This window comes from Oncorhynchus mykiss, chromosome 9 (genome assembly GCF_057628025.1).
Source record: "Oncorhynchus mykiss isolate SJ-2025 chromosome 9, ASM5762802v1, whole genome shotgun sequence".
Lineage (NCBI taxonomy): Eukaryota > Metazoa > Chordata > Actinopteri > Salmoniformes > Salmonidae > Oncorhynchus > Oncorhynchus mykiss.
This window is the reverse complement of record NC_143030.1, coordinates 1,186,396-1,444,710: the sequence shown is the minus strand read 5'-3', so window position 1 is coordinate 1,444,710 and position 258,315 is coordinate 1,186,396. Positions and strand designations below refer to the sequence as shown.

Genomic DNA, 258,315 nt, shown 5'->3' with positions numbered 1-258,315 from the left:
AACTATAGAGAGACTATAACTATAGAGAGACTACAACTATAGAGAGACTATAACTATAGAGAGACTATAACTATAGAGCTGAGTTACTATAGAGAGACTATAACTATAGAGAGACTATAACTATAGAGCTGAGTTACTATAGAGAGACTATAACTATAGAGAGACTACAACTATAGAGAGACTATAACTATAGAGAGACTATAACTATAGAGCTGAGTTACTATAGAGAGACTATAACTATAGAGAGACTATAACTATAGAGCTGGGTTACTATAGAGAGACTATAACTATATAGAGACTATAACTATAGAGAGACTACAACTATAGAGAGACTATAACTATAGAGAGACTATAACTACAGAGCTGAGTTACTATAGGGAGACTATAACTATAGAGACTATAACTATAGAGCTGAGTTACTATAGAGAGACTATAACTATAGAGCTGAGTTACTATAGGGAGACTATAACTATAGAGCTGAGTTACTATAGAGAGACTATAACTATAGAGAGACTATAACTATAGAGCTGAGTTACTATAGAGAGACTATAACTATAGAGCTGGGTTACTATAGAGAGACTATAACTATAGAGCTGAGTTACTATAGAGAGACTATAACTATAGAGAGACTATAACTATAGAGCTGAGTTACTATAGAGAGATTAACTAGAGCTGAGTTACTATAGAGAGACTATAACTATAGAGAGACTACAACTATAGAGAGACTATAACTATAGAGAGACTATAACTATAGAGCTGAGTTACTATAGAGAGACTATAACTATAGAGCTGAGTTACTATAGAGAGACTATAACTATAGAGCTGAGTTACTATAGAGAGACTATAACTATAGAGAGACTAACTATAGAGCTGAGTTACTATAGAGAGACTATAACTATAGAGCTGAGTTACTATAGAGAGACTATAACTATAGAGAGACTATAACTATAGAGCTGAGTTACTATAGAGAGACTATAACTATATAGAGACTATAACTATAGAGAGATTATAACTATAGAAAGACTACAACTATATAGAGACTATAACTATAGAGAGACTATAACTATAGAGCTGAGTTACTATAGAGAGACTATAACTATAGAGAGACTATAACTATAGAGCTGGGTTACTATAGAGAGACTATACCTATAGAGCTGAGTTACTATAGAGAGACTATAACTATAGAGCTGAGTTACTATAGAGAGACTATAACTATAGAGAGACTATAACTATAGAGCTGAGTTACTATAGAGAGACTATAACTATAGAGCTGGGTTACTATAGAGAGACTATAACTATAGAGAGACTATAACTATAGAGAGACTAACTATAGAGCTGAGTTACTATAGAGAGACTATAACTATAGAGAGACTATAACTATAGAGCTGAGTTACTATAGAGATACTATATAACTATAGAGAGACTATAACTATAGAGAGACTATAACTATAGAGCTGAGTTACTATAGAGACTATATAACTATTTAGAGACTATAACTATAGAGAGACTATAACTATAGAGAGACTATAACTATAGAGCTGAGTTACTATAGAGAGACTATAACTATAGAGAGACTATAACTATAGAGAGACTATAACTATAGAGAGACTACAACTATAGAGAGACTATAACTATAGAGAGACTATAACTATAGAGCTGAGTTACTATAGAGAGACTATAACTATAGAGAGACTATAACTATAGAGCTGAGTTACTATAGAGAGACTATAACTATAGAGAGACTACAACTATAGAGAGACTATAACTATAGAGAGACTATAACTATAGAGCTGAGTTACTATAGAGAGACTATAACTATAGAGAGACTATAACTATAGAGCTGGGTTACTATAGAGAGACTATAACTATATAGAGACTATAACTATAGAGAGACTACAACTATAGAGAGACTATAACTATAGAGAGACTATAACTACAGAGCTGAGTTACTATAGGGAGACTATAACTATAGAGACTATAACTATAGAGCTGAGTTACTATAGAGAGACTATAACTATAGAGCTGAGTTACTATAGGGAGACTATAACTATAGAGCTGAGTTACTATAGAGAGACTATAACTATAGAGAGACTATAACTATAGAGCTGAGTTACTATAGAGAGACTATAACTATAGAGCTGGGTTACTATAGAGAGACTATAACTATAGAGCTGAGTTACTATAGAGAGACTATAACTATAGAGAGACTATAACTATAGAGCTGAGTTACTATAGAGAGATTAACTAGAGCTGAGTTACTATAGAGAGACTATAACTATAGAGAGACTACAACTATAGAGAGACTATAACTATAGAGAGACTATAACTATAGAGCTGAGTTACTATAGAGAGACTATAACTATAGAGCTGAGTTACTATAGAGAGACTATAACTATAGAGCTGAGTTACTATAGAGAGACTATAACTATAGAGAGACTAACTATAGAGCTGAGTTACTATAGAGAGACTATAACTATAGAGCTGAGTTACTATAGAGAGACTATAACTATAGAGAGACTATAACTATAGAGCTGAGTTACTATAGAGAGACTATAACTATATAGAGACTATAACTATAGAGAGATTATAACTATAGAAAGACTACAACTATATAGAGACTATAACTATAGAGAGACTATAACTATAGAGCTGAGTTACTATAGAGAGACTATAACTATAGAGAGACTATAACTATAGAGCTGGGTTACTATAGAGAGACTATACCTATAGAGCTGAGTTACTATAGAGAGACTATAACTATAGAGAGACTATAACTATAGAGCTGAGTTACTATAGAGAGACTATATAACTATAGAGAGACTATAACTATAGAGAGACTATAACTATAGAGCTGAGTTACTATAGAGAGACTATAACTATAGAGCTGGGTTACTATAGAGAGACTATAACTATAGAGCTGAGTTACTATAGAGAGACTATAACTATAGAGCTGAGTTACTATAGAGAGATTAACTAGAGCTGAGTTACTATAGAGAGACTATAACTATAGAGAGACTACAACTATAGAGAGACTATAACTATAGAGAGACTATAACTATAGAGCTGAGTTACTATAGAGAGACTATAACTATAGAGCTGAGTTACTATAGAGAGACTATAACTATAGAGCTGAGTTACTATAGAGAGACTATAACTATAGAGAGACTAACTATAGAGCTGAGTTACTATAGAGAGACTATAACTATAGAGCTGAGTTACTATAGAGAGACTATAACTATAGAGAGACTATAACTATAGAGCTGAGTTACTATAGAGAGACTATAACTATATAGAGACTATAACTATAGAGAGATTATAACTATAGAAAGACTACAACTATATAGAGACTATAACTATAGAGAGACTATAACTATAGAGCTGAGTTACTATAGAGAGACTATAACTATAGAGAGACTATAACTATAGAGCTGGGTTACTATAGAGAGACTATACCTATAGAGCTGAGTTACTATAGAGAGACTATAACTATAGAGCTGAGTTACTATAGAGAGACTATAACTATAGAGAGACTATAACTATAGAGCTGAGTTACTATAGAGAGACTATAACTATAGAGCTGGGTTACTATAGAGAGACTATAACTATAGAGAGACTATAACTATAGAGAGACTAACTATAGAGCTGAGTTACTATAGAGAGACTATAACTATAGAGAGACTATAACTATAGAGCTGAGTTACTATAGAGAGACTATATAACTATAGAGAGACTATAACTATAGAGAGACTATAACTATAGAGCTGAGTTACTATAGAGACTATATAACTATTTAGAGACTATAACTATAGAGAGACTATAACTATAGAGAGACTATAACTATAGAGCTGAGTTACTATAGAGAGACTATAACTATAGAGAGACTATAACTATAGAGAGACTATAACTATAGAGAGACTACAACTATAGAGAGACTATAACTATAGAGAGACTATAACTATAGAGCTGAGTTACTATAGAGAGACTATAACTATAGAGAGACTATAACTATAGAGCTGAGTTACTATAGAGAGACTATAACTATAGAGAGACTACAACTATAGAGAGACTATAACTATAGAGAGACTATAACTATAGAGCTGAGTTACTATAGAGAGACTATAACTATAGAGAGACTATAACTATAGAGCTGGGTTACTATAGAGAGACTATAACTATATAGAGACTATAACTATAGAGAGACTACAACTATAGAGAGACTATAACTATAGAGAGACTATAACTACAGAGCTGAGTTACTATAGGGAGACTATAACTATAGAGACTATAACTATAGAGCTGAGTTACTATAGAGCGACTATAACTATAGAGCTGAGTTACTATAGGGAGACTATAACTATAGAGCTGAGTTACTATAGAGAGACTATAACTATAGAGAAACTAACTATAGAGCTGAGTTACTATAGAGAGACTATAACTATAGAGCTGAGTTACTATAGAGAGACTATAACTATAGAGAGACTATAACTATAGAGCTGAGTTACTATAGTGAGACTATAACTATATAGAGACTATAACTATAGAGAGATTATAACTATAGAAAGACTACAACTATATAGAGACTATAACTATAGAGAGACTATAACTATAGAGAGACTATAACTATAGAGCTGGGTTACTATAGAGAGACTATACCTATAGAGCTGAGTTACTATAGAGAGACTATAACTATAGAGCTGAGTTACTATAGAGAGACTATAACTATAGAGAGACTATAACTATAGAGCTGAGTTACTATAGAGAGACTATAACTATAGAGCTGGGTTACTATAGAGAGACTATAACTATAGAGCTGAGTTACTATAGAGAGACTATAACTATAGAGAGACTATAACTATAGAGCTGAGTTACTATAGAGAGATTAACTAGAGCTGAGTTACTATAGAGAGACTATAACTATAGAGAGACTACAACTATAGAGAGACTATAACTATAGAGAGACTATAACTATAGAGCTGAGTTACTATAGAGAGACTATAACTATAGAGCTGAGTTACTATAGAGAGACTATAACTATAGAGCTGAGTTACTATAGAGAGACTATAACTATAGAGAGACTAACTATAGAGCTGAGTTACTATAGAGAGACTATAACTATAGAGCTGAGTTACTATAGAGAGACTATAACTATAGAGAGACTATAACTATAGAGCTGAGTTACTATAGAGAGACTATAACTATATAGAGACTATAACTATAGAGAGATTATAACTATAGAAAGACTACAACTATATAGAGACTATAACTATAGAGAGACTATAACTATAGAGCTGAGTTACTATAGAGAGACTATAACTATAGAGAGACTATAACTATAGAGCTGGGTTACTATAGAGAGACTATACCTATAGAGCTGAGTTACTATAGAGAGACTATAACTATAGAGAGACTATAACTATAGAGCTGAGTTACTATAGAGAGACTATATAACTATAGAGAGACTATAACTATAGAGAGACTATAACTATAGAGCTGAGTTACTATAGAGACTATATAACTATTTAGAGACTATAACTATAGAGAGACTATAACTATAGAGAGACTATAACTATAGAGCTGAGTTACTATAGAGAGACTATAACTATAGAGAGACTATAACTATAGAGAGACTATAACTATAGAGAGACTACAACTATAGAGAGACTATAACTATAGAGAGACTATAACTATAGAGCTGAGTTACTATAGAGAGACTATAACTATAGAGAGACTATAACTATAGAGCTGAGTTACTATAGAGAGACTATAACTATAGAGAGACTATAACTATAGAGAGACTATAACTATAGAGAGACTACAACTATAGAGAGACTATAACTATAGAGAGACTATAACTATAGAGCTGAGTTACTATAGAGAGACTATAACTATAGAGAGACTATAACTATAGAGCTGAGTTACTATAGAGAGACTATAACTATAGAGAGACTATAACTATAGAGAGACTATAACTATAGAGAGACTACAACTATAGAGAGACTATAACTATAGAGAGACTACAACTATAGAGAGACTATAACTATAGAGCTGAGTTACTATAGAGAGACTATAACTATAGAGAGACTATAACTATAGAGCTGGGTTACTATAGAGAGACTATAACTATATAGAGACTATAACTATAGAGAGACTACAACTATAGAGAGACTATAACTATAGAGAGACTATAACTACAGAGCTGAGTTACTATAGGGAGACTATAACTATAGAGACTATAACTATAGAGCTGAGTTACTATAGAGAGACTATAACTATAGAGCTGAGTTACTATAGGGAGACTATAACTATAGAGACTATAACTATAGAGCTGAGTTACTATAGAGAGACTATAACTATAGAGCTGAGTTACTATAGAGAGACTATAACTATAGCGCTGAGTTACTATAGAGAGACTATAACTATAAAGCTGAGTTACTATAGAGAGACTATAACTATAGAGAGACTATAACTATAGAGAGACTATAACTATAGAGCTGAGTTACTATAGAGAGACTATAACTATAGAGCTGAGTTACTATAGAGACTATAACTATAGAGAGACTATAACTATAGAGCTGAGTTACTATAGAGAGACTATAACTAAAGAGCTGAGTTACTATAGAGAGACTATAACTATAGAGAGACTATAACTATAGAGCTGAGTTACTATAGAGAGACTATAACTATAGAGCTGAGTTACTATAGAGAGACTATAACTATAGAGACTATAACTATAGAGCTGAGTTACTATAGAGAGACTATAACTATAGAGCTGAGTTACTATAGAGAGACTATAACTATAGAGCTGAGTTACTATAGAGAGACTATAACTATAGAGACTATAACTATAGAGCTGAGTTACTATAGGGAGACTATAACTATAGAGACTATAACTATAGAGCTGAGTTACTATAGAGAGACTATAACTATAGAGCTGAGTTACTATAGAGAGACTATAACTATAGAGCTGAGTTACTATAGAGAGACTATAACTATAAAGCTGAGTTACTATAGAGAGACTATAACTATAGAGAGACTATAACTATAGAGAGACTATAACTATAGAGCTGAGTTACTATAGAGAGACTATAACTATAGAGCTGAGTTACTATAGAGAGACTATAACTATAGAGAGACTATAACTATAGAGCTGAGTTACTATAGAGAGACTATAACTAAAGAGCTGAGTTACTATAGAGAGACTATAACTATAGAGAGACTATAACTATAGAGCTGAGTTACTATAGAGAGACTATAACTATAGAGCTGAGTTACTATAGAGAGACTATAACTATAGAGCTGGGTTACTATAGAGAGACTATAACTATAGAGCTGAGTTACTATAGAGAGACTATAACTATAGAGCTGAGTTACTATAGAGAGACTATAACTATAGAGAGACTATAACTATAGAGCTGAGTTACTATAGAGAGACTATAACTATAGAGCTGAGTTACTATAGAGAGACTATAACTATAGAGAGACTAACTATAGAGCTGAGTTACTATAGAGAGACTATAACTATAGAGCTGAGTTACTATAGAGAGACTATAACTATAGAGAGACTATAACTATAGAGCTGAGTTACTATAGAGAGACTATAACTATATAGAGACTATAACTATAGAGAGATTATAACTATAGAAAGACTACAACTATATAGAGACTATAACTATAGAGAGACTATAACTATAGAGCTGAGTTACTATAGAGAGACTATAACTATAGAGAGACTATAACTATAGAGCTGGGTTACTATAGAGAGACTATACCTATAGAGCTGAGTTACTATAGAGAGACTATAACTATAGAGAGACTATAACTATAGAGCTGAGTTACTATAGAGAGACTATATAACTATAGAGAGACTATAACTATAGAGAGACTATAACTATAGAGCTGAGTTACTATAGAGACTATATAACTATTTAGAGACTATAACTATAGAGAGACTATAACTATAGAGAGACTATAACTATAGAGCTGAGTTACTATAGAGAGACTATAACTATAGAGAGACTATAACTATAGAGAGACTATAACTATAGAGAGACTACAACTATAGAGAGACTATAACTATAGAGAGACTATAACTATAGAGCTGAGTTACTATAGAGAGACTATAACTATAGAGAGACTATAACTATAGAGCTGAGTTACTATAGAGAGACTATAACTATAGAGAGACTATAACTATAGAGAGACTATAACTATAGAGAGACTACAACTATAGAGAGACTATAACTATAGAGAGACTATAACTATAGAGCTGAGTTACTATAGAGAGACTATAACTATAGAGAGACTATAACTATAGAGCTGAGTTACTATAGAGAGACTATAACTATAGAGAGACTATAACTATAGAGAGACTATAACTATAGAGAGACTACAACTATAGAGAGACTATAACTATAGAGAGACTACAACTATAGAGAGACTATAACTATAGAGCTGAGTTACTATAGAGAGACTATAACTATAGAGAGACTATAACTATAGAGCTGGGTTACTATAGAGAGACTATAACTATATAGAGACTATAACTATAGAGAGACTACAACTATAGAGAGACTATAACTATAGAGAGACTATAACTACAGAGCTGAGTTACTATAGGGAGACTATAACTATAGAGACTATAACTATAGAGCTGAGTTACTATAGAGAGACTATAACTATAGAGCTGAGTTACTATAGGGAGACTATAACTATAGAGACTATAACTATAGAGCTGAGTTACTATAGAGAGACTATAACTATAGAGCTGAGTTACTATAGAGAGACTATAACTATAGCGCTGAGTTACTATAGAGAGACTATAACTATAAAGCTGAGTTACTATAGAGAGACTATAACTATAGAGAGACTATAACTATAGAGAGACTATAACTATAGAGCTGAGTTACTATAGAGAGACTATAACTATAGAGCTGAGTTACTATAGAGACTATAACTATAGAGAGACTATAACTATAGAGCTGAGTTACTATAGAGAGACTATAACTAAAGAGCTGAGTTACTATAGAGAGACTATAACTATAGAGAGACTATAACTATAGAGCTGAGTTACTATAGAGAGACTATAACTATAGAGCTGAGTTACTATAGAGAGACTATAACTATAGAGACTATAACTATAGAGCTGAGTTACTATAGAGAGACTATAACTATAGAGCTGAGTTACTATAGAGAGACTATAACTATAGAGCTGAGTTACTATAGAGAGACTATAACTATAGAGACTATAACTATAGAGCTGAGTTACTATAGGGAGACTATAACTATAGAGACTATAACTATAGAGCTGAGTTACTATAGAGAGACTATAACTATAGAGCTGAGTTACTATAGAGAGACTATAACTATAGAGCTGAGTTACTATAGAGAGACTATAACTATAAAGCTGAGTTACTATAGAGAGACTATAACTATAGAGAGACTATAACTATAGAGAGACTATAACTATAGAGCTGAGTTACTATAGAGAGACTATAACTATAGAGCTGAGTTACTATAGAGAGACTATAACTATAGAGAGACTATAACTATAGAGCTGAGTTACTATAGAGAGACTATAACTAAAGAGCTGAGTTACTATAGAGAGACTATAACTATAGAGAGACTATAACTATAGAGCTGAGTTACTATAGAGAGACTATAACTATAGAGCTGAGTTACTATAGAGAGACTATAACTATAGAGCTGGGTTACTATAGAGAGACTATAACTATAGAGCTGAGTTACTATAGAGAGACTATAACTATAGAGCTGAGTTACTATAGAGAGACTATAACTATAGAGAGACTATAACTATAGAGCTGAGTTAATATAGAGAGACTATAACTATAGAGCTGAGTTACTATAGAGAGACTAACTATAGAGCTGAGTTACTATAGAGACTATAACTATAGAGAGACTATAACTATAGAGCTGAGTTACTATAGAGAGACTATAACTATAGAGAGACTATAACTATAGAGCTGAGTTACTATAGAGAGACTATATAACTATAGAGAGACTATAACTATAGAGCTGAGTTACTATAGAGAGACTATATAACTATTTAGAGACTATAACTATAGAGAGACTATAACTATAGAGCTGAGTTACTATAGAGAGACTATAACTATAGAGAGACTATAACTATAGAGAGACTACAACTATAGAGAGACTATAACTATAGAGAGACTATAACTATAGAGCTGAGTTACTATAGAGAGACTATAACTATAGAGAGACTATAACTATAGAGCTGAGTTACTATAGAGAGACTATAACTATAGAGAGACTATAACTATAGAGCTGGGTTACTATAGAGAGACTATAACTATATAGAGACTATAACTATAGAGAGACTACAACTATAGAGAGACTATAACTATAGAGAGACTATAACTACAGAGCTGAGTTACTATAGGGAGACTATAACTATAGAGACTATAACTATAGAGCTGAGTTACTATAGAGAGACTAACTATAGAGCTGAGTTACTATAGAGACTATAACTATAGAGAGACTATAACTATAGAGCTGAGTTACTATAGAGAGACTATAACTATAGAGAGACTATAACTATAGAGCTGAGTTACTATAGAGAGACTATATAACTATAGAGAGACTATAACTATAGAGCTGAGTTACTATAGAGAGACTATATAACTATTTAGAGACTATAACTATAGAGAGACTATAACTATAGAGCTGAGTTACTATAGGGAGACTATAACTATAGAGACTATAACTATAGAGCTGAGTTACTATAGAGAGACTATAACTATAGAGCTGAGTTACTATAGAGAGACTATAACTATAGAGAGACTATAACTATAGAGCTGAGTTACTATAGAGAGACTATAACTATAGAGAGACTATAACTATAGAGCTGAGTTACTATAGAGAGACTATAACTATAGAGCTGAGTTACTATAGAGAGACTATAACTATAGAGAGACTATAACTATAGAGCTGAGTTACTATAGAGAGACTATAACTATAGAGCTGAGTTACTATAGAGAGACTATAACTATAGAGCTGGGTTACTATAGAGAGACTATAACTATAGAGCTGAGTTACTATAGAGAGACTATAACTATAGAGAGACTATAACTATAGAGAGACTATAACTATAGAGCTGAGTTAATATAGAGAGACTATAACTATAGAGCTGAGTTACTATAGAGAGACTAACTATAGAGCTGAGTTACTATAGAGAGACTATAACTATAGAGCGGAGTTACTATAGAGAGACTACAACTACATAGAGACTATAACTATAGAGAGACTACAACTATAGAGAGACTACAACTATAGAGAGACTACAACTATAGAGAGACTATAACTATAGAGCTGAGTTACTATAGAGAGACTATAACTATAGAGAGACTATAACTATAGAGCTGAGTTACTATAGAGAGACTAAAACTATAAAGCTGAGTTACTATAGAGAGACTATAACTATAGAGCTGAGTTACTATAGAGAGACTATATAACTATAGAGCTGAGTTACTATAGAGAGACTATAACTATAGAGAGACTATAACTATAGAGCTGAGTTACTATAGAGAGACTATAACTATTTAGAGACTATAACTGTAGCGAGACTATAACTATAGAGAGACTATAACTATAGAGAGACTATAACTATAGAGCTGAGTTACTATAGAGAGACTATAACTATAGAGAGACTATAACTATAGAGCTGAGTTACTATAGAGAGACTATAACTATAGAGCTGAGTTACTATAGAGAGACTATAACTATAGAGAGACTATTACTATAGAGAGACTATAACTATAGAGAGACTATAACTATATAGAGACTACAACTATAGAGCTGAGTTACTATAGAGAGACTATAACTATAGAGAGACTATAACTATAGAGCTGAGTTACCATAGAGAGACTATAACTATAGAGCTGAGTTACTATAGAGAGACTATAACTATAGAGCTGAGTTACTGTAGAGAGACTATAACTATAGAGAGACTATAACTATAGAGCTGAGTTACTATAGAGAGACTATAACTATAGAGCTAAGTTACTATTGAGAGACTATAACTATAGAGCTAAGTTACTATAGAGAGACTATAACTTTCTATAGAGACCTAACCCACCTAACAAAGCTGAGTTTCTGAGTATATAACTGAGTGATATGAATCTTGGTAAGACAAAGTCATCTGATAAAGGTGTTAGTCAGTTCTCTATAATCCACTTTCAGTAGTTACTTCTTTACTTGTTGAAGTTTTACTACCCATGTCTGTTATGGGTTTATATCCATTTCCTGGTTATTCTATATATGTTTTCCCCATAAACAATGTCTTTCTGATCCCCCTCAGGAACTGAGTTGAATTGAATGGAATGATGGTCTAATGTCTCCTGTTACAGACTCTCTAATGTCCAGTACCTGATCATCAGGTATATCAACCAGACCACAGGACTAATGTCTCCTGTTAGAATCTGTTACAGACTCTCTTATGTCCAGTACCTGATCATCAGGTATATCAACCAGACCACAGGACTAATGTCTCCTGTTACAGACTCTCTTATGTCCAGTACCTGATCATCAGGTATATCAACCAGACCACCGGACTAATGTCTGTCAGCTTCTATTGTAGCTTCAACCTGTCCGCTTCTATTGTAGCTTCAACCTGTCAGCTTCTATCGTAGCTTCAACCTGTCAGCTTCTATTGTAGCTTCAACCTGTCAGCTTCTGCTGTAGCTTCAACCTGTCAGCTTCTATTGTAGCTTCAACCTGTCAGCTTGTATTGTAGCTTCAACCTGTCAGCTTCTATTGTAGCTTCAACCTGTCAGCTTCTATTGTAGCCTCAACCTGTCAGCTTCTATTGTAGCTTCAACCTGTCAGCTTCTATTGTAGCTTCAACCTGTCAGCTTCTGTTGTAGCTTCAACCTGTCAGCTTCTATTGTAGCTTCAACCTGTCAGCTTCTGTTGTAGCTTCAACCTGTCAGCTTCAACCTGTCAGCTTCTATTGTAGCTTCACCCTGTCAGCATCTATTGTAGCTTCACCCTGTCAGCTTCTATTGTAGCTTCACCCTGTCAGCTTCTATTGTAGCTTCACCCTGTCAGCTTCTGTTTTAAATCTTCAGGAGTTTGGTGTTGTATTTACTATGAATTCCTGAATCTTTAGGGTTGTCAATAATTTAGACCTCTACCCCTTTTGAGAAAATAAATATTTTAATCAGATCAAGAGCTCAGTATTTAATTTATTTATTTAATACAGTCATTATTATCTTTATCAGGGGTGTCTATAATTCCAGACCCACTGTATATTATATATTGATGTATTTTATACAGTCATTATTATCTTTATCAAGGGTGTCTATAATTCCAGACCCCACTGTATATTATATATTGATCATGTATATACAGTCATTATTATCTTTATCAGGGGTGTCTATAATTCCAGACCCACTGTATATTATATATTGATGTATTTATACAGTCATTATTATCTTTATCAGGGGTGTCTATAATTCCAGACCCACTGTATATTATATATTGATGTATTTTATACAGTCATTATTATCTTTATCAAGGGTGTCTATAATTCCAGACCCACTGTATATTATATATTGATGTATTTATACAGTCATTATTATCTTTATCAAGGGTGTCTATAATTCCAGACCCACTGTATATTATATATTGATCATGTATATACAGTTGAATGGTATTTTCCATGTATTGATTATTTCTTGTTTTACTAAACTAGGACATCATTGTGTCAGAACGTGACTCCAGTGTAATATTTTAACATTATTGAATGTTACTAGGTAGTGTCACTGTTTCCTTGGTAACCTGTGGTAGAGACATTGTAGGTAGTGTCACTGTTTCCTTGGTGACCTGTGGTAGAGACATTATAGGTAGTGTTACTGTTTCCTTGGTGACCTGTGGTAGAGACATTATAGGTAGTGTCACTGTTTCCTTGGTGACCTGTGGTAGAGACATTATAGGTAGTGTCACTGTTTCCTTGGTGACCTGTGGTAGAGACATTATTGGTAGTGTTACTGTTTCCTTGGTGACCTGTGGTAGAGACATTATAGGTAGTGTTACTGTTTCCTTGGTGACCTGTGGTAGAGACATTATAGGTAGTGGTAGAGACATTATAGGTAGTGTTACTGTTTCCTTGGTGACCTGTGGTAGAGACATTATAGGTAGTGTTACTGTTTCCTTGGTGACCTGTGGTAGAGACATTGTCCTCCAGGTATCAGGTTTTGTTCTTAGACTCACTGGTGTTCAACAAACAGGTTACTATCTACACTGTGTTGATCTACTGTAGGTCTCCTTGATAATGGAGACAGGTCATCAGTCTGTTTATATAGAGCTATAGAGACAGTTCAACAAACTGGTTACTATCTACACTGTGTTGATCTACTGTAGGTCTCCTTGATAATGGAGACAGGTCATCAGTCTGTTTATATAGAGCTATAGAGACAGTTCAACAAACAGGTTACTATCTACACTGTGTTGATCTACTGTAGGTCTCCTTGATAATGGAGACAGGTCATCAGTCTGTTTATATAGAGCTATAGAGACAGTTCAACAAACAGGTTACTATCTACACTGTGTTGAACTACTGTAGGTCTCCTTGATAATGGAGACAGGTCATCAGTCTGTTTATATAGAGCTATAGAGACAGTAACCTGTTTGTTGAACTGTCTACACTGTGTTGAACTACTGTAGGTCTCCTTGATAATGGGTTCCAACATGTCATCGGCAGAACAAGAACAGTTCAGTATTGTTGAAGTTAACAGAACATCTTATTGAACATGTGACTAGTGGCCCTGTCATTAACCGGTCTTGTGATGTCATCATTATTGAACATGTGACTAGTGGCCCTGTCATTAACCGGTCTTGTTGTGATGTCATCATTATTGAACATGTGACTAGTGGCCCTGTCATTAACCGGTCTTGTGATGTCATCATTATTGAACATGTGACTAGTGGCCCTGTCATTAACCGGTCTTGTGATGTCATCATTATTGAACATGTGACTAGTGGGAACAAAGTGTCTCTGTCATTCTGACTGAACACTTCAAGCTGTTCAGGGACAATGGAGACGTCTCTTCCTCATCAGGACACTTATTAGTAGTGTCATTGGGGAGGATATTCCTTCTGTTTCTATCAGCTACGGAGACAATCATCAGGAGACAGGTCATCAGTCTGTTATATAGAGCTATGGAGACAGGTCATTAGTCTGTTATATAGATCTATGGAGACAGGTCATCAGTCTGTTATATAGAGCTATGGAGACAGGTCATCAGTCTGTTATATAGAGCTATGGAGACAGGTCATCAGTCTGTTATATAGAGCTATGGAGACAGGTCATCAGTCTGTTATATAGAGCTATGGAGACAGGTCATCAGTCTGTTATATAGATCTATAGAGACAGGTCATCAGTCTGTTATATAGAGCTATGGAGACAGGTCATCAGGAGACAGGTCATCAGTCTGTAATATAGAGCTATAGAGACAGGTCATCAGTCTGTTATATAGATCTATAGAGACAGGTCATCAGCAGGTAATGACATGCTGACCCATTTAAAGATATTACACAAGGTCTATAAGCAGCAAGTCAACCTCAGGTTCAGTGGATTGATGATGATAGGCCAACCTCAGGTTCAGTGGATTGATGATGATAGGCCAACCTCAGGTTCAGTGGATTGATGATGATAGGCCAACCTCAGGTTCAGTGGATTAATGATGATTGGTCAACAGGTGCAGGGGATTGATGATGATTGGTCAACAGGTTCAGTGTATTAATGATGATTGGTCAACAGGTTCAGTGGATTAATGATGATTGGTCAACAGGTTCAGTGGATTAATGATGATTGGTCAACAGGTGCAGGGGATTGATGCTGATTGGTCAACAGGTTCAGTGGATTGATGCATGTTGAATGTATTACTATTGGATAACTGACTGGTTTTAAATCAACAGGGTCTAAAATAACCCGTCAGTATGTACAGTTACAAGCAGAAGGCCTTGATGTATTTAATCCACTAATACTGACCATGTTCATTTAACGTAAAAACATCTCTACATTTAGTATGTTGATCATCAACAAGGTTTATTTGAGCTATGGTCAGCGCCATTTTAAATTGCCATAGTAACGACTGACGGCTGGAATCAGCAAAGTGTCTGGTGTTGAGTTTTCACCCGGAGAGTCGAAGATAGAGGGTGATGGCTCCTCTACACTAGATAGAGGGTGATGCCTCCTCTAGAGGGTGATGCCTCCTCTACACTAGATAGAGGGTGATGGCTCCTCTACACTAGATAGAGGGTGATGGCGCCTCTACACTAGATAGAGGGTGATGCCTCCTCTACACTAGATAGAGGGTGATGCCTCCTCTACACTAGATAGAGGGTGATGCCTCCTCTACACTAGATAGAGGGTGATGCCTCCTCTACACTAGATAGAGGGTGATGCCTCCTCTACACTAGATAGAGGGTGATGCCTCCTCTACACTAGATAGAGGGTGATGCCTCCTCTACACTAGATAGAGGGTGATGATACATAGACAACTGTGAAGGTGAGTACCAAGACAGATGTATATAGGAAGATACATAGACAACTATGAAGGTGAGTACCAAGACAGATGTATATAGGAAGATACATAGACAACTGTGAAGGTGAGTACCAAGACAGATGTATATAGGAAGATACATAGACAACTGTGAAGGTGAGTACCAAGACAGATGTATATAGGAAGCTACATAGACAACTATGAAGGTGGGTACCAAGACAGATGTATATAGGAAGATACATAGACAACTATGAAGGTGAGTACCAAGACAGATGTATATAGGAAGATACATAGACAACTATGAAGGTGAGTACCAAGACAGATGTATATAGGAAGATGCATAGACAACTATGAAGGTGAGTACCAAGACAGATGTATACAGGAAGCTACTGTCACTATGAAGGTGGGTACCAAGACAGATGTATATAGGAAGATACATAGACAACTATGAAGGTGAGTACCAAGACAGATGTATATAGGAAGATGCATAGACAACTATGAAGGTGAGTACCAAGACAGATGTATACAGGAAGCTACTGTCACTATGAAGGTGAGTACCAAGACAGATGTATACAGGAAGCTACTGTCACTATGAAGGTGAGAACCAAGACAGATGTATATAGGAAGATACATAGACAACTATGAAGGTGAGTACCAAGACAGATGTATATAGGAAGATACATAGACAACTATGAAGGTGAGTACCAAGACAGTGACAGATATAACGTTAGCTAGCTACAATCATATTAGCTCATTTAACTATTAACTGTAGCTAGCTACAATCATATTAACGAATTTAACTATTAACTGTAGCTAGATGTTGACAGAATCTACCTGAGAATGTGTGTATTTTCGTTAGCTTGGTTAAGTTATGCTTGCTAGCTATATTTGCTAGCTAAAAATAATTGTTATTCATGTCTTCTACACAGTATCTAACAAAGATACATTGACAGGGGAGTGTCTGACGGGGGAGTGTCTGACGGGGGAGTGTCTGATGGGGGAGTGTCTGACGGGACAGGGGAGTATCTGATAGGGTAGTATCTGATAGGGGAGTGTCTGACAGGGGAGTGTCTGACAGGGGAGTATCTGATAGGGGAGTATCTGATAGGGGAGTGTCTGACAGGGGAGTGTCTGACAGGGGAGTGTCTGACAGGGGAGTATCTGATAGGGGAGTATCTGACAGGGTAGTATCTGATAGGGTAGTATCTGATAGGGGAGTGTCTGACAGGGGAGTATCTGATAGGGGAGTATCTGATAGGGGAGTGTCTGACAGGGGAGTGTCTGACAGGGGAGTGTCTGACAGGGGAGTGTCTGACAGGGGAGTATCTGATAGGGTAGTATCTGATAGGGTAGTATCTGATAGGGGAGTGTCTGACAGGGGAGTATCTGATAGGGGAGTATCTGATAGGGGAGTGTCTGACAGGGGAGTATCTGATAGGGGAGTATCTGATAGGGGAGTGTCTGACAGGGGAGTGTCTGACAGGGGAGTGTCTGACAGGGGAGTGTCTGACAGGGGAGTATCTGACAGGGGAGATCACCATGAGGGCTGACTGTTACAGGTCCATGATGAAGAGTGAAAAGCCCCACAGCATGAGAGTAGGGGAAGGTTATAGATCGCTACTAGGGACCTTGTTAAACATCTCCTGTGGGACACTGTCATCATGGTCTAAATGTGTTGGAGAGAGTCAACGTTTAATCTGATCAATAGATATTAATGATGGGTCCCAATCCCTGTTTTATAATGGCCCACTTAACAGGTTATTTGGTTATCTGTTGATGCAGTGTTTGGTAATTGTGTTTACTGAGACACAATGTATTCCTGTATAGTTAAATGAGGCCCTAGTTCAAATCAAATCACATTTATTTATATAGCCCTTCTTACATCAGCTTATATCTCAAAGTGCTGTACAGAAACCCAGCCTAAAACCCCATTGATACAGAATGGAGAGCTGATGTCCTTACCTGAAGATACAGAATGGAGAGCTGATGTCCTTACCTGTAGATACAGAATGGAGAGCTGATGTCCTTACCTGTAGATACAGAATGGAGAGCTGATGTCCTTACCTGAAGATACAGAATGGAGAGCTGATGTCCTTACCTGTAGATACAGAATGGAGAGCTGATGTCCTTACCTGAAGAAACAGAATGGAGAGCTGATGTCCTTACCTGAAGATACAGAATGGAGAGCTGATGTCCTTACCTGTAGATACAGAATGGAGAGCTGATGTCCTTACCTGTAGATACAGAATGGAGAGCTGATGTCCTTACCTGTAGATACAGAATGGAGAGCTGATGTCCTTACCTGAAGATACAGAATGGAGAGCTGATGTCCTTACCTGTAGATACAGAATGGAGAGCTGATGTCCTTACCTGAAGAAACAGAATGGAGAGCTGATGTCCTTACCTGAAGATACAGAATGGAGAGCTGAAGTTGAAGAGATCTCATGCTTACTACTGGTCAAATCCTTCTCACAGGTTGTAGCTGGTGTGACTTTGTCATCTGTGCACAAGGGGACATCCTAGTTGAAAGGAAATATAAAGATCTACAGGTTTCAAAGACGATAAGAGAGAAGGTTGACCACTTTTATTTGTACCACTACCTGCATCAGTGTCTCTCACCTGAATGGATCCCCTGCAGGGTGCCAAGTTTAGTGGTTTCATGAAAAATAAGTATTGGTGTTCGTGGGAAGAAAACTACAGTAGAATAGATTTGTTGAAAAAAATGTATTTCAGCAAATGTTCAACATTTCAGTTAATCAATTCCACATCTCCAACACTGTATTCAATCTTACATTCTGGCTATTCTTTGTTGACTTGATTTCTTTCCCCCTAGACTCGTTGCCTAATTAAAGCCAAAACAAGCTCAACACAAACTGATATTCACTACCACACAAACTGATATTCACTAAAACACAAACTGATATTCACTACAACACAAACTGATATTCACTACAACACAAACTGATATTCACTACCACACAAACTGATATTCACTAAAACACAAACTGATATTCACTACCACACAAACTGATATTCACTACAACACAAACTGATATTCACTAAAACACAAACTGATATTCACTAAAACACAAACTGATATTCACTACCACACAAACTGATATTCACTACAACACAAACTGATATTCACTACCACACAAACTGATATTCACTACAACAAACTGATATTCACTAAAACACAAACTGATATTCACTACAACAAACTGATATTCACTACAACACAAACTGATATTCACTACAACACAAACTGATATTCACTACCACACAAACTGATATTCACTAAAACACAAACTGATATTCACTAAAACACAAACTGATATTCACTACAACACAAACTGATATTCACTACCACACAAACTGATATTCACTAAAACACAAACTGATATTCACTACCACACAAACATTGAAATGGAAGGAGAATCAGACCACTGCAAATCTACCAAGACCTGGCCGTCCCTCTAAACTTTCAGCTCATACAAGGAGAAGACTGATCAGAGATGCAGCCAAGAGGCCCATGATCACTCTGGATGAACTGCGGAGATCTACAGCTGAGGTGGGAGATTCTGTCCATAGGACAACAATCAGTCGTATATTGCACAAATCTGGCCTTTATGGAAGAGTGGCAAGAAGAAAGCCATTTCTTAAAGATATCCATAAAAAGTGTTGTTTAAAGTTTGCCACAAGCCACCTGGGAGACACACCAAACATGTGGAAGAAGGTGCTCTGGTCAGATGAAACCAAAATTTAACTTTTTGGCAACAATGCAAAACGTTATGTTTGGCGTAAAAGCAACACAGCTCATCACCCTGAACACACCATCCCCACTGTCAAACATGGTGGTGGCAGCATCATGGTTTGGGCCTGCTTTTCTTCAGCAGGGACAGGGAAGATGGTTAAAATTGATGGGAAGATGGATGGAGCCAAATACAGGACCATTCTGGAAGAACCTGATGGAGTCTGCAAAAGACCTGAGACTGGGATGGAGATTTGTCTTCCAACAAGACAATGATCCAAAACATAAAGCAAAATCTACAATGGAATGGTTCAAAAATAAACATATCCAGGTGTTAGAATGGCCAAGTCAAAGTCCAGTCCAGATTCCAATCGAGAATCTGTGGAAAGAACTGAAAACTGCTGTTTACAAATGCTCTCCATCCAACCTCACTGAGCTCGAGCTGTTTTGCAAGGAGGAATGGGAAAACATTTCAGTCTCTCGATGTGCAAAACTGATAGAGACATACCCCAAGCGACTTACAGCTGTAATCGCAGCAAAAGGTGGCGCTACAAAGTATTAACTTAAGGGGGCTGAATAATTTTGCACGCCCAATTTTTCAGTTTTTGATTTGTTAAAAACGTTTGAAATATCCAATAAATGTCGTTCCACTTCATGATTGTGTCCCACTTGTTGTTGATTCTTCACAAAAAAATACAGTTTTATATCTTTATGTTTGAAGCCTGAAATGTGGCAAAAGGTCGCAAGGTTCAAGGGGGCCGAATACTTTCTCAAGGCACTGTACATTTACACTGGCTTGGCCCGAGGTCTGACCAAAGGTCTGTTTTGATAGTTGACCAACAGGCCACTGCAAATAACTGGTTGATGCTGAGATGGTCAGGGGGATGACTGTCAAACAGCCTCCTGAGATGGTCAGGGGGATGACTGTCAAACAGCCTCCTGAGATGGTCAGGGGGATGACTGGCTAACAGCTTCCTGAGATGGTCAGGGGGATGACTGGCTAACAGCCTCCTGAGATGGTCAGGGGGATGACTGGCTAACAGCTTCCTGAGATGGTCAGGGGGATGACTGTCTAACAGCCTCCTGAGATGGTCAGGGGGATGACTGTCTAACAGCCTCCTGAGATGGTCAGGGGGATAACTGTCTAACAGCCTCCTGAGATGGTCAGGGGGATGACTGTCTAACAGCCTCCTGAGATGGTCAGGGGGATGACTGGCTAACAACCTCCTGAGATGGTCAGGGGGATGACTGGCTAACAGCCTCCTGAGATGGTCAGGGGGATGACTGGCTAACAGCCTCCTGAGATGGCTCTCTGTCGATTGGTGGATGCTGAACCGATGGGCCAAATCCTTCTGCTTTCAGACCCAGCGACATGATAAACAAGAAGAACTCGTCAATTGGCAGTCTGAACGTAAAGAAAACAGTTTTAGTACAATATAGTCCTTACATTCGGGCAATAACAAAAAGTACATCATGTTTAACAATTACAGTAAGATCAGATAATATTCTGTAACATTCTGGGGCGGCAGGGTAGCCTAGTGGTTAGAGCGTTGGACTAGTAACCGGAAGGTTGTGAGTTCAAACCCCCGAGCTGACAAGGTACAAATCTGTCGTTCTGCCCCTGAACAGGCACTGTTCCCAGGCCGTCATTGAAAATAAGAATTTGTTCTTAACTGACTTGCCTGGTTAAATAAAGGTAAAAAAAAAAAAAAAAAAAAGACGGACTCAAGAGTATTTAAATACCAAAAATGCTCATTACTATTATTGCCCATCGTCTCTAAGCATCAAGTAGCACTAGACAGACTAGACATGACCTAGACAGACTAGACAGGACCTCGCTGCTGTTGTAGCCTGTTTTCTTGTTACTACATGTCCAACCCAGCCTCACATTCAATTTCTTACAAAAAACAAACGTGTCAACCGTTTTTATTGACCAGAATGTAACTGAAAATACAATGAAGTGGCAGAACAATGGTATCCATCAATAGCAGCCTTGTAGTGGCAGTCCAATGGTATCCATCAATAGCAGCCTTGCCGTTGTCATCAATGTTTTTTCGTGTAACATTTGGGGAAACGTATGTTGTCATTGTAGTCTTAAATCTTGTTGGCCAACCAAAATGACCAAACCCATAATAAGGAAAGAAAAGAAGAAAGAAAGTTGCAACAACGATGTTGGAAATTATTACTAGGTTTGTTTTGTTAGTGAATTGACACCTCCTGTCCTATTTTATTAAAGGGAAGATGTTATGGGTGTAAGATGGCACAGTGATGCCATCTGGTGGTACATGTTCATTACTGCAACTCATGTGTTTTACGGGTGAGATACGGCTCGAGATACCCGGATGTGTTGTGATGTTCTGAACAAGACTGGTTACTCGCATCAATGCCTCTGTCTCGTCATTTAACATTCAATCAGTTACCTCATCCGGTCATGTGACATGTGTTGTTTATAGGTTTTACCTCATCCGGTCATGTGACATGTGTTGTTTATAGGTTTTATCTCATCCGGTCATGTGACATGTGTTTATAGGTTTTACCTCATCCGGTCATGTGACGTGTTGTTTATAGGTTTTACCTCATCCGGTCATGTGACATGTGTTTATAGGTTTTACCTCATCCGGTCATGTGACATGTGTTTATAGGTTTTACCTCATCCGGTCATGTGACATGTGTTTATAGGTTTTACCTCATCCGGTCATGTGACATGTGTTTATAGGTTTTACCTCATCCGGTCATGTGACATGTGTTTATAGGTTTTACCTCATCCGGTCATGTGGCAAGTGTTGTTTATAGGTTTTACCTCATCCGGTCATGTGACATGTGTTGTTTATAGGTTTTACCTCATCCGGTCATGTGACATGTGTTGTTTATAGGTTTTACCTCATCCGGTCATGTGGCAAGTGTTGTTTATAGGTTTTACCTCATCCGGTCATGTGACATGTGTTGTTTATAGGTTTTACCTCATCCGGTCATGTGACATGTGTTGTTTATAGGTTTTACCTCATCCGGTCATGTGACATGTGTTTATAGGTTTTACCTCATCCGGTCATGTGACATGTGTTTATAGGTTTTACCTCATCCGGTCATGTGACATGTGTTTATAGGTTTTACCTCATCCGGTCATGTGACATGTGTTTATAGGTTTTACCTCATCCGGTCATGTGACATGTGTTTATAGGTTTTACCTCATCCGGTCATGTGGCAAGTGTTGTTTATAGGTTTTACCTCATCTGGTCATGTGACATGTGTTGTTTATAGGTTTTACCTCATCCGGTCATGTGACATGTGTTGTTTATAGGTTTTACCTCATCCGGTCATGTGACATGTGTTTATAGGTTTTACCTCATCCGGTCATGTGACATGTGTTTATAGGTTTTACCTCATCCGGTCATGTGACATGTGTTTATAGGTTTTACCTCATCCGGTCATGTGACATGTGTTTATAGGTTTTACCTCATCCGGTCATGTGACGTGTTGTTTTATAGGTCTTTCTTCCACACCAGATGTCTGGACCCTGGACAGATAACAGGTAGGCCGCCAGTTCGTCCCTTGTTGTCAGAAATACAGCATGTTACACGTTTGTTTTGTGTTTGTTAAAGTGTTTGGTTTAAAACGTGTTAAACCAGTGAGGAAGGTTACGTAACTAAGGCCAATAAAGAAAGTTGCATGTGTGGATATTTATGTTGCATTACTTGCGTATATTTGGATATCATTCTCACTAATTATTTTACCACCTATACATTAGGCTATAGATTAGGCTATATATTCCCCTTTTTCCTCTTTGCATCTTCAAACACATTGCCACTTAATCTGTATTCATCTTGTGACTTGTCCTTGGAAGAAGGAGAGAGGGACCCTAGTGTAACAGTATAACTTTAGACCGTCCCCTCGTCCGGGCGCGAACCAGGGACCCTAGTGTAACAGTATAACTTTAGACCGTCCCCTCGCCCATACCCGAACCAGGGACCCTAGTGTAACAGTATAACTTTAGACCGTCCCCTCGCCCATACCCGAACCAGGGACCCTAGTGTAACAGTATAACTTTAGACCGTCCCCTCGCCCATACCCGAACCAGGGACCCTAGTGTAACAGTATAACTTTAGACCGTCCCCTCGCCCATACCCGAACCAGGGACCCTAGTGTAACAGTATAACTTTAGACCGTCCCCTCGCCCATACCCGAACCAGGGACCCTAGTGTAACAGTATAACTTTAGACCGTCCCCTCGCCCATACCCGAACCAGGGACCCTAGTGTAACGGTGTAACTTTAGACCGTCCCCTCGCCCATACCCGAACCAGGGACCCTAGTGTAACAGTATAACTTTAGACTGTCCCCTCGCCCATACCCAAACCAGGGACCCTAGTGTAACAGTATAACTTTAGACCGTCCCCTAGCCCATACCCAAACCAGGGACCCTAGTGTAACAGTATAACTTCAGACCGTCCCCTCGCCCATACCCGAACCAGGGACCCTAGTGTAACAGTATAACTTTAGACCGTCCCCTCGCCCGGGCGCGAACCAGGGACCCTAGGAGGGACGTAAAGGAGTTGATGAAATCCTGTCAATCAGGTGAGAGTAGGTCCTAACTAGTCAATGATCTGATTGATCTGTCGACACTGTAGCCTTTAAGGACTGGAGTTGCACACGTCATAGAACAACATGAACCAGGAAGTGACAGAATAATAGTGCATTGTTGGTAAATGGTGACAGACTGACTGATCTGCAAGTAATAATAGATATGTATTTGTTATGCTTGGTGATTTGTAGATCAGTCAGTCTGTGTGGAGGAGGATGGAGACCTTTAGTGACATGCAGGACAGTAAAACACACTATCAGTGACATGCAGCGTTTCTCATAGACGCGGGACGTTACTATGTGAAGGAATGTGTTAGGATTGGACGTTGTCTCTATGTTTCTTTTGAGATGATACGGCCTCTGAGAACCCTTAAGACCAACTGGATGAGGCCATTAACGAGGCAGAACGCCTTGCTGAGGAGCTCAACCAAGAGAAGGACCCCCAAGCCCAACAGGACGAGGCCATTAACGAGGCAAAAAGACTGGCTGAGGAGCTCATCCCAGAACGGGTAATGTAACAAGTCATACATTACCGGTAATGTAACCCCTATAGCTCCCATACGTGCATAAATATTCCCAACAACAACCCCAGCAACACAGCGTTATCATTTATCAATGCTTTTTGTGGGTCAAAGTAGACCCCACATGGCACAATGTTAAACGTAGACTCCGGGATATGACCTGATCACGGGCAGCAATGATAATGAGTATTGAGGCACAAGGGTTTACTTGTTAGCACGTGAACTTCTACATATGTTAGCTGTGTGAGTGAGCCACAACATGGGTCTACAGCAGGTGTCTTTCCTCAGCTGACAAATCACTTCACTTTACCTGAAAATAAAAGTCTTGCTCCATATGCGCAGAAGAAAATCATGCTTGTGGGAGACTTTTATTAGTGGGCCAGCCATGATAATTGAAATGCACTTTTTAGGCAAATAAGAAAGAAAATGACCAAACAAGCCTCCAGGGATTAGGTTCAGATGGAGACAAAGGGCTGAGAGAGGACAGATTGTTCCTCCAACCAGGAAGGCAACTACATCCACTTCTGTTGGTAAGTTTCATCCCGTCTTGGTGTTTCATTTGATTGGTTCCTGATCTGACTTTCTCCTTTCAAACATACGGTATCGTAGCACATCAAACGTTTGTTGTCGTGCCATAGGCCGGTCTAGTACCATCTACCCACAGCACATGGTACATTACATGCAGATCTGATCCCACCTTTCCCTGTCTCTAACTGTTGTCTGTCTCGGATGAAAATACATATTTAACCAAAGGAGAGTCAGAACTCCAGCAAATCTTTTGAATTAAAAACCTTTTTATGACCAATTCTTTCAGCTCCAAGGGCCAGTGCATCAAGAGCCAGACTAGTGCAACATTTTGGGCCAGTCACCGAGGAGGAAGAATCAGGTATTGATGAGCGATTGAATATATTAATCTATACGATTCCTTGTTATTCAGTGGCCTTGTAATGAATTGATTGTATTTTTTATAAGATCTGTCATCGGTAGTTGAAACAATAACAACAACACTCCCCTGTTTTGGTTAAACGCTGAGTGATGGGTTGGCGAAATGGAACCACTTTCTACTTATTGACAGACCTATTATTGCAATAACTTACCATCAATGTTATTATTATAATAGTTTTAACCATGTTTTAAGGATATACAGTGTTTTTTTTACATTGACTTTGTCTGCAAACATTGACCTAAACAAGCTTATAGTTTGGGTTCTGATGGGTTATGCAGTTGAATTAAACTCATGACGCATTAAAAAGCTATAATCTTCTAGAATCAATGGGTATAAATCATTAATATAAATCCAGAAATGGCTCCATCAACTTCAGAATGCCCCTTTAAGTCTAATCCTTAGTGTAGAGATCAGGACCAGTGGAGTGGAATCCATCCAGTTTTAAACATTGATGAAGGTGTGTTTAAATTATTATATTATGAATTATACTGCACTACATCTTGGTGTGACTGAATTATACTGCACTACATCTTGGTGTTACTGAATTATACTGCACTACATCTTGGTGTTACTGAATTATACTGCACTACATCTGGGTGTTACTGAATTATACTGCACTACATCTGGGTGTTACTGAATTATACTGCACTACATCTGGGTGTTACTGAATTATACTGCACTACATCTGGGTGTTACTGAATTATACTGCACTACATCTTGGTGTTACTGAATTATACTGCACTACATCTGGGTGTTACTGAATTATACTGCACTACATCTGGGTGTTACTGAATTATACTGCACTACATCTGGGTGTTACTGAATTATACTGCACTACATCTGGGTGTTACTGAATTATACTGCACTACACCTGGGTGTGACTGAATTATACTGCACTACATCTGGGTGTTACTGAATTATACTGCACTACATCTGGGTGTTACTGAATTATACTGCACTACATCTGGGTGTGACTGAATTATACTGCACTACATCTGGGTGTTACTGAATTATACTGCACTACATCTGGGTGTTACTGAATTATACTGCACTACATCTGGGTGTTACTGAATTATACTGCACTACACCTGGGTGTGACTGAATTATACTGCACTACATCTGGGTGTTACTGAATTATACTGCACTACATCTGGGTGTTACTGAATTATACTGCACTACACCTGGGTGTTACTGAATTATACTGCACTACATCTGGGTGTGACTGAATTATACTGCACTACATCTGGGTGTGACTGAATTATACTGCACTACATCTGGGTGTTACTGAATTATACTGCACTACATCTGGGTGTTACTGAATTATACTGCACTACATCTGGGTGTGACTGAATTATACTGCACTACATCTGGGTGTTACTGAATTATACTGCACTACATCTGGGTGTTACTGAATTATACTGCACTACATCTGGGTGTTACTGAATTATACTGCACTACACCTGGGTGTGACTGAATTATACTGCACTACATCTGGGTGTTACTGAATTATACTGCACTACATCTGGGTGTTACTGAATTATACTGCACTACACCTGGGTGTTACTGAATTATACTGCACTACATCTGGGTGTGACTGAATTATACTGCACTACATCTGGGTGTTACTGAATTATACTGCACTACATCTTGGTGTTACTGAATTATACTGCACTACACCTGGGTGTGACTGAATTATACTGCACTACATCTGGGTGTTACTGAATTATACTGCACTACATCTGGGTGTTACTGAATTATACTGCACTACATCTGGGTGTTACTGAATTATACTGCACTACATCTGGGTGTTACTGAATTATACTGCACTACATCTTGGTGTTACTGAATTATATTGCACTACATCTGGGTGTTACTGAATTATACTGCACTACATCTGGGTGTTACTGTATTATACTGCACTACACCTGGGTGTGACTGAATTATACTGCACTACATCTGGGTGTTACTGAATTATACTGCACTATATCTGGGTGTTACTGAATTATACTGCACTACATCTGGGTGTTACTGAATTATACTGCACTACATCTTGGTGTGACTGAATTATACTGCACTACATCTGGGTGTGACTGAATTATACTGCACTACATCTGGGTGTTACTGAATTATACTGCACTACATCTGGGTGTTACTGAATTATACTGCACTACATCTGTGTGTGACTGAATTATACTGCACTACATCTGGGTGTTACTGAATTATACTGCACTACATCTGGGTGTTACTGAATTATACTGCACTACATCTGGGTGTTACTGAATTATACTGCACTACACCTGGGTGTGACTGAATTATACTGCACTACATCTGGGTGTTACTGAATTATACTGCACTACATCTGGGTGTTACTGAATTATACTGCACTACACCTGGGTGTTACTGAATTATACTGCACTACATCTGGGTGTGACTGAATTATACTGCACTACATCTGGATATTACTGAATTATACTGCACTACATCTTGGTGTTACTGAATTATACTGCACTACACCTGGGTGTGACTGAATTATACTGCACTACATCTGGGTGTTACTGAATTATACTGCACTACATCTGGGTGTTACTGTATTATACTGCACCACATCTGGGTGTTACTGAATTATACTGCACTACATCTGGGTGTGACTGAATTATACTGCACTACATCTGGGTGTGACTGAATTATACTGCACTACATCTGGGTGTTACTGAATTATACTGCACTACATCTGGGTGTTACTGAATTATACTGCACTACACCTGGGTGTTACTGAATTATACTGCACTACATCTGGGTGTGACTGAATTATACTGCACTACACCTGGGTGTTACTGAATTATACTGCACTACATCTGGGTGTTACTGAATTATACTGCACTGCATCTGGGTGTTACTGAATTATACTGCACTACATCTGCGTGTTACTGAATTATACTGCACTACATCTGGGTGTTACTGAATTATACTGCACTACATCTGGGTGTTACTGAATTATATGCACTAAATCTTGGTGTGACTGAATTATACTGCACTACATCTGGGTGTTAATGAATTATACTGCACTACATCTGGGTGTTACTGAATTATACTGCACTACATCTGGGTGTTACTGAATTATACTGCACTACATCTGGGTGTTACCGAATTATACTGCACTACATCTTGGTGTTACTGAATTATACTGCACTACATCTTGGTGTTACTGAATTATACTGCACTACATCTGGGTGTTACTGAATTATATGCACTACATCTGGGTGTTACTGAATTATACTGCACTACATCTGGGTGTTACTGAATTATACTGCACTACACCTGGGTGTTACTGAATTATACTGCACTACATCTGGGTGTTACTGAATTATACTGCACTACATCTGGGTGTTACTGAATTATACTGCACTACATCTGGGTGTTACTGAATTATCCTGCACTACATCTGGGTGTTACTGAATTATACTGCACTACATCTGGGTGTTACTGAATTATACTGCATTACATCTGGGTGTTACTGAATTATACTGCACAACATCTGGGTGTTACTGAATTATACTGCACTACATCTTGGTGTTACTGAATTATACTGCACTACATCTTGGTGTTACTGAATTATACTGCACTACATCTGGGTGTTACTGAATTATATGCACTACATCTGGGTGTTACTGAATTATACTGCACTACATCTGGGTGTTACTGAATTATACTGCACTACATCTGGGTGTTACTGAATTATACTGCACTACATCTGGGTGTTACTGAATTATACTGCACTACATCTGGGTGTTACTGAATTATACTGCACTACACCTGGGTGTTACTGAATTATACTGCACTACACCTGGGTGTTACTGAATTATACTGCACTACATCTGGGTGTTACTGAATTATACTGCACTACACCTGGGTGTTACTGAATTATACTGCACTACACCTGGGTGTTACTGAATTATACTGCACTACATCTGGGTGTGACTGAATTATACTGCACTACATCTGGGTGTTACTGAATTATACTGCACTACATCTGGGTGTTACTGAATTATACTGCACTACACCTGGGTGTTACTGAATTATACTGCACTACATCTGGGTGTGACTGAATTATACTGCACTACACCTGGGTGTTACTGAATTATACTGCACTACATCTGGGTGTTACTGAATTATACTGCACTGCATCTGGGTGTTACTGAATTATACTGCACTACATCTGCGTGTTACTGAATTATACTGCACTACATCTGGGTGTTACTGAATTATACTGCACTACATCTGGGTGTTACTGAATTATATGCACTACATCTTGGTGTGACTGAATTATACTGCACTACATCTGGGTGTTACTGAATTATACTGCACTACACCTGGGTGTTACTGAATTATACTGCACTACATCTGGGTGTTACTGAATTATACTGCACTACATCTGGGTGTTACTGAATTATACTGCACTACACCTGGGTGTGACTGAATTATACTGCACTACATCTGGGTGTTACTGAATTATACTGCACTACATCTGGGTGTTACTGAATTATACTGCACTACATCTTGGTGTTACTGAATTATACTGCACTACATCTGGGTGTTACTGAATTATACTGCACTACATCTGGGTGTTACTGAATTATACTGCACTACATCTGGGTGTTACTGAATTATACTGCACTACATCTGGCTGTTACTGAATTATACTGCACTACACCTGGGTGTGACTGAATTATACTGCACTACATCTGGGTGTTACTGAATTATACTGCACTACACCTGGGTGTGACTGAATTATACTGCACTACATCTGGGTGTTACTGAATTATACTGCACTACATCTGGGTGTTACTGAATTATACTGCACTACATCTGGGTGTGACTGAATTATACTGCACTACATCTGGGTGTTACTGAATTATACTGCACTACATCTGGGTGTTACTGAATTATACTGCACTACATCTGGGTGTTACTGAATTATACTGCACTACACCTGGGTGTGACTGAATTATACTGCACTACATCTGGGTGTTACTGAATTATACTGCACTACATCTGGGTGTTACTGAATTATACTGCACTACACCTGGGTGTTACTGAATTATACTGCACTACATCTGGGTGTGACTGAATTATACTGCACTACATCTGGGTGTGACTGAATTATACTGCACTACATCTGGGTGTTACTGAATTATACTGCACTACATCTGGGTGTTACTGAATTATACTGCACTACATCTGGGTGTGACTGAATTATACTGCACTACATCTGGGTGTTACTGAATTATACTGCACTACATCTGGGTGTTACTGAATTATACTGCACTACATCTGGGTGTTACTGAATTATACTGCACTACACCTGGGTGTGACTGAATTATACTGCACTACATCTGGGTGTTACTGAATTATACTGCACTACATCTGGGTGTTACTGAATTATACTGCACTACATCTGGGTGTTACTGAATTATACTGCACTACATCTGGGTGTGACTGAATTATACTGCACTACATCTGGGTGTTACTGAATTATACTGCACTACACCTGGGTGTTACTGAATTATACTGCACTACATCTGGGTGTGACTGAATTATACTGCACTACACCTGGGTGTTACTGAATTATACTGCACTACATCTGGGTGTTACTGAATTATACTGCACTGCATCTGGGTGTTACTGAATTATACTGCACTACATCTGCGTGTTACTGAATTATACTGCACTACATCTGGGTGTTACTGAATTATACTGCACTACATCTGGGTGTTACTGAATTATATGCACTACATCTTGGTGTGACTGAATTATACTGCACTACATCTGGGTGTTACTGAATTATACTGCACTACACCTGGGTGTTACTGAATTATACTGCACTACATCTGGGTGTTACTGAATTATACTGCACTACATCTGGGTGTTACTGAATTATACTGCACTACACCTGGGTGTGACTGAATTATACTGCACTACATCTGGGTGTTACTGAATTATACTGCACTACATCTGGGTGTTACTGAATTATACTGCACTACATCTTGGTGTTACTGAATTATACTGCACTACATCTGGGTGTTACTGAATTATACTGCACTACATCTGGGTGTTACTGAATTATACTGCACTACATCTGGGTGTTACTGAATTATACTGCACTACATCTGGCTGTTACTGAATTATACTGCACTACACCTGGGTGTGACTGAATTATACTGCACTACATCTGGGTGTTACTGAATTATACTGCACTACACCTGGGTGTGACTGAATTATACTGCACTACATCTGGGTGTTACTGAATTATACTGCACTACATCTGGGTGTTACTGAATTATACTGCACTACATCTGGGTGTGACTGAATTATACTGCACTACATCTGGGTGTTACTGAATTATACTGCACTACATCTGGGTGTTACTGAATTATACTGCACTACATCTGGGTGTTACTGAATTATACTGCACTACACCTGGGTGTGACTGAATTATACTGCACTACATCTGGGTGTTACTGAATTATACTGCACTACATCTGGGTGTTACTGAATTATACTGCACTACACCTGGGTGTTACTGAATTATACTGCACTACATCTGGGTGTGACTGAATTATACTGCACTACATCTGGGTGTGACTGAATTATACTGCACTACATCTGGGTGTTACTGAATTATACTGCACTACATCTGGGTGTTACTGAATTATACTGCACTACACCTGGGTGTGACTGAATTATACTGCACTACATCTGGGTGTTACTGAATTATACTGCACTACATCTGGGTGTTACTGAATTATACTGCACTACACCTGGGTGTTACTGAATTATACTGCACTACATCTGGGTGTGACTGAATTATACTGCACTACATCTGGGTGTGACTGAATTATACTGCACTACATCTGGGTGTTACTGAATTATACTGCACTACATCTGGGTGTTACTGAATTATACTGCACTACATCTGGGTGTGACTGAATTATACTGCACTACATCTGGGTGTTACTGAATTATACTGCACTACATCTGGGTGTTACTGAATTATACTGCACTACATCTGGGTGTTACTGAATTATACTGCACTACACCTGGGTGTGACTGAATTATACTGCACTACATCTGGGTGTTACTGAATTATACTGCACTACATCTGGGTGTTACTGAATTATACTGCACTACATCTGGGTGTTACTGAATTATACTGCACTACATCTGGGTGTGACTGAATTATACTGCACTACATCTGGGTGTTACTGAATTATACTGCACTACATCTTGGTGTTACTGAATTATACTGCACTACACCTGGGTGTGACTGAATTATACTGCACTACATCTGGGTGTTACTGAATTATACTGCACTACATCTTGGTGTTACTGAATTATACTGCACTACATCTGGGTGTTACTGAATTATACTGCACTACATCTGGGTGTTACTGAATTATACTGCACTACATCTTGGTGTTACTGAATTATACTGCACTACATCTGGGTGTTACTGAATTATACTGCACTACATCTGGGTGTTACTGAATTATACTGCACTACACCTGGGTGTTACTGAATTATACTGCACTACACCTGGGTGTTACTGAATTATACTGCACTACATCTGGGTGTGACTGAATTATACTGCACTACATCTGGATGTTACTGAATTATACTGCACTACATCTTGGTGTTACTGAATTATACTGCACTACATCTGGGTGTTACTGAATTATACTGCACTACATCTGGGTGTTACTGAATTATACTGCACTACATCTGGGTGTGACTGAATTATACTGCACTACATCTGGGTGTTACTGAATTATACTGCACTACATCTTGGTGTTACTGAATTATACTGCACTACATCTGGGTGTTACTGAATTATACTGCACTACATCTGGGTGTTACTGAATTATACTGCACTACATCTGGGTGTTACTGAATTATACTGCACTACATCTGGGTGTTACTGAATTATACTGCACTACATCTGGGTGTTACTGAATTATACTGCACTACATCTGGGTGTTACTGAATTATACTGCACTACATCTGGGTGTTACTGAATTATACTGCACTACATCTTGGTGTCACTGAATTATACTGCACTACATCTGGGTGTTACTGAATTATACTGCACTACATCTGGGTGTTACTGAATTATACTGCACTACATCTGGGTGTTACTGAATTATACTGCACTACATCTGGGTGTTACTGAATTATACTGCACTACATCTTGGTGTCACTGAATTATACTGCACTACATCTGGGTGTTACTGAATTATACTGCACTACATCTGGGTGTTACTGAATTATACTGCACTACATCTGGGTGTTACTGAATTATACTGCACTACATCTGGGTGTTACTGAATTATACTGCACTACACCTGGGTGTGACTGAATTATACTGCACTACACCTGGGTGTTACTGAATTATACTGCACTACACCTGGGTGTGACTGAATTATACTGCACTACACCTGGGTGTTACTGAATTATACTGCACTACATCTGGGTGTTACTGAATTATACTGCACTACACCTGGGTGTTACTGAATTATACTGCACTACATCTGGGTGTTACTGAATTATACTGCACTACACCTGGGTGTTACTGAATTATACTGCACTACACCTGGGTGTTACTGAATTATACTGCACTACATCTGGGTGTTACTGAATTATACTGCACTACATCTGGATGTTACTGAATTATACTGCACTACATCTTGGTGTTACTGAATTATACTGCACTACATCTGGGTGTTACTGAATTATACTGCACTACATCTGGGTGTTACTGAATTATACTGCACTACATCTTGGTGTGACTGAATTATACTGCATTACATCTGGGTGTGACTGAATTATACTGCACTACATCTGGGTGTTACTGAATTATACTGCACTACATCTGGGTGTTACTGAATTATACTGCACTACACCTGGGTGTGACTGAATTATACTGCACTACATCTGGGTGTTACTGAATTATACTGCACTACATCTGGGTGTTACTGAATTATACTGCACTACATCTGGGTGTTACTGAATTATACTGCACTACACCTGGGTGTTACTGAATTATACTGCACTACATCTGGGTGTGACTGAATTATACTGCACTACATCTGGATGTTACTGAATTATACTGCACTACATCTTGGTGTTACTGAATTATACTGCACTACACCTGGGTGTGACTGAATTATACTGCACTACATCTGGGTGTTACTGAATTATACTGCACTACATCTGGGTGTTACTGAATTATACTGCACTACATCTGGGTGTTACTGAATTATACTGCACTACATCTGGGTGTGACTGAATTATACTGCACTACATCTGGGTGTTACTGAATTATACTGCACTACATCTTGGTGTTACTGAATTATACTGCACTACATCTGGGTGTTACTGAATTATACTGCACTACATCTGGGTGTTACTGAATTATACTGCACTACATCTGGGTGTTACTGAATTATACTGCACTACATCTGGGTGTTACTGAATTATACTGCACTACATCTGGGTGTTACTGAATTATACTGCACTACATCTGGGTGTTACTGAATTATACTGCACTACATCTGGGTGTTACTGAATTATACTGCACTACATCTTGGTGTCACTGAATTATACTGCACTACATCTGGGTGTTACTGAATTATACTGCACTACATCTGGGTGTTACTGAATTATACTGCACTACATCTGGGTGTTACTGAATTATACTGCACTACATCTGGGTGTTACTGAATTATACTGCACTACATCTTGGTGTCACTGAATTATACTGCACTACATCTGGGTGTTACTGAATTATACTGCACTACATCTGGGTGTTACTGAATTATACTGCACTACATCTGGGTGTTACTGAATTATACTGCACTACATCTGGGTGTTACTGAATTATACTGCACTACATCTGGGTGTTACTGAATTATACTGCACTACATCTTGGTGTCACTGAATTATACTGCACTACATCTGGGTGTTACTGAATTATACTGCACTACATCTGGGTGTTACTGAATTATACTGCACTACATCTGGGTGTTACTGAATTATACTGCACTACATCTGGGTGTTACTGAATTATACTGCACTACATCTTGGTGTCACTGAATTATACTGCACTACATCTGGGTGTTACTGAATTATACTGCACTACATCTGGGTGTTACTGAATTATACTGCACTACATCTGGGTGTTACTGAATTATACTGCACTACATCTGGGTGTTACTGAATTATACTGCACTACACCTGGGTGTGACTGAATTATACTGCACTACACCTGGGTGTTACTGAATTATACTGCACTACACCTGGGTGTGACTGAATTATACTGCACTACACCTGGGTGTTACTGAATTATACTGCACTACATCTGGGTGTTACTGAATTATACTGCACTACACCTGGGTGTTACTGAATTATACTGCACTACATCTGGGTGTTACTGAATTATACTGCACTACACCTGGGTGTTACTGAATTATACTGCACTACACCTGGGTGTTACTGAATTATACTGCACTACATCTGGGTGTTACTGAATTATACTGCACTACATCTGGATGTTACTGAATTATACTGCACTACATCTTGGTGTTACTGAATTATACTGCACTACATCTGGGTGTTACTGAATTATACTGCACTACATCTGGGTGTTACTGAATTATACTGCACTACATCTTGGTGTGACTGAATTATACTGCATTACATCTGGGTGTGACTGAATTATACTGCACTACATCTGGGTGTTACTGAATTATACTGCACTACATCTGGGTGTTACTGAATTATACTGCACTACACCTGGGTGTGACTGAATTATACTGCACTACATCTGGGTGTTACTGAATTATACTGCACTACATCTGGGTGTTACTGAATTATACTGCACTACATCTGGGTGTTACTGAATTATACTGCACTACACCTGGGTGTTACTGAATTATACTGCACTACATCTGGGTGTGACTGAATTATACTGCACTACATCTGGATGTTACTGAATTATACTGCACTACATCTTGGTGTTACTGAATTATACTGCACTACACCTGGGTGTGACTGAATTATACTGCACTACATCTGGGTGTTACTGAATTATACTGCACTACATCTGGGTGTTACTGAATTATACTGCACTACATCTGGGTGTTACTGAATTATACTGCACTACATCTGGGTGTGACTGAATTATACTGCACTACATCTGGGTGTTACTGAATTATACTGCACTACATCTTGGTGTTACTGAATTATACTGCACTACATCTGGGTGTTACTGAATTATACTGCACTACATCTGGGTGTTACTGAATTATACTGCACTACATCTGGGTGTTACTGAATTATACTGCACTACATCTGGGTGTTACTGAATTATACTGCACTACATCTGGGTGTTAATGAATTATACTGCACTACATCTGGGTGTTACTGAATTATACTGCACTACATCTGGGTGTTACTGAATTATACTGCACTACATCTTGGTGTCACTGAATTATACTGCACTACATCTGGGTGTTACTGAATTATACTGCACTACATCTGGGTGTTACTGAATTATACTGCACTACATCTGGGTGTTACTGAATTATACTGCACTACATCTGGGTGTTACTGAATTATACTGCACTACATCTTGGTGTCACTGAATTATACTGCACTACATCTGGGTGTTACTGAATTATACTGCACTACATCTGGGTGTTACTAAATTATACTGCACTACATCTGGGTGTTACTGAATTATACTGCACTACATCTGGGTGTTACTGAATTATACTGCACTACACCTGGGTGTGACTGAATTATACTGCACTACACCTGGGTGTTACTGAATTATACTGCACTACACCTGGGTGTGACTGAATTATACTGCACTACACCTGGGTGTTACTGAATTATACTGCACTACATCTGGGTGTTACTGAATTATACTGCACTACACCTGGGTGTTACTGAATTATACTGCACTACATCTGGGTGTTACTGAATTATACTGCACTACACCTGGGTGTTACTGAATTATACTGCACTACACCTGGGTGTTACTGAATTATACTGCACTACATCTGGGTGTTACTGAATTATACTGCACTACATCTGGATGTTACTGAATTATACTGCACTACATCTTGGTGTTACTGAATTATACTGCACTACATCTGGGTGTTCCTGAATTATACTGCACTACACCTGGGTGTGACTGAATTATACTGCACTACATCTGGGTGTTACTGAATTATACTGCACTACATCTGGGTGTTACTGAATTATACTGCACTACATCTGGGTGTTACTGAATTATACTGCACTACATCTTGGTGTGACTGAATTATACTGCACTACATCTGGGTGTGACTGAATTATACTGCACTACATCTGGGTGTTACTGAATTATACTGCACTACATCTGGGTGTTACTGAATTATACTGCACTACATCTGGGTGTGACTGAATTATACTGCACTACATCTGGGTGTTACTGAATTATACTGCACTACATCTTGGTGTTACTGAATTATACTGCACTACATCTGGGTGTTACTGAATTATACTGCACTACATCTGGGTGTTACTGAATTATACTGCACTACACCTGGGTGTGACTGAATTATACTGCACTACATCTGGGTGTTACTGAATTATACTGCACTACATCTGGGTGTTACTGAATTATACTGCACTACATCTGGGTGTTACTGAATTATACTGCACTACACCTGGGTGTTACTGAATTATACTGCACTACATCTGGGTGTGACTGAATTATACTGCACTACATCTGGATGTTACTGAATTATACTGCACTACATCTTGGTGTTACTGAATTATACTGCACTACACCTGGGTGTGACTGAATTATACTGCACTACATCTGGGTGTTACTGAATTATACTGCACTACATCTGGGTGTTACTGAATTATACTGCACTACATCTGGGTGTTACTGAATTATACTGCACTACATCTGGGTGTGACTGAATTATACTGCACTACATCTGGGTGTTACTGAATTATACTGCACTACATCTTGGTGTTACTGAATTATACTGCACTACATCTGGGTGTTACTGAATTATACTGCACTACATCTGGGTGTTACTGAATTATACTGCACTACATCTGGGTGTTACTGAATTATACTGCACTACATCTGGGTGTTACTGAATTATACTGCACTACATCTGGGTGTTACTGAATTATACTGCACTACATCTGGGTGTTACTGAATTATACTGCACTACATCTGGGTGTTACTGAATTATACTGCACTACATCTTGGTGTCACTGAATTATACTGCACTACATCTGGGTGTTACTGAATTATACTGCACTACATCTGGGTGTTACTGAATTATACTGCACTACATCTGGGTGTTACTGAATTATACTGCACTACATCTGGGTGTTACTGAATTATACTGCACTACATCTTGGTGTCACTGAATTATACTGCACTACATCTGGGTGTTACTGAATTATACTGCACTACATCTGGGTGTTACTGAATTATACTGCACTACATCTGGGTGTTACTGAATTATACTGCACTACATCTGGGTGTTACTGAATTATACTGCACTACACCTGGGTGTGACTGAATTATACTGCACTACACCTGGGTGTTACTGAATTATACTGCACTACACCTGGGTGTGACTGAATTATACTGCACTACACCTGGGTGTTACTGAATTATACTGCACTACATCTGGGTGTTACTGAATTATACTGCACTACACCTGGGTGTTACTGAATTATACTGCACTACATCTGGGTGTTACTGAATTATACTGCACTACACCTGGGTGTTACTGAATTATACTGCACTACACCTGGGTGTTACTGAATTATACTGCACTACATCTGGGTGTTACTGAATTATACTGCACTACATCTGGATGTTACTGAATTATACTGCACTACATCTTGGTGTTACTGAATTATACTGCACTACATCTGGGTGTTACTGAATTATACTGCACTACATCTGGATGTTACTGAATTATACTGCACTACATCTGGATGTTACTGAATTATACTGCACTACATCTGGGTGTTACTGAATTATACTGCACTACATCTGGGTGTTACTGAATTATACTGCACTACATCTGGGTGTTACTGAATTATACTGCACTACATCTTGGTGTTATTGAATTATACTGCACTACATCTGGGTGTTACTGAATTATACTGCACTACATCTTGGTGTTACTGAATTATACTGCACTACATCTGGGTGTTACTGAATTATACTGCACTACATCTGGGTGTTACTGAATTATACTGCACTACATCTGGGTGTTACTGAATTATACTGCACTACATCTTGGTGTTACTGAATTATACTGCACTACATCTGGGTGTTACTGAATTATACTGCACTACATCTGGGTGTTATTGAATTATACTGCACTACATCTGGATGTTACTGAATTATACTGCACTACATCTGGGTGTTACTGAATTATACTGCACTACATCTGGGTGTTACTGAATTATACTGCACTACATCTTGGTGTTATTGAATTATACTGCAATACACCTGGGTGTTACTGAATTATACTGCACTACATCTGGGTGTGACTGAATTATACTGCACAACATCTGGGTGTTACTGAATTATACTGCACTACATCTTGGTGTTATTGAATTATACAGCACTACACCTGGGTGTTACTGAATTATACTGCACTACATCTGGGTGTGACTGAATTATACTGCACTACATCTGGGTGTTACTGAATTATACTGCACTACATCTTGGTGTTATTGAATTATACTGCACTACATCTGGGTGTTACTGAATTATACTGCACTACATCTTGGTGTTACTGAATTATACTGCACTACATCTGGGTGTGACTGAATTATACTGCACTACATCTTGGTGTTACTGAATTATACTGCACTACATCTGGGTGTTACTGAATTATACTGCACTACATCTTGGTGTTACTGAATTATACTGCACTACATCTGGGTGTTACTGAATTATACTGCACTACATCTGGGTGTTACTGAATTATACTGCACTACATCTGGGTGTTACTGAATTATACTGCACTACACCTGGGTGTTACTGAATTATACTGCACTACATCTGGGTGTGACTGAATTATACTGCACTACATCTGGGTGTTATTGAATTATACTGCACTACATCTGGATGTTACTGAATTATACTGCACTACATCTTGGTGTTATTGAATTATACTGCACTACACCTGGGTGTTACTGAATTATACTGCACTACATCTGGGTGTGACTGAATTATACTGCACTACATCTGGGTGTTACTGAATTATACTGCACTACATCTTGGTGTTATTGAATTATACTGCACTACATCTGGGTGTTACTGAATTATACTGCACTACATCTTGGTGTTACTGAATTATACTGCACTACATCTGGGTGTGACTGAATTATACTGCACTACATCTTGGTGTTACTGAATTATACTGCACTACATCTGGGTGTTACTGAATTATACTGCACTACATCTTGGTGTTACTGAATTATACTGCACTACATCTGGGTGTTACTGAATTATACTGCACTACATCTGGGTGTTACTGAATTATACTGCACTACATCTGGGTGTTACTGAATTATACTGCACTACACCTGGGTGTTACTGAATTATACTGCACTACATCTGGGTGTGACTGAATTATACTGCACTACATCTGGGTGTTATTGAATTATACTGCACTACATCTGGATGTTACTGAATTATACTGCACTACATCTGGGTGTTACTGAATTATACTGCACTACATCTGGGTGTTACTGAATTATACTGCACTACATCTTGGTGTTATTGAATTATACTGCACTACACCTGGGTGTTACTGAATTATACTGCACTACATCTGGGTGTGACTGAATTATACTGCACTACATCTGGGTGTTACTGAATTATACTGCACTACATCTTGGTGTTATTGAATTATACTGCACTACACCTGGGTGTTACTGAATTATACTGCACTACATCTGGGTGTGACTGAATTATACTGCACTACATCTGGGTGTTACTGAATTATACTGCACTACATCTTGGTGTTATTGAATTATACTGCACTACATCTGGGTGTTACTGAATTATACTGCACTACATCTTGGTGTTACTGAATTATACTGCACTACATCTGGGTGTGACTGAATTATACTGCACTACATCTTGGTGTTACTGAATTATACTGCACTACATCTGGGTGTTACTGAATTATACTGCACTACATCTTGGTGTTACTGAATTATACTGCACTACATCTGGGTGTTACTGAATTATACTGCACTACATCTGGGTGTTACTGAATTATACTGCACTACATCTGGGTGTTACTGAATTATACTGCACTACACCTGGGTGTTACTGAATTATACTGCACTACATCTGGGTGTGACTGAATTATACTGCACTACACCTGGGTGTTACTGAATTATACTGCACTACATCTTGGTGTTACTGAATTATACTGCACTACATCTGGGTGTTACTGAATTATACTGCACTACATCTTGGTGTTACTGAATTATACTGCACTACATCTGGGTGTTACTGAATTATACTGCACTACATCTGGGTGTTACTGAATTATACTGCACTACATCTGGGTGTTACTGAATTATACTGCACTACACCTGGGTGTTACTGAATTATACTGCACTACATCTGGGTGTGACTGAATTATACTGCACTACACCTGGGTGTTACTGAATTATACTGCACTACATCTGGGTGTTACTGAATTATACTGCACTACATCTGGGTGTTACTGAATTATACTGCACTACATCTGGGTGTGACTGAATTATACTGCACTACACCTGGGTGTTACTGAATTATACTGCACTACACCTGGGTGTTACTGAATTATACTGCACTACACCTGGGTGTTACTGAATTATACTGCACTACATCTGGGTGTTACTGAATTATACTGCACTACATCTGGGTGTTACTGAATTATACTGCACTACATCTTGGTGTTATTGAATTATACTGCACTACATCTGGGTGTTACTGAATTATACTGCACTACATCTTGGTGTTACTGAATTATACTGCACTACATCTGGGTGTTACTGAATTATACTGCACTACATCTGGGTGTGACTGAATTATACTGCACTACATCTTGGTGTTACTGAATTATACTGCACTACATCTGGGTGTTACTGAATTATACTGCACTACATCTTGGTGTTACTGAATTATACTGCACTACATCTGGGTGTTACTGAATTATACTGCACTACATCTGGGTGTTACTGAATTATACTGCACTACATCTGGGTGTTACTGAATTATACTGCACTACACCTGGGTGTTACTGAATTATACTGCACTACATCTGGGTGTGACTGAATTATACTGCACTACATCTGGGTGTTATTGAATTATACTGCACTACATCTGGATGTTACTGAATTATACTGCACTACATCTTGGTGTTATTGAATTATACTGCACTACACCTGGGTGTTACTGAATTATACTGCACTACATCTGGGTGTGACTGAATTATACTGCACTACATCTGGGTGTTACTGAATTATACTGCACTACATCTTGGTGTTATTGAATTATACTGCACTACATCTGGGTGTTACTGAATTATACTGCACTACATCTTGGTGTTACTGAATTATACTGCACTACATCTGGGTGTGACTGAATTATACTGCACTACATCTTGGTGTTACTGAATTATACTGCACTACATCTGGGTGTTACTGAATTATACTGCACTACATCTTGGTGTTACTGAATTATACTGCACTACATCTGGGTGTTACTGAATTATACTGCACTACATCTGGGTGTTACTGAATTATACTGCACTACATCTGGGTGTTACTGAATTATACTGCACTACACCTGGGTGTTACTGAATTATACTGCACTACATCTGGGTGTGACTGAATTATACTGCACTACATCTGGGTGTTATTGAATTATACTGCACTACATCTGGATGTTACTGAATTATACTGCACTACATCTGGGTGTTACTGAATTATACTGCACTACATCTGGGTGTTACTGAATTATACTGCACTACATCTTGGTGTTATTGAATTATACTGCACTACACCTGGGTGTTACTGAATTATACTGCACTACATCTGGGTGTGACTGAATTATACTGCACTACATCTGGGTGTTACTGAATTATACTGCACTACATCTTGGTGTTATTGAATTATACTGCACTACACCTGGGTGTTACTGAATTATACTGCACTACATCTGGGTGTGACTGAATTATACTGCACTACATCTGGGTGTTACTGAATTATACTGCACTACATCTTGGTGTTATTGAATTATACTGCACTACATCTGGGTGTTACTGAATTATACTGCACTACATCTTGGTGTTACTGAATTATACTGCACTACATCTGGGTGTGACTGAATTATACTGCACTACATCTTGGTGTTACTGAATTATACTGCACTACATCTGGGTGTTACTGAATTATACTGCACTACATCTTGGTGTTACTGAATTATACTGCACTACATCTGGGTGTTACTGAATTATACTGCACTACATCTGGGTGTTACTGAATTATACTGCACTACATCTGGGTGTTACTGAATTATACTGCACTACACCTGGGTGTTACTGAATTATACTGCACTACATCTGGGTGTGACTGAATTATACTGCACTACATCTGGGTGTTATTGAATTATACTGCACTACATCTGGATGTTACTGAATTATACTGCACTACATCTTGGTGTTATTGAATTATACTGCACTACACCTGGGTGTTACTGAATTATACTGCACTACATCTGGGTGTGACTGAATTATACTGCACTACATCTGGGTGTTACTGAATTATACTGCACTACATCTTGGTGTTATTGAATTATACTGCACTACATCTGGGTGTTACTGAATTATACTGCACTACATCTTGGTGTTACTGAATTATACTGCACTACATCTGGGTGTGACTGAATTATACTGCACTACATCTTGGTGTTACTGAATTATACTGCACTACATCTGGGTGTTACTGAATTATACTGCACTACATCTTGGTGTTACTGAATTATACTGCACTACATCTGGGTGTTACTGAATTATACTGCACTACATCTGGGTGTTACTGAATTATACTGCACTACATCTGGGTGTTACTGAATTATACTGCACTACACCTGGGTGTTACTGAATTATACTGCACTACATCTGGGTGTGACTGAATTATACTGCACTACATCTGGGTGTTATTGAATTATACTGCACTACATCTGGATGTTACTGAATTATACTGCACTACATCTGGGTGTTACTGAATTATACTGCACTACATCTGGGTGTTACTGAATTATACTGCACTACATCTTGGTGTTATTGAATTATACTGCACTACACCTGGGTGTTACTGAATTATACTGCACTACATCTGGGTGTGACTGAATTATACTGCACTACATCTGGGTGTTACTGAATTATACTGCACTACATCTTGGTGTTATTGAATTATACTGCACTACACCTGGGTGTTACTGAATTATACTGCACTACATCTGGGTGTGACTGAATTATACTGCACTACATCTGGGTGTTACTGAATTATACTGCACTACATCTTGGTGTTATTGAATTATACTGCACTACATCTGGGTGTTACTGAATTATACTGCACTACATCTTGGTGTTACTGAATTATACTGCACTACATCTGGGTGTGACTGAATTATACTGCACTACATCTTGGTGTTACTGAATTATACTGCACTACATCTGGGTGTTACTGAATTATACTGCACTACATCTTGGTGTTACTGAATTATACTGCACTACATCTGGGTGTTACTGAATTATACTGCACTACATCTGGGTGTTACTGAATTATACTGCACTACATCTGGGTGTTACTGAATTATACTGCACTACACCTGGGTGTTACTGAATTATACTGCACTACATCTGGGTGTGACTGAATTATACTGCACTACACCTGGGTGTTACTGAATTATACTGCACTACATCTTGGTGTTACTGAATTATACTGCACTACATCTGGGTGTTACTGAATTATACTGCACTACATCTTGGTGTTACTGAATTATACTGCACTACATCTGGGTGTTACTGAATTATACTGCACTACATCTGGGTGTTACTGAATTATACTGCACTACATCTGGGTGTTACTGAATTATACTGCACTACACCTGGGTGTTACTGAATTATACTGCACTACATCTGGGTGTGACTGAATTATACTGCACTACACCTGGGTGTTACTGAATTATACTGCACTACATCTGGGTGTTACTGAATTATACTGCACTACATCTGGGTGTTACTGAATTATACTGCACTACATCTGGGTGTGACTGAATTATACTGCACTACACCTGGGTGTTACTGAATTATACTGCACTACACCTGGGTGTTACTGAATTATACTGCACTACACCTGGGTGTTACTGAATTATACTGCACTACATCTGGGTGTTACTGAATTATACTGCACTACATCTGGGTGTTACTGAATTATACTGCACTACATCTTGGTGTTATTGAATTATACTGCACTACATCTGGGTGTTACTGAATTATACTGCACTACATCTTGGTGTTACTGAATTATACTGCACTACATCTGGGTGTTACTGAATTATACTGCACTACATCTGGGTGTGACTGAATTATACTGCACTACATCTTGGTGTTACTGAATTATACTGCACTACATCTGGGTGTTACTGAATTATACTGCACTACATCTTGGTGTTACTGAATTATACTGCACTACATCTGGGTGTTACTGAATTATACTGCACTACATCTGGGTGTTACTGAATTATACTGCACTACATCTGGGTGTTACTGAATTATACTGCACTACACCTGGGTGTTACTGAATTATACTGCACTACATCTGGGTGTGACTGAATTATACTGCACTACATCTGGGTGTTATTGAATTATACTGCACTACATCTGGATGTTACTGAATTATACTGCACTACATCTTGGTGTTATTGAATTATACTGCACTACACCTGGGTGTTACTGAATTATACTGCACTACATCTGGGTGTGACTGAATTATACTGCACTACATCTGGGTGTTACTGAATTATACTGCACTACATCTTGGTGTTATTGAATTATACTGCACTACATCTGGGTGTTACTGAATTATACTGCACTACATCTTGGTGTTACTGAATTATACTGCACTACATCTGGGTGTGACTGAATTATACTGCACTACATCTTGGTGTTACTGAATTATACTGCACTACATCTGGGTGTTACTGAATTATACTGCACTACATCTTGGTGTTACTGAATTATACTGCACTACATCTGGGTGTTACTGAATTATACTGCACTACATCTGGGTGTTACTGAATTATACTGCACTACATCTGGGTGTTACTGAATTATACTGCACTACACCTGGGTGTTACTGAATTATACTGCACTACATCTGGGTGTGACTGAATTATACTGCACTACATCTGGGTGTTATTGAATTATACTGCACTACATCTGGATGTTACTGAATTATACTGCACTACATCTGGGTGTTACTGAATTATACTGCACTACATCTGGGTGTTACTGAATTATACTGCACTACATCTTGGTGTTATTGAATTATACTGCACTACACCTGGGTGTTACTGAATTATACTGCACTACATCTGGGTGTGACTGAATTATACTGCACTACATCTGGGTGTTACTGAATTATACTGCACTACATCTTGGTGTTATTGAATTATACTGCACTACACCTGGGTGTTACTGAATTATACTGCACTACATCTGGGTGTGACTGAATTATACTGCACTACATCTGGGTGTTACTGAATTATACTGCACTACATCTTGGTGTTATTGAATTATACTGCACTACATCTGGGTGTTACTGAATTATACTGCACTACATCTTGGTGTTACTGAATTATACTGCACTACATCTGGGTGTGACTGAATTATACTGCACTACATCTTGGTGTTACTGAATTATACTGCACTACATCTGGGTGTTACTGAATTATACTGCACTACATCTTGGTGTTACTGAATTATACTGCACTACATCTGGGTGTTACTGAATTATACTGCACTACATCTGGGTGTTACTGAATTATACTGCACTACATCTGGGTGTTACTGAATTATACTGCACTACACCTGGGTGTTACTGAATTATACTGCACTACATCTGGGTGTGACTGAATTATACTGCACTACACCTGGGTGTTACTGAATTATACTGCACTACATCTTGGTGTTACTGAATTATACTGCACTACATCTGGGTGTTACTGAATTATACTGCACTACATCTTGGTGTTACTGAATTATACTGCACTACATCTGGGTGTTACTGAATTATACTGCACTACATCTGGGTGTTACTGAATTATACTGCACTACATCTGGGTGTTACTGAATTATACTGCACTACACCTGGGTGTTACTGAATTATACTGCACTACATCTGGGTGTGACTGAATTATACTGCACTACACCTGGGTGTTACTGAATTATACTGCACTACATCTGGGTGTTACTGAATTATACTGCACTACATCTGGGTGTTACTGAATTATACTGCACTACATCTGGGTGTGACTGAATTATACTGCACTACACCTGGGTGTTACTGAATTATACTGCACTACACCTGGGTGTTACTGAATTATACTGCACTACATCTGGGTGTTACTGAATTATACTGCACTACATCTGGGTGTTACTGAATTATACTGCACTACATCTTGGTGTTACTGAATTATACTGCACTACATCTTGGTGTCACTGAATTATACTGCACTACATCTGGGTGTTACTGAATTATACTGCACTACATCTGGGTGTTACTGAATTATACTGCACTACATCTGGGTGTTACTGAATTATACTGCACTACATCTGGGTGTTACTGAATTATACTGCACTACATCTGGGTGTTACTGAATTATACTGCACTACATCTGGGTGTTACTGAATTATACTGCACTACATCTTGGTGTTACTGAATTATACTGCACTACATCTGGGTGTTACTGAATTATACTGCACTACATCTGGGTGTGACTGAATTATACTGCACTACACCTGGGTGTTACTGAATTATACTGCACTACATCTGGGTGTTACTGAATTATACTGCACTACATCTGGGTGTTACTGAATTATACTGCACTACACCTGGGTGTTACTGAATTATACTGCACTACACCTGGGTGTGACTGAATTATACTGCACTACACCTGGGTGTCACTGAATTATACTGCACTACATCTGGGTGTTACTGAATTATACTGCACTACATCTGGGTGTTACTGAATTATACTGCACTACATCTGGGTGTTACTGAATTATACTGCACTACATCTGGGTGTTACTGAATTATACTGCACTACATCTGGGTGTTACTGAATTATACTGCACTACATCTGGGTGTTACTGAATTATACTGCACTACATCTTGGTGTTACTGAATTATACTGCACTACTTCTGGGTGTTACTGAATTATACTGCACTACATCTTGGTGTTACTGAATTATACTGCACTACACCTGGGTGTTACTGAATTATACTGCACTACATCTGGGTGTGACTGAATTATACTGCACTACATCTGGGTGTTACTGAATTATACTGCACTACACCTGGGTGTTACTGAATTATACTGCACTACATCTGGGTGTTACTGAATTATACTGCACTACATCTGGGTGTTACTGAATTATACTGCACTACATCTGGGTGTTACTGAATTATACTGCACTACACCTGGGTGTTACTGAATTATACTGCACTACACCTGGGTGTGACTGAATTATACTGCACTACACCTGGGTGTTACTGAATTATACTGCACTACATCTGGGTGTTACTGAATTATACTGCACTACATCTGGGTGTTACTGAATTATACTGCACTACATCTGGGTGTTACTGAATTATACTGCACTACATCTGGGTGTTACTGAATTATACTGCACTACATCTGGGTGTTACTGAATTATACTGCACTACATCTGGGTGTTACTGAATTATACTGCACTACATCTGGGTGTTACTGAATTATACTGCACTACATCTTGGTGTTACTGAATTATACTGCACTACATCTGGGTGTTACTGAATTATACTGCACTACATCTGGGTGTGACTGAATTATACTGCACTACACCTGGGTGTTACTGAATTATACTGCACTACATCTGGGTGTTACTGAATTATACTGCACTACATCTGGGTGTTACTGAATTATACTGCACTACACCTGGGTGTTACTGAATTATACTGCACTACACCTGGGTGTGACTGAATTATACTGCACTACACCTGGGTGTCACTGAATTATACTGCACTACATCTGGGTGTTACTGAATTATACTGCACTACATCTGGGTGTTACTGAATTATACTGCACTACATCTGGGTGTTACTGAATTATACTGCACTACATCTGGGTGTTACTGAATTATACTGCACTACATCTGGGTATTACTGAATTATACTGCACTACATCTGGGTGTTACTGAATTATACTGCACTACATCTTGGTGTTACTGAATTATACTGCACTACATCTGGGTGTTACTGAATTATACTGCACTACATCTTGGTGTTACTGAATTATACTGCACTACACCTGGGTGTTACTGAATTATACTGCACTACATCTGGGTGTGACTGAATTATACTGCACTACATCTGGGTGTTACTGAATTATACTGCACTACACCTGGGTGTTACTGAATTATACTGCACTACATCTGGGTGTTACTGAATTATACTGCACTACATCTGGGTGTTACTGAATTATACTGCACTACATCTGGGTGTTACTGAATTATACTGCACTACACCTGGGTGTTACTGAATTATACTGCACTACACCTGGGTGTGACTGAATTATACTGCACTACACCTGGGTGTTACTGAATTATACTGCACTACATCTGGGTGTTACTGAATTATACTGCACTACATCTGGGTGTTACTGAATTATACTGCACTACATCTGGGTGTTACTGAATTATACTGCACTACATCTGGGTGTGACTGAATTATACTGCACTACACCTGGGTGTTACTGAATTATACTGCACTACATCTGGGTGTTACTGAATTATACTGCACTATATCTGGGTGTTACTGAATTATACTGCACTACACCTGGGTGTTACTGAATTATACTGCACTACACCTGGGTGTGACTGAATTATACTGCACTACATCTGGGTGTTACTGAATTATACTGCACTACATCTGGGTGTTACTGAATTATACTGCACTACATCTTGGTGTTACTGAATTATACTGCACTACATCTGGGTGTTACTGAATTATACTGCACTACATCTTGGTGTTACTGAATTATACTGCACTACATCTGGGTGTTACTGAATTATACTGCACTACATCTGGGTGTTACTGAATTATACTGCACTACATCTGGATGTTACTGAATTATACTGCACTACATCTGGGTGTTACTGAATTATACTGCACTACATCTGGGTGTTACTGAATTATACTGCACTACATCTTGGTGTTACTGAATTATACTGCACTACATCTGGGTGTTACTGAATTATACTGCACTACATCTGGGTGTTACTGAATTATACTGCACTACATCTGGGTGTGACTGAATTATACTGCACTACATCTGGGTGTTACTGAATTATACTGCACTACATCTGGGTGTTACTGAATTATACTGCACTACATCTTGGTGTTACTGAATTATACTGCACTACATCTGGGTGTTACTGAATTATACTGCACTACATCTTGGTGTTACTGAATTATACTGCACTACATCTTTATTTTGACAACATTTTTGCGGCTGAATGTATTATAGCAAAGTTGAATTATACTAATGTCTGACTTCAGGTTAACGATGTCTGACTTCAGGTTAACGATGTCTGACTTCAGGTTAACGATGTCTGACTTCAGGTTAACGATGTCTGACTTCAGGTTAACGATGTCTGACTTCAGGTTAACGATGTCTGACTTCAGGTTAACGATGTCTGACTTCAGGTTAACGATGTCTGACTTCAGGTTAACGATGTCTGACTTCAGGTTAACGATGTCTGACTTCAGGTTAACGATGTCTGACTTCAGGTTAACGATGTCTGACTTCAGGTTAACGATGTCTGACTTCAGGTTAACGATGTCTGACTTCAGGTTAACGATGTCTGACTTCAGGTTAACGATGTCTGACTTCAGGTTAACGATGTCTGACTTCAGGTTAACGATGTCTGACTTCAGGTTAACGATGTCTGACTTCAGGTTAACGATGTCTGACTTCAGGTTAACGATGTTACATTACAGGGTAACAATAAATGTTACTCAGCTTTACCAATGTCTGACTTCAGGTTAACTATGTTACATTACAGGGTAACAATAAATGTTACTCAGCTTTACCAATGTCTGACTTCAGGTTAACGATGTTACATTACAGGGTAACAATAAATGTTACTCAGCTTTACCAATGTCTGACTTCAGGTTAACTATGTTACATTACAGGGTAACAATAAATGTTACTCAGCTTTACCAATGTCTGACTTCAGGTTAACAATGTTACATTACAGGGTAACAATAAATGTTACTCAGCTTTACCAATGTCTGACTTCAGGTTAACTATGTTACATTACAGGGTAACAATAAATGTTACTCAGCTTTACCAATGTCTGACTTCAGGTTAACTATGTTACATTTTGTTACAACACTTTGTGTGACATAACTTTATTATTACTACAACTAGGTTTAAATTGCAGGTCTCAGTGTGTTGGCCTCCTGCACCCCTGTCCTGCCCCTTATCTGTGTCCCTCTTGCTACAGGGTGTTGGCCTCCTGCACCCCTGTCCTGCCCCTTATCTGTGTCCCTCTTGCTACAGGGTGTTGGCCTCCTGCACCCCTGTCCTGCCCCTTATCTGTGTCCCTCTTGCTACAGGGTGTTGGCCTCCTGCACCCCTGTCCTGCCCCTTATCTGTGTCCCTCTTGCTACAGTGTGTTAGCCTCCTGCATCACTGTCCTGCCCCTTATCTGTGTCCCTCTTGCTACAGGGTGTTGGCCTCCTGCACCCCTGTCCTGCCCCTTATCTGTGTCCCTCTTGCTACAGGGTGTTAGCCTCCTGCACCCCTGTCCTGCCCCTTATCTGTGTCCCTCTTGCTACAGTGTGTTAGCCTCCTGCATCACTGTCCTGCCCCTTATCTGTGCCCCTCTTGCTACAGTGTGTTGGCCTCCTGCACCACTGTCCTGCCCCTTATCTGTGACCCTCTTGCTACAGGGTGTTAGCCTCCTGCACCCCTGTCCTGCCCCTTATCTGTGCCCCTCTCACTGACTGGCTATCTCACTATTTGGCAAGCACTGACTGGCTATCTCACTATTTGGCAAACACTGACTGGCTATCTCACTATTTATCTCACTATTTGGCAAACACTGACTGGCTATCACACTAGTTTGACCAATGGTTTATAATGCATTTACAAATGATTAAATAACTGTTAATACCCTAAGTTCAAACCTTTACAGATGGAACCAGATTGTAAAATGTTACCACTTCAGGTAATAATCAAACTTGTCAGCTTCAAAGTGTGATGTCACAGTAAGATAATGTAGTGTAACCTGTGTTATCATACACTATTATAATCTATTGTAGACTTTCCCATGGCTTTAACTTCTTATGGCTGCAATCTCGGTAACCGGATGATATGACAACAGCCAGTGAAAGTACAGGGCGCCAAATTCAAAACAACAGAAATCTCATAATTAAAATTCCTCAGACATACATGTGTCTTATACCATTTTAAAGGAAATATTTTTTGTTAATCCCACCAAAGTGTCCGATTTCAAATATGCTTTTCAGCGAAAGCACTACAAACAATTATGTTAGGTCACCACCAAGCAACAATAAGCACAGCCATTTTTCCAGCCAAAGATAGCAGTCACAAAAAGCACAAATAGAGATAAAATGAATCACTAACCTTTGATGATCTTCATCAGATGACACTCATAGGACTTCATGTTACACAATACATGCATGTTTTGTTTGATAAAGTTCATATTTATATGAAAAAGTCTGAGTTTACATTGGCGCGTTATATTCACTAGTTCCAAAAACATCAAGTGATTTTCACATCGTTTCAACAGAAATACTCATCATTGTCACGTTCGTGGTATGGAGGAGACCAAGGAGCAGTGTGATGTGAATACATACTTAATGAAGAAAACACTAAACAAACTTACAAAAACAACAAAACGAACGTGACGCTATAATATAATAGTGCAGACACAGGCAACTATATGGTTCCCAATCAGAGACAACGATAAACAGCTGCCTCTAATAGAGAACCAATCTAGGCAACTATAGACATACATAACACCTAGACTAGTAAACACCCCCATGAACATACAAAACCGAAGACAAGACGAAAACACATAAATCACCCTTGTCACACCCTGACCTAACCAAAATAATAAAGAAAACAAAGAATACTAAGGTCAGGGCGTGACAATCATAAATGTAGATGATAATACAAGTTATACACATGGAATTATAGATACAGTGGGGCAAAAAAGTATTTAGTCAGCCACCAATTGTGCAAGTTCTCCCACTTAAAAAGACGAGAGAGGCCTGTAATTTTCATCATAGGTACACTTCAACTATGACAGACAAAATGAGAAAAAAAATATCCAGAAAATCACATTGTAGGATTTTTAATGAATTTATTTGCAAATTATGGTGGAAAATAAGTATTTGGTCAATAACAAACTTTGTTATATACCCTTTGTTGGCAATGACAGAGGTCAAACGTTTTCTGTAAGTCTTCACAAGGTTTTCACACACTGTTGCTGGTATTTTGGCCCATTCCTCCATGCAGATCTCCTCTAGAGCAGTGATGTTTTGGGGCTGTTGCTGGGCAACATGGACTTTCAACTCCCTCCAAAGATTTTCTATGGGGTTGAGATCTGGAGACTGGCTAGGCCACTCCAGGACCTTGAAATGCTTCTTACGAAGCCACTCCTTCGTTGTGTGTTTGGGATCATTGTCATGCTGAAAGACCCAGCCACGTTTCATCTTCAATGCCCTTGCTAATGGAAGGAGGTTTTCACTAAAAATCTCACGATACATGGCCCCATTCATTCTTTCCTTTACACGGATTAGTCATCCTGGTCCCTTTGCAGAAAAACAGCCCCAAAGCATGATGTTTCCACCCACATGCTTCACAGTAGGTATGGTGTTCTTTGGATGCAACTCAGCATTCTTTGTCCTACAAACACGACGAGTTGAGTTTTACCAAAAAGTTATATTTTGGTTTCATCTGACCATATGACATTCTCCCAATCTTCTTCTGGATCATCCAAATGCTCTCTAGCAAACTTCAGACGGGCCTGAACATGTACTGGCTTAAGCAGGGGGACACGTCTGGCACTGCAGGATTTGAGTCCCTGGCGGCGTAGTGTGTTACTGATGGTGACCTCGTGTCCTTCGAAACACAACCCAACCAAGCCGCTTCTTGACACAATGCACATCCAACCCGGAAACCAGCCGCACCAATGTGTCGGAGGAAACACCGTACACCTAGCGACCTGGTCAGCGTGCACTGCACCTGGCCCGCCACAGGAGTCGCTAGTGCCAGCCAAACCCTCCCTAACCCGGACGACGCTGCGCCAATTGTGCACCGCCCCATGGGCCTCCCGGTCGCGGCCGGCTGAGACAAAGCCTGGGCTCGAACCCAGAATCTCTGGTGGCACAGCTAGCTCTGCAATGCAGTGCCTTAGACCACTGCGCCACCCGGGAGGCAAGATGTGCTTTCTAAGCACTTTGACGCAGACCAGGAACACATCATTTAAGTTCAGAAGGCCTCCTACAGCCAAGGGTTTGATGAGTCGGGCGGTACTGACCTGCTCCAATTCACTGGACATATGGTAAGCTCAACTCCGCAGCCAGTGGTAGACTGGACACTGGCAAGGCAAAGGAGGTTGGGTGGAAGGCAGTCTGGTCATATATCCTGGACGATCAGATCCAGATATTAAACAGCTTACTGGAGACGGACACACTCTGATCCTGATCACCAACAGCCAGCTGCCGTCCAGGGGCTCAGCCGGTCGCTGACTAAAGGAAACAAGGTCTCCTTGAGGATTCTGACACCATCCGCTGCTACTGGTACATGTGAGGTGAGTCAGGCAGGTATGAGTAGAATCCCACCTCCTCCCCCCTGCCCAAGGCAGGCCCGTTCTGTACCCCCTCTTCCTTCCCCATCGGATTCCATCACCACCACCATCACCCAGGCGCCCGTATCCAAGACATCTACTCCCTTCTACCCACAGTTCTAGACAACTATTCGAATATTGGCACCATTGTGACTCACGTTGGATTTAACAACATTCGCTTTCAGCAATCTGAGGAACTGAAGAGGGACGACAACATTCTCTATACATGGTTATAGAATATACAGGAAAGATATCAATTCTAATGGAGGAGGTGTTGCCATGTATGTCCAGAGTCATATTCCTGTTAGGCTGAGAGAGGATCTCATGTCAGATGATGTGGAAGTGATATGGCTACAGGTTCATCTACTTAAAGCCTTGTAGGAAGTTTCTATAGACCACCATTTGATAAAAGTCCGTATTTAGACTATATCTGTGAAATGTTGGAAAAGATATGTGATATCAACAAAGAGAGATATTTTCTAGGTGACCTAAATGTTGACTGGTTGTAGTCAAGCTGCCCACTCAATAAGAAGCTGCAAGTAACCAGTGCCTAGACTCTAGTTAAAGTTATCAGTCAACCTACCAGGTCATTTACAAACAGAACAGGAACTAAATCATCCACCTGTATTGATCATATATTTACTACAGAAATCTGCTCTAAATCTATATCCACACATCATAATATAATAGCCATATCTTGAAAACCAATGTTTCAAAGACTGGACCTAAAATGGTGTATAAACAATCATACAAGACAATTTTGCAATGAATGTCATGTCGAAGATGTGAAAAATATTTGTTGGTCTGATGTGTGAGGAACATCCGGACGCTGCACTTGAAGCATTTATAAAACTGCTTCTTCTGGTTACTGATCATCATGAAACTAACTGTTAGAACTGCCAAATCCCCACAGGTAGATTATGAATTGAAAAACTGTATGGCTGAGAGGGATGAGGCAGAGGGAATAGCAGATACGTCTACCAACACAGCAGACTGGAAAACATACAGTAAAGAAATCAGGTGACTAAACTAAAAGAAGAAGAAACGATACTATGTAACAAAGATAAATTAAATATAGAATGACAGTAAGAGGCTCTGAATGAAATTACAGGCCAAAGGACTCGGCTCATTGGGGGGGAGGAGGTACAGAACGGGCCTTGGGGGGGAGGAGGTACAGAACGGGCCTTGGGGGGGAGGAGGTACAGAACGGGCCTTGGGGGGGAGGAGGTACAGAACGGGCCTTGGGGTGGAGGAGGTACAGAACGGGCCTTGGGGGGGAGGAGGTACAGAACGGGCCTTGGGGGGGAGGAGGTACAGAACGGGCCTTGGGGGGGAGGAGGTACAGAACGGGCCTTGGGGGGGAGGAGGTACAGAACGGGCCTTGGGGGGGGAGGAGGTACAGAACGGGCCTTGGGGGGGAGGAGGTACAGAACGGGCCTTGGGGGGGAGGAGGTACAGAACGGGCCTTGGGGTGGAGGAGGTACAGAACGGGCCTTGGGGGGGAGGAGGTACAGAACGGGCCTTGGGGGGGAGGAGGTACAGAACGGGCCTTGGGGGGGAGGAGGTACAGAACGGGCCTTGGGGGGGGAGGAGGTACAGAACGGGCCTTGGGGGGGAGGAGGTACAGAACGGGCCTTGGGGGGGAGGAGGTACAGAACGGGCCTTGGGGGGGAGGAGGTACAGAACGGGCCTTGGGGGGGAGGAGGTACAGAACGGGCCTTGGGGGGGAGGAGGTACAGAACGGGCCTTGGGGGGGAGGAGGTACAGAACGGGCCTTGGGGGGGAGGAGGTACAGAACGGGCCTTGGGGGGGAGGAGGTACAGAACGGGCCTTGGGGGGGAGGAGGTACAGAACGGGCCTTGGGGGGGAGGAGGTACAGAACGGGCCTTGGGGGGGAGGAGGTACAGAACGGGCCTTGGGGGGGAGGAGGTACAGAACGGGCCTTGGGGGGGAGGAGGTACAGAACGGGCCTTGGGGGGGAGGAGGTACAGAACGGGCCTTGGGGGGGAGGAGGTACAGAACGGGCCTTGGGGTGGAGGAGGTACAGAACGGGCCTTGGGGGGGAGGAGGTACAGAACGGGCCTTGGGGGGGGAGGAGGTACAGAACGGGCCTTGGGGGGGGGGGGGGGGGTGGAGGAGGTACAGAACGGGCCTTGGGGGGGAGGAGGTACAGAACGGGCCTTGGGGTGGAGGAGGTACAGAACGGGCCTGGGGGGGGGGGGGTGGAGGAGGTACAGAACGGGCCTTGGGGGGGGGGGGAGGAGGTACAGAACTGCCTTGGGGGGGAGGAGGTACAGAACGGGCCTTGGGGGGGAGGAGGTACAGAACGGGCCTTTGGGGGGGGTACAGAACGGGCCTTGGGGGGGAGGAGGTACAGAACGGGCCTTGGGGGGGAGGAGGTACAGAACGGGCCTTGGGGGGGGGAGGAGGTACAGAACGGGCCTTGAGGGGGGAGGAGGTGGGCTTCAACTTCATAACAAAACCCTTTGATATTGACAACCACTTTAATCACTTTTTTAGGCTGCTGTGAGAGAGAGGTCGTAAATTCCCGAGGAGGAGACCCAGCCACATGGCCACACAGTATAAGAGGCCGGTACATTTTCATAGAGAACAAAGGAATTTCTTCCACCTCACAGAACTTTACATTTTCGGCAGTATATGACGAGCAAGACAGCAAAGTATTGCATCATTATATGGGTGGCCTGTTACGCACAATATTGCTACGCTTGGAAGATCAAATCAGATGTTATTGGTCACATACACATGGTTAGCAGATGTTAATGGTCACATGGTTAGCAGATGTTATTGGTCACATACACATGGTCAGCAGATGTTAATGGTCACATGGTCAGCAGATGTTAATGGTCACATGGTCAGCAGATGTTAATGGTCACATGGTTAGCAGATGTTAATGGTCACATAAACATGGTTAGCAGATGTTATTGGTCACATGGTTAGCAGATGTTAATGGTCACATGGTTAGCAGATGTTAATGGTCACATGGTTAGCAGATGTTATTGGTCACATGGTTAGCAGATGTTAATGGTCACATACACATGGTTAGCAGATGTTATTGGTCACATACACATGGTTAGCAGATGTTATTGATCACATACACATGGCTAGTAGATGTTAATGGTCACATACACATGGTTAGCAGATGTTAATGGTCACATGATTAGTAGATGTTATTGGTCACATAGCAGATGTTATTGGTCACATGGTTAGCAGATGTTAATGGTCACATGGTTAGCAGATGTTAATGGTCACATACACATGGTTAGCAGATGTTATTGGTCACATACACATGGTTAGCAGATGTTATTGGTCACATGGTTAGCAGATGTTATTGGTCACATGGTTAGCAGATGTTATTGGTCACATGGTTAGCAGATGTTAATGGTCACATGGTTAGCAGATGTTAATGGTCACATACACATGGTTAGCAGATGTTAATGGTCACATGGTTAGCAGAAGTTAATGGTCACATACCCATGGTTAACAGATGTTATTGGTCACATGGTTAGCAGATGTTAATGGTCACATGGTTAGCAGATGTTAATGGTCACATACCCATGGTTAACAGATGTTATTGGTCACATGGTTAACAGATGTTAATGGTCACATGGTTAACAGATGTTAATGTGAGTGTAGCGAAATGCTTGTGCTTCTAGTTCCGACAATGTAGTAATAACCAACGAGTAATCTAACCTAACAATTCCACAACTTCTACCTTATACACACAAGTGTAAGGGGATAAAGAATATGTACATAAAGATATATGAATGAGTGATGGTACAGAACGGCATAGGTAAGATACAGTAGATGATATAGAGCACAGTATATACATATGAGATGAGTAATGTAGGGTATGTAAACAAAGTGGCATAGTTAAAGTGGCTAGTGATACATGTATTACATAAAGATGCAGTAGATGATATCGAATACAGTATATCCATATACATAAGAGATGAGTAATGTAGGGTATGTAAACATTATATTAAGTAGCATTGCTTAAAAAGGCTAGTGATATATTTTTACATCAATTTCCATCTTTTCCCATTATTAAAGTGGCTGGAGTTGAGTCAGTGTGTTAGCAGCAGCCACTCAATGTTAGTGGTGGCTGTTTAACAGTCTGATGGCCTTGAGATAGAAGCTGTTTTTCAGTCTCTCGGTCCCAGCTTTGATGCACCTGTACTGACCTCGCCTTCTGGACGATAGCGGGGTGAACAGGCAGTGGCTCGGGTGGTTGTTGTCCTTGATGATCTTTATGGCCTTCCTGTAACATCGGATGGTGTAGGTGTCCTGGAGGGCAGGTAGCTTGCCCCCGGTGATGCGTTGTGCAGACCTCACTACCCTCTGGAGAGCCTTACGGTTGTGGGCGGAGCAGTTGCCATACCAGGTGGTGATACAGCCCGACAGGATGCTCTCGATTGTGCATCTGTAAAAGTTTGTGAGTGTTTTCGGTGACAAGCCAAATTTCTTCAGCCTCCTGAGGTTGAAGAGGCGCTGTTGCACCTTCTTCACCCCGCTGTCTGTGTGGGTGGGCCAATTCAGTTTGTCCGTGATGTGTACGCCGAGGAGCTTAAAACGTACTACCCTCTCCACTACTGTCCTATGGATAGGGGGGTGCTCCCTCTGCTGTTTCCTGAAGTCCACAATCATCTCCTTAGTTTTGTTGACATCGAGTGAGGTTATTTTCCTGACACCACACTCCGAGGGCCCTCACCTCCTCCCTGTAGGCCTTCTCGTCGTTGTTGGTAATCAAGCCTACCACTGTAGTGTCGTCGGCAAACTTGATGATTGAGTTGGAGGCGTGCATGGCCACGCAGTCATGGGTGAACAGGGAGTACAGGAGAGGGCTCAGAACGCACCCTTGTGGGGCCCCAGTGTTGAGGATCAGCGGGGTGGAGATGTTGTTACCTACCCTCACCACCTGGGGGCGGCCCGTCAGGAAGTCTTGTACCCAGTTGCACAGGACGGGATCGAGACCCAGGGTCTCGAGCTTGATGACGAGTTTGGAGTGTCCTATGGTGTTAAATGCTGAGCTGTAGTCGATGAACAGCATTCTCACATAGGTATTCCTCTTGTTCAGATGGGTTAGGGCAGTGTGCAGTGTGGTTGCGATTGCGTCGTCTGTGGATCTATTGGGGCGGTAAGCCAATTGGAGTGGGTCTAGAGTGTCAGGTAGGGTGATATGGTCCTTGACTAGTCTCTCAAAGCACTTCAAGATGACGGAAGTGAGGGCTACGGGGTCGTTTAGTACGAACACATTTCATGTTCCGGAGAAAGTATAAAAGATCGGTGAATCCAGCTACGAACTGGTCCGTTTGTAACAACTTGTGGAAGCTCATGGGAGATGGTGCGGCCACATTACCATAACGCTGTTTATATAATAGCCTCAGATATGAGGTTTACATCTAATTGTTGTTGAAGATGAATGAGTGAGGGTGATACTGTTTGTAAAATTGTGTAATATGATTTTGTACTGTTTAATGAAGGAAAATCCAAGTTGAAGGAAGATTTGATTTGAACTAAATCAGAGGACCGCCCCTGAGCCCAGTTAGGGTCAGGCATCCTGAGACAGCCCCTTTTCTGCAATTCCGAATAAAACCCAACTTTGAGAAATTATCACCAGACCAAGCTTACCTCAATTACGAGATGGCTAAAGGTTGTAGAATATTTTAACCATACCACGTGGTTAAACTCTTAGACTATCGATACCGACAGAATAAGAACAAGTCTTTGATGTTAATTACTAGTCTGCAGCTAGGAATTCGGCATCATTGAACGTGAAGAACGACAAACATCCATTCTACAACAACACGAATGAATGTCACTCTGAACTATCCACTCTAACCACGACAGAGAGAGAAGGGAGAGAGAGAGAGAGAGGGGACGGAAACTCTCCAACAGAAACCAACTTTTCAAAAGCGTTCAAGATGACACACTGAGCGTAAATATATATATTGATCGCAATTGTTCCCGAATGAGTGAGCGTTCATGTGCAAAGGATTAGCATTTCAATTGTTATAATCAACTCTGTAGTGACTTCTCATGTGCAAAGGATTAGCATTTCAATTGTTATAATTAACTCTGTGACTTCTTAGTCGACCCCTTTTGTCTAACAAGCCGCCTATTCTCCTATCATTTCTTGTAACTATATTTACTTTGTTTGTTTATGCATTTCTCTGAATTACTTAGTTAGTAATAAATAAATTATTTAAGACAATTGATGAATGAATGACTAAGTGAAGACTGGGTTCGTATTATATTTATTTATGTTATTTATTTCATATTTCCACAACACAGGTCACCAAGGAAACAGTAACACTACCTACTAACTTTTAAACATTTTGAAACATTACACTGGAGTCACATTCTCACACAATGATGTCATAGTTTATTAAAACAAGAAATCATCAATACATGGAAAATACCATTCAACTGCATATACATGATCAATATATAACATAGTGGGTCTGGAATTATAGACACCCTTGATAAAGATAATAATGACTGTATAAATGAATAATTTAAATACTGAGCTCTATTATCTGCTCAACATGTGTCAATTATATTATTTTATACTAATACGATTGATCTGATTCAAATATTTAGTTTAACAAGTAGTATTTATTTTCTAAATGATTGACCCCCCTAAAGAGTAATAAACTAGTCAGAAGGTCAGTATCTGGTTCTATATTCATAGTAATGACATCATCACACTCCTGAAGATTCAGGGCTGTCAATCATTTTTGACCCCTAACCTTTTACAACAAATATATTTCTCTGAGCAATTATATTATTTTAAAATCATATAATTTACAATTTATTTTGAGCATACAATAGGTCAGTACTTTATTTATTTAATATAGTCATGATCTTCAGCAAGGGTGTCAATAATTTGACCCCTCTGTATATAATCAAGGTGACACTAAAAACTTAGAGTCAAATTAAACACTTAAAAAAGTCAAATAAAAAACTGGCACATTGACATGAAGCTACAATATAAACATTCACGTTTACAGAAGCCGACAGGTTGAAGCTACGATAGAAGCTGACAGGTTTAAGCTACGATAGAAGCTGACAGGTTGAAGCTACAATAGAAGCTGACAGGTTGAAGCTACAATAGAAGCTGACAGGTTGAAGCTACGATAGAAGCTGACAGGTTGAAGCTACAATAGAAGCTGACAGGTTGAAGCTACAATAGAAGCTGACAGGTTGAAGCTACAATAGAAGCTGACAGGTTGAAGCTACAATAGAAGCTGACAGGTTGAAGCTACGATAGAAGCTGACAGGTTGAAGCTACAATAGAAGCTGACAGGTTGAAGCTACGATAGAAGCTGACAGGTTGAAGCTACAATAGAAGCTGACAGGTTGAAGCTACAATAGAAGCCGACAGGTTGAAGCTACGATAGAAGCTGACAGGTTTAAGCTACGATAGAAGCTGACAGGTTGAAGCTACAATAGAAGCTGACAGGTTGAAGCTACAATAGAAGCTGACAGGTTGAAGCTACAATAGAAGCTGACAGGTTGAAGCTACAATAGAAGCTGACAGGTTGAAGCTACAATAGAAGCTGACAGGTTGAAGCTACAATAGAAGCTGACAGGTTGAAGCTACAATAGAAGCTGACAGGTTGAAGCTACAATAGAAGCTGACAGGTTGAAGCTAAAACAGAAATATAAACATTTCAACAAATGGTTTTATCAGTCTTGTTCACAGGAGGCTGTTGAGGGGAGGACGGCTCATTATAACGGCTGGAACGGAGCCAATGGAATGGCACCAAACATGGAAACCATGGAAACCACATGTATGATGTGTTTGATACCATGGAAACCGTGTGTAAGAGAGTCTGTAACAGATTCTACCAGGAGACATTAGTCCTGTGGTCTGGTTGATATACCTGATGATCAGGTACTGGACATAAGAGAGTCTGTAACAGATTCTAACAGGAGACATTAGTCCTGTGGTCTGGTTGATATACCTGATGATCAGGTACTGGACATAAGAGAGTCTAACAGGAGACATTAGTCCTGTGGTCTGGTTGATATACCTGATGATCAGGTACTGGACATAAGAGAGTCTGTAACAGGAGACATTAGTCCTGTGGTCTGGTTGATATACCTGATGATCAGGTACTGGACATAAGAGAGTCTAACAGGAGACATTAGTCCTGTGGTCTGGTTGATATACCTGATGATCAGGTACTGGACATAAGAGAGTCTGTAACAGGAGACATTAGTCCTGTGGTCTGGTTGATATACCTGATGATCAGGTACTGGACATAAGAGAGTCTGTAACAGGAGACATTAGTCCTGTGGTCTGGTTGATATACCTGATGATCAGGTACTGGACATAAGAGAGTCTGTAACAGGAGACATCAGTCCTGTGGTCTGGTTGATATACCTGATGATCAGGTACTGGACATAAGAGAGTCTGTAACAGGAGACATCAGTCCTGTGGTCTGGTTGATATACCTGATGATCAGGTACTGGACATAAGAGAGTCTGTAACAGGAGACATTAGTCCATCATTCCATTCAATTCAACTCAGTTCCTGAGGGGGATCAGAAAGACATTGTTTATGGGGAAAACATTTATAGAATAACCAGGAAATGGATATAAACCCATAACAGACATGGGTAGTAAAACTTCAACAAGTAAAGAACTAACTACTGAAAGTGGATTATAGAGAACTGACTAACACCTTTATCAGATGACTTTGTCTTACCAAGATTCATATCACTCAGTTATATACTCAGAAACTCAGCTTTGTTAGGTGGGTTAGGTCTCTATAGAAAGTTAGTCTCTCTATAGTAACCCTTATAGCATAGAGTTATTGTCTATAGTAACTCTTCCTCCCCTCTCCATCTCCTCCAGATCATTCTGTAGTCCAGGACCCAGTAAAGACTCCATCTCAGGAGCAGACTTCCTCCCTGGAAAAGACTTCATCTCCATCCCTTCAATCCTCTCAGACTCTATTATAGATAGAGCATAGATAGAACAACATCAGAATAAACTGACCAGACAGAGAGACAGATATATATATTTAATAAACTGACCAGACAGAGAGAGAGATATAATAAACCGACCAGACAGAGAGAGATAATAAACTGACCAGACAGAGAGAGAGAGAGATAATAAACTGACCAGACAGAGAGAGAGATATAATAAACCGACCAGACAGAGAGAGATAATAAACTGACCAGACAGAGAGAGAGATATAATAACCTGACCAGACAGAGAGACATAATAAACTGACCAGACAGAGAGACATAATAAACTGACCAGACAGAGAGATATAATAAACTGACCAGACAGAGAGAGATAATAAACTGACCAGACAGAGAGATATAATAAACTGACCAGACAGAGAGATATAATAAACTGACCAGACAGAGAGATATAATAAACTGACCAGACAGAGAGATATAATAAACCGACCAGACAGAGAGATATAATAAACTGACCAGACAGAGAGATATAATAAACTGACCAGACAGAGAGAGAGATATAATAAACTGACCAGACAGAGATATATAATAAACTGACCAGACAGAGAGATATAATAAACCGACCAGACAGAGAGATATAATAAACTGACCAGACAGAGAGACAGATATAATAAACTGACCAGACAGAGAGACAGATATAATAACCTGACCAGACAGAGAGAGAGATATAATAACCTGACCAGACAGAGAGACATAATAAACTGACCAGACAGAGAGACATAATAAACTGACCAGACAGAGAGATATAATAAACCGACCAGACAGAGAGATATAATAAACTGACCAGACAGAGAGACAGATATAATAAACTGACCAGACAGAGAGACAGATATAATAACCTGACCAGACAGAGAGAGAGATATAATAACCTGACCAGACAGAGAGACATAATAAACTGACCAGACAGAGAGACATAATAAACTGACCAGACAGAGAGATATAATAAACTGACCAGACAGAGAGATATAATAAACCGACCAGACAGAGAGATATAATAAACTGACCAGACAGAGAGACAGATATAATAAACTGACCAGACAGAGAGACAGATATAATAACCTGACCAGACAGAGAGAGAGATATAATAACCTGACCAGACAGAGAGACATAATAAACTGACCAGACAGAGAGACATAATAAACTGACCAGACAGAGAGATATAATAAACTGACCAGACAGAGAGATATAATAAACTGACCAGACAGAGAGACAGATATAATAAACTGACCAGACAGAGAGATATAATAAACTGACCAGACAGAGAGACAGATATAATAAACTGACCAGACAGAGAGACAGATATAATAAACTGACCAGACAGAGAGACAGATATAATAACCTGACCAGACAGAGAGAGAGATATAATAACCTGACCAGACAGAGAGACATAATAAACTGACCAGACAGAGAGACATAATAAACTGACCAGACAGAGAGATATAATAAACTGACCAGACAGAGAGACAGATATAATAAACTGACCAGACAGAGAGACAGATATAATAAACTGACCAGACAGAGAGACAGATATAATAAACTGACCAGACAGAGAGACAGATATAATAAACTGACCAGACAGAGAGATATAATAAACTGACCAGACAGAGAGATATAATAAACTGACCAGACAGAGAGATATAATAACCTGACCAGACAGAGAGATATAATAAACTGACCAGACAGAGAGATATAATAAACTGACCAGACAGAGAGATATAATAAACTGACCAGACAGAGAGAGATAATAAACTGACCAGACAGAGAGACAGAGAGATATAATAAACTGACCAGACAGAGAGACAGATATAATAAACTGACCAGACAGAGAGATATAATAAACTGACCAGACAGAGAGACATAATAAACTGACCAGACAGAGAGATATAATAAACTGACCAGACAGAGAGACAGATATAATAAACTGACCAGACAGAGAGATATAATAAACTGACCAGACAGAGAGATATAATAAACTGACCAGACAGAGAGAGAGATATAATAAACTGACCAGACAGAGAGGTAGACAGACATAATAACCTGACCAGACAGAGAGATATATAATAAACTGACCAGACAGAGAGAGATAATAAACCAGACAGAGGGAGACAGATAGAGAGATAATAAACTGACCAGACAGAGAGGTAGACAGACATAATAACCTGACCAGACAGAGAGATATAATAACCTGACCAGACAGAGAGAGAGAGAGATAATAAACTGACCAGACAGAGAGATATAATAACCTGACCAGACAGAGAGAGAGAGAGATAATAAACTGACCAGACAGAGAGATATAATAAACTGACCAGACAGAGAGATATAATAAACTGACCAGACAGAGAGACATAATAAACTGACCAGACAGAGAGAGAGATATAATAAACTGACCAGACAGAGAGACATAATAAACTGACCAGACAGAGAGACATAATAAACTGACCAGACAGAGAGATATAATAAACTGACCAGACAGAGAGACATAATAAACTGACCAGACAGAGAGACATAATAAACTGACCAGACAGAGAGATATAATAAACTGACCAGACAGAGAGATATAATAACCTGACCAGACAGAGAGAGAGATAATAAACTGACCAGACAGAGAGAGAGAGATATAATAAACTGACCAGACAGAGAGAGAGATATAATAAACTGACCAGACAGAGAGAGAGAGATAATAAACTGACCAGACAGTGAGAGAGATATAATAAACTGACCAGACAGTGAGATATAATAAACTGACCAGACAGAGAGAGAGAGATAATAAACTGACCAGACAGAGAGAGAGATATAATAAACTGACCAGACAGAGAGAGATAATAAACTGACCAGACAGAGAGAGATAATAAACTGACCAGACAGAGAGATATAATAAACTGACCAGACAGAGAGATATAATAAACTGAACAGACAGAGAGAGAGATAATAAACTGACCAGACAGAGAGAGAGATATAATAAACTGACCAGACAGAGAGAGAGATATAATAAACTGACCAGACAGAGAGAGAGAGATAATAACCTGACCAGACAGAGAGAGAGAGATAATAAACTGACCAGACAGTGAGAGAGATATAATAAACTGACCAGACAGTGAGAGAGATATAATAAACTGACCAGACAGTGAGAGAGATATAATAAACTGACCAGACAGTGAGAGAGATATAATAACCTGACCAGACAGAGAGATATAATAAACTGACCAGACAGTGAGAGAGATATAATAAACTGACCAGACAGTGAGAGAGATATAATAACCTGACCAGACAGAGAGATATAATAAACTGACCAGACAGTGAGAGAGATATAATAAACTGACCAGACAGTGAGAGAGATATAATAAACTGACCAGACAGTGAGTGAGATATAATAAACTGACCAGACAGTGAGAGAGATATAATAACCTGACCAGACAGAGAGATATAATAAACTGACCAGACAGTGAGAGAGATATAATAAACTGACCAGACAGTGAGAGAGATATAATAACCTGACCAGACAGAGAGATATAATAAACTGACCAGACAGTGAGAGAGATATAATAAACTGACCAGACAGTGAGAGAGATATAATAAACTGACCAGACAGTGAGAGAGATATAATAACCTGACCAGACAGAGAGACATAATAAACTGACCAGACAGAGAGATATAATAAACTGACCAGACAGAGAGATATAATAAACTGACCAGACAGAGAGAGAGATATAATAAACTGACCAGACAGAGAGATATAATAAACTGACCAGACAGAGAGAGAGATATAATAAACTGACCAGACAGTGAGAGAGATATAATAACCTGACCAGACAGAGAGATATAATAAACTGACCAGACAGAGAGATATAATAAACTGACCAGACAGAGAGAGAGATATAATAAACTGACCAGACAGAGAGAGAGATATAATAAACTGACCAGACAGAGAGAGAGATAATAAACTGACCAGACAGAGAGGCAGATATAATAAACTGACCAGACAGAGAGAGAGAGATAATAAACTGACCAGACAGAGAGAGAGATAATAAACTGACCAGACAGAGAGAGAGATATAATAAACTGACCAGACAGAGAGAGAGAGATATAATAAACTGACCAGACAGAGAGACATAATAAACTGACCAGACAGAGAGAGAGATATAATAAACTGACCAGACAGAGAGACATAATAAACTGACCAGACAGAGAGAGAGATATAATAAACTGACCAGACAGAGAGAGAGATAATAAACTGACCAGACAGAGAGGCAGATATAATAAACTGACCAGACAGAGAGAGAGATATAATAAACTGACCAGACAGAGAGAGAGAGATATAATAAACTGACCAGACAGAGAGACATAATAAACTGACCAGACAGAGAGAGAGATATAATAAACTGACCAGACAGAGAGAGAGATAATAAACTGACCAGACAGAGAGATATAATAAACTGACCAGACAGAGAGAGAGATATAATAAACTGACCAGACAGAGAGAGAGATAATAAACTGACCAGACAGAGAGGCAGATATAATAAACTGACCAGACAGAGAGAGAGATATAATAAACTGACCAGACAGAGAGAGAGAGATATAATAAACTGACCAGACAGAGAGAGATAATAAACTGACCAGACAGAGAGACATAATAAACTGACCAGACAGAGAGAGAGATATAATAAACTGACCAGACAGAGAGACATAATAAACTGACCAGACAGAGAGACATAATAAACTGACCAGACAGAGAGATATAATAAACTGACCAGACAGAGAGATATAATAAACTGACCAGACAGAGAGATATAATAACCTGACCAGACAGAGAGAGAGATAATAAACTGACCAGACAGAGAGAGAGAGATATAATAAACTGACCAGACAGAGAGAGAGATATAATAAACTGACCAGACAGAGAGAGATAATAAACTGACCAGACAGTGAGAGAGATATAATAACCTGACCAGACAGAGAGATATAATAACCTGACCAGACAGAGAGATATAATAAACTGACCAGACAGAGAGATATAATAAACTGACCAGACAGAGAGATATAATAAACTGACCAGACAGAGAGATATAATAAACTGACCAGACAGAGAGATATAATAAACTGACCAGACAGAGAGAGAGATATAATAAACTGACCAGACAGAGAGAGAGATAATAAACTGACCAGACAGAGAGGCAGATATAATAAACTGACCAGACAGAGAGAGAGAGATAATAAACTGACCAGACAGAGAGAGAGATAATAAACTGACCAGACAGAGAGAGAGATATAATAAACTGACCAGACAGAGAGAGAGAGATATAATAAACTGACCAGACAGAGAGACATAATAAACTGACCAGACAGAGAGAGAGATATAATAAACTGACCAGACAGAGAGACATAATAAACTGACCAGACAGAGAGAGAGATATAATAAACTGACCAGACAGAGAGAGAGATAATAAACTGACCAGACAGAGAGGCAGATATAATAAACTGACCAGACAGAGAGAGAGATATAATAAACTGACCAGACAGAGAGAGAGAGATATAATAAACTGACCAGACAGAGAGACATAATAAACTGACCAGACAGAGAGAGAGATATAATAAACTGACCAGACAGAGAGAGAGATAATAAACTGACCAGACAGAGAGATATAATAAACTGACCAGACAGAGAGAGAGATATAATAAACTGACCAGACAGAGAGAGAGATAATAAACTGACCAGACAGAGAGGCAGATATAATAAACTGACCAGACAGAGAGAGAGATATAATAAACTGACCAGACAGAGAGAGAGAGATATAATAAACTGACCAGACAGAGAGAGATAATAAACTGACCAGACAGAGAGACATAATAAACTGACCAGACAGAGAGAGAGATATAATAAACTGACCAGACAGAGAGACATAATAAACTGACCAGACAGAGAGACATAATAAACTGACCAGACAGAGAGATATAATAAACTGACCAGACAGAGAGATATAATAAACTGACCAGACAGAGAGATATAATAACCTGACCAGACAGAGAGAGAGATAATAAACTGACCAGACAGAGAGAGAGAGATATAATAAACTGACCAGACAGAGAGAGAGATATAATAAACTGACCAGACAGAGAGAGATAATAAACTGACCAGACAGTGAGAGAGATATAATAACCTGACCAGACAGAGAGATATAATAACCTGACCAGACAGAGAGATATAATAAACTGACCAGACAGAGAGATATAATAAACTGACCAGACAGAGAGATATAATAAACTGACCAGACAGAGAGATATAATAAACTGACCAGACAGAGAGATATAATAAACTGACCAGACAGAGAGATATAATAAACTGACCAGACAGAGAGATATAATAAACTGACCAGACAGAGAGACATAATAAACTGACCAGACAGAGAGATATAATAAACTGACCAGACAGAGATATATGTAATAAACTGACCAGACAGAGAGATATAATAAACTGACCAGACAGAGAGATATAATAAACTGACCAGACAGAGAGATATAATAAACTGACCAGACAGAGAGATATAATAAACTGACCAGACAGAGAGATATAATAAACTGACCAGACAGAGAGATATAATAAACTGACCAGACAGAGAGAGATATAATAAACTGACCAGACAGAGAGATATAATAAACTGACCAGACAGAGAGACATAATAAACTGACCAGACAGAGAGATATAATAAACTGACCAGACAGAGAGAGAGATAATAAACTGACCAGACAGAGAGGCAGATATAATAAACTGACCAGACAGAGAGAGAGAGATAATAAACCAGACAGAGGGAGACAGATAGAGAGATAATAAACTGACCAGACAGAGAGGGAGACAGACATAATAAACTGACCAGTAATTGTAGGAAACATTAGAATCATAAAGACTGATTACTTTGGGAAGGAGTCTGTGTTTCCTGTTGACCTCCTGGAGAGGTGGAGAGGGATTGGATGGTCTCTTTAGCTTTCCCTGAGGACAAGAACAGATAGATACATATATCTGACTATCTAACAGATAGATAAACAAGAACAGAAAGTCAGTCAGAACACGTTGGTGAGTAACAACAATGCAGACGCATGTGAACAGGCAGACAGACACACTACTTACGCAGCTTTTCGTTGAGTTCAACTGTAAAAATTAAATAAAGATAGTGAGATAGTGATAATTAAATAATCATTGAATCATGAGATTTATACACTACACCTGCTCATTGAACATCTCAACAAGAACAGAGTCAGTCAGAACACACGTTGGTGAGTAAACCTTAACATGACAATGCACACACACACACACACATACGACTTACTCAGCTCTTCTTTGAGTCCATCTGGTGTAAAAATAAAACAAAGATAGTGAGATAGTGATAATTAAATAATAATTGAATGATGAGATAGATACACTACATGACCAAAAGTATGTGGACACCTGCTATTATCTAACAGAAGGTAGATACACTACATGACCAAAAGTCATGTACTACCCAGTACAGCCAGTAGAGGACTGGTCACCCCTCAGAGCCTGGTTCCTCTCTACCCAGTACAGCCAGAAGAGGACTGGCCACCCCTCATAGCCTGGTTCCTCTCTAGGTTTCTTCCTAGGTTCTGGCCTTTCTAGGGAGTTATTTCCTAGGCACCGTGCTTCTACATCTGAATTGCTTGCTGTTTGGGGTTTTAGGCTGGGTTTCTGTACAGCACTTTGTGACATCAGCTGATGTAAAAAGGGATTCATAAATACATTTGATTGATCGATTGATGCTGGGAGATTTAGGCCTGGCTCGCAATCGGCGTTCCAATTCATCCCAAAGGTGTTCGATGGGGTAGAGGTCAGGGCTCTGTGCAGGCCAGTCAAGTTCTTCCATACCGATCTCAACAAAACATTTCTATATGGACCTCGCTTTGTGCATGGGGTCATTGTCATACTGAAACAGGAAAGAGACTTCCCCAAACTGTTGCCATAAAGTTGGAAGCACAGAATCGTCTAGAATGTCATTGTATCCTGTAATGTTAAGATTTCCCTTCACTGGAACTAAGGGGCCCGAACCATGAAAAACAGCCCCAGAACAGTATTCCACCTCCACCAAACTTTACAGTTGACACTATGCATTGGGGCGGTAGTGTTCTCCTGGCATCTGTCAAACCCAGATGGTGCAGCGTGATTCATCACTCCTGAGAACGTATTCCCACTAGTCCAGAGTCCAATGGCGGTGAGCTTTACACCACTCCACCTGACGCTTGGCATTGAGCATGGTGATCTTAGGCTTGTGTGCAGCTGCTCGGCCATGGAAACCCATTTCATGAAGCTCCAGACAAACAGTTATTGTGTTGATGTTGCATCCAGAGGCAGTTTGGAACTCAGTAGTGAGTGTTGCAACCGAGGAAAGGCGATTTTTACACACTTCAATACTTGGCGGTCCCATTCTGTGAGCTTCTGTGGCCTACCACTAAACGGCTGAGACATTTTTTCTCCTAGATGTTTCCACTCCACAATAACAGCACTTACACTTGACCGGGGCAGCTCTAGCAGGGCAGAAACCTGACGAACTGACTTATAGGAAAGGTGGCATCCTAAGACAGTGCCACGTTGAAAGTCACTGAGCTCTTCAGTAGGGCCATTCTACTGACAATGTTTGTCTATGGAGATTGCATGTGTGGCTGAAATAGAATCTACTAATTTAAAGAGTTGTCCACATACTTTTATATATATAGTGTAGGTAACCAGTGTAATATATAGTGTAGTTAACCAGTGTAATATATAGTGTAGGTAACCAGTGTAATATATAGTGTAATATATAGTGTAGTTAACCAGTGTAATATATAGTGTAATATATAGTGTAGTTAACCAGTGTAATATATAGTGTAGTTAACCAGTGTACTATATAGTGTAGTGTAATATATAGTGTAGTTAATCAGTGTAATATATAGTGTAGTTAATCAGTGTAATATATAGTGTAGTTAATATATAGTGTAGTTAATCAGTGTAATAGTGTAGTTAATATATAGTGTAGTTAATCAGTGTAATATATAGTGTAATATATAGTGTAATATATAGTGTAATATATAGTGTAGTTAATCAGTGTAATATATAGTGTAGTTAATCAGTGTAATATATAGTGTAGTTAACCAGTGTAATATATAGTGTAGTTAAACAGTGTAATATATAGTGTAGTTAATCAGTGTAATATATAGTGTAGTTAACCAGTGTAATATATAGTGTAGTTAATCAGTGTAATAAATAGTGCAGTTAATCAGTGTAATAGTGTAGTTAATATATAGTGTAGTTAATCAGTGTAATAGTGTAGTTAATATATAGTGTAGTTAATCAGTGTAATATATAGTGTAGTTAATCAGTGTAATATATAGTGTAGTTAATCAGTGTAATATATAGTGTAGTTAATCAGTGTAATATATAGTGTAGTTAACCAGTGTAATATATAGTGTAATATATAGTGTAGTTAATCAGTGTAATATATAGTGTAGTTAGTCAGTGTAATATATAGTGTAGTTAATCAGTGTAATATATAGTGTATATATATAGTGTAGTTAGTCAGTGTAATATATAGTGTAGATAACCAGTGTAATATATAGTGTAGTTAACCAGTGTAATATATAGTGTAGTTAATCAGTGTAATATAAAGTGTAATATATAGTGTAGTTAATCAGTGTAATATATAGTGTAGTTAATCAGTGTAATATATAGTGTAGTTAATCAGTGTAATATATAGTGTAGTTAACCAGTGTAATATATAGTGTAGTTAATCAGTGTAATATAAAGTGTAATATATAGTGTAGTTAATCAGTGTAATATATAGTGTAGTTAATCAGTGTAATATATAGTGTAGTTAACCAGTGTAATATATAGTGTAGTTAATCAGTGTAATATAAAGTGTAATATATAGTGTAGTTAATCAGTGTAATATATAGTGTAGTTAATCAGTGTAATATATAGTGTAATATATAGTGTAGTTAATCATTGTAATATATAGTGTAGTTAATCAGTGTAATATATAGTGTAGTTAATCAGTGTAATATATAGTGTAGTTAATCAGTGTAATATATAGTGTAGTTAACCAGTGTAATATATAGTGTAGTTAATCAGTGTAATATATAGTGTAGTTAATCAGTGTAATATATAGTGTAGTTAACCAGTGTAATATATAGTGTAGTTAATCAGTGTAATATAAAGTGTAATATATAGTGTAGTTAATCAGTGTAATATATAGTGTAGTTAACCAGTGTAATATATAGTGTAGTTAACCAGTGTAATATATAGTGTAGTTAACCAGTGTAATATATAGTGTAGTTAATCAGTGTAATATATAGTGTAGTTAATCAGTGTAATATATAGTGTAGTTAACCAGTGTAATATATAGTGTAGTTAATCAGTGTAATATATAGTGTAGTTAACCAGTGTAATATATAGTGTAGTTAATCAGTGTAATATATAGTGTAGTTAATCAGTGTAATATATAGTGTAGTTAACCAGTGTAATATATAGTGTAGTTAATCAGTGTAATATAAAGTGTAATATATAGTGTAGTTAACCAGTGTAATATATAGTGTAGTTAATCAGTGTAATATATAGTGTAGTTAACCAGTGTAATATATAGTGTAGTTAATCAGTGTAATATAAAGTGTAATATATAGTGTAGTTAATCAGTGTAATATATAGTGTAGTTAACCAGTGTAATATATAGTGTAGTTAACCAGTGTAATATATAGTGTAGTTAACCAGTGTAATATATAGTGTATATATTTTTTAAGGAAAGTGTTTTCACTTAAATCAATAAAATACATGCAGTTGTGCAACTCACCCCTCTCTCTTGTGACATTGTCTGTAGACAGAGCAGATAAAACATGATGCATTATGGGTACTAGAACATGAAGACAGACTACATCCTCTCTATTCTGACCTCCTCTGTAGACAGTAGATAAAACATGATGCATTATGGGTACTAGAACATGAAGACAGACTACATCCTCTCTATTCTGAGGGCCTCTGTAGACAGTAGATAAAACATGATGTATTATGGGTACTAGAACATGAAGACAGACTACATCCTCTCTATTCTGACCTCCTCTGTAGACAGTAGATAAAACATGATGCATTATGGGTACTAGAACATGAAGACAGACTACATCCTCTCTATTCTGAGGGCCTCTGTAGACAGTAGATAAAACATGATGTATTATGGGTACTAGAACATGAAGACAGACTACATCCTCTCTATTCTGACCTCCTCTGTAGACAGTAGATAAAACATGATGTATTATGGGTACTAGAACATGAAGACAGACTACATCCTCTCTATTCTGACCTCATCTGTAGACAGTAGATAAAACATGATGTATTATGGGTACTAGAACATGAAGACAGACTACATTCTCTCTATTCTGACCTCCTCTGTAGACAGTAGATAAAACATTATGTGTTATGGGTAATTTCCTCTATTTCCTTTGATAATGTTGGTAATGTTGAAAATGACATGAATATAGTAAACACATAGACAACACTTACCCAGCTGTCCAGTCAGGTTTGTATTGAGTTCATCTAGGGGGGAGAAATATATTCACTCAACTTGCTACCAAAACAGACAGACAGGCAGTGAGGCAAAATCAGACAAACACACTACTTACACAAGTCATTGTCTTCCGTCCAATTAGAACATGCAGATGATCCTAAAAAAACAGAAAGATATGTCAACATGTCTAACTGACTAAAACCATCATGTTATTTTCAAACCCTGCTGGTCACCCCTCAGAGCCTGGTTCCTCTGGTCTACCCAGTACAGCCAGTAGAGGACTGGTCACCCCTCCGAGCCTGGTTCCTCTGGTCTACCCAGTACAGTCAGTAGAGGACTGGTCACCCCTCAGAGCCTGGTTCCTCTGGTCTACCCAGTACAGCCAGTAGAGGACTGGTCACCACTCAGAGCCTGGTTCCTCTGGTCTACCCAGTACAGCCAGTAGAGGACTGGTCACCCCTCAGAGCCTGGTTCCTCTGGTCTACCCAGTACAGCCAGAAGAGGACTGGTCACCCCTCAGAGCCTGGTTCCTCTGGTCTACCCAGTACAGCCAGTAGAGGACTGGTCACCCCTCAGAGCCTGGTTCCTCTGGTCTACCCAGTACAGCCAGAAGAGGACTGGTCACCCCTCAGAGCCTGGTTCCTCTGGTCTACCCAGTACAGCCAGTAGAGGACTGGTCACCCCTCAGAGCCTGGTTCCTCTCTACCCAGTACAGCCAGTAGAGGACTGGTCACCCCTCCGAGCCTGGTTCCTCTCTACCCAGTACAGCCAGTAGAGGACTGGTCACCACTCAGAGCCTGGTTCCTCTGGTCTACCCAGTACAGTCAGTAGAGGACTGGTCACCCCTCAGAGCCTGGTTCCTCTGGTCTACCCAGTACAGCCAGTAGAGGACTGGCCACCCCTCAGAGCCTGGTTCCTCTCTACCCAGTACAGCCAGTATAGGACTGGTCACCCCTCAGAGCCTGGTTCCTCTGGTCTACCCAGTACAGCCAGTAGAGGACTGGTCACCATTCAGAGCCTGGTTCCTCTAGTCTACCCAGTACAGTCAGTAGAGGACTGGTCACCCCTCAGAGCCTGGTTCCTCTGGTCTACCCAGTACAGCCAGTAGAGAGGTTCTTACCCAGGTGATAGACTAGATAAGGTTTATATTCCAGTGATATGTAACCAGAGGTAGAGAGGTTCTTACCCAGGTGATAGACTAGATAAGGTTTATATTCCAGTGATATGTAACCAGAGGTAGAGAGGTTCTTACCCAGGTGATAGACTAGATAAGGTTTATATTCCAGTGATATGTAACCAGAGGTAGAGAGGTTCTTACCCAGGTCGTTGACAACGTCAGGTTCCAGATCCAGTAGAATCCTGTAAAAGTCTGATTTCACCTGGTTCCCTCCTGAGTCCCCTCTTGAGTTGAGAGCCTCGTACAACAGTCTCATCTGGTCCTGTCTGGTCCTAGCAGCATGGATCTCAGAGTACCTCTCAGAACGGATCAAGTAAAATGCCATGGGAATCACCATGGTAACCCTCTGACTGAGGTGAACACTGTGAATGTCCACAAACTGGGCATCACCTAGACAGGAAAGAAAACAGATGTAGAGTTATATACTGTAGAACAAGAGGACATTACTAGTCAGGTTAGATGTAGAGGACATAACTAGTCAGGTTAGATGTAGAGTTATATACTGTAGAACAAGAGGACATTACTAGTCAGGTTAGATGTAGAGGACATAACTAGTCAGGTTAGATGTAGAGGACATTACTAGTCAGGTTAGATGTAGAGTTATATACTGTAGAACAAGAGGACATTACTAGTCAGGTTAGATGTAGAGTTATATACTGTAGAACAAGAGGACATTACTAGTCAGGTTAGATGTAGAGGACATTACTAGTCAGGTTAGATGTAGAGGACATTACTAGTCAGGTTAGATGTAGAGGACATTACTAGTCAGGTTAGATGTAGAGTTATATACTGTAGAACAAGAGGACATTACTAGTCAGGTTAGATGTAGAGGACATTACTAGTCAGGTTAGATGTAGAGTTATATACTGTAGAACTAGAGAACATTACTAGTCAGGTTAGATGTAGAGGACATTACTAGTCAGGTTAGATGTAGTGGACATTACTAGTCAGGTTAGATGTAGAGGACATTACTAGTCAGGTTAGATGTAGTGGACATTACTAGTCAGGTTAGATGTAGAGGACATTACTAGTCAGGTTAGATGTAGAGGACATTACTAGTCAGGTTAGATGTAGAGTTATATACTGTAGAACTAAAGGACATTACTAGTCAGGTTAGATGTAGAGGACATTACTAGTCAGGTTAGATGTAGAGGACATTACTAGTCAGGTTAGATGTAGAGTTATATACTGTAGAACTAAAGGACATTACTAGTCAGGTTAGATGTAGAGGACATTACTAGTCAGGTTAGATGTAGAGGACATTACTAGTCAGGTTAGATGTAGAGTTATATACTGTAGAACAAGAGGACATTACTAGTCAGGTTAGATGTAGTGGACATTACTAGTCAGGTTAGATGTAGAGGACATTACTAGTCAGGTTAGATGTAGAGGACATTACTAGTCAGGTTAGATGTAGAGGACATTACTAGTCAGGTTAGATGTAGAGGACATTACTAGTCAGGTTAGATGTAGAGGACATTACTAGTCAGGTTAGATGTAGAGGACATTACTAGTCAGGTTAGATGTAGAGTTATATACTGTAGAAAACAGATTATCAGTTAGAAGACATGTTGACACTTAAAACCATCATGTTATTACATAACCCAGTACAGCCAGTAGAGGATTGGTCACCCCTCAGAGCCTGGTTCCTCTGGTCTACCCAGTACAGCCAGTAGAGGACTGGTCATCCCTCAGAGCCTGGTTCCTCTCTACCCAGTAGAGGACTGGTCACCCCTCAGAGCCTGGTTCCTCTCTACCCAGTAGAGGACTGGTCACCCCTCAGAGCCTGGTTCCTCTCTACCCAGTACAGCCAGTAGAGGACTGGTCACCCCTCAGAGCCTGGTTCCTCTGGTCTACCCAGTACAGCCAGTAGAGGACTGGCCACCCCTCAGAGCCTGGTTCCTCTGGTCTACCCAGTACAGCCAGTAGAGGACTGGTCACCCCTCAGAGCCTGGTTCCTCTGGTCTACCCAGTACAGCCAGTAGCGGACTAGTCACCCCTCAGAGCCTGGTTCCTCTGGTCTACCCAGTACAGCCAGTAGAGGACTGGTCACCCCTCAGAGCCTGGTTCCTCTCTACCCAGTACAGCCAGTAGAGGACTGGTCACCCGTCAGAGCCTGGTTCCTCTCTACCCAGTACAGTCAGTAGAGGACCGGTCACCCCTCAGAGCCTGGTTCCTCTGGTCTACCCAGTACAGCCAGTAGAGGACTGGTCACCCCTCAGAGCCTGGTTCCTCTCTACCCAGTACAGCCAGTAGAGGACTGGTCACCCCTCAGAGCCTGGTTCCTCTGCTCTACCCAGTACAGCAAGTAGAGGACTGGTCACCCCTCAGAGCCTGGTTCCTCTCTACCCAGTACAGCAAGTAGAGGACTGGTCACCCCTCAGAGTCTGGTTCCTCTCTACCCAGTACAGCCAGTAGAGGACTGGTCACCCCTCAGAGCCTGGTTCCTCTGGTCTACCCAGTACAGCCAGTAGAGGACTGGTCACCCCTCAGAGCCTGGTTCCTCTCTACCCAGTACAGCCAGTAGGGGACTGGTCACCCCTCAGAGCCTGGTTCCTCTCTACCCAGTACAGCCAGTAGAGGACTGGTCACCCCTCAGAGCCTGGTTCCTCTGGTCTACCCAGTACAGACAGTAGAGGACTGGTCACCCCTCAGAGCCTGGTTCCTCTCTACCCAGTACAGCCAGTAGAGGACTGGTCACCCCTCAGAGCCTGGTTCCTCTGGTCTACCCAGTACAGCCAGGAGAGGACTGGTCACCCCTCAGAGCCTGGTTCCTCTCTACCCAGTACAGCCAGGAGAGGACTGGTCACCCCTCAGAGCCTGGTTCCTCTCTACCCAGTACAGCCAGTAGAGGAATGGTCACCCCTCAGAGCCTGGTTCCTCTCTACCCAGTACAGCCAGTAGAGGACTGGTCACCCCTCAGAGCCTGGTTCCTCTGGTCTACCCAGTACAGCCAGTAGAGGACTGGTCACCCCTCAGAGCCTGGTTCCTCTGGTCTACCCAGTACAGCCAGGAGAGGACTGGTCACCCCTCAGAGCCTGGTTCCTCTCTACCCAGTACAGCCAGGAGAGGACTGGTCACCCCTCAGAGCCTGGTTCCTCTCTACCCAGTACAGCCAGTAGAGGAATGGTCACCCCTCAGAGCCTGGTTCCTCTCTACCCAGTACAGCCAGTAGAGGACTGGTCACCCCTCAGAGCCTGGTTCCTCTGGTCTACCCAGTACAGCCAGTAGAGGACTGGTCACCCCTCAGAGCCTGGTTCCTCTCTACCCAGTACAGCCAGTAGAGGACTGGTCACCCCTCAGAGCCTGGTTCCTCTGGTCTTCCCAGTACAGCCAGGAGAGGACTGGTCACCCCTCAGAGCCTGGTTCCTCTGGTCTACCCAGTACAGCCAGTAGAGGACTGGTCACCCCTCAGAGCCTGGTTCCTCTCTACCCAGTACAGCCAGGAGAGGACTGGTCACCCATTAAATAACGACTGAATCATGAGATTTATACAGTATAGATTTTTTAAGGAAAGTGTTTTCACTTAAATCACAGAACTTATTGCATGCAGTTGTGAATAACTTTAACACACAACTCACCACTCTGTATTCGGACCTCTGTAGACAGAGAAGATAAAACATGATGTATTATGGGTACTAGAACATGACAGACTACATCCTCTCTATTCTGACCTCCTCTGTAGACAGTAGATAAAACATGATGTATTATGGGTACTAGAACATGAAGACAGACTACATCCTCTCTATTCTGACCTCCTCTGTAGACAGTAGATAAAACATGATGTATTATGGGTACTAGAACATGAAGACAGACTACATCCTCTCTATTCTGACCTCCTCTGTAGACAGTAGATAAAACATGATGTATTATGGGTACTAGAACATGAAGACAGACTACATCCTCTCTATTCTGACCTCCTCTGTAGACAGTAGATAAAACATGATGTATTATGGGTACTAGAACATGAAGACAGACTACATCCTCTCTATTCTGACCTCCTCTGTAGACAGAAGATAAAACATGATGTATTATGGGTACTAGAACATGAAGACAGACTACATCCTCTCTATTCTGACCTCCTCTGTAGACAGAAGATAAAACATGATGTATTATGGGTACTAGAACATGAAGACAGACGACATGAATATATTAAACACAGAGACAACACTTACCCATCTGTTCAGCCAGGTTTTGAAGTTCATCTAGAGGGAAAGAAATATATTCACTCATCTTGTCACCAAGACAGAGACAGGAACACAGACAGACAGACAGACAGACAGACAGACAGACAGACAGACAGACAGACAGACAGACAGACAGACAGACAGACAGACAGACAGACAGACAGACAGACAGACAAACACACTACTTACAAAGGTAAAGATCTTCCTCATTTGAATCTGTAGATGTTCGTAAAAAACAGATTGTCAGTTAGAAGACATGTTGACACCTTCTAAAACCATGTTATTATCAAACCCTTCTGATACCTCCTCAGAGCCTGGTTCCTCTCTACCCAGTACAGCCAGTAGAGGACTGGTCACCCCTCAGAGCCTGGTTCCTCTCTACCCAGTACAGCCAGTAGAGGACTGGTCACCCCTCAGAGCCTGGTTCCTCTCTACCCAGTACAGCCAGTAGAGGACTGGTCACCCCTCAGAGCCTGGTTCCTCTGGTCTACCCAGTACAGCCAGTAGAGGACTGGTCACCCCTCAGAGCCTGGTTCCTCTCTACCCAGTACAGCCAGTAGAGGACTGGTCACCCCTCAGAGCCTGGTTCCTCTCTACCCAGTACATAATTATTGAATCATGGGATCAATACAGTATATAATTTTGAGCCAATCAAAACTCAGTATTCTATCTTAGTCCCTCTCCTCCGCTCCTCCCTCACCTGGTTGTCTAGGTCTCAGTAAGGAACTCCCCTCACCTGGTTGTCTAGGTCTCAGTAAGGAACTCCCCTCACCTGGTTGTCTAGGTCTCAGTAAGGAACTCCCCTCACCTGGTTGTCTAGGTCTCAGTAAGGAACTCCCCTCACCTGGTTGTCTAGGTCTCAGTAAGGAACTCCCCTCACCTGGTTGTCTAGGTCTCAGTAAGGAACTCCCCTCACCTGGTTGTCTAGGTCTCAGTAAGGAACTCCCCTCACCTGGTTGTCTAGGTCTCAGTAAGGAACTCCCCTCACCTGGTTGTCTAGGTCTCACCTGGTTGTCTAGGTCTCAGTAAGGAACTCCCCTCACCTGGTTGTCTAGGTCTCAGTAAGGAACTCCCCTCACCTGGTTGTCTAGGTCTCAGTAAGGAACTCCCCTCACCTGGTTGTCTAGGTCTCAGTAAGGAACTCCCCTCACCTGGTTGTCTAGGTCTCAGTAAGGAACTCCCATCACCTGGTTGTCTAGTTCTCAGTAAGGAACTCCCCTCACCTGGTTGTCTAGCTCTCAGTAAGGAGCTCCCCTCACCTGGTTGTCTAGGTCTCAGCAAGGAACTCCCCTCACCTGGTTGTCTAGGTCTCAGTAAGGAACTCCCCTCACCTGGTTGTCTAGGTCTCAGTAAGGAACTCCCCTTACATTGTTGTCTAGGTCTCAGTAAGGAACTCCCCTCACCTGGTTGTCTAGGTCTCAGTAAGGAACTCCCCTCACCTGGTTGTCTAGGTCTCAGTAAGGAACTCCCCTCACCTGGTTGTCTAGGTCTCAGTAAGGAACTCCCCTCACCTGGTTGTCTAGGTCTCAGTAAGGAACTCCCCTCACCTGGTTGTCTAGGTCTCAGTAAGGAACTCCCCTCACCTGGTTGTCTAGGTCTCACCTGGTTGTCTAGGTCTCAGTAAGGAACTCCCCTCACCTGGTTGTCTAGGTCTCAGTAAGGAACTCCCCTCACCTGGTTGTCTAGGTCTCAGTAAGGAACTCCCCTCACCTGGTTGTCTAGGTCTCACCTGGTTGTCTAGGTCTCAGTAAGGAACTCCCCTCACCTGGTTGTCTAGGTCTCAGTAAGGAACTCCCCTCACCTGGTTGTCTAGGTCTCACCTGGTTGTCTAGGTCTCAGTAAGGAACTCCCCTCACCTGGTTGTCTAGGTCTCAGTAAGGAACTCCCCTCACCTGGTTGTCTAGGTCTCAGTAAGGAACTCCCATCACCTGGTTGTCTAGTTCTCAGTAAGGAACTCCCCTCACCTGGTTGTCTAGCTCTCAGTAAGGAGCTCCCCTCACCTGGTTGTCTAGGTCTCAGCAAGGAACTCCCCTCACCTGGTTGTCTAGGTCTCAGTAAGGAACTCCCCTCACCTGGTTGTCTAGGTCTCAGTAAGGAACTCCCCTCACCTGGTTGTCTAGGTCTCACCTGGTTGTCTAGGTCTCAGTAAGGAACTCCCCTCACCTGGTTGTCTAGGTCTCAGTAAGGAACTCCCCTCACCTGGTTGTCTAGGTCTCAGTAAGGAACTCCCCTCACCTGGTTGTCTAGGTCTCACCTGGTTGTCTAGGTCTCAGTAAGGAACTCCCCTCACCTGGTTGTCTAGGTCTCAGTAAGGAACTCCCCTCACCTGGTTGTCTAGGTCTCAGTAAGGAACTCCCCTCACCTGGTTGTCTAGATCTCAGTAAGGAACTCCCCTCACCTGGTTGTCTAGGTCTCACCTGGCTGTCTAGGTCTCAGTAAGGAACTCCCCTCACCTGGTTGTCTAGGTCTCAGTAAGGAACTCCCCTCACCTGGTTGTCTAGGTCTCAGTAAGGAACTCCCCTCACCTGGTTGTCTAGGTCTCAGTAAGGAACTCCCCTCACCTGGTTGTCTAGGTCTCAGTAAGGAACTCCCCTCACCTGGTTGTCTAGGTCTCAGTAAGGAACTCCCCTCACATGGTTGTCTAGGTCTCAGTAAGGAACTCCCCTCACCTGGTTGTCTAGGTCTCAGTAAGGAACTCCCCTCACCTGGTTGTCTAGGTCTCAGTAAGGAACTCCCCCCACCTGGTTGTCTAGGTCTCAGTAAGGAACTCCCCTCACCTGGTTGTCTAGGTCTCAGTAAGGAACTCCCCTCACCTGGTTGTCTAGGTCTTAGTAAGGAACTCCCCTCACCTGGTTGTCTAGGTCTCAGTAAGGAACTCCCCTCACCTGGTTGTCTAGGTCTCAGTAAGGAACTCCCCTCACCTGGTTGTCTAGGTCTCACCTGGCTGTCTAGGTCTCAGTAAGGAACTCCCCTCACCTGGTTGTCTAGGTCTCAGTAAGGAGCTCCCCTCACCTGGTTGTCTAGGTCTCAGTAAGGAACTCCCCTCACCTGGTTGTCTAGGTCTCAGTAAGGAACTCCCCTCACCTGGTTGTCTAGGTCTCAGTAAGGAACTCCCCTCACCTGGTTGTCTAGGTCTCATCTGGTTGTCTAGGTCTCAGTAAGGAACTCCCCTCACCTGGTTGTCTAGGTCTCAGTAAGGAACTCCCCTCACCTGGTTGTCTAGGTCTCAGTAAGGAACTCCCCTCACCTGGTTGTCTAGGTCTCAGTAAGGAACTCCCCTCACCTGGTTGTCTAGGTCTCAGTAAGGAACTCCCCTCACCTGGTTGTCTAGGTCTCAGTAAGGAACTCCCCTCACCTGGTTGTCTAGGTCTCAGTAAGGAACTCCCCTCACCTGGTTGTCTAGGTCTCAGTAAGGAACTCCCCTCACCTGGTTGTCTAGGTCTCACCTGGTTGTCTAGGTCTCAGTAAGGAACTCCCCTCACCTGGTTGTCTAGGTCTCAGTAAGGAACTCCCCTCACCTGGTTGTCTAGGTCTCAGTAAGGAACTCCCCTCACCTGGTTGTCTAGGTCTCAGTAAGGAACTCCCCTCACCTGGTTGTCTAGGTCTCAGTAAGGAACTCCCATCACCTGGTTGTCTAGTTCTCAGTAAGGAACTCCCCTCACCTGGTTGTCTAGCTCTCAGTAAGGAGCTCCCCTCACCTGGTTGTCTAGGTCTCAGCAAGGAACTCCCCTCACCTGGTTGTCTAGGTCTCAGTAAGGAACTCCCCTCACCTGGTTGTCTAGGTCTCAGTAAGGAACTCCCCTCACCTGGTTGTCTAGGTCTCACCTGGTTGTCTAGGTCTCAGTAAGGAACTCCCCTCACCTGGTTGTCTAGGTCTCAGTAAGGAACTCCCCTCACCTGGTTGTCTAGGTCTCAGTAAGGAACTCCCCTCACCTGGTTGTCTAGGTCTCACCTGGTTGTCTAGGTCTCAGTAAGGAACTCCCCTCACCTGGTTGTCTAGGTCTCAGTAAGGAACTCCCCTCACCTGGTTGTCTAGGTCTCAGTAAGGAACTCCCCTCACCTGGTTGTCTAGGTCTCAGTAAGGAACTCCCCTCACCTGGTTGTCTAGGTCTCAGTAAGGAACTCCCCTCACCTGGTTGTCTAGGTCTCAGTAAGGAACTCCCCTCACATGGTTGTCTAGGTCTCAGTAAGGAACTCCCCTCACCTGGTTGTCTAGGTCTCAGTAAGGAACTCCCCTCACCTGGTTGTCTAGGTCTCAGTAAGGAACTCCCCTCACCTGGTTGTCTAGGTCTCAGTAAGGAACTCCCCTCACCTGGTTGTCTAGGTCTCAGTAAGGAACTCCCCTCACCTGGTTGTCTAGGTCTCACCTGGTTGTCTAGGTCTCAGTAAGGAACTCCCCTCACCTGGTTGTCTAGGTCTCACCTGGTTGTCTAGGTCTCAGTAAGGAACTCCCCTCACCTGGTTGTCTAGGTCTCTGTAAGGAACTCCCCTCACCTGGTTGTCTAGGTCTCAGTAAGGAACTCCCCTCACCTGGTTGTCTAGGTCTCAGTAAGGAACTCCCCTCACCTGGTTGTCTAGTACTCAGTAAGGAACTCCCCTCACCTGGTTGTCTAGCTCTCAGTAAGGAGCTCCCCTCACCTGGTTGTCCAGGTCTCAGTAAGGAACTCCCCTCACCTGGTTGTCTAGGTCTCAGTAAGGAACTCCCCTCACCTGGTTGTCTAGGTCTCAGTAAGGAACTCCCCTCACCTGGTTGTCTAGGTCTCACCTGGTTGTCTAGGTCTCAGTAAGGAACTCCCCTCACCTGGTTGTCTAGGTCTCAGTAAGGAACTCCCCTCACCTGGTTATCTAGGTCTCAGTAAGGTACTCCCCTCACCTGGTTGTCTAGGTCTCAGTAAGGAACTCCCCTCACCTGGTTGTCTAGGTCTCAGTAAGGAACTCCCCTCACCTGGTTGTCTAGGTCTCAGTAAGGAACTCTCCTCACCTGGTTGTCTAGGTCTTAGTAAGGAACTCCCCTCACCTGGTTTTCTAGGTCTCACCTGGTTGTCTAGGTCTCAGTAAGGATCTCCCCTCACCTGGTTGTCTAGGTCTCAGTAAGGAACACCCCTCACCTGGTTGTCTAGGTCTCAGTAAGGAACTCCCCTCACCTGGTTGTCTAGGTCTCAGTAAGGAACTCCCCTCACCTGGTTGTCTAGTTCTCAGTTAGGAACTCCCCTCACCTGGTTGTCTAGGTCTCAGTAAGGAACTCCCCTCACCTGGTTGTCTAGGTCTTAGTAAGGAACTCCCCTCACCTGGTTGTCTAGGTCTCAGTAAGGAACTCCCCTCACCTGGTTATCTAGGTCTCACCTGGTTGTCTAGGTCTCAGTAAGGAACTCCCCTCACCTGGTTGTCTAGGTCTCAGTAAGGAACTCCCCTCACCTGGTTGTCTAGGTCTCAGTAAGGAATTCCCCTCACCTGGTTGTCTAGGTCTCAGTAAGGAACTCCCCTCACATGGTTGTCTAGGTCTCAGTAAGGAACTCCCCTCACCTGGTTGTCTAGGTCTCAGTAAGGAACTCCCCTCACCTGGTTGTCTAGTTCTCAGTAAGGAACTCCCCTCACCTGGTTGTCTAGCTCTCAGTAAGGAGCTCCCCTCACCTGGTTGTCTAGGTCTCAGTAAGGAACTCCCCTCACCTGGTTGTCTAGGTCTCACCTGGTTGTCTAGGTCTCAGTAAGGAACTCCCCTCACCTGGTTGTCTAGGTCTCAGTAAGGAACTCCCCTCACCTGGTTGTCTAGGTCTCAGTAAGGAACTCCCCTCACCTGGTTGTCTAGGTATCAGTAAGGAACTCCCCTCACCTGGTTGTCTAGGTCTCAGTAAGGAACTCCCCTCACCTGGTTGTCTAGGTCTCAGTAAGGAACTCCCCTCACCTGGTTGTCTAGGTCTCACCTGGTTGTCTAGGTCTCAGTAAGGAACTCCCCTCACCTGGTTGTCTAGGTCTCAGTAAGGAACTCCCCTCACCTGGTTGTCTAGGTCCCAGTAAGGAACTCCCCTCACCTGGTTGTCTAGGTCTCAGTAAGGAACTCCCCTCACCTGGTTGTCTAGGTCTCAGTAAGGAACTCCCCTCACCTGGTTGTCTAGTTCTCAGTAAGGAACTCCCCTCACCTGGTTGTCTAGCTCTCAGTAAGGAGCTCCCCTCACCTGGTTGTCTAGGTCTCAGTAAGGAACTCCCCTCACCTGGTTGTCTAGGTCTCAGTAAGGAACTCCCCTCACCTGGTTGTCTAGGTCTCTGTAAGGAACTCCCCTCACCTGGTTGTCTAGGTCTCACCTGGTTGTCTAGGTCTCAGTAAGGAACTCCCCTCACCTGGTTGTCCAGGTCTCAGTAAGGAACTCCCCTCACCTGGTTGTCTAGGTCTCAGTAAGGAACTCCCCTCACCTGGTTGTCTAGGTCTCAGTAAGGAACTCCCCTCACCTGGTTGTCTAGGCCTCAGTAAGGAACTCCCCTCACCTGGTTGTCTAGGTCTCAGTAAGGAACTCCCCTCACCTGGTTGTCTAGGTCTCAGTAAGGAACTCCCCTCACCTGGTTGTCTAGGTCTCACCTGGTTGTCTAGGTCTCAGTAAGGAACTCCCCTCACCTGGTTGTCTAGGTCTCAGTAAGGAACACCCCTCACCTGGTTGTCTAGGTCTCAGTAAGGAACTCCCCTCACCTGGTTGTCTAGGTCTCAGTAAGGAACTCCCCTCACCTGGTTGTCTAGGTCTCAGTAAGGAACTCCCCTCACCTGGTTGTCTAGTTCTCAGTAAGGAACTCCCCTCACCTGGTTGTCTAGCTCTCAGTAAGGAGCTCCCTTCACCTGGTTGTCTAGGTCTCAGTAAGGAACTCCCCTCACCTGGTTATCTAGGTCTCAGTAAGGTACTCCCCTCACCTGGTTGTCTAGGTCTCAGTCAGGAACTCCCCTCACCTGGTTGTCTAGGTCTCACCTGGTTGTCTAGGTCTCAGTAAGGAACTCCCCTCATCTGGTTGTCTAGGTCTCAGTAAGGAACTCCCCTCACCTGGTTGTCTAGGTCTCAGTAAGGAACTCCCCTCACCTGGTTGTCTAGGTCTCAGTAAGGAACTCCCCTCACCTGGTTGTCTAGTTCTCAGTAAGGAACTCCCCTCACCTGGTTGTCTAGCTCTCAGTAAGGAGCTCCCCTCAACTGGTTGTCTAGGTCTCAGTAAGGAACTCCCCTCACCTGGTTGTCTAGGTCTCAGTAAGGAACTCCCCTCACCTGGTTGTCTAGGTCTCAGTAAGGAACTCCCCTCACATGGTTGTCTAGGTCTCAGTAAGGAACTCCCCTCACCTGGTTGTCTAGGTCTTAGTAAGGAACTCCCCTCACCTGGTTGTCTAGGTCTCAGTAAGGAACTCCCCCCACCTGGTTGTCTAGGTCTCAGTAAGGAACTCCCCTCACCTGGTTGTCTAGGTCTCAGTAAGGAACTCCCCTCACCTGGTTGTCTAGGTCTTAGTAAGGAACTCCCCTCACCTGGTTGTCTAGGTCTCAGTAAGGAACTCCCCTCACCTGGTTGTCTAGGTCTCACCTGGTTGTCTAGGTCTCAGTAAGGAACTCCCCTCACCTGGTTGTCCAGGTCTCACCTGGTTGTCTAGGTCTCAGTAAGGAACTCCCCTCACCTGGTTGTCTAGGTCTCAGTAAGGAGCTCCACTCACCTGGTTGTCTAGGTCTCAGTAAGGAACTCCCCTCACCTGGTTGTCTAGGTCTCAGTAAGGAACTCCCCTCACCTGGTTGTCTAGGTCTCAGTAAGGAACTCCCCTCACCTGGTTGTCTAGGTCTCATCTGGTTGTCTAGGTCTCAGTAAGGAACTCCCCTCACCTGGTTGTCTAGGTCTCAGTAAGGAACTCCCCTCACCTGGTTGTCTAGGTCTCAGTAAGGAACTCCCCTCACCTGGTTGTCTAGGTCTCAGTAAGGAACTCCCCTCACCTGGTTGTCTAGGTCTCAGTAAGGAACTCCCCTCACCTGGTTGTCTAGGTCTCAGTAAGGAACTCCCCTCACCTGGTTGTCTAGGTCTCACCTGGTTGTCTAGGTCTCAGTAAGGAACTCCCCTCACCTGGTTGTCTAGGTCTCACCTGGTTGTCTAGGTCTCAGTAAGGAACTCCCCTCACCTGGTTGTCTAGGTCTCAGTAAGGAACTCCCCTCACCTGGTTGTCTAGGTCTCAGTAAGGAACTCCCCTCACCTGGTTGTCTAGGTCTCAGTAAGGAACTCCCCTCACCTGGTTGTCTAGTTCTCAGTAAGGAACTCCCCTCACCTGGTTGTCTAGCTCTCAGTAAGGAGCTCCCCTCACCTGGTTGTCCAGGTCTCAGTAAGGAACTCCCCTCACCTGGTTGTCTAGGTCTCAGTAAGGAACTCCCCTCACCTGGTTGTCTAGGTCTCAGTAAGGAACTCCCCTCACCTGGTTGTCTAGGTCTCACCTGGTTGTCTAGGTCTCAGTAAGGAACTCCCCTCACCTGGTTGTCTAGGTCTCAGTAAGGAACTCCCCTCACCTGGTTGTCTAGGTCTCAGAAAGGAACTCCCCTCACCTGGTTGTCTAGGTCTCAGTAAGGAACTCCCCTCACCTGGTTGTCTAGGTCTCAGTAAGGAACTCCCCTCACCTGGTTGTCTAGGTCTCAGTAAAGGAACTCTCCTCACCTGGTTGTCTAGGTCTTAGTAAGGAACTCCCCTCACCTGGTTTTCTAGGTCTCACCTGGTTGTCTAGGTCTCAGTAAGGAACTCCCCTCACCTGGTTGTCTAGGTCTCAGTAAGGAACACCCCTCACCTGGTTGTCTAGGTCTCAGTAAGGAACTCCCCTCACCTGGTTGTCTAGGTCTCAGTAAGGAACTCCCCTCACCTGGTTGTCTAGGTCTCAGTAAGGAACTCCCCTCACCTGGTTGTCTAGTTCTCAGTACGGAACTCCCCTCACCTGGTTGTCTAGGTCTCAGTAAGGAACTCCCCTCACCTGGTTGTCTAGGTCTTAGTAAGGAACTCCCCTCACCTGGTTGTCTAGGTCTCAGTAAGGAACTCCCCTCACCTGGTTATCTAGGTCTCACCTGGTTGTCTAGGTCTCAGTAAGGAACTCCCCTCACCTGGTTGTCTAGGTCTCAGTAAGGAACTCCCCTCACCTGGTTGTCTAGGTCTCAGTAAGGAACTCCCCTCACCTGGTTGTCTAGGTCTCAGTAAGGAACTCCCCTCACATGGTTGTCTAGGTCTCAGTAAGGAACTCCCCTCACCTGGTTGTCTAGGTCTCAGTAAGGAACTCCCCTCACCTGGTTGTCTAGTTCTCAGTAAGGAACTCCCCTCACCTGGTTGTCTAGCTCTCAGTAAGGAGCTCCCCTCACCTGGTTGTCTAGGTCTCAGTAAGGAACTCCCCTCACCTGGTTGTCTAGGTCTCAGTAAGGAACTCCCCTCACCTGGTTGTCTAGGTCTCACCTGGTTGTCTAGGTCTCAGTAAGGAACTCCCCTCACCTGGTTGTCTAGGTCTCAGTAAGGAACTCCCCTCACCTGGTTGTCTAGGTCTCAGTAAGGAACTCCCCTCACCTGGTTGTCTAGGTATCAGTAAGGAACTCCCCTCACCTGGTTGTCTAGGTCTCAGTAAGGAACTCCCCTCACCTGGTTGTCTAGGTCTCAGTAAGGAACTCCCCTCACCTGGTTGTCTAGGTCTCACCTGGTTGTCTAGGTCTCAGTAAGGAACTCCCCTCACCTGGTTGTCTAGGTCTCAGTAAGGAACTCCCCTCACCTGGTTGTCTAGGTCCCAGTAAGGAACTCCCCTCACCTGGTTGTCTAGGTCTCAGTAAGGAACTCCCCTCACCTGGTTGTCTAGGTCTCAGTAAGGAACTCCCCTCACCTGGTTGTCTAGGTCTCAGTAAGGAACTCCCCTCACCTGGTTGTCTAGGTCCCAGTAAGGAACTCCCCTCACCTGGTTGTCTAGGTCTCAGTAAGGAACTCCCCTCACCTGGTTGTCTAGGTCTCAGTAAGGAACTCCCCTCACCTGGTTGTCTAGGTCTCAGTAAGGAACTCCCCTCACCTGGTTGTCTAGGTCTCAGTAAGGAACTCCCCTCACCTGGTTGTCTAGGTCTCAGTAAGGAACTCCCCTCACCTGGTTGTCTAGTTCTCAGTAAGGAACTCCCCTCACCTGGTTGTCTAGCTCTCAGTAAGGAGCTCCCCTCACCTGGTTGTCCAGGTCTCAGTAAGGAACTCCCCTCACCTGGTTGTCTAGGTCTCAGTAAGGAACTCCCCTCACCTGGTTGTCTAGGTCTCAGTAAGGAACTCCCCTCACCTGGTTGTCTAGGTCTCACCTGGTTGTCTAGGTCTCAGTAAGGAACTCCCCTCACCTGGTTGTCTAGGTCTCAGTAAGGAACTCCTCTCACCTGGTTGTCTAGGTCTCAGTAAGGAACTCCCCTCACCTGGTTGTCTAGGTCTCAGTAAGGAACTCCCCTCACCTGGTTGTCTAGGTCTCAGTAAGGAACTCCCCTCACCTGGTTGTCTAGGTCTCAGTAAAGGAACTCTCCTCACCTGGTTGTCTAGGTCTTAGTAAGGAACTCCCCTCACCTGGTTTTCTAGGTCTCACCTGGTTGTCTAGGTCTCAGTAAGGAACTCCCCTCACCTGGTTGTCTAGGTCTCAGTAAGGAACACCCCTCACCTGGTTGTCTAGGTCTCAGTAAGGAACTCCCCTCACCTGGTTGTCTAGGTCTCAGTAAGGAACTCCCCTCACCTGGTTGTCTAGGTCTCAGTAAGGAACTCCCCTCACCTGGTTGTCTAGTTCTCAGTAAGGAACTCCCCTCACCTGGTTGTCTAGGTCTCAGTAAGGAACTCCCCTCACCTGGTTGTCTAGGTCTTAGTAAGGAACTCCCCTCACCTGGTTGTCTAGGTCTCAGTAAGGAACTCCCCTCACCTGGTTATCTAGGTCTCACCTGGTTGTCTAGGTCTCAGTAAGGAACTCCCCTCACCTGGTTGTCTAGGTCTCAGTAAGGAACTCCCCTCACCTGGTTGTCTAGGTCTCAGTAAGGAACTCCCCTCACCTGGTTGTCTAGGTCTCAGTAAGGAACTCCCCTCACATGGTTGTCTAGGTCTCAGTAAGGAACTCCCCTCACCTGGTTGTCTAGGTCTCAGTAAGGAACTCCCCTCACCTGGTTGTCTAGTTCTCAGTAAGGAACTCCCCTCACCTGGTTGTCTAGCTCTCAGTAAGGAGCTCCCCTCACCTGGTTGTCTAGGTCTCAGTAAGGAACTCCCCTCACCTGGTTGTCTAGGTCTCAGTAAGGAACTCCCCTCACCTGGTTGTCTAGGTCTCACCTGGTTGTCTAGGTCTCAGTAAGGAACTCCCCTCACCTGGTTGTCTAGGTCTCAGTAAGGAACTCCCCTCACCTGGTTGTCTAGGTCTCAGTAAGGAACTCCCCTCACCTGGTTGTCTAGGTATCAGTAAGGAACTCCCCTCACCTGGTTGTCTAGGTCTCAGTAAGGAACTCCCCTCACCTGGTTGTCTAGGTCTCAGTAAGGAACTCCCCTCACCTGGTTGTCTAGGTCTCACCTGGTTGTCTAGGTCTCAGTAAGGAACTCCCCTCACCTGGTTGTCTAGGTCTCAGTAAGGAACTCCCCTCACCTGGTTGTCTAGGTCCCAGTAAGGAACTCCCCTCACCTGGTTGTCTAGGTCTCAGTAAGGAACTCCCCTCACCTGGTTGTCTAGGTCTCAGTAAGGAACTCCCCTCACCTGGTTGTCTAGTTCTCAGTAAGGAACTCCCCTCACCTGGTTGTCTAGCTCTCAGTAAGGAGCTCCCCTCACCTGGTTGTCTAGGTCTCAGTAAGGAACTCCCCTCACCTGGTTGTCTAGGTCTCAGTAAGGAACTCCCCTCACCTGGTTGTCTAGGTCTCTGTAAGGAACTCCCCTCACCTGGTTGTCTAGGTCTCACCTGGTTGTCTAGGTCTCAGTAAGGAACTCCCCTCACCTGGTTGTCCAGGTCTCAGTAAGGAACTCCCCTCACCTGGTTGTCTAGGTCTCAGTAAGGAACTCCCCTCACCTGGTTGTCTAGGTCTCAGTAAGGAACTCCCCTCACCTGGTTGTCTAGGCCTCAGTAAGGAACTCCCCTCACCTGGTTGTCTAGGTCTCAGTAAGGAACTCCCCTCACCTGGTTGTCTAGGTCTTAGTAAGGAACTCCCCTCACCTGGTTGTCTAGGTCTCAGTAAGGAACTCCCCTCACCTGGTTATCTAGGTCTCACCTGGTTGTCTAGGTCTCAGTAAGGAACTCCCCTCACCTGGTTGTCTAGGTCTCAGTAAGGAACTCCCCTCACCTGGTTGTCTAGGTCTCAGTAAGGAACTCCCCTCACCTGGTTGTCTAGGTCTCAGTAAGGAACTCCCCTCACATGGTTGTCTAGGTCTCAGTAAGGAACTCCCCTCACCTGGTTGTCTAGGTCTCAGTAAGGAACTCCCCTCACCTGGTTGTCTAGTTCTCAGTAAGGAACTCCCCTCACCTGGTTGTCTAGCTCTCAGTAAGGAGCTCCCCTCACCTGGTTGTCTAGGTCTCAGTAAGGAACTCCCCTCACCTGGTTGTCTAGGTCTCAGTAAGGAACTCCCCTCACCTGGTTGTCTAGGTCTCACCTGGTTGTCTAGGTCTCAGTAAGGAACTCCCCTCACCTGGTTGTCTAGGTCTCAGTAAGGAACTCCCCTCACCTGGTTGTCTAGGTCTCAGTAAGGAACTCCCCTCACCTGGTTGTCTAGGTCTCAGTAAGGAACTCCCCTCACCTGGTTGTCTAGGTCTCAGTAAGGAACTCCCCTCACCTGGTTGTCTAGGTCTCAGTAAGGAACTCCCCTCACCTGGTTGTCTAGGTCTCACCTGGTTGTCTAGGTCTCAGTAAGGAACTCCCCTCACCTGGTTGTCTAGGTCTCAGTAAGGAACTCCCCTCACCTGGTTGTCTAGGTCCCAGTAAGGAACTCCCCTCACCTGGTTGTCTAGGTCTCAGTAAGGAACTCCCCTCACCTGGTTGTCTAGGTCTCAGTAAGGAACTCCCCTCACCTGGTTGTCTAGTTCTCAGTAAGGAACTCCCCTCACCTGGTTGTCTAGCTCTCAGTAAGGAGCTCCCCTCACCTGGTTGTCTAGGTCTCAGTAAGGAACTCCCCTCACCTGGTTGTCTAGGTCTCAGTAAGGAACTCCCCTCACCTGGTTGTCTAGGTCTCTGTAAGGAACTCCCCTCACCTGGTTGTCTAGGTCTCACCTGGTTGTCTAGGTCTCAGTAAGGAACTCCCCTCACCTGGTTGTCCAGGTCTCAGTAAGGAACTCCCCTCACCTGGTTGTCTAGGTCTCAGTAAGGAACTCCCCTCACCTGGTTGTCTAGGTCTCAGTAAGGAACTCCCCTCACCTGGTTGTCTAGGCCTCAGTAAGGAACTCCCCTCACCTGGTTGTCTAGGTCTCAGTAAGGAACTCCCCTCACCTGGTTGTCTAGGTCTTAGTAAGGAACTCCCCTCACCTGGTTGTCTAGGTCTCAGTAAGGAACTCCCCTCACCTGGTTATCTAGGTCTCACCTGGTTGTCTAGGTCTCAGTAAGGAACTCCCCTCACCTGGTTGTCTAGGTCTCAGTAAGGAACTCCCCTCACCTGGTTGTCTAGGTCTCAGTAAGGAACTCCCCTCACCTGGTTGTCTAGCTCTCAGTAAGGAGCTCCCCTCACATGGTTGTCTAGGTCTCAGTAAGGAACTCCCCTCACCTGGTTGTCTAGGTCTCAGTAAGGAACTCCCCTCACCTGGTTGTCTAGTTCTCAGTAAGGAACTCCCCTCACCTGGTTGTCTAGGTCTCAGTAAGGAACTCCCCTCACCTGGTTGTCTAGTTCTCAGTAAGGAACTCCCCTCACCTGGTTGTCTAGCTCTCAGTAAGGAGCTCCCCTCACCTGGTTGTCTAGGTCTCAGTAAGGAACTCCCCTCACCTGGTTGTCTAGGTCTCAGTAAGGAACTCCCCTCACCTGGTTGTCTAGGTCTCTGTAAGGAACTCCCCTCACCTGGTTGTCTAGGTCTCACCTGGTTGTCTAGGTCTCAGTAAGGAACTCCCCTCACCTGGTTGTCCAGGTCTCAGTAAGGAACTCCCCTCACCTGGTTGTCTAGGTCTCAGTAAGGAACTCCCCTCACCTGGTTGTCTAGGTCTCAGTAAGAAACTCCCCTCACCTGGTTGTCTAGGCCTCAGTAAGGAACTCCCCTCACCTGGTTGTCTAGGTCTCAGTAAGGAACTCCCCTCACCTGGTTGTCTAGGTCTTAGTAAGGAACTCCCCTCACCTGGTTGTCTAGGTCTCAGTAAGGAACTCCCCTCACCTGGTTATCTAGGTCTCACCTGGTTGTCTAGGTCTCAGTAAGGAACTCCCCTCACCTGGTTGTCTAGGTCTCAGTAAGGAACTCCCCTCACCTGGTTGTCTAGGTCTCAGTATTGAACTCCCCTCACCTGGTTGTCTAGGTCTCAGTAAGGAACTCCCCTCACATGGTTGTCTAGGTCTCAGTAAGGAACTCCCCTCACCTGGTTGTCTAGGTCTCAGTAAGGAACTCCCCTCACCTGGTTGTCTAGTTCTCAGTAAGGAACTCCCCTCACCTGGTTGTCTAGCTCTCAGTAAGGAGCTCCCCTCACCTGGTTGTCTAGGTCTCAGTAAGGAACTCCCCTCACCTGGTTGTCTAGGTCTCAGTAAGGAACTCCCCTCACCTGGTTGTCTAGGTCTCACCTGGTTGTCTAGGTCTCAGTAAGGAACTCCCCTCACCTGGTTGTCTAGGTCTCAGTAAGGAACTCCCCTCACCTGGTTGTCTAGGTCTCAGTAAGGAACTCCCCTCACCTGGTTGTCCAGGTCTCAGTAAGGAACTCCCCTCACCTGGTTGTCTAGGTCTCAGTAAGGAACTCCCCTCACCTGGTTGTCTAGGTCTCAGTAAGGAACTCCCCTCACCTGGTTGTCTAGGCCTCAGTAAGGAACTCCCCTCACCTGGTTGTCTAGGTCTCAGTAAGGAACTCCCCTCACCTGGTTGTCTAGGTCTCAGTAAGGAACTCCCCTCACCTGGTTGTCTAGGCCTCAGTAAGGAACTCCCCTCACCTGGTTGTCTAGGTCTCAGTAAGGAACTCCCCTCACCTGGTTGTCTAGGTCTTAGTAAGGAACTCCCCTCACCTGGTTGTCTAGGTCTCAGTAAGGAACTCCCCTCACCTGGTTGTCCAGGTCTCAGTAAGGAACTCCCCTCACCTGGTTGTCTAGGTCTCAGTAAGGAACTCCCCTCACCTGGTTGTCTAGGTCTCAGTAAGGAACTCCCCTCACCTGGTTGTCTAGGCCTCAGTAAGGAACTCCCCTCACCTGGTTGTCTAGGTCTCAGTAAGGAACTCCCCTCACCTGGTTGTCTAGGTCTTAGTAAGGAACTCCCCTCACCTGGTTGTCTAGGTCTCAGTAAGGAACTCCCCTCACCTGGTTATCTAGGTCTCACCTGGTTGTCTAGGTCTCAGTAAGGAACTCCCCTCACCTGGTTGTCTAGGTCTCAGTAAGGAACTCCCCTCACCTGGTTGTCTAGGTCTCAGTAAGGAACTCCCCTCACCTGGTTGTCTAGCTCTCAGTAAGGAGCTCCCCTCACATGGTTGTCTAGGTCTCAGTAAGGAACTCCCCTCACCTGGTTGTCTAGGTCTCAGTAAGGAACTCCCCTCACCTGGTTGTCTAGTTCTCAGTAAGGAACTCCCCTCACCTGGTTGTCTAGGTCTCAGTAAGGAACTCCCCTCACCTGGTTGTCTAGTTCTCAGTAAGGAACTCCCCTCACCTGGTTGTCTAGCTCTCAGTAAGGAGCTCCCCTCACCTGGTTGTCTAGGTCTCAGTAAGGAACTCCCCTCACCTGGTTGTCTAGGTCTCAGTAAGGAACTCCCCTCACCTGGTTGTCTAGGTCTCTGTAAGGAACTCCCCTCACCTGGTTGTCTAGGTCTCACCTGGTTGTCTAGGTCTCAGTAAGGAACTCCCCTCACCTGGTTGTCCAGGTCTCAGTAAGGAACTCCCCTCACCTGGTTGTCTAGGTCTCAGTAAGGAACTCCCCTCACCTGGTTGTCTAGGTCTCAGTAAGGAACTCCCCTCACCTGGTTGTCTAGGCCTCAGTAAGGAACTCCCCTCACCTGGTTGTCTAGGTCTCAGTAAGGAACTCCCCTCACCTGGTTGTCTAGGTCTTAGTAAGGAACTCCCCTCACCTGGTTGTCTAGGTCTCAGTAAGGAACTCCCCTCACCTGGTTATCTAGGTCTCACCTGGTTGTCTAGGTCTCAGTAAGGAACTCCCCTCACCTGGTTGTCTAGGTCTCAGTAAGGAACTCCCCTCACCTGGTTGTCTAGGTCTCAGTATTGAACTCCCCTCACCTGGTTGTCTAGGTCTCAGTAAGGAACTCCCCTCACATGGTTGTCTAGGTCTCAGTAAGGAACTCCCCTCACCTGGTTGTCTAGGTCTCAGTAAGGAACTCCCCTCACCTGGTTGTCTAGTTCTCAGTAAGGAACTCCCCTCACCTGGTTGTCTAGCTCTCAGTAAGGAGCTCCCCTCACCTGGTTGTCTAGGTCTCAGTAAGGAACTCCCCTCACCTGGTTGTCTAGGTCTCAGTAAGGAACTCCCCTCACCTGGTTGTCTAGGTCTCACCTGGTTGTCTAGGTCTCAGTAAGGAACTCCCCTCACCTGGTTGTCTAGGTCTCAGTAAGGAACTCCCCTCACCTGGTTGTCTAGGTCTCAGTAAGGAACTCCCCTCACCTGGTTGTCTAGGTCTCAGTAAGGAACTCCCCTCACCTGGTTGTCTAGGTCTCACCTGGTTGTCTAGGTCTCAGTAAGGAACTCCCCTCACCTGGTTGTCTAGGTCTCAGTAAGGAACTCCCCTCACCTGGTTGTCTAGGTCCCAGTAAGGAACTCCCCTCACCTGGTTGTCTAGGTCTCAGTAAGGAACTCCCCTCACCTGGTTGTCTAGGTCTCAGTAAGGAACTCCCCTCACCTGGTTGTCTAGTTCTCAGTAAGGAACTCCCCTCACCTGGTTGTCTAGCTCTCAGTAAGGAGCTCCCCTCACCTGGTTGTCTAGGTCTCAGTAAGGAACTCCCCTCACCTGGTTGTCTAGGTCTCAGTAAGGAACTCCCCTCACCTGGTTGTCTAGGTCTCTGTAAGGAACTCCCCTCACCTGGTTGTCTAGGTCTCACCTGGTTGTCTAGGTCTCAGTAAGGAACTCCCCTCACCTGGTTGTCCAGGTCTCAGTAAGGAACTCCCCTCACCTGGTTGTCTAGGTCTCAGTAAGGAACTCCCCTCACCTGGTTGTCTAGGTCTCAGTAAGGAACTCCCCTCACCTGGTTGTCTAGGCCTCAGTAAGGAACTCCCCTCACCTGGTTGTCTAGGTCTCAGTAAGGAACTCCCCTCACCTGGTTGTCTAGGTCTCAGTAAGGAACTCCCCTCACCTGGTTGTCTAGGTCTCACCTGGTTGTCTAGGTCTCAGTAAGGAACTCCCCTCACCTGGTTGTCTAGGTCTCAGTAAGGAACTCCCCTCACCTGGTTGTCTAGGTCTCAGTAAGGAACTCCCCTCACCTGGTTGTCTAGGTCTCAGTAAGGAACTCCCCTCACCTGGTTGTCTAGGTCTCAGTAAGGAACTCCCCTCACCTGGTTGTCTAGTTCTCAGTAAGGAACTCCGCTCACCTGGTTGTCTAGCTCTCAGTAAGGAGCTCCCTTCACCTGGTTGTCTAGGTCTCAGTAAGGAACTCCCCTCACCTGGTTATCTAGGTCTCAGTAAGGTACTCCCCTCACCTGGTTGTCTAGGTCTCAGTCAGGAACTCCCCTCACCTGGTTGTCTAGGTCTCACCTGGTTGTCTAGGTCTCAGTAAGGAACTCCCCTCATCTGGTTGTCTAGGTCTCAGTAAGGAACTCCCCTCACCTGGTTGTCTAGGTCTCAGTAAGGAACTCCCCTCACCTGGTTGTCTAGGTCTCAGTAAGGAACTCCCCTCACCTGGTTGTCTAGTTCTCAGTAAGGAACTCCCCTCACCTGGTTGTCTAGCTCTCAGTAAGGAGCTCCCCTCAACTGGTTGTCTAGGTCTCAGTAAGGAACTCCCCTCACCTGGTTGTCTAGGTCTCAGTAAGGAACTCCCCTCACCTGGTTGTCTAGGTCTCTGTAAGGAACTACCCTCACCTGGTTGTCTAGGTCTCACCTGGTTGTCTAGGTCTCAGTAAGGAACTCCCCTCACCTGGTTGTCTAGGTCTCAGTAAGGAACTCCCCTCACCTGGTTGTCTAGGTCTCAGTAAGGAACTCCCCTCACCTGGTTGTCTAGGTCTCAGTAAGGAACTCCCCTCACCTGGTTGTCTAGGCCTCAGTAAGGAACTCCCTTCACCTGGTTGTCTAGGTCTCAGTAAGGAACTCCCCTCACCTGGTTGTCTAGGTCTCAGTAAGGAACTCCCCTCACCTGGTTGTCTAGGTCTCACCTGGTTGTCTAGGTCTCAGTAAGGAACTCCCCTCACCTGGTTGTCTAGGTCTCAGTAAGGGACACCCCTCACCTGGTTGTCTAGGTCTCAGTAAGGAACTCCCCTCACCTGGTTGTCTAGGTCTCAGTAAGGAACTCCCCTCACCTGGTTGTCTAGGTCTCAGTAAGGAACTCCCCTCACCTGGTTATCTAGGTCTCAGTAAGGTACTCCCCTCACCTGGTTGTCTAGGTCTCAGTCAGGAACTCCCCTCACCTGGTTGTCTAGGTCTCACCTGGTTGTCTAGGTCTCAGTAAGGAACTCCCCTCATCTGGTTGTCTAGGTCTCAGTAAGGAACTCCCCTCACGTGGTTGTCTAGGTCTCAGTAAGGAACTCCCCTCACCTGGTTGTCTAGGTCTCAGTAAGGAACTCCCCTCACCTGGTTGTCTAGTTCTCAGTAAGGAACTCCCCTCACCTGGTTGTCTAGCTCTCAGTAAGGAGCTCCCCTCAACTGGTTGTCTAGGTCTCAGTAAGGAACTCCCCTCACCTGGTTGTCTAGGTCTCAGTAAGGAACTCCCCTCACCTGGTTGTCTAGGTCTCTGTAAGGAACTCCCCTCACCTGGTTGTCTAGGTCTCACCTGGTTGTCTAGGTCTCAGTAAGGAACTCCCCTCACCTGGTTGTCTAGGTCTCAGTAAGGAACTCCCCTCACCTGGTTGTCTAGGTCTCAGTAAGGAACTCCCCTCACCTGGTTGTCTAGGTCTCAGTAAGGAACTCCCCTCACCTGGTTGTCTAGGCCTCAGTAAGGAACTCCCTTCACCTGGTTGTCTAGGTCTCAGTAAGGAACTCCCCTCACCTGGTTGTCTAGGTCTCAGTAAGGAACTCCCCTCACCTGGTTGTCTAGGTCTCACCTGGTTGTCTAGGTCTCAGTAAGGAACTCCCCTCACCTGGTTGTCTAGGTCTCAGTAAGGGACACCCCTCACCTGGTTGTCTAGGTCTGAGTAAGGAACTCCCCTCACCTGGTTGTCTAGGTCTCAGTAAGGAACTCCCCTCACCTGGTTGTCTAGGTCTCAGTAAGGAACTCCCCTCACCTGGTTGTCTAGTTCTCAGTAAGGAACTCCCCTCACCTGGTTGTCTAGCTCTCAGTAAGGAGCTCCCTTCACCTGGTTGTCTAGGTCTCAGTAAGGAACTCCCCTTACCTGGTTATCTAGGTCTCAGTAAGGTACTCCCCTCACCTGGTTGTCTAGGTCTCAGTCAGGAACTCCCCTCACCTGGTTGTCTAGGTCTCACCTGGTTGTCTAGGTCTCAGTAAGGAACTCCCCTCACCTGGTTGTCTAGGTCTCAGTAAGGAACTCCCCTCACCTGGTTGTCTAGGTCTCAGTAAGGAACTCCCCTCACCTGGTTGTCTAGGTCTTAGTAAGGAACTCCCTTCACCTGGTTGTCTAGGTCTCAGTAAGGAACTCCCCTCACCTGGTTGTCTAGGTCTAAGTAAGGAACTCCCCTCACCTGGTTGTCTAGGTCTCAGTAAGGAACTCCCCTCACCTGGTTGTCTAGGTCTCACCTGGTTGTCTAGGTCTCAGTAAGGAACTCCCCTCACCTGGTTGTCTAGGTCTCAGTAAGGGACACCCCTCACCTGGTTGTCTAGGTCTCAGTAAGGAACTCCCCTCACCTGGTTGTCTAGGTCTCAGTAAGGAACTCCCCTCACCTGGTTGTCTAGGTCTTAGTAAGGAACTCCCTTCACCTGGTTGTCTAGGTCTCAGTAAGGAACTCCCCTCACCTGGTTGTCTAGGTCTCAGTAAGGAACTCCCCTCACCTGGTTGTCTAGGTCTCAGTAAGGAACTCCCCTCACCTGGTTGTCTAGGTCTCACCTGGTTGTCTAGGTCTCAGTAAGGAACTCCCCTCACCTGGTTGTCTAGGTCTCAGTAAGGAACTCCCGTCACCTGGTTGTCTAGGTCTCAGTAAGGAACTCCCCTCACCTGGTTGTCTAGGTCTCAGTAAGGCACTCCCCTCACCTGGTTGTCTAGGTCTTAGAAAGGAACTTCCCTCACCTGGTTGTCTAGGTCTCAGTAAGGAACTCCCCTCACCTGGTTGTCTAGGTCTCACCTGGTTGTCTAGTTCTCAGTAAGGAACTCCCCTCACCTGGTTGTCTAGGTCTCAGTAAGGAACTCTCCTCACCTGGTTGTCTAGGTCTCAGTAAGGAACTCCCCTCACCTGGTTTTCTAGGTCTCACCTGGTTGTCTAGGTCTCAGTAAGGAACTCCCCTCACCTGGTTGTCTAGGTCTCAGTAAGGAACACCCCTCACCTGGTTGTCTAGGTCTCAGTAAGGAACTCCCCTCACCTGGTTGTCTAGGTCTCAGTAAGGAACTCCCCTCACCTGGTTGTCTAGGTCTCAGTAAGGAACTCCCCTCACCTGGTTGTCTAGGTCTCAGTAAGGAACTCCCCTCACCTGGTTGTCTAGGTCTCAGTAAGGAACTCCCCTCACCTGGTTGTCTAGGTCTCAGTAAGGAACTCCCCTCACCTGGTTGTCTAGGTCTCAGTAAGGAACTCCCCTCACCTGGTTGTCTAGGTCTTAGTAAGGAACTCCCCTCACCTGGTTGTCTAGGTCTCAGTAAGGAACTCCCCTCACCTGGTTATCTAGGTCTCACCTGGTTGTCTAGGTCTCAGTAAGGAACTCCCCTCACCTGGTTGTCTAGGTCTCAGTAAGGAACTCCCCTCACCTGGTTGTCTAGGTCTCAGTAAGGAACTCCCCTCACCTGGTTGTCTAGGTCTCAGTAAGGAACTCCCCTCACATGGTTGTCTAGGTCTCAGTAAGGAACTCCCCTCACCTGGTTGTCTAGGTCTCAGTAAGGAACTCCCCTCACCTGGTTGTCTAGTTCTCAGTAAGGAACTCCCCTCACCTGGTTGTCTAGCTCTCAGTAAGGAGCTCCCCTCACCTGGTTGTCTAGGTCTCAGTAAGGAACTCCCCTCACCTGGTTGTCTAGGTCTCAGTAAGGAACTCCCCTCACCTGGTTGTCTAGGTCTCACCTGGTTGTCTAGGTCTCAGTAAGGAACTCCCCTCACCTGGTTGTCTAGGTCTCAGTAAGGAACTCCCCTCACCTGGTTGTCTAGGTCTCAGTAAGGAACTCCCCTCACCTGGTTGTCTAGGTATCAGTAAGGAACTCCCCTCACCTGGTTGTCTAGGTCTCAGTAAGGAACTCCCCTCACCTGGTTGTCTAGGTCTCAGTAAGGAACTCCCCTCACCTGGTTGTCTAGGTCTCACCTGGTTGTCTAGGTCTCAGTAAGGAACTCCCCTCACCTGGTTGTCTAGGTCTCAGTAAGGAACTCCCCTCACCTGGTTGTCTAGGTCCCAGTAAGGAACTCCCCTCACCTGGTTGTCTAGGTCTCAGTAAGGAACTCCCCTCACCTGGTTGTCTAGGTCTCAGTAAGGAACTCCCCTCACCTGGTTGTCTAGTTCTCAGTAAGGAACTCCCCTCACCTGGTTGTCTAGCTCTCAGTAAGGAGCTCCCCTCACCTGGTTGTCTAGGTCTCAGTAAGGAACTCCCCTCACCTGGTTGTCTAGGTCTCAGTAAGGAACTCCCCTCACCTGGTTGTCTAGGTCTCTGTAAGGAACTCCCCTCACCTGGTTGTCTAGGTCTCACCTGGTTGTCTAGGTCTCAGTAAGGAACTCCCCTCACCTGGTTGTCCAGGTCTCAGTAAGGAACTCCCCTCACCTGGTTGTCTAGGTCTCAGTAAGGAACTCCCCTCACCTGGTTGTCTAGGTCTCAGTAAGGAACTCCCCTCACCTGGTTGTCTAGGCCTCAGTAAGGAACTCCCCTCACCTGGTTGTCTAGGTCTCAGTAAGGAACTCCCCTCACCTGGTTGTCTAGGTCTTAGTAAGGAACTCCCCTCACCTGGTTGTCTAGGTCTCAGTAAGGAACTCCCCTCACCTGGTTATCTAGGTCTCACCTGGTTGTCTAGGTCTCAGTAAGGAACTCCCCTCACCTGGTTGTCTAGGTCTCAGTAAGGAACTCCCCTCACCTGGTTGTCTAGGTCTCAGTAAGGAACTCCCCTCACCTGGTTGTCTAGGTCTCAGTAAGGAACTCCCCTCACATGGTTGTCTAGGTCTCAGTAAGGAACTCCCCTCACCTGGTTGTCTAGGTCTCAGTAAGGAACTCCCCTCACCTGGTTGTCTAGTTCTCAGTAAGGAACTCCCCTCACCTGGTTGTCTAGCTCTCAGTAAGGAGCTCCCCTCACCTGGTTGTCTAGGTCTCAGTAAGGAACTCCCCTCACCTGGTTGTCTAGGTCTCAGTAAGGAACTCCCCTCACCTGGTTGTCTAGGTCTCACCTGGTTGTCTAGGTCTCAGTAAGGAACTCCCCTCACCTGGTTGTCTAGGTCTCAGTAAGGAACTCCCCTCACCTGGTTGTCTAGGTCTCAGTAAGGAACTCCCCTCACCTGGTTGTCTAGGTCTCAGTAAGGAACTCCCCTCACCTGGTTGTCTAGGTCTCAGTAAGGAACTCCCCTCACCTGGTTGTCTAGGTCTCACCTGGTTGTCTAGGTCTCAGTAAGGAACTCCCCTCACCTGGTTGTCTAGGTCCCAGTAAGGAACTCCCCTCACCTGGTTGTCTAGGTCTCAGTAAGGAACTCCCCTCACCTGGTTGTCTAGGTCTCAGTAAGGAACTCCCCTCACCTGGTTGTCTAGTTCTCAGTAAGGAACTCCCCTCACCTGGTTGTCTAGCTCTCAGTAAGGAGCTCCCCTCACCTGGTTGTCTAGGTCTCAGTAAGGAACTCCCCTCACCTGGTTGTCTAGGTCTCAGTAAGGAACTCCCCTCACCTGGTTGTCTAGGTCTCTGTAAGGAACTCCCCTCACCTGGTTGTCTAGGTCTCACCTGGTTGTCTAGGTCTCAGTAAGGAACTCCCCTCACCTGGTTGTCCAGGTCTCAGTAAGGAACTCCCCTCACCTGGTTGTCTAGGTCTCAGTAAGGAACTCCCCTCACCTGGTTGTCTAGGTCTCAGTAAGGAACTCCCCTCACCTGGTTGTCTAGGCCTCAGTAAGGAACTCCCCTCACCTGGTTGTCTAGGTCTCAGTAAGGAACTCCCCTCACCTGGTTGTCTAGGTCTCAGTAAGGAACTCCCCTCACCTGGTTGTCTAGGTCTCACCTGGTTGTCTAGGTCTCAGTAAGGAACTCCCCTCACCTGGTTGTCTAGGTCTCAGTAAGGAACACCCCTCACCTGGTTGTCTAGGTCTCAGTAAGGAACTCCCCTCACCTGGTTGTCTAGGTCTCAGTAAGGAACTCCCCTCACCTGGTTGTCTAGGTCTCAGTAAGGAACTCCCCTCACCTGGTTGTCTAGTTCTCAGTAAGGAACTCCCCTCACCTGGTTGTCTAGCTCTCAGTAAGGAGCTCCCTTCACCTGGTTGTCTAGGTCTCAGTAAGGAACTCCCCTCACCTGGTTATCTAGGTCTCAGTAAGGTACTCCCCTCACCTGGTTGTCTAGGTCTCAGTCAGGAACTCCCCTCACCTGGTTGTCTAGGTCTCACCTGGTTGTCTAGGTCTCAGTAAGGAACTCCCCTCATCTGGTTGTCTAGGTCTCAGTAAGGACCTCCCCTCACCTGGTTGTCTAGGTCTCAGTAAGGAACTCCCCTCACCTGGTTGTCTAGGTCTCAGTAAGGAACTCCCCTCACCTGGTTGTCTAGTTCTCAGTAAGTAACTCCCCTCACCTGGTTGTCTAGCTCTCAGTAAGGAGCTCCCCTCAACTGGTTGTCTAGGTCTCAGTAAGGAACTCCCCTCACCTGGTTGTCTAGGTCTCAGTAAGGAACTCCCCTCACCTGGTTGTCTAGGTCTCTGTAAGGAACTCCCCTCACCTGGTTGTCTAGGTCTCAGTAAGGAACTCCCCTCACCTGGTTGTCTAGGTCTCAGTAAGGAACTCCCCTCACCTGGTTGTCTAGGTCTCAGTAAGGAACTCCCCTCACCTGGTTGTCTAGGTCTCACCTGGTTGTCTAGGTCTCAGTAAGGAACTCCCCTCACCTGGTTGTCTAGGTCTCAGTAAGGAACTCCCGTCACCTGGTTGTCTAGGTCTCAGTAAGGAACTCCCCTCACCTGGTTGTCTAGGTCTCAGTAAGGCACTCCCCTCACCTGGTTGTCTAGGTCTAAGTAAGGAACTCCACTCACCTGGTTGTCTAGGTCTCAGTAAGGAACTCCCCTCACCTGGTTGTCTAGGTCTCACCTGGTTGTCTAGTTCTCAGTAAGGAACTCCCCTCACCTGGTTGTCTAGGTCTCAGTAAGGAACTCTCCTCACCTGGTTGTCTAGGTCTCAGTAAGGAACTCCCCTCACCTGGTTTTCTAGGTCTCACCTGGTTGTCTAGGTCTCAGTAAGGAACTCCCCTCACCTGGTTGTCTAGGTCTCAGTAAGGAACACCCCTCACCTGGTTGTCTAGGTCTCAGTAAGGAACTCCCCTCACCTGGTTGTCTAGGTCTCAGTAAGGAACTCCCCTCACCTGGTTGTCTAGGTCTCAGTAAGGAACTCCCCTCACCTGGTTGTCTAGGTCTCAGTAAGGAACTCCCCTCACCTGGTTGTCTAGGTCTCACCTGGTTGTCTAGGTGTCAGTAAGGAACTCCCCTCACCTGGTTGTCTAGGTCTCAGTAAGGAACTCCCCTCACCTGGTTGTCTAGGTCTCAGTAAGGAACTCCCCTCACCTGGTTGTCTAGGTCTCAGTAAGGAACTCCCCTCACCTGGTTGTCTAGGTCTCAGTAAGGAACTCCCCTCACCTGGTTGTCTAGGTCTCAGTAAGGAACTCCCCTCACCTGGTTGTCTAGCTCTAAGTAAGGAGCTCCCCTCACCTGGTTGTCTAGGTCTCAGTAAGGAACTCCCCTCACCTGGTTGTCTATGTCTCAGTAAGGAACTCCCCTCACCTGGTTGTCTAGGTCTCAGTAAGGAACTCCCCTCACCTGGTTGTCTAGGTCTCACCTGGTTGTCTAGGTCTCAGTAAGGAACTCCCCTCACCTGGTTGTCTAGGTCTCAGTAAGGAACTCCCCTCACCTGGTTGTCTAGGTCTCAGTAAGGAACTCCCCTCACCTGGTTGTCTAGGTCTCAGTAAGGAACTCCCCTCACCTGGTTGTCTAGGTCTCAGTAAGGAACTCCCCTCACCTGGTTGTCTAGGTCTCAGTAAGGAACTCTCCTCACCTGGTTGTCTAGGTCTCAGTAAGGAACTCCCCTCACCTGGTTTTCTAGGTCTCACCTGGTTGTCTAGGTCTCAGTAAGGAACTCCCCTCACCTGGTTGTCTAGGTCTCAGTAAGGAACACCCCTCACCTGGTTGTCTAGGTCTCAGTAAGGAACTCCCCTCACCTGGTTGTCTAGGTCTCAGTAAGGAACTCCCCTCACCTGGTTGTCTAGGTCTCAGTAAGGAACTCCCCTCACCTGGTTGTCTAGGTCTCACCTGGTTGTCTAGGTCTCAGTAAGGAACTCCCCTCACCTGGTTGTCTAGGTCTCAGTAAGGAACTCCCCTCACCTGGCTGTCTAGGTCTCAGTAAGGAACTCCCCTCACCTGGTTGTCTAGGTCTCAGTAAGGAACTCCCCTCACCTGGTTGTCTAGGTCTCAGTAAGGAACTCCCCTCACCTGGTTGTCTAGGTCTCACCTGGTTGTCTAGGTGTCAGTAAGGAACTCCCCTCACCTGGTTGTCTAGGTCTCAGTAAGGAACTCCCCTCACCTGGTTGTCTAGGTCTCAGTAAGGAACTCCCCTCACCTGGTTGTCTAGGTCTCAGTAAGGAACTCCCCTCACCTGGTTGTCTAGGTCTCAGTAAGGAACTCCCCTCACCTGGTTGTCTAGGTCTCAGTAAGGAACTCCCCTCACCTGGTTGTCTAGCTCTAAGTAAGGAGCTCCCCTCACCTGGTTGTCTAGGTCTCAGTAAGGAACTCCCCTCACCTGGTTGTCTAGGTCTCAGTAAGGAACTCCCCTCACCTGGTTGTCTAGGTCTCAGTAAGGAACTCCCCTCACCTGGTTGTCTAGGTCTCACCTGGTTGTCTAGGTCTCAGTAAGGAACTCCCCTCACCTGGTTGTCTAGGTCTCAGTAAGGAACTCCCCTCACCTGGTTGTCTAGGTCTCAGTAAGGAACTCCCCTCACCTGGTTGTCTAGGTCTCAGTAAGGAACTCCCCTCACCTGGTTGTCTAGGTCTCAGTAAGGAACTCCCCTCACCTGGTTGTCTAGGTCTCAGTAAGGAACTCTCCTCACCTGATTGTCTAGGTCTCAGTAAGGAACTCCCCTCACCTGGTTTTCTAGGTCTCACCTGGTTGTCTAGGTCTCAGTAAGGAACTCCCCTCACCTGGTTGTCTAGGTCTCAGTAAGGAACACCCCTCACCTGGTTGTCTAGGTCTCAGTAAGGAAATCCCCTCACCTGGTTGTCTAGGTCTCAGTAAGGAAATCCCCTCACCTGGTTGTCTAGGTCTCAGTAAGGAACTCCCCTCACCTGGTTGTCTAGGTCTCAGTAAGGAACTCCCCTCACCTGGTTGTCTAGGTCTCAGTAAGGAACTCCCCTCACCTGGTTGTCTAGGTCTCAGTAAGGAACTCCCCTCACCTGGTTGTCTAGGTCTCAGTAAGGAACTCCCCTCACCTGGTTGTCTAGGTCTCAGTAAGGAACTCCCCTCACCTGGTTGTCTAGGTCTCAGTAAGGAACTCCCCTCACCTGGTTGTCTAGGTCTCACCTGGTTGTCTAGGTCTCAGTAAGGAACTCCCCTCACCTGGTTGTCTAGGTCTCAGTAAGGAACTCCCGTCACCTGGTTGTCTAGGTCTCAGTAAGGAACTCCCCTCACCTGGTTGTCTAGGTCTCAGTAAGGCACTCCCCTCACCTGGTTGTCTAGGTCTTAGTAAGGAACTCCACTCACCTGGTTGTCTAGGTCTCAGTAAGGAACTCCCCTCACCTGGTTGTCTAGGTCTCACCTGGTTGTCTAGGTCTCAGTAAGGAACTCCCCTCACCTGGTCGTCTAGGTCTCAGTAAGGAACTCCCCTCACCTGGCTGTCTAGGTCTCAGTAAGGAACTCCCCTCACCTGGTTGTCTAGGTCTCAGTAAGGAACTCCCCTCACCTGGTTGTCTAGGTCTCAGTAAGGAACTCCCCTCACCTGGTTGTCTAGGTCTCACCTGGTTGTCTAGGTGTCAGTAAGGAACTCCCCTCACCTGGTTGTCTAGGTCTCAGTAAGGAACTCCCCTCACCTGGTTGTCTAGGTCTCAGTAAGGAACTCCCCTCACCTGGTTGTCTAGGTCTCAGTAAGGAACTCCCCTCACCTGGTTGTCTAGGTCTCAGTAAGGAACTCCCCTCACCTGGTTGTCTAGGTCTCAGTAAGGAACTCCCCTCACCTGGTTGTCTAGCTCTAAGTAAGGAGCTCCCCTCACCTGGTTGTCTAGGTCTCAGTAAGGAACTCCCCTCACCTGGTTGTCTAGGTCTCAGTAAGGAACTCCCCTCACCTGGTTGTCTAGGTCTCAGTAAGGAACTCCCCTCACCTGGTTGTCTAGGTCTCACCTGGTTGTCTAGGTCTCAGTAAGGAACTCCCCTCACCTGGTTGTCTAGGTCTCAGTAAGGAACTCCCCTCACCTGGTTGTCTAGGTCTCAGTAAGGAACTCCCCTCACCTGGTTGTCTAGGTCTCAGTAAGGAACTCCCCTCACCTGGTTGTCTAGGTCTCAGTAAGGAACTCCCCTCACCTGGTTGTCTAGGTCTCAGTAAGGAACTCTCCTCACCTGATTGTCTAGGTCTCAGTAAGGAACTCCCCTCACCTGGTTTTCTAGGTCTCACCTGGTTGTCTAGGTCTCAGTAAGGAACTCCCCTCACCTGGTTGTCTAGGTCTCAGTAAGGAACACCCCTCACCTGGTTGTCTAGGTCTCAGTAAGGAACTCCCCTCACCTGGTTGTCTAGGTCTCAGTAAGGAAATCCCCTCACCTGGTTGTCTAGGTCTCAGTAAGGAACTCCCCTCACCTGGTTGTCTAGGTCTCAGTAAGGAACTCCCCTCACCTGGTTGTCTAGGTCTCAGTAAGGAACTCCCCTCACCTGGTTGTCTAGGTCTCAGTAAGGAACTCCCCTCACCTGGTTGTCTAGGTCTCAGTAAGGAACTCCCCTCACCTGGTTGTCTAGGTCTCAGTAAGGAACTCCCCTCACCTGGTTGTCTAGGTCTCAGTAAGGAACTCCCCTCACCTGGTTGTCTAGCTCTAAGTAAGGAGCTCCCCTCACCTGGTTGTCTAGGTCTCAGTAAGGAACTCCCCTCACCTGGTTGTCTAGGTCTCAGTAAGGAACTCCCCTCACCTGGTTGTCTAGGTCTCAGTAAGGAACTCCCCTCACCTGGTTGTCTAGGTCTCACCTGGTTGTCTAGGTCTCAGTAAGGAACTCCCCTCACCTGGTTGTCTAGGTCTCAGTAAGGAACTCCCCTCACCTGGTTGTCTAGGTCTCAGTAAGGAACTCCCCTCACCTGGTTGTCTAGGTCTCAGTAAGGAACTCCCCTCACCTGGTTGTCTAGGTCTCAGTAAGGAACTCTCCTCACCTGGTTGTCTAGGTCTCAGTAAGGAACTCCCCTCACCTGGTTTTCTAGGTCTCACCTGGTTGTCTAGGTCTCAGTAAGGAACTCCCCTCACCTGGTTGTCTAGGTCTCAGTAAGGAACACCCCTCACCTGGTTGTCTAGGTCTCAGTAAGGAACTCCCCTCACCTGGTTGTCTAGGTCTCAGTAAGGAACTCCCCTCACCTGGTTGTCTAGGTCTCAGTAAGGAACTCCCCTCACCTGGTTGTCTAGTTCTCAGTAAGGAACTCCCCTCACCTGGTTGTCTAGGTCTCAGTAAGGAACTCCCCTCACCTGGTTGTCTAGGTCTCAGTAAGGAACTCCCCTCACCTGGTTGTCTAGGTCTCAGTAAGGAACTCCCCTCACCTGGTTGTCTAGGTCTCACCTGGTTGTCTAGGTCTCAGTAAGGAACTCCCCTCACCTGGTTGTCTAGGTCTCAGTAAGGAACACCCCTCACCTGGTTGTCTAGGTCTCAGTAAGGAACTCCCCTCACCTGGTTGTCTAGGTCTCAGTAAGGAACTCCCCTCACCTGGTTGTCTAGGTCTCAGTAAGGAACTCCCCTCACCTGGTTGTCTAGGTCTCACCTGGTTGTCTAGGTCTCAGTAAGGAACTCCCCTCACATGGTTGTCTAGGTCTCAGTAAGGAGCTCCCCTCACCTGGTTGTCTAGGTCTCAGTAAGGAACTCCCCTCACCTGGTTGTCTAGGTCTCAGGAAGGAACTCCCCTCACCTGGTTGTCTAGGTCTCAGTAAGGAACTCCCCTCACCTGGTTGTCTAGGTCTCACCTGGTTGTCTAGGTCTCAGTAAGGAACTCCCCTCACCTGGTTGTCTAGGTCTCAGTAAGGAGCTCCCCTCACCTGGTTGTCTAGGTCTCAGTAAGGAACTCCCCTCACCTGGTTGTCTAGGTCTCAGTAAGGAACTCCCCTCACCTGGTTGTCTAGGTCTCAGTAAGGAACTCCCCTCACCTGGTTGTCTAGGTCTCACCTGGTTGTCTAGGTCTCAGTAAGGAACTCCCCTCACCTGGTTGTCTAGGTCTCAGTAAGGAACTCCCCTCAACTGGTTGTCTAGGTCTCAGTAAGGAACTCCCCTCACCTGGTTGTCTAGGTCTCAGTAAGGAACTCCCCTCACCTGGTTGTCTAGGTCTTAGTAAGGAACTCCCCTCACCTGGTTGTCTAGGTCTCAGTAAGGAACTCCCCTCACCTGGTTGTCTAGGTCTCACCTGGTTGTCTAGGTCTCAGTAAGGAACTCCCCTCACCTGGTTGTCTAGGTCTCAGTAAGGAACTCCCCTCACCTGGTTGTCTAGGTCTCAGTAAGGAACTCCCCTCACCTGGTTGTCTAGGTCTCACCTGGTTGTCTAGGTCTCAGTAAGGAACTCCCCTCACATGGTTGTCTAGGTCTCAGTAAGGACCTCCCCTCACCTGGTTGTCTAGGTCTCAGTAAGGAACTCCCCTCACCTGGTTGTCTAGGTCTCAGTAAGGAACTCCCCTCACCTGGTTGTCTAGGTCTCAGTAAGGAACTCCCCTCACCTGGTTGTCTAGGTCTCACCTGGTTGTCTAGGTGTCAGTAAGGAACTCCCCTCACCTGGTTGTCTAGGTCTCAGTAAGGAACTCCCCTCACCTGGTTGTCTAGGTCTCAGTAAGGAACTCCCCTCACCTGGTTGTCTAGGTCTCAGTAAGGAACTCCCCTCACCTGGTTGTCTAGGTCTCAGTAAGGAACTCCCCTCACCTGGTTGTCTAGGTCTCAGTAAGGAACTCCCCTCACCTGGTTGTCTAGGTTTTAATTGAAAGAAAAAACAAAAACCAGCAGACACTGGGCCCTCCATGGAATGAGATTGACACCATTGTACTGTAGCCTCAACATGGTTCCATTCCTCCAGCCCTCTGCTTTTTACAGAACCATTGGTGGGGAGAAGGATTTATTGTTTGGTAATTTCCGATTTAAACATTGTTAAATTGAATGTACTGTGCTTATTAGTTTAGTTAATAAATCTAAAAAAGGTTATCCGTGTCTTCAAGTAATCGTTAAAGTAATGCATCCTGATGGAGCTACATCAGTACATTAGACATGGGCTTTTCAGTCAACCATTCCTTATGTATGAATGAGATGTACACATGCTGAACTAGTACTGAGTACTTTGACCCGTTACTTCTAGACTCTCAAGTAGTTTTCCCAGAGGGCTACTTTACTTGTACAAGAAGGTTTGCTGTGTCTGTCAGCGTAGTGTCCAGAGCATGGGGGCACTACCAGGAGACAGGCCAGTACATCAGGAGACATGGAGGAGGCCGTAGGAAGGCAACAACCCAGCAGCAGGACCGCTACCTCCACCTTTGTGCAAGGAGGAGCAGGAGGAGCACTGCCAGAGCCCTGCAAAATGACCTCCAGCAGGCCACAAATGTGCATGTGTCTGCTCAAACGGTCAGAAACAGACTCCATGAGGGTGGTATGAGGGACCGACGTCCACAGGTGGGGTTAGTGCTTACAGCCCAACACCGTGCAGGACGTTTGGCATTTGCCAGAGAACACCAAGATTGGCAAATTTGCTACTGGCGCCCTGTGCTCTTCACAGATGAAAGCAGGTTCACACTGAGCACATGTGACAGACGTGACAGAGTCTGGAGACACCGTGGAGAACGTTCTGCTGCCTGCAACATCCTCCAGCATGACCGGTTTGGCGGTGGGTCAGTCATGGTGTGGGGTGGCATTTCTTTGGGGGGCCGCACAGCCCTCCATGTGCTCGCCAGAGGTAGCCTGACTGCCATTAGGTACCGAGATGAGATCCTCAGACACCTTGTGAGACCGTATGCTGGTGCTGTTGGCCCTGTGTTCCTCCTAATGCAAGACAATGCTAGACCTCATGTGGCTGGAGTGTGTCAGCAGTTCCTGCAAGAGGAAGGCATTGATGCTATGGACTGCCCCGCCCGTTCCCCAGACCTGAATCCAATTGAGCACATCTGGGACATCATGTCTCGCTCCATCCACCAACGCCACGTTGCACCACAGACTGTCCAGGAGTTGGCAGATTGTTTAGTCCAGGTCTGGGAGGAGATCCCTCAGGAGACCATCCGCCTCCTCATCAGGAGCATGCCCAGGTGTTGTAGGGAGGTCATACAGGCACGTGGAGGCCACACACACTACTGAGCCTCATTTTGACTTGTTTTAAGGACATTACATCAAAGTTGGATCAGCCTGTAGTGTGGTTTTCCACTTTAATTTTGAGTGTGACTCCAAATCCAGACCTCCATTGGTTGATAAATTTGATTTCCATTGATAATTTTTGTGTGATTTTGTTGTCAGCACATTCAACTATGTAAAGAAAAAAGTATTTAATAAGAATATTTCAGTCATTCAGATCTAGGATGTGTTATTTTAGTGTTCCCTTTATTTTTTGGAGCAGTGTATATGGTAGTAGAGTAGGGGACTGAGGACACACAGTGTACTGTGAATTCTGTAATTAATCTATTGTAATGTTTTTAAAATTGTGTAACTGACTTCATTTTGCCAGACCCCAGGAAGAGTAGTTGCTACATTCGCAGGAACTAATGGGGATCCATAATAAATACAGGACTCTTCGTTACAAGACGTTATTGCTCTATACATGGCAGTGGGACTGTCATAACACACCACATTTAACCATATTGATATGAAAAGTCACATGTGATTCCATCTGAGAGTGTAAGTCAGTATGGAATTGGATTGTGTTTTTCTGTGTTCATTGAATTTCTATTGAACTTTGAACATTGAAAGCTGAGACCCTCAGATTAAAATAGAGTTGGGTTCACCCTAGTAAACTATAGGAGGATATATGGCTGATATCTCAGTCTATTGGGTTCACCCTAGTAAACTATAGAGGATATATGGCTGATATCTCAGTCTATTGGGTTCACCCTAGTAAACTATAGGAGGATATATGGCTGATATCTCAGTCTATTGGGTTCACCCTAGTAAACTATAGGGGGATAAATGGCTGATATCTCAGTATATTGGGTTCACCCTAGTAAACTATAGGAGGATATATGGCTGATATCTCAGTCTATTGGCTTCACCCTAGTAAACTATAGGGGGATATATGGCTGATATCTCAGTCTATTGGGTTCACCCTAGTAAACTATAGGAGGATATATGGCTGATATCTCAGTCTGTTGGGTTCACCCTAGTAAACTATAGGAGGATATATGGCTGATATCTCAGTCTATTGGGTTCACCCTAGTAAACTATAGAGGATATATGGCTGATATCTCAGTCTATTGGGTTCACCCTAGTAAACTATAGGAGGATATATGGCTGATATCTCAGTCTATTGGGTTCACCCTAGAAAACTATAGGAGGATATATGGCTGATATCTCAGTCTATTGGGTTCACCCTAGTAAACTATAGGAGGATATATGGCTGATATCTCAGTCTATTGGGTTCACCCTAGTAAACTATAGGAGGATATATGGCTGATATCTCAGTCTATTGGGTTCATCCTAGTAAACTATATGAGGATATATGGCTGATATCTCAGTCTATTGGGTTCATCCTAGTAAACTATAAGAGGATATATGGCTGATATCTCAGTCTATTGGGTTCATCCTAGTAAACTATAGGGGGATATATGGCTGATATCTCAGTCTACTGGGTTCACCCTAGTAAACTATAGGGGGATATATGGCTGATATCTCAGTCTATTGGGTTCATCCTAGTAAACTATAGGAGGATATATGGCTGATATCTCAGTCTATTGGGTTCATCCTAGTAAACTATAGGGGGATATATGGCTGATATCTCAGTCTACTGGGTTCACCCTAGTAAACTATAGGGGGATATATGGCTGATATCTCAGTCTATTGGGTTCACCCTAGTAAACTATAGGAGGATATATGGCTGATATCTCAGTCTATTGGGTTCACCCTAGTAAACTATAGGAGGATATATGGCTGATATCTCAGTCTATTGGGTTCACCCTAGTAAACTATAGGAGGATATATGGCTGATATCTCAGTCTATTGGGTTCACCCTAGTAAACTATAGGGGGATATATGGCTGATATCTCAGTCTACTGGGTTCACCCTAGTAAACTATAGAGGGATATATGGCTGATATCTCAGTCTATTGGGTTCACCCTAGTAAACTATAGGAGGATATATGGCTGATATCTCAGTCTATTGGGTTCATCCTAGTAAACTATAGGAGGATATATGGCTGATATCTCAGTCTATTGGGTTCATCCTAGTAAACTATAGGGGGATATATGGCTGATATCTCAGTCTACTGGGTTCACCCTAGTAAACTATAGGGGGATATATGGCTGATATCTCAGTCTATTGGGTTCATCCTAGTAAACTATAGGAGGATATATGGCCGATATCTCAGTCTATTGGGTTCAACCTAGTAAACTATAGGGGGATATATGGCTGATATCTCAGTCTACTGGGTTCACCCTAGTAAACTATAGGGGGATATATGGCTGATATCTCAGTCTATTGGGTTCACCCTAGTAAACTATAGGAGGATATATGGCTGATATCGCAGTCTATTGGGTTCACCCTAGTAAACTATTGGAGGATATATGGCTGATATCTCAGTCTATTGGGTTCACCCTAGTAAACTATAGGAGGATACATGGCTGATATCTCAGTCTACTGGGTTCACCCTAGTAAACTATAGGGGGATATATGGCTGATATCTCAGTCTATTGGGTTCACCCTAGTAAACTATAGGGGGATATATGGCTGATATCTCAGTCTACTGGGTTCACCCTAGTAAACTATAGGAGGATATATGGCTGATATCTCAGTCTATTGGGTTCACCCTAGTAAACTATAGGAGGATATATGGCTGATATCTCAGTCTATTGGGTTCATCCTAGTAAACTATAGGAGGATATATGGCTGATATCTCAGTCTATTGGGTTCACCCTAGAAAACTATAGGAGGATATATGGCTGATATCTCAGTCTATTGGGTTCACCCTAGTAAACTATAGGAGGATATATGGCTGATATCTCAGTCTATTGGGTTCATCCTAGTAAACTATAGGGGGATATATGGCTGATATCTCAGTCTACTGGGTTCACCCTAGTAAACTATAGGGGGATATATGGCTGATATCTCAGTCTATTGGGTTCACCCTAGTAAACTATAGGAGGATATATGGCTGATATCTCAGTCTATTGGGTTCACCCTAGTAAACTATAGGAGGATATATGGCTGATATCTCAGTCTATTGGGTTCACCCTAGTAAACTATAGGGGGATATATGGCTGATATCTCAGTCTACTGGGTTCACCCTAGTAAACTATAGGAGGATATATGGCTGATATCTCAGTCTACTGGGTTCACCCTAGTAAACTATAGGGGGATATATGGCTGATATCTCAGTCTATTGGGTTCACCCTAGTAAACTATAGGGGGATATATGGCTGATATCTCAGTCTACTGGGTTCACCCTAGTAAACTATAGGGGGATATATGGCTGATATCTCAGTCTATTGGGTTCACCCTAGTAAACTATAGGGGGATATATGGCTGATATCTCAGTCTACTGGGTTCACCCTAGTAAACTATAGGAGGATATATGGTTGATATCTCAGTCTATTGGGTTCACCCTAGTAAACTATAGGAGGATATATGGCTGATATCTCAGTCTATTGGGTTCACCCTAGTAAACTATAGGGGGATAAATGGCTGATATCTCAGTATATTGGGTTCACCCTAGTAAACTATAGGAGGATATAAGGCTGATATCTCAGTCTATTGGCTTCACCCTAGTAAACTATAGGGGGATATATGGCTGATATCTCAGTCTATTGGGTTCACCCTAGTAAACTATAGGAGGATATATGGCTGATATCTCAGTCTGTTGGGTTCACCCTAGTAAACTATAGGAGGATATATGGCTGATATCTCAGTCTGTTGGGTTCACCCTAGTAAACTATAGGAGGATATATGGCTGATATCTCAGTCTATTGGGTTCACCCTAGTAAACTATAGAGGATATATGGCTGATATCTCAGTCTATTGGGTTCACCCTAGTAAACTATAGGAGGATATATGGCTGATATCTCAGTCTATTGGGTTCACCCTAGAAAACTATAGGAGGATATATGGCTGATATCTCAGTCTATTGGGTTCACCCTAGTAAACTATAGGAGGATATATGGCTGATATCTCAGTCTATTGGGTTCACCCTAGTAAACTATAGGAGGATATATGGCTGATATCTCAGTCTATTGGGTTCATCCTAGTAAACTATAGGAGGATATATGGCTGATATCTCAGTCTATTGGGTTCACCCTAGTGAACTATAGGAGGATATATGGCTGATATCTCAGTCTATTGGGTTCATCCTAGTAAACTATAAGAGGATATATGGCTGATATCTCAGTCTATTGGGTTCATCCTAGTAAACTATAGGAGGATATATGGCTGATATCTCAGTCTATTGGGTTCACCCTAGTAAACTATAGGGGGATATATGGCTGATATCTCAGTCTACTGGGTTCACCCTAGTAAACTATAGAGGGATATATGGCTGATATCTCAGTCTATTGGGTTCACCCTAGTAAACTATAGGAGGATATATGGCTGATATCTCAGTCTATTGGGTTCCTCCTAGTAAACTATAGGAGGATATATGGCTGATATCTCAGTCTACTGGGTTCACCCTAGTAAACTATAGGGGGATATATGGCTGATATCTCAGTCTATTGGGTTCACCCTAGTAAACTATAGGAGGATATATGGCCGATATCTCAGTCTATTGGGTTCATCCTAGTAAACTATAGGGGGATATATGGCTGATATCTCAGTCTACTGGGTTCACCCTAGTAAACTATAGGGGGATATATGGCTGATATCTCAGTCTATTGGGTTCACCCTAGTAAACTATAGGGGGATATATGGCTGATATCTCAGTCTACTGGGTTCACCCTAGTAAACTATAGAGGGATATATGGCTGATATCTCAGTCTATTGGGTTCACCCTAGTAAACTATAGGAGGATATATGGCTGATATCTCAGTCTATTGGGTTCCTCCTAGTAAACTATAGGAGGATATATGGCTGATATCTCAGTCTACTGGGTTCACCCTAGTAAACTATAGGGGGATATATGGCTGATATCTCAGTCTATTGGGTTCACCCTAGTAAACTATAGGAGGATATATGGCCGATATCTCAGTCTATTGGGTTCATCCTAGTAAACTATAGGGGGATATATGGCTGATATCTCAGTCTACTGGGTTCACCCTAGTAAACTATAGGGGGATATATGGCTGATATCTCAGTCTATTGGGTTCACCCTAGTAAACTATAGGAGGATATATGGCTGATATCGCAGTCTATTGGGTTCACCCTAGTAAACTATAGGAGGATATATGGCTGATATCTCAGTCTATTGGGTTCACCCTAGTAAACTATTGGAGGATATATGGCTGATATCTCAGTCTATTGGGTTCACCCTAGTAAACTATAGGAGGATACATGGCTGATATCTCAGTCTACTGGGTTCACCCTAGTAAACTATAGGGGGATATATGGCTGATATCTCAGTCTATTGGGTTCACCCTAGTAAACTATAGGGGGATATATGGCTGATATCTCAGTCTACTGGGTTCACCCTAGTAAACTATAGGAGGATATATGGCTGATATCTCAGTCTATTGGGTTCACCCTAGTAAACTATAGGAGGATATATGGCTGATATCTCAGTCTATTGGGTTCATCCTAGTAAACTATAGGAGGATATATGGCTGATATCTCAGTCTATTGGGTTCACCCTAGAAAACTATAGGAGGATATATGGCTGATATCTCAGTCTATTGGGTTCACCCTAGTAAACTATAGGGGGATATATGGCGATATCTCAGTCTACTGGGTTCACCCTAGTAAACTATAGGAGGATATATGGTTGATATCTCAGTCTATTGGGTTCACCCTAGTAAACTATAGGAGGATATATGGCTGATATCTCAGTCTACTGGGTTCACCCTAGTAAACTATAGGAGGATATATGGCTGATATCTCAGTCTATTGGGTTCACCCTAGTAAACTATAGGAGGATATATGGCTGATATCTCAGTCTATTGGGTTCACCCTAGTAAACTATAGGAGGATATATGGCTGATATCTCAGTCTATTGGGTTCATCCTAGTAAACTATAGGAGGATATATGGCTGATATCTCAGTCTATTGGGTTCACCCTAGTAAACTATAGAGGGACATATGGCTGATATCTCAGTCTATTGGGTTCACCCTAGTGAACTATAGGAGGATATATGGCTGATATCTCAGTCTATTGGGTTCATCCTAGTAAACTATAAGAGGATATATGGCTGATATCTCAGTCTATTGGGTTCATCCTAGTAAACTATAGGGGGATATATGGCTGATATCTCAGTCTACTGGGTTCACCCTAGTAAACTATAGGGGGATATATGGCTGATATCTCAGTCTATTGGGTTCACCCTAGTAAACTATAGGAGGATATATGGCTGATATCTCAGTCTATTGGGTTCACCCTAGTAAACTATAGGAGGATATATGGCTGATATCTCAGTCTATTGGGTTCACCCTAGTAAACTATAGGAGGATATATGGCTGATATCTCAGTCTATTGGGTTCACCCTAGTAAACTATAGGAGGATATATGGCTGATATCTCAGTCTACTGGGTTCACCCTAGTAAACTATAGGGGGATATATGGCTGATATCTCAGTCTATTGGGTTCACCCTAGTAAACTATAGGGGGATATATGGCTGATATCTCAGTCTATTGGGTTCACCCTAGTAAACTATAGGGGGATATATGGCTGATATCTCAGTCTATTGGGTTCAACCTAGTAAACTATAGGGGGACATATGGCTGATATCTCAGTCTACTGGGTTCACCCTAGTAAACTATAGGGGGATATATGGCTGATATCTCAGTCTATTGGGTTCACCCTAGTAAACTATAGGGGGATATATGGCTGATATCTCAGTCTATTGGGTTCACCCTAGTAAAGATATATGGCTGATATCTCAGTCTATTGGGTTCACCCTAGTAAACTATAGAGGGATATATGGCTGATATCTCAGTCTACTGGGTTCACCCTAGTAAACTATAGAGGGATATATGGCTGATATCTCAGTCTATTGGGTTCATCCTAGTAAACTATAGGAGGATATATGGCTGATATCTCAGTCTATTGGGTTCATCCTAGTAAACTACAGGGGGATATATGGCTGATATCTCAGTCTATTGGGTTCACCCTAGTAAACTATTGGAGGATATATGGCTGATATCTCAGTCTATTGGGTTCACCCTAGTAAACTATAGGAGGATATATGGCTGATATCTCAGTCTACTGGGTTCACCCTAGTAAACTATAGGGGGATATATGGCTGATATCTCAGTCTATTGGGTTCACCCTAGTAAACTATAGGGGGATATATGGCTGATATCTCAGTCTATTGGGTTCACCCTAGTAAACTATAGGAGGATATATGGCTGATATCTCAGTCTATTGGGTTCACCCTAGTAAACTATAGGAGGATATATGGCTGATATCTCAGTCTATTGGGTTCATCCTAGTAAACTATAGGGGGATATATGGCTGATATCTCAGTCTACTGGGTTCACCCTAGTAAACTATAGGGGGATATATGGCTGATATCTCAGTCTATTGGGTTCACCCTAGTAAACTATAGGAGGATATATGGCTGATATCTCAGTCTATTGGGTTCACCCTAGTAAACTATAGGAGGATATATGGCTGATATCTCAGTCTATTGGGTTCACCCTAGTAAACTATAGGAGGATATCTGGCTGATATCTCAGTCTACTGGGTTCACCCTAGTAAACTATAGGAGGATATATGGCTGATATCTCAGTCTATTGGGTTCACCCTAGTAAACTATAGGAGGATATATGGCTGATATCTCAGTCTATTGGGTTCACCCTAGAAAACTATAGGAGGATATATGGCTGATATCTCAGTCTATTGGGTTCACCCTAGTAAACTATAGGGGGATATATGGCGATATCTCAGTCTACTGGGTTCACCCTAGTAAACTATAGCAGGATATATGGTTGATATCTCAGTCTATTGGGTTCACCCTAGTAAACTATAGGAGGATATATGGCTGATATCTCAGTCTACTGGGTTCACCCTAGTAAACTATAGGAGGATATATGGCTGATATCTCAGTCTATTGGGTTCACCCTAGTAAACTATAGGAGGATATATGGCTGATATCTCAGTCTATTGGGTTCACCCTAGTAAACTATAGGAGGATATATGGCTGATATCTCAGTCTATTGGGTTCATCCTAGTAAACTATAGGAGGATATATGGCTGATATCTCAGTCTATTGGGTTCACCCTAGTAAACTATAGAGGGACATATGGCTGATATCTCAGTCTATTGGGTTCACCCTAGTGAACTATAGGAGGATATATGGCTGATATCTCAGTCTATTGGGTTCATCCTAGTAAACTATAAGAGGATATATGGCTGATATCTCAGTCTATTGGGTTCATCCTAGTAAACTATAGGGGGATATATGGCTGATATCTCAGTCTACTGGGTTCACCCTAGTAAACTATAGGGGGATATATGGCTGATATCTCAGTCTATTGGGTTCACCCTAGTAAACTATAGGAGGATATATGGCTGATATCTCAGTCTATTGGGTTCACCCTAGTAAACTATAGGAGGATATATGGCTGATATCTCAGTCTATTGGGTTCACCCTAGTAAACTATAGGAGGATATATGGCTGATATCTCAGTCTATTGGGTTCACCCTAGTAAACTATAGGAGGATATATGGCTGATATCTCAGTCTACTGGGTTCACCCTAGTAAACTATAGGGGGATATATGGCTGATATCTCAGTCTATTGGGTTCACCCTAGTAAACTATAGGGGGATATATGGCTGATATCTCAGTCTATTGGGTTCACCCTAGTAAACTATAGGGGGATATATGGCTGATATCTCAGTCTATTGGGTTCAACCTAGTAAACTATAGGGGGACATATGGCTGATATCTCAGTCTACTGGGTTCACCCTAGTAAACTATAGGGGGATATATGGCTGATATCTCAGTCTATTGGGTTCACCCTAGTAAACTATAGGGGGATATATGGCTGATATCTCAGTCTATTGGGTTCACCCTAGTAAAGATATATGGCTGATATCTCAGTCTATTGGGTTCACCCTAGTAAACTATAGAGGGATATATGGCTGATATCTCAGTCTACTGGGTTCACCCTAGTAAACTATAGAGGGATATATGGCTGATATCTCAGTCTATTGGGTTCATCCTAGTAAACTATAGGAGGATATATGGCTGATATCTCAGTCTATTGGGTTCATCCTAGTAAACTACAGGGGGATATATGGCTGATATCTCAGTCTATTGGGTTCACCCTAGTAAACTATTGGAGGATATATGGCTGATATCTCAGTCTATTGGGTTCACCCTAGTAAACTATAGGAGGATATATGGCTGATATCTCAGTCTACTGGGTTCACCCTAGTAAACTATAGGGGGATATATGGCTGATATCTCAGTCTATTGGGTTCACCCTAGTAAACTATAGGGGGATATATGGCTGATATCTCAGTCTATTGGGTTCACCCTAGTAAACTATAGGAGGATATCTGGCTGATATCTCAGTCTATTGGGTTCACCCTAGTAAACTATTGGAGGATATATGGCTGATATCTCAGTCTATTGGGTTCACCCTAGTAAACTATAGGAGGATATATGGCTGATATCTCAGTCTATTGGGTTCACCCTAGTAAACTATAGGAGGATATATGGCTGATATCTCAGTCTATTGGGTTCATCCTAGTAAACTATAGGAGGATATATGGCTGATATCTCAGTCTATTGGGTTCACCCTAGTAAACTATAGGAGGATATATGGCTGATATCTCAGTCTATTGGGTTCACCCTAGTAAACTATAGGAGGATATATGGCTGATATCTCAGTCTATTGGGTTCATCCTAGTAAACTATAGGAGGATATATGGCTGATATCTCAGTCTATTGGGTTCACCCTAGTAAACTATAGAGGGACATATGGCTGATATCTCAGTCTATTGGGTTCACCCTAGTGAACTATAGGAGGATATATGGCTGATATCTCAGTCTATTGGGTTCATCCTAGTAAACTATAAGAGGATATATGGCTGATATCTCAGTCTATTGGGTTCATCCTAGTAAACTATAGGGGGATATATGGCTGATATCTCAGTCTACTGGGTTCACCCTAGTAAACTATAGGGGGATATATGGCTGATATCTCAGTCTATTGGGTTCACCCTAGTAAACTATAGGAGGATATATGGCTGATATCTCAGTCTATTGGGTTCACCCTAGTAAACTATAGGAGGATATATGGCTGATATCTCAGTCTATTGGGTTCACCCTAGTAAACTATAGGAGGATATATGGCTGATATCTCAGTCTATTGGGTTCACCCTAGTAAACTATAGGAGGATATATGGCTGATATCTCAGTCTACTGGGTTCACCCTAGTAAACTATAGGGGGATATATGGCTGATATCTCAGTCTATTGGGTTCACCCTAGTAAACTATAGGGGGATATATGGCTGATATCTCAGTCTATTGGGTTCACCCTAGTAAACTATAGGGGGATATATGGCTGATATCTCAGTCTATTGGGTTCAACCTAGTAAACTATAGGGGGACATATGGCTGATATCTCAGTCTACTGGGTTCACCCTAGTAAACTATAGGGGGATATATGGCTGATATCTCAGTCTATTGGGTTCACCCTAGTAAACTATAGGGGGATATATGGCTGATATCTCAGTCTATTGGGTTCACCCTAGTAAAGATATATGGCTGATATCTCAGTCTATTGGGTTCACCCTAGTAAACTATAGAGGGATATATGGCTGATATCTCAGTCTACTGGGTTCACCCTAGTAAACTATAGAGGGATATATGGCTGATATCTCAGTCTATTGGGTTCATCCTAGTAAACTATAGGAGGATATATGGCTGATATCTCAGTCTATTGGGTTCATCCTAGTAAACTACAGGGGGATATATGGCTGATATCTCAGTCTATTGGGTTCACCCTAGTAAACTATTGGAGGATATATGGCTGATATCTCAGTCTATTGGGTTCACCCTAGTAAACTATAGGAGGATATATGGCTGATATCTCAGTCTACTGGGTTCACCCTAGTAAACTATAGGGGGATATATGGCTGATATCTCAGTCTATTGGGTTCACCCTAGTAAACTATAGGGGGATATATGGCTGATATCTCAGTCTATTGGGTTCACCCTAGTAAACTATAGGAGGATATCTGGCTGATATCTCAGTCTATTGGGTTCACCCTAGTAAACTATTGGAGGATATATGGCTGATATCTCAGTCTATTGGGTTCACCCTAGTAAACTATAGGAGGATATATGGCTGATATCTCAGTCTACTGGGTTCACCCTAGTAAACTATAGGGGGATATATGGCTGATATCTCAGTCTATTGGGTTCACCCTAGTAAACTATAGGGGGATATATGGCTGATATCTCAGTCTATTGGGTTCACCCTAGTAAACTATAGGAGGATATCTGGCTGATATCTCAGTCTACTGGGTTCACCCTAGTAAACTATAGGAGGATATATGGCTGATATCTCAGTCTATTGGGTTCACCCTAGTAAACTATAGGAGGATATATGGCTGATATCTCAGTCTATTGGGTTCATCCTAGTAAACTATAGGAGGATATATGGCTGATATCTCAGTCTATTGGGTTCACCCTAGAAAACTATAGGAGGATATATGGCTGATATCTCAGTCTATTGGGTTCACCCTAGTAAACTATAGGAGGATATATGGCTGATATCTCAGTCTATTGGGTTCACCCTAGTAAACTATAGGAGGATATATGGCTGATATCTCAGTCTATTGGGTTCATCCTAGTAAACTATAGGAGGATATATGGCTGATATCTCAGTCTATTGGGTTCACCTTAGTAAACTATAGAGGGATATATGGCTGATATCTCAGTCTATTGGGTTCACCCTAGTAAACTATAGGAGGATATATGGCTGATATCTCAGTCTATTGGGTTCATCCTAGTAAACTATAAGAGGATATATGGCTGATATCTCAGTCTATTGGGTTCATCCTAGTAAACTATAGGGGGATATATGGCTGATATCTCAGTCTACTGGGTTCACCCTAGTAAACTATAGGGGGATATATGGCTGATATCTCAGTCTATTGGGTTCACCCTAGTAAACTATAGGAGGATATATGGCTGATATCTCAGTCTATTGGGTTCACCCTAGTAAACTATAGGAGGATATATGGCTGATATCTCAGTCTATTGGGTTCACCCTAGTAAACTATAGGAGGATATATGGCTGATATCTCAGTCTATTGGGTTCACCCTAGTAAACTATAGGAGGATATATGGCTGATATCTCAGTCTACTGGGTTCACCCTAGTAAACTATAGGGGGATATATGGCTGATATCTCAGTCTATTGGGTTCACCCTAGTAAACTATAGGGGGATATATGGCTGATATCTCAGTCTATTGGGTTCACCCTAGTAAACTATAGGGGGATATATGGCTGATATCTCAGTCTATTGGGTTCACCCTAGTAAACTATAGGGGGATATATGGCTGATATCTCAGTCTATTGGGTTCACCCTAGTAAACTATAGGGGGATATATGGCTGATATCTCAGTCTACTGGGTTCACCCTAGTAAACTATAGGGGGATATATGGCTGATATCTCAGTCTATTGGGTTCACCCTAGTAAACTATAGGGGGATATATGGCTGATATCTCGGTCTATTGGGTTCACCCTAGTAAACTATAGGAGGATATATGGCTGATATCTCAGTCTATTGGGTTCACCCTAGTAAACTATAGGGGGATATATGGCTGATATCTCAGTCTACTGGGTTCACCCTAGTAAACTATAGGGGGATATATGGCTGATATCTCAGTCTATTGGGTTCACCCTAGTAAACTATAGGAGGATATATGGCTGATATCGCAGTCTATTGGGTTCACCCTAGTAAACTATAGGAGGATATATGGCTGATATCTCAGTCTATTGGGTTAACCCTAGTAAACTATTGGAGGATATATGGCTGATATCTCAGTCTATTGGGTTCACCCTAGTAAACTATAGGAGGATATATTGCTGATATCTCAGTCTACTGGGTTCACCCTAGTAAACTATAGGGGGATATATGGCTGATATCTCAGTCTATTGGGTTCACCCTAGTAAACTATAGGGGGATATATGGCTGATATCTCAGTCTACTGGGTTCACCCTAGTAAACTATAGAGGGATATATGGCTGATATCTCAGTCTATTGGGTTCACCCTAGTAAACTATAGGAGGATATCTGGCTGATATCTCAGTCTACTGGGTTCACCCTAGTAAACTATAGGAGGATATATGGCTGATATCTCAGTCTATTGGGTCACCCTAGTAAACTATAGGAGGATATATGGCTGATATCTCAGTCTATTGGGTTCATCCTAGTAAACTATAGGAGGATATATGGCTGATATCTCAGTCTATTGGGTTCACCCTAGTAAACTATAGAGGGATATATGGCTGATATCTCAGTCTATTGGGTTCACCCTAGTGAACTATATGAGGATATATGGCTGATATCTCAGTCTACTGGGTTCACCCTAGTAAACTATAGGGGGATATATGGCTGATATCTCAGTCTATTGGGTTCACCCTAGTAAACTATAGGGGGATATATGGCTGATATCTCAGTCTATTGGGTTCACCCTAGTAAACTATAGGAGGATATATGGCTGATATCTCAGTCTATTGGGTTCACCCTAGTAAACTATAGGGGGATATATGGCTGATATCTCAGTCTACTGGGTTCACCCTAGTAAACTATAGAGGGATATATGGCTGATATCTCAGTCTATTGGGTTCACCCTAGTAAACTATAGGAGGATATATGGCTGATATCTCAGTCTATTGGGTTCATCCTAGTAAACTATAGGAGGATATATGGCTGATATCTCAGTCTATTGGGTTCATCCTAGTAAACTATAGGGGGATATATGGCTGATATCTCAGTCTACTGGGTTCACCCTAGTAAACTATAGGGGGATATATGGCTGATATCTCAGTCTATTGGGTTCATCCTAGTAAACTATAGGAGGATATCTTGCCGATATCTCAGTCTATTGGGTTCATCCTAGTAAACTATAGGGGGATATATGGCTGATATCTCAGTCTACTGGGTTCACCCTAGTAAACTATAGGGGGATATATGGCTGATATCTCAGTCTATTGGGTTCACCCTAGTAAACTATAGGAGGATATACGGCTGATATCGCAGTCTATTGGGTTCACCCTAGTAAACTATAGGAGGATATATGGCTGATATCTCAGTCTATTGGGTTCACCCTAGTAAACTATTGGAGGATATATGGCTGATATCTCAGTCTATTGGGTTCACCCTAGTAAACTATAGGAGGATATATGGCTGATATCTCAGTCTACTGGGTTCACCCTAGTAAACTATAGGGGGATATATGGCTGATATCTCAGTCTATTGGGTTCACCCTAGTAAACTATAGGGGGATATATGGCTGATATCTCAGTCTACTGGGTTCACCCTAGTAAACTATAGGAGGATATATGGCTGATATCTCAGTCTATTGGGTTCACCCTAGTAAACTATAGGAGGATATATGGCTGATATCTCAGTCTATTGGGTTCATCCTAGTAAACTATAGGAGGATATATGGCTGATATCTCAGTCTATTGGGTTCACCCTAGAAAACTATAGGAGGATATATGGCTGATATCTCAGTCTATTGGGTTCACCCTAGTAAACTATAGGAGGATATATGGCTGATATCTCAGTCTATTGGGTTCATCCTAGTAAACTATAGGAGGATATATGGCTGATATCTCAGTCTATTGGGTTCACCCTAGTAAACTATAGAGGGATATATGGCTGATATCTCAGTCTATTGGGTTCATCCTAGTAAACTATAGGGGGATATATGGCTGATATCTCAGTCTACTGGGTTCACCCTAGTAAACTATAGGGGGATATATGGCTGATATCTCAGTCTATTGGGTTCACCCTAGTAAACTATAGGAGGATATATGGCTGATATCTCATTCTATTGGGTTCACCCTAGTAAACTATAGGAGGATATATGGCTGATATCTTAGTCTATTGGGTTCACCCTAGTAAACTATAGGAGGATATATGGCTGATATCTCAGTCTATTGGGTTCATCCTAGTAAACTATAGGGGGATATATGGCTGATATCTCAGTCTATTGGGTTCACCCTAGTAAACTATAGGAGGATATATGGCTGATATCGCAGTCTATTGGGTTCACCCTAGTAAACTATAGGAGGATATATGGCTGATATCTCAGTCTATTGGGTTCACCCTAGTAAACTATAGAGGATATATGGCTGATATCTCAGTCTATTGGGTTCACCCTAGTAAACTATAGGAGGATATATGGCTGATATCTCAGTCTATTGGGTTCACCCTAGTAAACTATAGGAGGATATATGGCTGATATCTCAGTCTATTGGGTTCACCCTAGTAAACTATAGGGGGATATATGGCTGATATCTCAGTCTATTGGGTTCACCCTAGGGTTCAACCTTATATCCTTCCTGTTTGGCCCTGTCCGGGGGTGTCCTCGGAGTGGGCCACAGTGTCTCCTGACCCCTCCTGTCTCAGCCTCCAGTATTTATGCTGCAGTAGTTTATGTGTCGGGGGGCTAGGGTCAGTTTGTTATATCTGGAGTACTTCTCCTGTCCTATTCGGTGTCCTGTGTGAATCTAAGTGTGCTCAGTAAACTATAGGAGGATATATGGCTGATATCTCAGTCTATTGGGTTCACCCTAGAAAACTATTGGAGGATATATGGCTGATATCTCAGTCTATTGGGTTCACCCTAGTAAACTATAGGATGATATATGGCTGATATCTCAGTCTACTGGGTTCACCCTAGTAAACTATAGGAGGATATATGGCTGATATCTCAGTCTATTGGGTTCACCCTAGTAAACTATAGGAGGATATGTGGCTGATATCTCAGTCTACTGGGTTCACCCTAGTAAACTATAGGGGGATATATGGCTGATATCTCAGTCTATTGGGTTCACCCTAGTAAACTATAGGGGGATATATGGCTGATATCTCAGTCTACTGGGTTCACCCTAGTAAACTATAGAGGGATATATGGCTGATATCTCAGTCTATTGGGTTCACCCTAGTAAACTATAGGAGGATATCTGGCTGATATCTCAGTCTACTGGGTTCACCCTAGTAAACTATAGGAGGATATATGGCTGATATCTCAGTCTATTGGGTTCACCCTAGTAAACTATAGGAGGATATATGGCTGATATCTCAGTCTATTGGGTTCATCCTAGTAAACTATAGGAGGATATATGGCTGATATCTCAGTCTATTGGGTTCACCCTAGAAAACTATAGGAGGATATATGGCTGATATCTCAGTCTATTGGGTTCACCCTAGTAAACTATATGAGGATATATGGCTGATATCTCAGTCTATTGGGTTCACCCTAGTAAACTATAGGAGGATATATGGCTGATATCTCAGTCTATTGGGTTCATCCTAGTAAACTATAGGAGGATATATGGCTGATATCTCAGTCTATTGGGTTCACCCTAGTAAACTATAGAGGGATATATGGCTGATATCTCAGTCTATTGGGTTCACCCTAGTGAACTATAGGAGGATATATGGCTGATATCTCAGTCTACTGGGTTCACCCTAGTAAACTATAGGGGGATATATGGCTGATATCTCAGTCTATTGGGTTCACCCTAGTAAACTATAGGGGGATATATGGCTGATATCTCAGTCTATTGGGTTCACCCTAGTAAACTATAGGAGGATATATGGCTGATATCTCAGTCTATTGGGTTCACCCTAGTAAACTATAGGGGGATATATGGCTGATATCTCAGTCTACTGGGTTCACCCTAGTAAACTATAGAGGGATATATGGCTGATATCTCAGTCTATTGGGTTCACCCTAGTAAACTATAGGAGGATATATGGCTGATATCTCAGTCTATTGGGTTCATCCTAGTAAACTATAGGAGGATATATGGCTGATATCTCAGTCTATTGGGTTCATCCTAGTAAACTATAGGAGGATATCTTGCCGATATCTCAGTCTATTGGGTTCATCCTAGTAAACTATAGGAGGATATATGGCTGATATCTCAGTCTATTGGGTTCACCCTAGTAAACTATAGAGGGATATATGGCTGATATCTCAGTCTATTGGGTTCACCCTAGTAAACTATAGGAGGATATATGGCTGATATCTCAGTCTATTGGGTTCATCCTAGTAAACTATAAGATGATATATGGCTGATATCTCAGTCTATTGGGTTCATCCTAGTAAACTATAGGGGGATATATGGCTGATATCTCAGTCTACTGGGTTCACCCTAGTAAACTATAGGGGGATATATGGCTGATATCTCAGTCTATTGGGTTCATCCTAGTAAACTATAGGAGGATATATGGCTGATATCTCAGTCTATTGGGTTCATCCTAGTAAACTATAGGGGGATATATGGCTGATATCTCAGTCTACTGGGTTCACCCTAGTAAACTATAGGGGGATATATGGCTGATATCTCAGTCTATTGGGTTCACCCTAGTAAACTATAGGAGGATATATGGCTGATATCTCATTCTATTGGGTTCACCCTAGTAAACTATAGGAGGATATATGGCTGATATCTTAGTCTATTGGGTTCACCCTAGTAAACTATAGGAGGATATATGGCTGATATCTCAGTCTATTGGGTTCATCCTAGTAAACTATAGGGGGATATATGGCTGATATCTCAGTCTATTGGGTTCACCCTAGTAAACTATAGGAGGATATATGGCTGATATCGCAGTCTATTGGGTTCACCCTAGTAAACTATAGGAGGATATATGGCTGATATCTCAGTCTATTGGGTTCACCCTAGTAAACTATAGAGGATATATGGCTGATATCTCAGTCTATTGGGTTCACCCTAGTAAACTATAGGAGGATATATGGCTGATATCTCAGTCTATTGGGTTCACCCTAGTAAACTATAGGAGGATATATGGCTGATATCTCAGTCTATTGGGTTCACCCTAGTAAACTATAGGGGGATATATGGCTGATATCTCAGTCTATTGGGTTCACCCTAGGGTTCAACCTTATATCCTTCCTGTTTGGCCCTGTCCGGGGGTGTCCTCGGAGTGGGCCACAGTGTCTCCTGACCCCTCCTGTCTCAGCCTCCAGTATTTATGCTGCAGTAGTTTATGTGTCGGGGGGCTAGGGTCAGTTTGTTATATCTGGAGTACTTCTCCTGTCCTATTCGGTGTCCTGTGTGAATCTAAGTGTGCTCAGTAAACTATAGGAGGATATATGGCTGATATCTCAGTCTATTGGGTTCACCCTAGAAAACTATTGGAGGATATATGGCTGATATCTCAGTCTATTGGGTTCACCCTAGTAAACTATAGGATGATATATGGCTGATATCGCAGTCTACTGGGTTCACCCTAGTAAACTATAGGAGGATATATGGCTGATATCTCAGTCTATTGGGTTCACCCTAGTAAACTATAGGAGGATATGTGGCTGATATCTCAGTCTACTGGGTTCACCCTAGTAAACTATAGGGGGATATATGGCTGATATCTCAGTCTATTGGGTTCACCCTAGTAAACTATAGGGGGATATATGGCTGATATCTCAGTCTACTGGGTTCACCCTAGTAAACTATAGAGGGATATATGGCTGATATCTCAGTCTATTGGGTTCACCCTAGTAAACTATAGGAGGATATCTGGCTGATATCTCAGTCTACTGGGTTCACCCTAGTAAACTATAGGAGGATATATGGCTGATATCTCAGTCTATTGGGTTCACCCTAGTAAACTATAGGAGGATATATGGCTGATATCTCAGTCTATTGGGTTCATCCTAGTAAACTATAGGAGGATATATGGCTGATATCTCAGTCTATTGGGTTCACCCTAGAAAACTATAGGAGGATATATGGCTGATATCTCAGTCTATTGGGTTCACCCTAGTAAACTATAGGAGGATATATGGCTGATATCTCAGTCTACTGGGTTCACCCTAGTAAACTATAGGGGGATATATGGCTGATATCTCAGTCTATTGGGTTCACCCTAGTAAACTATAGGGGGATATATGGCTGATATCTCAGTCTATTGGGTTCACCCTAGTAAACTATAGGAGGATATATGGCTGATATCTCAGTCTATTGGGTTCACCCTAGTAAACTATAGGGGGATATATGGCTGATATCTCAGTCTACTGGGTTCACCCTAGTAAACTATAGAGGGATATATGGCTGATATCTCAGTCTATTGGGTTCACCCTAGTAAACTATAGGAGGATATATGGCTGATATCTCAGTCTATTGGGTTCATCCTAGTAAACTATAGGAGGATATATGGCTGATATCTCAGTCTATTGGGTTCATCCTAGTAAACTATAGGAGGATATCTTGCCGATATCTCAGTCTATTGGGTTCATCCTAGTAAACTATAGGAGGATATATGGCTGATATCTCAGTCTATTGGGTTCATCCTAGTAAACTATAGGGGGATATATGGCTGATATCTCAGTCTACTGGGTTCACCCTAGTAAACTATAGGGGGATATATGGCTGATATCTCAGTCTATTGGGTTCATCCTAGTAAACTATAGGAGGATATCTTGCCGATATCTCAGTCTATTGGGTTCATCCTAGTAAACTATAGGGGGATATATGGCTGATATCTCAGTCTACTGGGTTCACCCTAGTAAACTATAGGGGGATATATGGCTGATATCTCAGTCTATTGGGTTCACCCTAGTAAACTATAGGAGGATATACGGCTGATATCGCAGTCTATTGGGTTCACCCTAGTAAACTATAGGAGGATATATGGCTGATATCTCAGTCTATTGGGTTCACCCTAGTAAACTATAGGAGGATATATGGCTGATATCTCAGTCTATTGGGTTCACCCTAGTAAACTATAGGAGGATATATGGCTGATATCTCAGTCTACTGGGTTCACCCTAGTAAACTATAGGGGGATATATGGCTGATATCTCAGTCTATTGGGTTCACCCTAGTAAACTATAGGGGGATATATGGCTGATATCTCAGTCTACTGGGTTCACCCTAGTAAACTATAGGAGGATATATGGCTGATATCTCAGTCTATTGGGTTCACCCTAGTAAACTATAGGAGGATATATGGCTGATATCTCAGTCTATTGGGTTCATCCTAGTAAACTATAGGAGGATATATGGCTGATATCTCAGTCTATTGGGTTCACCCTAGAAAACTATAGGAGGATATATGGCTGATATCTCAGTCTATTGGGTTCACCCTAGTAAACTATAGGAGGATATATGGCTGATATCTCAGTCTATTGGGTTCATCCTAGTAAACTATAGGAGGATATATGGCTGATATCTCAGTCTATTGGGTTCACCCTAGTAAACTATAGAGGGATATATGGCTGATATCTCAGTCTATTGGGTTCACCCTAGTAAACTATAGGAGGATATATGGCTGATATCTCAGTCTATTGGGTTCATCCTAGTAAACTATAAGAGGATATATGGCTGATATCTCAGTCTATTGGGTTCATCCTAGTAAACTATAGGGGGATATATGGCTGATATCTCAGTCTACTGGGTTCACCCTAGTAAACTATAGGGGGATATATGGCTGATATCTCAGTCTATTGGGTTCATCCTAGTAAACTATAGGAGGATATATGGCTGATATCTCAGTCTATTGGGTTCATCCTAGTAAACTATAGGGGGATATATGGCTGATATCTCAGTCTACTGGGTTCACCCTAGTAAACTATAGGGGGATATATGGCTGATATCTCAGTCTATTGGGTTCACCCTAGTAAACTATAGGAGGATATATGGCTGATATCTCATTCTATTGGGTTCACCCTAGTAAACTATAGGAGGATATATGGCTGATATCTCAGTCTATTGGGTTCACCCTAGTAAACTATAGGAGGATATATGGCTGATATCTCAGTCTATTGGGTTCATCCTAGTAAACTATAGGGGGATATATGGCTGATATCTCAGTCTATTGGGTTCACCCTAGTAAACTATAGGAGGATATATGGCTGATATCGCAGTCTATTGGGTTCACCCTAGTAAACTATAGGAGGATATATGGCTGATATCTCAGTCTATTGGGTTCACCCTAGTAAACTATAGAGGATATATGGCTGATATCTCAGTCTATTGGGTTCACCCTAGTAAACTATAGGAGGATATATGGCTGATATCTCAGTCTATTGGGTTCACCCTAGTAAACTATAGGAGGATATATGGCTGATATCTCAGTCTATTGGGTTCACCCTAGTAAACTATAGGGGGATATATGGCTGATATCTCAGTCTATTGGGTTCACCCTAGGGTTCAACCTTATATCCTTCCTGTTTGGCCCTGTCCGGGGGTGTCCTCGGAGTGGGCCACAGTGTCTCCTGACCCCTCCTGTCTCAGCCTCCAGTATTTATGCTGCAGTAGTTTATGTGTCGGGGGGCTAGTGTCAGTTTGTTATATCTGGAGTACTTCTCCTGTCCTATTCGGTGTCCTGTGTGAATCTAAGTGTGCTCAGTAAACTATAGGAGGATATATGGCTGATATCTCAGTCTATTGGGTTCACCCTAGAAAACTATTGGAGGATATATGGCTGATATCTCAGTCTATTGGGTTCACCCTAGTAAACTATAGGATGATATATGGCTGATATCTCAGTCTACTGGGTTCACCCTAGTAAACTATAGGAGGATATATGGCTGATATCTCAGTCTATTGGGTTCACCCTAGTAAACTATAGGAGGATATATGGCTGATATCTCAGTCGATTGGGTTCAACCTAGAAAACTATAGGAGGATATATGGCTGGTATCTCAGTCTATTGGGTTCACCCTAGTAAACTATAGGGGGATATATGGCTGATATCTCAGTATACTGGGTTCACCCTAGTAAACTATAGGGGGATATATGGCTGATATCTCCGTCTATTAGGTTCACCCTAGTAAACTATAGGGGGATATATGGCTGATATCTCAGTCTATTGGGTTCACCCTAGTAAACTATAGGGGGATATATGGCTGATATCTCAGTCTACTGGGTTCACCCTAGTAAACTATAGGGGGATATATGGCTGATATCTCAGTCTATTGGGTTCACCCTAGTAAACTATAGGGGGATATATGGCTGATATCTCAGTCTATTGGGTTCACCCTAGTAAACTATAGGGGGATATATGGCTGATATCTCAGTCTACTGGGTTCACCCTAGTAAACTATAGAGGGATATATGGCTGATATCTCAGTCTATTGGGTTCACCCTAGTAAACTATAGGAGGATATATGGCTGATATCTCAGTCTATTGGGTTCATCCTAGTAAACTATAGGAGGATATATGGCTGATATCTCAGTCTATTGGGTTCATCCTAGTAAACTATAGGGGGATATATGGCTGATATCTCAGTCTACTGGGTTCACCCTAGTAAACTATAGGGGGATATATGGCTGATATCGCAGTCTATTGGGTTCACCCTAGTAAACTATAGGAGGATATATGGCTTATATCTCAGTCTATTGGGTTCACCCTAGTAAACTATAGAGGATATATGGCTGATATCTCAGTCTATTGGGTTCACCCTAGTAAACTATAGGAGGATATATGGCTGATATCTCAGTCTATTGGGTTCACCCTAGTAAACTATAGGAGGATATATGGCTGATATCTCAGTCTATTGGGTTCACCCTAGTAAACTATAGGGGGATATATGGCTGATATCTCAGTCTATTGGGTTCACCCTAGGGTTCAACCTTATATCCTTCCTGTTTGGCCCTGTCCGGGGGTGTCCTCGGAGTGGGCCACAGTGTCTCCTGACCCCTCCTGTCTCAGCCTCCAGTATTTATGCTGCAGTAGTTTATGTGTCGGGGGGCTAGGGTCAGTTTGTTATATCTGGAGTACTTCTCCTGTCCTATACGTTTTCCTGTGTGAATCTTAAGTGTGCGTTCTCTAATTCTCTCATTCTCTCTTTCTCTCTCTCGGAGGACCTGAGCCCTAGGACCATGCCCCAGGACTACCTGACATGATGACTCCTTGCTGTCCCCAGTCCACCTGGTTGTGCTGCTGCTCCAGTTTCAACTGTTCTGCCTTATTATTATTCGACCATGCTGATCATTTATGAACATTTGAACATCTTGGCCATGTTCTGTTATAATCTCCACCCGGCACAGCCAGAAGAGGACTGGCCATCCCACATATGCTCTCTCTAATTCTCTCTTTCTTTCTCTCTCTCGGAGGACCTGAGCCCTAGGACCATGCCCCAGGAATACCTGACATGATGACTCCTTGCTGTCCCCAGTCAACCTGACTGTGCTGCTGCTCCAGTTTCAACTATTCTGCCTTATTATTTTTCGACCATGCTGGTCATTTATGAACATTTGAACATCTTGATCATGTTTTGTTATAATCTCCACCCGGCACAGCCAGAAGAGGACTGGCCACCCCACATAGCATGGTTCCTCTCTAGGTTTCTTCCTAGGTTTTGGCCTTTCTAGGGAGTTTTTCCTAGCCACCGTGCTTCTTCACCTGCATTGCTTGCTGTTTGGGGTTTTAGGCTGGGTTTCTGTACAGCACTTTGAGATATCAGCTGATGTACGAAGGGCTATATAAAATAAATTTGATTGATTGATTGATTGATAGTAAACTATAGGGGGATATATGGCTGATATCTCAGTCTATTGGGTTCACCCTAGTAAACTATAGGGGGATATATGGCTGATATCTCAGTCTATTGGGTTCACCCTAGTAAACTATAGTAGGATATATGGCTGATATCTCAGTCTATTGGGTTCACCCTAGTAAACTATAGTAGGATATATGGCTGATATCTCAGTCTATTGGGTTCACCCTAGTAAACTATAGAGGATATATGGCTGATATCTCAGTCTATTGGGTTTACCCTAGTAAACTATAGGAGGATATATGGCTGATATCTCAGTCTATTGGGTTCACCCTAGTAAACTATACGAGGATATATGGCTGATATCTCAGTCTATTGATGTAATAGAGTTGGGTTCACCCTAGTAAACTATAGTAGGATATATGGCTGATATCTCAGTCTATTGGGTTCACCCTAGTAAACTATAGGGGGATATATGGCTGATATCTCAGTCTATTGGGTTTACCCTAGTAAACTATAGGAGGATATATGGCTGATATCTCAGTCTATTGGGTTAATCCTAGTAAACTATAAGAGGATATATGGCTGATATCTCAGTCTATTGGGTTCATCCTAGTAAACTATAGGGGGATATATGGCTGATATCTCAGTCTACTGGGTTCACCCTAGTAAACTATAGGAGGATATATGGCTGGTATCTCAGTCTATTGGGTTCATCCTAGTAAACTATAGGAGGATATATGGCTGATATCTCAGTCTATTGGGTTCATCCTAGTAAACTATAGGGGGATATATGGCTGATATCTCAGTCTACTGGGTTCACCCTAGTAAACTATAGGGGGATATATGGCTGATATCTCAGTCTATTGGGTTCATCCTAGTAAACTATAGGAGGATATATGGCTGATATCTCAGTCTATTGGGTTCATCCTAGTAAACTATAGGGGGATATATGGCTGATATCTCAGTCTACTGGGTTCAACCTAGTAAACTATAGGGGGATATATGGCTGATATCTCAGTCTATTGGGTTCACCCTAGTAAACTATAGGCGGATATATGGCTGATATCTCAGTCTATTGGGTTCACCCTAGTAAACTATAGGAGGATATATGGCTGATATCTCAGTCTATTGGGTTCACCCTAGTAAACTATAGGAGGATATATGGCTGATATCTCAGTCTATTGGGTTCACCCTAGTAAACTATAGGAGGATATATGGCTGATATCTCAGTCTACTGGGTTCACCCTAGTAAACTATAGGGGGATATATGGCTGATATCTCAGTCTATAGGGTTCACCCTAGTAAACTATAGGGGGATATATGGCTGATATCGCAGTCTACTGGGTTCACCCTAGTAAACTATAGGGGGACATATGGCTGATATCTCAGTCTATTGGGTTCACCCTAGTAAACTATAGGAGGATATATGGCTGATATCTCAGTCTATTGGCTTCACCCTAGTAAACTATAGGGGGATATATGGCTGATATCTCAGTATATTGGGTTCACCCTAGTAAACTATAGGAGGATATATGGCTGATATCTCAGTCTGTTGGGTTCACCCTAGTAAACTATAGGAGGATATATGGCTGATATCTCAGTCTATTGGGTTCACCCTAGTAAACTATAGAAGATATATGGCTGATATCTCAGTCTATTGGGTTCACCCTAGTAAACTATAGGAGGATATATGGCTGATATCTCAGTCTATTGGGTTCACCCTAGTAAACTATAGGAGGATATATGGCTGATATCTCAGTCTATTGGGTTCACCCTAGTAAACTATAGGGGATATATGGCTGATATCTCAGTCTATTGGGTTCACCCTAGTAAACTATAGGAGGATATATGGCTGATATCTCAGTCTATTGGGTTAACCCTAGTAAACTATACGAGGATATATGGCTGATATCTCAGTCTATTGATGTAATAGAGTTGGGTTCACCCTAGTAAACTATAGAGGATATATGGCTGATATCTCAGTCTATTGGGTTCACCCTAGTAAACTATAGGAGGATATATGGCTGATATCTCAGTCTATTGGGTTCATCCTAGTAAACTATAGGAGGATACATGGCTGATATCTCAGTCTATTGGGTTCACCCTAGTAAACTATAGGGGGATATATGGCTGATATCTCAGTCTATTGGGTTCATCCTAGTAAACTATAGGAGGATATATGGCTGATATCTCAGTCTATTGGGTTCATCCTAGTAAACTATAGGGGGATATATGGCTGATATCTCAGTCTTTTGGGTTCACCCTAGTAAACTATAGGAGGATATATGGCTGATATCTCAGTCTATTGGGTTCACCCTAGTAAACTATAGAGGATATATGGCTGATATCTCAGTCTATTGGGTTTACCCTAGTAAACTATAGGAGGATATATGGCTGATATCTCAGTCTATTGGGTTCACCCTAGTAAACTATACGAGGATATATGGCTGATATCTCAGTCTATTGATGTAATAGAGTTGGGTTCACCCTAGTAAACTATAGAGGATATATGGCTGATATCTCAGTCTATTGGGTTTACCCTAGTAAACTATAGGAGGATATATGGCTGATATCTCAGTCTATTGGGTTCACTTTAGTAAACTATAGGAGGATATATGGCTGATATCTCAGTCTACTGGGTTCACCCTAGTAAACTATAGGAGGATATATGGCTGATATCTCAGTCTATTGGGTTCATCCTAGTAAACTATAGGGGGATATATGGCTGATATTTCGGGCTACTGGGTTCACCCTAGTAAACAATAGGAGGATATATGGCTGATATCTCAGTCTATTGGGTTCACCCTAGTAAACTATAGGAGGATATATGGCTGATATCTCAGTCTATTGGGTTCACCCTAGAAAACTATAGGAGGATATATGGCTGATATCTCAGTCTATTGGGTTCACCCTAGTAAACTATAGGGGGATATATGGCTGATATCTCAGTCTACTGGGTTCACCCTAGTAAACTATAGGAGGATATATGGCTGATATCTCAGTCTATTGGGTTCACCCTAGTAAACTATAGGAGGATATATGGCTGATATCTCAGTCTATTGGGTTCACCCTATCAAACTATAGGGGGATATATGGCTGATATCTCAGTCTACTGGGTACACCCTAGTAAACTATATGGGGATATATGGCTGATATCTCAGTCTATTGGGTTCAACCTAGTAAACTATAGGAGGATATATGGCTGATATCTCAGTCTATTGGGTTCACCCTAGTAAACTATAGGAGGATATATGGCCGATATCTCAGTCTACTGGGTTCACCCTAGTAAACTATAGGGGGATATATGGCTGATATCTCAGTCTATTGGGTTCACCCTAGTAAACTATAGGGGATATATGGCTGATATCTCAGTCTATTGGGTTCACCCTTGTAAACTATAGGAGGATATATGGCTGATATCTCAGTCTATTGGGTTCACCCTAGTAAACTATAGGAGGATATATGGCTGATATCTCAGTCTATTGGGTTCACCCTAGTAAACTATAGGGGGATATATGGCTGATATCTCAGTCTATTGGGTTCATCCTAGTAAACTATAGGAGGATATATGGCTGATATCTCAGTCTATTGGGTTCATCCTAGTAAACTATAGGGGGATATATGGCTGATATCGCAGTCTACTGGGTTCACCCTAGTAAACTATAGGGGGACATATGGCTGATATCTCAGTCTATTGGGTTCACCCTAGTAAACTATAGGAGGATATATGGCTGATATCTCAGTCTATTGGCTTCACCCTAGTAAACTATAGGGGGATATATGGCTGATATCTCAGTATATTGGGTTCACCCTAGTAAACTATAGGAGGATATATGGCTGATATCTCAGTCTATTGGCTTCACCCTAGTAAACTATAGGGGGATATATGGCTGATATCTCAGTCTGTTGGGTTCACCCTAGTAAACTATAGGAGGATATATGGCTGATATCTCAGTCTATTGGGTTCACCCTAGTAAACTATAGAGGATATATGGCTGATATCTCAGTCTATTGGGTTCACCCTAGTAAACTATAGGGGATATATGGCTGATAACTCAGTCTATTGGGTTCACCCTAGTAAACTATAGGAGGATATATGGCTGATATCTCAGTCTATTGGGTTCACCCTAGTAAACTATACGAGGATATATGGCTGATATCTCAGTCTATTGATGTAATAGAGTTGGGTTCACCCTAGTAAACTATAGAGGATATATGGCTGATATCTCAGTCTATTGGTTTCACCCTAGTAAACTATAGGAGGATATATGGCTGATATCTCAGTCTATTGGGTTCATCCTAGTAAACTATAGGAGGATACATGGCTGATATCTCAGTCTATTGGGTTCACCCTAGTAAACTATAGGGGGATATATGGCTGATATCTCAGTCTATTGGGTTCATCCTAGTAAACTATAGGAGGATATATGGCTGATATCTCAGTCTATTGGGTTCATCCTAGTAAACTATAGGGGGATATATGGCTGATATCTCAGTCTACTGGGTTCACCCTAGTAAACTATAGGGGGATATATGGCTGATATCTCAGTCTATTGGGTTCACCCTAGTAAACTATAGGAGGATATATGGCTGATATCTCAAAGTCTATTGGGTTCACCCTAGTAAACTATAGGAGGATATATGGCTGATATCTCAGTCTATTGGGTTCACCCTAGTAAACTATAGGGGATATATGGCTGATATCTCAGTCTTTTGGGTTTACCCTAGAAAACTATAGGAGGATATATGGCTGATATCTCAAAGTCTATTGGGTTCACCCTAGTAAACTATAGGAGGATATATGGCTGATATCTCAGTCTATTGGGTTCACCCTAGTAAACTATAGAGGATATATGGCTGATATCTCAGTCTATTGGGTTTACCCTAGAAAACTATAGGAGGATATATGGCTGATATCTCAGTCTATTGGGTTCACCCTAGTAAACTATACGAGGATATATGGCTGATATCTCAGTCTATTGATGTAATAGAGTTGGGTTCACCCTAGTAAACTATAGAGGATATATGGCTGATATCTCAGTCTATTGGGTTTACCCTAGTAAACTATAGGAGGATATATGGCTGATATCTCAGTCTATTGGGTTCACCTTAGTAAACTATAGGAGGATATATGGCTGATATCTCAGTCTACTGGGTTCACCCTAGTAAACTATAGGAGGATATATGGCTGATATCTCAGTCTATTGGGTTCATCCTAGTAAACTATAGGGGGATATATGGCTGATATCTCGGTCTACTGGGTTCACCCTAGTAAACTATAGGAGGATATATGGCTGATATCTCAGTCTATTGGGTTCACCCTAGTAAACTATAGGAGGATATATGGCTGATATCTCAGTCTATTGGGTTCACCCTAGAAAACTATAGGAGGATATATGGCTGATATCTCAGTCTATTGGGTTCACCCTAGTAAACTATAGGGGGATATATGGCTTATATCTCAGTCTACTGGGTTCACCCTAGTAAACTATAGGAGGATATATGGCTGATATCTCAGTCTATTGGGTTCACCCTAGTAAACTATAGGAGGATATATGGCTGATATCTCAGTCTATTGGGTTCACCCTATCAAACTATAGGGGGATATATGGCTGATATCTCAGTCTACTGGGTACACCCTAGTAAACTATATGGGGATATATGGCTGATATCTCAGTCTATTGGGTTCACCCTAGTAAACTATAGGAGGATATATGGCTGATATCTCAGTCTATTGGGTTCACCCTAGTAAACTATAGGAGGATATATGGCCGATATCTCAGTCTACTGGGTTCACCCTAGTAAACTATAGGGGGATATATGGCTGATATCTCAGTCTATTGGGTTCACCCTAGTAAACTATAGGGGATATATGGCTGATATCTCAGTCTATTGATGTAATAGAGTTGGGTTCACCCTAGTAAACTATAGAGGATATATGGCTGATATCTCAGTCTATTGGGTTCACCCTAGTAAACTATAGGAGGAGATATGGCTGATATCTCAGTCTATTGGGTTCATCCTAGTAAACTATAGGAGGATACATGGCTGATATCTCAGTCTATTGGGTTCACCCTAGTAAACTTTAGGGGGATATATGGCTGATATCTCAGTCTATTGGGTTCATCCTAGTAAACTATAGGAGGATATATGGCTGATATCTCAGTCTATTGGGTTCATCCTAGTAAACTATAGGGGGATATATGGCTGATATCTCAGTCTACTGGGTTCACCCTAGTAAACTATAGGGGGATATATGGCTGATATCTCAGTCTATTGGGTTCACCCTAGTAAACTATAGGAGGATATATGGCTGATATCTCAAAGTCTATTGGGTTCACCCTAGTAAACTATAGGAGGATATATGGCTGATATCTCAGTCTATTGGGTTCACCCTAGTAAACTATAGGGGATATATGGCTGATATCTCAGTCTTTTGGGTTCACCCTAGTAAACTATAGGAGGATATATGGCTGATATCTCAGTCTATTGGGTTCACCCTAGTAAACTATAGAGGATATATGGCTGATATCTCAGTCTATTGGGTTTACCCTAGAAAACTATAGGAGGATATATGGCTGATATCTCAGTCTATTGGGTTCACCCTAGTAAACTATACGAGGATATATGGCTGATATCTCAGTCTATTGATGTAATAGAGTTGGGTTCACCCTAGTAAACTATAGAGGATATATGGCTGATATCTCAGTCTATTGGGTTCACCTTAGTAAACTATAGGAGGATATATGGCTGATATCTCAGTCTACTGGGTTCACCCTAGTAAACTATAGGAGGATATATGGCTGATATCTCAGTCTATTGGGTTCATCCTAGTAAACTATAGGGGGATATATGGCTGATATCTCGGTCTACTGGGTTCACCCTAGTAAACTATAGGAGGATATATGGCTGATATCTCAGTCTATTGGGTTCACCCTAGTAAACTATAGGAGGATATATGGCTGATATCTCAGTCTATTGGGTTCACCCTAGAAAACTATAGGAGGATATATGGCTGATATCTCAGTCTATTGGGTTCACCCTAGTAAACTATAGGGGGATATATGGCTGATATCTCAGTCTACTGGGTTCACCGTAGTAAACTATAGGAGGATATATGGCTGATATCTCAGTCTATTGGGTTCACCCTAGTAAACTATAGGAGGATATATGGCTGATATCTCAGTCTATTGGGTTCACCCTATCAAACTATAGGGGGATATATGGCTGATATCTCAGTCTACTGGGTACACCCTAGTAAACTATATGGGGATATATGGCTGATATCTCAGTCTATTGGGTTCACCCTAGTAAACTATAGGAGGATATATGGCTGATATCTCAGTCTATTGGGTTCACCCTAGTAAACTATAGGAGGATATATGGCCGATATCTCAGTCTACTGGGTTCACCCTAGTAAACTATAGGGGGATATATGGCTGATATCTCAGTCTATTGGGTTCACCCTAGTAAACTATAGGGGATATATGGCTGATATCTCAGTCTATTGGGTTCACCCTAGTAAACTATAGGAGGATATATGGCTGATATCTCAGTCTATTGGGTTCACCCTTGTAAACTATAGGAGGATATATGGCTGATATCTCAGTCTATTGGGTTCACCCTAGTAAACTATAGGAGGATATATGGCTGATATCTCAGTCTATTGGGTTCACCCTAGTAAACTATAGAGGATATATGGCTGATATCTCAGTCTATTGGGTTCACCCTAGTAAACTATAGGAGGATATATGGCTGATATCTCAGTCTATTGGGTTCACCCTAGTAAACTATAGGGGATATATGGCTGATATCTCAGTCTATTGGGTTCACCCTAGTAAACTATAGGAGGATATATGGCTGATATCTCAGTCTATTGGGTTCACCCTAGTAAACTATAGGGGGATATATGGCTGATATCTCAGTCTACTGGGTTCACCCTAGTAAACTATAGGAGGATATATGGCTGATATCTCAGTCTATTGGGTTCACCCTAGTAAACTATAGGAGGATATATGGCTGATATCTCAGTCTATTGGGTTCACCCTATCAAACTATAGGGGGATATATGGCTGATATCTCAGTCTACTGGGTACACCCTAGTAAACTATATGGGGATATATGGCTGATATCTCAGTCTATTGGGTTCACCCTAGTAAACTATAGGAGGATATATGGCTGATATCTCAGTCTATTGGGTTCACCCTAGTAAACTATATGAGGATATATGGCTGATATCTCAGTCTATTGGGTTCACCCTAGTAAACTATAGGAGGATATATGGCTGATATCTCAGTCTATTGGGTTCACCCTAGTAAACTATAGGAGGATATATGGCCGATATCTCAGTCTACTGGGTTCACCCTAGTAAACTATAGGGGGATATATGGCTGATATCTCAGTCTATTGGGTTCACCCTAGTAAACTATAGGGGATATATGGCTGATATCTCAGTCTATTGGGTTCACCCTAGTAAACTATAGGAGGATATATGGCTGATATCTCAGTCTATTGGGTTCACCCTAGTAAACTATAGGAGGATATATGGCTGATATCTCAGTCTATTGGGTTCACCCTAGTAAACTATAGGAGGATATATGGCTGATATCTCAGTCTATTGGGTTCACCCTAGTAAACTATAGAGGATATATGGCTGATATCTCAGTCTATTGGGTTCACCCTAGTAAACTATAGGAGGATATATGGCTGATATCTCAGTCTATTTGGTTCACCCTAGTAAACTATAGGGGATATATGGCTGATATCTCAGTCTATTGGGTTCACCCTAGTAAACTATAGAGGGATATATGGCTGATAACTCAGTCTATTGGGTTCACCCTAGTAAACTATAGAGGATATATGGCTGATATCTCAGTCTATTGGGTTTACCCTAGTAAACCATAGGAGGATATATGGCTGATATCTCAGTCTATTGGGTTAATCCTAGTAAACTATAGGAGGATATATGGCTGATATCTCAGTCTATTGGGTTCACCCTAGTAAACTATAGGGGATATATGGCTGATATCTCAGTCTATTGGGTTCACCCTTGTAAACTATAGGAGGATATATGGCTGATATCTCAGTCTATTGGGTTCACCCTAGTAAACTATAGAGGATATTTGGCTGATATCTCAGTCTATTGATGTAATAGAGTTGGGTTCACCCTAGTAAACTATAGAGGATATATGGCTGATATCTCAGTCTATTGGGTTCACCCTAGTAAACTATAGGAGGATATATGGCTGATATCTCAGTCTACTGGGTTCACCCTAGTAAACTATAGGGGGATATATGGCTGATATCTCAGTCTATTGGGTTCACCCTAGTAAACTATAGGGGGATATATGGCTGATATCTCAGTCTACTGGGTTCACCCTAGTAAACTATAGGGGGATATATGGCTGATATCTCAGTCTATTGGGTTCACCCTAGTAAACTATAGGAGGATATATGGCTGATATCTCATTCTATTGGCTTCACCCTAGTAAACTATAGGGGGATATATGGCTGATATCTCAGTCTATTGGGTTCACCCTAGTAAACTATAGGAGGATATATGGCTGATATCTCAGTCTGTTGGGTTCACCCTAGTAAACTATAGGAGGATATATGGCTGATATCTCAGTCTATTGGGTTCACCCTAGTAAACTATAGGAGGATATATGGCTGATATCTCAGTCTATTGGGTTCACCCTAGTAAACTATAGGAGGATATATGGCTGATATCTCAGTCTATTGGGTTCACCCTAGTAAACTATAGGAGGATATATGGCTGATATCTCAGTCTATTGGGTTTACCCTAGTAAACTATAGGAGGATATATGGCTGATATCTCAGTCTATTGAGTTCACCCTAGTAAACTATACGAGGATATTTGGCTGATATCTCAGTCTATTGATGTAATAGAGTTGGGTTCACCCTAGTAAACTATAGAGGATATATGGCTGATATCTCAGTCTATTTGGTTCACCCTAGTAAACTATAGGAGGATATATGGCTGATATCTCAGTCTATTGGGTTCATCATAGTAAACTATAGGAGGATACATGGCTGATATCTCAGTCTATTGGGTTCACCCTAGTAAACTATAGAGGGATATATGGCTGATATCTCAGTCTATTGGGTTCACCCTATCAAACTATAGGGGGATATATGGCTGATATCTCAGTCTATTGGGTTCACCCTAGTAAACTATAGAGGGATATATGGCTGATATCTCAGTCTATTGGGTTCACCCTAGTAAACTATAGAGGATATATGGCTGATATCTCAGTCTATTGGGTTCACCCTAGTAAACTATAGGAGGATATATGGCTGATATCTCAGTCTATTGGGTTCACCCTAGTAAACTATAGGGGATATATGGCTGATATCTCAGTCTATTGGGTTCACCCTAGTAAACTATAGGAGGATATATGGCTGATATCTCAGTCTATTGGGTTCACCCTAGTAAACTATAGGGGGATATATGGCTGATATCTCAGTCTACTGGGTTCACCCTAGTAAACTATAGGAGGATATATGGCTGATATCTCAGTCTATTGGGTTCACCCTAGTAAACTATAGGAGGATATATGGCTGATATCTCAGTCTATTGGGTTCACCCTATCAAACTATAGGGGGATATATGGCTGATATCTCAGTCTACTGGGTACACCCTAGTAAACTATATGGGGATATATGGCTGATATCTCAGTCTATTGGGTTCACCCTAGTAAACTATAGGAGGATATATGGCTGATATCTCAGTCTATTGGGTTCACCCTAGTAAACTATATGAGGATATATGGCTGATATCTCAGTCTATTGGGTTCACCCTAGTAAACTATAGGAGGATATATGGCTGATATCTCAGTCTATTGGGTTCACCCTAGTAAACTATAGGAGGATATATGGCTGATATCTCAGTCTATTGGGTTCACCCTAGTAAACTATAGGAGGATATATGGCTGATATCTCAGTCTATTGGGTTCACCCTAGTAAACTATAGGAGGATATATGGCTGATATCTCAGTCTATTGGGTTCACCCTAGTAAACTATAGAGGATATATGGCTGATATCTCAGTCTATTGGGTTCACCCTAGTAAACTATAGGAGGATATATGGCTGATATCTCAGTCTATTTGGTTCACCCTAGTAAACTATAGGGGATATATGGCTGATATCTCAGTCTATTGGGTTCACCCTAGTAAACTATAGAGGGATATATGGCTGATATCTCAGTCTATTGGGTTCACCCTAGTAAACTATAGAGGATATATGGCTGATATCTCAGTCTATTGGGTTTACCCTAGTAAACCATAGGAGGATATATGGCTGATATCTCAGTCTATTGGGTTAATCCTAGTAAACTATAGGAGGATATATGGCTGATATCTCAGTCTATTGGGTTCACCCTAGTAAACTATAGGGGATATATGGCTGATATCTCAGTCTATTGGGTTCACCCTTGTAAACTATAGGAGGATATATGGCTGATATCTCAGTCTATTGGGTTCACCCTAGTAAACTATAGAGGATATTTGGCTGATATCTCAGTCTATTGATGTAATAGAGTTGGGTTCACCCTAGTAAACTATAGAGGATATATGGCTGATATCTCAGTCTATTGGGTTCACCCTAGTAAACTATAGGAGGATATATGGCTGATATCTCAGTCTACTGGGTTCACCCTAGTAAACTATAGGGGGATATATGGCTGATATCTCAGTCTATTGGGTTCACCCTAGTAAACTATAGGGGGATATATGGCTGATATCTCAGTCTACTGGGTTCACCCTAGTAAACTATAGGGGGATATATGGCTGATATCTCAGTCTATTGGGTTCACCCTAGTAAACTATAGGAGGATATATGGCTGATATCTCATTCTATTGGCTTCACCCTAGTAAACTATAGGGGGATATATGGCTGATATCTCAGTCTATTGGGTTCACCCTAGTAAACTATAGGAGGATATATGGCTGATATCTCAGTCTGTTGGGTTCACCCTAGTAAACTATAGGAGGATATATGGCTGATATCTCAGTCTATTGGGTTCACCCTAGTAAACTATAGGAGGATATATGGCTGATATCTCAGTCTATTGGGTTCACCCTAGTAAACTATAGGAGGATATATGGCTGATATCTCAGTCTATTGGGTTCACCCTAGTAAACTATAGGAGGATATATGGCTGATATCTCAGTCTATTGGGTTTACCCTAGTAAACTATAGGAGGATATATGGCTGATATCTCAGTCTATTGAGTTCACCCTAGTAAACTATACGAGGATATTTGGCTGATATCTCAGTCTATTGATGTAATAGAGTTGGGTTCACCCTAGTAAACTATAGAGGATATATGGCTGATATCTCAGTCTATTTGGTTCACCCTAGTAAACTATAGGAGGATATATGGCTGATATCTCAGTCTATTGGGTTCATCATAGTAAACTATAGGAGGATACATGGCTGATATCTCAGTCTATTGGGTTCACCCTAGTAAACTATAGAGGGATATATGGCTGATATCTCAGTCTATTGGGTTCACCCTAGTAAACTATAGGAGGATATATGGCTGATATCTCAGTCTACTGGGTTCACCCTAGTAAACTATAGGGGGATATATGGCTGATATCTCAGTCTATTGGGTTCACCCTAGTAAACTATAGGAGGATATATGGCTGATATCTCAGTCTATTGGCTTCACCCTAGTAAACTATAGGGGGATATATGGCTGATATCTCAGTCTATTGGGTTCACCCTAGTAAACTATAGGAGGATATATGGCTGATATCTCAGTCTATTGGGTTCACCCTAGTAAACTATAGGAGGATATATGGCTGATATCTCAGTCTATTGGGTTCACCCTAGTAAACTATAGGAGGATATATGGCTGATATCTCAGTCTATTGGCTTCACCCTAGTAAACTATAGGGGGATATATGGCTGATATCTCAGTCTATTGGGTTCACCCTAGTAAACTATAGGAGGATATATGGCTGATATCTCAGTCTATTGGGTTCACCCTAGTAAACTATAGGAGGATATATGGCTGATATCTCAGTCTATTGGGTTCACCCTAGTAAACTATAGGAGGATATATGGCTGATATCTCAGTCTATTGATGTAATAGAGTTGGGTTCACCCTAGTAAACTATAGAGGATATATGGCTGATATCTCAGTATATTGGGTTTACCCTAGTAAACTATAGGAGGATATATGGCTGATATCTCAGTCTATTGGGTTCACCCTAGTAAACTATAGGAGGATATATGGCTGATATCTCAGTCTATTGGGTTCACCCTAGTAAACTATAGGAGGATATATGGCTGATATCTCAGTCTATTGGGTTCACCCTAGTAAACTATAGGAGGATATATGGCTGATATCTCAGTCTATTGGGTTCACCCTAGTAAACTATAGGAGGATATATGGCTGATATCTCAGTCTATTGGGTTCACCCTAGTAAACTATAGGGGATATATGGCTGATATCTCAGTCTATTGGGTTCACCCTTGTAAACTATAGGAGGATATATGGCTGATATCTCAGTCTATTGGGTTCACCCTAGTAAACTATAGAGGATATATGGCTGATATCTCAGTCTATTGGGTTTACCCTAGTAAACTATAGGAGGATATATGGCTGATATCTCAGTCTATTGGGTTCACCCTAGTAAACTATACGAGGATATTTGGCTGATATCTCAGTCTATTGATGTAATAGAGTTGGGTTCACCCTAGTAAACTATAGAGGATATATGGCTGATATCTCAGTCTACTGGGTTCACCCTAGTAAACTATAGGAGGATATATGGCTGATATCTCAGTCTATTGGGTTCACCCTAGTAAACTATAGGAGGATATATGGCTGATATCTCAGTCTATTGGGTTCATCCTATCAAACTATAGGAGGATATATGGCTGATATCTCAGTCTATTGGGTTCACCCTAGTAAACTATAGAGGGATATATGGCTGATATCTCAGTCTATTGGGTTCATCCTAGTAAACTATAGGAGGATATATGGCTGATATCTCAGTCTATTGGGTTCATCCTAGTAAACTATAGGGGGAGATATGGCTGATATCTCAGTCTACTGGGTTCACCCTAGTAAACTGTAGGGGGATATATGGCTGATATCTCAGTCTATTGGGTTCATCCTAGTAAACTATAGGAGGATATATGGCTGATATCTCAGTCTATTGGGTTCATCCTAGTAAACTATAGGGGATATATGGCTGATATCTCAGTCTACTGGGTTCACCCTAGTAAAATATATGGGGATATATGGCTGATATCTCAGTCTATTGGGTTCACCCTAGTAAACTATAGGAGGATATATGGCTGATATCTCAGTCTATTGGGTTCACCCTAGTAAACTATAGGAGGATATATGGCTGATATCTCAGTCTATTGGGTTCACCCTAGTAAACTATGGGAGGATATATGGCTGATATCTCAGTCTATTGGGTTCACCCTAGTAAACTATAGGAGGATATATGGCTGATATCTCAGTCTATTGGGTTCACCCTAGTAAACTATAGGAGGATATATGGCTGATATCTCAGTCTACTGGGTTCACCCTAGTAAACTATAGGGGGATATATGGCTGATATCTCAGTCTATTGGGTTCACCCTAGTAAACTATACGGGGATATATGGCTGATATCTCAGTCTACTGGGTTCACCCTAGTAAACTATAGGGGGATATATGGCTGACATCTCAGTCTATTGGGTTCACCCTAGTAAACTATAGGAGGATATATGGCTGATATCTCAGTCTATTGGGTTCACCCTAGTAAACTATAGGGGATATATGGCTGATATCTCAGTCTATTGGGTTCACCCTAGTAAACTATAGGAGGATATATGGCTGATATCTCAGTCTATTGGGTTCACCCTAGTAAACTATAGGAGGATATAAGGCTGATATCTCAGTCTATTGGGTTCACCCTAGTAAACTATAGGGGATATATGGCTGATATCTCAGTCTATTGGGTTCACCCTTGTAAACTATAGGAGGATTTATGGCTGATATCTCAGTCTATTGGGTTCACCCTAGTAAACTATAGAGGATATATGGCTGATATCTCAGTCTATTGGGTTTACCCTAGTAAACTATAGGAGGATATATTGCTGATATCTCAGTCTATTGGGTTCACCCTAGTAAACTATACGAGGATATTTGGATGATATCTCAGTCTATTGATGTAATAGAGTTGGGTTCACCCTAGTAAACTATAGAGGATATATGGCTGATATCTCAGTCTATTGGGTTCACCCTAGTAAACTATAGAGGGATATATGGCTGATATCTCAGTCTATTGGGTTCACCCTAGTAAACTATAGAGGGATATATGGCTGATATCTCAGTCTATTGGGTTAATCCTAGTAAACTATAGGAGGATATATGGCTGATATCTCAGTCTATTGGGTTCACCCTAGTAAACTATAGGGGGATATATGGCTGATATCTCAGTCTACTGGGTTCACCCTAGTAAACTATAGGGGGATATATGGCTGATATCTCAGTCTATTGGGTTCACCCTAGTAAACTATAGGAGGATATATGGCTGATATCTCAGTCTATTGGCTTCACCCTAGTAAACTATAGGGGGATATATGGCTGATATCTCAGTCTATTGGGTTCACCCTAGTAAACTATAGGAGGATATATGGCTGATATCTCAGTCTGTTGGGTTCACCCTAGTAAACTATAGGAGGATATATGGCTGATATCTCAGTCTATTGGGTTCACCCTAGTAAACTATAGAGGATATATGGCTGATATGTCAGTCTATTGGGTTCACCCTAGTAAACTATAGGAGGATATATGGCTGATATCTCAGTCTATTGGGTTCACCCTAGTAAACTATAGGAGGATATATGGCTGATATCTCAGTCTATTGGGTTCACCCTAGTAAACTATAGGAGGATATATGGCTGATATCTCAGTCTATTGGGTTCACCCTAGTAAACTATAGGAGGATATATGGCTGATATCTCAGTCTATTGGGTTCACCCTAGTAAACTATAGGGGATATATGGCTGATATCTCAGTCTATTGGGTTCACCCTTGTAAACTATAGGAGGATATATGGCTGATATCTCAGTCTATTGGGTTTACCCTAGTAAACTATAGAGGATATATGGCTGATATCTCAGTCTATTGGGTTTACCCTAGTAAACTATAGGAGGATATGTGGCTGATATCTCAGTCTATTGGGTTCACCCTAGTAAACTATACGAGGATATTTGGCTGATATCTCAGTCTATTGATGTAATAGAGTTGGGTTCACCCTAGTAAACTATAGAGGATATATGGCTGATATCTCAGTCTATTGGGTTCACCCTAGTAAACTATAGGAGGATATATGGCTGATATCTCAGTCTATTGGGTTCATCATAGTAAACTATAGGAGGATACATGGCTGATATCTCAGTCTATTGGGTTCACCCTAGTAAACTATAGAGGGATATATGGCTGATATCTCAGTCTATTGGGTTCACCCTAGTAAACTATAGGAGGATATATGGCTGATATCTCAGTCTACTGGGTTCACCCTAGTAAACTATAGGGGGATATATGGCTGATATCTCAGTCTATTGGGTTCACCCTAGTAAACTATAGGAGGATATATGGCTGATATCTCAGTCTATTGGGTTCACCCTAGTAAACTATAGGGGGATATATGGCTGATATCTCAGTCTATTGGGTTCACCCTAGTAAACTATAGGAGGATATATGGCTGATATCTCAGTCTGTTGGGTTCACCCTAGTAAACTATAGGAGGATATATGGCTGATATCTCAGTCTATTGGGTTCACCCTAGTAAACTATAGGAGGATATATGGCTGATATCTCAGTCTATTGGGTTCACCCTAGTAAACTATAGGAGGATATATGGCTGATATCTCAGTCTATTGGGTTCACCCTAGTAAACTATAGGAGGATATATGGCTGATATCTCAGTCTATTGGGTTCACCCTAGTAAACTATAGAGGATATATGGCTGATATGTCAGTCTATTGGGTTCACCCTAGTAAACTATAGGAGGATATATGGCTGATATCTCAGTCTATTGGGTTCACCCTAGTAAACTATAGGAGGATATATGGCTGATATCTCAGTCTATTGGGTTCACCCTAGTAAACTATAGGAGGATATATGGCTGATATCTCAGTCTATTGGGTTCACCCTAGTAAACTATAGGAGGATATATGGCTGATATCTCAGTCTATTGGGTTCACCCTAGTAAACTATAGGGGATATATGGCTGATATCTCAGTCTATTGGGTTCACCCTTGTAAACTATAGGAGGATATATGGCTGATATCTCAGTCTATTGGGTTTACCCTAGTAAACTATAGAGGATATATGGCTGATATCTCAGTCTATTGGGTTTACCCTAGTAAACTATAGGAGGATATGTGGCTGATATCTCAGTCTATTGGGTTCACCCTAGTAAACTATACGAGGATATTTGGCTGATATCTCAGTCTATTGATGTAATAGAGTTGGGTTCACCCTAGTAAACTATAGAGGATATATGGCTGATATCTCAGTCTATTGGGTTCACCCTAGTAAACTATAGGAGGATATATGGCTGATATCTCAGTCTATTGGGTTCATCATAGTAAACTATAGGAGGATACATGGCTGATATCTCAGTCTATTGGGTTCACCCTAGTAAACTATAGAGGGATATATGGCTGATATCTCAGTCTATTGGGTTCACCCTAGTAAACTATAGGAGGATATATGGCTGATATCTCAGTCTACTGGGTTCACCCTAGTAAACTATAGGGGGATATATGGCTGATATCTCAGTCTATTGGGTTCACCCTAGTAAACTATAGGAGGATATATGGCTGATATCTCAGTCTATTGGGTTCACCCTAGTAAACTATAGGGGGATATATGGCTGATATCTCAGTCTATTGGGTTCACCCTAGTAAACTATAGGAGGATATATGGCTGATATCTCAGTCTGTTGGGTTCACCCTAGTAAACTATAGGAGGATATATGGCTGATATCTCAGTCTATTGGGTTCACCCTAGTAAACTATAGGAGGATATATGGCTGATATCTCAGTCTATTGGGTTCACCCTAGTAAACTATAGGAGGATATATGGCTGATATCTCAGTCTATTGGGTTCACCCTAGTAAACTATAGGAGGATATATGGCTGATATCTCAGTCTATTGGGTTCACCCTAGTAAACTATAGGAGGATATATGGCTGATATCTCAGTCTATTGGGTTCACCCTAGTAAACTATAGGGGATATATGGCTGATATCTCAGTCTATTGGGTTCACCCTTGTAAACTATAGGAGGATATATGGCTGATATCTCAGTCTATTGGGTTCACCCTAGTAAACTATAGAGGATATATGGCTGATATCTCAGTCTATTGGGTTTACCCTAGTAAACTATAGGAGGATATATGGCTGATATCTCAGTCTATTGGGTTCACCCTAGTAAACTATAGGAGGATATATGGCTGATATCTCAGTCTATTGGGTTCACCCTAGTAAACTATAGGAGGATATATGGCTGATATCTCAGTCTATTGGGTTCACCCTAGTAAACTATAGGAGGATATATGGCTGATATCTCAGTCTATTGGGTTCACCCTAGTAAACTATAGGAGGATATATGGCTGATATCTCAGTCTATTGGGTTCACCCTAGTAAACTATAGGAGGATATATGGCTGATATCTCAGTCTATTGGGTTCACCCTAGTAAACTATAGGGGATATATGGCTGATATCTCAGTCTATTGGGTTCACCCTTGTAAACTATAGGAGGATATATGGCTGATATCTCAGTCTATTGGGTTCACCCTAGTAAACTATAGAGGATATATGGCTGATATCTCAGTCTATTGGGTTTACCCTAGTAAACTATAGGAGGATATATGGCTGATATCTCAGTCTATTGGGTTCACCCTAGTAAACTATACGAGGATATTTGGCTGATATCTCAGTCTATTGATGTAATAGAGTTGGGTTCACCCTAGTAAACTATAGAGGATATATGGCTGATATCTCAGTCTATTGGGTTCACCCTAGTAAACTATAGGAGGATATATGGCTGATATCTCAGTCTATTGGGTTTACCCTAGTAAACTATAGGAGGATATATGGCTGATATCTCAGTCTATTGGGTTCACCCTAGTAAACTATACGAGGATATATGGCTGATATCCAGTATATTGATGTAATAGAGTTGGGTTCACCCTAGTAAACTATAGAGGATATATGGCTGATATCTCAGTCTATTGGGTTCACCCTAGTAAACTATAGGAGGATATATGGCTGATATCTCAGTCTATTGGGTTCATCCTAGTAAATTATAGGAGGATATATGGCTGATATCTCAGTCTACTGGGATCACCCTAGTAAACTATAGGGGGATATATGGCTGATATCTCAGTCTATTGGGTTCATCCTAGTAAACTATAGGAGGATATATGGCTGATATCTCAGTCTATTGGGTTCATCCTAGTAAACTATAGGGGGATATATGGCTGATATCGCAGTATATTGATGGTGTAATAGAGTTGGGTTCACCCTAGTAAACTATAGAGCGATATATGGCTGATATCTCAGTCTATTGATGTAATAGAGTTGGGTTCACCCTAGTAAACTATAGGAGGATATATGGCTGATATCTCAGTCTATTGGGTTCACCCTAGTAAACTATAGAGGATATATGGCTGATATCTCAGTCTATTGGGTTCACCCTAGTAAACTATAGGAGGATATATGGCTGATATCTGAGTCTATTGGGTTCACCCTAGTAAACTGTAGGAGGATATATGGCTGATATCTCATTCTATTGGGTTCACCCTAGTAAACTATAGGAGGGTATATGGCTGAAATCTCAGTCTACTGGGTTCACCCTAGTAAACTATAGGGGGATATATGGCTGATATCTCAGTCTATTGGGTTCACCCTAGTAAACTATAGGAGGATATATGGCTGATATCTCAGTATATTGATGATGTAATAGAGTTGGGTTCACCCTAGTAAACTATAGGGGGACATATGGCTGATATCTCAGTCTATTGGGTTCACCCTAGTAAACTATAGGGGGACATATGGCTGATATCTCAGTCGATTGGGTTCACCCTAGTAAACTATAGGAGGATATATGGCTGATATCTCAGTCTATTGGGTTCACCCTAGTAAACTATAGGAGGATATATGGCTGATATCTCAGTCTATTGGGTTCACCCTAGTAAACTATAGGGGGACATATGGCTGATATCTCAGTCTATTGGGTTCACCCTAGTAAACTATAGGAGGATATATGGCTGATATCTCAGTCTGTTGGGTTCACCCTAGTAAACTATAGGGGGATTTATGGCTTATATCTCAGTCTATTAGGTTCACCCTAGTAAACTATAGGAGGATATATGGCTGATATCTCAGTCTATTGGGTTCACCCTAGTAAACTATAGGAGGATATATGGCTGATATCTCAGTCTATTGGGTTCACCCTAGTAAACTATAGGAGGATATATGGCTGATATCTCAGTCTATTGGGTTCACCCTAGTAAACTATAGGAGGATATATGGCTGATATCTCAGTCTATTGGGTTCACCCTAGTAAACTATAGAGGATATATGGCTGATATCTCAGTCTATTGGGTTCACCCTAGTAAACTATAGGAGGATATATGGCTGATATCTCAGTCTATTGGGTTCACCCTAGTAAACTGTAGGAGGATATATGGCTGATATCTCAGTCTATTGGGTTCACCCTAGTAAACTATAGGAGGGTATATGGCTGAAATCTCAGTCTACTGGGTTCACCCTAGTAAACTATAGGGGGATATATGGCTGATATCTCAGTCTATTGGGTTCACCCTAGTAAACTATAGGAGGATATATGGCTGATATCTCAGTATATTGATGATGTAATAGAGTTGGGTTCACCCTAGTAAACTATAGGGGGACATATGGCTGATATCTCAGTCTATTGGGTTCACCCTAGTAAACTATAGGGGGACATATGGCTGATATCTCAGTCGATTGGGTTCACCCTAGTAAACTATAGGAGGATATATGGCTGATATCTCAGTCTATTGGGTTCACCCTAGTAAACTATAGGAGGATATATGGCTGATATCTCAGTCTATTGGGTTCACCCTAGTAAACTATAGGGGGACATATGGCTGATATCTCAGTCTGTTGGGTTCACCCTAGTAAACTATAGGAGGGTATATGGCTGAAATCTCAGTCTACTGGGTTCACCCTAGTAAACTATAGGGGGATATATGGCTGATATCTCAGTCTATTGGGTTCACCCTAGTAAACTATAGGAGGATATATGGCTGATATCTCAGTATATTGATGATGTAATAGAGTTGGGTTCACCCTAGTAAACTATAGGGGGACATATGGCTGATATCTCAGTCTATTGGGTTCACCCTAGTAAACTATAGGGGGACATATGGCTGATATCTCAGTCGATTGGGTTCACCCTAGTAAACTATAGGAGGATATATGGCTGATATCTCAGTCTATTGGGTTCACCCTAGTAAACTATAGGAGGATATATGGCTGATATCTCAGTCTATTGGGTTCACCCTAGTAAACTATAGGGGGACATATGGCTGATATCTCAGTCTGTTGGGTTCACCCTAGTAAACTATAGGGGGATTTATGGCTTATATCTCAGTCTATTAGGTTCACCCTAGTAAACTATAGGAGGATATATGGCTGATATCTCAGTCTATTGGGTTCACCCTAGTAAACTATAGGAGGATATATGGCTGATATCTCAGTCTATTGGGTTCACCCTAGTAAACTATAGGAGGATATATGGCTGATATCTCAGTCTATTGGGTTCACCCTAGTAAACTATAGGAGGATATATGGCTGATATCTCAGTCTATTGGGTTCGCCCTAGTAAACTATAGGAGGATATATGGCTGATATCTCAGTCTATTGGGTTCACCCTAGTAAACTATAGGAGGATATATGGCTGATATCTCAGTCTATTGGGTTCACCCTAGTAAACTATAGGAGGATATGGCTGATATCTTAGTCTATTGATGTAATAGAGTTGGGTTGACCCTAGTAAACTATAGGAGGATATATGGCTGATATCTCAGTCTATTGGGTTCACCCTAGTAAACTATAGGGGGATATATGGCTGATATCTCAGTCTACTGGGTTCACCCTAGTAAACTATAGGAGGATATATGGCTGATATCTCAGTCTATTGGGTTCACCCTAGTAAACTATAGGACGATATATGGCTGATATCTCAGTCTATTGGGTTCACCCTAGTAAACTATAGGAGGATATATGGCTGATATCTCAGTCTATTGGGTTCACCCTAGTAAACTATAGGAGGATATATGGCTGATATCTCAGTCTATTGGGTTCACCCTAGTAAACTATAGGAGGATATATGGCTGATATCTCAGTCTATTGGGTTCACCCTAGTAAACTATAGGAGGATATGGCTGATATCTTAGTCTATTGATGTAATAGAGTTGGGTTCACCCTAGTAAACTATAGGAGGATATATGGCTGATATCTCAGTCTATTGGGTTCACCCTAGTAAACTATAGGGGGATATATGGCTGATATCTCAGTCTACTGGGTTCACCCTAGTAAACTATAGGGGGATATATGGCTGATATCTCAGTCTATTGGGTTCACCCTAGTAAACTATAGGAGGATATATGGCTGATATCTCAGTCTATTGGGTTCACCCTAGTAAACTATAGGAGGATATATGGCTGATATCTCAGTCTATTGGGTTCACCCTAGTAAACTATAGGAGGATATATGGCTGATATCTCAGTCTATTGGGTTCACCCTAGTAAACTATAGAGGATATATGGCTGATATCTCAGTCTATTGGGTTCACCCTAGTAAACTATAGGAGGATATATGGCTGATATCTCATTCTATTGGGTTCACCCTAGTAAACTGTAGGAGGATATATGGCTGATATCTCAGTCTATTGGGTTCACCCTAGTAAACTATAGGAGGGTATATGGCTGAAATCTCAGTCTACTGGGTTCACCCTAGTAAACTATAGGGGGATATATGGCTGATATCTCAGTCTATTGGGTTCACCCTAGTAAACTATAGGAGGATATATGGCTGATATCTCAGTATATTGATGATGTAATAGAGTTGGGTTCACCCTAGTAAACTATAGGGGGACATATGGCTGATATCTCAGTCTATTGGGTTCACCCTAGTAAACTATAGGGGGACATATGGCTGATATCTCAGTCGATTGGGTTCACCCTAGTAAACTATAGGAGGATATATGGCTGATATCTCAGTCTATTGGGTTCACCCTAGTAAACTATAGGAGGATATATGGCTGATATCTCAGTCTGTTGGGTTCACCCTAGTAAACTATAGGGGGATTTATGGCTTATATCTCAGTCTATTGGGTTCACCCTAGTAAACTATAGGAGGATATATGGCTGATATCTCAGTCTATTGGGTTCACCCTAGTAAACTATAGGAGGATATATGGCTGATATCTCAGTCTATTGGGTTCACCCTAGTAAACTATAGGAGGATATATGGCTGATATCTCAGTCTATTGGGTTCACCCTAGTAAATTATAGGAGGATATATGGCTGATATCTCAGTCTATTGGGTTCACCCTAGTAAACTATAGGAGGATATGGCTGATATCTTAGTCAATTGATGTAATAGAGTTGGGTTCACCCTAGTAAACTATAGGAGGATATATGGCTGATATCTCAGTCTATTGGGTTCACCCTAGTAAACTATAGGGGGATATATGGCTGATATCTCAGTCTACTGGGTTCACCCTAGTAAACTATAGGGGGATATATGGCTGATATCTCAGTCTATTGGGTTCACCCTAGTAAACTATAGGAGGATATATGGCTGATATCTCAGTCTATTGGCTTCACCCTAGTAAACTATAGGAGGATATATGGCTGATATCTCAGTCTATTGGGTTCACCCTAGTAAACTATAGGAGGATATATGGCTGATATCTCAGTCTATTGGGTTCACCCTAGTAAACTATAGGAGGATATATGGCTGATATCTCAGTCTATTGGGTTCACCCTAGTAAACTATAGGAGGATATGGCTGATATCTTAGTCAATTGATGTAATAGAGTTGGGTTCACCCTAGTAAACTATAGGAGGATATATGGCTGATATCTCAGTCTATTGGGTTCACCCTAGTAAACTATAGGGGGATATATGGCTGATATCTCAGTCTACTGGGTTCACCCTAGTAAACTATAGGGGGATATATGGCTGATATCTCAGTCTATTGGGTTCACCCTAGTAAACTATAGGAGGATATATGGCTGATATCTCAGTCTATTGGCTTCACCCTAGTAAACTATAGGGGGATATATGGCTGATATCTCAGTCTGTTGGGTTCACCCTAGTAAACTATAGGAGGATATATGGCTGATATCTCAGTCTATTGGGTTCCCCCTAGTAAACTATAGGAGGATATATGGCTGATATCTCAGTCTATTGGGTTCACCCTAATAAACTATAGGAGGATATATGGCTGATATCTTAGTCTATTGATGTAATAGAGTTGGGTTCACCCTAGTAAACTATAGGAGGATATATGGCTGATATCTCAGTCTATTGGGTTCACCCTAGTAAACTATAGGAGGATATATGGCTGATATCTCAGTCTATTGGGTTCACCCTAGTAAACTATAGGGGGATATATGGCTGATATCTCAGTCTATTGGGTTCACCCTAGTAAACTATAGGAGGATATATGGCTGATATCTTAGTCTATTGGGTTCACCCTAGTAAACTATAGGAGGATATATGGCTGATATCTCAGTCTATTGGGTTCACCCTAGTAAACTATAGGAGGGTATATGGCTGATATCTCAGTCTACTTACTGGGTTCACCCTAGTAAACTATAGGGGGATATATGGCTGATATCTCAGTCTATTGGGTTCACCCTAGTAAACTATAGGAGGATATATGGCTGATATCTCAGTCTATTGGGTTCACCCTAGGAAACTATAGGGGGATATATGGCTGATATCTCAGTATATTGATGATGTAATATAGTTGTGTTCACCCTAGTAAACTATAGGAGGATATATGGCTGATATCTCAGTCTACTGGGTTCACCCTAGTAAACTATAGGAGGATATATGGCTGATATCTCAGTATATTGATGGTGTAATAGAGTTGGGTTCACCCTAGTAAACTATAGAGGGATATATGGCCGATATCTCAGTCTATTGATGTAATAGAGTTGGGTTCACCCTAGTAAACTATAGGAGGATATATGGCTGATATCTCAGTCTATTGGGTTCACCCTAGTATACTATAGAGGGATATATGGCTGATATCTCAGTCTATTGGGTTCACCCTAGTAAACTATAGGAGGATATATGGCTGATATCTCAGTCTATTGGGTTCACCCTAGTAAACTATAGGGGGATATATGGCTGATATCTCAGTCTATTGGGTTCACCCTAGTAAACAATAGGAGGATATATGGCTGATATCTTAGTCTATTGGGTTCACCCTAGTAAACTATAGGAGGATATATGGCTGATATCTCAGTCTATTGGGTTCACCCTAGTAAACTAAAGGAGGATATATGGCTGATATCTCAGTATATTGGGTTCACCCTAGTAAACTAAAGGAGGATATATGACTATCTCAGTATATTGATGATGTAATAGAGTTGGGTTCACCCTAGTAAACTATAGGGGGATATATGGCTGATATCTCAGTCTATTGGGTTCACCCTAGGAAACTATAGGGGGACATATGGCTGATATCTCAGTCGATTGGGTTCACCCTAGTAAACTATAGGAGGATATATGGCTGATATCTCAGTCTATTGGGTTCACCCTAGTAAACTATAGGAGGATATATGGCTGATATCTCAGTCTATTGGGTTCACCCTAGTAAACTATAGGAGGATATATGGCTGATATCTCAGTCTATTGGGTTCACCCTAGTAAACTATAGGAGGATATATGGCTGATATCTCAGTCTATTGGGTTCACCCTAGTAAACTATAGGAGGATATATGGCTGATATCTCAGTATATTGATGATGTAATAGAGTTGGGTTCACCCTAGTAAACTATAGGGGGACATATGGCTGATATCTCAGTCTATTGGGTTCACCCTAGTAAACTATAGGGGGACATATGGCTGATATCTCAGTCGATTGGGTTCACCCTAGTAAACTATAGGAGGATATATGGCTGATATCTCAGTCTATTGGGTTCACCCTAGTAAACTATAGGAGGATATATGGCTGATATCTCAGTCTATTGGGTTCACCCTAGTAAACTATAGGGGGACATATGGCTGATATCTCAGTCTGTTGGGTTCACCCTAGTAAACTATAGGGGGATTTATGGCTTATATCTCAGTCTATTAGGTTCACCCTAGTAAACTATAGGAGGATATATGGCTGATATCTCAGTCTATTGGGTTCACCCTAGTAAACTATAGGAGGATATATGGCTGATATCTCAGTCTATTGGGTTCACCCTAGTAAACTATAGGAGGATATATGGCTGATATCTCAGTCTATTGGGTTCACCCTAGTAAACTATAGGAGGATATATGGCTGATATCTCAGTCTATTGGGTTCACCCTAGTAAACTATAGGAGGATATATGGCTGATATCTCAGTCTATTGGGTTCACCCTAGTAAACTATAGGAGGATATGGCTGATATCTCAGTCTATTGGGTTCACCCTAGTAAACTATAGGAGGATATGGCTGATATCTTAGTCTATTGATGTAATAGAGTTGGGTTGACCCTAGTAAACTATAGGAGGATATATGGCTGATATCTCAGTCTATTGGGTTCACCCTAGTAAACTATAGGGGGATATATGGCTGATATCTCAGTCTACTGGGTTCACCCTAGTAAACTATAGGAGGATATATGGCTGATATCTCAGTCTATTGGGTTCACCCTAGTAAACTATAGGACGATATATGGCTGATATCTCAGTCTATTGGGTTCACCCTAGTAAACTATAGGAGGATATATGGCTGATATCTCAGTCTATTGGGTTCACCCGGGTAAACTATAGGAGGATATATGGCTGATATCTCAGTCTATTGGGTTCACCCTAGTAAACTATAGGAGGATATATGGCTGATATCTCAGTCTATTGGGTTCACCCTAGTAAACTATAGGAGGATATGGCTGATATCTTAGTCTATTGATGTAATAGAGTTGGGTTCACCCTAGTAAACTATAGGAGGATATGGCTGATATCTTAGTCTATTGATGTAATAGAGTTGGGTTCACCCTAGTAAACTATAGGAGGATATATGGCTGATATCTCAGTCTATTGGGTTCACCCTAGTAAACTATAGGGGGATATATGGCTGATATCTCAGTCTACTGGGTTCACCCTAGTAAACTATAGGGGGATATATGGCTGATATCTCAGTCTATTGGGTTCACCCTAGTAAACTATAGGAGGATATATGGCTGATATCTCAGTCTATTGGGTTCACCCTAGTAAACTATAGGAGGATATATGGCTGATATCTCAGTCTATTGGGTTCACCCTAGTAAACTATAGGAGGATATATGGCTGATATCTCAGTCTATTGGGTTCACCCTAGTAAACTATAGAGGATATATGGCTGATATCTCAGTCTATTGGGTTCACCCTAGTAAACTATAGGAGGATATATGGCTGATATCTCAGTATATTGATGATGTAATAGAGTTGGGTTCACCCTAGTAAACTATAGGGGGACATATGGCTGATATCTCAGTCTATTGGGTTCACCCTAGTAAACTATAGGGGGACATATGGCTGATATCTCAGTCTGTTGGGTTCACCCTAGTAAACTATAGGGGGATTTATGGCTTATATCTCAGTCTATTAGGTTCACCCTAGTAAACTATAGGAGGATATATGGCTGATATCTCAGTCTATTGGGTTCACCCTAGTAAACTATAGGAGGATATATGGCTGATATCTCAGTCTATTGGGTTCACCCTAGTAAACTATAGGAGGATATATGGCTGATATCTCAGTCTATTGGGTTCACCCTAGTAAACTATAGGAGGATATATGGCTGATATCTCAGTCTATTGGGTTCACCCTAGTAAACTATAGGAGGATATATGGCTGATATCTCAGTCTATTGGGTTCACCCTAGTAAACTATAGGAGGATATGGCTGATATCTCAGTCTATTGGGTTCACCCTAGTAAACTATAGGAGGATATGGCTGATATCTTAGTCTATTGATGTAATAGAGTTGGGTTGACCCTAGTAAACTATAGGAGGATATATGGCTGATATCTCAGTCTATTGGGTTCACCCTAGTAAACTATAGGGGGATATATGGCTGATATCTCAGTCTACTGGGTTCACCCTAGTAAACTATAGGAGGATATATGGCTGATATCTCAGTCTATTGGGTTCACCCTAGTAAACTATAGGACGATATATGGCTGATATCTCAGTCTATTGGGTTCACCCTAGTAAACTATAGGAGGATATATGGCTGATATCTCAGTCTATTGGGTTCACCCTAGTAAACTATAGGAGGATATATGGCTGATATCTCAGTCTATTGGGTTCACCCTAGTAAACTATAGGAGGATATATGGCTGATATCTCAGTCTATTGGGTTCACCCTAGTAAACTATAGGAGGATATGGCTGATATCTTAGTCTATTGATGTAATAGAGTTGGGTTCACCCTAGTAAACTATAGGAGGATATGGCTGATATCTTAGTCTATTGATGTAATAGAGTTGGGTTCACCCTAGTAAACTATAGGAGGATATATGGCTGATATCTCAGTCTATTGGGTTCACCCTAGTAAACTATAGGGGGATATATGGCTGATATCTCAGTCTACTGGGTTCACCCTAGTAAACTATAGGGGGATATATGGCTGATATCTCAGTCTATTGGGTTCACCCTAGTAAACTATAGGAGGATATATGGCTGATATCTCAGTCTATTGGGTTCACCCTAGTAAACTATAGGAGGATATATGGCTGATATCTCAGTCTATTGGGTTCACCCTAGTAAACTATAGGAGGATATATGGCTGATATCTCAGTCTATTGGGTTCACCCTAGTAAACTATAGAGGATATATGGCTGATATCTCAGTCTATTGGGTTCACCCTAGTAAACTATAGGAGGATATATGGCTGATATCTCAGTCTATTGGGTTCACCCTAGTAAACTGTAGGAGGATATATGGCTGATATCTCAGTCTATTGGGTTCACCCTAGTAAACTATAGGAGGGTATATGGCTGAAATCTCAGTCTACTGGGTTCACCCTAGTAAACTATAGGGGGATATATGGCTGATATCTCAGTCTATTGGGTTCACCCTAGTAAACTATAGGAGGATATATGGCTGATATCTCAGTATATTGATGATGTAATAGAGTTGGGTTCACCCTAGTAAACTATAGGGGGACATATGGCTGATATCTCAGTCTATTGGGTTCACCCTAGTAAACTATAGGGGGACATATGGCTGATATCTCAGTCGATTGGGTTCACCCTAGTAAACTATAGGAGGATATATGGCTGATATCTCAGTCTATTGGGTTCACCCTAGTAAACTATAGGAGGATATATGGCTGATATCTCAGTCTATTGGGTTCACCCTAGTAAACTATAGGGGGACATATGGCTGATATCTCAGTCTGTTGGGTTCACCCTAGTAAACTATAGGAGGGTATATGGCTGAAATCTCAGTCTACTGGGTTCACCCTAGTAAACTATAGGGGGATATATGGCTGATATCTCAGTCTATTGGGTTCACCCTAGTAAACTATAGGAGGATATATGGCTGATATCTCAGTATATTGATGATGTAATAGAGTTGGGTTCACCCTAGTAAACTATAGGGGGACATATGGCTGATATCTCAGTCTATTGGGTTCACCCTAGTAAACTATAGGGGGACATATGGCTGATATCTCAGTCGATTGGGTTCACCCTAGTAAACTATAGGAGGATATATGGCTGATATCTCAGTCTATTGGGTTCACCCTAGTAAACTATAGGAGGATATATGGCTGATATCTCAGTCTATTGGGTTCACCCTAGTAAACTATAGGGGGACATATGGCTGATATCTCAGTCTGTTGGGTTCACCCTAGTAAACTATAGGGGGATTTATGGCTTCTATCTCAGTCTATTAGGTTCACCCTAGTAAACTATAGGAGGATATATGGCTGATATCTCAGTCTATTGGGTTCACCCTAGTAAACTATAGGAGGATATATGGCTGATATCTCAGTCTATTGGGTTCACCCTAGTAAACTATAGGAGGATATATGGCTGATATCTCAGTCTATTGGGTTCACCCTAGTAAACTATAGGAGGATATATGGCTGATATCTCAGTCTATTGGGTTCACCCTAGTAAACTATAGGAGGATATATGGCTGATATCTCAGTCTATTGGGTTCACCCTAGTAAACTATAGGAGGATATGGCTGATATCTTAGTCTATTGATGTAATAGAGTTGGGTTGACCCTAGTAAACTATAGGAGGATATATGGCTGATATCTCAGTCTATTGGGTTCACCCTAGTAAACTATAGGGGGATATATGGCTGATATCTCAGTCTATTGGGTTCACCCTAGTAAACTATAGGAGGATATATGGCTGATATCTCAGTCTATTGGGTTCACCCTAGTAAACTATAGGAGGATATATGGCTGATATCTCAGTCTATTGGGTTCACCCTAGTAAACTATAGGAGGATATGGCTGATATCTTAGTCTATTGATGTAATAGAGTTGGGTTCACCCTAGTAAACTATAGGAGGATATATGGCTGATATCTCAGTCTATTGGGGTCACCCTAGTAAACTATAGGGGGATATATGGCTGATATCTCAGTCTACTGGGTTCACCCTAGTAAACTATAGGGGGATATATGGCTGATATCTCAGTCTATTGGGTTCACCCTAATAAACTATAGGAGGATATATGGCTGATATCTTAGTCTATTGATGTAATAGAGTTGGGTTCACCCTAGTAAACTATAGGAGGATATATGGCTGATATCTCAGTCTATTGGGTTCACCCTAGTAAACTATAGGAGGATATATGGCTGATATCTCAGTCTATTGGGTTCACCCTAGTAAACTATAGGAGGATATATGGCTGATATCTCAGTCTATTGGGTTGACCCTAGTAAACTATAGGAGGATATATGGCTGATATCTTAGTCTATTGGGTTCACCCTAGTAAACTATAGGAGGATATATGGCTGATATCTTAGTCTATTGGGTTCACCCTAGTAAACTATAGGAGGATATATGGCTGATATCGCAGTATATTGATGGTGTAATAGAGTGGGGTTCACCCTAGTAAACTATAGAGGGATATATGGCTGATATCTCAGTCTATTGATGTAATAGAGTTGGGTTCACCCTAGTAAACTATAGGAGGATATATGGCTCATATCTCAGTCTATTGGGTTCACCCTAGTAAACTATAGAGGATATATGGCTGATATCTCAGTCTATTGGGTTCACCCTAGTAAACTATAGGAGGATATATGGCTGATATCTCATTCTATTGGGTTCACCCTAGTAAACTGTAGGAGGATATATGGCTGATATCTCAGTCTATTGGGTTCACCCTAGTAAACTATAGGAGGGTATATGGCTGAAATCTCAGTCTACTGGGTTCACCCTAGTAAACTATAGGGGGATATATGGCTGATATCTCAGTCTATTGGGTTCACCCTAGTAAACTATAGGAGGATATATGGCTGATATCTCAGTATATTGATGATGTAATAGAGTTGGGTTCACCCTAGTAAACTATAGGGGGACATATGGCTGATATCTCAGTCTATTGGGTTCACCCTAGTAAACTATAGGGGGACATATGGCTGATATCTCAGTCGATTGGGTTCACCCTAGTAAACTATAGGAGGATATATGGCTGATATCTCAGTCTATTGGGTTCACCCTAGTAAACTATAGGAGGATATATGGCTGATATCTCAGTCTGTTGGGTTCACCCTAGTAAACTATAGGGGGATTTATGGCTTATATCTCAGTCTATTGGGTTCACCCTAGTAAACTATAGGAGGATATATGGCTGATATCTCAGTCTATTGGGTTCACCCTAGTAAACTATAGGAGGATATATGGCTGATATCTCAGTCTATTGGGTTCACCCTAGTAAACTATAGGAGGATATATGGCTGATATCTCAGTCTATTGGGTTCACCCTAGTAAATTATAGGAGGATATATGGCTGATATCTCAGTCTATTGGGTTCACCCTAGTAAACTATAGGAGGATATATGGCTGATATCTCAGTCTATTGGGTTCACCCTAGTAAACTATAGGAGGATATGGCTGATATCTTAGTCAATTGATGTAATAGAGTTGGGTTCACCCTAGTAAACTATAGGAGGATATATGGCTGATATCTCAGTCTATTGGGTTCACCCTAGTAAACTATAGGGGGATATATGGCTGATATCTCAGTCTACTGGGTTCACCCTAGTAAACTATAGGGGGATATATGGCTGATATCTCAGTCTATTGGGTTCACCCTAGTAAACTATAGGAGGATATATGGCTGATATCTCAGTCTATTGGCTTCACCCTAGTAAACTATAGGGGGATATATGGCTGATATCTCAGTCTGTTGGGTTCACCCTAGTAAACTATAGGAGGATATATGGCTGATATCTCAGTCTATTGGGTTCCCCCTAGTAAACTATAGGAGGATATATGGCTGATATCTCAGTCTATTGGGTTCACCCTAATAAACTATAGGAGGATATATGGCTGATATCTTAGTCTATTGATGTAATAGAGTTGGGTTCACCCTAGTAAACTATAGGAGGATATATGGCTGATATCTCAGTCTATTGGGTTCACCCTAGTAAACTATAGGAGGATATATGGCTGATATCTCAGTCTATTGGGTTCACCCTAGTAAACTATAGGGGGATATATGGCTGATATCTCAGTCTATTGGGTTCACCCTAGTAAACTATAGGAGGATATATGGCTGATATCTCAGTCTATTGGGTTCACCCTAGTAAACTATAGGAGGATATATGGCTGATATCTCAGTCTATTGGGTTCACCCTAGTAAATTATAGGAGGATATATGGCTGATATCTCAGTCTATTGGGTTCACCCTAGTAAACTATAGGAGGATATATGGCTGATATCTCAGTCTATTGGGTTCACCCTAGTAAACTATAGGAGGATATGGCTGATATCTTAGTCAATTGATGTAATAGAGTTGGGTTCACCCTAGTAAACTATAGGAGGATATATGGCTGATATCTCAGTCTATTGGGTTCACCCTAGTAAACTATAGGGGGATATATGGCTGATATCTCAGTCTACTGGGTTCACCCTAGTAAACTATAGGGGGATATATGGCTGATATCTCAGTCTATTGGGTTCACCCTAGTAAACTATAGGAGGATATATGGCTGATATCTCAGTCTATTGGCTTCACCCTAGTAAACTATAGGGGGATATATGGCTGATATCTCAGTCTGTTGGGTTCACCCTAGTAAACTATAGGAGGATATATGGCTGATATCTCAGTCTATTGGGTTCCCCCTAGTAAACTATAGGAGGATATATGGCTGATATCTCAGTCTATTGGGTTCACCCTAATAAACTATAGGAGGATATATGGCTGATATCTTAGTCTATTGATGTAATAGAGTTGGGTTCACCCTAGTAAACTATAGGAGGATATATGGCTGATATCTCAGTCTATTGGGTTCACCCTAGTAAACTATAGGAGGATATATGGCTGATATCTCAGTCTATTGGGTTCACCCTAGTAAACTATAGGGGGATATATGGCTGATATCTCAGTCTATTGGGTTCACCCTAGTAAACTATAGGAGGATATATGGCTGATATCTCAGTCTGTTGGGTTCACCCTAGTAAACTATAGGGGGATTTATGGCTTATATCTCAGTCTATTGGGTTCACCCTAGTAAACTATAGGAGGATATATGGCTGATATCTCAGTCTATTGGGTTCACCCTAGTAAACTATAGGAGGATATATGGCTGATATCTCAGTCTATTGGGTTCACCCTAGTAAACTATAGGAGGATATATGGCTGATATCTCAGTCTATTGGGTTCACCCTAGTAAATTATAGGAGGATATATGGCTGATATCTCAGTCTATTGGGTTCACCCTAGTAAACTATAGGAGGATATATGGCTGATATCTCAGTCTATTGGGTTCACCCTAGTAAACTATAGGAGGATATGGCTGATATCTTAGTCAATTGATGTAATAGAGTTGGGTTCACCCTAGTAAACTATAGGAGGATATATGGCTGATATCTCAGTCTATTGGGTTCACCCTAGTAAACTATAGGGGGATATATGGCTGATATCTCAGTCTACTGGGTTCACCCTAGTAAACTATAGGGGGATATATGGCTGATATCTCAGTCTATTGGGTTCACCCTAGTAAACTATAGGAGGATATATGGCTGATATCTCAGTCTATTGGCTTCACCCTAGTAAACTATAGGGGGATATATGGCTGATATCTCAGTCTGTTGGGTTCACCCTAGTAAACTATAGGAGGATATATGGCTGATATCTCAGTCTATTGGGTTCCCCCTAGTAAACTATAGGAGGATATATGGCTGATATCTCAGTCTATTGGGTTCACCCTAATAAACTATAGGAGGATATATGGCTGATATCTTAGTCTATTGATGTAATAGAGTTGGGTTCACCCTAGTAAACTATAGGAGGATATATGGCTGATATCTCAGTCTATTGGGTTCACCCTAGTAAACTATAGGAGGATATATGGCTGATATCTCAGTCTATTGGGTTCACCCTAGTAAACTATAGGGGGATATATGGCTGATATCTCAGTCTATTGGGTTCACCCTAGTAAACTATAGGAGGATATATGGCTGATATCTTAGTCTATTGGGTTCACCCTAGTAAACTATAGGAGGATATATGGCTGATATCTCAGTCTATTGGGTTCACCCTAGTAAACTATAGGAGGGTATATGGCTGATATCTCAGTCTACTTACTGGGTTCACCCTAGTAAACTATAGGGGGATATATGGCTGATATCTCAGTCTATTGGGTTCACCCTAGTAAACTATAGGAGGATATATGGCTGATATCTCAGTCTATTGGGTTCACCCTAGGAAACTATAGGGGGATATATGGCTGATATCTCAGTCTACTGGGTTCACCCTAGTAAACTATAGGAGGATATATGGCTGAAATCTCAGTATATTGATGGTGTAATAGAGTTGGGTTCACCCTAGTAAACTATAGAGGGATATATGGCCGATATCTCAGTCTATTGATGTAATAGAGTTGGGTTCACCCTAGTAAACTATAGGAGGATATATGGCTGATATCTCAGTCTATTGGGTTCACCCTAGTATACTATAGAGGGATATATGGCTGATATCTCAGTCTATTGGGTTCACCCTAGTAAACTATAGGAGGATATATGGCTGATATCTCAGTCTATTGGGTTCACCCTAGTAAACTATAGGGGGATATATGGCTGATATCTCAGTCTATTGGGTTCACCCTAGTAAACAATAGGAGGATATATGGCTGATATCTTAGTCTATTGGGTTCACCCTAGTAAACTATAGGAGGATATATGGCTGATATCTCAGTCTATTGGGTTCACCCTAGTAAACTAAAGGAGGATATATGGCTGATATCTCAGTATATTGGGTTCACCCTAGTAAACTAAAGGAGGATATATGACTATCTCAGTATATTGATGATGTAATAGAGTTGGGTTCACCCTAGTAAACTATAGGGGGATATATGGCTGATATCTCAGTCTATTGGGTTCACCCTAGGAAACTATAGGAGGATATATGGCTGATATCTCAGTCTATTGGGTTCACCCTAGTAAACTAAAGGAGGATATATGACTATCTCAGTATATTGATGATGTAATAGAGTTGGGTTCACCCTAGTAAACTATAGGGGGATATATGGCTGATATCTCAGTATATTGATGATGTAATAGAGTTGGGTTCACCCTAGTAAACTATAGGAGGATATATGGCTGATATCTCAGTCTATTGGGTTCACCCTAGTAAACTATAGGAGGATATATGGCTGATATCTCAGTCTATTGGGTTGACCCTAGTAAACTATAGGAGGATATATGGCTGATATCTTAGTCTATTGGGTTCACCCTAGTAAACTATAGGAGGATATATGGCTGATATCTCACTCTATTGGGTTCACCCTAGTAAACTATAGGGGGATATATGGCTGATATCTCAGTCTATTGGGTTCACCCTAGTAAACTATAGGAGGATATATGGCTGATATCTTAGTCTATTGGGTTCACCCTAGTAAACTATAGGAGGATATATGGCTGATATCGCAGTATATTGATGGTGTAATAGAGTTGGGTTCACCCTAGTAAACTATAGAGGGATATATGGCTGATATCTCAGTCTATTGATGTAATAGAGTTGGGTTCACCCTAGTAAACTATAGGAGGATATATGGCTGATATCTCAGTCTATTGGGTTCACCCTAGTAAACTATAGAGGATATATGGCTGATATCTCAGTCTATTGGGTTCACCCTAGTAAACTATAGGAGGATATATGGCTGATATCTCATTCTATTGGGTTCACCCTAGTAAACTGTAGGAGGATATATGGCTGATATCTCAGTCTATTGGGTTCACCCTAGTAAACTATAGGAGGGTATATGGCTGAAATCTCAGTCTACTGGGTTCACCCTAGTAAACTATAGGGGGATATATGGCTGATATCTCAGTCTATTGGGTTCACCCTAGTAAACTATAGGAGGATATATGGCTGATATCTCAGTATATTGATGATGTAATAGAGTTGGGTTCACCCTAGTAAACTATAGGGGGACATATGGCTGATATCTCAGTCTATTGGGTTCACCCTAGTAAACTATAGGGGGACATATGGCTGATATCTCAGTCGATTTGGTTCACCCTAGTAAACTATAGGAGGATATATGGCTGATATCTCAGTCTATTGGGTTCACCCTAGTAAACTATAGGAGGATATATGGCTGATATCTCAGTCTATTGGGTTCACCCTAGTAAACTATAGGGGGACATATGGCTGATATCTCAGTCTATTGGGTTCACCCTAGTAAACTATAGGAGGATATATGGCTGATATCTCAGTCTGTTGGGTTCACCCTAGTAAACTATAGGGGGATTTATGGCTTATATCTCAGTCTATTGGGTTCACCCTAGTAAACTATAGGAGGATATATGGCTGATATCTCAGTCTATTGGGTTCACCCTAGTAAACTATAGGAGGATATATGGCTGATATCTCAGTCTATTGGGTTCACCCTAGTAAACTATAGGAGGATATGGCTGATATCTTAGTCAATTGATGTAATAGAGTTGGGTTCACCCTAGTAAACTATAGGAGGATATATGGCTGATATCTCAGTCTATTGGGTTCACCCTAGTAAACTATAGGGGGATATATGGCTGATATCTCAGTCTACTGGGTTCACCCTAGTAAACTATAGGGGGATATATGGCTGATATCTCAGTCTATTGGGTTCACCCTAGTAAACTATAGGAGGATATATGGCTGATATCTCAGTCTATTGGCTTCACCCTAGTAAACTATAGGGGGATATATGGCTGATATCTCAGTCTGTTGGGTTCACCCTAGTAAACTATAGGAGGATATATGGCTGATATCTCAGTCTATTGGGTTCCCCCTAGTAAACTATAGGAGGATATATGGCTGATATCTCAGTCTATTGGGTTCACCCTAGTAAACTATAGGAGGATATATGGCTGATATCTCAGTATATTGATGGTGTAATAGAGTTGGGTTCACCCTAGTAAACTATAGAGGGATATATGGCCGATATCTCAGTCTATTGATGTAATAGAGTTGGGTTCACCCTAGTAAACTATAGGAGGATATATGGCTGATATCTCAGTCTATTGGGTTCACCCTAGTATACTATAGAGGGATATATGGCTGATATCTCAGTCTATTGGGTTCACCCTAGTAAACTATAGGAGGATATATGGCTGATATCTCAGTCTATTGGGTTCACCCTAGTAAACTATAGGGGGATATATGGCTGATATCTTAGTCTATTGGGTTCACCCTAGTAAACTATAGGAGGATATATGGCTGATATCTCAGTCTATTGGGTTCACCCTAGTAAACTAAAGGAGGATATATGGCTGATATCTCAGTATATTGGGTTCACCCTAGTAAACTAAAGGAGGATATATGACTATCTCAGTATATTGATGATGTAATAGAGTTGGGTTCACCCTAGTAAACTATAGGGGGATATATGGCTGATATCTCAGTCTATTGGGTTCACCCTAGGAAACTATAGGAGGATATATGGCTGATATCTCAGTCTATTGGGTTCACCCTAGTAAACTAAAGGAGGATATATGACTATCTCAGTATATTGATGATGTAATAGAGTTGGGTTCACCCTAGTAAACTATAGGGGGATATATGGCTGATATCTCAGTCTATTGGGTTCACCCTAGGAAACTATAGGGGGATATATGGCTGATATCTCAGTATATTGATGATGTAATAGAGTTGGGTTCACCCTAGTAAACTATAGGAGGATATATGGCTGATATCTCAGTCTATTGATGTAATAGAGTTGGGTTCACCCTAGTAAACTATAGGAGGATATATGGCTGATATCTCAGTCTATTGGGTTCACCCTAGTAAACTATAGAGGGATATATGGCTGATATCTCAGTCTATTGGGTTCACCCTAGTAAACTATAGGAGGATATATGGCTGATATCTCAGTATATTGATGATGTAATAGAGTTGGGTTCACCCTAGTAAACTATAGAGGGATATATGGCTGATATCTCAGTCTATTGGGTTCACCCTAGTAAACTATAGGAGGATATATGGCTGATATCTCAGTCTATTGGGATCACCCTAGTAAACTATAGGAGGATATATGGCTGATATCTCAGTCTATTGGGTTCACCCTAGTAAACTATAGGAGGATATATGGCTGATATCTCAGTATATTGATGATGTAATATAGTTGTGTTCACCCTAGTAAACTATAGGAGGATATATGGCTGATATCTAGGTATATTGATGGTGTAATAGAGTTGGGTTCACCCTAGTAAACTATAGAGGGATATATGGCTGATATCTCAGTCTATTGATGTAATAGAGTTGGGTTCACCCTAGTAAACTATAGGAGGATATATGGCTGATATCTCAGTCTATTGGGTTCACCCTAGTAAACTATAGAGGGATATATGGCTGATATCTCAGTCTATTGGGTTCACCCTAGTAAACTATAGGAGGATATATGGCTGATATCTCAGTCTATTGGGTTCACCCTAGTAAACTATAGGAGGATATATGGCTGATATCTCAGTCTATTGGGTTCACCCTAGTAAACTATAGGGGGATATATGGCTGATATCTCAGTCTACTGGGTTCACCCTAGTAAACTATAGGGGGATATATGGCTGATATCTCAGTCTATTGGGTTCACCCTAGTAAACTATAGGAGGATATATGGCTGATATCTCAGTCTATTGGCTTCACCCTAGTAAACTATAGGGGGATATATGGCTGATATCTCAGTCTGTTGGGTTCACCCTAGTAAACTATAGGAGGATATATGGCTGATATCTCAGTCTATTGGGTTCCCCCTAGTAAACTATAGGAGGATATATGGCTGATATCTCAGTCTATTGGGTTCACCCTAATAAACTATAGGAGGATATATGGCTGATATCTTAGTCTATTGATGTACTAGAGTTGGGTTCACCCTAGTAAACTATAGGAGGATATATGGCTGATATCTCAGTCTATTGGGTTCACCCTAGTAAACTATAGGAGGATATATGGCTGATATCTCAGTCTTTGGGTTCACCCTAGTAAACTATAGGAGGATATATGGCTGATATCTCAGTCTATTGGGTTCACCCTAGTAAACTATAGGAGGATATATGGCTGATATCTCAGTCTATTGGGTTCACCCTAGTAAACTATAGGGGGATATATGGCTGATATCTCAGTCTATTGGGTTCACCCTAGTAAACTATAGGAGGATATATGGCTGATATCTTAGTCTATTGGGTTCACCCTAGTAAACTATAGGAGGATATATGGCTGATATCTCAGTCTATTGGGTTCACCCTAGTAAACTATAGGAGGATATATGGCTGATATCTCAGTCTATTGGGTTCACCCTAGTAAACTATAGGAGGGTATATGGCTGATATCTCAGTCTACTTACTGGGTTCACCCTAGTAAACTATAGGGGGATATATGGCTGATATCTCAGTCTATTGGGTTCACCCTAGTAAACTATAGGAGGATATATGGCTGATATCTCAGTCTATTGGGTTCACCCTAGGAAACTATAGGGGGATATATGGCTGATATCTCAGTATATTGATGATGTAATATAGTTGTGTTCACCCTATTAAACTATAGGAGGATATATGGCTGATATCTCAGTCTATTGGGTTCACCCTAGTAAACTATAGGACGATATATGGCTGATATCTCAGTCTATTGGGTTCACCCTAGTAAACTATAGGAGGATATATGGCTGATATCTCAGTCTATTGGGTTCACCCTAGTAAACTATAGGAGGATATATGGCTGATATCTCAGTCTACTGGGTTCATCCTAGTAAACTATAGGAGGATATATGGCTGATATCTCAGTCTATTGGGTTCACCCTAGTAAACTATAGGGGGATATATGGCTGATATCTCAGTCTATTGGGTTCACCCTAGTAAACTATAGGAGGATATATGGCTGATATCTTAGTCTATTGGGTTCACCCTAGTAAACTATAGGAGGATATATGGCTGATATCTCAGTCTATTGGGTTCACCCTAGTAAACTATAGGAGGATATATGGCTGATATCTCAGTCTATTGGGTTCACCCTAGTAAACTATAGGAGGGTATATGGCTGATATCTCAGTCTACTTACTGGGTTCACCCTAGTAAACTATAGGGGGATATATGGCTGATATCTCAGTCTATTGGGTTCACCCTAGTAAACTATAGGAGGATATATGGCTGATATCTCAGTCTATTGGGTTCACCCTAGGAAACTATAGGAGGATATATGGCTGATATCTCAGTATATTGATGGTGTAATAGAGTTGGGTTCACCCTAGTAAACTATAGAGGGATATATGGCCGATATCTCAGTCTATTGATGTAATAGAGTTGGGTTCACCCTAGTAAACTATAGGAGGATATATGGCTGATATCTCAGTCTATTGGGTTCACCCTAGTATACTATAGAGGGATATATGGCTGATATCTCAGTCTATTGGGTTCACCCTAGTAAACTATAGGAGGATATATGGCTGATATCTCAGTCTATTGGGTTCACCCTAGTAAACTATAGGGGGATATATGGCTGATATCTCAGTCTATTGGGTTCACCCTAGTAAACAATAGGAGGATATATGGCTGATATCTTAGTCTATTGGGTTCACCCTAGTAAACTATAGGAGGATATATGGCTGATATCTCAGTATATTGGGTTCACCCTAGTAAACTAAAGGAGGATATATGACTATCTCATTATATTGATGATGTAATAGAGTTGGGTTCACCCTAGTAAACTATAGGGGGATATATGGCTGATATCTCAGTCTATTGGGTTCACCCTAGGAAACTATAGGAGGATATATGGCTGATATCTCAGTCTATTGGGTTCACCCTAGTAAACTAAAGGAGGATATATGACTATCTCAGTATATTGATGATGTAATAGAGTTGGGTTCACCCTAGTAAACTATAGGGGGATATATGGCTGATATCTCAGTCTATTGGGTTCACCCTAGTAAACTATAGGAGGATATATGGCTGATATCTCAGTATATTGATGGTGTAATAGAGTTGGGTTCACCCTAGTAAACTATAGAGGGATATATGGCTGATATCTCAGTCTATTGATGTAATAGAGTTGGGTTCACCCTAGTAAACTATAGGAGGATATATGGCTGATATCTCAGTCTATTGGGTTCACCCTAGTAAACTATAGAGGGATATATGGCTGATATCTCAGTCTATTGGGTTCACCCTAGTAAACTATAGGGGGATATATATGGCTGATATCTCAGTATATTGATGATGTAATAGAGTTGGGTTCACCCTAGTAAACTATAGAGGGATATATGGCTGATATCTCAGTCTATTGGGTTCACCCTAGTAAACTATAGGAGGATATATGGCTGATATCTCAGTCTATTGGGATCACCCTAGTAAACTATAGGAGGATATATGGCTGATATCTCAGTCTATTGGGTTCACCCTAGTAAACTATAGGAGGATATATGGCTGATATCTCAGTATATTGATGATGTAATATAGTTGTGTTCACCCTAGTAAACTATAGGAGGATATATGGCTGATATCTAGGTATATTGATGGTGTAATAGAGTTGGGTTCACCCTAGTAAACTATAGAGGGATATATGGCTGATATCTCAGTCTATTGATGTAATAGAGTTGGGTTCACCCTAGTAAACTATAGGAGGATATATGGCTGATATCTCAGTCTATTGGGTTCACCCTAGTAAACTATAGAGGGATATATGGCTGATATCTCAGTCTATTGGGTTCACCCTAGTAAACTATAGGAGGATATATGGCTGATATCTCAGTCTATTGGGTTCACCCTAGTAAACTATAGGGGGATATATGGCTGATATCTCAGTCTATTGGGTTCACCCTAGTAAACTATAGGAGGATATATGGCTGATATCTTAGTCTATTGGGTTCACCCTAGTAAACTATAGGGGGATATATGGCTGATATCTCAGTCTACTGGGTTCACCCTAGTAAACTATAGAGGGATATATGGCTGATATCTCAGTCTATTGATGTAATAGAGTTGGGTTCACCCTAGTAAACTATAGGAGGATATATGGCTGATATCTCAGTCTATTGGGTTCACCCTAGTAAACTATAGGAGGATATATGGCTGATATCTCAGTCTATTGGGATCACCCTAGTAAACTATAGGAGGATATATGGCTGATATCTCAGTCTATTGGGTTCACCCTAGTAAACTATAGGAGGATATATGGCTGATATCTCAGTCTATTGGGTTCACCCTAGTAAACTATAGGAGGATATATGGCTGATATCTCAGTCTATTGGGTTCACCCTAGTAAACTATAGGAGGATATATGGCTGATATCTCAGTCTACTGGGTTCATCCTAGTAAACTATAGGGGGATATATGGCTGATATCTCAGTCTATTGGGTTCACCCTAGTAAACTATAGGGGGATATATGGCTGATATCTCAGTCTATTGGGTTCACCCTAGTAAACTATAGGGGGATATATGGCTGATATCTCAGTCTATTGGGTTCACCCTAGTAAACTATAGAGGATATATGGCTGATATCTCAGTCTATTGGGTTCACCCTAGTAAACTATAGGAGGATATATGGCTGATATCTAAGTCTGTTGATGTAACAGATTTTACCTCATCATTATTATTGCACAAAGACTTTCACACACAACTCACCACTCTTTATTCTGACATCCTCTGTAGACAGAAGAAAGAGAAGATAAAACATGATGTATTATGGGTACTAGAACATGAAGACAGACTACATCCTCTCTATTCTAACCTCCTCTGTAGACAGTAGATAAAACATGATGTATTATGGGTACTAGAACATGAAGACAGACTACATGAATATAGTAAACACAGAGACAACACTTACCCATCTGTTCAGCCAGGTTTTGAAGTTCATCTAGAGGGAAAGAAATATATTCACTCATCTTGTCACCAAGAAAGAAACAGGAACACAGACAGAGAGGAACACAGATAGACAGAAACATAGACAGAGAGGAACACAGACAGGAACACAGACAGACAGAAACATAGACAGAGAGGAACACAGACAGGAACACAGACAGACAGACAGGAAGGCACATCAGACAAACACACTACTTACAAAGGTAAAGATCTTCCTCATTTGAACCTGAAGATGTTTCCCCTCAGAGCCTGGTTCCTCTCTACCCAGTAGAGGACAGGTCACCCGTCAGAGCCTGGTTACTCTCTACCCAGTACAGTCAGTAGAGGACTGGTCACCCCTCAGAGCCTGGTTCCTTGGTCCTCCCCAGTAGAGGACTAGTCACCCTCAGAGCCTGGTTCCTCTGGTCTACCCAGTACAGCCAGTAGAGGACTGGTCACCCCTCAGAGCCTGGTTCCTCTGGTCTACCCAGTACAGCCAGTAGAGGACTGGTCACCCCTCAGAGCCTGGTTCCTCTGGTCTACCCAGTACAGCCAGTAGAGGACTGGTCACCCCTAAGAGCCTGGTTCCTCTCTACCCAGTACAGTCAGTAGAGGACTGGTCACTCCTCAGAGCCTGGTTCCTCTGGTCTACCCAGTACAGCCAGTAGAGGACTGGTCACCCTTCAGAGCCTGGTTCCTCTCTACCCAGTACAGCCAGTATAGGACTGGTCACCCCTCAGAGCCTGGTTCCTCTGGTCTACCCAGTACAGCCAGTAGAGGACTGGTCAGCCCTCAGAGCCTGGTTCCTCTCTACCCAGTACAGCCAGTAGAGGACTGGTCACCCCTCAGAGTCTGGTTCCTCTCTACCCAGTACAGCCAGTAGAGGACTGGTCACCCCTCAGAGCCTGGTTCCTCTCTTCCCAGTAGAGGACTGGTCACCCATTAAATAACGACTGAATCATGAGATTTATACAGTATAGATTTTTTAAGGAAAGTGTTTTCACTTAAATCACAGAACTTATTGCATGCAGTTGTGAATAACTTTAACACACAACTCACCACTCTGTATTCGGACCTCTGTAGACAGAGAAGATAAAACATGATGTATTATGGGTACTAGAACATGAAGACAGACTACATGAATATCGTAAACAGAGAGACAACACTTACCCATCTGTCTAGACAGGTTTTGAATGAGAACATCTAGGGGGGAGAAATATATTCAATCATCTTGCCACCAAAACAGACAGGAACACAGACAGACAGGAAAACACAGACAAATCAGACAAACATACTACTTACAAAGGTAACGATCTTCCTCATTTGAACCTGAAGATGTTTGTAAAAAACACAGTCAGTTATTAGACATGTTGACACCTTCTAAAACCATGTTATTATCAAACCCTGCTGATACCTCCTCAGAGCCTGGTTCCTCTGGTCTACCCAGTACAGCCAGTAGAGGACTAGTCACCCCTTAGAGCCTGGTTCCTCTGGTCTACCCAGTACAGCCAGTAGAGGACTGGTCACCCCTCAGAGCCTGGTTCCTCTCTACCCAGTAGAGGACTGGTCACCCGTCAGAGCCTGGTTACTCTCTACCCAGTACAGTCAGTAGAGGACTGGTCACCCCTCAGAGCCTGGTTCCTTGGTCCTCCCCAGTAGAGGACTAGTCACCCTCAGAGCCTGGGTCCTCTGGTCTACCCAGTACAGCCAGTGGAGGACTGGTCACCCCTCAGAGCCTGGTTCCTCTGGTCTACCCAGTACAGCCAGTAGAGGACTGGTCACCCCTCAGAGCCTGGTTCCTCTGGTCTACCCAGTACAGCCAGTAGAGGACTGGTCACCCTTCAGAGCCTGGTTCCTCTCTACCCAGTACAGCCAGTAGAGGACTGGTCACCCCTCAGAGCCTGGTTCCTCTGGTCTACCCAGTACAGCCAGTAGAGGACTGGTCACCCCTCAGAGCCTGGTTCCTCTCTACCCAGTAGTCAGTAGAGGACTGGTCACTCCTCAGAGCCTGGTTCCTCTGGTCTACCCAGTACAGCCAGTAGAGGACTGGTCACCCTTCAGAGCCTGGTTCCTCTCTACCCAGTACAGCCAGTAGAGGACTGGTCACCCCTCAGAGCCTGGTTCCTCTGGTCTACCCAGTACAGCCAGTAGAGGACTGGTCACCCCTCAGAGCCTGGTTCCTCTGGTCTACCCAGTACAGCCAGTAGAGGACTGGTCACCCCTCAGAGCCTGGTTCCTCTCTACCCAGTACAGCCAGTAGAGGACTGGTCACCCATTAAATAACGACTGAATCATGAGATTTATACAGTATAGATTTTGTAAGGAAAGTGTTTTCACTTAAATCACAGAACTTATTGCATGCAGTTGTGAATAACTTTAACACACCACTCACCACTCTGTATTCGGACCTCTGTAGACAGAGAAGATAAAACATGATGTATTATGGGTACTAGAACATGAAGACAGACTACATGAATATCGTAAACAGAGAGACAACACTTACCCATCTGTCTAGACAGGTTTTGAATGAGAACATCTAGGGGGGAGAAATATATTCAATCATCTTGCCACCAAAACAGACAGGAACACAGACAGACAGGAAAACACAGACAAATCAGACAAACATACTACTTACAAAGGTAACGATCTTCCTCATTTGAACCTGAAGATGTTTGTAAAAAACACAGTCAGTTATTAGACATGTTGACACCTTCTAAAACCATGTTATTATCAAACCCTGCTGATACCTCCTCAGAGCCTGGTTCCTCTGGTCTACCCAGTACAACCAGTAGAGGACTGGTCACCACTCAGAGCCTGGTTCCTCTCTACCCAGTACAGCCAGTAGAGGACTGGTCACCCCTCAGAGCCTGGTTCCTCTGGTCTACCCAGTACAGCCAGTAGAGGACTGGTCACCCCTCAGAGCCTGGTTCCTCTCTACCCAGTACAGCCAGGAGAGGACTGGTCACCCATTAAATAACGACTGAATCATGAGATTTATACAGTATAGATTTTGTAAGGAAAGTGTTTTCACTTAAATCACAGAACTTATTGCATGCAGTTGTGAATAACTTTAACACACCACTCACCACTCTGTATTCGGACCTCTGTAGACAGAGAAGATAAAACATGATGTATTATGGGTACTAGAACATGAAGACAGACTACATGAATATCGTAAACAGAGAGACAACACTTACCCAGCTGTCTAGACAGGTTTTGAATGAGAACATCTAGGGGGGAGAAATATATTCAATCATCTTGCCACCAAAACAGACAGGAACACAGACAGACAGGAAAACACAGACAAATCAGACAAACATACTACTTACAAAGGTAACGATCTTCCTCATTTGAACCTGAAGATGTTTGTAAAAAACACAGTCAGTTATTAGACATGTTGACACCTTCTAAAACCATGTTATTATCAAACCCTGCTGATACCTCCTCAGAGCCTGGTTCCTCTGGTCTACCCAGTACAACCAGTAGAGGACTGGTCACCACTCAGAGCCTGGTTCCTCTCTACCCAGTACAGCCAGGAGAGGACTGGTCACCCCTCAGAGCCTGGTTCCTCTCTACCCAGTACAGCCAGTAGAGGACTGGTCACCCCTCAGAGCCTGGTTCCTCTGGTCTACCCAGTACAGCCAGGAGAGGACTGGTCACCCCTCAGAGCCTGGTTCCTCTCTACCCAGTACAGCCAGGAGAGGACTGGTCACCCCTCAGAGCCTGGTTCCTCTCTACCCAGTACAGCCAGGAGAGGACTGGTCACCCCTCAGAGCCTGGTTCCTCTGGTCTACCCAGTACAGCCAGTAGAGGACTGGTCACCCCTCAGAGCCTGGTTCCTCTCTACCCAGTACAGCCAGGAGAGGACTGGTCACCCCTCAGAGCCTGGTTCCTCTGGTCTACCCAGTACAGCCAGTAGAGGACTGGTCACCCCTCGGAGCCTGGTTCCTCTGGTCTACCCAGTACAGCCAGTAGAGGACTGATCACCCCTCAGAGCCTGGTTCCTCTCTACCCAGTACAGCAGGTAGAGGACTAGTCACCCCTCAGAGCCTGGTTCCTCTGGTCTACCCAGTACAGCCAGCAGAGGACTGGTCACCACTCAGAGCCTGGTTCCTCTCTACCCAGTACAGCCAGTAGAGGACTGGTCACTCCTCAGAGCCTGGTTCCTCTACCCAGTACAGCCAGTAGAGGACTGGACATCCCTCAGGGCCTGGTTCCTCTGGTCTACCCAGTACAGCCAGTAGAGGACTGGTCACCTCTCAGAGCCTGGTTCCTCTGGTCTACCCAGTACAGCCAGTAGAGGACTAGTCACCCCTCAGAGCCTGGTTCCTCTGGTCTACCCAGTACAGCCAGTAGAGGACTGGTCACCCCTCAGAGCCTGGTTCCTGTCTACCCAGTAGAGGACTGGTCACCCGTCAGAGCCTGGTTACTCTCTACCCAGTACAGTCAGTAGAGGACTGGTCACCCCTCAGAGCCTGGTTCCTCTCTACCCAGTACAGCCAGTAGAGGACTGGTCACCCCTCAGAGCCTGGTTCCTTGGTCCTCCCCAGTAGAGGACTAGTCACCCTCAGAGCCTGGGTCCTCTGGTCTACCCAGTACAGCCAGTAGAGGACTGGTCACCCTTCAGAGCCTGGTTCCTCTCTACCCAGTACAGCCAGTAGAGGACTGGTCACCCCTCAGAGCCTGGTTCCTCTGGTCTACCCAGTACAGCCAGTAGAGGACTGGTCACCCCTCAGAGCCTGGTTCCTCTGGTCTACCCAGTACAGCCAGGAGAGGACTGGTCACCCCTCAGAGCCTGGTTCCTCTCTACCCAGTACAGCCAGGAGAGGACTGGTCACCCCTCAGAGCCTGGTTCCTCTGGTCTACCCAGTACAGCCAGTAGAGGACTGGTCACCCCTCAGAGCCTGGTTCCTATCTACCCAGTACAGTCAGGAGAGGACTGGTCACCCCTCAGAGCCTGGTTCCTCTGGTCTACCCAGTACAGCCAGGAGAGGACTGGTCACCCCTCAGAGCCTGGTTCCTCTGGTCTACCCAGTACAGCCAGGAGAGGACTGGTCACCCCTCAGAACCTGGTTCCTCTCTACCCAGTACAGCCAGTAGAGGACTGGTCACCCCTCACAGCCTGGTTCCTCTCTACCCAGTACAGCCAGTAGAGGACTGGTCACCCCTCACAGCCTGGTTCCTCTGGTCTACCCAGTACAGCCAGTAGAGGACTGGTCACCCCTCAGAGCCTGGTTCCTCTCTACCCAGTACAGCCAGTAGAGGACTGGTCACCCCTCAGAGTCTGGTTCCTCTCTACCCAGTACAGCCAGTAGAGAGGTTCTTACCCAGGTGATAGACTAGATAAGGTTTATATTCCAGTGATATGTAACCAGAGGTAGAGAGGTTCTTACCCAGGTGATAGACTAGATAAGGTTTATATTCCAGTGATATGTAACCAGAGGTAGAGAGGTTCTTACCCAGGTGATAGACTAGATAAGGTTGATATTCCAGTGATATGTAACCAGAGGTAGAGAGGTTCTTACCCAGGTGATAGACAACGTCAGGTTCCAGATCCAGTAGAATCCTGTAAAAGTCTAATTTCACACTCCTTGAGTCGTCTGCTTCTTCTAGGGCCTTGTACAACTGTCTCATCTGGTCCCGTCTGGTCATCTGGTGGATCCTGATGTTACAGTACAACTCCTTATAGAACAGCTCATGAAGGATGGGCATCACCTTGGTAACCTTCTGAATGAGTTGATACTTATGGACGTCCACAAAATTGGCACCTGAAAAGAGATGTAGAGTTATATACTGTAGAATAAGAGGACATTACTAGTCAGGTTAGATGTAGAGTTATATAGTGTAGGACAAGAGGACATTACTAGTCAGGTTAGATGTAGAGGACATTACTAGTCAGGTTAGATATAGAGGACATTACTAGTCAGGTTAGATGTAGAGGACATTACTAGTCAGGTTAGATGTAGTGGACATTACTAGTCAGGTTAGATGTAGAGGACATTACTAGTCAGGTTAGATGTAGAGTTATATACTGTAGAACAAGAGGACATTACTAGTCAGGTTAGATGTAGAGGACATTACTAGTCAGGTTAGATATAGAGGACATTACTAGTCAGGTTAGATGTAGAGGACATTACTAGTCAGGTTAGATGTAGAGGACATTACTAGTCAGGTTAGATGTAGAATTATACTGTAGGACAAGAGGACATTACTAGTCAGGTTAGATGTAGAGTTATATACTGTAGAATAAGAGGACATTACTAGTCAGGTTAGATGTAGAGTTATATAGTGTAGGACAAGAGGACATTACTAGTCAGGTTAGATGTAGAGGACATTACTAGTCAGGTTAGATGTAGAGGACATTACTAGTCAGGTTAGATATAGAGGACATTACTAGTCAGGTTAGATGTAGAGGACATTACTAGTCAGGTTAGATGTAGAGTTATATACTGTAGAAGTAGAGGACATTACTAGTCAGGTTAGATGTAGAGTTATATACTGTAGAACAAGAGGACATTACTAGTCAGGTTAGATGTAGAGGACATTACTAGTCAGGTTAGATGTAGAGGACATTACTAGTCAGGTTAGCTGTAGAGGACATCACTAGTCAGGTTAGATGTAGAGGACATTACTAGTCAGGTTAGATGTAGAGGACATTACTAGTCAGGTTAGATGTAGAGGACATTACTAGTCAGGTTAGATGTAGAGGACATTACTAGTCAGGTTAGATATAGAGGACATTACTAGTCAGGTTAGATGTAGAGGACATTACTAGTCAGGTTAGATATAGAGGACATTACTAGTCAGGTTAGATGTAGAGGACATTACTAGTCAGGTTAGATGTAGAGTTATATACTGTAGAACAAGAGGACATTACTAGTCAGGTTAGATGTAGAGGACATTACTAGTCAGGTTAGAAGTAGAGGACATTACTAGTCAGGTTAGATGTAGAGGACATTACTAGTCAGGTTAGATGTAGAGGGCATTACTAGTCAGGTTAGATATAGAGGACATTACTAGTCAGGTTAGATGTAGAGTTATATACTGTAGAACAAGAGGACATTACTAGTCAGGTTAGATGTAGAGGACATTACTAGTCAGGTTAGAAGTAGAGGACATTACTAGTCAGGTTAGATGTAGAGGACATTACTAGTCAGGTTAGATGTAGAGGGCATTACTAGTCAGGTTAGATATAGAGGACATTACTAGTCAGGTTAGATGTAGAGTTATATACTGTAGAACAAGAGGACATTACTAGTCAGGTTAGATGTAGAGGACATTACTAGTCAGGTTAGATGTAGTGGACATTACTAGTCAGGTTAGATGTAGAGGACATTACTAGTCAGGTTAGATGTAGAGGACATTACTAGTCAGGTTAGAAGTAGAGGACATTACTAGTCAGGTTAGATGTAGAGGACATTACTAGTCAGGTTAGATGTAGAGGACATTACTAGTCAGGTTAGATGTAGAGTTATATACTGTAGAACAAGAGGACATTACTAGTCAGGTTAGATGTAGAGGACATTACTAGTCAGGTTAGATGTAGAGTTATATACTGTAGGACAAGAGGACATTACTAGTCAGGTTAGATGTAGAGGACATTACTAGTCAGGTTAGGTGTAGAGGACATTACTAGTCAGGTTAGATGTAGAGTTATATACTGTAGAACTAGAGGACATTACTAGTCAGGTTAGATGTAGAGTTATATACTGTAGAACAAGAGGAAATTACTAGTCAGGTTAGATGTAGAGGACATTACTAGTCAGGTTAGATGTAGAGGACATTACTAGTCAGGTTAGATGTAGAGTTATATACTGTAGAACAAGAGGACATTACTAGTCAGGTTAGACAGTGATTTCATTTTTTTCAGTAAAATATATACCTATGTTTTGAATTTGAAAAAATCATATTTTATTTTTCCAATTAAGAAGGGTTCGGTGAATGCGCATATGAAACTGGTGGGGTTCAGTACCTCCAACAAGGTTAAGAACCACTGGTTTAAACACTGTTTCCCACGCTTGTTCAATGAACCATAAACAATTAATGAACATTCACCTGTGGAACGGTGCATGTTCGGACACTAACAGCTTACAGAAGGTAGGCAATTAAGGTCACAGTTATGAAATCTTAGGACACAAAAGAGACCTTTCTACTGACTTTGAAAAACACCAAAATAAAGATACTCAGGGTCCAGAGAGGTTCTTACCCAGGTGATAGACTAGATAAGGTTGATATTCCAGTGATATGTAACCAGAGGTAGAGAGGTTCTTACCCAGGTGATAGACTAGATAAGGTTTATATTCCAGTGATATGTAACCAGAGGTAGAGAGGTTCTTACCCAGGTGATAGACAACGTCAGGTTCCAGATCCAGTAGAATCCTGTAAAAGTCTGATTTCACCTGGTTCCCTCCTGAGTCCTCTCTTGAATTGAGAGCCTGGTACAACCGTCTCATCTGGTCCTGTCTGGTCCTGGCAGCATGGATCTCAGAGTACCTCTCAGAACGGATCAAGTAAAATGCCATGGGAATCACCATGGTAACCCTCTGACTGAGGTGAACACTGTGAATGTCCACAAACTGGGCATCACCTAGACAGGAAAGAAAACAGATGTAGAGTTATATACTGTAGAACAAGAGGACATTACTAGTCAGGTTAGATGTAGAGTTATATACTGTAGAACAAGAGGACATTACTAGTCAGGTTAGATGTAGAGGACATTACTAGTCAGGTTAGATGTAGAGGACATTACTAGTCAGGTTAGATGTAGAGTTATATACTGTAGAACAAGAGGACATTACTAGTCAGGTTAGATGTAGAGGACATTACTAGTCAGGTTAGATGTAGAGGACATTACTAGTCAGGTTAGATGTAGAGGACATTACTAGTCAGGTTAGATGTAGAGGACATTACTAGTCAGGTTAGATGTAGAGGACATTACTAGTCAGGTTAGATGTAGAGGACATTACTAGTCAGGTTAGAAAAGAGACTACTTCATGTCCCTTATCAATTTGAAGTCCTTCACTGTAGACAGGAAACACATGAATATTCAGTCTGTGATTAACAGTTGACCCATCAGTATTATAGTAATAATCATAATCTCGACATGTGAAACTCTAACAAGACAACAGGTGACTTACCTTGTTCCTCCAGTAGTTTTCTAATCTTCTTCTCTGTAGACAAAAGAAAACAAATGTATAAATCATTACAATAATAAGCATTAAAAGCCTGGATGCTCCTCGAGCCGATTCCTAATTAATTCCTCTAATAACCAAAATCTTCAAGACTTCCATAGCAGTGTCCGTGCTATTTGGCTGTTCAGAATCGGCAAATTAAAGCCTGGTTAAACTCACCTTCAGTATGTTTAAAATCTCTGACTGAGGGACTCTTAATGATGAGACAACAAGGTCCAGTCAGACATCAAAGGACCAGTCAGAGATCAAGGACCAGTCAGACATCAAAGGACCAGTCAGACATCAAGGACCAGTCAGACATCAAAGGACCAGTCAGAGATCAAGGACCAGTCAGAGATCAAGGACCAGTCAGAGATCAAGGACCAGTCAGACATCAAGGACCAGTCAGAGATCAAGGACCAATCAGAGATCAAGGTTAAACTCACCTGTATGTTTTCTCCACATGTAGACACCAGCTGGAGCTGCAAGAAGAACTATAACAGCTGCTGCTATTAGACCAACAATCAACCCTACTTGTGATTTAGGAAACACGTCATCTGAAACAGAGAAGCCATGTCAAACCATTACAACACTACATATATACTGTACAGGAAGTAAAGCATCATTTATACATACTACTGAACAGACCAATAAGGTCATCCTTTAGGAAACCGTCCTCCACTGACTAGTCTAACTAACTAGAGGTCTCAGGTATTTGGGTTAACCAATGAAGACCTCACCTGGGACATGAATCTCTGTCTCCTTCAGGTGATTGATCTCCGTCTGGTGAACTCTACAGGTGAACCTGTTGGTGTCAGTCTTGTCCACGGTGACATGTTGTCTCACAGTGTAGTGGCCCTCTGAGTCTCTGTGTCTCTCTGGAGGTCCATCAGCAGGGAGGATGGTTCCAGAACTGTCCAGCCACTCCATCTCAGGTTCAGGAAACCAGCCTCCAGACTCACACTTCAGGACCACCCCCCAGCCTTTAGTTCCATCAATAGAGATCACTGGCTGAGATACAGCACCTACACAGATACAAGATAAAACAGAGATCACTGGCTGAGATACAGCACCTACAGATACAAGATAAAACAGAGATCACTGGCTGAGATACAGCACCTACAGATACAAGATACTAAAAGAGTATTAACAGAAAGATGAACAGAACCCTGCAGCACTCCAGTATTAACAGAACCCTGCAGCACCCCAGTATTAACAGAACCCTGCAGCACTCCAGTATTAACAGAACCCTGCAGCACTCCAGTATTAACAGAACCCTGCAGCACTCCAGTATTAACAGAACCCTGCAGCACTCCAATATTAACAGAACCCTGCAGCACTCCAGTATTAACAGAACCCTACAGCACTCCAGTATTAACAGAACCCTGCAGCACTCCAGAATTAACAGAAAGATGGTCAGAAGTCAAGCCATCAACCTACATGAAATAAAAAAGTAAATACATTAAAGAGATAATTATTAAACCAGCAACAACTTTACTTTAAAGACCTGTTTGACTCTGCATCAATTATTCCATGTGTCAAAAGACTTGGACAACAGTAGGAATATTGGGACACAGTAGTGAGTCAACAGTAGGAATATTGGGACACAGAAGTGAGTCAACAGTAGGTAGTAGGAATATTGGGACACAGCAGTGAGTCAACAGTAGGAATATTGGGACACAGCAGTGAGTCAACAGTAGGTAGCAGGAATATTGGGACACAGCAGTGAGTCAACAGCAGGTAGTAGGAATATTGGGACACAGCAGTGAGTCAACAGCAGGTAGTAGGAATATTGGGACACAGACAGTGAGTCAACAGTAGGAATATTGGGACACAGACAGTGTGACAGTGTGGGAGGTTTGGATGTGTGAGGAGTGTGTTGTAAAGGCTGTGTGCTGAACAGCTGAATACATGATGAGGGAGGAAGACCAGCTGAATACATGATGAGGGAGGAAGACCAGCTGAATACATGATCTATAACAGAGGAAGGAATGATGAGGGAGGAAGACCAGCTGAATACATGATCTATAACAGAGGAAGTAATGATGAGGGAGGAAGACCAGCTGAATACATGATGAGGGAGGAAGACCAGCTGAAAACATGATGAGGGAGGAAGACCAGCTGAATACATGACGAGGGAGGAAGACCAGCTGAATACATGATGAGGGAGGAAGACCAGCTGAATACATGATGAGGGAGGAAGACCAGCTGAATACATGATGAGCGAGGAAGACTAGCTGAATACATGATGAGGGAGGAAGACTAGCTGAATACATGATGAGGGAGGAAGACCAGCTGAATACATGATCTATAACAGAGGAAGGACTGATGAGGGAGGAAGACCAGCTGAATACATGATGAGGGAGGAAGACTAGCTGAATACATGATGAGGGAGGAAGACCAGCTGAATACATGATCTATAACAGAGGAAGGAATGATGAGGGAGGAAGACCAGCTGAATACATGATGAGGGAGGAAGACCAGCTGAATACATGATGAGGGAGGAAGACCAGCTGAATGCATGATGAGGGAGGAAGACCAGCTGAATGCATGATGAGGGAGGAAGACCAGCTGAATACATGATGAGGGAGGAAGACCAGCTGAATACATGATGAGGGAGGAAGACCAGCTGAATACATGATGAGGGAGGAAGACCAGCTGAATACATGATATATAACAGAGGAAGGAATGATGAAGGAGGAAGACCAGCTGAATACATGATCTCTAACAGAGGAAGGAATGATGAGGGAGGAAGACCAGCTGAATACATGATCTATAACAGAGGAAGGAATGATGAGGGAGGAAGACCAGCTGAATACATGATGAGGGAGGAAGACCAGCTGAATACATGATCTATAACAGAGGAAGGAATGATGAGGGAGGAAGACCAGCTGAATACATGACCTATAACAGAGGAAGGAATGATGAGGGAGGAAGACCAGCTGAATACATGATGAGGGAGGAAGACCAGCTGAATACATGATCTATAACAGAGGAAGGAATGATGAGAGAGGAAGACCAGCTGAATACATGACCTATAACAGAGGAAGGAATGATGAGGGAGGAAGACCAGCTGAATACATGACCTATAACAGAGGAAGGAATGATGAGGGAGGAAGACAAGCTGAATACATGATGAGGGAGGAAGACCAGCTGAATACATGATCTATAACAGAGGAAGGAATGATGAGGGAGGAAGACCAGCTGAATACATGACCTATAACAGAGGAAGGAATGATGAGGGAGGAAGACCAGCTGAATACAGGATGAGGGAGGAAGACCAGCTGAAAACATGATGAGGGAGGAAGACCAGCTGAATACATGACGAGGGAGGAAGACCAGCTGAATACATGATGAGGGAGGAAGACCAGCTGAATACATGATGAGGGAGGAAGACTAGCTGAATACATGATGAGGGAGGAAGACCAGCTGAATACATGATCTATAACAGAGGAAGGAATGATGAGGGAGGAAGACCAGCTGAATACATGATCTACAACAGAGGAAGGAATGATGAGGGAGGAAGACCAGCTGAATACAGGATGAGGGAGGAAGACCAGCTGAATACATGATCTATAACAGAGGAAGGAATGATGAGGGAGGAAGACCAGCTGAATACATGATGAGGGAGGAAGACTAGCTGAATACATGATCTATAACAGAGGAAGGAATGATGAGGGAGGAAGACCAGCTGAATACATGACCTATAACAGAGGAAGGAATGATGAGGGAGGAAGACCAGCTAAATACATGACCTATAACAGAGGAAGGAATGATGAGGGAGGAAGACAAGCTGAATACATGATGAGGGAGGAAGACCAGCTGAATACATGATCTATAACAGAGGAAGGAATGATGAGGGAGGAAGACCAGCTGAATACATGACCTATAACAGAGGAAGGAATGATGAGGGAGGAAGACCAGCTGAATACAGGATGAGGGAGGAAGACCAGCTGAATACATGATCTATAACAGAGGAAGGAATGATGAGGGAGGAAGACCAGCTGAATACATGATGAGGGAGGAAGACTAGCTGAATACATGATCTATAACAGAGGAAGGAATGATGAGGGAGGAAGACCAGCTGAATACATGACCTATAACAGAGGAAGGAATGATGAGGGAGGAAGACCAGCTAAATACATGACCTATAACAGAGGAAGGAATGATGAGGGAGGAAGACAAGCTGAATACATGATGAGGGAGGAAGACCAGCTGAATATATGATCTATAACAGAGGAAGGAATGATGAGGGAGGAAGACCAGCTGAATACATGACCTATAACAGAGGAAGGAATGATGAGGGAGGAAGACCAGCTAAATACATGACCTATAACAGAGGAAGGAATGATGAGGGAGGAAGACAAGCTGAATACATGATGAGGGAGGAAGACCAGCTGAATACATGATCTATAACAGAGGAAGGAATGATGAGGGAGGAAGACCAGCTGAATACATGACCTATAACAGAGGAAGGAATGATGAGGGAGGAAGACCAGCTGAATACAGGATGAGGGAGGAAGACCAGCTGAATACATGATCTATAACAGAGGAAGGAATGATGAGGGAGGAAGACCAGCTGAATACATGATGAGGGAGGAAGACTAGCTGAATACATGATCTATAACAGAGGAAGGAATGATGAGGGAGGAAGACCAGCTGAATACATGACCTATAACAGAGGAAGGAATGATGAGGGAGGAAGACCAGCTAAATACATGACCTATAACAGAGGAAGGAATGATGAGGGAGGAAGACAAGCTGAATACATGATGAGGGAGGAAGACCAGCTGAATACATGATCTATAACAGAGGAAGGAATGATGAGGGAGGAAGACCAGCTGAATACATGACCTATAACAGAGGAAGGAATGATGAGGGAGGAAGACCAGCTGAATACATGACCTATAACAGAGGAAGGAATGATGAGGGAGGAAGACCAGCTGAATACATGACCTATAACAGAGGAAGAAATGATGATATGTCGATAGTGGACAACCTTGTTTTACTCCTCTAGATAGTTTTAAACTTTCTAAGATGTAGCCATTATTTACTATTTTACACCTAGTGTTACTATACATAACTTTAACCCATTTTATAAGAGATTCCCCAAAATGGAAATATTCCAAGCATTTAAATATAAACTCCAGTTGTACTTTATCAAAAGCTTTTTCAAAATCAGCTATGAAACCAGGCCTGGTGTCCCCGATATTTCATAGTGTTCTATTGTTTCCAGTACTTGTCTTACATTATCTCCAATGTATCGTGAAAAACCTGCATGATTAGGATGAAAAATATCTGACAATACTTTTTAAATTTTATGTGCCAAGCATTTTGCATCACAACACTGAAGTGTAAGAGGCCTCCAATTTTTTAAATGGACTGGATCTTTATATTTACCACTTGTATCTTGTTTCAGTAATAATGAAATCAGACCTTGTTGCGTGTCTGATAATCTACCATTTACATAGGAGTGGTTAAAACACTTTCTAAACTTTTGGTGCCAGAGAAAGTAGTCAAGATGATTAAGCCTCTGCCATGTATATCCAGTAGGGTATTTAAGTCTCCATATATCCACTAATTCTAATATATCCATGACATTCATGATTTCCTTAAGTGTCTGAGGGTGATAGTTTGTAGTGTGATTTCCTTTCCGGTCCATAGAGCTATTTAAGACCTTATTAAAATCTCCCACCATAATAATAGAGTCTAGTGTTGCTTGTAGAGATTGCTTGTAGAGATGATAAATTCTGATATATATTTTCAAAGAAGCTCATCATTATTCGGACCGTATAGGTTAATAAGCCATATCTATGGTCCAATAACATATTTAAAATCATCCATCTACCTTGATGATCTGTTTGGATGATTTGCACATTTGGATCAAAATTACTGTAAATTAAAAACAACACTAACTACTAGGCTACCCTGCCGCCCCTCCACTCTAACCACTAGGCTACCCTGCCGCCTCTACACTCTAACCACTAGGCTACCCTGCCGCCCCTCCACTCTAACCACTAGGCTACCCTGTCGCCCCATCATGGGGGACCTTATGGTTACTAGTCCAATGCTCTAACCACTAGGCTACCCTGTCGCCCCATCATGGGGGACCTTATGGTTACTAGTCCAATGCTCTAACCACTAGGCTACCCTGTCGCCCCATCATGGGGGACCTTATGGTTACTAGTCCAATGCTCTAACCACTAGGCTACCCACCCCACCATCAACCCTTTTGAACGTCTTTGCCCATGGGAGAAATATATCCCCCCCCCAGTCCTTTTTCCACAACTTCATCTAAAATTGTTGAATGAGTTTCCTGTAAACAATAGATATTATATTCCTTCTCTTTTAGCCAGGTAAATACTGATCGTCTTTTCTAATTATCTGCTAGGCCATTACAATCATACCTGGCTATACTTATTTCACCACTTACCATAATGAGACACAACTTTCAATTCTATTTATCAAAATATATGTTTGTAAACGTACCATTAAAAAGTAACATGATGATTGAGTGTCTATATGGCTGTACCATGATCTTTGCCTTTCTACTAAGTAAACCTCCAATTGGTCCCTACTATTCCACCCGCTAAAAGCCCTCCTCATCCCAATGCCTGGCAGACCACCCTCGACCCCCCGGATCCCATAGCCCTGAACAATCCTGATCTGGGATCAATCCTTCGAAAAGAGCACGGAGTGCCATTTACACAACAGAAGTAGATCAATTCCATCATCCTCACCTCGATTATATGTAGCCATCACAAAAAACACTGCTCAAAAAAATAAAGGGAACATTTAAACAACACAATGTAACTCCAAGTCAATCACACTTCTGTGAAATCAAACTGTCCACTTAGGAAGCAACACTGATTGACAATAAATGTCACATGCTGGAATAGACAACAGGTGGGAATTATAGGCAATTAACAAGACCCCCAATAAAGGAGTGGTTCTGCAGGTGGTGACCACAGACCACTTCTCAGTTCCTATGCTTCCTGGTTGATGTTTTGGTCACTTTTGAATGCTGGCGGTGCTTTCACTCTAATGGTAGCATGAGACGGAATCTACAACCCACACAAGTGGCTCAGGTAGTGCAGCTCATCCAGGATGGCACATCAATGCGAGCTGTGGCAAGAAGGTTTGCTGTGTCTGTCAGCGTAGTGTCCAGAGCATGGAGGCACTACCAGGAGACAGGCCAGTACATCAGGAGAAGTGGAGGAGGCTGTAGGAGGGCAACAACCCAGCAGCAGGACAGCTACCTCATCCTTTGTGCAAGGTGGAGCAGGAGGAGCACTGCCAGAGCCCTGCAAAATGACCTCCAGCAGGCCACAAATGTGCATGTGTCTGCTCAAACGGTCAGAAACAGACTCCATGAGGGTGATATGAGGGCCTGACGTCCACAAGTGGGGGTTGTGCTTACAGCCCAACACCGTGCAGGACGTTTGGCATTTGCCAGAGAACACCAAGATTGGCAAATTCGCCACTGGCGCCCTGTGCTCTTCACAGATCAAAGCAGGTTCACACTGAGCACATGACAGACGTGACAGAGTCTGGAGACGCCGTGGAGAACGTTCTGCTGCCTGTAACATCCTCCAGCATGACCGGTTTGGCGGTGGGTCAGTCATGGTGTGGGGTGGCATTTCTTTATGGGGCCGCACAGCCCTCCATGTGCTCGCCAGAGGTAGCCTGACTGCCATTAGGTACCGAGATGAGATCCTCAGACCCCTTGTGAGACCATATGCTGGTGCGGTTGGGCCTGGGTTCCTCCTAATGCAAGACAATGCTAGACCTCATGTGGCTGGAGTGTGTCAGCAGTTCCTGCAAGAGGAAGGCATTGATGCTATGGACTGGCCCGCCCGTTCCCCAGACCTGAATCCAATTGAGCACATCTGGGACATCATGTCTCGCTCCATCCACCATTGCACCACAGACTGTCCAGGAGTTGGCGGATGCTTTAGTCCAGGTCTGGGAGGAGATCCATCAGGAGACCATCTGCCACCTCATCAGGAGCATGCCCAGGCATTGTAGGGAGGTCATACAGGCACGTGGAGGCCACACACACACTACTGAGCCTCATTTTGACTTGTTTTAAGGACATAACATCAAAGTTGGATCAGCCTGTAGTGTGGTTCAGCATTTTAATTTTGAGTGTGACTCCAAATCCAGACCTCCATGGGTCGATAAATTTGATTTCCATTGATAATTTTTGTGTGATTTTGTTGTCAGCACATTCAACAGATCTAGGATGTGTTATTTTAGTGTTCCCTTAATTTTTTTGAGCAGTGTATATATATTAAAAATCCTGTTTCTTATTTTCCATAATTAGCAGTCAACACTAAGATCATTTTTGTGCAAAAAAAAAAAACTGACAGATTTACAACCTCTGATCACATCTCCAGTATTCATGACTCACCAACAAAGAGTTGAACGGTGGTGTCCTTCATCAGTGTTGGAATGAAGCACCTGTAGCTTCCAGCATCAGAGAGAGTAACTCTGTTCAGCTTTAAGGAGACGTTGCCGTTCTTCAGTTCTTCATGAAACATTGATGTCCTTCCCCTGTAGGATGGAAACTGCTCCTCATTGGAGTCTCGACCGTCACGGTAAAGATGGACGTTTCTTGTTGTCAGGTACAATCCTGTCCACTCCACTGTCATGTCCTCAGCACTGACATTGGGTTTCAAGGAACATGGTAGAATGATGTCATCACCAGCTAAGGCAACGACTGGGTCAGCCGGTCCAACAACCTGAACCTCAGACAACCCTGGAGAAAAACAAAACGACACACAGTTAAAGACACCTGGTAACTTCCTGTTCTTCCATGGATTCTGGACATTCATTCCTATGTGAAGACTCAATAGTACATTGAAGTCAAATGAAGGTGGTTAAGATGGCGTCTCATGTGGGAGATTTATGTAGACAGTTTGAAATACATGATCTATGGCACAGTAATAAAGATAAATAATGGTACTGATATAAAGACCTCTCTATAGTCATTACCCTAATCTATAATGGTACTGATATAAAGACCTATCTCTATAGTCATTACCCTAATCTATAATGGTACTGATATAAAGACCTCTCTATAGTCATTACCCTAATCTATAATGGTACTGATATAAAGACCTCTCTATAGTCATTACCCTAATCTATAATGGTACTGATATAAAGACCTCTCTATAGTCATTACCCTAATCTATAATGGTACTGATATAAAGACCTCTCTATAGTCATTACCCTAATCTATAATGGTACTGATATTAAGACCTATCTCTATAGTCATTACCCTAATCTATAATGGTACTGATATAAAGACCTATCTCTATAGTCATTACCCTAATCTATAATGGTACTGATATAAAGACCTCTCTATAGTCATTACCCTAATCTATAATGGTACTGATATAAAGACCTCTCTATAGTCATTACCCTAATCTATAATGGTACTGATATAAAGACCTATCTCTATAGTCATTACCCTAATCTATAATGGTACTGATATAAAGACCTATCTCTATAGTCATTACCCTAATCTATAATGGTACTGATATGAAGACCTATCTATATAGTCATTACCCTAATCTATAATGGTACTGATATAAAGACCTATCTCTATAGTCATTACCCTAATCTATAATGGTACTGATATAAAGACCTATCTCTATAGTCATTACCCTAATCTATAATGGTACTGATATAAAGACCTATCTCTATAGTCATTACCCTAATCTATAATGGTACTGATATAAAGACCTCTATATAGTCATTACCCTAATCTATAATGGTACTGATATAAAGACCTCTCTATAGTCATTACCCTAATCTATAATGGTACTGATATAAAGATGAATCCTCTACCTCTATAGTCATTACCCTAATCTATAATGGTACTGATATAAAGACCTCTCTATAGTCATTACCCTAATCTATAATGGTACTGATATAAAGACCTATCTCTATAGTCATTACCCTAATCTATAATGGTACTGATATAAAGACCTATCTCTATTGTCATTACCCTAATCTATAATGGTACTGATATAAAGATGAATCCTCTACCTCTATAGTCATTACCCTAATCTATAATGGTACTGATATAAAGACCTATCTCTATAGTCATTACCCTAATCTATAATGGTACTGATATAAAGACCTATCTCTATAGTCATTACCCTAATCTATAATGGTACTGATATAAAGACCTATCTCTATAGTCATTACCCTAATCTATAATGGTACTGATATAAAGACCTATCTCTATAGTCATTACCCTAATCTATAATGGTACTGATATAAAGATGAATCCTCTACCTCTATAGTCATTACCCTAATCTATAATGGTACTGATATAAAGACCTATCTCTGTAGTCATTACCCTAATCTATAATGGTACTGATATAAAGATGAATCCTCTACCTCTATAGTCATTACCCTAATCTATAATGGTACTGATATAAAGACCTATCTCTGTAGTCATTACCCTAATCTATAATGGTACTGATATAAAGATGAATCCTCTACCTCTGTAGTCATTACCCTAATCTATAATGGTACTGATATAAAGACCTATCTCTATAGTCATTACCCTAATCTATAATGGTACTGATATAAAGACCTATCTCTATAGTCATTACCCTAATCTATAATGGTACAGATATAAAGACCTCTATCTCTATAGTCATTACCCTAATCTATAATGGTACTGATATAAAGACCTCTATATAGTCATTACCCTAATCTATAATGGTACTGATATAAAGACCTCTCTATAGTCATTACCCTAATCTATAATGGTACTGATATTAAGACCTATCTCTATAGTCATTACCCTAATCTATAATGGTACTGATATAAAGACCTCTATATAGTCATTACCCTAATCTATAATGGTACAGAAATAAAGACCTCTATCTCTATAGTCATTACCCTAATCTATAATGGTACTGATATAAAGACATATCTCTATAGTCATTACCCTAATCTATAATGGTACTGATATAAAGACCTCTATATAGTCATTACCCTAATCTATAATGGTACAGATATAAAGACCTCTATCTCTATAGTCATTACCCTAATCTATAATGGTACTGATATAAAGACCTCTATATAGTCATTACCCTAATCTATAATGGTACAGATATAAAGACCTCTATCTCTATAGTCATTACCTTAATCTATAATGGTACTGATATAAAGACCTCTCTATAGTCATTACCCTAATCTATAATGGTACTGATATAAAGACCTCTCTATAGTCATTACCCTAATCTATAATGGTACTGATATTAAGACCTATCTCTATAGTCATTACCCTAATCTATAATGGTACTGATATAAAGACCTCTCTATAGTCATTACCCTAATCTATAATGGTACTGATATAAAGATGAATCCTCTACCTCTATAGTCATTACCCTAATCTATAATGGTACTGATATAAAGACCTCTCTATAGTCATTACCCTAATCTATAATGGTACTGATATAAAGACCTATCTCTATAGTCATTACCCTAATCTATAATGGTACTGATATAAAGACCTATCTCTATTGTCATTACCCTAATCTATAATGGTACTGATATAAAGATGAATCCTCTACCTCTATAGTCATTACCCTAATCTATAATGGTACTGATATAAAGACCTATCTCTATAGTCATTACCCTAATCTATAATGGTACTGATATAAAGACCTATCTCTATAGTCATTACCCTAATCTATAATGGTACTGATATAAAGACCTATCTCTATTGTCATTACCCTAATCTATAATGGTACTGATATTAAGACCTATCTCTATAGTCATTACCCTAATCTATAATGGTACTGATATAAAGACCTATCTCTATAGTCATTACCCTAATCTATAATGGTACTGATATAAAGATGAATCCTCTACCTCTATAGTCATTACCCTAATCTATAATGGTACTGATATAAAGACCTATCTCTGTAGTCATTACCCTAATCTATAATGGTACTGATATAAAGATGAATCCTCTACCTCTATAGTCATTACCCTAATCTATAATGGTACTGATATAAAGACCTATCTCTGTAGTCATTACCCTAATCTATAATGGTACTGATATAAAGATGAATCCTCTACCTCTGTAGTCATTACCCTAATCTATAATGGTACTGATATAAAGACCTATCTCTATAGTCATTACCCTAATCTATAATGGTACTGATATAAAGACCTATCTCTATAGTCATTACCCTAATCTATAATGGTACAGATATAAAGACCTCTATCTCTATAGTCATTACCCTAATCTATAATGGTACTGATATAAAGACCTCTATATAGTCATTACCCTAATCTATAATGGTACTGATATAAAGACCTCTCTATAGTCATTACCCTAATCTATAATGGTACTGATATTAAGACCTATCTCTATAGTCATTACCCTAATCTATAATGGTACTGATATAAAGACCTCTATATAGTCATTACCCTAATCTATAATGGTACAGAAATAAAGACCTCTATCTCTATAGTCATTACCCTAATCTATAATGGTACTGATATAAAGACATATCTCTATAGTCATTACCCTAATCTATAATGGTACTGATATAAAGACCTCTATATAGTCATTACCCTAATCTATAATGGTACAGATATAAAGACCTCTATCTCTATAGTCATTACCCTAATCTATAATGGTACTGATATAAAGACCTCTATATAGTCATTACCCTAATCTATAATGGTACAGATATAAAGACCTCTATCTCTATAGTCATTACCTTAATCTATAATGGTACTGATATAAAGACCTCTCTATAGTCATTACCCTAATCTATAATGGTACTGATATAAAGACCTCTCTATAGTCATTACCCTAATCTATAATGGTACTGATATTAAGACCTATCTCTATAGTCATTACCCTAATCTATAATGGTACTGATATAAAGACCTCTCTATAGTCATTACCCTAATCTATAATGGTACTGATATAAAGATGAATCCTCTATCTCTATAGTCATTACCCTAATTTTAACACTCACTAAAGTATACTTAACCGTAACATAACCCTTGCTCCAAAACCTTAATTATTTCGACCTGGTGTGTCGAATCTTTCTTGGCTTTAGCCATTTTTATGACTAAAAAGATCGTAAAACGTATTCTCTTTCTAGTCAAAAACATGGCTACACTTCCTTTATGAACGCATCTACCACGGACACTCTTCACGCGACTTGATACAGTTAAGATTTTCTTAACAAGTTAGGAGAGAATTTTCCATGACCCCTTTTCCCAAACTTAACTCAATCTCCTATCCTGCTACGAAACAGTCACTGCCGTATGTAAGTATCGTGAAAATAGTGTGTCTCTGTCATGGACACCCTACAGCACCACACCCAAACTGTCCTGTCTGATCAGACAACTACACAGCGACGACAAGACATCGTACATTTCCTGCACTCGGTTATGATCCTGCACTTGAATTCTCCCCGTTTCTTTCTTGTTAATATTATGTTCAGATAATAAAATAGCCTACAGGCTAAATAATGAAGGAATTATGTTGTGTCCTACCTGTCGTTAACAATGATACACTGATGAACAGAATCCCAAAACACCAGACCGCAGAGGTCGGAAAGGTCTTCATTTCACGAACAAAACAAGTCTGACGCCAAGGTAAAGCTGTTTGTAACTGGTCAATAAAACTATTAGGAGTTTAGAAACATAAACCAAAACAGTTGAAAGGCTAATTTGTCAACGAACAGAATGTAACACTGCGTCTGTTCCAGAAATAACGGAGAAAAAAAGGGCGGTGGAGTTTCACACTTTACTTTCACTTTCACCTACAGTACTTCTAGTTGAATAAAATCTCGCGATATCTAGTTCCAACTAGTGTTCTGACATGGTCATTAACTTCATGTCATCTCGCGATATCTATCTCCCTCTAGTGTTCTGATATGGTCATTAACTTCATGTCATCTCGCGATATGTAGTTCCAACTAGTGTTCTGATATGGAAATTAACTTTGTGTCAAATGTCCTAAAACACACACGTGAACTTAAGTGAATCTTGAAATTAACGTGACAACACGTAGGCTGTAGTAAATATTTCAAATTTACAACTTGTGATGTGAAATTGACCCAAGAACATTGATCATATAACATTAATGTGAAGTTCACTGTCAGTTGTTGACTAGCTAGATACTAGAAAGATGGCTAGATAGGTGTGAGCAGTACGGCAGAAATTACACTAATTTAATCAGAGAGGAAAGTAGAGTTATCACCATGTTGCTGCAAGATACTTAACTAATGATTCAGGAATAATTCAGTATTAGAGATATACTATATACATACAGTACCAGTCAAAATTTGACACACCTACTCATTCGTTTTTTTTTGTTTTTTTTAACAATTTTCAACATTGTAGAATAATAGTGAAGACATCAACACTATGAAGTAACAGATATGGAATTATGTAGTAACCAAAGAAGTGTTGAACAAATCAAAATATATTTTATATTATTATATTTTAGATTTTAGAATCTTCAAAGTAGCCACCCTTTGCCCCGAGTGGCGCAGCGGTCTAAGGCACTGCATCTTAGAGGCGTCACTACAGTCCTTGGTTCAATTTCAGGCTGTATTACATCCGGCCGTGATTGGGAGTACCATAGGGCAGCGCACAATGGTACACCCAAGGGTTTGGCCGGGGTAGGCAGAATTTCGTTAATAACTGAGTTGCCTAGTTAAATAAAAATAAAACATTGAATTGATGACAATTGATGACAACTGAGCACTTGTTGGCTGCTTTTCCTTCACTCTGCGGTCCAACTCATCCCAAACCATCTCAATTGGGTTGAGGTCGGGTGATTATGGAGGCCAGGTCATCTGATGCAGCACTCCATCACTCTCCTTCTTGGTCAAATAGCCCTTACACAGCCTGGAGCTGTGTTTTGGGTCATTGTCCTGTTGAAAAACAAATAATCGTCCCACTAAGAGCAGATCAGATGGGATGGCGTTTAGCTTCAGAATGCTGTGGTAGCCATGCTGGTTACGTGTGCCTTGAATTCTAAATAAATCACAGACAGTGTCACCAGCAAAGCACCCCCACACCTCCTCCTCCATGCTTCACGGTGGGAACCATACATGCTGAGATCATCCGTTCACCTACTCTGCGTCTCACAAAGACACGGCGGTTGGAACCAAAACACTCAAAGTGTTAGTTGGAACTCAAATTTGGATTCATCAGACCACCGGTCTAATATTTATGAGGTTGGCAATTCTAATGGTTGGCAATTCTAATGAATTTATCCTCTGCAGCAGAGGTAACTCTGGGTCTTCCTTTCCTGTGGCGGTCCTAATGAGAACCAGTTTCATCATTGCGCTTGATGGTTTTTGCGACTGCACTTGAAGAAACGTTTAAAGTTCTTGAAATGTTCCGTATTGACTGACCTTCTGAGTAATGATGGACTGTCATTTCTCTTTGCTTATTTGAGATGTTCTTGCCATAATATGGACTTGGTCTTTTACCAAATAGGGCTATCTTCTGTATACCACCCCTACCTTGTCACAATACAACTGATTAGCTCAACTGATTAGTGACTACCTCATGAAGCTGGTTGAGAGAATGCCAATAGTGTGCAAAGCTGTCATCAAGGCCTGGCTGGCTACTTTGAAGAATCTAAAATATAAAATGTACTTTTTCGTTTACTACATGATTTCATATGTGTTATTTCATAGTTTTGATGTCTTCACTATTACTCTAGAATGTAGAAAATAGTACAAATAAAGAAAAACCCTGGAATGAGTAGGTCTGTCCAAACTTTTGACTGGTACTGTGTGTATTGCGTCTAACGACCAAGCGAGATTACAAGAACACAAATTATTATGAATACAAACAAAACAAAATCATGGGAAAAGTTTGTTGAATGAGTTACCGTTTCCCGATTTAACTCAAAGAATATCAGAATACCGATTTTAATACAATGGCAACAGGTCCCTAGCGGACCAACACAATAAGACACGTGTTACACAAGATGGAGATTTATAGAAAGAGAGAGAGATTTGGATGCATTCGTAAACTACTCTTAGTTTAGCCCTAACACCCCGAACTGCCTCTCTTATGGGTTTGAAGTGTAATGCATGAATTTACGTGTTCAAGGTCTCTGATGGTCTTTCCTCTGCAGGTGTAAGTCTGATTGTCCACAAGATGTCACAATGTCCTTTCTCTTAGTTGTCTGTTTCCTTGCACTCGTTCTGTGAGTGTGGGCATCTGAGGAGGCTAATCAGCCGTGTTGACGCTCCCAGCGTGGGTAGACAACCGGTGACTTGAAAAGTAACGCCCGAGGTTCTGTATTGCTATTATAAACTGGTTACCAATGTAACTAGAGCAGTAAAATAAAATAAAAATCTCTCATACCCGTGGTATACGGTCTGATATACCATGGCTGTCAAGAGATCTCTCTTGTAGAACTGTGATCCACTGTAACCTGATCCTCAAAGGCCAGTTATGACAATAGTGTGACAATTACAGACAATCTGTAAAGTATGGTGGAGGAGGAATAACTGTCTGGGGCTATGTTTCCTGGTTCAGGCCCCATAGTTCCAGTGAGGAGAAATCTTAACGCTACTGCATACATTCTAGACGATTCTGTTCTTCCAACTTTGTGGCAACAGTTTGTCCCTTTCCTGTTTCAGCATGACAATGCACAAAGCCCTGGGGGCTGTAGGGGAAACCTGGAATGGAGCATTTAGAAGATACATAAAGGGAAGTGAGTGAAATTAAAAACAGAGTGGTTGTGATGTCATTCAGAACAGATTAAAAAACAGAATACATGATTGAGGAAAATCACTTATTTAATTATATTTGCTACAAAGACAAAAGCAATATCTTACCAGGATGATTAATTGAAAAATAATGGTTTTGCACAAAACAACCACAATAAATCAAAAGGCCTATGTTAGTTTCATGTTTAAATTAAATTAAATTATGCTGCACTATTCTAGAGACCAAAATGGGAAAATAAAGTAAATAATTGTAATAATTGAATTCTCCTCTCCTGTATGTTTTCTATCTCTGTAACATGTAACGGTATAACATTATACTGAACCTGTAACAATAATGCCTGAACCACAACACCTATCAGTTGATCTGTATAGACATGAAAAGTGAAGGCATTTACAATGTATCAACAATAATGCTACACAGTATATGACCAGTATATGACTGATGTTAAAGGACAGCTGCTAAATGAATAATACAACACACATTATATTAAAACACATTCCAATCAGAATAATACATGTATCAGTTAATAGATCACATTTGATCAAATGTCACTATTGTTCCAGCAGGTGTAGCTACAATGTAACAACATACAGCATTGTGACTCATAGTTCTATATGAGAATTCCATGAGTTCCATTCTGATGGTTGTTATGGTGATCAGGTGATCTCAGCCTCACTCTTCTTCAACACGATCACCTGTTCAACACAGAAGTAGTTCATCAGTGTAGCCATGTATTTACTTATCCAATACAGAACCACTTAGAAATGTAAATCATATCAGATGATTTACTAGTCAATACTGTGCTACTTAGAATCCTATCAAATTACTTCCAATGGGGCTCCTGCTTATGTACAGTTCTCCCTTATCAATACCAGGGTTATTTACTAATTATTAATAACAGGGTTATTTACTAATTATCAATACCAGGGCAATTTACCATGTTTCAATACCTGGGCTATTTACTCATTATCAATACCTGGGCTACATCCAGAATAACAACGGGTACAAAACCCGTCTCACGCCAGACAACAATGTGCACAAGCACTTACAACAAACAATTCCGCACAAAGACATGAGGGGAACAGAGGGTTACATTTTTTATTTTTATTTAAAATTTTTAATTTCACCTTTATTTAACCAGGTAGGCTAGTTGAGAACAAGTTCTCCTTTGCAACTGCGACCTGGCCAAGATAAAGCATAGCAGTGTGAACAGACAACAACACAGAGTTACACATGGAGTAAACAATTAACAAGTCAATAACACAGTAGAAAAAAGGGGGGAGTCTATATACAATGTGTGCAAAAGGCATGAGGAGGTAGGCGAATAATTAGAATTTTGCAGATTAACACTGGAGTGATAAATGATCAGATGGTCATGTACAGGTAGAGATATTGGTATGCAAAAGAGCAGAAAAGTAAATAAATAAAAACAGTATGGGAATGAGGTAGGTGAAAATGGGTGGGCTATTTACCAATAGACTATGTACAGCTGCAGCGATCGTTTAGCTGCTCAGATAGCTGATGTTTGAAGTTGGTGAGGGAGATAAAAGTCTCCAACTTCAACGATTTTTGCAGTTCGTTCCAGTCACAGGCAGCAGAGTACTGTAACGAAAGGCGGCCAAATGAGGTGTTGGCTTTAGGGATGATCAGTGAGATACACCTGCTGGAGCGAGTGCTACGGATGGGTGTTGCCATCGTGACCAGTGAACTGAGATAAGGAGGAGCTTTACCTTGCAAGGACTTGTAGATGACCTGGAGCCAGTGGGTCTGGCGACGAATATGTAGCGAGGGCAAGCCGACTAGAGCATACAAGTCGCAGTGGTGAGTGGTATAAGGTGCTTTAGTGACAAAACGGATGGCACTGTGATAGATTGCATCCAGTTTGCTGAGTAGAGTGTTGGAAGCCATTTTGTAGATGACATCGCCGAAGTCAAGGATCGGTAGGATAGTCAGTTTTACTAGGGTAAGCTTGGCGGCGTGAGTGAAGGAGGCTTTGTTGTGGAATAGAAAGCCGACTCTTGATTTGATTTTCGATTGGAGATGTTTGATATGAGTCTGGAAGGAGAGTTTGCAGTCTAGCCAGACACCTAGGTACTTATAGATGTCCACATATTCAAGGTCGGAACCATCCAGGGTGGTGATGCTAGTTGGGCATGCGGGTGCAGGCAGCGATCGGTTGAAAAGCATGCATTTGGTTTTACTAGCGTTTAAGAGCAGTTGGAGGCCGCGGAAGGAGTGTTGTATGGCATTGAAGCTCGTTTGGAGGTTAGATAGCACAGTGTCCAATGACGGGCCGAAAGTATATAGAATGGTGTCGTCTGCGTGAGGTGGATCAGGGAATCGCCCGCAGCAAGAGCAACATCATTGATATATACAGAGAAAAGAGTCGGCCCGAGAATTGAACCCTGTGGCACCCCCATAGAGACTGCCAGAGGACCGGACAGCATGCCCTCCGATTTGACACACTGAACTCTGTCTGCAAAGTAATTGGTGAACCAGGCAAGGCAGTCATCCGAAAAACCGAGGCTACTGAGTCTGCCGATAAGAATATGGTGATTGACAGAGTCGAAAGCCTTGGCAAGGTCGATGAAGACGGCTGCACAGTACTGTCTTTTATCGATGGCGGTTATGATATCGTTTAGTACCTTGAGTGTGGCTGAGGTGCACCCGTGACCGGCTCGGAAACCAGATTGCACAGCGGAGAAGGTACGGTGGGATTCGAGATGGTCAGTGACCTGTTTGTTGACTTTTGTTGGCTTTCAAAGACCTTAGATAGGCAGGGCAGGATGGATATAGGTCTGTAACAGTTTGGGTCCAGGGTGTCTCCCCCTTTGAAGAGGGGGATGACTGCGGCAGCTTTCCAATCCTTGGGGATCTCAGACGATATGAAAGAGAGGTTGAACAGGCTGGTAATAGGGGTTGCGACAATGGCGGCGGATAGTTTCAGAAATAGAGGGTCCAGATTGTCAAGCCCAGCTAATTTGTACGGGTCCAGGTTTTGCAGCTCTTTCAGAACATCTGCTATCTGGATTTGGGTAAAGGAGAACCTGGAGAGGCTTGGGCGAGGAGCTGCGGGGGGGCGGAGCTGTTGGCCGAGGTTGGAGTAGCCAGGCGGAAGGCATGTCCAGCCGTTGAGAAATGCTTATTGAAGTTTTCGATAATCATGGATTTATCGGTGGTGACCGTGTTACCTAGCCTCAGTGCAGTGGGCAGCTGGGAGGAGGCGCTCTTGTTCTCCATGGACTTCAGTGTCCCAGAACTTTTTGGAGTTGGAGCTACAGGATGCAAACTTCTGCCTGAAGAAGCTGGCCTTAGCTTTCCTGACTGACTGCGTGTATTGGTTCCTGACTTCCCTGAACAGTTGCATATCACGGGGACTATTCGATGCTATTGCAGTCCGCCACAGGATGTTTTTGTGCTGGTCGAGGGCAGTCAGGTCTGGAGTGAACCAAGGGCTGTATCTGTTCTTAGTTCTGCATTTTTTGAACGGAGCATGCTTATCTAAAATGGTGAGTAAGTTACTTTTAAAGAATGACCAGGCATCCTCAACTGACGGGATGAGGTCAATATCCTTCCAGGATACCCGGGCCAGGTCGATTAGAAAGGCCTGCTCACAGAAGGGTTTTGGGGAGCGTTTGACAGTGATGAGGGGTGGTCGTTTGACTGCGGCTCCGTGGCGGATACAGGCAATGAGGCAGTGATCGCTGAGATCCTGGTTGAAGACAGCGGAGGTGTATTTGGAGGGCCAGTTGGTCAGGATGACGTCTGTGAGGGTGCTCTGAAGCTAGATGGGGGGCGATCAATTCACAAATGGTGTCCAGGGCACAGCTGGGAGCTGAGGGGGGTCGGTAGCAGGCGGCAACAGTGAGAGACTTATTTCTGGAGAGAGTAATTTTCAAAATTAGTAGTTCGAACTGTTTGGGTATGGACCTGGAAAGTATGACATTACTTTGCAGGCTATCTCTGCAGTAGACTGCAACTCCTCCCCCTTTGGCAGTTCTATCTTGACGGAAGATGTTATAGTTGGGTATGGAAATCTCTGAATTTTTGGTGGCCTTCCTGAGCCAGGATTCAGACACGGCAAGGACATCAGGGTTGGCAGAGTGTGCTAAAGCAGTGAGTAAAACAAACTTAGGGAGGAGGCTTCTGATGTTGACATGCATGAAACCAAGGCTTTTTCGATCACAGAAGTCAACAAATGAGGGTGCCTGGGGACATGCAGGGCCTGGGTTTACCTCCACATCACCCGCGGAACAGAGAACGAGTAGTATGAGGGTGCGGCTAAAGGCTATCAAAACTGGTCGCGTAGAGCGTTGGGGACAGAGAATAAGAGGAGCAGGTTTCTGGGCATGGTAGAATATATTCAGGGCATAATGCGCAGACAGGGGTATGGTGAGGTGCGGGTACAGCGGAGGGAGGCCCAGGCACTGGGTGATGAGAGAGGTTGTATCTCTGGACATGCTGGTTGTAATGGATGAGGTCACCGCATGTGTGGGAGGTGGGACAAAGGAGGTAACAGGGGTATGAAGAGTGGAACTAGGGGCTCCATTGTGAACTAAAACAATGATAACTAACCTGAACAACAGTATATAAGGCATATTGACATTTGAGAGAGACATACAGCGAGGCATACAGTAATCACAGGTGTTGAATTGGGAAAGCTAGCTAAAACAGTAGGCGAGACAACAACAGCTAATCAGCTAGCACAACAAACAGCAGGTAAAATGGTGTTGACTAGGCAACGGGGCCGACAGATAAAACAAACAAGCAGAATGGAGTACCGTGATTAATGGACAGTCCAGCGTGCATCAGCTATGTAGCCAAGAATTCAGTGTCCAGGGGGCAGCGGTGGATGGGCAGGGAAGCTGGACTGGCGAGTGTTATCCAGGTAAAAAAAAAAACGAACAATGACTAAATAGCTTGTAGCTAGTTAGCTGGTTAGCGTCTGGAGGTTCTTGAGTGTGTTCTAAAAAATTTAAAAATAATAGCGATTCCGTATCACATTGGGTGAGGCAGGTTTCCGGAAGGTATAAACAAATTAAAAATCAAAAAGAGATAGAAAGTAAATATGGGTCCAGAGAGTGTTTGGGATGCGGCGATTCAGACGGTTAGCAGGCCTGTGCTAACAAGCTAACAGTTCGTAGGCCAGGGCTAGACAAGGTAGCAGTTAGCGAACCGGAGCTAGACAAGCTAGCAGGCCGAGTTAGCAAGCAGGGAGATAGCGAGGGCTAGAGAGTTAGCCTTTGGGGGACGTCGCGATGGGGTGAGTCTGTTTATTCATCTTCATGCGGTGACATCGATAGACCGGTCGTGGGCCCGGGTATTGTAGCCCAGGAGTATGCTACAGGTGCTCTGGCCGGGCTAGCTTCAAGCTAAGTGGGTGGAAACGCTAGCCAGGGGTAATCATCTGGGGTTGCGGTTTAGCTAGATAGCTAGTTGTGGTCTCCAGCTGAAAAATGTTCCGTTTGCGGTGGGAATCCGGGGATGAAAAATAAATAGGTCCGTTATGCTCTGGTTAGAGTCGCGTTGTTCGAACTGGCGAGAGCTTTCCGGGCTAAAGGTTAGCTGATGACCGGTTAGCTGAAGGCCGCTAGCATAGCTGGTGGTTAGCTGGCTAGCTTCAGTTGAGGGGTTCCGGTTCCGAAGTAAGTATAAATACTTTAGGAAAAATAGCTACATTGGGTGAGGCGGGTTGCAGGAGAGTATATGGAAGCATTAGGTTTAGCAAAATGTTTTTAAAGAGGTATGCGAAGAAAAATATGTAAAAAAATGAGAAAAAAAACGATATATACAAGGGACAGGACGACTTACTGCTACGCCATCTTGGATTATAGTACAGAACACGTAATAAGGGAATGAAAACCAGGAAAACAAGACAAAACAAATGGAAAATGGATTGGCGATGGCTAGAAGACCGGTGACTTCGACTGCCAAACAAGGAGAGGAACATTCGGATAATTACCCATACCTGTGCTATTTACTCATCATCAATACCTAGGATATTTACTCCTAATCAATATCTGGGATATTTACTCCTTGTCAATACCTGTTATTTACATCTAAATGCAGGTAGCCTAGTGGTTAGAGTGTTGGACTAGTAATTGCAAGGTTGTGAGATCAAACCCCCGAGCTGACAAGGTAAAAATCTGTCCTTCTGCTCCTGAACAAGGCAGTTAACCCACTGTTCCTAGGCTGTCATTGAAAATAAGAATTTGTTAAATAAAGGTACAAATAAAATATATTCAAATCAGTGACATATTTTGTTAGTTCACTCTAATCCTTTCAACTTCTATTTAGAGGTAACATAATATAATATAGAACACATTGTGTTCAGAATACCATATTGTGCCCCTGCAGCTGTTGTGTTGTAAGGTAGAAACTCACCTAATTGGTCTTGGTGGGTCTTCCTGGGTACCCTGGTTTCACCTAAACAGACAGATATCAACACTTTACAACATGGTTCAATCAGAGATACAGTTATCAACACTTTAAACATGGTTCAATCAGAGCTACAGTTATCAACACTTTACAACATGGTTCTACCTATCACCATAGACGTCAGCTCTTTAATCCCCCCAGCCTCTCTCAGCCCATCCCACCTATCACCATAGACGTCAGCTCTTTAATCTCACCTCTCTCAGCCCATCCCACCTATCACCATAGACCTCAGCTCTTTAATCCCCCCAGCCTCTCTCAGCCCATCCCACCTATCACCATAGACGTCAGCTCTTTAATCCCCCCAGCCTCTCTCAGCCCATCCCACCTGTCACCATAGACCTCAGCTCTTTAATCTCACCTCTCTCAGCCCATCCCACCTATCACCATAGACCTCAGCTCTTTAATCTCACCTCTCAGCCCATCCCACCTATCACCATAGACCTCAGCTCTTTAATCTCACCTCTCTCAGCCCATCCCACCGATCACCATAGACGTCAGCTCTTTAATCCCCCCAGCCTCTCTCAGCCCATCCCACCTGTCACCATAGACCTCAGCTCTTTAATCCCACCCCTCAGCCACTCTCAGCCCATCCCACCTATCACCATAGACCTCAGCTCTTTAATCCCACCCCTCAGCCACTCTCAGCCCATCCCACCTATCACCATAGACCTCAGCTCTTTTATCCCACCCCTCAGCCTCTCTCAGCCCATCCCACCTATCACCATAGACTTCAGCTCTTTAATCCCACCTATCACCATAGACCTCAGCTCTTTAATCCCACCTATCACCATAGACCTCGTTTGGTTTCCATTTGACATATATTTTTCAATTATGCTACAAAATGTTTTAATCTTTCTAATCGTATATTATCTACAGATTGTGAGCTAAAGACGAAAACCTTTCCTACCAGTATTGTAATATTGTTTATTGATTAACTGACTTTCCAAATCACTAATGACGCTGGAGAGATGAAGCAGGAGTAAAACATTTAATGTATAACGGACGAGACAGGAACAGCGTCAAAAAACCGGGAAACAAAGACAAAAGACAATCAATGCAGCAGCAGGGACAAATATAGGTAATAAACAGACGATGAGTCCTGGTGAGTCCAATATCGCTGATGGGCGTGACGAGGGAAGGCAGGTGTGCGTAATGGATGGCAGGAGTGATTGATGCAACAAAAAGGTAACCTGGCGCCCTCAAGCACCAGGGGGGAAGAGCCGGAGCAGACGTGACACCAACACTGCTATTTGTAAGGTTCATTTTAAGTGCATGTTGTGAATTTTTAACCATGCCTGAACCTGTGAACCTGAACCTGTGACCAGAAACAAGCTACATAGGGGCAATACCAGAATAAATGATCTATTATATATATATATATATATATATATATATATATATATATATATATATATATATATATATATATATATATATATATATATATATATATATATATATATAAATAATATACTATAATATTATATAGCATTCTGTTGGTGGCTGAATGTTAAATAAGAATGAATGTTAAATAAGAATTTAAACTCTAAACTCTAAGTGTTGAATCAAGTGTAGTTTTTTGTACCAGTTGATAAACCATGTGCCATGGAATTGGTACATTGAACATCTCCTCCCATTTATTTTGCAACCTGTATGGTGGAGCTGTCTCCATGTTGTCCTCAGATTAAACTGATATATTGTTTTATTTATGCCAGTTCCAAATAAAATTAAATGTTTTTTGCTCATATGATTTAAAAAACGAGTTGTTCTGGAGTAGGCAGAGCCAGTCAGTCAACTGTGATAGGACCGTTAGTCAGTCAACTGTGATAGGACCATTAGTAAGTCAGTCAACTGTGATAGGACCATTAGTAAGTCAGTCAACTGTGATAGGACCATTAGTCAGTCAACTGTGATAGGACCATTAGTCAGTCAATCAACTGTGATAGGACCATTAGTCAGTCAACTGTGATAGGACCATTAGTCAGTCAACTGTGATAGGGCCATTAGTCAGTCAGTCAACTGTGATAGGACCATTATTCAGTCAGTCAACTGTGATAGGACCATTAGTCAGTCAGTCAACTGTGATAGGACCATTAGTCAGTCAGTCAACTGTGATAGGACCATTAGTAAGTCAGTCAACTGTGATAGGACCATTAGTAAGTCAGTAAACTGTGATAGGACCATTAGTAAGTCGACTGTGATAGGACCATTAGTCAGTCAGTTAACTGTGATAGGACCATTAGTCAGTCAGTTAACTGTGATAGGACTATTAGTCAGTCAGTCAACTGTGATAGGACTATTAGTCAGTCAACTGGAAGGATATTGACCTCATCCCGTCAGTAGAGGATGCCTGGATATTTTTTTTAAATGCCTTCCTAACCATCTTAAATAAACATGTCCCATTCAAGAAATTTAGAACCAGGAACAGATATAGCCCTTGGTTCTCCCCAGACCTGACTGCCCTTAACCAACACAAAAACATCCTATGGCGTTCTGCATTAGCATCGAACAGCCCCCGTGATATGCAGCTGTTCAGGGAAGCTAGAAACCATTATACACAGGCAGTTAGAAAAGCCAAGGCTAGCTTTTTCAAGCAGAAATTTGCTTCTTGCAACACTAACTCAAAAAAGTTCTGGGACACTGTAAAGTCCATGGAGAATAAGAACACCTCCTCCCAGCTGCCCACTGCACTGAAGATAGGAAACACTGTCACCACTGATAAATCCACCATAATTGAAAATTTCTATAAGCATTTTTCTACTGCTGGCCATGCTTTCCACCTGGCTACTTCTACCCCTGTCAACAGCACTGCACCCCCAACAGCAACTCGCCCAAGCCTTCCCCATTTCTCCTTCTCCCAAATCCATTCAGCTGATGTTCTGAAAGAGCTGCAAAATCTGGACCCCTACAAATCAGCCGGGCTAGACAATCTGGACCCTTTCTTTCTAAAATTATCTGCCGAAATTGTTGCCACCCCTATTACTAGCCTGTTCAACCTCTCTTTCGTGTCGTCTGAGATTCCCAAAGATTGGAAAGCAGCTGCGGTCATCCCCCTCTTCAAAGGGGGGGACACTCTTGACCCAAACTGCTACAGACCTATATCTATCCTACCATGCCTTTCTAAGGTCTTCGAAAGCCAAGTCAACAAACAGATTACCGACCATTTTGAATCTCACCATACCTTCTCTGCTATGCAATCTGGTTTCAGAGCTGGTCATGGGTGCACCTCAGCCACGCTCAAGGTCCTAAACGATATCTTAACCGCCATCGATAAGAAACATTACTGTGCAGCCGTATTCATTGATCTGGCCAAGGCTTTCGACTCTGTCAATCACCACATCCTCATCGGCAGACTCAACAGCCTTGGTTTCTCAAATGATTGCCTCGCCTGGTTCACCAACTACTTCTCTGATAGAGTTCAGTGTGTCAAATCGGAGGGTCTGTTGTCCGGACCTCTGGCAGTCTCTATGGGGGTGCCACAGGGTTCAATTCTTGGACCGACTCTCTTCTCTGTATACATCAATGAGGTCGCTCTTGCTGCTGGTGAGTCTCTGATCCACCTCTACGCAGACGACACCATTCTGTATACTTCCGGCCCTTCTTTGGACACTGTGTTAACAACCCTCCAGGCAAGCTTCAATGCCATACAACTCTCCTTCCGTGGCCTCCAATTGCTCTTAAATACAAGTAAAACTAAATGCATGCTCTTCAACCGATCGCTACCTGCACCTACCCGCCTGTCCAACATCACTACTCTGGACGGCTCTGACTTAGAATACGTGGACAACTACAAATACTTAGGTGTCTGGTTAGACTGTAAACTCTCCTTCCAGACCCATATCAAACATCTCCAATCCAAAGTTAAATCTAGAATTGGCTTCCTATTTCGCAACAAAGCATCCTTCACTCATGCTGCCAAACATACCCTTGTAAAACTGACCATCCTACCAATCCTCGACTTTGGCGATGTAATTTACAAAATAGCCTCCAATACCCTACTCAACAAATTGGATGCAGTCTATCACAGTGCAATCCGTTTTGTCACCAAAGCCCCATATACTACCCACCATTGCGACCTGTACGCTCTCGTTGGCTGGCCCTCGCTTCATACTCGTCGCCAAACCCACTGGCTCCATGTCATCTACAAGACCCTGCTAGGTAAAGTCCCCCCTTATCTCAGCTCGCTGGTCACCATAGCATCTCCCACTTGTAGCACACGCTCCAGCAGGTATATCTCTCTAGTCACCCCCAAAACCAATTCTTTCTTTGGCCGCCTCTCTTTCCAGTTCTCTGCTGCCAATGACTGGAACGAACTACAAAAATCTCTGAAACTGGAAACACTTATCTCCCTCACTAGCTTTAAGCACCAACTGTCAGAGCAGCTCACAGATTACTGCACCTGTACATAGCCCACCTATAATTTAGCCCTATCAACTACCTCTTTCCCAACTGTATTTAATTTATTTATTTATTTTGCTCCTTTGCACCCCATTATTTTTATTTCTACTTTGCACATTCTTCCATTGCAAAACTACCATTCTAGTGTTTTACTTGCTATATTGTATTTACCTTGCCACCATGGCCTTTTTGCCTTTACCTCCCTTCTCACCTCATTTGCTCACATTGTATATAGACTTGTTTATACTTTATTATTGACTGTATGTTTGTTTTACTCCATGTGTAACTCTGTGTTGTTGTATCTGTCAAACTGCTTTGCTTTATCTTGGCCAGGTGGCAATTGTAAATGAGAACTTGTTCTCAACTTGCCTACCTGGTTAAATAAAGGTAAAATAAATAAATAAATAAAAAACTGTGATAGGACCATTAGTCAGTCAACTGTGATAGGACCATTAGTCAGTCAGTCAACTGTGATAGGACCATTAGTCAGTCAACTGTGATAATACCATTAGTAAGTCAACTGTGATAGGATCATTAGTCAGTCAGTCAACTGTGATAGGACCATTAGTTAGTAAGTCAACTGTGATAGGACCATTAGTCAGTCAACTGTGATATGACCATTAGTCAGTCAACATTGATAGGACCATGAGCCAGTCAACATTGATAGGACCAACTGTGATAGGGCCATTAGTCAGTCAACATTGATAGGACCATTAGTCAGTCAACATTGATAGGACCAAATAGTTAGTCAACATTGATAGGACCAAATAGTTAGTCAATGTGATTTTTCCATAAATAGACAAGTATTTACCTCTCCATGGTTGCAGAATTGTATCTATTTTTGTTAACTATCGATTGAAATGAATTGTGGTCAGTTCATTTATATTTTTGTAGATGTGAATGCCAAGTATGTCTACTTCACCATCCACCCATTTTATTGGTCAACTACAAGGTGGTGTAAACACTGTATTTTAACGATCCAATACACAATACTTGTTATAATTAGGTTTTAGTCCAAAGAGGATAGAAGAGTGACCAAGATCTTCAATGAGTCTGTGCAGGGATCCAGATTGCGGACTATAGTCATCAACATACAATAACACTTTTTTTTTCTTTTTTTTCCCCCCTTGATGTTCTTGTTGGATCTAATTTTAATAGCCAGCATTTCAATGGCCATGATAATATAATTCTGATTTACAAATGAGGCGATCCTGTATAAACTCAGGATCTCACCTTGAGTCCTGCTCCTGCAGCCTTTCACCAGCAGTATGATGGTCACCAGCAGGTAGGGAGACCCCACCAGTAGACTACACAGCAGCCTGGGTAGAGACATGGACAACACTGGGACTGCTGGAGATGGAATGGGAGTTGGAACTGCAGTTGGAGAAAGAAAACAATTTAACACTGGAGATGGTGCTGGGTAGAGACATGGACAACACTGGGACTGCTGGAGATGGTGATGGAGAGAGACATGGACAACACTGGGACTGCTGGAGATGGAGAGAGACATGGACAACACTGGGACTGCTGGAGATGGTGATGGAGAGAGACATGGACAACACTGGGACTGCTGGAGATGGTGATGGAGAGAGACATGGACAACATTGGGACTGCTGGAGATGGTGCTGGGCAGAGACATGGACAACACTGGGACTGCTGGAGATGGTGATGGAGAGAGACATGGACAACACTGGGACTGCTGGAGATAGAATGGGAGTTGGAACTGCAGTTGGGGGAAGATTGAATAAACCCACAGTGCAATCAGCTAACATGCAATCTTTGGAAAATAAAATTTAGGAATACGAGGAAGATTAAACTACTAACGGGACATTAAAACCTCTTGAAACTAGGGGGCACTATTTTATTTTATATTTTATTTTTGGAAAAATAACGTTCCCAAAGTAAACAGCATATTTCTCAGGACCAGAAAATAGAATATTCATATAATTGACAGCTTAGGATAGAAAACACTAAAGTTTCCAAAACTGTAAAAATATTATCTGTGAGTATAACAGAACTGATATTGCAGGCGAAAGCCTGAGAAAAATCCAATCAGGAAGTGACTCTTATTTAGAAACCTCTGCGTTCCTATGCGCCCCTATTGAGCAGTGAAAGGGATATCAACCAGATTCCTTTTTCTATGGCTTCCCTAATGTGTCTAGTGTCACAAGACATAGTTTCAGGCTTTTATTTTGAAAAACGAGCGTGAACGACAACATTGCTTCAGTGGTCAGATGGTGGCTCTCAGAGTGATTTGTGCGTAATAGACAAAGGCGGCCATTGTTTAGAGGTAGTCATTTTTCCTCTCGCTCCTACTAAGAAGCCAAATGTCCCGGTTGATATATTATCGAATAGATATTTGAAAAACACCTTGAGGATTGATTATAAAAAACGTTTGCCATGTTTCTGTTGATATTATGGATCTAATTTTGATTATTTTTCGGCATTGTCGTGACCGCAATTTCCGGTGGATTTCTCAACCAAACGTGAAGAACAAACGGAGGTATTTCGGCTATAAAAATAATCTTTATGGAACAAAATGAACATTTGCTGTCTAACTGAGAGTCTCGTGAGTAAAAACATCCAAAGCTCAAAGGTAAATTATTTAATTTGATTGCTTTTCTGATTTTCGTGACCAAGTTACCTGCTGCTAGCTGGACATAATGCTATGCTAGGCTATCGATAAACTTACACAAATGCTTGTCTTGCTTTGGCTGTGAAGCATAATATCAAAATCTGAGATGACAGGGTGATTAACAAAAGGCTAAGCTGTGTTTCGCTATATTACACTTGTGATTTCATGAATATGAATATTTTTTAGTAAGATTTTTTGTCCGTTGCGCTAATTAGTGTCAGTTGATGACAATTCTCCTAGAGCCGGGAGGGGTAGTTCTAAGAGGTTTTTAAGTTTCCCTGCATCTCCGGTGTTTTCCTGTTTGCTTATGGCGGAATACAGCTCATTCAGTGTGGTCTTAGTGCCAGCCTCTGACTGTGTTGGTATGTAAACAGCTACGAAAAATACAGATGAAAACTCTCTAGGTAGATAGTGTGGTCTACAGCTTATCATGAGATACTCTACCTCAGGTGAGCAAAACCTTGAGACTTCCTTAGATATCGTGCACCAGCTGTTGTTTACAAATATACATAGTTCGACCCCCCCCCTTTGTCTTACCAGACGCTGCTGTTCTATCCTGCTGATGTCTAACAATCCAGCTGTTTGTTGTTCAGCCACGACTCAGTGAAGCATAAGATATTACAGTTTTTAAATCTGTTTTACCAAATTTCTCTCAGCATGTTAAATGTTCAACCAGAGGATTAAAAACTCTAGACCACCTTTATTCAACACACAGAGGAATAAAGCTCTCCCTCCGTAACTCTTCCGAATGCATTGAGGAGTACACCACATCAGTCATTGGCTTCATCAATAAGTGCATCAATGACGTCGTCCCCAAAGTGACCATATGTACTTACCCCAACCAGAAGCTTTGGATTACAGACAACATCCACACTGAGTTAAAGGCTGCCTCTTTCAAGAAGCGAGAAATCCCTCTATGCCTTCCGACGAACCATCAAACAGTCAAAGCGTCAATACAGGACTAAGATCGAATCTGTACCACACCATCTCCTACGCTCGTAGGATGTGGCAGGGCTTGATAACCATAACAGACTACAAAGGGAAGCACAGCCGAGAGCTGCCCAGTGACATGAGCCTCCAGAAGAGCTAAATCTCTGGTATGCTCGCTTCGAGGCAAATAGCACTGAAACACGCATGAGAGCACCAGCTGTTCCGGGTGACTGTGTGATCACTCTCTCCGCAGTCGATGTGAGTAAGACCGTCAAACAGGTCAACATGCATGTGCTGACCAACTGGCAAGTGTCTTCACTGACATTTTCAACTTCTCCCTGTCCGAGTCTGTAATACCAACATGTTTAAATAAGCAGACCACCATAGTCCCTGTGTCCAAGATCAATAAGGTAACCTGCCTAAACGACGACAGACCCATAGCACTCACATCTGTAGCCATGGAGCGCTATGAAAGGCTGGTGGCTCACATCAACACCATTATCCCAGAAATGCTAGACCCACTCCAATTTGCATACCGCCCTAACAGATCCACAGATGATGCAATCTCTATTGCACTCCACACTGCCCTTTCCCACCTGGACAAAAGGAACACCTATGTGAGAATGCTATTCATTGACTACAGCTCAGAGTTCAACACCATAGTGCCCTCAAAGCTCATCAATAAGTTAAGGACCCTGGGACTAAACACCTCCCTCTGCAACTGGATCCTGGACTTCCTGACGGGCCGCCCCCAGGTGGTAACTGTAGGTAACAACACATCCGTAGGTGACAACATATCTGCCACGCTGAACCTCAACACAGGGGCCCCTCAGGGGTGCGTGCTCAGTCACCTTCTGTACTCCCTGTTCACTCATGACTGCACAGCCAGGCACGACTTCAACACCAACATTATGTTTGCAGACGACACAACAGTGGTAGGCCTGATCACCGAAACGACGAGACATCCAATAGGGAGGAGGTCAGAGACCTGGACATGTGGTGCCAGGACAACAAACTCTCCCTCAACGTGATCAAGACAAAGGAGATTGTGGACTACAGGAAAAAGAGGACCGAGCACCCCCCCATTCTCATCGATGTTTGAGAGCTTCAAGTTCCTTGAACATCACCAACAAATGATCATGGTCCAAACACACCCAGACAGTCATGAAGAGGGCACGACAAAACCTATTCCCACTCAGGTGACTGAAAAGATTTGGCATGGGACCTCAGATCCTCAAAAGGTTCTACAGCGAGACCTGCATCACTGCCTGGTACGGCAACTGCTTGGCATCTGACCGCAAGGCACTACAGGGTCAGTACATTAGCTTCCTGCCATCCAGGCGGTGGAAGGCCCTAAAAATGGTCAAAGACTCCAGCCACCCATATTCATAGAGCGTTCTCTCTGCTACCTCACGGCATGTGGTACCGGAGCACCAAGTCAAGGTCCAAGAGGCTTCTAAACAGCTTCTACTCCCAAATCATAAGAGACCTGAACATTGAATCAAATGACTACCCTACTACTACTAATTGCCCCCCAAACCCCTCTTCTATGCTGCTGCTACTCTGTTATTATCTATGCATAGTCACTTTAATAACTCTACCTACATGTACATATTACCTCAACTACCTACTACACATTGACTCTGTACCGGTACCCCCTGTATATAGCCTCCACATTGACTCTGTACCGGTACCCCCTGTATATAGCCTCCACATTGACTCTGTACCGGTACCCCCTGTATATAGCCTCCACATTGACTCTGTACCGGTACCCCCTGTATATAGCCTCCACATTGACTCTGTACCGGTACCCCCTGTATATAGCCTCCACATTGACTCTGTACCGGTACCCCTGTATATAGCCTCCTGTCACGAATCCCGCTTCCTGAGTCTGTGTTTGCCTGTGTTTCTGTCCTGGAGTGTGTTTCCGGTGTCCTGGAACGCACCCTGTCTGGTTGCCGGGCGAATTAGCTTGTTGGGAGATCGATGTTCACCCGCACCTGTATCCCATCAGTAATCTGCACACCTGTCCTGATCATCACCTCTCCCCTTCAAAAGCTCTGACCTGACATCCATTCCCTGCCGGATCGTTAGCCATGAACAGTATGTTGTGCCATAGTATCAGCCTCAAGTTGGATAGAATTTGTTTTGTTGTTTTTTACGTATTGCTTGCCTTAAACTTACCTCCGTTTGTTCTGTCTTCAGTTACTCACCCGGATCATTTACCCCATTCCCGCCTGGTCGTCGGAGGATTCCGCTACCCCATTGGATCCACCTATTTACTCCCATCAACTCACCACCGCTGCCCGCTACGCCACCTGGATATATCTACCCATTCACATTCACTTGTAAATAAATACTCACCTTCTTCCTACTCTCCTTGTCCTGGTCTGCTTCTGGGTTCGATTTTGAAAGAACGTGACGGAACGATCCGGCCAAGGATGAACCCAGCGGACCTGGACTCCGTTTGCCATGCCATTACCCAGCAGGGGAAGACATTGGGACAACACAAGACGGCGCTACAGGAGATAGCGGGTTCAATCCAGAACTTATCTGCTAGCTTGACACAAATACAGGATCAGCTCAGTTTGCCGGCAATTCATTCACCACCTGTTTCACCCATCTCACCTGCCGTGTCTGGTGCGGTTTCCTTCCGTGAGCCCAAGGTTCCGATACCGGAGAAGTACGAGGGAGATCTGGGAGGATGCCGTTCATTTATTTTACAGTGTGGGTTAGTTTTTGATCTGCAGCCCTACTCTAACGCCAAAGATAAGTCTAGGATAGCTTTTGTTATTGAGCTGCTGCGTGGTAGAGCTCTGGAATGGGCTTCAGCTGTTTGGGAACGACGGGACACATGCATGACGTCATACCAGGGTTTCACGGCAGAGATGAGAAAGCTTTTTGACCATCCAGTCCGAGGTAAGGACGCAGCTAAATGTTTTTTCTCTCTTCGCCAAGGAGCTCGCAGTGTGGCAGACTTTGTGATAGAATTCAGGACATTGGCTGTGGAGAGTGGTTGGAATGAGGAATCATTACAAGCGTTTTTTTACCAGGGGTTGTCGGAGCAACTCAAGGACGAGCTGATCTCCTATCCAGAGCCTAGTGACCTAGATAGTTTGGTCACCTTAGCTATTCGGGTAGATAATAGAGTCCGAGAGAGAAGGAGGGAGAAGCAGTGGTGTCCATCTAATCAATCTGAGACTCGGTTACCATTCGGGTCAGGAAGTGGACCAGAACGGGTTGATCATTTTCCCTCACACGGGATTAGTGGAGGAGTCCTGCCGCCAGATCCTGAACCTATGCAAGTGGGGCGGCACGGGTTAACTAAGGACGAGCGCCAACGTAGACGTGAGACCAACAGCTGCCTCTACTGTGGTAGCTCGGGACATTACATCTCCGTTTGTCCTCAGCGCCCGTTAAACTGCTCGGCTCGTTAAGTTTGGGAGGTTTGTTAGCGAGCCAGTTTCAACCTCTCAAGAGCCCTGTCAGACCTCGTTTTCCTGCTACCCTCATAAATAAGAATCAGAGTTTAGCGATTAACGCTTTCATCGATTCAGGTGCCGATGACAGCTTCATTGATGCCGACTTAGTGGAACAGCTGGGGCTTTCCAAGGAGCAATTACCAGAAGCCATTGAAGCAACCACTCTGAACGGCAGTAGTCTGGCACGGATCACTATGAGGACTGAACCGGTTAAGATGTTGTTGTCGGGGAATCATTCAGAGGTTATTTTTTTTTTTCATTTAGCCTTCCCCCCCATGTTCCTCTGGTTCTTGGATACCCCTGGCTAAGAGAACACAATCCTTCGTTCGATTGGGTGACTGGTAAGGTAACTAGTTGGAGCATTGAGTGCCATGCTAACTGCCTCAGGACTGCCTGTTCTCATGCTATCCCCAGTCGGGTCAGTGAGTCTGCTCCTTCAGTAAGCAGAAAGCTAAGTCACTTCCTTCCCACCGACCTTATGATTGTACAATTAAACTGTTCCCTGGAGCTGCCTTTCCCAAGGGACGGTTATACAGTATTTCTCGACCTGAGCGGAAAGCCCTGGAGACCTACATAAAGGAGTCTCTTGCTGCAGGTCTCATTCGTCCCTCGTCATCACCCCTGGGAGCTGGATTTTTTTTTGTGAGTAAGAAGGATGGCTCTCTTCGACCGTGTATTGATTATCGGGGGTTGAATGATATTACGGTCAAGAACAAGTACCCCTTGCCCTTGATGAGCTCCGCTTTCGATTCTTTACAGGATGCTACTGTGTTTACGAAGCTTGATCTACGCAATGCGTATCATCTGGTTCGGATCAAAGAGGGGGACGAGTGGTTGACTGGATTCAATACACCTATGGGACATTTCGAGTACCAGGTGATGCCGTTTGGACTTTCCAATGCTCCAGCAGTGTTCCAAAGTTTGGTGAATGACGTGCTGTGGGATATGATCGGTCTGTTTGTGTTCGTTTACCTGGATGACATCCTGATTTTCTCCAAGGAGCTTTCCAGCCACATCCAGCATGTTAAGCAGGTCCTGTAGCGGTTATTGGAGAACCGTCTGTTTGTGAAGGCTGAGAAGTGTGATTTTCACGCCCACACTACATCCTTCCTCGGGTACATCATCTCCAGGGGTGAGATCAAGATGGACCAAGAGAAGGTTCGGGCGGTTCGGGATTGGGCACGGCCCGGTACGAGATTGCAGCTCCAGAGATTCCTGGGATTTGCGAACTTCTATCGGAGGTTTATCCGTGATTACAGCCGGGTGGCCGCCCCTTTAACTGCTCTGACGTCTTGCACCAGAATTTTCTGTTGGACTCCTGAGGCAGACCGAGCATTTCTGAACTTGAAGAGCCGATTCACCAACGCGCCGATTCTCTCTCAACCTGACACAAACGGTTGCTCCGCTCCCTCCAACCAGTGACGCCACTCCTCCAAGGCAAGCTTCACAGCGAGAAGCTCCCGGTTACCCACATCGTAGTTTCTCTCAGCTGGTGAAAGACGACAAGAGTAGAAGGCGCAGGGATGGAGTTTACCGTCAGTGGAGCTACGCTGGGACAGGATGGCGCCCACTCCCACATCAGACGCGTCCACCTCAACAACAAACTGACGGGAAGTGGGTAACCGGGAGCTTCTCGCTGTGAAGCTTGCCTTGGAGGAGTGGCGTCACTGGTTGGAGGGAGCGGAGCAACCGTTTGTGGTCTGGACTGACCACAAGAATCTGGCTTACGTGCAATCGGCTAAACGTCTCAACTCCCGTCAGGCCAGGTGGGCTTTGTTTTTTGGACGCTTCAATTTTTCCCTGACGTTCCGACCTGGGTCGAAGAACGGCAAAGCAGACGTCTTGTCCCGGATGTTCTCCAAGACGGATGAGAGTGGGGCCAAGACTGAGACGATTCTTCCCCAGAACCTTGTCGTGGGAGCCGTTACATGGAGGATTGAGGAGGATGTGATGGTGGCCCTTCGGACGCAGCCCGGCCCCGGTAACGGTCCACCCGGTCGGTTGTTCGTGCCTCAGTCGGTCCGTTCTGCTGTTCTTCAGTGGTCCCACGCCAGCAAGATAGTCCGAGCAACGCCAGGGTGACAAGCTATGGCGCTACTGCGCAGACGATTTTGGTGGCCTGCCATGGTAGAAGATACCCGGAGGTTTGTTGCCGCATGTCCTGTTTGTGCTCAGAACAAAAGTACCAATCGGCCCAGCTCTGGGCTTCTTCACCCCCTACCTATTCCTCGGCGACCTTGGTCGCATCTGGCCCTGGATTTTGTCACAGGATTGCCCCCTTCTGTTGGGAACACGGTCATTCTGACCATTGTGGACAGATTCAGCAAGTTTGCTCATTTTGTCCCTCTCTCCAAGCTTCCATCTGCCACGGAGACGTCCGAGATCCTGGTTAGGGAGGTTTTCAGGGTCCACGGATTGCCCAGTGACATTGTTTCTGACCGTGGTCCTCAGTTTACCTCTGCTGTCTGGAGATCCTTCTGTTTGGCCATTGGAGCTACAGTCAGTCTCACTTCTGGATTTCACCCACAATCTAATGGTCAGGGGGAGAGAGCCAACCAGAAGATGGAGTCCACGCTGCGTTGTCTTGTCTCCTCTGATCCCACCTCTTGGTCATCTCAATTACCCTGGGTCGAGTATGCCCATAATACCCTTCCTTCATCTGCCACTGGGATGTCCCCCTTCCAATGCCTGTACGGATACCAACCTCCCTTGTTTCCTTCTCAGGAGAGGGATCTTTCGGTTCCTTCTGTCCAGGCCCACATTCGTCGTTGCCACCGGACCTGGCATCGGGCCAGGAAGGTCCTCCTTAGAGTTTCTGACCGGTATCAGATCCAGGAGAATTGTCGCCGTATTCCTGCTCCCGCTTATACCATCGGAGATAAGGTTTGGTTGGCTACACAGGATCTTCCTCTACGGACTGAGTCGAGGAAACTGTCACCAAAGTTCATTGGTCCGTTTGTGGTGGAGAGAATCATTAACCCTGTTGTGGTCCGACTCAAATTGCCGGCAACGCTTTGAGTACACCCCACCTTTCATGTCTCCTGCCTCAAGCCGGTTCTCCTCAGTCCTCTGTTGCCCTCTCCTCCTCGTCCTCCTCCTTCTCGGATGATCGGAGGTGGTCCTGCCTACACGGTGCACCGCATAATGGATTCCAGACGGCGGGGTCGAGGTTTCCAATATCTCGTGGATTGGGAAGGATATGGTCCAGAGGAGAGGAGTTGGATTCCTCGGCGTCAGATCCTTGATGACGACCTGCTTCGTGACTTTTACCGCCTCCACCCTGGCGCTCCAGGTAGTCCGCCCGGTGGTGTTCGTCGGAGGGGGGGTACTGTCACGAATCCCGCTTCCTGAGTCTGTTTGCCTGTGTTTCTGTCCTGGAGTGTGTTTCCGGTGTCCTGGAACGCACCCTGTCTGGTTGCCGGGCGAATTAGCTTGTTGGGAGATCGATGTTCACCCGCACCTGTATCCCATCAGTAATCTGCAGACCTGTCCTGATCATCACCTCTTCCCCTTCAAAAGCTCTGACCTGACATCCATTCCCTGCCGGATCGTTAGCCATGAACAGTATGTTGTGCCATAGTATCAGCCTCAAGTTGGATAGAATTTGTTTTGTTGTTTTTTTACGTATTGCTTGCCTTAAACTTACCTCCGTTTGTTCTGTCTTCAGTTACTCACCCGGATCATTTACCCCATTCCCGCCTGGTCGTCGGAGGATTCCGCTACCCCATTGGATCCACCTATTTACTCCCATCAACTTACCACCGCTGCCCGCTACGCCACCTGGATATATCTACCCATTCACATTCACTTGTAAATAAATACTCACCTTCTTCCTACTCTCCTTGTCCTGGTCTGCTTCTGGGTTCGATTTTGAAAGAGCGTGACACCTCCACATTGACTCTGTACCGGTACCCCCTGTATATAGCCTCCACATTGACTCTGTACCGGTGCCCCTTGTATATAGCCTCCACATTGACTCTGTACCGGTACCCCCTGTATATAGCCTCCACATTGACTCTGTACCGGTACCCCCTGTATATAGCCTCCACATTGACTCTGTACCGGTACCCCCTGTATATAGCCTCCACATTGACTCTGTACCGGTACCCCCTGTATATAGCCTCCACATTGACTCTGTACCGGTACCCCCTGTATATAGCCTCCACATTGACTCTGTACCGGTACCCCCTGTATATAGCCTCCACATTGACTCTGTACCGGTACCCCCTGTATATAGCCTCCACATTGACTCTGTACCGGTACCCCTTGTATATAGCCTCCACATTGACTCTGTACCGGTACCCTGTATATAGCCTCCACATTGACTCTGTACCGGTACCCCCTGCATATAGCCTCCACATTGACTCTGTACCGGTACCCTGTATATAGCCTCCACATTGACTCTGTATATAGTCTCACGATAGTTATTTTACTGCTGCTCTTTAATTGTTACTTTTATCTCTTATTCTGTATTTTGTTGAAACTGTTGGCATTTCACTGTGAGGTTGTATTGCATGTGACTAATACAATGTTATTTGTCTTGAAGCGGTGTTTTGATTTGATCTGAATTAAACATGTTTTGTCATACTTGTGGTATACCAATCGGTATTAAGAGCTGGAACCCCCCAGTTTATAATGCAGGTTTCAGCACCTCTTAATTCAGTCTACCCCCTCCTTTTTCGAACATTCTGTTAAAAATCGCGCAACATTTCAGCGTCCTGCTACTCATGCCAGGAATATAGTATATGCATATGATTAGTATGTGTGGATAGAAAACACTCTAAAGTTTCTAAAACTGGTTAAATCACGGCTGTGACTATAATAGAGCGTGTGTTTCATCGAAAAGCGCAAAAAAAACTGGTCACTGAAAGCTGAAAATAATATCCATGCGCCACTTGCATGTATTGTTTAAAGGACACCAAATTAAATAGGGCCACGGATGCAATTCCTATAGCTTCCACACGATGTCGCCATTGTCGTCATTTTCCTGAGAGTTATTTCTTGGTCAAACAAAGGAAAGAGATTCCATTTCTTCCGGTCTCCGACAGGATGTTTTGGAGGAGAGATTTGACCATGATTTCAAGACGTGGAGCTATTGAATACACATCGCCCCGTGATCAATTTGATAGATTATAAACGTTTACTAATACCTAAAGTTGGATTACAAAAGTATTTCGAAGTGTTTTGTGAAAGTTTATCGTCGACTTTAATTTAAAAACCACCCAGTTTATAATGCAGGTTTCAGCACCTCTTAACAGTGCAAAGAAGAACCACCCAGTTTATAATGCAGGTTTCAGCACCTCTTAACAGTGTAAAGAAGAACCACCCAGTTTATAATGCAGGTTTCAGCACCTCTTAACAGTGTAAAGAAGAACCACCCAGTTTATAATGCAGGTTTCAGCACCTCTTAACAGTGTAAAGAAGAACCACCCAGTTTATAATGCAGGTTTCAGCACCTCTTAACAGTGTAAAGAAGAACCACCCAGTTTATAGTGCAGGTTTCAGCACCTCTTAACAGTGTAAAGAAGAACCAGATCATCTGAATGTCAAGGTTTCTCATATTCTCACCTGTCACAGTCATCCAGCTCTCTGGTGATTCTCCTTTAGAGATGGTACACTTGTAGAGTCCTTCATCTGACTTGGATACTGCAGGGATGGTCATCTCTCCTGTAGTCTCAGTCCTGATGAGGGATCCATCTTTGTAGAAATCAGCTGTGAGGTCAGAGGGAGTTCTCTTATGTCTGCAGCGCAGAGTCACATAATCTCCCTCAGTCACAGGAAGGGCAGGTCTCTCCAGGATCACAGCTCCATCTGTATGTAATATATAAACATCATATATAAACAGGTCTCTCCAGGATCACAGCTCCAGCTGTATATAATATATAAACAGGTCTCTCCAGGATCACAGCTCCAGCTGTATATAATATATAAACAGGTCTCTCCAGGATCACAGCTCCAGCTGTATATAATATATAAACATCATATATAAACAGGTCTCTCCAGGATCACAGCTCCAGCTGTATATAATATATAAACATCATATATAAACAGGTCTCTCCAGGATCACAGCTCCAGCTGTATATAATATATAAACATCATATATAAACAGGTCTCCCCAGGATCACAGCTCCAGCTGTATATAATATATAAACAGGTCTCTCCAGGATCACAGCTCCAGCTGTATATAATATATAAACATCATATATAAACAGGTCTCTCCAGGATCACAGCTCCAGCTGTATATAATATATAAACATCATATATAAACAGGTCTCTCCAGGATCACAGCTCCAGCTGTATATAATATATAAACAGGTCTCTCCAGGATCACAGCTCCAGCTGTATATAATATATAAACAGGACTCTCCAGGATCACAGCACCAGCTGTATATAATATATAAACATAACATCAGCTATCTGAAACCAGATGAACCACTAAACACTATAATGTCAGTAGATGGTGTTTGTGGACATACCATGTACTGTGATGTTGACAGCATTGCTGTGTTCTCCAGACCCAGACTCACACCAGTACACTCCACTGTCTGATGGTATTAGTGACACGTTGCATGAAGACCCTTGTGGTTTTCCCCATTTTCCTCCACAATCTGAACTCCCCCCAGAGAATGTGTTTCTCTTCACTCTCCATCCAGCAGAGTTCCCCTGAACCTCACAGCTCAGAGAGACAGTCTCATATTTAAAAAACTGAGATCTGTCCGGACTGATGCTCAGAGAGGCTGGAGGAGAGAGAGAGAGAGAGAGAGAGAGAGAGAGAGAGAGAGAGAGAGAGAGAGAGAGAGAGAGAGAGAGAGAGAGAGAGAGAGAGAGAGAAGAGCAGAGGTCAGGATCAGAGCTCCTGCATTTTTCAGCATTTTCTTTAAAAAAGATAGATTAGGAGTTAGATAAACTTGGATTTTTTGTCAGGAACACATACTGGATTCTACCCTCTTCAACATAACCCCTACTTCAAATCAAAACTTAAAACCTACAACCTGATTTTGGACGGAATTACGGAATTACCTGGAAAGTTCACAACAACCAAGGATTTATTACCCTATACAGCAAATTCTCTGGAAAACAACAGAAACCTGAAAACACCATCCAACCTGGAACTGAGTGAGTAATGTTTAGTCTGAAACTATATTTTATTTCCAAAAGCCAAGAAGAAAAATACACAACATTACTTTATAAGGACTGAATTCTAACATAATTCTACCAAGCTTGATACAGCTTCAACTAGCACTGACGTGTCAAGTGAGAGGTGTCAAAGCCCATTAGCCCAACAATGGCAGGAGAGTCACACAGTCTACCCCAACCAAATGGAGAGGCCTTAGAAGCTCCCTCCCGTTGTTCAGAGGTAATTAAAATACAGTACCCTTTGCATGTAAAGAATGATAAGGCAAGAAAAGACCACAAGAAGAAGCTCCTTATGGAAAATCAAGAAACACTTTTTGCTGACTATTACAAAAATGGGAACATCAGCAACCTTATCTTCCACACAAACCATCCCCTGGCATGGCACAGTGCCATATTAGCACACTACCCCTTTGTTAAGAGAGGGGGGGTTAACGAGGGGTGGAAACTCAGAATACTTGATAACGAGGACTCTGAGTTAAGTAATATAAATATCTATAAATCCGGAACAGTAATGGTACAGAATAACCACAAACAGTTTCAGCTGGACTTTCACCTAATCAAAGAATTAGCCCAGCAGGAGAAGCTCTCCCTTGATAAAGATACCCCCACACCGAGCGGGTCAGACCAGACCTCTTCATTATGTAACCCCACAGATGAGCAACCCCCAGCGGAGAGTCAACCTCCCAGCACAGATTACCACTCCCTCATTGAAATGAAGGACAAATTCACCCAGCTGGAGGTAAGGCAGGTGGAGCTGGAACAGCAGGTGATTACACTTCAGTCAGCACAGACCCAGACAACAGTCCAGCACAACAACAGCCCCTTAACCAGACCCGGAGAGCTGGAGGTGGACAGAGACATATCTGCACTTTGGACAGTGGTGAGACAAATACAACAGGAGAAAGAGGAGCAGAACAGAGCACTAGAGGAGAGTATCAGACTGCTGGTGGAGGAGAGGTTGAGGGGGATGGAGGAGAAGTTGAGGGGGACGGCATGTGACAGAGAACAACCCACTAGAGAGGTGGCCACCCCCACAGAGAAGCCAGCAGAACAGCCCACCTCAGCACCCAACAAAAGTCTCGACACCACAGCAGAACAGTCCACACCAGACCCTGACCATAGAGTCGACACCACAGCAGAACAGTACACACCAGACCCTGACCATAGAGTCGACACCACAGCAGAACAGTCCACACCAGACCCTGACCATAGAGTCGACATCACAGCAGAACAGACAAATGAAGAACCCCAAGCCCAGAGGCTCTCACCCCCTCTGAGCACCCCCCCTGTCAGCCACCCTGATAGCCCTTTTGACAACCCCCCCACACCCACTGAGGACAAACACAAGACACAGATTGTACTACTTATGGACTCAAATGGGAAATATATAGAAGAAAAAAAACTTTTTCCCAAACACAGTGTGTCTAAACTCTGGTGTCCAAACACCCAGCGCGCCCTAGACCTTCTGTCTGAAGCCAAACTAGGCTCACCCAGCCACATAATAATACACACAGGCACAAACGACCTGAGAGCACAGCAGGAAAGAGTGGCCACAGCACTGAAGGGAGTGATTGAAAAGGCTTCTTCTACTTTCCCCAACGCACAAGTGGTTATCTCCACCCTGCTACCACGAAAAGACTTCCACCCTGCCACAATACAGCAGGTAAATGCAAGTATTTCCCGTGACTGTGCCTCAAAACCAAACGTTTTCCTGGCCCACCACTCCACCCTGGACTTGAACAGCCTCTATGACCAGGTCCACCTCTACAAGGCAGCAGTGCCCACCTTTGCCCGAACTCTAAAGGACATCGCTCTCAAACGTATCCCCAACACTTCACACAGGAGCAACAGACACCCCATCCAGACCAGCGAGACACCCTCCCAGATCTGCAGGACCCCCCCCTGGACCTACACATAGAGGACCCACGCCAATAGGAATTACATCCAGACCACAGTACACCCAGACACATCCACACCCCCACCCCAACCAATCAACACCCCCCCACGTCAACCATGCCCACACCCCATTTAGGCCCCCTCAGATCAGACCTATGCCACTCCTGCCCACCCCATGCACCCCACCCCCGCAAAGAGGGCCTCAACATGGAAGCCACACATACGCCCAGGTAGTGAGCGGGCAAACAGTCCCAACCCCCACTCTCACACTCGCCCAAGCCAATGGGATGTACCAGATGCTCAGCAGGCTCTGCTCACACTTACTGGCCTGAGGCCAAACCACGACCAACAACATTGGACACTCTATGGAACAAAAAGCCTTCACTATATTATCCTGGAATATCCAAGGCCTGAGGTCATCTGCCTTTGGCCTAAAGAGCAGAAACCCGGACTTCACCAAAGAAATCGGTAATACAGACATTGTCATCCTGCAAGAAACCTGGTATAGAGGAGACGGACCCACTGGTTGCCCTCTAGGTTACAGAGAGCTGGTAGTCCCATCCACCAAACTACCAGGTGTGAAACAGGGAAGGGACTCCGGGGGTATGCTAATTTGGTATAGAGCAGACCTAACTCACTCCATTAAATTAATCAAAACAGGAACATTCTACATTTGGCTAGAAATTCAAAAGGAAATTATCCTAACAGAGAAAAATGTCCTCCTGTGTGCTACCTATATCCCCCCACTAGAATCCCCATATTTTAATGAAGACAGCTTCTCCATCCTGGAGCGGGAAATCAATCATTTCCAGGCCCAGGGACATGTACTAGTCTGTGGCGACCTAAATGCCAGAACCGGACAAGAACCTGACACCCTCAGCACACAGGGGGACAAACACCTGCCTGGAGGTGACAGCATTCCCTCCCACATATGCCCCCCTAGGCACAACTATGACAACATAACCAACAAAAACGGGTCACAACTCCTGCAGCTCTGTCGCACGCTGGGTATGTACATAGTCAACGGTAGGCTTCGAGGGGACTCCTATGGTAGGTACACCTATAGCTCATCTCTTGGCAGTAGTACTGTAGACTACTTTATCACTGACCTCAACCCAGAGTCTCTCAGAGCGTTCAGTCAGCCCACTGACACCCCTATCAGATCACAGCAAAATCACAGTCTACTTAAACAGAGCAATAATCAATCATGAGGCATCAAAGCCAAAGGAACTGAGTAACATTAAGAAATGCTATAGATGGAAGGAATGCAGTTTGGAAACCTACCAAAAAACAATTAGGCAACAACAAATTCAATCCCTTTTAGACAATTTCCTGGGTAAAACGTTCCGCTGTAATAATGAAGGTGTAAACTTGGCAGTTGAAAATCTTAACAGTATATTTGACCTCTCAGCTTCCCTATCAAATCTAAAAATTTCAAATAGAAAACCGAAGAAAATTAACAATAATGACAAATGGTTTGATGAAGAATGCAAAAATCTAAGAAAGAAATTGAGAAACCTGTCCAACCAAAAACATAGAGACCCGGAAAACCTGAGTCTACGCCTTCACTATGGTGAATCACTAAAACAATACAGAAATACACTACGGAAAAAGAAGGAACAGCATGTCAGAAATCAGCTCAATGCAATTGAAGAATCCATAGACTCTAACCACTTCTGGGAAAATTGGAAAACACTAAACAAACAACACAAAGAATTATTTATACAAAATGGAGATGTATGGGTAAACCACTTCTCCAATCTTTTTGGCTCTATAACAAAGAATAAAGAGCAAAAACATGTACATGATCAAATACAGATCTTAGAATCAGCTATTAAAGACTACCAGAACCCACTGGATTCTCCAATTACATTGAATGAGTTACAGGACAAAATAAAAACCCTCCAACCCAAAAAGGCCTGTGGTGTTGATGGTATCCTCAATGAAATGATCAAATATACCGACAACAAATTCCAATTGGCTATACTAAAACTCTTTAACATCATACTTAGCTCTGGCATCTTCCCCAATATTTGGAACCAAGGACTGATCACCCCAATCCACAAAAGTGGAGACAAATTTGACCCCAATAACTACCGTGGAATATGTGTCAACAGTAACCTCATTTCCTCAATGAAAACAATGTACTGAGCAAATGTCAAATTGGCTTTTTACCAAATTACCGTACAACAGACCATGTATTCACCCTGCACACCCTAATTGACAACCAAACAAACCAAAACAAAGGCAAAGTCTTCTCATGCTTTGTTGATTTCAAAAAAGCCTTCGACTCAATCTGGCATGAGGGTCTGCTATACAAACTGATGGAAAGTGGTGTTGGGAGTAAAACATACGACATTATAAAATCCATGTACACAAACAACAAGTGTGCGGTTAAAATTGGCAAAAAACACACATTTCTTCACACAGGGTCGTGGGGTTAGATAGGGATGCAGCTTAAGCCCCACCCTCTTCAACATATATATCAACGAATTGGCGCGGGCACTAGAAAAGTCTGCAGCACCCGGCCTCCCCCTGCTAGAATCCGAAGTCAAATGTCTGCTGTTTGCCGATGATCTGGTGCTTCTGTCACCAACCAAGGAGGGCCTACAGCAGCACCTAGATCTTATGCACAGATTCTGTCAGACCTGGGCCCTGACAGTAAATCTCAGTAAGACCAAAATAATGGTGTTCCAAAAAAGGTCCAGTCACCAGGACCACAAATACAAATTCCATCTAGACACTGTTGCCCTAGAGCACACAAAAAACTATACATACCTTGGCCTAAACATCAGCGCCACAGGTAACTTCCACAAAGCTGTGAACGATCTGAGAGACAAGGCAAGAAGGGCATTCTATGCCATCAAAATAAACATAAATTTCAACATACCAATTAGGATTTGGCTAAAAATACTTGAATCAGTCAGAGCCCATTGCCCTTTATGGTTGTGAGGTCTGGGGTCCGCTCACCAACCAAGACTTCACAAAATGGGACAAACACCAAATTGAGACTCTGCACGCAGAATTCTGCAAAAATATCCTCCGTGTACAACGTAGAACACCAAATAATGCATGCAGAGCAGAATTAGGCCGATACCCACTAATTATCAAAATCCAGAAAAGAGCCGTTAAATTCTACAACCACCTAAAAGGAAGCGATTCACAAACCTTCCATAACAAAGCCATCACCTACAGAGAGATGAACCTGGAGAAGAGTCCCATAAGCAAGCTGGTCCTGGGGCTCTGTTCACAAACACAAACACACCCTACAGAGCCCCAGGACAACAGCACAATTAGACCCAACCAAATCATGAGAAAACAAAAAGATAATTACTTGACACATTGGAAAGAATTAACAAAAAAACAGAGCAAACTAGAATGCTATTTGGCCCCAAACAGAGAGTACACAGCGGCAGAATACCTGACCACTGTGACTGACCCAAAATTAAGGAAAGCTTTGACTATGTACAGACTCAGTGAGCATAGCCTTGCTATTGAGAAAGGCCGCCGTAGGCAGACATGGCTCTCAAGAGAAGACAGGCTATGTGCTCACTGCCCACAAAATGAGGTGGAAACTGAGCTGCACTTCCTAACCTCCTGCCCAATGTATGACCATATTAGAGAGACGTATTTCCCTCAGATTACACAGATCCACAAAGAATTCGAAAACAAATCCAAATTTGAAAAACTCCCATATCTACTGGGTGAAATTCCACAGTGTGCCATCACAGCAGCAAGATTTGTGACCTGTTGCCACGAGAAAAGGGCAACCAGTGAAGAACACACACCATTGTAAATACAACCCATATTTATGCTTATTTATTTTATCTTGTGTCCTTTAACCATTTGTACATTGTTAAAACACTGTATATCTATCTATCTATCTATCTATCTATCTATCTATCTATCTATCTATCTATCTATCTATCTATCTATCTATCTATCTATCTATCTATCTATCTATCTATCTATCTATCTATCTATCTATCTATCTATCTATCTCTCTATCTATATAACCCTCCACTGTCATTAACCCTGTAACATAGACATTATCTATATTATCTATCTATCTATCTATCTATCTATCTATCTATCTATCTATCTATCTATCTATCTATCTATCTATCTATCTATCTATCTATCTATCTATCTATCTATCTATCTATCTATCTATCTATCTATCTATCTATCTATCTATCTATCTATCTATCTATCTATCTATCTATCTATCTATCTATCTATCTATCTATCTATCTATCTATCTATCTATCTATATATATATATATATATATATATATATATATATATATATATATATATATATATATATATATATATATATATATATGACATTTGTAATGTCTTTACTGTTTTGAAACCTCTGTATGTGTCATGTTGATAATTTGTGTTGTTTTTCACTTTGTATGTTGTCTACCTCACTTGCTTTGGCAATGTTAACACATGTTTCCCATGCCAATAAAGCCCTTGAATTGAATTGAATTGAAAAAAAAATTCAATACAGACTGAATGGGAACACAGCTATTGAGGCTGTTTAACATGAGGGTTAGTGTAGGGTAGGTAGGGTTAGTGTAGGGGTAGGTAGGGTTAGTGTAGGGTAGGTAGGGTTAGTTTCTGGTAGGTAGGGTTAGTGTAGGGTAGGTAGTGTTAGTGTAGGGTAGGTAGTGTTAGTGTAGGGTAGGTAGGGTTAGTGTAGGGTAGGTAAGGTTAGTGTAGGGTAGGTAGGGTTAGTGTAGGTAGGGTTAGTGTAGGGTAGGTAGGGTTAGTGTAGGGTAGGTAGGGTTACTGTAGGGTAGGTAGGGTTAGTGTAGGGCAGGTAGGGTTAGTGTAGGGTAGGTAGGGTTAGTGTAGGGTAGGTAGGGTTAGTGTAGGGGTAGGTAGGGTTAGTGTAGGGGTAGGTAGGGTTACTGTAGGGTAGGTAGGGTTAGTGTAGGGCAGGTAGGGTTAGTGTAGGGCAGGTAGGGTTAGTGTAGGGGTAGGTAGGGTTAGTGTAGGGTAGGTAGGGTTAGTGTAGGGGTAGGTAGGGTTAGTGTAGGGTAGGTAGGGTTAGTGTGGGGCAGGTAGGGTTAGTGTAGGGTAGGTAGGGTTAGTGTAGGGTAGGTAGGGTAGGTAGGGTTAGTGTAGGGGTAGGTAGGGTTAGTGTAGGGGTAGGTAGGGTTACTGTAGGGTAGGTAGGGTTACTGTAGGGTAGGAAGGGTTACTGTAGGGTAGGTAGGGTTACTGTAGGGTAGGTAGGCTTACTGTAGGGTAGGTAGGGTTAGTGTAAGGTAGGTAGGGTTAGTGTATGGGTAGGTAGGGTTACTGTAGGGTAGGTAGGGTTACTGTAGGATAGGTAGTGTTAGTGTAGGGTAGGTAGTGTTAGTGTAGGGTAGGTAGGGTTAGTGTAGGGGTAGGTAGGGTTAGTTTAGGGTAGGTAGGGTAAGTGTAGGGTAGGTAGTGTTAGTGTAGGGTAGGTGGGGTTAGTGTAGGGGTAGGTAGGGTTACTGTAGGGTAGGTAGGGTTAGTGTAGGGTAGGTAGGGTTAGTGTAGGGGTAGGTAGGGTTAGTGTAGGGGTAGGTAGGGTTAGTGTAGGGGTAGGTAGGGTTAGTGTAGGGTAGGTAGGGTTAGTGTGGGGCAGGTAGGGTTAGTGTAGGGTAGGTAGGGTTAGTGTAGGGTAGGTAGGGTAGGTAGGGTTAGTGTAGGGGTAGGTAGGGTTAGTGTAGGGGTAGTTAGGGTTACTGTAGGGTAGGTAGGGTTACTGTAGGGTAGGAAGGGTTGCTGTAGGGTAGGTAAGGTTACTGTAGGGTAGGTAGGCTTACTGTAGGGTAGGTAGGGTTAGTGTAAGGTAGGTAGGGTTAGTGTATGTGTAGGTAGGGTTACTGTAGGGTAGGTAGGGTTACTGTAGGATAGGTAGTGTTAGTGTAGGGTAGGTAGTGTTAGTGAAGGGTAGGTAGGGTTAGTGTAGGGGTAGGTAGGGTTAGTTTAGGGTAGGTAGGGTAAGTGTAGGGTAGGTAGTGTTAGTGTAGGGTAGGTGGGGTTAGTGTAGGGGTAGGTAGGGTTACTGTAGGGTAGGTAGGGTTAGTGTAGGGTAGGTAGTGTTAGTGTAGGGTAGGTAGGGTTAGTGTAGGGGTAGGTAGGGTTAGTGTAGGGTAGGTAGGGTTAGTGTAGGGTAGGTAGGGTTAGTGTAGAGTATGTAGGGTTAGTGTCGGGTAGGTAGGGTTAGTGTAGGATAGGTAGGGTTAGTGTAGGGTAGGTAGGGTTAGTGTATGGGTAGGTAGGGTTAGCGTAGGGTAGGTAGGGTTAGCGTAGGGTAGGTAGGGTTAGTGTATGGGTAGGGTTAGTGTAGGGTAGGTAGGGTTAGTGTATGGGTAGGTAGGGTTAGTGTATGGGTAGGTAGGGTTAGTGTATGGGTAGGTAGGGTTAGTGTATGGGTAGGTAGGGTTAGTGTATGGGTAGGTAGGGTTAGTGTAGGGTAGGTAGGATTAGTGTATGGGTAGGTAGTGTTAGTGTAGGGTAGGTAGGGTTACTGTAGGGTAGGTAGGGTTAGTGTATGGGTAGGTAGTGTTAGTGTAGGGTAGGTAAGGTTACTGTAGGGTAGGTAGGGTTAGTTTTGGGGTAGGTAGGGTTAGTGTAGGGTAGGTGGGGTTAGTGTAGGGTAGGTAGGGTTAGTGTAGGGTAGGTAGGGTTAGTTTAGGGTAGGTAGGGTTAGTGTAGGGTAGGTAGTGTTAGTGTAGGGTAGGTAGGGTTAGTCTAGGGGTAGGTAGGGTTTGTGTAGGGTAGGTAGGGTTAGTGTAGGGTAGGTAGGGTTAGTGTAGGGTAGGTAGGGTTAGTGTAGGGTAGGTATTATTAGTGTATGGGTAGGTAGTGTTAGTGTAGGGTAGGTAGGGTTACTGTAGGGTAGGTAGGGTTAGTGTATGGGTAGGTAGTGTTAGTGTAGGGTAGTTAAGGTTACTGTAGGGTAGGTAGGGTTAGTGTAGGGGTAGGTAGGGTTAGTGTAGGGTAGGTAAGGTTACTGTAGGGTAGGTAGGGTTAGTGTAGGGGTAGGTAGGGTTAGTGTAAGGGTAGGTAGGGTTAGTGTAGGGTAGGTAGGGTTAGTGTATGGGTAGGTAGGGTTAGTGTAGGGTAGGTAGGGTTAGTGTATGGGTAGGTAGGGTTAGTGTATGGGTAGGTAGGGTTAGTGTATGGGTAGGTAGGGTTAGTGTATGGGTAGGTAGGGTTAGTGTAGGGTAGGTAGGATTAGTGTATGGGTAGGTAGTGTTAGTGTAGGGTAGGTAGGGTTACTGTAGGGTAGGTAGGGTTAGTGTATGGGTAGGTAGTGTTAGTGTAGGGTAGGTAGTGTTAGTGTAGGGTAGGTAGGGTTAGTTTTGGGGTAGGTAGGGTTAGTGTAGGGTAGGTAGGGTTAGTGTAGGGTAGGTAGGGTTAGTGTATGGGTAGGTAGGGTTAGTTTAGGGTAGGTAGGGTTAGTGTAGGGTAGGTAGTGTTAGTGTAGGGTAGGTAGGGTTAGTGTAGGGGTAGGTAGGGTTAGTGTAGGGTAGGTAGGGTTAGTGTAGGGTAGGTAGGGTTAGTGTAGGGTAGGTATTATTAGTGTATGGGTAGGTAGTGTTAGTGTAGGGTAGGTAGGGTTACTGTAGGGTAGGTAGGGTTAGTGTATGGGTAGGTAGTGTTAGTGTAGGGTAGTTAAGGTTACTGTAGGGTAGGTAGGGTTAGTGTAGGGGTAGGTAGGGTTAGTGTAGGGTAGGTAAGGTTACTGTAGGGTAGGTAGGGTTAGTGTAGGGGTAGGTAGGGTTAGTGTAGGGGTAGGTAGGGTTAGTGTAGGGTATGTAGGGTTAGTGTAGGGGTAGGGTAGGTATTGTTAGTGTAGGGGTAGGTAGGGTTAGTGTAGGGGTAGGTAGGTTTAGTGTAGGGTAGGTAGGGTTAGTGTAGGGTAGGTAGGGTTAGTGTAGGGGTAGGTAGTGTTATTGTAGGGTAGGTAGGGTTACTGTAGGGTAGGTAGGGTTAGTGTAGGGGTAGGTAGGGTTAGTGTAGGTTAGGTAGGGTTAGTGTAGGGTAGGTAGGGTTAGTGTAGGGTAGGTAGGGTTAGTGTATGGGTAGGTAGGGTTAGTGTAGGGTAGGTAGGGTTAGTGTAGGGTAGGTAGGGTTAGTGTAGGGTAGGTAGGGTAAATGTAGGGTAGGTAGGGTTAGTGTATGGGTAGGTAGGGTTAGTGTAGGGTAGGTAGGGTTAGTGTATGGGTAGGTAGTGTTAGTGTAGGGTAGGTAAGGTTACTGTAGGGTAGGTAGGGTTAGTGTAGGGGTAGGTAGGGTTAGTGTAGGGTAGGTAAGGTTACTGTAGGGGTAGGTAGGGTTAGTGTAGGGTAGGTAGGGTTAGTGTAGGGGTAGCTAGGGTTAGTGTAGGGTAGGTAGGGTTAGTGTAGGGTAGGTAGGGTTAGTGTAGGGGTAGGTAGTGTTAGTGTAGGGTAGGTAGGGTTAGTGTAGGTGTAGGTAGTGTTAGTGTAGGGTAGGTAGGGTTAGTGTAGGGGTAGGTAGGGTTAGTTTAGGGGTAGGTAGGGTTAGTGTAGGGGTAGGTAGTGTTAGTGTAGGGTAGGTAGTGTTAGTGTAGGGGTAGGTAGGGTTACTGTAGGGTAGGTAGGGTTAGTGTAGGGTAGGTCGTGTTAGTGTAGGGTAGGTAGGGTTAGTGTAGGGGTAGGTAGGGTTACTGTAGGGTAGGTAGGGTTAGTGTAGGTAGGTAGTGTTAGTTTGGTGTAGGTAGGGTTAGTGTAGGGGTAGGTAGGGTTAGTGTAGGGTAGGTAGGGTTAGTGTAGGGTAGGTAGGGTTAGTGTAGAGTAGGTAGGGTTAGTGTATGGGTAGGTAGGGTTAGTGTATGGGTAGGTAGGGTTAGTGTATGGGTAGGTAGGGTTAGTGTATGGGTAGGTAGGGTTAGTGTATGGGTAGGTAGGGTTAGTGTAGGGTAGGTAGGATTAGTGTATGGGTAGGTAGTGTTAGCGTAGGGTAGGTAGGGTTAGTGTATGGGTAGGTAGTGTTAGTGTAGGGTAGGTAAGGTTAGTTTAGGGTAGGTAGGGTTAGTGTAGGGTAGGTAGTGTTAGTGTAGGGTAGGTAGGGTTAGTGTAGGGGTAGGTAGGGTTAGTGTAGGGTAGGTAGGGTTAGTGTAGGGTAGGTAGGGTTAGTGTAGGGTAGGTATTATTAGTGTATGGGTAGGTGGTGTTAGTGTAGGGTAGGTAGGGTTACTGTAGGGTAGGTAGGGTTAGTGTATGGGTAGGTAGTGTTAGTGTAGGGTAGTTAAGGTTACTGTAGGGTAGGTAGGGTTAGTGTAGGGGTAGGTAGGGTTAGTGTAGGGTAGGTAAGGTTACTGTAGGGTAGGTAGGGTTAGTGTAGGGGTAGGTAGGGTTAGTGTAGGGGTAGGTAGGGTTAGTGTAGGGTAGGTAGGGTTAGTGTATGGGTAGGTAGGGTTAGTGTAGGGTAGGTAGGGTTAGTGTAGGGTAGGTAGGGTTAGTGTATGGGTAGGTAGGGTTAGTGTATGGGTAGGTAGGGTTAGTGTATGGGTAGGTAGGGTTAGTGTATGGGTAGGTAGGGTTAGTGTAGGGTAGGTAGGATTAGTGTATGGGTAGGTAGTGTTAGTGTAGGGTAGGTAGGGTTACTGTAGGGTAGGTAGGGTTAGTGTATGGGTAGGTAGTGTTAGTGTAGGGTAGGTAGGGTTAGTTTTGGGGTAGGTAGGGTTAGTGTAGGGTAGGTAGGGTTAGTGTAGGGTAGGTAGGGTTAGTGTATGGGTAGGTAGGGTTAGTTTAGGGTAGGTAGGGTTAGTGTAGGGTAGGTAGTGTTAGTGTAGGGTAGTTAAGGTTACTGTAGGGTAGGTAGGGTTAGTGTATGGGTAGGTAGTGTTAGTGTAGGGTAGTTAAGGTTACTGTAGGGTAGGTAGGGTTAGTGTAGGGGTAGGTAAGGTTACTGTAGGGTAGGTAGGGTTAGTGTAGGGGTAGGTAGGGTTAGTGTAGGGGTAGGTAGGGTTAGTGTAGGGTATGTAGGGTTAGTGTAGGGGTAGGGTAGGTATTGTTAGTGTAGGGGTAGGTAGGGTTAGTGTAGGGGTAGGTAGGTTAGTGTAGGGTAGGTAGGGTTAGTGTAGGGTAGGTAGGGTTAGTGTAGGGGTAGGTAGTGTTATTGTAGGGTAGGTAGGGTTACTGTAGGGTAGGTAGGGTTAGTGTAGGGGTAGGTAGGGTTAGTGTAGGTTAGGTAGGGTTAGTGTAGGGTAGGTAGGGTTAGTGTAGGGTAGGTAGGGTTAGTGTATGGGTAGGTAGGGTTAGTGTAGGGTAGTAAGGGTTAGTGTATGGGTAGGTAGGGTTAGTGTAGGGTAGGTAGGGTTAATGTAGGGTAGGTAGGGTTAGTGTATGGGTAGGTAGGGTTAGTGTAGGGTAGGTAGGGTTAGTGTATGGGTAGGTAGTGTTAGTGTAGGGTAGGTAAGGTTACTGTAGGGTAGGTAGGGTTAGTGTAGGGGTAGGTAGGGTTAGTGTAGGGTAGGTAAGGTTACCGTAGGGGTAGGTAGGGTTAGTGTAGGGTAGGTAGGGTTAGTGTAGGGGTAGGTAGGGTTAGTGTAGGGTAGGTAGGGTTAGTGTAGGGTAGGTAAGGTTAGTGTAGGGGTATGTAGTGTTAGTGTAGGGTAGGTAGGGTTAGTGTAGGTGTAGGTAGTGTTAGTGTAGGGTAGGTAGGGTTAGTGTAGGGGTAGGTAGGGTTAGTTTAGGGGTAGGTAGGGTTAGTGTAGGGGTAGGTAGTGTTAGTGTAGGGGTAGGTAGGGTTACTGTAGGGTAGGTAGGGTTAGTGTAGGGTAGGTCGTGTTAGTGTAGGGTAGGTAGGGTTAGTGTAGGGGTAGGTAGGGTTACTGTAGGGTAGGTAGGGTTAGTGTAGGTAGGTAGTGCTGGTTTGGTGTAGGTAGGTAGTGCTGGTTTGGTGTAGGTAGGGTTAGTGTAGGGGTAGGTAGGGTTAGTGTAGGGTAGGTAGGGTTAGTGTAGGGTAGGTAGGGTTAGTGTAGAGTATGTAGGGTTAGTGTAGGGTAGGTAGGGTTAGTGTAGGATAGGTAGGGTTAGTGTAGGGTAGGTAGGGTTAGTGTATGGGTAGGTAAGGTAAGCGTAGGGTAGGTAGGGTTAGCGTAGGGTAGGTAGGGTTAGTGTATGGGTAGGTAGGGTTAGTGTAGGGTAGGTAGGGTTAGTGTAGGGTAGGTAGTGTTAGTGTAGGGTAGGTAGGGTTAGTGTAGGGGTAGGTAGGGTTAGTGTAGGGTAGGTAGGGTTTGTGTAGGGTAGGTATTATTAGTGTATGGGTAGGTAGTGTTAGTGTAGGGTAGGTTGGGTTACTGTAGGGTAGGTAGGGTTAGTGTATGGGTAGGGAGTGTTAGTGTAGGGTAGTTAAGGTTACTGTAGGGTAGGTAGGGTTAGTGTAGGGGTAGGTAGGGTTAGTGTAGGGTAGGTAAGGTTACTGTAGGGTAGGTAGGGTTAGTGTAGGGGTAGGTAGGGTTAGTGTAGGGGTAGGTAGGGTTAGTGTAGGGTATGTAGGGTTAGTGTAGGGGTAGGTAGGGTTAGTGTAGGGTAGGTAGGGTTAGTGTAGGGTAGGTAGGGTTTGTGTAGGGTAGGTAGGGTTTGTGTATGGGTAGGTAGTGTTAGTGTAGGGTAGGTAAGGTTACCGTAGGGGTAGGTAGGGTTAGTGTAGGGTAGGTAGGGTTAGTGTAGGGGTAGGTAGGGTTAGTGTAGGGTAGGTAGGGTTAGTGTAGGGTAGGTAAGGTTAGTGTAGGGGTATGTAGTGTTAGTGTAGGGTAGGTAGGGTTAGTGTAGGTGTAGGTAGTGTTAGTGTAGGGTAGGTAGGGTTAGTGTAGGGGTAGGTAGGGTTAGTTTAGGGGTAGGTAGGGTTAGTGTAGGGGTAGGTAGTGTTAGTGTAGGGTAGGTAGTGTTAGTGTAGGGGTAGGTAGGGTTACTGTAGGGTAGGTAGGGTTAGTGTAGGGTAGGTCGTGTTAGTGTAGGGTAGGTAGGGTTAGTGTAGGGGTAGGTAGGGTTACTGTAGGGTAGGTAGGGTTAGTGTAGGTAGGTAGTGCTGGTTTGGTGTAGGTAGGTAGTGCTGGTTTGGTGTAGGTAGGGTTAGTGTAGGGGTAGGTAGGGTTAGTGTAGGGTAGGTAGGGTTAGTGTAGGGTAGGTAGGGTTAGTGTAGAGTATGTAGGGTTAGTGTAGGGTAGGTAGGGTTAGTGTAGGATAGGTAGGGTTAGTGTAGGGTAGGTAGGGTTAGTGTATGGGTAGGTAAGGTAAGCGTAGGGTAGGTAGGGTTAGCGTAGGGTAGGTAGGGTTAGTGTATGGGTAGGTAGGGTTAGTGTAGGGTAGGTAGGGTTAGTGTATGGTTAGGTAGGGTTAGTGTAGGGTAGGTAGGGTTAGTGTAGGGGTAGGTAGGGTTAGTGTAGGGTAGGTAGGGTTACTGTAGGGTAGGTAGGGTTAGTGTATGGGTAGGTAGTGTTAGTGTAGGGTAGGTAAGGTTACTGTAGGGTAGGTAGGGTTAGTGTTGGGGTAGGTAGGGTTAGTGTAGGGTAGGTAGGGTTAGTGTAGGGTAGGTAGGGTTAGTGTATGGGTAGGTAGGGTTAGTTTAGGTAGGTAGGGTTAGTGTAGGGTAGGTAGTGTTAGTGTAGGGTAGGTAGGGTTAGTGTAGGGGTAGGTAGGGTTAGTGTAGGGTAGGTAGGGTTAGTGTAGGGTAGGTAGGGTTTGTGTAGGGTAGGTATTATTAGTGTATGGGTAGGTAGTGTTAGTGTAGGGTAGGTTGGGTTACTGTAGGGTAGGTAGGGTTAGTGTATGGGTAGGGAGTGTTAGTGTAGGGTAGTTAAGGTTACTGTAGGGTAGGTAGGGTTAGTGTAGGGGTAGGTAGGGTTAGTGTAGGGTAGGTAAGGTTACTGTAGGGTAGGTAGGGTTAGTGTAGGGGTAGGTAGGGTTAGTGTAGGGGTAGGTAGGGTTAGTGTAGGGTATGTAGGGTTAGTGTAGGGGTAGGGTAGGTATTGTTAGTGTAGGGGTAGGTAGGGTTAGTGTAGGGGTAGGTAGGTTTAGTGTAGGGTAGGTAGGGTTAGTGTAGGGTAGGTAGAGTTAGTGTAGGGGTAGGTAGTGTTATTGTAGGGTAGGTAGGGTTACTGTAGGGTAGGTAGGGTTAGTGTAGGGTTAGGTAGAGTTAGTGTAGGGTAGGTAGGGTTAGTGTAGGGTAGGTAGGGTTAGTGTAGGGTAGGTAGGGTTAGTGTATGGGTAGGTAGGGTTAGTGTATGGGTAGGTAGGGTTAGTGTAGGGTAGGTAGGGTTAGTGTAGGGTAGGTAGGGTTAGTGTAGGGTAGGTAGGGTTAGTGTATGGGTAGGTAGGGTTAGTGTAGGGTAGTTAGGGTTAGTGTATGGGTAGGTAGGTTAGTGTAGGGGTAGTGGAGGTAAGGTTACTGTAGGGTAGGTAGGGTTAGTGTAGGGTAGGTAGGGTTAGTGTAGGGGTAGGTAGGTTAGTGTAGGGTAGGTAGGGTTAGTGTAGGGTAGGTAGGGTTAGTGTAGGGGTAGGTAGGGTTAGTGTAGGGTAGGTAGGGTTAGTGTAGGGTAGGTAGGGTTAGTGTAGGGTAGGTAGGGTTAGTGTAGGGTAGGTAGGGTTAGTGTAGGGGTAGGTAGGGTTAGTGTAGGGTAGGTAGGGTTAGTGTAGGGTAGGTAGGGTTAGTGTAGGGTAGGTAGGTAGTGTGGTGTTAGTGTAGGGTAGGTAGGTTAGTGTAGGGTAGGTAGGGTTAGTGTATGGGTAGTAGGGTAGGTAGGGTTAGTGTAGGGTAGGTAGGGTTAGTGTATGGGTAGGTAGGGTTAGTGTAGGGTAGTTAGGGTTAGTGTATGGGTAGGTAGGTTAGTGTAGGGTAGGTAGGGTTAGTGTATGGGTAGGTAGTGTTAGTGTAGGGTAGGTAGGGTTACTGTAGGGGTAGGTCGGGTTAGTGTAGGGGTAGGTCGTGTTAGTGTAGGGTAGGTAGGGTTAGTGTAGGGTAGGTAGGGTTAGTGTAGGGGTAGGTAGTGTTAGTGTAGGGGTAGGTAGGGTTAGTGTAGGGGTAGGTAGTGTTAGTGTAGGGGTAGGTAGGGTTAGTGTAGGTGTAGGTAGTGTTAGTGTAGGGTAGGTAGTGTTAGTGTAGGGTAGGTAGTGTTAGTGTAGGGGTAGGTAGGGTTACTGTAGGGTAGGTCGTGTTAGTGTAGGGTAGGTCGTGTTAGTGTAGGGTAGGTAGGGTTAGTGTAGGGGTAGGTAGGGTTACTGTAGGGTAGGTAGTGTTAGTGTAGGGTAGGTAGGGTTAGTGTAGGGGTAGGTAGGGTACGTGTGGGGTAGATAGGGTTAGTGTGGGGTAGATAGGGTTAGTGTGGGGTAGATAGGGTTCGTGTGGGGTAGATAGGGTTAGTGTGGGGTAGATAGGGTTAGTGTGGGGTAGATAGGGTTAGTGTGGGGTAGATAGGGTTAGTGTGGGGTAGATAGGGTTAGTGTGGGGTAGATAGGTTAGTGTGGGGTAGATAGGGTTAGTGTGGGGTAGATAGGGTTAGTGTGGGGTAGATAGGGTTAGTGTGGGGTAGATAGGGTTAGTGTGGGGTAGATAGGGTTAGTGTGGGGTAGTTAGGGTTAGTGTGGGTAGCTAGGGTTAGTGTGGGGTAGATAGGGTTAGTGTGGGGTAGATAGGGTTAGTGTGGGGTAGATAGGGTTAGTGTGGGGTAGATAGGGTTAGTGTGGGGTAGATAGGGTTAGTGTGGGGTAGATAGGGTTAGTGTGGGGTAGATAGGGTTAGTGTGGGGTAGATAGGGTTAGTGTGGGGTAGATAGGGTTAGTGTGGGGTAGATAGGGTTAGTGTGGGGTAGATAGGGTTAGTGTGGGGTAGATAGGGTTAGTGTGGGGTAGATAGGGTTAGTGTGGGGTAGATAGGGTTAGTGTGGGGTAGATAGGGTTAGTGTGGGGTAGATAGGGTTAGTGTGGGGTAGATAGGGTTAGTGTGGGGTAGATAGGGTTAGTGTGGGGTAGATAGGGTTAGTGTGGGGTAGATAGGGTTAGTGTGGGGTAGATAGGGTTAGTGTGGGGTAGATAGGGTTAGTGTGGGGTAGATAGGGTTAGTGTGGGGTAGATAGGGTTAGTGTGGGGTAGATAGGGTTAGTGTGGGGTAGATAGGGTTAGTGTGGGGTAGATAGGGTTAGTGTGGGGTAGATAGGGTTAGTGTGGGGTAGATAGGGTTAGTGTGGGGTAGATAGGGTTAGTGTGGGGTAGGTCGTGTTAGTGTAGGGTAGGTCGTGTTAGTGTAGGGTAGGTCGTGTTAGTGTAGGGTAGGTCGTGTTAGTGTAGGGTAGGTAGGGTTAGTGTAAGGTAGGTAGGGTTAGTGTAGGGGTAGGTAGTGTTAGTGTAGGGGTAGGTAGTGTTAGTGTAGGGGTAGGTAGTGTTAGTGTAGGGTAGGTAGGGTTAGTGTAGGTGTAGGTAGTGTTAGTGTAGGGTAGGTAGTGTTAGTGTAGGGTAGGTCGTGTTAGTGTAGGGGTAGGTAGGGTTACTGTAGGGTAGGTCGTGTTAGTGTAGGGTAGGTCGTGTTAGTGTAGGGTAGGTCGTGTTAGTGTAGGGGTAGGTCGTGTTAGTGTAGGGTAGGTAGGGTTAGTGTAGGGGTAGATAGGGTTAGTGTAGGGGTAGATAGGGTTAGTGTGGGGTAGATAGGGTTAGTGTGGGGTAGATAGGGTTAGTGTGGGGTAGATAGGGTTAGTGTGGGGTAGATAGGGTTAGTGTGGGGTAGATAGGGTTAGTGTGGGGTAGATAGGGTTAGTGTGGGGTAGATAGGGTTAGTGTGGGGTAGATAGGGTTAGTGTGGGGTAGATAGGGTTAGTGTGGGGTAGATAGGGTTAGTGTGGGGTAGATAGGGTTAGTGTGGGGTAGATAGGGTTAGTGTGGGGTAGATAGGGTTAGTGTGGGGTAGATAGGGTTAGTGTGGGGTAGATAGGGTTAGTGTGGGGTAGATAGGGTTAGTGTGGGGTAGATAGGGTTAGTGTGGGGTAGATAGGGTTAGTGTGGGGTAGATAGGGTTAGTGTGGGGTAGATAGGGTTAGTGTGGGGTAGATAGGGTTAGTGTGGGGTAGATAGGGTTAGTGTGGGGTAGATAGGGTTAGTGTGGGGTAGATAGGGTTAGTGTGGGGTAGATAGGGTTAGTGTGGGGTAGATAGGGTTAGTGTGGGGTAGATAGGGTTAGTGTGGGGTAGATAGGGTTAGTGTGGGGTAGATAGGGTTAGTGTGGGGTAGATAGGGTTAGTGTGGGGTAGATAGGGTTAGTGTGGGGTAGATAGGGTTAGTGTGGGGTAGATAGGGTTAGTGTGGGGTAGATAGGGTTAGTGTGGGGTAGATAGGGTTAGTGTGGGGTAGATAGGGTTAGTGTGGGGTAGATAGGGTTAGTGTGGGGTAGATAGGGTTAGTGTGGGGTAGATAGGGTTAGTGTGGGGTAGATAGGGTTAGTGTGGGGTAGATAGGGTTAGTGTGGGGTAGATAGGGTTAGTGTGGGGTAGATAGGGTTAGTGTGGGGTAGATAGGGTTAGTGTGGGGTAGATAGGGTTAGTGTGGGGTAGATAGGGTTAGTGTGGGGTAGATAGGGTTAGTGTGGGGTAGATAGGGTTAGTGTGGGGTAGATAGGGTTAGTGTGGGGTAGATAGGGTTAGTGTGGGGTAGATAGGGTTAGTGTGGGGTAGATAGGGTTAGTGTGGGGTAGATAGGGTTAGTGTGGGGTAGATAGGGTTAGTGTGGGGTAGATAGGGTTAGTGTGGGGTAGATAGGGTTAGTGTGGGGTAGATAGGGTTAGTGTGGGGTAGATAGGGTTAGTGTGGGGTAGATAGGGTTAGTGTGGGGTAGATAGGGTTAGTGTGGGGTAGATAGGGTTAGTGTGGGGTAGATAGGGTTAGTGTGGGGTAGATAGGGTTAGTGTGGGGTAGATAGGGTTAGTGTGGGGTAGATAGGGTTAGTGTGGGGTAGATAGGGTTAGTGTGGGGTAGATAGGGTTAGTGTGGGGTAGATAGGGTTAGTGTGGGGTAGATAGGGTTAGTGTGGGGTAGATAGGGTTAGTGTGGGGTAGATAGGGTTAGTGTGGGGTAGATAGGGTTAGTGTGGGGTAGATAGGGTTAGTGTGGGGTAGATAGGGTTAGTGTGGGGTAGATAGGGTTAGTGTGGGGTAGATAGGGTTAGTGTGGGGTAGATAGGGTTAGTGTGGGGTAGATAGGGTTAGTGTGGGGTAGATAGGGTTAGTGTGGGGTAGATAGGGTTAGTGTGGGGTAGATAGGGTTAGTGTGGGGTAGATAGGGTTAGTGTGGGGTAGATAGGGTTAGTGTGGGGTAGATAGGGTTAGTGTGGGGTAGATAGGGTTAGTGTGGGGTAGATAGGGTTAGTGTGGGGTAGATAGGGTTAGTGTGGGGTAGATAGGGTTAGTGTGGGGTAGATAGGGTTAGTGTGGGGTAGATAGGGTTAGTGTGGGGTAGATAGGGTTAGTGTGGGGTAGATAGGGTTAGTGTGGGGTAGATAGGGTTAGTGTGGGGTAGATAGGGTTAGTGTGGGGTAGATAGGGTTAGTGTGGGGTAGATAGGGTTAGTGTGGGGTAGATAGGGTTAGTGTGGGGTAGATAGGGTTAGTGTGGGGTAGATAGGGTTAGTGTGGGGTAGATAGGGTTAGTGTGGGGTAGATAGGGTTAGTGATAGTGATATTAACCCATACAAATGAAGGGTAGTATGGAGATATATATAGATATTATCTCACATCACAGAGTAATGAATGAAGAGACATTTTACAATTATAGAACAGGTGATGAATATAGACAAATTATACTATTATAGAACAGGTGATCAATATAGAGAAATGTTACTATTATAGAACAGGTGATGAATATAGAGAAATGTTACTATTATAGAACAGGTGATGAATATAGAGAAATGTTAATATTATAGAACAGGTGATGGATATAGAGAAATGTCACTATTATAGAACAGGTGATGAATATAGAGAAATGTTACTATTATAGAAAAGGTGATGAATATAGAGAAATGTTACTATTATAGAACAGGTGATGAATATAGAGAAATGTACTCACCTCCACCTTGTCCGAGGCTACAGTATACCAGAGTACTCAACAGCACTGAAACACACAGAGAGAACAATCACTATGGTACATGATGTAAACACTGAAACACACAAAGAGAACTATCACTATGGTACATTATGTAAACACTGAAACACACAGAGAGAACTATCACTATGGTACATGATGTAAACACTGAAACACAGAGAGATAACTATCACTATGGTACATGATGTAAACACTGAAACACACAGAGAGAACTATCACTATGCTACATGATGGAAACACTGAAACACACAGAGAGAACTATCACTATGGTACATGATGTAAACATTGAAATACACAGAGAGAACTATCACTATGGTACATGATGTAAACACTGAAACACACAGAGAGAACTATCACTATGGTACATGATGGAAACACTGAGCTGCACCACAGTAACAGAGATAACAATTAATAGTATATTGACACATATACATTAATCTAATTAACATAATACAAACAACTGCTATTTCCCCAATATGGAAAGAAGAGACTCAGATACAGACTAATATTACCCCACTTTGGAAAGAGGAGACTCAGATACAAACTAATATGACCCCACTATGGAAAGAAGAGACTCAGATACAGACTAATATGACCCCACTTTGGAAAGAGGAGACTCAGATACAAACTAATATGACCCCACTATGGAAAGAGGAGACTCAGCTACAAACTAATATGACCCCACTATGGAAAGAGGAGACTCAGCTACAAACTAATATGACCCCACTATGGAAAGAGGAGACTCTCAGATACAAACTAATATGATCCCACTATGGAAAGAGGAGACTCTCAGATACAAACTAATATGATCCCACTATGGAAAGAGGAGACTTTCAGATACAAACTAATATGACCCCACTATGGAAAGAGGAGACTCTCAGCTACAAACTAATATGACCCCTCTATGGAAAGGGGAGACTCTCAGCCAAAAACTCATGTGAACCCAAAATGGAAAGAGGAGATTCTCAGCTACAAACTAATATGACCCCACTATGGAAAGGGGAGACTCTCAGCTACAAACTAATATGACCCCACTATGGAAAGGGGAGATTCTCAGCCAAAAACTCATATGAACCCAAAATGGAAAGAGGAGACTCTCAGATACAAACTAATATAACCCCACTGTGGAAAGGGGAGACTCAGCTACAAACTAATATGACCCCACTATGGAAAGGAGACCCAGCTACAAACTAATTTGACCCCACTCTGGAAACAGGACTCAGCTACAAACTAATAGGACCCCACTATGGAAAGATGACTCAGCTTGAAACTAAAATGACCCCACTATGGAGAGGAGACTCAGATACAAACTAATTTGACCCCCCTTATGGAAAGATGAGACTCAGCGACAAACTAATATGACCCCACTATGGAAAGAGGAGAGAATCAGCTACAAACTAATATGACCCCACTCTGGAAAGAGGAGCCTCAGCTTCAAACTAATATGGCCCCACTATGGAAAGGGGAGACTCTCAGGTACAAACTAATATGACCCCACTATGGAAAGGGGAGCCTCTCAGCTACAAACTAATATGACCCCACTATGGAAAGGGGAGCCTCTCAGCTACAAACTAATATGACCCCACTATGGAAAGAGGAGGCTCTCAGCTACAAACTAATATGACCCCACTCTGGATACAGGACTCAGCTACATACTAATATGACCCCACTATGGAAAGAGGAGACTCTCAGCTACAAACTAATATGACCCCATTACGGAAAGGGGAGACTCTCAGCTACAAACTAAAATGACCCCACTATGGAAAGGAGACTCAGATACAAACTAATTTGACCCCCCCCCCCCCCCCCCTATGGAAAGATGAGACTCAGCTACAAACTAATATGACCCCACTATGGAAAGAGGAGACTCAGCTTCAAACTAATATGACCCCACTATGGAAAGATGAGCCTCTCAGCTACAAACTAATATGACCCCACTATGGAAAGAGGAGACTCAGATACAAACTAATATGACCCCACTATGGAAAGGGGAGACTCTCAGCTACAAACTATTATGACCCCACTATGGAAAGGAGACCCAGCTACAAACTAATTTGACCCCACTCTGGAAACAGGACTCAGCTACAAACTAATATGACCCCACTATGGAAATAGGAGACTCTCAGCTACAAACTAATATCACCCCAATATGGAAAGGAAAGACTCTCAGCTACAAACTAATATGACCCCACTATGGAAAGAGAAGACTCTCAGCTACAAACTAATATGACCCCATTATGGAAAGGAGAGTCTCTCAGCTACAAACTAATATGACCCCATTATGGAAAGGAGACACTCTCAGCTACAAACTAATATCACCCCACTTTGGAAATAGGAGACTCTCAGATTCAAACTAATATAACCTCACTATGGAAAGGGGAGACTATGAGCTACAAACTAACATGACCCCACTATGGAAAGGGGAGACTCAGATACAAACTAATATGACCCCACTGTGGAAAGGGGAGACTCTCAGCTACTACCTAAAATGACCCCGCTTTGGAAAGGAGCACTCAGCTACAAACTAATTTGACCCCACTCTGGAAAGAGGAGAGAATCAGCTACAAACTAATATGACCCCACTCTGGAAAGAGGAGCCTCAGCTTCAAACTAATATGGCCCCACTATGGAAAGGGGAGACTCTCAGGTACAAACTAATATGACCCCACTATGGAAAGGGGAGCCTCTCAGCTACAAACTAATATGACCCCACTATGGAAAGGGGAGCCTCTCAGCTACAAACTAATATGACCCCACTATGGAAAGAGGAGGCTCTCAGCTACAAACTAATATGACCCCACTCTGGATACAGGACTCAGCTACATACTAATATGACCCCACTATGGAAAGAGGAGACTCTCAGCTACAAACTAATATGACCCCATTACGGAAAGGGGAGACTCTCAGCTACAAACTAATATGACCCCACTATGGAAAGGAGACTCAGATACAAACTAATTTGACCCCCCCCCCCCCCCCCCCTATGGAAAGATGAGACTCAGCTACAAACTAATATGACCCCACTATGGAAAGAGGAGACTCTCAGATTCAAACTAATATAACCTCACTATGGAAAGGAGAGTCTCTCAGCTACAAACTAATATGACCCCATTATGGAAAGGAGACACTCTCAGCTACAAACTAATATCACCCCACTTTGGAAATAGGAGACTCTCAGATTCAAACTAATATAACCTCACTATGGAAAGGGGAGACTATGAGCTACAAACTAACATGACCCCACTATGGAAAGGGGAGACTCAGATACAAACTAATATGACCCCACTGTGGAAAGGGGAGACTCTCAGCTACTACCTAAAATGACCCCGCTTTGGAAAGGAGCACTCAGCTACAAACTAATTTGACCCCACTCTGGAAAGAGGAGAGAATCAGCTACAAACTAATATGACCCCACTCTGGAAAGAGGAGCCTCAGCTTCAAACTAATATGGCCCCACTATGGAAAGGGGAGACTCTCAGGTACAAACTAATATGACCCCACTATGGAAAGGGGAGCCTCTCAGCTACAAACTAATATGACCCCACTATGGAAAGGGGAGCCTCTCAGCTACAAACTAATATGACCCCACTATGGAAAGAGGAGGCTCTCAGCTACAAACTAATATGACCCCACTCTGGATACAGGACTCAGCTACATACTAATATGACCCCACTATGGAAAGAGGAGACTCTCAGCTACAAACTAATATGACCCCATTACGGAAAGGGGAGACTCTCAGCTACAAACTAATATGACCCCACTATGGAAAGGAGACTCAGATACAAACTAATTTGACCCCCCCCCCCCCCCCCCCCCTATGGAAAGATGAGACTCAGCTACAAACTAATATGACCCCACTATGGAAAGAGGAGACTCAGCTTCAAACTAATATGACCCCACTATGGAAAGATGAGCCTCTCAGCTACAAACTAATATGACCCCACTATGGAAAGAGGAGACTCAGATACAAACTAATATGACCCCACTATGGAAAGGGGAGACTCTCAGCTACAAACTATTATGACCCCACTATGGAAAGGAGACCCAGCTACAAACTAATTTGACCCCACTCTGGAAACAGGACTCAGCTACAAACTAATATGACCCCACTATGGAAATAGGAGACTCTCAGCTACAAACTAATATCACCCCAATATGGAAAGGAAAGACTCTCAGCTACAAACTAATATGACCCCACTATGGAAAGAGAAGACTCTCAGCTACAAACTAATATGACCCCATTATGGAAAGGAGAGTCTCTCAGCTACAAACTAATATGACCCCATTATGGAAAGGAGAGACTCTCAGCTACAAACTAATATCACCCCACTTTGGAAATAGGAGACTCTCAGATTCAAACTAATATAACCTCACTATGGAAAGGGGAGACTATGAGCTACAAACTAACATGACCCCACTATGGAAAGGGGAGACTCAGATACAAACTAATATGACCCCACTGTGGAAAGGGGAGACTCTCAGCTACTACCTAAAATGACCCCGCTTTGGAAAGGAGCACTCAGCTACAAACTAATTTGACCCCCCCCCCTATGGAAAGATGAGACTCAGCTACAAACTAATATGACCCCACTATGGAAATAGGAGACTCTCAGATACAATCTAATATGACCCCACTATGGAAAGGGGAGACTCTCAGCTACAAACTAAAATGACCCCACTATGGAAAGGAGACTCAGATACAGACTAATTTGACCCCCCTTATGGAAAGATGAGACTCAGCGACAAACTAATATGACCCCACTATGGAAAGAGGAGACTCAGCTACAAACTAATATGACCCCACTCTGGAAAGAGGAGCCTTAGCTTCAAACTAATATGGCCCCACTATGGAAAGGGGAGACTCTCAGGTACAAACTAATATGACCCCACTATGGAAAGGGGAGCCTCTCAGCTACAAACTAATATGACCCCACTATGGAAAGAGGAGACTCTCAGCTACAAACTAATATGACCCCACTCTGGATACAGGACTCAGCTACATACTAATATGACCCCACTATGGAAAGAGGAGACTCTCAGCTAAAAACTAATATGACCCCATTACGGAAAGGCGAGACTCTCAGCTTCAAACTAATATGACCCCACTATGGAAAGGGGAGACTCTCCGTTACAAACTAAAATGACCCCACTATGGAAAGGAGACTCAGATACAAACTAATTTGAACCCCCCCCCCCCCCTATGGAAAGATGAGACTCAGCTACAAACTAATATGACCCCATTATGGAAAGGAGAGTCTCTCAGCTACAAACTAATATGACCCCATTATGGAAAGGAGAGACTCTCAGCTACAAACTAATATCACCCCAC

At 42.7% G+C, this 258,315-nt stretch overlaps 2 protein-coding genes and 2 long non-coding RNA genes across 16 annotated transcripts; 2 read left to right on the top strand and 2 right to left on the bottom strand.

The window, feature by feature from the left end:
* Positions 1–63,026: 63,026 nt before the first annotated feature.
* LOC110535267 (butyrophilin subfamily 1 member A1) lies at positions 63,027–205,062 on the bottom strand. 13 transcript variants are annotated; one of them, XM_090183237.1, is made up of 30 exons: positions 204,756–205,062; positions 199,618–199,965; positions 191,945–192,229; positions 191,651–191,761; positions 191,172–191,204; positions 190,373–190,621; positions 187,560–187,802; positions 185,364–185,390; positions 185,232–185,264; positions 185,121–185,138; positions 184,670–184,696; positions 184,538–184,570; positions 184,427–184,444; positions 183,337–183,363; positions 183,205–183,237; positions 183,094–183,111; positions 182,255–182,281; positions 182,021–182,050; positions 181,819–181,839; positions 82,748–82,774; positions 82,547–82,576; positions 81,953–81,970; positions 78,513–78,761; positions 77,310–77,351; positions 77,191–77,223; positions 76,487–76,507; positions 72,983–73,003; positions 72,784–72,804; positions 72,571–72,645; positions 63,027–65,627 (listed from the first exon to the last, which is right to left on the bottom strand). In XM_090183237.1, exons 1-30 carry the CDS (start codon positions 204,826–204,828, stop codon positions 65,473–65,475), a joined length of 2,346 nt encoding a protein of 781 aa, XP_090039363.1. In that variant the 5' UTR covers positions 204,829–205,062; the 3' UTR covers positions 63,027–65,472. The 13 variants fall into 13 exon arrangements, with proteins under 13 accessions (XP_090039363.1, XP_036842906.1, XP_090039365.1 ...); XM_036987011.2 differs by lacking the exon at positions 182,255–182,281; XM_090183239.1 differs by lacking the exons at positions 183,094–183,111; positions 183,205–183,237; positions 183,337–183,363.
* Positions 188,771–189,878, top strand: LOC149980694 (uncharacterized). The gene is made up of 3 exons (XR_016482996.1): positions 188,771–189,247; positions 189,619–189,674; positions 189,773–189,878. It is a non-coding gene; the product is annotated as an uncharacterized LOC149980694 (long non-coding RNA).
* Positions 205,063–208,019: 2,957 nt separating the features above from the next.
* On the bottom strand, positions 208,020–220,186 carry mog (Myelin-oligodendrocyte glycoprotein; the record flags this gene model as incomplete). The annotated part of the gene is given in 4 exon segments (NM_001165147.1): positions 208,020–208,660; positions 214,350–214,391; positions 220,035–220,179; positions 220,182–220,186. Coding segments are annotated over 4 exon segments (215 nt in total), but the record flags the coding sequence as incomplete, so codon positions are not given.
* Positions 220,187–224,221: 4,035 nt separating this feature from the next.
* On the top strand, positions 224,222–224,740 carry LOC149980693 (uncharacterized). The gene is made up of 2 exons (XR_016482997.1): positions 224,222–224,469; positions 224,572–224,740. It is a non-coding gene; the product is annotated as an uncharacterized LOC149980693 (long non-coding RNA).
* Positions 224,741–258,315: the final 33,575 nt, after the last annotated feature.

What these genes read in the sequence shown, in the direction of transcription:
- LOC110535267 (XM_090183237.1), bottom strand. Translation starts at nt 204,828, where the DNA reads ATGAAGACCTTTCCGACCTCTGCGGTCTGGTGTTTTGGGATTCTGTTC. An exon ending in CACCGTTCAACTCTTTGTTG is followed by an intron (nt 192,230 to 199,617) that starts GTGAGTCATGAA and finishes GTATCTGTGTAG; the next exon opens with GTGCTGTATCTCAGCCAGTG. An exon ending in GACGGAAGACAATGACTTGT is followed by an intron (nt 77,224 to 77,309) that starts GTAAGTAGTGTG and finishes TCTCCCCCCTAG; the next exon opens with ATGAACTCAATACAAACCTG.